Raw genomic sequence first — 285,579 nt, 5'->3', positions numbered from 1 at the left:
ATCTTATTATTTATAGCTGTTTCCAGCTGGGTTTTATTACGAAGTATTTGTATCTTAAGGCTGTGTTGGAGATAAGTAGATAGCCATGACCCCATGTTATCCTGGGGCTTTTTGCAGTAAGTGGTGCTCTCAAAACATGTGACACAACTGCTGAGTTTTTCTGAATAGAAGGCTGTAGTTCTGCATATATTTTATGATCTGCGCAAGAACGTGTGGGAGAGGTGCTGTGAATCCATAGACCTGGTGCTTCTCATCAATTTATGGAGTCCTTCCAGTCAGCACAAGAAATTAAGTGCCCTCCTGGGAGGGCAAACTCCATGGGACAGAGAAAATGGTGGGTAACTACTTAAATAGCATGGCGTTTGTCCTCTAACTCTTTTGAAGAGTCTTTTTAACACACAGGAAGGATGTTTGGTTCTGTTATGGTAGCATGGGCTAGTTGCCATTTCTTAGTATAAGAACCATTTTCACATCTTTTTAACTTTTCAAATCTTTAACCTTTTGAGTGGAAGTGTGTGCCCCAATGTGAATTTATTTTTTTTCCTTTTTTGTATTTTTAGTCAAAATTCTTAACCTTTTTCTGATTATGAGGACTCAAAAAATAACTAAAATTGCCACAAGAACATCGATATTGCTGGCACAGGGCATGACACTTAGCATGAGAATTATTTTTGTGTTAGAGATGTGCTTTTTTTCTCCCCAGGAAAACCTCCCCATTCTTGATCATGATTTTGGAAAATGTGTCATTGATATTGACCAACTGACCATATTCTGTCCCCTCTCTGCCCGTTTCTATGTCTGGACAATGCAGGTGCAAGTCTGACAGGGTGCTTGAGAAGACATGGGTCTGGGACACCAAGACTTGCTGCATCGTCTTGCATCAGGTGGAGGAAAGCTCATGTGGGAAAGCTAAGAAGCACAGTCTGTTACCACTGTAGTCTCAGCAGCTCTCACTTCTGAAGCACTGTGGTCGAATACCTGTCTGAATCAGAGGGACAAATACAGGCTAGTTTTCTGCTGAGACTGTGGGGACAAGAGATTTTAGCCAGACTGATGAAACCAAGGGGTAACAAGCTAGAGAGAAGATGGAATAGGAGAGTTTGAGAAGGGGCCTGGGAGCTGGTGGGAGATGGAGAGCCAGAAGACAGGAGAGTAATGAAAGGAGATGTGAATGATTTAGCTTAAAAAAGAGACACAAAACCACTGGAAGAGTGTGAAAGGAACTGGAAAGCAATGGGGATAAAAGAGATAAGGGAAAATGAGAGGGACAATTGGTTGGGAGCTATGGGAGGAGAACTGAGCAAGGAGGTGCAGAAAACAAGCCAGAAAGAGTGGATAAGTGAATACCAGGAGTAGGAACCAAGAGGAGAACTGGGACTGACTGAGCAAGGACAGAAAAATGGTTATGGGAGCAAGTAAATGGGAGTTTGAAAAAGAGTGAAGCACTCAGTCCCTAGAGAGACTATGAGTGTATATGACTGGGATTAGCATGAGAATCAGAGAACAAGGCTATTCAGGTGACTTTGTTCAAGACCATGTAGCTGGAGGGTGTGTGCTAACTCCATTTTTCCAGGTCAGCACAGACTTTAGCACATGGTGATTGGTTTCTGAGGGATTAAGAGAACGTTTTCACTTGGCATCATACATCTGGAGCAGTCAGTGCAAAATCTATTCATGATCCAAGTGCAGACAAAATTCAGCTTTTTAAGTAGGCCTTCTTGAGGAAATGAGACAGTGACTAGCCAGAGGTGAAGGAAAGATAAAACTGGAATAAGAATTGCAGATTCATCATCAGAATGAGAAACGCTGAAGCAAAAAGACCAGGAGACTAAATATAGCCAAATTACGTGTACAGAGGATTGGTTTTACGCAACAAAAAACATCATTCATGGACCACAAGGAGCCCCACATTCTAGTGTTTCAGTGTTCTGATTTCAGCAAATATCAGCAAAATGGGCCTCCCAACCCACTCTAATTGTTTGTTACCTGGTCTACAGTTGGGTCTGGACAGAGGATCTAAAGTTCCATCTCTGTGACAACCACAGAAGCATTGACAGAAAAGGCAGCTAGACAACTAGAGAGTAGGAAAAGAAGGACTTGGTTTTGTTGTTCCACTGAAAATATGAAATGACCTCAGAGAAGGCCGAAATGAGGTGGGAGAATAAAGGTGGGTTTCAAGTAACCTTTGGTTCTTTTGTTTTAGGAATTAAAAAATGTACAGTAACTAAAGCATAGACTGGCAAGAAGAGGAAGGAATATTAACCTAATTATTATAGGGAAATACTTTCTTAAACGAGTGACCTTTAGTTTTGCATCTTCCACAGAAAAAAAGAAAGCCATTTTAAAAGCAGGTTTTTCTACTTTTTCATTCACTTTCTTGAAAATCAGCAGAGGAGCTCAACGTCTAATTTGTAAAAAGAGTGAGTATGCACAAGTGCATCTGAAATCCAGCTAGGCATGGCTATAATAGAGGAAAAACAATTGTAGTACTCTGTGAAATCAAGAGTCAATGCCTCTCAACCTGGATAACTGGATAAGCATGTGAATGAATATTGTTACCCTCCCTTCACCTTCCTTTGCAGTGACAGGTCAAAATTTGTGATACAGATGTATACTGGATGGGTAAGACTATAAGGAAATGAATCATTCAGAATACAAGCAGATCAAGAATAACATTAAGTAAATAATGCCTAGAGCTTTTCACTGAACAGTGACACTAAGGTTAATATGACTTTGCTGTGAAGTGTGTGTCATCTTATCTTATGGCCCCTGGAACACACAGGGTAAGTAAATATGGTATACAAACAATATTGTATGGCTACAGGAGGACTGAAGTAAAGTTGTACAGATTTTCCACAGCTATGGAAGCTTTTAGAAAAGAAAAAAGCCGCAACTTCCTTGGCGTATAAAATTTGTGTAACACTTCCTGGTTAGTGAGTTGGCACAGTGGGCTTTTGAAGTTCTGCAGAGTGAGAATGCATGAAGATATAGATCCTGATGAGGTCAGTTATCTTCTCCCTGTGACATTTATAGGGGTTAGAGTTGGGGGGACCTATGTCAATGAAAGCACAATGCCCTACTGTTTATGGACAAATCTCTACTGAAATTACTTGTCATTTAGTTATGATTGCAGTGTTAGGCTTTGTTTTCTTCCATCTTATTGATTAAGAAATGCTTCTTTCTCTTAGTTGCTTGCTGAAATATCATTTTTTCTTTCACCTGACTTTTTTCATCCAGGATTACTTGTTTGCAATGAAGTGTACCAGTATGATCCCCTAGAGTACAAGTACTTCCAGAACAGTAGAGTTGATATGAATGTTCATTCTCTTGGATGTTCATCAGCCTTATGTGGAGAGTTGAGATGCAAGCTCGTAATTCACATAAATATCCTAGTGTTTCCACTTGAGTTAGCTAGCTGTCTAGATGCAATAAAAATTAAGAGTAAAAATGCTGCACATACTTCAGCTGGCAGCCACCTGCTTCACCACAGAGAAACAGGCTAATCCTTTTGTCTGATGAAAGTCCTCCACCACTTTCCCACAGTTCCTTTTGTGCTCCACAGAAGCCAACAGGTTCTCCCACAGTCCTCTGAAAAGAAATAATATAGACTCTCACTATACTGCTGAAAAAAAGCTGGAGTCTACCCCACAGATGCTATAGCTCCCCAACAGGGCTGCTCTGAGTCCCAGCGAACAGCAGGATATACATACAGCTTTATACAGCCACAGCCACACTGGTGAACCAGCTGCCCAGCATCTAGAGCTAATCACCAAGGCTAACCTTGCAATGAAGGCTAAATCAGGAATTTTTCCTGTTAGTCTTCTTTAGGGATTGCTACTTCTAATCAAAGGATGCTTATCAAGAATAAAAATGGCTTAAACCAGCCCCTTTGGCATCTGGTTTTTGCCTTTACCAAATGTTATAAAACCTGTCACTGAATGACATGCCAGACAGACCTGAAATTCCTTTCTTAATATGTGGGTTGGGAAGAGGAGAAAGCAAGCAAGAATAGAGCTCACATTGACAGGGCACTAAGAGGCTCTCCAAATTATTTTTTCTCATTTTCAGCATTCATTTGTTTTAAACATTAACCAGAGATATGGTTTGTAAAACCAGCTGTGCTTATGTCTGTCCTGCAAAGTTCGGTTAGATTTGAATTCTTTGCACTGAAATTTACTCATCTTTCAAAGTATGTTATTCCCTTTTTTTTTCCAAGGTCCATGGTCTCACCCTAACAAAATACCACCTGCATGGATCGGGGACGTTTGTTGCCTGGGTGAGGACAGTGTCTTTGTTACAGAGAATCCAGCACAACTATTTCTGCAAGCAAGGACTATTTGCAAGTAATTTTCAGGATACAGCTGCACTGTTAAAAGTATGATAGAGTCTACAAAAATAGTAGGTATGCCTTGTAATCTTAAAGTACTGGTGTGTTTGCATGGAAACACCGCTAATGTCCTTACATTGTTTTTTATGACCTCACGGAAGGGAAATGTATTATCAGGAGATCTCTTCTCAGAGCTTTCCAGGGTCTGACATTTTAATCATGAAAAGCAATTTATCTTATTTTCAATATTAACTTAAGGATGGCTTAATCAAATAGAAAAAAATAATTAAAAAATGTACCTAATGGTACTTAATTGCATGACTTGAACAAAAGAGAAAAGATAATGTAACTATACTGTGAAAATCATTGTAACATGAGATTTATTCCGTTATCATTGAAATAATTTGGAGATTTAAGACTGACCTTTTGGGAAGGTAAGATTTTTCAGTGAAATACAGCTTAGATACTTACTATCTCACCTTTTAAAATGTTTTATTGCCATTACGACTTCTATTTTACCTTAGAGAATATCACACAAATTAACTGCAATTATATGGAACTATGAAGTTATATTTCTATGCTACATTTTCAAGGCAAACCAACTAATTTTTCAAGATCTAACTCCCCAGTTTTGCTGATGTTTTCAGGTCATATTCTTTAAAATCAAGTATTTCCAGTGTTCCTTTATGTGATACTTTCCAAATTCTCCTGAGTGGAAATTAGAGCTAGGACATTAAACAACACTACATGCCTAATCTACCAATCATTGTACTAATATATGCCATAAGTACCTTTGACTAAGAAAAAAAAAACACTTGGCTTCCACATATAGCCTTACTAAAAGATAATGAATTTATGTATGGAATAGTTTTTGCATAATGATATGTGCAGTGTGCTAACTACACTGGTATGGTGTAGTTATGGTTTGCTGTATGGACAGCAAAGTCTTCCACCAACCAAATCTAAGAACAAACCAAAAATATTAAAAACCATTGGCTATTTATTTGTTTACTAATAAGATTAAAAGACAAAAGTAAGGTAATTTTACATACTCACCAAGAAACAAGGTATAACCTACTATGTTGCTACCAGCAGCGAAAGACATGTTTTACTATATAAGCAGTTAAGGATATTACCAGATCTGGGGCTCTACCTGGCTGCTAAGCATCAAGGATGCCTTGTTTATAAGAGAAGTACATCTGTTTATGTTGTGTCAGTGTCTGATATGCTTTCAGGTCTCACAGACTTCACTTCAGTATTTACACCTCCCAAGAAGTTCTATCCTTGGTCTGAGAAAGACCATACTGGTAGGAGGGATTGCTGACCAGATAATACTCTCAATTTATCATTTGAGGTGATTAATTATGCATTAAACATTTAATTCACATTGGGTTTGCTGCATTTGAAGTTGTCTATAATATAAAATTATTCTCTGGATTACAATAATGCTATTTAATAATAGTATATGATATTAGTGAGAGAGAGAACACAAAGTACAGACAAACAACACTGCAGGCATTGTAAAAGTAGCTCTCTCAAATGGTACCAAAACAGGGCAAATATGTGTACTTCAGCAACTTTCAAGGGTTAAAATATCATGGCACATTATGTATACATTTCTGCCAAAGGCCAGAGGGATAGTAGTCCCATTTCCTAATCACTATGACATTTTATGGAACTTCTGCTTCTATGGTTCTGTGACTTCCCTCATTCAGGGAGGCCAGAATGAAAAAAGGTCAAAATAGATGTCAGCCCAAGCAATTATGAAAGAGAGAACTTGGACATGACCCTGAGATTAGAAATGGTGACCTGTCACAGTAACAGGGGAAAACCTGCCATGTTGCCTTTTTGTCAAATACAAACTACCATGGCAGTCTTAAAACGTACTGCCATTTATTTGCATTTTAATCTCTTTCACCTCTAATATTAGGTTTTCATTCTCATCTTCTCTCTTCTGCCATAAGCAGATGGCTCAGATGGCAGAAAATAGCCATAGAGTTTAGAATATCCACATCTCCTGCAATGAAAGGTCTTGGATCAAAGACCAAATTTTTTCATGGATCAAAGCCATATTTGTCTGGACGTGAGGGGCAGAAATAACAGTAAGCAAATTGTGGCTTGATTCTTGGTACTGTAGGAAATATTCTAGAGTTCCTCTAAGGTCAAAGAGGGTCAAAACCCATGTAAGTAGGAACAGGAACAAAACAGGATTTGGAAGTGAAACATTCCCTGTATTTTTTATTTTTTACATATTTAAGGTTTTGTCACAGTAATGTAACAAAAATTCTTGCTATTTTTGTTCATTCACAAAGGTGGTATTTTTCAGTTTGCTTGATTTTTTAACATACCTGATTTGAATTAACCATGTCAATCTTCGAAATTGATTCTTTTCATAGAGAAGCATTGTCTCTGCAGTAAATGTTTTATTTCACAGTTGGCCATCTGTGGAAAGAATACTGTGGGAGAGATATAGTTAATTTGCACTAATAAGGTATGAGGGCTATGCTAGCAGAACGCAGGGATGGAGTGTTAAACTGGGCCATGAATCAAGGATTTAGCAGAAACACGGCCAGTTCTTACTAAGAAATGTGATTTTAACTTACCATTCTTTAGCTTGCCACTCTTTAGCCAAAGAAAGAAGCATATTCTAAAAGGTGACCAGCCCAGCCCTAAAATTCCCTTATGCAAAGTGGAAATGAGACCTTTAGAGTCGACCTTTTTTCATTGGGATTAAAGTTTTAATCTCTTTACTATTCAGCAAATTAAAATGTTTAGTTACTGCTCTCTTTCCATGCAGCCTGGAATATTTTTATAGCATTTTTAACAGGTTTTATGGTGGTTGCACCTCAATAGTTTCTTCTTTGCCTCAGGCTATTCCTGTTGGAATCTTTTCTATCTCAACAGTAGAAAAGTCCCTTTCAACATCTGTACGTGCTTTCTGTAAACAGTCAATATTCGCTGTTCAGAATGGCAGACGTTTCACTGTAACTTTTTTACATATGGAAATTAATACAGTAATGTTCACATTGTGTTCTGATTTCCTAACTACCTTATCCTCAAAGCTAAGAAGAAGATTAGATCTTCCCCCTCCCACTTTGCTGTGACAACTTTGTGGTTATTCCAAAAGGTGTGGCTTGATTACAGAAGTCCTGTTTGCTGAAAAATAAATATCTGGAGATCAGACATTTAGGAGTGATATTCTTGCTAAGCTTAAACTTTGCCCGCTGTGACTGCCTGTAATTAGTATCAATTTTTGCTTCATTCTTGAATAGCTGCTATGCCAGCAATAGGAAGTAGAGGAAAAGCTACCCACCATTATAGAAACCAAACTTGAAAATATGAGCTAGATCTAATGAGAAAAAACCTTAATGGAAAAGTCATACTCATTACATTAATTTATTGTCAATGTTCTGCTGCTTTATTGTGTTCTTCTCCAGCTTTTACTATGATAAATCTAAAAATGACTATTAAAGGGCCTTTTTGCTCTGCAACGCTGTTGGCAGGGAGTCAGTCTTCTGTTTATGTAATCTACTGCTTCTGAGGCTTCATGTATGAAAACATACTGCTAAATAAATAGGGAATAACCTTCTGCTGTTACTAAAGAAAAGAAAGGCTGTTACTTACAAAAAATTAATAATTCTCAATTTTTTATGTTGCTATATTTCACAGAAAATTTTCACTGAAATTTTGTCCAATGCATATATCTCACTGAGAGTATTGAAAATGGCATCAAGACAGCTCCCTGTATCTGGATGAAAATTATTGCTCAGTTGCAAACATGTTTCACAAATATAAAGTCACTTCCTGTTTGTACCAGCTGTATTTTTGACTGCATCTGCCTTCTTCCAGTGTGTCACTGAAATGTTGTCTAGGAAATGTCTGTTCGATCCCAGGTTGGGACAAACTCTTCTTCTTACATTTCCTGTAATGTAAAAAAACAGAAATAAGTATTTACATCAATAACATTTTGAACCTACATTTGACGGTGTGGATACTGCACATGGATTTAGCTGAGATTCAGAGCACTTGTGTTGTACTCTTTTCAGAATTTAAATTCAGCAAATACAAGATCAGAGGATATGTAGAGAACATCTTAAAATTGCTGTCCTTACGAAGTGCTTCTAAGCTTTCACATGAGCAGGTTGTATGAATAGGCATCCTTCCCAGTTGCATTGTGAGTCTGAATATACATTCAGAACATTCATTATGATTTTTGGCTGATGTTCAGTGGATCATGAGATGCTCACATCACACAAGAGTGAAAACAGAAATACGCTGTGTCTTTCCAAACCTGCTGTGAACAAAGTATGGCTGTTGAAAATATGTGTGCAAACATGCAGGTAAGGACAGAATCATAATTTTTACAAAAGTGAATAAATGCTATGAGTAATCACATAAGAGAATCACATAAGAGAATCACAGAATGGTTTAGCTTGGAAGGGACCTTAAAGGTCATCCAGTTCCAAACCCCCTTGCCATGGGCAGGGACACCTTCCGTTAGACCAGGTTGCTCAAAGCCCCTTCCAACCTGGCCTTGAGCACTGCCAGGGATGAGGCAGCCACAGCTTCTTTCAGTAACCTGTGCCAGTGTCTCACCACCCTCACAGGGAAGAAATAATTTTGATTGTTTTATTTTTCAACTAATATAATTTTAAAATGTGTATTTCTGCATGGACTTGTGTAAAGAGATGGCACCAAAAAGTTCTTGTATTCTTTCACTAATTTGAATTCTACCCCTTATTAATATTGGGAATAAAATAGGGAAAAAAAAAAAGACAATTAAAGGCTCTCTGATATTGAATAAATACAATGCAGGTAAATGAATTGGGGGGGGGGGCTGGTAATTATAAATTGGAGAAATTTATCTTGCAGTTTCTTGGATGTATCTGTCTAAAACAAAGGAGGTATAAATGTAATAACTTCCCGTTTTACACTAAGTTATGATTGCTAAGAAATCAGTCAAATGGGTGCAAATTCTTCTTGAAAGCTAATTCTGATTTTAATCACTCATCTTAAACACCTTTTTCAAAGCAAACCTTCTACCCCAAATATGCAAGTTAGCTGGCATTTTTCCAGGGTTGGATTCACCCATGCTGATGTGAAACCCATCTTTTCACAGTATGTATTTGTATTATCACTAGGGGAACAGAAAGAAACAATGAATGTAGTAATCCTGTATTCATAAGGTCTTAAATGAAATAGACAGTGGTTTGTAACAGCCAGCTTTTTACAAGCAGCATAACATTTTAGTCTTTATGAAACAACACTAAGTCCTGTGTAGTAACAAATAATTACAGTGCGGAGAGAAATGGCCATATGCCTTTCATACACAAGGCATGTAGGAATAACTCAATGCAATATTTTATTTCCCAATGCAGATATATAAATTTAAAGAGCAGTACCAGCACAATAATAATAATAGGCGGTAAAGCAGCTCTCCAAAGTTGGAGCTGGCTGAGAGCTGAGACCAAAGAGGACATCAGATTGGCATGCTGACTTAGCCTTGCATAAGATGATGAAGACTGCAGAAAGTGAGGGCAAGATGCCTGAACCCAGGCAGCACAAAGCCTTGCTGCTCTCTTTTTCTGAGCATGTCTTTGCAGATTGTTTTGCTAATGACATTAGTGTTGGCTGGGAATGCAGAAAAAGGAATCACGTAGCTTGTCAGATATGACTGTCAGCAAAATGTTTGATGAAGACTTAGCCGTGCTGAAAAGAACTGCCTCATCACCTTTGCCTATGCTGTCTGAATGCAAGTTTGATGGAAGGAAAAAAAAAACAACAAACAAAACCCACCAAAAATCCCAAACTTGATGACTCTATGGTGTCTACAATGGCTTTGTAATAAGTCTGTCAGTAACTCTGTGGTGGATATGTGAACTACTGCACTAGACAGCTTCAATGGATATAGGTGAGAGCTGGAGGAGAAGAGAGGCTATTGCATCAATATTCAAAGCAATATTCAATACTATATTCAATTCCCTTAGCTGGTTCCAGGACCTAGTCCAATAATCAATGCAGGGAAGTAAAAGGTAAGAGAGTTTGTGGAGAGCCCATTAAGAAGATAACAGAAGGAGTCTGAGTCTACATGAAAGTACAGTGGCTGGTTGAAATCTATGAATGGAAAAAGAACTCTGGAAAGGCATAGGAAGCAGTCAAGTACTGATACTGTGCCTGGGAATTCTGAGTATTGGAACAGTGAAAGTACACTGTGGAAACCATGTACTCCATTGGGGAAGAAAATTTCATGGTCCCAAAGTATTTTTCCAAAGATATTTTTGTTAGAGGCCTCTCTGTGTGGATTGCAAAATAAAAGGAGGAAGCCTGTACAGTAAGGCATTGATTACAAAGCCTCCTGATGAAGTTTTCAAGTTTTATTTTGGTTTTAGTGCATTCTAATGCATATCATGAATCCGCTAAAACTACCTATTGCTTGCTTTAAAAACAAGGAAGAAGCAAAGTAGAAAAATTATCAGCAGCTATTATATGTCATAAGTCTGAATGCAAGTTTATCAGTGGTGTTGGATGGCACCACACCATTTTCTTTAGTGGTTCATTCAACAAACAACAATCTTCGCCTATGGTAATGCCATTGACCTTGACCCTATTAGAAGGCTTACGTTTGGCTCAGAACATAGAGTTCAACTTGCAATCATTTACAACCAAGCAAGCCATCTCAAGCTGAGGGTGTTGCACAAATTGTTTATCTTAATGCTTATCTGGCAAATGTTCACAATGGCAGAGAAGAGAAATCACATGCAGTGAAGATAAACAATCGATCAGAGATTCTAAGTACAATAGCATATTTTTCTCTTTACAGTTACCAGAAAATCTTACAGTTGTGTTGAACATATGACCAAGGAAATCTATGGAGATATATTCAAATACTCAGATTTCCAGTATGCAATGAAGTCATTTCTTCATCTTCCCTTTTCTTTCTCACCACCTGTTATCTCCCAAATACAATAGTTAGTCAAACCTCAAGATATCAGTGACTGAAGAGGTTTTGTAGAATAACAGAAAGTAAATGAGCAAATGAGATTTTTCAGGACTATGTTGAAGTAAGAAAATATCTTAAAAAAAAAAAAAAGTACAAAAAAGGTATAAAGAACATGCCAGAAAGAACAAGTTTGAGTAGATTGCCGATGTCCTCTCTTCAATAGATCTAAATAATCACTGATTCACTCATTAACTGAATGAATCAGAGCAAACTATCCCAGTGGTGAGAAGACAAGAGCAAAAATCTGCAAGACATATTAAAACATGCAGAGAAATGATCTCATTGCCTCCACCCAAAGGTAAAGTTAAGGCTTGTAAACTTCCTGAGAACACTGGGCATGACAGGGAAGAAGGTGAAGTGAAACATTTCCTTTTAGACATAGATCTTCCTGCTGTGTTCTGAATCTTCATTGTCTGTGAGAATGGATTCCCACAGTGTGAGCTGCATGACTCTAGCTCAATGCACAAAACTGAGACACCACGGAAAAGAAGGAGGCTGCTGCTCAGTGCTGCTGTAGCGTGTGATACCAGTTCTCTGATTTCTGTACTGTCTGTCTCCTCGCCAGAGACCCTAGGCAGTTAATTGTGTTTTAGCCAGCAGTCATTCCTGTTGCTGTACTACCATGTCTCTGTTGTTGTTATCTATCTTGGTACTGACAAATTAAATGAGAGCAGGAAACTGCTGCCAGATTTTTTATATGAAGTACGTTGGCCCAGAAAGGGCAAGGGTACAATGTGAAAACTTTAATAAACTTGGTCTATGTGGTCTCTCTTGTATCTGAATTCAGAGTTTTCTTTGGGCATGCTGAACAATCCAATTAACCTTTTATATTCACCAGCTATTCCAAATGTCATTAATGATTGCTGGGCTTTCTTGGTTGTGCATACAAAACATAGTGCCGTGCTCCAAAATAAAAAGTATTTGCAGGTATGTTTGATGCTAGTTATCCTAAAGAGTAAAGTACACCCTGAGTATTGTTTCTGCTTTTGTTTTTGTTTTGAGATTTGATGAAGCTTCAGGATTTAAGTCTCGTAATTAGACAAGGTGGAGATGGTATTTTGAATTATTTATGCAGTGCTCTTTAAAAAGTTAGATAAAAAATTAGCTGACAGCTTGCTTATATTCAGATAGGGGGGTAAGATTAATTCTTTTGATGACAGCACTGGGGCTTCATTAAAATTTCTTAATTAAACTGGTGCAACTGAAAGGAAAAGGCAGCATGTGATTGTGTGTGTATGTATGCTTGTGTGAGAATAGTACAGTTTATTACAAAGCCAAAATTTTGTCTAAGAGCACAACAAAAAATAGTAATTGTACATCAGCTAGGTAGATAATCCAGGGAGATAATCCATTTAAAGTAAGTAATGGATTGAGCACCTTCAGGCACTGCTTACATTGCATGTTTTGTCGGAAGGAAGGTGAGAGCCACATGAAAAGCTAAGGTTATAATAATAGCTGTCAGTGAAGCAAAGACAGGGACCCAGGTAAACCCTTTTTCAAGTTTCTAAGAAAGTATGCGTGCTCTTGCAGATACTGTAAAAAATGCAGTAGAAACTATATATATGTTGAATATGCACATAACAATTACATATGTACCTGGACAGCTTTTATGATTACCTAGGCCCTGATTCTTCCAGTTTTTATGTACTGCTTAACTTCAGCATGTGAATCATTTTTTGCACATCAAAGGATTATGAAAGTCCAGAAAAAAAGAGTATAGGTGTTGCACCAGTGGCCATGCTGATAAAAAAAAAATCCTATACGAGCATACTGCTTTCTGGCTACACTAAATTGGCTTTGAAAATTCTCCCTCATGGGGATAATCTTGGATTTGCAGAAGGCAAGAGAAGATTGACATCTGTAGCTGTGCATAACAGCTTTTGTGGCATGATTAATGGAAAGAGGTCAGCTATGAATATGACATGATGACAAAATCTAATCAGTATGGCCACACATAGACATTAAATATGAAAAAATAAAGAACTCAGACTGGAGACTTTGAACACTATTGGAAAACATGCATAAATATTACATTAGTAAAAATACAAGCCTCCTGTCAGTTAACAGTCATTTAATGTTAATTCATTCATTCACTTCTGGAATGAAACATTTTAGAAGTACTTGTGGAAAAATACATATATAATACATATATCCCTGTTTCATAAATTTGTTATAGAGTTTAGGAAACTGGCAGATTTATGCATAATAAAAGTAACTACAGTGCCTGTTAAAAGTGAAGTTTGTGTTGCAAACAGATGTGTTCGCTTTTGTCCTACAAGTTTGTAAACAGCTCCATCTTCAGGCATCGTTCACTGTGCTCAGAAAACGGCAACAATTTTCTCCACCACATGCTTTCAAAGACCTGTTAGCATTTTACCACTTACACCAGATTTTATCACTTAGAGCAATGTAATGGTCTCATGTGACCACTTCCCACATACAGTTAAGTTGAAAAAATATCACTGGGATTGAACAAAGTGTCTAACAAATGAATCCTGTTAGGTCAATGGCAGAGTAGATGTACGACAAGAGTACATTGATATATCTAAATATTTCATATCTATAATTTAGCATATCTAAATTAGACTGAAACTGCATTGCAACCACTAGAATGTCTTTCTTTCAGCAGATAGAACCCAAAGTGCTGAAGTCAAATAAATTTTTAAAGCATGTATGTGACTAAACAAAAATTAATGAAGTGAGAGAGGCAGCAGTAAGAAAATGTTAATTTACAGGAGATGAAATACCTAAAAATCTTGGGGAGGGTACATCTCCCAAAATCAGCCCTACAGACTGCCCTTTTTGCTGTCATTCAGTATGAAAATGAAAGATGTAATTTCATATGCTGACAGGAGTGTAAATGGGGTGTTCCTTGGATACTGAAAAGAGTGTAATTCTGTTGTCCAATGGGTGTTTCTCGTCAGCGCCCGAATAAACCACTGAAATGGATCTAGGAATAGATTTTTAATTTATTTCTTTTCTGCAATATGTTTGAAATAATTGATTTTTTTTTAATTTGAAAACACTTTGGAATATACTTTACCGCCAGAGTCTCTTAGGCGGGATTCTGTTTACATAGCAGGATATTGGGTAATGCACAATATGATAATTTCTAGAATTATAAACTAAACTGGATATATTAGTCTGCCAAATATCGGTATGTTTGGCATTTTAAATTATGGCCTTTTGTCTTCACAATTATTTCCTATTAATCCTGCTGATCAGATTACTGTTATTCTGAAGTACTCTGTGTGTGTGTATTAAATAGACATACGTGATCTGCTTCTGTGTGTGTGTGCATGTAGGTATACATGAAAGGTCCTTTTGTACAAGTTGTCATTTTCTCCACCAAACAGACATAAGACAGATAAAGACCTGTTCCATAAATCTGTCACTAGTTCTTTCAGCAGATATAAGTAGGTGTTATTTTCTTACTTGGTTAAAAGGTTGGGGGCTTTTTTCATTCAGCTGTAAGTTTTAGACCTAAAAACTATCAGTAAAGTTTTATAAATGCTTGTTAATAATGGTTTACAATAAATACACCAAGAATTCATCCAACAAGTGATTTGACAAGTAGCTGTAACTCCGCTAACATATACACCTTAAAATTATACTCACTGATTAAATTTGACCAAATTTGACCAAATGTATAAAGTAATGTAATTTGACCAGAGCTGTTGTACTTAAGGCAAGTTTTCGTGTCTGTTTCCTATCCATTTGAAAACTAGCTATCTAAGAACTTCAGTGTATTTAATGCTTTTCTGAACTGGTCATAATCCTACTAGGTTTACCTGAAGTAAGTGGGGGTTTTATTTTAACCTGTCATCTCTCTGTGCCTGAAGATACATTTATGTTGCAGAAGATATCAGAGGTAGCAATAACCTAATTAGCTTTAGGTTTAAAGGTGATAGAGTTGCCTTAGGCCTTTATTCTGAGTAATACAGAGGGAATCCATGTGAGTGTAAATTTATTCAGTTATACATTTATTCAGTTGAACACTGAAGTAATATGCAACCCTTGATGGGCAGAGAAAGAGGGCAAAGCAGACTTGTAAAAGGGCATTGAGTTCATTCATTTTAGTTCCCACTGTATGAAAATTACTAATATTTTAATATTTTTTGATATGTTGATAGAAACAAGCTGTGTGCAAATACATAGTATGAAATCTTGAATTTTGTACAGAATATCTCTGTAATGAAATAAACAGAGCTGAAAGCAAGCCATTATTGCTACAACAGAAATACTTAAGAGAAATAAGTGGAAGATGTTTGTTGACATTTTCAACTATTTCACCAAAGTCCATATCTGATTTAAAGTCCACATCTTTACCTTTAGATTCCACTGGAGCTTGATTAAACTCTTCAGTAACTGAGAACACAAAAGTTAATACACAAGATACATGCATTGCTTCTCTAAAAACAATAATGCACAAAGGAACGCTTCATTTCTTAAGGGTTCTAATTTCACTATTTCTATCCATACATGGCCAGTCTTATTAAATTAATGGAACTATTTCTAATCTGAAAAAGGGAACATTTCTGTATAGCTTACTAAACAAAATGTGCTTTATTTCCCACACACACCACACCCCAAAATACTGTATCTACTCTTTGTGCCAAAAGCCAAGGAAACTGAGTGCTTATAAGAAAGTACTACAGAAGGTACAGGATATGGACCCAACAATCTGTATGCAAATTTAATACATGCCTAGAGGTGCCATTCCAAAACCTAGTACGGTAAAATCCTGGCTCCTATGTAGCCTGTAAATTTCCATTTACTTAAATGGAGGCTGGATTTACTGCATATCATTTTCTTGCCTGTATTATTGAAATTCTAACCAAAGCGATAGAATTGTAGAGGATGAAAGTATTTCTACATTGATGATATAAATAAAGCATTTATTTGAAAGGTGGGTTCGTAGTGGAGTGTTTTGTGTTTTGTTTGGGGGGTGGGGTTCCAAAAACTTTTATTTGTTTCTCTGTGGAGCCTACAGGACTTTTATCAACGTGACGGTAGAATTGTATTAGTTTTTATTAGGATAAATATTGTATAATTATTAGAGTTTATTGGAGTTTAGTTAAAATATTGGAGTTAAGTTACTTCAAAAAGAGAAGAGAATTCATTGTAGTCATTAGAAAAGGACACCCATAGTGCGAGTTTCTGATTATATATCTAACTAGCACTGAATTGTTCTTCTGGGGAGTATCCCCTAGCCTCTCCATGACTCATCTGCTTTAGTTGGGTGGACAAATAAAAACCATTGTGGTAGGGTTGCTAAACCGGTTAGTTAATTCTCTGTAGAGTGCTTCAAATATAGCATTGCAGATATGTGTTGTAACATTATTGTCACAAAATGGGATGGGTTCCCCAGCAAACCAGCTATCACATACCAGAAATAATTCTGCAGTGCCACACAAATCTGTGGCCTCATGATCATTTAGGAAGCCGAATTCATCAAGCAAAGCAACAAAGCAATTTCTTATGGCAGGCAGAACTTTTTCACATGCGAAGTCAGCACCTCAAAAAAAATCTTTCTTTAAAAAAAATTAAAAAGGCAAAAGCTTTTTGTGGAATTATGATCTAACTCATACAGTTTCTGTAATTTTTATATCAATGTGTCATTTAAATTACTGTCCTGATCATAGATTTCCAAGTAATAAAAGTTGTGGGTTTGGTGAATATTATTCTAAAATTATTATCGGTGAATTATTCTAAAATAACCTGAATATTCTTCCATATTATTTGATGATATTTTTTTTAGAGAAAATAGGATATAACTCTTCTGTGTGCCCTTCACAAGAGAATCTAGAAAAAAAAGAAATCACCAAAGTGGCTTTTGGCTATCTCAGACCAGTAGCTGCTAATCCTAAATTGGGCTTCCATTTGTAACTATAGGAAGATTTTGACCTATGTCAAAATGAATTTGTTTGAAAATCTTTAATTTAGAATATTCTGACTGAAGGAATTGCTTAGATCAAAGGGTCAGGGTTGGACACAGCTCTAATTCAGATTATTGCTTAGAAGAGCTCGGAGTTACTGAAGGCCTGAAGTCTTTGGCAGGAGATGTGTTTAATTCCATAATTTTGCAGATACTCTTTTGTAGCCTGCTGTTTTGCTCGCTTGCCTTCTCTTTTATTCTCATTAATAAAGTCAGAAGTAGAAACTCCCTCGGACATTCTCTCTATAGACTCACACAGTTGACAGTATTCCTTTATAAATCATCTCTCTGTGTAAGCTTTCTTTTTGGTTCCTTGAAAGGGGTTTTCCAGCCTGTCTGGTGACGCATGTGGCGCGTTGCCAAGCAATAATGGAAATGAACCCATCAACTCATGGTTCCCTTCCCAGGATAATCTGCTGCCCCATCTGCGTGTTTGCAGCAAACTTCTGCAACATCTGCCCAATGGTTATTATACAATCCATTTAATATATTCTAGAGGAGCCATAACCACCGCTGTGCCTAGATGGGATACCAATAAGGCCTCTGCAGACATGCCAGAGCAGCCTCTCCAGGGGATTGAATTCAAGCCAGATTCACCATAGTCAGTTAAGTACACATTCCTTTGGTACATGTGTGGCTAATCTACTTTTAATTGAGCTCCATTGTTTTCATATATTTAGTAAACAAAAGTGCATAGGTGCAAAAGCTGCTGCTTGTTGACAACACAAACAGTATGCAGCTTGCTGGAGCTTTGGACAGGCATCCTTGGCAGTAGATGTGGTAAAGCGTATTTAATGTGCAGACATATTTCTTTGTGCTTTTTGCCTTTTTCTGTTGTTTTTTTTTTTAACATTTCCTGAATCTTTGTGTCCCAGTGGCCTATTCTGTGTGATTATCACAGCTGAGTGTAGGTGCAAACACAAGGTCTTGCTCCATGCAGAGACATCTGTGTGCCAGCATTGTTATAGGGTATGAACTGGGTTTTGTTTTGGTTTGATCTCCCTTTTTTGATTAATATTGAACCTCTTTAGGCTGGGCTAAAAAGGCAGGGTTCTGCCACCGTGATGACTCTTTTATTGCCTTACTGGGAACAGAGACATGTCATTCACTTTTCACCCGCCTTTAAAAGAACAAGCATGCTATATTTTACTCTCCCTATTGTTATTCAATATTCAGCATGTGATATTTAGAGAAACCTTGACATCCTTGCTTGGTGTATTAAATAATGGCTGATTGCCAAAAGAATGGGGCAGTTCCAAAACAATGTTCAGTCATCTACTTCCCTTTCTTGGAGATGTTTTTAATTTGCTTTGTACTGCCTGTAAGGTGCCCTGGGAAGAAATGTCCACATCAGGGCCAGTACCTTGTTCCTGCTGGTGAGGGAGGAGAGATGTTTGGGGCAGTTGCTGGATCAGCACTCTGCTTGAATCCATCAAATATCCCCTGAAAGCACAGGGAAACTGCCCAAGAGCAATCCACCTTCCTACCAAACCCAAACCCGCTCCCACTTTGGCACTGCAAGAAGGATAGTGTGGATTGTTGGCAGACAGTGGTCTCCTCACTCCTTCCCTGGAGAGCAGTGCAAAAGGTTTCTACTGGCTGAATAATCTTTGCTAGTACACATTTCTAGATGGCAGCTCTTCTCCTGGCAGGTGGTTATGTATCTGTAATCAACCTCATTGTGCTCAATACCCCAGTATTATATGCCTGACTGGAAATGCTCTCAGCCCTTCCTCTTTGCAGTGGGGGATGCTGCATCCGTTCATCAGGATGCTGTCCTTCATCTTACCAAAGTCTCAAAGTGACATCTAGTGGAATACCTAGTCTCTGTGGGGAAATTTAATTAAACCACAGTCCCTTTATACCAGCACAAATATTGTGAGGGAAAACAACTCAACTCCTTTGACATTTTTACAAATAGGTTCAGTGGAAACTGCTGTGTTTACTTTAACTGACATTTGTTTTTTCAGTCAATTATCCCTCAGCCTTTTTTTCTTCCATAATTTATTACATGCAGCTCAGCCATAATAATAAATACAAAGTTGTTTCCCCTTTCTGTTGTTGTCTTGCAGACTGCGCTATGAACAAATGAAATAAAAATGAGTCCCCATAATCTCCCTTGCTTCCCCATCTCTGTGTTAGCCTCTAACTATTTATTATGGATGCTAGCAGTCTCCTCCGGAGCAGAGCTTGATCCCAAATGTGAACAGATGATTAGTCTGCAACTCCAGTATTTTTTCCTCATGGATGGGTCCTGCTCTAAACTCCACTAAAGACACTGAGAGTTTTGGTTTTGTTTTACTTCAGTGGTCTTTGGAGCAAGTCCTTTAAACATGAGACTTAAACACAGCTTTTAGCCAGATGGCATCTTTCTGACTTGTTACTCTAGCTGAACTAAAAGACAAACGCCTCACCTTGATGCAGTTCGTCACCTCTCACTTGTAAATTTGCTCAAGAATTTCCGGAAATCTTCAGAACTCTCCTAAGAAAATCTACCCCAAAACCCAATTTGTAAAATGAAGGCCATTATAATGGGGGTGGAATCAGAAGCTGGATCTCTTTGGGGATTGCCATTGACTTCAATGCTTGTATTGTAGCCAGAGTTGCAATGACAAATTATTTTTCTAGTTCTTCGATCAAAAGCTGCTGGAATAGAGAAAGAACATGACTTTTTTTTTTCTTGCTGTTTAACAATTAAAATAATATGTTTGCAAGGGCAGAGCATGTTCCTCATGTCTCGTAGGCATTGCAGCATCAGTGCTTTAAGCGATTTAAGGAAAAAGAGAGGAACAACAGAGCACACTGTACACTCATTTAATCCCCCAGGTACTGTTATGCTGCTGCTTTTCTTTGTGCACAAAATTATTTTGATCTTAAAAAACTTTCATCAAAGCCAACCAAACTCTTCAGATGGTCAGTTTGTCTGGAGGTGCTTCCATATTCTGAACAATTGAAATCCTACCAGTTGAAAGCTATTTTTCTTCCTTTATTCTTCATAAAGAGCAAAAGGAGCACCTCGAGAACTACATAGAGTTTTATATTCCATCTGGGAAGCTCATCAGCCATCCACAGAAATGAAGCTATTTGAAGTAATGGTAAATAAAGATGTGAACTTTTGGAAAGCTGAATCCACTGGAAAGGAGTTATTTTTCAAAGTCCTTTGCAATATGGCTTTTTGCTAATAGTACAGTGAATCTGTGACGTATCTGATGATTCTATAAAAATCCTTTATGTTCAATCTCCCAAATAATCAGGAAAACAGGAGGACCAAGTCAGGGAGGAGGAAGGAAAAGAGATAGGAAACCAATATAAAAATCACCGTCATCTTATAAGGACATAACAGTGTTCATCTTTTAATTCCTTGTGCTTAAAAGTTTATGTGCATCTAGCTTAGAAATGCCTATTTCCCCTAAAATGCTTTGCACAGAAATATTTAGAAAATCAAGTAGGAAGAGTGATTTCCTTTCATCAGCTTGGAGAACTGTTTAATTCGTAGAAGTTTTAATTGGGATATGCTGGGAAATGCTCTTCAGATGACAGCTGTCCATGTGGGCCATAGATTTACTTTGATATCTGCAATAAGTTCCACAGATGTCAATGGAAGGGGCTTGGTGTGTCTCTTGGAGGAGCTGAAAAAGGCAAAGAAAAGGAAAATTAAAACTTAAACTGAAAATGTGTTATGGATTTACTGCACTGTCTTTCCTACGAGTCTGTTTTTCCTGGTCTGATACAAAACCTGTTTTGTACCAGGAATGGATGAAGAACTCCTTTTAGTCTTGACTGACTCTGGTGGGACTTAAAAGAAATCCTCTAACTGACATTAACTTGAAACCAAAGCAAAAGACTAATTGAGACATGTATATTTAAGTATGCAACACATGATACACGCAGTCACAGCTTTGCTAATGTGAACTCCAAAATCAACTTTATAACCAGAGAGGTAGGCAAAAGGTATGAATGCAACCCAACACACCGGTGAAAGCTTGAGCAGATAGTTCTGCTCAGAGGAAAGAAGAGGGGAAGCCCAAAGGCTAAGGCGGTCATCCAGGGTAGAACACTGAAGTAGAGCAGTTGAGACGAAATCATTAGTCTTCCTTACCATGTTTCATTTGACATTTTAATACTGCTCAAAACAGTTTCTTTCTTTCTTCCTTTATTTTCCCACTTTAACTTGTAAAAAAGTGGGCCAGCTTTTGAAAGGTTGATTTCATTGGAAATTAAGCATTTGAGCAGCTCTAAAAATCTGACCCAGAAAGATCACCTCCAGTGATATTTTCAAGCTGCTGCAGCTTTTGTGAAAAGATGAGCTCAAACGTTGAAATTGAATTGCTAGTTCTGTATTTGTAAAATGATATAACCTTTTTTAATGAGATCCTATTTGACAAGGATATTTTTATTAGTTTTCAGTTTAAGGTAATGTGATTGAATGTATTCATTGAGACAGGATTTTTAAATTCCGCATTTCAGATTACCTACAGAAATACAGGGAAGAAGGATCATCACTTCAAACAGGAACATGTGTCCCAGAGTAAGGGCCAGATCCTGACAGTTCAGCTTAAGCTATAGACTAGCAACAGCCTTCTACAGCCTTCTGAGTATGATTCTGGCCCTGGTACCAAAGAAAAATGACCAGTCAAGAGAGAGCTCCACCTGCGTTTGTCAGTAAGAAGTTTCTTCAGAGAAGTTAGACAAGCATGTGACACAGACACTGCTGCATATAATTTCTAATTTCCTGAGGAACAGTTTACTTTCGACCACCAGCAGGGTTTCTTTGTTTTTCATTAGTGCACGGCTACAGCTGTCCGTGTAACCATATCCAGATTGCTAATGAAAAAATATTGTCTGGAGTGGCGTATGTAATCTGGAGACTAGGGGTATAATGAGGGTAGGGAGCAACGTGTCAACCTGTGCCATGTACTGAGTGTCTTTGTTACCCACGCCGCTGCCACAACTGAGCCTATATTGTGCTGCTTTCTTTGGCAGATGGGTGCAAAACTCTGCCTCTAGGTGGAGTTTCCATACACCAGTGCTTTTGCAGGCTTCAAGACCTTTCATCTTTCTTTTTTCTTCTTTTTCTATTGACTCGGTGCCCTATTGGTACTACTGAAAATTTAATTGAATTCTAACTAACTTAATGGGGAAAACACAGATCCTTACAGCCTGTGAAATGTGATACATCACAACAAAATTGCCTCCGTTTTTCACATCCTGCTCCAATCACAACTGATGCTTATCAGGTACTGTAATAATTTTTGGTGAGGACTGTCAGATTTTCTGACATGGTTCCGTGCAACAAAAGCTATATAGTAAGGCAGGCTGGGCTGCAGATAGTAACAAATCATCTGTCACTGCATGTATGGGCACAAAAGCAGAGACTCCTGCATGACTACAAAACCAGTGTGGGGCAAACATGCAATAGATCCTACTTGAAACCAGAATAAAACTGATTCTGATGACCTGAGGCCCTCAGAACTCACTGTTCATTTCACAATGCCAGTAAGGCTGTTGCTGTTGTACACCATGTACTTCTATGTACACCATGTACTTTTAGGCTGCTACCCAGTTTCCTTTTTACTCTCTGCTCTCCCATGCATTTCAGTCAAGGTTTTATCTACAAATGTCTCCTTGCAGATCAGAACGCACCTCGTTCTTATGGCGGCGTAAAGCTGATGCTCCGGGCACAGGGGAAGGAGTGGAAGAGGGAAGCAATTATTCTCTCCATGCATAGACGCTTCCTCCTTCTCTTCCACCCCTTAGAAGCACAGGAAGTTCATCCTCAAACCATATGGTGCCTAGAGATACTCTGCGAGTCTTGGGGGAATGCCAGGGCCCAGCAGTACCCTCAGGGGCCAGGGCGCCCTTCGCCTCGCCTCCTCTCCCCAGCTTTCCATGGCATGGTTTCCTTCATGAGTTTCCTTATCACACTTCTACCAGCGCGTCTCCTTCCTGGACGGCAACACCTGTGCTGCATTACAGGGCAGAAAACAATACCCACACTGAGACAGGCAAACTGTATTTCATTTGTCAGCCTCGCTCAGCTCCAGAAAAGCCACTGGAATCAATCGGCTATGCAGCCTTTGTTAGCCTGTTACTGAGAGGCTGGCTGGAGGTACGGGGGGCACCCCAGGAAGAGTTACCTCAAGGCCTTTCTAGCGAGATTTGAGCGCACCCAGTTATGTTTGAACTGAGTAACAATAATTATTTCATTGCTGTGATGTGCTGTTTCTCCCTAAGCTATCCATTGGCAATGATGTAATCAAAGTCAAACTTGACATGGAATTGGCGGACGTACAATGGTTTGTCTGCTTTGGCATTTGAGATCCACTTTGTTAGTAGGACCTGCTTATAATTTAAAATATATGATTTCCTTCAAAGTGGCATAGTTTTGAGAAATAGCATGTGATGCACTAATAAATTATTCAGTCTTCTGAACAGGCTACATGAAAAGCACATTTTTCCGTCTGCATCTGGCTAGGCATTTGCAACTGTTTCTCTTGGATCTGTACCGCAGCACACTTAGCCATGATTTTGTGACCTCCAGAAAGGATTAATGCAATATGTTGTGCATGGGGCTGATAGTGAAGGTCACTTGGAAATGTAGGCTAGTGCAACATGTGGCTGCCCACCTGCTCAGGGCTGTTAGCTGCAGAGAGTGTGGTGTTCTGTGTCTCCAAACCATAGTGAGCTCATGCACTGCAAACAACAAGCAGAAGGCCCGGTTCCCTTCTAGCCTTACTCCAGTCAAGTGTTACAGGGCTCAGTGTTGCTGGGTTTGCTGGGGTTACTTCTCACAGACCAGTAATAACTGCAACGCCGCTTATGAAAATCTGAACTTGAGACCCTTACAACCTTTTTTTGTGGAGGAAAAGGAGAACCTGCTTTATCCGCTGGCAATAGGGAGATCCTTCATCATCCCTGTCAATCTCGTAGGAGGGGTCAGTACTACTCACCCATTGACAAAACCTCAACCTTTGTGCTTTGATTCACTCTCCAGAAATCAGTTTGGCTTAGACACTAGTTCCTTTTGGTGGGAAAAAGATGAGATCAGCTGCAGTGCTCAGGACCCCAGTCTAAAACCAAGACATTCCTAGGAGAAGGACAACAGGATGGTGTTAGTCCCAGAGAACTGAAAGGTTTTGGCAGCTCAAGACACCTTTTTACTTTCTCTTTTGCCTGGGAAATGGTGTTGTGCAGTCAGATCTGAGTGAGGAAGACTTGCGGTGGAGATATTTTATTTTTTAGATTTTTTAATTCATTGTTTCTATGCTGCCTGCATTCAGCTGCATATTTCATCAGTCAACAAGTAGCATTTGTACATGAAATGAGTACTGGACTACTCTGCAACAACCTGCAGAAAACCAAAATGGTCTCTGTACCCTTAAGCATACGGAGTTTAATAGGCACGTATACTCCGTTGTTAGGCACAAGATAAACAGTGATGATACAGACTGAAAGTAGAGCCGCACAAAGCATTTTATTTTTGTGACAAAAGCAGCTCAGTGTGCCAGAAACATAACCATGGTCACAGTCAGCTAAAATATATGAGGATTTGAATGCCCTGGGCCTTAATTTTGATGAAAGACTTTTGCATACCACCAAAAAGAGAAATAATCAGTACTGCCTAGGGTCTGGCATCAGTGAGGCTCGAAATGGTTTGTTTGCCAAGGTAAATACATCTTCCATAACTTGGGATAGGCTAGATGTCTAATGTGTTGGTACTAGAAGAAAATGAAAATTGGGCATGTTCAGACTAAGATGAGAAGTTTGAATCCTACATGACAAGGAAAAGGTGCATGTTCTTGTTAACCCTGACATATCTGAGAAGTCAGAATCCTCATTAAATGTAGGAAAATGATAACAACGAGGAAAAGCTATTAATCAAATTATGCCCTCCTGTTATTTTAATGTATCATTTAGTAGGTGTATTAACACAGGCCATGAACAAATATGATATCTTGCACTTTGGCTGGATATATCGGGCACAGATTTAAATGGAGAAAGGTGGGGAAGTGTGTCACCTCTCTCCCCGCACCACCTATATCACCACGCTGAAGGAAACGCAGACAGTGCAGTCAAGATCATGCCATTGCATCCCAATTGAGACAACTGGTCATCAGCACTTGGTCTCTTATGGTCTTCACTTCCCTCTGTCCCAGCACCACACTGCCAAGTGTCTCCTGCTTTAACTTCACATCCACAGTACGGAAAGGCTTTGTTAGCCCTTCCCATAAGGGCAACCCAGCTTCAAAAGAAACATCCAGAAAGACGTAATCACTCAGTCGTTAGCACTGCTGTCTTTTCCTGCTATGAGACCTGCCTGTGTATAGATTGGTATGCAGGATCTCACACAGCTTGAGTCACTTGGTCATATGTTCTCCTGGACTCATCTGCTGCTCCTCATGGCTTTCATCCATCCCTGCACGAAACAGGCCTCGTAGACAATAAGTCTTTTTCTGGCTCTCATGTACACGAGCAGCATACACTTGTGATAGACGTGACTCCAGTGAAACTTGGGAGTGAAGAAAACTCATGGAATCAAGTCTGAGAAAGGGTCTTGCCAAGCAGAAGTAGTTACAGCCCTAATAGTGTGGGGGTTAAGGAACACAACTTTTGTCATCTTATGAGCAGCGAAGCTCATGTTGCCCATGTTGCTTAACTCAGCCCTTGACTGTGTGTCAGCAGATAGCCAAAGGATGATATTTCACAGCGCTGCAGTAGCTAGGCTGACCTTCTGCAAAGCTCTTAACCTCGAGCTAATAAGTATTGTCCTTCAAGGGGTAAAACATTTAAGTGCAGCTGTTTACTATTTACACAAAGGGACTGACATGTGAGCCTTCCCATCATGCAGTTTGGCCCATGTGAACTTTCTTCAAAAAGAAAAGAGGAAAAAAAGTTCAGATTCTATTACATTTGCAACTCACAGAGGGCAGACTGTCCTCAGCTGTCACTCAGCAGCTTTCTTGAGCTTTGCTCATTGTCAGAGACAATATTAATTATTTCAGTCATTTTCCGTTCCATTTATTGTTCAACACCAAACCAAGAGAAATGAACACTGACGTAATGATTGATCATGGAGCTGGGGGTTGAAAGTGAAGGCTAGAACTGTTGGGCTGTATATGGAAAGGGTTTGGGGTTTTTTGCCTTTTTTTTAGATGATAATATATTGTTTGTGAATGGGTTATTTATTAGAGCCATGTGTAGCCTAAAAGGTTTGTAAAGATGATTACTAAAGCATATCCATATGTGGAATGTGTGTGCATATTTGTAAGCTTGGCAATTTGTCCAGATTTTTTTAAGGTTTGTAGAAAAAAGGTTTCTGCAATTGTGTGGGGTTATTCTTTTTCTTAATAGTAGGCAATATATTTTCAAAGCTGTTGTGCTTTGCATAACTTATGCTTTAGTTCTGACATCAGCTGCATATGTACTGTTGTATATTTCTAAAATGATGAATAATCTAAATATTTGATAGTCTGGCATCAAACTTAGCAGAAAATTGCTTCTTTGCCAGCATATCATATTCTCCAAATATTTTATTAGATCACATACAGACCTCTCAATGCATCTGTGTTAGAAGGTAATAAAAACTGGGCATGACTAAACTACCGTTGGAGATCTGAGTGCTTTATCACAATGAAAATTGTCATATTTTTGCTCAATTTTGGCATCCGTGGGTACCAGATTTTTCTTGAAGAAACCTTTGGGCACATCACACTCTCCTGTGAGTTTTGGAAAGAGAAGCAGTGGAGGCTCAGACACCACACAAATACTCTTGTTTCCTGCTCTTAACTAGTGGGTCTAAATGCAGAGCAGTTGCACCTCTGTAAGCAGAGAAGTTTAGCAATGGCACTGGTGGGGCTCAGAACAGAACTTTTTTTGTCATATGTTTCAAGACGCTACAAACGTTAACAGGAATGGGTTCTGTTGGGCCTGACGGCATTAAATCAGGCCTTTACAAGTTCCAAGCATTGCACAAAGAGGAACGTCCTGCAGAGGCAGGCTGCTATTTATTAGTCTCATTTTAAAGGAAACGAAGAAAGCGGCACAGACAGGTGCTCCCTAGCAAGGCAGCACAAACATAAAAGGAAATCCATGAGCTGATACTGCGGAAAGGAAACGGGCTTGTAACTCAACATTGACAATAGTTAACTAGTGGAAAGAAACTCCCTTACCAGTACATGCAGATGAATTCAGGCCCAGGGTTTGGTTGCTACTCCCCAGTCTGGGGAGATGTGCGATTATCTGCAATGATCTCCCCTCACTGCTGTTCAGAGCTGTGCAAACGCACTAGCCTTGTTTCCTCAAGGTGTCCGTAGCAGAACTATGCTGTCACTCTGTGCATCACCCCATCAGGTCCATGTGTTGAACTTTCCTGTGAATATTTTCCAGTGCATGCGTCAATGTCAAAGTAACAAAAGAAACGGGTAAAAGCAAGTTGGGAAAACGATCTCAGATCCTTTCCATGTAGCTGCGAGTTTATATTTCAGAAAACAGGGATGTGATTAAATTATGCGCGGAGTCAAGTGCCCTGTTTTATCAAGGCATAAATATTTATTTGCAGTATTCTTATAAATGAAGGCAAGGATCGTTTAAATTCATTTTTAGGTTGCCAGAATGCCTCAGTGGTTTGGACTGGAATTAAGAAAGATCAGAAGGTCATGTCACAAACACACCAAATATATAAAATACAGGTTAACTAGAGAAAAAGATCTAGTAAACAGACCAATCTGAAACTCAATGAGAAACTTAAAAGGGATTTGGGAAGTCAAACACTGGAAGCTATGATTTGCTTCTCACGTTAAAAATAGCACCTCCTTCACATCTCCTTAGGATCAGGCTTATTTCAAACACTTCTACTTTGTGTAGACTATTCTGTGGAAAAATATTTAATATATTAATTTTCCTTTAGGCTGGCATTTCAGCTGCAGTAATACAAGAGCACCTCTCCTGTGAAAACAGGTTGAGAGGGTTGAAGTTGTTCAGCCTGGACAAGAGAAGGCTCCAAGGAGAGCTATAGCAGCTTTCCAGTACCTAAAGAGGGCCTGCAAGGAATCTAGAGAGGGACTTGTTACAAGGGCATGTAGTGACAGGACAAGAGGGAATGGGTTTAAACTGACAGAGGGTAAATTTAGATTAGACATCAGGAAGAAGTTCTTCACTCTGAAGCTGGTGAGACACTGGCACAGGCTGTCCAGAGGAGCTTTGGCTGCCCCATCCCTGTCAGTGTTCAAGGCCAGGTTGGATGGGGTTCGAGCAACTTGGTCTAGTGGAAAGTGTCTCTGCCCATGGCAGGGAGGCCTAAACTAGATCATCTCTAAGGTCCATTCCAACTCAAACCGTTCTATGATTCTATGATTAATTCTACATCAAATCTATGGCTTATGCCCATGAGACTTTTGTGTTATAGGCCGATGTGGGAACAAAAATTTAGAAACGGGGAGCATTTAATTCCTAAAATGTGCAATGAATGCCTTGGGAAAAGGTACCCAGTGTCTTGTCAGTGATGCGGTTATTTTTCTTGAGGTAACTGTTATTTTGGGGAGTAATTTAAATATTTAAAATGAGTAACAGCAATGAATGGGTACATGGAATAATTGTAGATTTTTATAGCTGAAAGTCATGAAAACATATAACCTGGTTCTGATTTTTCAGCCTGGTTATAAGCAGCCTACAGTTTTTGGAGGAGTGTTATGGGGGGGTTTGCAGTAATTGTGGGTGTGATTAATGCCAGTTTAAAAGTCTTCAGAGCTGGCTTGTTTCATTTTAGTCAAAGATCAGCAATGGTTACACAGGGTTTAAACCATTACTGAGTACTTAAAAATTTCTCACCATATGTCTGAATGATTATGTTTTGTGGTCTGATATTTAATTGGGCATATAGGCAGTATCAATGGCCCTAAGATTCTTTGTGTTCACAGAAATAGAAAGCAGATCCTTATTAAATTCATCAAATTAAATGCTTCATACACCCCACTGCATGTTATTTTGCAATGTGGAAAATTTGCCATTCTGTTTCTGTCTTAGGTTATTTTTTCATCTATCACCATTTACTTTCATAACTTTTTGCTTTGTGACTACCTAGAACTTCATTGAATTCTTTAAATGAATTTGGGCTCATTTGTGTTAAACTATGGCAGCTTGTCTTTCGTACGCTGTGATGTGGACATGCAGAAGACATATTGCTGGCTACTACAGTGTAATACTTGATCAGCTGCTCCTCCCTCCAGGCATTTGTACATTCTGTCTGAACTTTTATTACTGCCTGTTAAATTACAGCAATCCCATTAATGCCTAACAAATGTCTTTGTTCTCCTGGAATTGTCACTATATGTTGATCTTCTCCCAGCTGCTGGCTATATAGTTACCAATCTTTGCCAATCGTCTCAGATGCAGGTCTGGTTTTATTTCAGTTAGATGGAGCACCTAAAGTTCTCCAGCATTATATCAAGATACTTCCCTCTCTCTTCTATGCTGTGTGTTGAGTCCCCATGTTTCCTCTTGGCTAGGTGGCTTTGTGTGCTGGGGGAGAAGTGTTACAAGATTGCTTCTGAAATGTTTTCACAAATTCTGTTAGGCATCCATCCTGATTTACCATTATTTCCAGTATGAACTATAATCACTATATCCACTTCTCCCTTACATACCACTCCTCCAGCACACACATATGGTTTATTGTTTGCTTTGCTGACAGCTAAAGGTCCTTGGCATTTGAGAAAGTAAGTAAGTGTTGGCATTCCCAGTCCTGTGATCATCAAATACAGGTAAGTATTCCCCTGCAGATATAGTTGATGGGGTTGCAAATATAAATGTGATATAAACATAGGTTTTGAAAGAAAGAATAAGCAATTTCTTCCCATTTCCATTTCAAATTGTATGTGCGAATGTCTGTCCCATTACCAGTAGTTTTTGAAAACACAACACCAGATTTTTTTCATGAAAATGATGTATCGTCTGGTTGTAGCTATCTCTATCAGATAAGATATTAGGTAAGAAAGAGTATTGGGTAGTGTCATAACCTATGAATGCTTGAAAAAGTATCATATTTGACATTTCTCAGAAGAATGTAACATAGTTACAAGGTCACCTTTTGGTATCTACTGTGTTACTGGTAGGCCACCTATCCTTTTGGTGCATCAGCAGGCATTCCCTTTTTACGGAACTGCATCTTCAGCAGGGTGACAAACACCAAGAGCAATTAAATTCAAAACACATGAGATACTAAGGTCTTACCAGTGAATTGGTTTGACTTTTTGTGGCTATGTTCTGTACTGCAGGTCTGAACCAAATTGACATGGCCAGATGTTTTCCTATATCCCGGACAGATGAGGACAGACCACTCCTGGTTGCTACATCATGATTACTTGCTCTGGCTGGTTTTGATGAGTATTAACAACTAAATTTTAGGGCCACTGAAGACCTGGGGTTGAGAGAGAGTGAGACAGAGAGAAGGAGGAGTCATCCTAAATCTGTAAGAGATATGTAGTCATCAAAAGGTGAGGAGAAAGGAATGAACTATGTGATAGCATCTAAAAAGCATTTGGACGAAAGCAGAGCTTCTCACTTCTCCCTTCCCCAAGCTCTTTCACATCAATTATTTGATTCCATCTTTGCTGATCGACTGTTTCAAAGTTGCCTTCCAAGTAACCACAGAGTGTGAACTCATACTTGGGCTGCACCACACTTTGCTAGACACCAGTATGGGCAATGCTTTGTAAGGGATGTGCTTGCTGGAAAGGCCTAGTGCTTTAGTTGCATATGTGTGCAGCTAACTGGACTGAGACACTATTGTTGCTGAATGAATGGGTAATAACCACAAGACATTTCTAATTAAAAAAAGATAAAAATCTGATTGTATTTAGTAACTTGCTAACAGTTCCAAAGGTACCTGTGAAGAAGGATGCTAACAGATGCAGCTTTGTATTGTGTCAGTGAAGAACAGCAGCAGCAGCATCTGTCTCTATCAAATAGCATACTTTTCAGAGATTCACTGAATAATTCAGGTAGCATGGACCTCCAATCACCTCATTGAGTCCGCTATTTAAAGAACAGACTACCTCAAGTTATTCAGGGCCTTGTCAGTCAAGCTATGCCTCTTCTACACTTTAAGAGAATGCTTTTGAATAATTTGCTGTAACAGAGGACTGTACTCTCTAAAGAACCCAAAGAACTGGTGAAACTCGCACACTGGGGAACCGCTTTTATTCATGCTTATCCCCAGAAATGGTTATTCCCAAAGCCCATCTGACAGAGCCTGTGACTTGAACAGCAATATGCCTTAAGTAAGCCAAATTCTTATCTGCATTAGGTGTGGCTTGTCATTCTGTGTAAGAAAATAAGGCCAGAAGCAACACTTAACAAGTAGGAGTAGGAGATACAAGAAGGGAACAGCTTTGTCTGTAGATGGTCTGCACTTGCCTCCATGCTATCCCTAGTTTAGTTCTGGCCTGTACCTATAGCACATGTTGGTCATAAATTTCTCAAGAAAACTTATGATCTTTCTAATAGACTGAATCTCTGGTCAGTACTTAATGCAGAAAACATTACCGGGACTTAATGCAACAAATGGATACAGTGAACATGTCACCATCCCTCCTGAGAAGCAAAATATTATTGACCCTCTTACCTTTTTTCACATATTCTAGTGCTAGTCCAAACATCGATTCTTCTCCGCTTCCAGAGCAATAATTATCAAATCCCAGATAGAGCAAGAGTGTATCAGGCCTGAGCACAGTTCATATGCTCTCTGCAAATGCTGGAGGGAAAACTGGAGAACACCTGCATAACTATTTTATTGCTGAACAGGAGTCTTTGTCTAACCTGTCAACCACCCTGCTGGGAATCTCTCGTTTTGACACAGTAACGAGAGAGCCAGTTTTACAAATGGATGTTCAGATGCTGAAAAAAGCAAGTCCCAACTCATATGCTCTGCGTGTCACCTTTCTGTTCAATCAGGTGTAATTTACATGCCAGTCCAGTGGAGGTTTCACCCCTTGCTTTTTCACTTTCAGTTAAGCATGTCGGAGGGTTGAGATGTACATACCCTGCAGCTGTGGCAGGCTTCCCTAAAAATAGCAGAGAAAGGGATTAACCACAAACATATTTTTAAACAATTCTTCCTCTTGTTTCATTACTTTTCCCTTTAAAGTTCTCATTTTATTCATTTGACTTGCTCACCTGGTTTAACACTGCATTGAAGACATAGAACTAGCTCCTCTGGGAAGTGTGATAATGTCACTCTCACCGTTGCAACAACACTGTCCTAGGTTATGCTTGGCCAGGCTCTGCCCCTTCATTTTCAGGAAGTTGGGCAACAAAAGTGCAGACCTTTTCTTCTAAGCCTGATGAGCCCCGTGCATGTGTCGGGTATCTGCCAGGCTGTTCCATTCACATCTGTAGGATTTGTACTATCCTCCAGGAAAATGATCTCACTTCTTCTGCCTGAGGTACTTTTTATGCCCATGGCTGGCGTATGTGTGTGTGTGCAATTGTAGCTGTCAAAGAGATGGATGGTGGATGTGGGCCCAGCATTAGCAAAATTAGCTCTGCAGTAATTTGTGACTGCAGCACTTACGAAGCTTTGGTGACTTTGCAGCCAGAAGTCAAGTTGTGGCCACTGTACACAGAGGCGAATGTTGCAGGAAGCCTCCATCGCCATTGTCTGAGGCATTGACCAGTGCCTCCGTGCAGGCAGTCCCCAAGAGCTCTGAAATCATGCAGTGCTCCCCCCTTAAAGCATCAGTTCTCTGTCAGCAAAATGAGAGGAGGAACAGGGGGACTAAGTAAACTGTGAGAACAAACAAATGGTGCTGGCCATAGGGTCAGGCTCCTCGTTACTGAATAAAACGGGACAAGAAAGAGGAGACAGTAACAGTGCCTTGAGTCAGTAGGAGGAGTCCAGACAACAGAGGCAAAAGGCGAGGGTGACAGGGAAGGGATACTAGCAGGTACTGTGTCATGAAAGGACCAAAAAGTCATCAGGGCCAGTGGGGAGAAACACCAGCCATCTAAGAGACAGAGAAGAAAGATTTATTGGAATATGAGGAAATCCCAGCCCTTTGGCAGTGACAGACTCGTGGTGACAGAAGCTCTTTTCCTGAGTGATTAGTTGATCAATGAGGTAGTTTTACTGCAGCTTTCCTATAGATGGATGAAGCACTTGCCCAAGGTAAATCAGTTGCTGACAGGATCTGTGTCCTTCCTTAGATGCTGGCATACATAACTATGCCTCAACAGGGAAGGGAACTTTGTCAGCATCTGGGAAGATGCAACACACGGTTTCACTATCTGAGGCCTTTATTGGTTTCAAATATGTCCTTTATTCTGTTTATTCCTGTCTCTTAAGCATCATTCCTTGCTCTTTCACTGGCCTGCTTGTTGATCTTTGGCTTTAGTTGGGTTTTTTTAATGTACATACCTGAGTTTCTACATCTATGTAATAAGCGTAAGATAACTTGTCTAAGGATGCTCTCTTAACCAACATGTGGGAGCACTGAACTTAGAAGAGGGAAAAATATTTTAATTGGATTAAATTACCATTTTAAAAATTGAAACGTTCTTCTACTGCGTTTCCTTTCCATTTGAAATGCAGTGTAACGTGTGGTGTATAACCCATTAGATGTGACTTGTCTCTTATCTACCTTATTTTAGTTTTTACTTTATTTGACCTCAGAACAATTTGAATAGAATCCAGAGAATACCAAACACTTGGTTCATCTGTCTCTGATATTGAGCAGCCACATTACAGTGGTTGTACCTAGCCAACTAGGAGATATCTATAACAATGACAGAGCTCTTTCTGAGAAACAACTTGTGCTTATCTGACACTAAAATCTCTGGCTCTAACACACAAAACCGAGAAGCACACAATGTCTGAGAAGCATATGTTCCAAATCAGCTGTCAGTAAATGACCGAGCAAATGCATGGAACAACGCAGACATTCTTCACACTTTGCAAATGCATAGACACTTTCTCTTAAAGTTTTAACTTTACACTCATGTTCAGATGGAAACGTCTCCAAAAGCCAAGAACTGTGGTACACAATGGGAAAATAGCACTGGGAAGTGATTGATTGGAAAAAATGGAAGATGTATTGTGTAATCATACGCCGGGAGAAGGAGCAGGCAACATGACTTGGTTTCCATTTCAAATAAATAGACAGTGGAACAATCAAGAAACTGCCAAAGTAAATGAATTCAGCATGGTTGGAACACCAGCACATCGCTGCTTCGGAGAAGGTTTCTGTCACAAGTTACAGCATCAATGGTGAAAGACACAGGTCTTCTGTTTTATTTTTCACTTCCTGAGCCACACTCTGCTCTCTGTTATCCTGACTGACATCTGGAGGAATGCCAGTGCGTTCACTGAAATTAGTCCAGTTTTAAACTATTGTAACACAGATCAGATTCCTGCCCACTGTCCTTGAACCCCTGAGATATGCAAAATGTGTGGTGGACTCTTTCTCATGGGGATTTATACACTGATTTAACTGTTCCCGACAGCTTCTCTGCCGCATTATGAGCTTTGGGGGAGAAGGAGAAAAAAAATCTTTTAACTATGCAAAAGTGACAGAAATAAAGAAAAATTAGTTACTCTCCATGGAAATTGTAAAAGGTCCCAAGGCCATATCAGAGCACATTATTTAGATTCTTTTAGCTATCATCAGCAGTGCAGAGCTTTTCTTCCAACATGTCCAAATCTGCATTTGATCTAGTAATTTGAGATGTGTTAAATTAAAGGTTATCATGCTGCTTTACTTTGAAATCTGTCACAGGGCTTCTCACAAAGGGCTTTGATTTTGCAAAAGCTGAGTATAAACATTACAGCATTGACTTGCATGTATTTATTGCATGAATATAAACATTACAGCATTGACAATGACTGTATCCTGACAAACTTCAACGGTGTTGCGTATGTGTGTAAGCAAGGATTTACCAGTATACTAGGTCATGCACAGCTTGTGTCAGGACAGAGCCCTTAAACAGGTCCATGATCTAATACCTGACATGCTTTATGTGAAAGCAGGACACTCCTTCATTAGCTGAAGGTCATAGATTATAATAATTCTTGGCACTTACAATCCTGAAGGTATTGTACTCCATCTAATTAAAATTTGCAGATATGTAGGCTTTTATGCATAGGGAAAGTAGAGATTTCCCTAAAGACATAAATAGAAGTCTAATTCAGTTCCTGGGCACCAGTCCTTCCTCAGATTCCTTGTCACACTTTCTAATATTAAGGGAATAATTGGAATTTCCTTAAAAAAAAAAAAAAGAGCAGTGAGTAATAAATCTATTATTTGTGTTAAACCATGGCACAACATTTTGAATAACAAAGAGTTTTTTCAGGAGTATGAGTAGAAAAGCAAGCATCCACTGGTGTTAGAATTTACTGATTATTACAAGCCTAAAGCCATCCCTTATTTCTCTTGCTACTTCACATTTTCTTTCTCAGAGCAAAACCATAGACTACGTACCAGTAGCTTTAAAGAATATTCACCCTGCTGCATATGAGAACGTGTAACACGTTCATCTTCGTGCTGGTTTTGGCTGAGATAAAGTTAATTTTCTTCCTAGTAGCTGGTATGGGCTATGTTTTGGATTTGTGCTGGAAACAGGGTTGATAATTCAGGGATGTTTTCATTACTGCTGAGCAGCGCTTATGCAGAGTCAAAGCATTTTCTGGTTTTCACACCACCCCAGCAGCAAGTAGGCTGGGGATGCCCAAGAAACTGGGAGGGGACGCAGGCAGGACAGCTGACCCCAGCCGACCAAAGGGACATTCCATACCTTACTACATCATACTCAGCAATAAATGCTGGTGGAAGAAGGAGTAAGAGGTGGACATGCAGCATGATGGCATTTGTTTCCTCAAGTAACCGTTACGTGTGATGTAGCCCTGCTTAACTGGAGATGGCTGAACACCTGCCTGCCAGTGGGAAGTGGGTAATAAATTCCTTGTTTTGTTTTACCTATTAAACTGTCTTCATCTCAACCCACAGGTTTTCTCATTTTTACCCTTCCGATTCTCTCCCCCATCCCAGCAGGGGGAAGTGAACAGGGGGCTGTATGGGGCTTAGTTGCCAGCTGGGGTTAAACCATGACAATCTTATGCAGGCTTTGCATGTCAATGCATTTATTAGGCTGAAAATCATAAAATTACTGTTTAGCTTACATTAGCCACAAAAGTAGAAGGGAAACACAAATCTGAGCAATTCCATTTTTACATTTTAAGTGGATTTATCCTCTTTCTACCAAGCTTTGCTGATAAATGCTTACACCATAATGAAATAAATATTCAATACCACAGAAATCATAGTTATGTGAAGCTCACTTCAGCTGTGAGTACAGCTATCTGTCATTCATCACACTTGACTATGAGATGTGGGAGGCAGCCACAAAAGCGAGCTCCCTTGTCTCTCTCCATGCTTATTTGAAGTTGGCTGTTAGTAGTGTTTGGAGCAGCTATGGTCATATCCCTTGTACTGAGGCACCAACTGAAGGGACGCATCTTCTTTGCTCAGAAAACTCCCTGACATCTGCAAACTCAAAGGAAAAATAGGTTTATTTTCAGAAGCATTTTGGAATTTTTCTGCATGTACAGAACTACTTGCAGTAGTAGGAGCAGTGTTCTCTTTGTCTGGTATGCAACCTTGCAGTGTTTATTCAAGCAAAATGCCATGGAGTTTGGCTTAAGTAAGAATGTAGGTTAAGGGCTATGTATCTTATTAATCAATAGAGAGAGGCTGTAAACTGCAGAATACACACAGTTGCCTGGCTCAGTAGTAGTTTGCAGTTTATAAAGTCTCCTTTCCTGTTATTCTGTAGGGCAACAGCGTTAACTAGAAATGTTTAAATAATCCGATATATTTTAGTGTGTCTGCTCTTAAAATTGAATACATGTACAACAACTCTTCTAGAGAAAGAGTTTCTCCATTTCACTGTGCACTAGCTTAGAGAAGGTCTTAGCACTTAATAAATACTGTAACTTTTCAAACCATACTTTGCACTCTTAAAACACTGCGCATGCATTGTCTAGTGACATCTGAAAAATATACAGAGATCAGCGTTCAGTAGAGTGCATTAAACACAGCTTTCGACTCTGATTCAGTGGCCATAATTTCAATTCTTCTGGAGATAAGGAACAGACAGAGCAGGCTGCTACCCTCTCTGTGCTATTTTGTGGCTACCATCTTGATTTTTTTATATCAAACTGGGCAAGTTAGGCAAGCCATTCTTAACAAAAGAAACAACAGCGGACAAGATGGATTGTATCAGAAAATTAATTTTTCAAGGAAGCAGAATGTTCTCTCTTCTCTTGTATTTCTCCTTGTGTTTTAAAACAGAACAATACGCTGGGATAACTTTTCTTAATAGGCTACATTTGCTTTTGATAAATTGAAAACATTGAAAATGATAGTGTGGAAAGTTGAGGATTTTCTTTTTCCTCAAAGCACTACTAGAGAAAATTCCATGTAAGAGTGTGGAAGACTTTTCCAGGAGTTGAATATACAGGCTCAGTTATTTATACTGAAAAATTCCAAAGATTAGGCTTCTCCTTTTTAATGTCTCAGCCCTAAAAGGTATATGATATATGCGTTCAGTTTGTTCTTTTCACATTTGCCCTTTAAGTGCTGTGTCCGTTGATAGCCATTTAGAAAGCACCCAGGACCTGAGTGCCATGTGTTTTAGCAAAGCTAACAGAGATTTTAGATATAAGGACTAGTGTTTAAAACAACCTAGTGAAATTGCTAGCTTCTATACACTGCCAGGAATCACCCCAGAATAGTGGGGAAGCAAGGAAGCCTCAGAGGAAGTCTTAGAGAAATGAGCTATAGCCAATGTTGTTATCAATGCCAGTGAGAGTCAGTCAGCAGTTTAATCAGGGTTAAACTAGTGCCTAGTATTTAGAGACTCCTGAACACAGATTGTGAATGTCAGGGAGCTCCGCAGCCTGACTGGCACTTCAGCCAGCCATATAGACATAGCGTGGCTCCCCTGCCGCAGATGACATGTCTAACGCTTGGACAGAGTAAGGGATCGGATGTACACACAGATGACAACTAGATGCTGTTTTCAACCTGTCACATGGGATGGCTGGAATTATATCTATCCTTCTCTGACTGTGGATTCGCACATTTTTTCATCCATCTTACAGTGCAAGGAGTTTGTTTTGCTGCTGAACAAGGTAGGATGCTGGAGAATTATTCAGTACTCGAAAGAGATGCTTAAAATGTAAGCCACCTGCTTTAATGAGGACACTCATCAGGTCTCCACAATGTTGTTCTTACTTTCTCTGAAGCAGTCCAATTTTGTGTGGCTTTCCAAGAGACCTTTTTGGAGAATGTAAAGCAAGAGTTTCTGGACTTGAGCGGAGAGTGACAAATCTGACCCACTGCTGTGATTTGATTACCATTTGTATTCATGGTGGCTGAGGATGCCTGAAATGCCTGAAGATGTAGTCAACTTCTCTGTTATTATCTGAATTGGACTACCAAAGGCATGAAATTGAGGGTGTGATTCAATGAGACTTACCAGAGTCTCTGTCAGCTGCTGAGGAACAAGAGTTCCAGAGGGGATTGGTGGGAATTGGTGGATCTTGATGTTCTCAGCATCAGACCTACATCACTTTAGGAATAACTATTGCCCTATGATTGATACAGCTTTCCCAAATTTTCACCCTTTTATTTTTTAACGCCTAAACTACAGTGACAGACTTGGTCTAAGGAGCTTCAGTGGCATATAAAGTTGGCAAGAACTGATGGTCTAGGGAACAAACTTGGACTATTAACCTCTGACACCTATTAGTTTATAAGAAATGCCTACTCATCAGTGTTGCTTAATTAATTTGTGGTAAACTGACAGGAAGATGTGGACCTGTTTTCTCTTGTGTTACTTTATAAGTATGTCCTTTAAAAACCTTGTTCATGTTATTCTTTAGACTTTTGACCTCCCATTCATCTTTCTCCTGCCATACAACAGATGGACTTGAATCCAGCACGAACGATGTCAAGTCTTCATCTAGTAGGAGCTTTCACCAGTATTGCTCCTAGCTTCTCTGCCTTGCAAATAGCCTGTTACAACAGAAATGAGAAAAATGTCTTTATCCTTGTTTCTCTGTGAAATACAATATATTTGGAAGATAAGCCTAGACCTTCATGTTAATCATAAATCAATTATGTTTATCCTTAACCTAGAAAGCATGAAAATTCCTTTTTTCCTCATTGCAAAATCCAGCAGGACATTCACGGTAATTATGCCACTTTTTATACAAATCATAAGCTCATATCATAATCATTAGAGCTACAACTGGGTAGCTCTATCTTAGAATATCTATCTATATTCTATCTTAGAATACTTGAAATGTCCATTTTAATTTCATTGGAGGTTTGAGAATTTATTTATTTTTAATAGCTGAAGAAAATCCTTTTATGAACCAGATTTCCCCTTTTTTATTCCTCACGTAGGCTTTTGAGTTTAGTCAGATTTTACATGACAGAATTCTTCATGAAGTAAGAAGGGAACTAGGAGGTTAAGCCAGTAAAATACTACCTATGCCCAGTACTGTTGGCCATTGATCTGCCAGATAAGCACCCTGCAAGATTGCTCCTTACACCTTGAGTCTGTAAATACATTATGTCAGTCAAGCTGTCCCCACTGTTTGTTATTACTATTACTTGAACCATCCAATGTGTTTATCAGATAGAGACCTCCTCTGTGTTAAGGGATGTACAAGGACAGTGTAAACATGACACAAGGTGGGATGAAAGAAATATTCTGCTATATACTTAAGCAGCTGGGATACAGAGGAAGTAAAGATACCTCACTGTCTTCATGCTCCCAGACTTTTTGGGGGGTGAGGGGAGGAAGAGTACATATTTACAGTGCTTCTCCCACCTGCAACACAGAGGTTGCAGCTTGTAGGAAAACAGGAAAAATGGGTTAATCCATGTGGCTTGCACATACTATTCTATTCTCAACCATGTCTAAAAACTGGCTAGGTTCCCCATGGGCTCTCAATTCCCTTAAACCAATTTACCCCGTGTGATACTGAGGTTGTGGGTTTGGCCCACATTGCGACAAGCAGTGCCAGGAGAATAAATTCACTGCATCTTGCCTCACAGTTTGGTTGGCAAGATAACAAATAAGAACAGTTCTTCTTATAAAAGGTCACATTTAATTGTCAGTGTCCAGAACTCAAGCACCACAAATATCCCGTTACTCTGTGTGCGTTATGAAATAGGTTGTCATGGACTCATTTCTCCTGTTCGTCTCGGATTCTGTGGAATGTAAGCATGATCTGATGGTCAGGCCCTGCTGCCCTTTCCACATTAAGTACTAAACTGTCAAAATGAGTGGAAACAGGTGTATGCAGAGAAAGAAAGATGGCTATATCTGAAAGACTGATTTCGATTGTGGCAGCTATGGGTGAAGTTAAATCTGGCTAAGAGCAACCAAAATTTTTCAGGCTCATTTGTGCACCCTAATGGCTAGTGACACATGTGCCAGCATGTTAACAAAATGGCCCTTCAAAAATTCTCCCCTCATGGCAATGCCCATTTCAGTTGTGTGTTATTACTCCTTGAAGACTCTCTGAAGTATTTTGGCTTTGTTGTGTCGAACTTTATACCTCTCTGTCCTCAATCCATATAGTCTCATTTCTTCATTGTTCCCTTAATGATCCCCTTTTATTTAGAGATCAGAAAGTACACTTTATGCTAGCAAAGGGATAGGTGGGGATAGCAACTAGCTTGTCATATTCAGTACTACAGTAAATGCCAAGACATGCCCTTTGCTTAACTGGTGATGATGTATGATAAATCAGAATAAATATTCCAAGTAGCACTCCTGTGAAGTATCAAAGGCGATAGTTCTGCCCCTGAGCTTTATTTCTTATGCTGTTTTTTAAAACTATGTAAAGATGCATGAGCTTAGCCCACTTTTTGCGCTACTCTGTGCAGAAATCAAAGCTTCCTAATGAGTATGCCAAAAGACTTAAACGTAGCCTTCATCTTTCTTTCACTTCCCTAAAAATAGGTGACTCACATCACTCCCAGTTAGTTTTCATGTAGTTGTGAGTCCTGGAAAACAGGCACCTGAAAAATCCAGTCTTTTCCCATGCACTGTGAGACAAGCAAGGAGGTGTCTGGTCTGCCTGGCTCAAGCTCTTTAAATGTAAAGCACACTTTGAGATTGTGTACTCTTCTTACAGGCTGAGGCTATTACTGCATCATGCATAAAAGGAGCTACTCTTTGTGTCAAAGTGCAAGTATGGTAACTAATTTTGCAGGATATATAGCATAATGAAGAACTGGATTACTACAGAGGGGTATAAATTGCCAGTTAGTCTTTTCTCATCACTGCGGTGGGGAAAGGGGGACATCTGGTGGGAGCTCTTTGTAAAAATTGAGAAAGGCGATTTCCTGCTTGCAGTAGGATATTTTCGTAATATACTCTAGAAGTATTCTAGATTTTGCTTAATTTTTAACCAAGAGCATTGATTAATTAAGGCATACGAAAATCACACAGCAGAATATTTTGCAGTTGTGCATACCATAAAGCCCTCACTTCACTTTTATCAAGCTCACAAAAAAGTATAGCTAAACCTGGAGGAATACCCTGTTGTAAAGAAATTTTCACAAAAGGTCTGGAGAGAAGGGATGAGAAGAAGACTGATAAAGAAAACAGAACTTAATGTTTTTGCAGGGGGGTTAGAAAATAAATACTAGAAATGTGAAAGCATGAATATATAAGAAAGCATGAATATATAAGAAAGCATGATTATATAAGAAAGCAAGATGTTGAAGCATTCAGTAATGTAGCAGTAGACATCTTCTAAGGTATTAGAACCTGCTTAATCAAGCATTGGAAATTCAATGAAGCAGGAGGCAAAGCATACACTAAAACTTGAGCATGACACTTCGAAACAAATTGCAGCAGCTTAAAAGAAGACATAAGAATGTGGAACATCCAGGGTACAGTGCCTAGTATGTTTTCGCCCATCATGTAGATAACAAGTAATTATTGCATTTATTGATAAAGGAGAGTTATGGGGTTTTGTTGCTTCCATCTTCTCTGATCTTTTCCTAGCAATAATCAACCTGGAATATGCAGCTTTGCTTTTTCTGCTGCCATTTGCTCCCTACAACGAGGCAGCTCAGGGGGTCACAGCAGTCACAAAGTGAGAGCTTTAATCTTGCTTTAGGAGCAGCAGTGCCAGGAAATCATTCCCTGCACAAGCACTGCTGCACAGGGCTTTGAGGAGAAGACACCAGCATGATGTGAGACCTTGCCACTGCTGCTCTCCCTGTCAGGCCTTCTTGTGTTGTAGCTGAGCTATCTCACTCACTGCAAACTGGGTGAATTTAATTTCCATGAAATTCTGTGGCAAATAGGCTCATTTCTTTTCATCAAAGCACGCACAACAGATCTCTTACAAGCTGAGAATAGAAGTGAGTGTACTTCTTCTTCCCTTACTGCACTGCACGCCATATTTCACTTCTTTGTCTAAACCGTACCATACTCTGTGTCCCATGGCAGCACAGTACACTTTTTAGCCCATCACTCTAACAAACTTAGATTATTTTTGTAGATATGCATTCTCAGTTCTCACTAAAACATTGTCTGTGAATGCATTCCAGATTTATCTGAAGTCTTTAAAGTGCAGTAAGGGACTATCAGTGCGGATAATTTATGCTTGCATTTGCATTCAAGTTATCATTAGCATAAGGTCTTAAATCAGATTATGATTAGCTTGCTTTTGCAAAGCTAAAGCAGAACTTTCTAAGATAAACTGTATCTTGCTACTATCCAAAAAGTTATTTCCATATAAAGTATGTTTATTAAATGTGCTGAACTGTTTTGTAGTTCCTCTAAATTTATGAAAAGACTGAGCAACTGCTTGGCAAGAATACTTGAAATGACAATATATATCATAAATGCCTTTCATAATATATATAAAGAACAGCATGCAAAAAGAACAACTAAAATAGTTCAGTGTGTTCACTTATGCTCTGAGTATAACATAAGCCAAGCTGACCTCATTTTATATGAGGCCATTTTATACTCAGATATACAACTAAGCTTTATGTTATCTGTTGTATTTTCATTATTTTTGGCCAAATCTGAAATGAGAGCATTCAGGCTTCTGAGCTGCCTGATAGGAATTTAAAAATGGAACAAGCTTCAGAACTGACTCCTCTGTTGGATACATTACTTATTTTAAAAGATAGGCTTCTAAGCTTGCATGAAGAAGTGATGCTAATGTTGTAGTCCTATCTGGAATACACATTTTAATTGTCTGAGCTTCTACTGCAAGCGGAGTTTCATTTCTGTCTTTCAAAAATGAGTGACCTTGTAGTTAGTTAATTTTGGCAGCCACATTCTGGGTAGTTTCATTTTCTAATAAGCTACAACTGGCAAGTTAAGCCATTAGGAAAATTATGAAAGCCAAGTGCCCTTTTACTGTCAAACAATGAATAGTAAGATTTCTTGCACTAAATTTTCAGTTCCCATTGGTTCCTGAAAGGGTTTGTATCAGTGATGCAAGGTCACTTTTAAAGGCAGGGTCTCAATGCTGATGGTACACAACAAAGCATCTCTGTGAAGCACCGTTACTCAATGCAGTTATTGCACTGATGACTCTTCAGAGGGGTACTAGCTGTTTCACGAACTTTTCTATTTAGAGATGTACCCAAACCAAACTTATGGATTGGAATGACCGTTAATCAAGGAATAAGCTTTTAGCACTGAATCTGAATTTCCTTATGCAGTTGATAGGTGGCAAAGGGAATGGTAGAACCTCTTTGTCATTTGTGAGAAAATTTCAGTGAGGTTGTTCCCATGTAGAGTACATTGGCTGTGTAACTGATTTTCACAATAATTGAATAGTCCAGTTGCCTGTAAGCACAGAGTTTAGCATGCTTAGAAAGGCAGACAGATTTCAGCATCAGCCTGGTATTTCTACACCATATTAGTCCAATGGGTATTCTACTTTTGTTGGAAACATTGAATGTTTATTACTTGCAAGTGAAAAAAATCCTTGTCTTGATGGAAAAATCATCTGATATGTTGTGGTAGGTCCTGCCTTCCTGAAAGCAACGATAGCTTAACATCTAGGGTGAGAACTTGGACTACCAAAAGGCCAGCAAGGAGGGCCAGTTAATGTTTGGACATTGAGGGGCAAGGTGTGCAAACAGTATCACCCCTGAGTACTGCTATGAGTTCCCTTGCAGAGTCCAAAACCAGAAAGGTTTGAATGACCATGTGTATGTGTGTGAACAGATGTATTTTTCAAAATACCTTCAGGTAACTTCTGTGGAAGCATAGTTACCTGTAAACCTGTCCCACGTCTGAGCTGAGCAATTTTAATTGTCCCAGACTGATCCAGGCAATAAAGAGGTGACTGAGATGTAGTGGCACTTGTGAAAAAATAGATTGCAGCCACCTTCAGCACAAAAAATAAGTGGTTTTTGCAATAGAAACCTTATGCACATATATAATACTGTTAGTGATTTGGGTTAAAATAATTCTAGACTTAATGCTTACTCATTCTCTTCTCACGACCAGTGCAATGAATACGATATATCTTTTTAATCGGGGTTTTCTATCAAATCTTGTATAAGCAAATCCAAACTCCATTGAACTATACAAATAAAATCCATGCCAGATTAATTCTGGATGGTTTACAGTTGCTTACAAACATCATATACACTATGGGACTTTCTAATTCTGGATGGCTTACAGTTGCTTACAAACATCATATACACTACTGGACTTTCCATAGCAGACTGACTCCTCAGTCTGTTGAAAAACAGCTTAAAATGCAACTTGTACTCAGCTGAAGGTGTGTAATACATGCTTGCATACTTTTCATTATGAACTCTGCATAGGAGTCTTCCATCTTCCTGGAAGATTAATGCTTTTTCTTTGGCTCCAGAGAGGTAGAAGGTACTCTGTGGGAGAATTCAGAAAAAGAAGCATTCATCTGAACTGAAAACATAGACAGGAAGATACATGACATTTATAGCACAACAATTTATTTCTAAGGGATTAGCTGATGAGATTTCAGGAATAAATACGATGTACATTAGGTTTAGAAAAGACTTTTCCCTAGATTACTGTAAGAACATTATGCCATTGATTTCTGACACTGGATTTGTAAACTTAAAATGTAGTGCTGAATCAGTAAGCACAGCTGTGGTTGAATTCAAAAATCATCTCATACGGTCATTGTTTCAGCTGCAAATCTGACACCAGCAGCCATGCGAGAAGTGTGATTTTTGTTCTAACTCTGTGAGGATTAGGCTGAATTTACTAATTTCAGTGCAATTCCATTGAAATAATGAAGCAACTCTAGAAGAATATTCTTTTCTGGTCTATTGGGACTTAGTTGCATTTTTTTTTCTTAACCAAAGATAATAGTGGGATAGCTGTACTGTTTGAACCTGTAAATGCTCATGCTGACACCTCTGTTGCATTGTGCAGTCCTTATTTGAGTGATAGAAATACTTATAACCGGGATGAGAATTCAGAATACCTTTGAAATAGCCCTAAGGTTATTGTCAGTCAGAAAAAAGGATTGACATAAAAAATTGTAAGAAGGCTGACACAACTCTGCGAAAAACATCACTGAAACTAGTTCAAGATTAAAGTTGAAATAATTTCTTGCAAGCAAGCCTGCTTAACACATTTTAAGCCATCCTACTTGGCAGAAACTGTCCATGCTTTATTTTTGTGCGATTTTTTTCCATTTTAATGAAAAGAACGGTCACTTACACATCTTGTGTGGAAGTAGCAGTAACAATTAAATATTTTCAGTAATACCAACAGCTAGGGAGAGGCAGGAGTGATGTGCCAGTACTGAAAACTCTCTAAGCTGCTTCTGCTTAGAGAGTGGCTAGTGGAAAGATAAGGCTGAAAGTAGCACACAGTTCTCTTCCTGCATAGAAATGCTGACATTCACTGGCTTGTTTGTTGGCCTTAGCTTGGTGTTGGAAGGGCATCTCAGAAAATGTGCTATTTAAAATCTTTGAAGTCATTCAATGAAACAAAAGCCTGATGTTTTCTGCTACTGCAAAATCTTCACTATCATCAGGATAAAGCTGACCTTTCGTAAACCAGAAACTGATCTTTCATAATTCTTAGACATTTTTGTGTTTTTTCCATTATTTCTTCTTCCTATTCCTTTGACCATTGGAGAAACAGATATAAATCTGTATTTCTACATTTTTACATTTATATAATTTTATAAATATATAAATATATATATGGGTTTAAATTTATGTGTAAACATATCTATATATAAGTAACTTTGCAAAAGTACCTAAAATTCACTTCTCTGGATCAACTGTGCTTAGTACTCATTAAGAACAAGAGAACCCCAAAGCACAGGAGAATGAGCAGGCTCCTAAGGCAACTTGGGCAAACTGGGCCATGTGCTCTCTCAGGACCAGCTCCCAGGATGCAGCCACAGAAAATCCTGAAGTGCCTGGGCCTGGCTCAGGATACCACCAGTGCTCTGAATCATTTTGCCTTCCTGCTATGTTGTTAGGAAATATTTGTATTACAGTCGTGCACAGGAGCACAATTCAAGATGAAGCACTACTGGGCAAGGCTCTAAGGTGAACTTAGTAATAGCATATTGTCTAGGAAAGCACACATCAGTTTAGAAAGCCCTCAGCAAAGTCACTCCTCCAACATAAATTACTCATCCTCAGAACACCAAATGCCTCATTAAGCTCTGAGATGTGCAATAAGACACAGTAATCACATTTTGCCCTGAAGTGTTTGGGAGATAATAATTCTTGTAAAGAAAATCCACCTCTTTCAATTCTCAGAGGAAATCACTGTAAACACAGCCACCAGAGACGTACAGATTCCATCTGGAGATGTTTCTTCAAAGGGACAGCAAGTATTGCAATGCTGTATGCTGGAATGTAATTCTGCATCACTAACTCATAAAAAGATAATAACGAACAGTGATATAAGTGACAAGAACTACAGCAGCGCTGGATAAATACTTGGCTGATATAAGCTGATAAGCACGTGTGGGCTAACAGAAACATTGCTCAGCAGCTCAGTGTTTGAGGGGCACACTGATTTCCATGTCCACAATGCTGGGTGCCATTTCTGACACTCTCAGCTGCCTCCTAAGGGATCAGAGCCAGGTGTGGGCTGGGGGCTACTCGCACCTCCCACTCATCTCACTGCAAACATGAAGTGCTTTCTCTCACATCCATGGCTCTGTATTGGTATAACCTTCTTGAAGGGCAAGGGAAATCTGCCCCTGTAGCGCAGCTCCTCCTTCTCTAAAACAGTGTGAAGGTATATTTATTTAGTATTGTTTTAAACTTCTGATGCCTTAGTGACAGAGGACTTTTACACAAATATTTGGGAGCCATTCTTATGTGAGCTTTTAAAACTTATCTCCTCTGGAGTACTCTAGGGGTCTAGACAGATTTATTCCCTTCACATATGCTTTCTTTCGCTCTCTCTTTCTCTGCTCCTCCCCCTGCTCATGTTCTGTAAAACATATTAACTTCTTTGTCCTCAGAGGTATTTACTTTCAACTTATTCAAAAGATGGTCCCAAAAGTCCATAGCTACATGAATTAAACATGATCTAGTCTTTGGAACTGCAAATGTTGCTATGTTACCTTGACTCTATAAGGGGTTACAAGAAAATTTTTTCCTACTTTTCAGTGACTCATTAGGCATTCTTCTGTCTGAAATATCTCCATCCAGTGACCTGCATCTTTTATCAGCGATCATAAATATCCTGAATGGGTACAAGCCAATCAAGTAAATAAATAAACACAGCTGATTATTGGCTCTTGAATGAGATCAAAGACAACCATAATCAAGAGTAAGCAACTGACTCTTAAATTTTTGTTCTAATATACTTTTAAAAGGGTATGAAGTGTTTTAATTCCTACCTTCTGCTGCCCCAGATTTGTAATTATTGCACCATTTCCCTGGATTTAACCTTCTTGTGATATTTGAAGTCTCCATGTATCTAGTTCATAAATTCTCAGACATTTTTTCCCACTTTGGATAACTTTACCTCCTTTTGGAATGGCAGGCTTCAGTACCATGAAAGTAAAAAATAAACTGTTGCAGAAGAGACTGAAGATTGATGAAGCACAGGAACTAATAAATTACACGGAGCGAGCATATCCTGCACTTATTTCACATAATTCTTTAAAATTATTATGATGTAATAATTTTTTTTGTTCCATAAAGACGGGTTTTGGCAAGAACTTGCACAGTGAGCACATCATAGCATTAAGCCTACATCCACTTTTTTTTTGTTTTCCTGACAGGAACTGGCAATAAAAAGGCCCTATAACTGGGAGTTATATCCTATATACTGGGAGGACACCACCACTGCCTGGTCTGCACACTCCTTTATTGAGTTCATCGTCATTCAGGTAACCTGTATGCTGCCAAAGAAACCGACCCTTGCACAGTTGTGTTGTTTAAGTTATTTCACTCAGGTGGCTGTTTCAGAACACTCACCTCAGGAACTTGGTACTTTTCAAGCACAAAGCATCTGATTCTGACAAATCCAGTAACCAAAGTAATCGAAGCTGTACTAGAAACAAATAGGGAAAGATCAAAATTGGGCAGCAAAATGTATTGTTTTCAGCTGTCTGTAATAGCAAATTCAACTAAGACAATTCAATCTTAGTAACAGATACTGACTGGCACTACAAGTGGTAAGCAAACAGCAGTAGAAATTAAGGGTGACTAGGCTTGTTATTTTTGGTTGCAATTTGTGTAACTGCAGTTCCATAAACAGCCTCTCTGATTTCAGGAGAGCTATCCAAATTCTTCTGTAAGTCATGCATGCTGGGCTTAGCATTGTTTCTGGTTAAAGAAGCTTCATGCATTGTGTCACAAATCTCACCTTTGAAGAAACAACGCATCGAAAGGCAGGCACAAAAGACATCAACTGCAGGGCTCCAAACAGGAGGTTTACATTGAATTAAGGTTGGAAATGGTTTGGGCCCTTCCAGAAGCACCATCTGTTTCTACAGCTGGTCATTGTTTGGATTATTTATGACCATAATTTTAGATTTATCTGGTTAACCTTTGGATAGCCTCCTAAAATAACTGTTGACTCTTTGAGTTTTCAAGGTAATATATTAAGATGCAAGGGTTTAATGTTATTATTTTATGGAAAGAACCACAAACCTTTTCATGTAATATATCAATACCTACAAAACCAGGAAATAGCTATGCTATCACATATACTGTCACATGGCAAAGGGAACTGCAGTATCACGTATCTGTTGTTCACACCATGAGTGATGCTAATTGAGATTTCTGCATGAGAAAAACAGAAAAGCAGATGACAGCTTTTCTGTTGTTGTTGTTGTTTTGGAGTTTGTTGCTGGTTTTGAGACTTCCCCTCCCCCACAGTGCTTATCAATACTATATCTATCTTCATGTTACACTTCGACAGAAAGAGAGGAGTAGATGGGATCAAGCTTCTCTAGAAATATTAGAAAATAAAGAGGAAATGGGTCTTGAGGACTCATGACTTGCATCAGATTCAAAATGGATGAAAGGAGATGGAAAAAAGTCTTTTCCGTATTAGCCTCTATGATCCCATCCTGCGTCAATAGAGGTGCAGGCAGTCTTTCCATTTTCCCTGAGGGGTCAGGTCCCACAATGCAAAAATATTGTGCTAAAATAAAAGTGGACAGAACACTGGTTGATTTTGCAAGCACTAATCAAGGATGGTTCAAATTGAGGTCGAAAATAAGCTGGTAGATGTTAGACTCTATGGGAAAGGTTTTGTAAGACTGAGGTAGTTTCAGTTAGAGTATAATTACACTTTTCATGCTCACTAGGTTATGAACACCAGTATATAGACTTCAGAATTAAGAGCATGAACTTTCATGAATTTGTTTGCATTTAAAGGGCAGAACTCCAGTCAAATGAGAACACTGATAGAATTTATTCTTCGTAAGTGGTGAGCTCACAGTTGCATGTAGCTTTTGGCTTCTCTCCGTGTAACAGGCTAAAACAAACCCTGAAATTAAAAGCACCTTACCGTTTTACTTTGGACTTTATAGCTCATGTCCAGTCTTGGTTTAAAATCATTTTCTAATACTCTGAATCTACACAGCACTCTACAAAATGCACATTGATGAGGATGTTAACAAACACTAAAAAAAGAGGCAACAAAAAAAAAAACAACTTTGAAAAATATATGCAAAATAAGGATAAACAGAGGAAAACTTTTTAGTCTTCCTAAATGTACTGTATTTCCCTTCTCAACAGAGAAAACATTCTTAAATTATGAAAATCTGGAAAGGGCTTTCTTCCTGGTCATCTTCTGGCACTCCCCCATCAATATAAACTAAATCCAAGAGAGAACCTGCAGTACAATGCTACAGTAAATAATAGCCTCATTTATTTTGGGAGGATCTATACATACCTGGTAGAACAAAAGATCCTTAGATGAGGATATCAAAAAAACCCATGGATTCAAGTCTGGTGGCACTCAAGAAAAATCTGATTGTTTCATTTGCGTGAAAAGCAGACAAAATACTGCATACCTAGCCCTTTTGTTAGTTACCCAAATTCGCTTTGGCATAACCTTTTTAACAGTCGGTGAAGACAATCAACCACATTATCACATGAGCATGCTGAAGTCAAACACAGCAGAGGAAGTGAATGAGGCTGATTTACTCTATTACAGCTGGAAGCTCCTTGAAATGCACTCAGTATTGTACCCTGTAGTCATACAATCTTTCTTTTTATGGTTCTGAAGCTATACAATGAATCTGTCATATTAAACCCAAATTAAAATTTCCATATTCATCTGAAACTGTAGCAAAAATGAAATTAATTTATATTGAGATATATATAATATATATAATTTATATATATTGATATATATAAACATCTGATGAGAGGGAATACATAAGAGGGAGCCAGGCTCTTTCTAGTCGTGCTCACTGACAGAACAAGATGCAAGGGGTACAGATTAAAAAATGTGAAATCTGAACACAAGAAAAATGGTTTTTTACCCCAAGAGTGGTCAAAAAATGGCACAGGTTGCCCAGAGAAGTTGTGGAGTCTCCATCCTTGAAGATACTCAAAACCCAGCTGGACATGGTCCTGGGCACCTGCTCCAGGTGCCATGCCTAAGCAGGGAGCATGGATTAGGTGATCTCCAGAGGTGTCTTCCAACCTCAGACATTCTCTAGTTCTATGTAAAGCGGAACTTATCCATACAGTCCATACAGTAGAACTGTCCATACAGTTCAGCTCCAATGTCAGACTGATGGCAGAATGTGAAGAAGTCGATCATATTGTAGTTCCTTATATAAGATTCCACAATGGCTAAACTGCATTTTTTGAACCTTACTAATCACAAACAGACAAGGTAAGGGAAAAAGATGGGAATTTTTTTATGTACCCTTTGTCCTCGTGGTTAGCTGGCTACAAATAATGCACTTAACCCACCGTGGAATCTTGTGAGGTGTATTTTTTTTCGCAGTGTCTTGCTGATTTGATACAGAAACATTAAAATGTTTTACGAAATTTCTGAAGGAGCTGGTATGTGTTTCGCAGTTTGCTACAGAATTAATACAAAGCTACCGGTCATTTCTACATGCGTTAATCTATACTGCCGCCTAGTGGCTAAGGTCTAAATGAGTCCCTGTACAACTTCACCACGTTTTACATATGGCTATGGATATAGAGTAGCTATGTTATATTATTTTCATCCATTTTTAGAAACCTTGTTACGTATATTCTATGTCCATATATTAACAGTGTTGCCCAATATAGTAAAGATAGGAGAAATTTCCATGTTCAAGGACACTAATATTCTGTTGAGCTCTACTAGTGATTGAGTGCACTTATGTCAGTGTGACCTCAGTTTTAACACGGTTATGGTCAGAGATAGAATTACTTTAAAATGAGCTGTAGTGAAGGGCTTCAGCCATCATGTTTGAGTTGTCGGTGTTAGAAAGAAACATTCTTGGGGCAGACTGTGTTATAAATGTCTAGTGGGGACCATTTTGCCTCTTCCACAAAGCTCTTGTGGCCCAAATATTCATGAGCTTGATGGTGAATAGAGTTTGTCTTGTTCAGTGTAGCAGATCCAGATACTCCAGCCCTCACACATCTATTTTCCATTCATTGCTGTAGTTCCTGTACCTGGCTAAGTTTACAAAATCAAGCCCTTCAGTGTACTAAGCTTGCACAAGTGTAAATCATTCGTGAGTTCCTGGTTTTCCAATTTCCTCCAAACCCCACGCCATGGATCCTAGCAGCAATATATGATTTAGTAAAATAACAGGCTCTTGCAGAAGGTTAGAAGAAAACACTACTAGTAAAAACTACTTCTGCAGCTGACAGTGAGAACAGCCGGTTAGAGGAAAGGGTCCCTCCTCGGGAAGATTAGTTTCCAGCTACTCACATTACCTGACTTCTATTTCTTGGCAGTAAGAGAACAGAAACTGCTCCTACTTCAGCTGTCAGCACTCTTACTGACAGCAGGAGTTATAGTAGCAAGAAGCAATAGATGCGCACCTTGACAATGTTTAAAAGCTTTTTTAAACCCAACGTATCTATATGAAGAGCTAGATATAGATATTTTTCAATTAATTTATTTAGGTCTCTTCCCTAGAGGTTTCTGCAGCTCAGGTCTTGCTGGAAGGAGAAATTTTAGGTCACAAAGTTAGGTGTGGAACAGAAAATAAAATCTTAACTTTATCCACCAGGTGGCACTTTTTTACAGGGCTTCTATGTTCAAAAAATCACCTTCAGGCAAAGCAAACTGCAGCGTGAAGCATTATTGAGCAAAGATCCCTTTCTGGAAATGTGATCTACCCAGATCTCTTCTGGGAGGGGATTCTTCATTAAGGAAATGGGATTTCTGTTATTGACTTGAAAGTAAAGCAACTTGGCCTGAGGTAGAAACATTAGGGGGAAAAAAAACTATTTGCAGTGTGCAGGACAAACTATTTTTCTTCTCTCTAATTTTTTAGAAGAACTGTATGAGTGATGGTGGATGATTTACATCTACTGCAACAGAGGAGGGAAACAGAAAAGGGACAGTCACTGAGCAGCACAAACTTAGAATTTTATATTATAAATAAGCCAAAGAGCAGTCCAATTCATTCTGCAAGAGGTTCTTGGCACTGATGGAAGACATCCTAGTATAAAACTCGTCTTTATTTTGATTCCATTTTAGTCCAATACACACATGGTCTGATGTTTCCTTTCCACCATACCAGCTGGAATTCAGGCAGCATATGTTAATGTAGTGTAAAGATATTTGTACAGTATAAATGAGGAAAAATACTATCTCTGGTGGGAGGAGCACAGTTTGAGTTTGAAAACTGTGCTTTTAACAGTCTCCTGTGCAAAAACTGTGGTTTAATGCTGTTTAAAAATATTTTATCCTATTTGCACAGTTTGCATTACTATGTCTGAGTATCTTTAGGTAAATGTAGGTGCATAAGGTATAGGTGATGTTCAATATACTGATGGAAGCTGAAACTCCCCAGTGGAAGAGATCCACCTCTTGTGGCAGCAGCAGGCAGTGCACGCCAGTACCCCCAGCCAATACACTCCTGAAAAGACGACTTCAGGACTTACTTCTAGACCCTTTCAATCCTTCCCCTCTTTTCATAGCAGCAATCTGACAGTAATAGCTTTCCCAGAAGCAACACAGTGAGATTACAGTGATCTGCTGAGGCTTCTGTACTAGGACAGATCTCTCTCACTGTCCCAGCTGGTGAATATAGGGAATATTGTAATGATGACATGGAACCAGAGCAGAAGTTTCATTTTGGCCTTGTATTTCTGCTCATTTACATCAGGGTTGTTTTAGAACCGTTCGTGCTGTGCTAGTCCATTTACTTTCCAGGCTTCTGACAGGATTTTAGTGTGAGGTGTCCCTGCCTATGGCAGAGGGGTTGGAACTAGATGATCTTGAGGTCCTTTCCAACCCTAACTATTCTATGATTCTATGATTCTAGGATGTTGAAAGCACCTCTGTACGCATTGCTTCTTGTTACAATAATGGAAGATTCTGTCTCCTTAGTGCAATACATGTACAATTATTGAATATTTCCTGAACCCTAGTTAGTGTTCTACTGAAAAAGCAGGTTTTAATATAAATAGCTTGTAAGTGAGCTGCAAAAAGGCTCACTTTCAGTGAATGAGTAATGACTGCAAGAGTGCCTATAAGAAAACAGTATCTAAGATAGCTCTTTGTCAGAAACAGTAAGGCTTCATCTTGTCAATGCACGAAACTGGCACATAAGTCCCATTTACTGTGACCAACTCGTTTCTGTTACGGAGAACTGTTTCCAGGGCATTTGCTTAAATCAGCTTTTCTACAAAGTGCAGTTGTGTGCTAATCCACGCCACGTGGAAGGAATCTGCCTGCCCCCATACTGTCACTGGAAGAAGACACTTAATTGGAAATGATAGATCAAATTAGCCTACAGTCGTAAAAACAAGCAGCTCAAGTAATAAACTGCAATTCCAGAAACATAACAGCATCCTGGAATCATGCTGTTGCTATCTCTGATCTGAAACGTTTTGCTAGCGTACTCATGATGAGTTTTAGCCCAGTCAGTTGTTAGAAACAAATACTGATCTGAAAACTGACGCTCCAGTCTTGCTTACAGAGATAGGCTACTTCTCTTGAAATCTACTCTATCTATCTGCTATGCCTTAAATCCTCAAGATGTAGTTGTATTCTTCTAATTATCCTGCTTCATTATACATCTCAGAGGAACATCTGATGTAAAACCTTCTGCAAATCTCTAACTAATTTCTAAAACCTTCTAACAATTTCTAACTTTGCTGTCATTTCCACTTCCCTTTGTAACTCCCATCCTGCTAGTTCCACCCTACTTCTAACTTCTCCCTCAACCCGGAATTAACTTTGGAATACTTTATAAAAGGAATTAAAGGGGAAGACTTCTTACCTTTACCAAATTCACTCCAAAAAGTACTACAGGAATAGTACTCTAAAACTGAGAATAAGACTGTACTTTATCATTGTTGCTATGGTGATCAAAACTAGGACATTTCATTTTTCAGCCTGTGCTTCTAATATGCTAAAAAACTTGATCCCTGGACATGGGACTGATTAACTGCAGAACACCAAACAAATACCTAAGCCATGAAAAAGAAAAGCAATTAAATATTTGAGTGTTAGGATTGTGTCCTCAGAGCGGAAACAGCACGCGGGAGAATGTGCTCCTACTGAGAAAGGAGGTATGGGTGACAAAAGTCACATAGACATTCAGAAACATTTTAACTCAATGAGAAGCAGTCCCCTCAATGTTTTGGGACTCCTCCTAATGCCACCCAGTGCCAGACTTTCAACCCAGGATCTCAGAAGAACACCACCACAAAGGAGTCAGAGACCAATTTCTTTGATAGGAAATTTTCCTTGTGTTCCTGGCACATATATTCCCTTCCAGACCTCACTTCAAAGGAAAGAGATTGGTGAATACTTGGTTCCACCTTCAGTCCTGGAGCTGCAAATGACACTGTCTTTTTTCACATTCTCCATGCCAAGGCAAGGACTAAAAGCAGAGTTTAAGCTTACATGCACTTTTCCACAAGACTAGAGGTGAGGCAGTATTGTGCATTTGTGGACTTAATACACCAGGAAGTCCCCTAATGCCTAGATTTTTAGCTGCTTCAATCAGAAAAGGGCTTCTTACGGTGATTTGCACTATTTGATTGCTATTTTGAAGGATTCAGCACTGTTGCATAGAATCACACATATACCATAGCCATTACTAAACAATTGCAAACCGAAAACTATAGTCAAAGTTCACTGCAGCTTTTTAGCACACAACCTCATAATTTTATACTGTGGTTTGCAGAAATGCCTCTGTAAAAAGTTCATCAAGTTACACAATCTCTCAGCTGACATCAGGAGAAAAGAAGCCAATCAGATAGGAAGGGCAGGGAATTATAATTGAAAAACTAAGGATCATATAACTTGATAAGGAATTCAAAATGAAGAAAAGGACCAGGAAAGGCACTGAATTGAGCAAGTAATTTGAATTTAAATGGGGTTTAGTTCAATTTCACAGCACTTGCCTTTCCAAATGTAAAGATCAGAAGCTTTGAGCATAATAACTTCTTAAAATTTCTGACATTTTCTCTTTACAAAAATACTTCCAAACTAAAGGATATTTTGTTCTACACAATCAGTTTTTGCTGCTTTCAAGCAACACAAGTTCTCCATATTCTTTTGCTTGGTCATACCCTCACTTTTATGACAGTGATGAAACTAACTGGCGTTTTCTGCAGTCAGTGGATTCCAGCTAAGGATCCATATGGAATACTGCAGGTAAAGTAGCATTTCTTGAATGGTCAGTTGCAGTGTCGCAGGCACTGTAAGGTCTTGTTACACAGACTTGTGTGGTACCTGTAGCTTTTAGCATCAGTTCTCCTCTCTAACAATCACGCACCAAGTATTTCTTTCAAGCATCAAAACAGAGTGCTGTTGCCTACTCTATGGTTGCTATTGTCGTAGCCACATTGAGCGTTAGCAGCACATTTCTTCCTTGCAGCTGGCTTTTGGGTCTCACCGGAACCACACTTAGAAGGAAAGGTAAAATGTGTCCAAAAAACTCATTCTACAGTGTTAACAAAATTCTGGATTAACAAGAAGAATGGGTTCAACACCTTGCCTCCTTCTTCACTATGTGTCTCAACTAAATGAGCGGCTCCCTCTCAAAATCACTGTCCTGAGTCTGTCTAAATTGAATGGCTATTTTAGCATCTGTTAGATGAGCAAAGCTGGTCCAACGGGCTGGTTCCCATGTGATTGGACTGGAATAAGCTGTTCTACTAAGAATGCTCCAGGATAGCTGTCCAGAGTGGAAACACCATTAAATAAAATAGTTTAACTCAGTACTATTATATTCTGATATTTTTTAGAGTTAAAGAGACCTATGTAGTTTTAGTAATTAAAAAGGGAGGAATGAAGGAACACACAAGAACATGAAACTTAGATTTTAGAAAACCTTTCCAGTAATTTCCTTTTCCATTGTTTTTCCCTTGGAATTAGTAATTTTTCTTTCCTATTTTTAACAAACAAAACAGAAATGCAGCACTGGAATGGACTTACAATTCTTCAGCAGCAATAAATATACTCCATTCTGTTTGGATTTCTTCCCTGAATATGAAGTGCAAAACCAATCTGAAAAGCCAAAAATTCCTAGGGCATTTTAAAAGCTAAAAGGCTTCAGTTATTTTTTTGATTAACTACACCAGCTCTCCGTAATTAGACTATAAGTCATCGAGGCACGGTCTTTTCACTGTGTCTAGGTACAATCTCCACTGAAGCTGAATCATGTTCCCTGAGTGGCTTTTTAAAGACTTAATAGCTGCTTCTCCAATGGAAGTTCATAATAATCTTTTATATGAGCTCTCCAACACTGATGTGGAAGGAAAAATAGAGTTAAAAAAAATAGCAGTCATTTCAAAGCAGAACTCATTCCGTATTCTCAGTATCTTAATAGATAATATAAGCCAATTTGCTCAGCAGATGAGGAACAAAAGGCTTTGACAGTCATGAAAAACTCAATTATTTGGGATTTGTTGGGAGGGGTGTTCCTTCATGTTTCTGAGTTTCTCCTTTCCCACTTACTATGTTTGGCTTTAGTTGCCCCAAGGAGGAATAGTAGCAGCAATAGTAGCTTCTTTGCATTTCTTTAATTAAATTCTGAAAGGCGCCAGATGCTTCCATTTGCAGTCTCCCTTTCCCTTATTAAAACACAGAGGAATTAATCATATAGTAGGCTTTAGTTTACTCTGAACCCCGTCTGGTGCAGTGCTAATTAAGTCCTGTGATTTAAAGTATAGCTTGTCATCACAATAGGTCTCTGCTGCATTCCTGTGTATTGCTTTTTTCAATCCAGCAGAGCATTCTGAGACTTTGGCACTTTCTGTAGTTTAAATTATTAAAGACTTGATCTGTAATCATTTCTTCTTGTCCAAGAACTGAAGTGTGATAATCTGGTCCTTAGGAAGTGCCTAGTTCAGTCCTACTGAAATGTAGATAGCTAGGACCTGAAGAAACAGCAGGAAGATTTCAAAGGATGGTTCACACTACTTCTAACCTGGTTCAAAGGTTATTCAGGTGCCCAAAGGTACAAGTAGGTGTTTCCTGGGATTTTCACTAAACTTCTCAGGCCACTTCTAAAAATCCCAGTGTGGCATTACCTGCATCTGCATCAGTCCTACATCCTTATGTGTCTAAGTATTCTTTGACTACGTTCTTGACTCTTGCATCCTCTTTCCCAGGATACTGTGGTGTTAAGCAGGGCAAATGTTAGGCAGGTGTTCTGGCATGTACCCCAGACACAGCCAACTAATTTGCAGTCTTTACCTTTTATAATGGAAATTTTATCCAAATAGTCAGCGGTGCCACTGGGATGCAGATCGCTTCCCAGGTACATCCTCAGGGTGACTTCACCTTTTTTCTGCCCACATCCATTTCCTCTGGGAAGGAAATGCGAGTGCACAAGCCAGAAGAGACCCCCGGAGCATTATGACTTGGGACACCACTTGAGGGACCAGGGCTCTCACTGAACAAGAGGACTGAGTCAGGAAAACATATCCTGTTCGACTTTCCTGTCTCGCAGGATGACTGCCAGGTATTCACAGAGATTTACTCACGGATGAGCTGTAGACCCAGAACTTCATTTAAAGAAGATTTAGCAAATAATTTTTAATAACAAACACATTTGAGGATAACTTGCTCTGCTCAGGGACAATTAGCAAAGAAGAGAGGCAAAATTAATCAGATAAATTATCCATCATGAATTACTCAGATAGTTTTTAAGAAAGCTTTAAATTAGAGCAAGATAAAGATCCTAATTTATTACTCCCTTCCCTGAAGCACAAGAGTATGTGAGAACTTCAAAGAAGCAGGCTTTGTTAAAAAGAAAAGTTTAAGGCGTGTTGCTTAGACCTCTCTGAGCCTTTATTAACTCACTTGGATGAACTTTATCAGATTCATAGTTATGTTAAATTAATTATAGAAACTGAAACTGGGGCCGCATGAACTGAAGTCATGACTAAGCATACCCTAGCTTGAGTCTTACACACATGCACACACACACAGACCTTTCTCACAAGCTGCTATTGTCAGGAAAGAAAATACTGTCTCTACTGCAGGCTTAAAACAAAACCTGAAGTGTGTGTGGGTTTTGTCAGTCTGTCTCCCAGTGTCTGTTCACCTGCCCGCTCTGGGGTGCCAGGAAGCCTTCTCAATGGACTACTTTGAGAAAGGCCATTCCTCTTAATTTTTATCCTGTGCACCTTGTGCTCTTATGAATTCATTGCTGGTTTTTTGAGAGTACCAGGTTACTGCAATCCCTTTTGCTTGCCTGGATGCTCAGGATTTTAATCAGGAATTAATGTCATCTTTCCCAGTTTTAGCAAAAAGATATTTTCTGCTGCCACATACCTAGCATCCCCTTTGTTCCTTTCTGTATCAAAGTTTTATACACTCACGATCACTTAAAACCGTATTTTATTTGTCCAGATGAGATTTAACACACAGGCACACACAACCACCCCAAACAGTACCCTACTATTCTGGCCTGTCCTTACTTGCACTTGGACAAATGACAGCACATTAGGTGCCACATTAAGGAAAGCTTGGGTTTAATTTTAGCCTAACAAATTTTACATCACCAGCCCCTACTTCTTAAAGTGCCTATAGCCTAAATATGCTTGTCCTCAAAAAGAAAAAAAACCACCAACCAAGCAACCAAACACCAACCATTTTTTCCATGTAAACACAAACTGATTCTTGGTAGAGGAAAGGAAGCATGATTAAATGTTGGGGCTGAGGTCATAGATCCTCATGTAAAGTGTTTACCACCAGTGCTTTATTAAGGAGTTTCCCTCTCCCTTCCCTTTCTCATGCCTCAAGCCATTTGTTTCTGTTCCTGTGACTCAAAGCACCATCCTGCTTTAGCAGAAACAAAACTATTCATGGGACTAGGCTAGGAATGATCACAAGCCCTTTATAATACTTGGCCAATGTATTTCCCTCCAGGCGCACAGCAGGGACCCTTATGCAGTCTGCAAGAACAGCTGCGGGATGGCGATGGGCCACCAGCATAGATGAGGAAGGGAGAGGCAGAGAAGGACTTGTGAAACTGGTACAGCACATCCCTGGGTTTGCACAAAGCATTGTATTAGTGGTCCATCTTTCAACTTACAGATGAACTGAGAGAGCCATTTTACTGCTACTGAACACAGCAGAGAGGACTGCAAAAAGAAAAGCCTGCATTACTGTGGAGAACTGCTGGAAGCACAAGAACTTTGTGAGTGACAGCAAATTGGACCCATACTTCCAGTGTCCTGCAGTAATAAGCAAAAAATACATACATTGCTGTGGATTTGGACTGTCTATACATTTTCAAAGCATTTATTTTGCCTGCTTTGAGCTCATACTGCAATAGAGTATGCACTTATAAAAGGCTCATGGCAAGACAAAGAAATCAAAACTCTCAAACAGTAGCCAAGAAGAAAGATCAGAGCGACTGAAGTAAGCAAACTTAAGGTTCTGTTTTGCAACAGAACCTTACTAATCCTAATAGAGTTAGAAGTAAATATTGAGCATGCAAGGAGGCTGTGCAGAAAAATCAGGCCGTCATCAAGGATGAAAAATTGATCTAACCCAAAAATAGAATAAAATAAAAAGGGGGAAATTTAGACTTCAAAGCTGGAGGGGGGGCAAACTTTGGTCTGATTTTTTTTTCATCCTGCAAAATGATATCCAAGAGAAATGGCAAAATTCAATTGAGACATAAAAAAACACACATATATAAAAAATCAAATAAAAATTAGACTGGCTAATGCATTAAAAAAGGTAACTGCAGAAAACTACCCCCCAGTGGCTGGGAAGTGCTCCAGGTGATCTTTTGTAATAGGACTTCTCCATTACTGTTTTGTTTCTCTCTTTCTGAGCCCATATATATATGCCCATGTACATTTTGCTTTGGCCCTTAAATGAGATTGCGAGATATATATCAACTATTGGGGAACAGGGATTGCTAATGGGGGCTGATCTTTAGTGTCCTTTTGTCATTATACACGGAAGAAAAAGGAACCAAATTAATTGCTTCGTTTCATTTTTATTCAGTATACTCTGATGCATTTTCATGTTTCGAATTCCAATTTCTCCCAGTTCACTTTGTATCCAGTGCTGGAAAAGCCATTTCTTGTATTTCTTAATATCCTCGAAGGATCTAAGAAAATTACAGAATTTAACAGCTTTACTTCAAAAATCCTTGTAAGAGCTCCAATGACCACCATAAGCTGCATAGTCACACTGGACAAATTATCTGAGAGTTTAGAGAATTCACTTATATTAACATCTGGAATATAAAGTAGGTAAAATCTATCAGAGAGTTTGAAACGTTACATTCATCAGTAAATCCATTATACTATATAAAACCACATTGACCTCTTCCCAGTTATGACAAAAGTTTCCATTACCTGAGACTTAAAGAACCTCTGTTTTTTCCAAGCCTTTTAATATTTAAACGGACTCTGGAGTCTGGAAAGATTCAGGATTAAACTGTGCACTCAGCAGTCTGAGCGAATGTCATACTGAAGTCAGCTGCATCTGTTAGATGCATAGGAAAAGTTGTCTTTTTTTCCCTGATGTCCTTAACCACATACGTAGAGGAAGTTAAGTTAGCTGGGTTGCCACTGGTAGGAAATGGCAGGTAGGAAGCAGGTAAGGACTTGACACATCCACTGTACCTCGTTGCTGTTCTCTCTGAGAATATTCTTTGAGAATAACCCCAAAGGCCCAACTTGGTCTGGAGCTGATGTAGGCACACAATTGTGTACACGCTGAATGGGCTAGAACTTAAGGCCAAATTTTAGGCTCCTGGTAGGTGTTCATGCCAGCTTTCTGAAAGCTGAGGGAGAGGACCTGCTCTGGCATCAGACCTGCATGCACAGTGCTTTGCTATCACAAGCTTTTGAATTAGCAATGTGTCTTTGCTGGTTCAAAGGTCTTTATGGCCTTTTTGGCCTAGAATTAAATGGCCTGAAACTGGTTTTATCGTACCATCAAACCACAGCCTGCACTCTGGCAGGAGTCATCTTCACCTTCAGGCATGGGGAAGAACTGAGGGAAAGGGCAGCTGACATCCCTGGAGAGGGGCACACTGCCCCAGCCCTGATAGCAGTATAGCAGTACTAGTGAATGCCAAGGGCATGGGAAAAATGTGCAGGATGAAAGAGATGCATTCCTCAGGGCAACAAGGGCAATATAAGCACTCTGAATGACTTGGCCACATGTGATCCCTGTGGTGGCATGCCTTCCCTCTTCTGCCTTTGATCCCACTACTGAAATACTGCCCTCACTGTCCAACTATCCAACTCAGTGCCTGGGCTCAGAAAGTCTTTGAACCTCAGATTACTGGAAGCCAAAAGAGTACTCTCAAGAAGCACTGCTGCAGCATGTTACTCTTTACCCTACTATTGGCTATGGTTAGTGAGCAGACACCTGTGTGGAGGGAGCTGCAGCCTCACTCGCTCCAGCTGTTTCTACGTTCTGCGGTCCAGGTTTCAACAAGGCCAGTACACTCAGCATGTCGCACCTCTGGGCAAAGCTGTAGTATTTGCTCTTCCTCTTATTGCAGCCGCTGCTTGTTCGGAAACCCCTGAATTATAGATTTTTATCATGAGGTTTCAACTCTCCTTAGTGACCCCCAAATGACAGTCATGAAAGGGGACCTCTCTAAGTTTGGGGAGAATTTGTGTCTGTATATGTATTACAAATAGACTGCAAGTTGCCCCATGCAAAATAATTACCTTGCAGAAACTGCCCTTTAACTTCCATCTTTGCAATTTGCTTTGGCACGTGACTTTTTTGCCTATCATAGACAGCACTCGTTATAGTACTCCTGGCACAGCGGTCACTGGTCACCCTGAGAGGCAGCAGGGACCAGAAGCTGTGCTGTACAGAGCAGCAGCCTCAGCATCAACTAAAAACCAAAATCTAATACAAGCTTTTGTGATCCATAAACCAGCAGAGGCTTAAGTGTACTGAAGTGTACCAAAAAGCTCACAGAAAGGGACACCTAATCAATGCTTTATCTAAGATCTTTTTTCAGAGTTTGCTATGTGTGACACTCCATTTCTTCACAAATGACCAAAGGATCAGAGAACCTCAGGGATGTTTTACAGACCTGCTGCTGAGCAGCCACATCATGCACAGGAATATATCACGACAGCCCTCAGTGGTGATGTCTATTGGATTTGTCCTGGTGTCCAGTATTTCCCCATGCCAGCAGGATTGCAATGGTTTATGGGCACTGTTTCAACAGCTTGATATTCCTCCAAGCCTGTCTCTGATCCTGAGAAACACTGTTAACAAATGGGTCATGGACCAGAACTCTGGACAAGCAATTAGGTCATCAGGACAAACTCCTTTTGGCCACCCTGCACCTCAGGGAGCAGCTGGGTCCAGCTGCTCCATCAGAAGAGGAGCCGCGGGGCAGCTGTCCCTGTGCTGGCCTCAAGCCCTGCATCCAACCAAAGGGCCTGACAATTGGTGTGGCTTGTGTATTGTTCCACATTTTTTAAGTGACTATACCACAATACATGAGTGTTTCTTTGTGATGGTTTTGTTTCCTGCAGCTATTGCTGACTGTTGCCCAACAATAACAACAGGAAAAGCAAAAAAAAACAGGTAGAATTCCCTCCAAAGAACAGTGGGACCCACACTCAACCACCAGAGAGCCATGTAAATTCATTTGAATGTCTGATTTCCACAGAATCCTACTGCCACCGAATCTGTTGGCACCTCTGGGCATTGGCTTTGGAAACAAAACAGAGTTGAGCAGACGTGCCACAATTAATGCACGAAGTGGCTTCTGGGTGAGCAGAAAGATGCACAAAGGTGCCATTAGTGGTCCAGCCACAGCTTTCAAACGCCATGCACACTTTTGAGGCCTGCTTCTTGCTGTGTTGTACTGGGGTGGTTGCACTGACAGCACACGCAGGGCTGGCAGAAGTGAGGTAAGTTTGGAAGGCCTTTGAGCAACCTGCTCTAGTGGAAGGTGTCCTGGCCCATGGCAGGGGGTTGGAACCAGACGAGCGTTAAGGACCCTTCCAACCCAAACCAACCTGGTATTCTATGATTCCCCCTCTTCAGAGGCACAGTGCTGCTTCTCCACTGGGCACGGGAGCCAGGCACACCCCAGTGTGGTGGCACATCTCCACTAACATTTCAGTCCTCCATACTGTCACCCTGAGCTTTGTGGGACACTAAAGTCTTATCTTCTGGATTTGCTGTTGCATTTGTTCTTCCTCGTGTCCATCCGCTGGTTTTAAGAAGAGGAGCAGCTTCAGAAGAGCAGTTTCCTCTTTCTTGGGAGGAACAGCAAACGCGCACCTCGTGCTGCCAGCCCAGCATTCCTCCCCAGACACACACCAACGAGAAGCGGTGCTAAGGTTAACGCTTTAAACACCTGGCATTTCCCGGTTCTAACCACCGACAGGGAAACCGGGCTGTCGTTGTGCTCAGTCACCAGCGAGCACACAACCGCCCTCGGCAGCTCCCGCTTGAGGCGGCACCGAGCAGCAGCAACAGGAGGAAGAGAAGGAGAAGGCTCCTCCTCTCCGCGGTCCCACATCCCTGCCGCTGCCCGGGGCCGCCTCCTCGCTCCCCGCGGCACCGCCCCGTACCCCGTGACGGTCCCGCCCCGGCGGTAAGAGCGGGGCGCGGTGGCCCCGCGGGGCGCGGAGGAGCCATGGGTTCGGTGGCGGAGCTGCTGCTGCCGCCGACACCAACACCGCCGCTCGGGGAGTGCGAGCGGGAGGCGCTGGCAGCGCCCGCCCGGCACCGGAGGCGCCAGGAGGAGCAGGTGAGGGGTCCGGGAGGGCGGGCAGCGGCTGCGGGCAGCATCGCGGACGGGGGTGCCCCCGCCGTCAGGCGATGGGGAACCGTGAACGCCTTCTGACTCACCCGTAGCATCGCCGTTGAGCAGGGCTTATGCAACCCGGCGGAGTGGGGCTGCCCCCGCGGGATGCTAGAGTATACCTTCCCCCCCGCCGTGTGCCCGCCTGACCCTCCTTCTTCCCGCCGAGACGCATAATCCGCGTGGGAGAGGATGGAGGCAGATCCTACACTCGTAGAGGACCAGGCTGGAAGGCACATCGGGGATCCTCTGGTCCAGCCTTTATGGAGAAAGCATGACCTGGGCTAGATGTCCCAGTACCGTGTCCAGCCGAATCTCAGAAGTGCCCAGTGTTGGGGAATCCACTGCCTCCCTGGAGAGATTATTCCAATGGTTGGTTGTTTTCATTGTGAAAGAACTTCCTCTTGGGTCCAACTGGATTCTCCAGAGCTGTAACTTGTGCCCATTACACCTTATCTTTTCCATGTGACTCCTTGTAAAAGGGAGTCTCCGTCTTCTTTGTAGCCACCCTTTAAATACTGGAACATGATGATAAGGTCTCCCCTGAGCCTTCTTTTCTACAGATGTACAAGGGTGGTCCCTGCACAGCAGTCACGTGGGAATATCTCGCTGGCAATCATTAGGGTGCTGTTGCCATCCTCTGATAGTTCAGCTCTCAGTCTTTCTTTTAAAGACTTAAATATATCAAGCTTTCTATTGTTCTCTTGCTTCTGGAATTGAATATTGTCATTGGAGAAACATCCACGCATTCTTTGATTTGTCTGCATTCTTCAGGGTATGCATTCTTGTGGCATGGTGGATGGAAGTGGCCTTTTGCTTAGGAAATGAAAAAAAGCTGTGTACGTTTCCCTGTTGTTAATTGTAAATGGCTTGCCACACACTCTTTGTTTCTCAGACAGCATTGTCCTGGTGCTTAGACAAAGGCAGAGTTCTTAACGCACCTTTATTGATGTTTCATATACAGAAAAAACAGAGCACAACCTTTTTCATATTCAGTACTTACATGCAAGGATCCACTGCAAATGCCATGAGCGGTTAAGAGAAATGCAGTAGCACTGATAATTGCACAGGGGCAGACAGAGCTCCTAGAGTATATCCCGAAGTAATTTCCAGACAGTTTTGTTCAATTTCTGAATAATTTCTGTTGAAAATTCTTATAATGACTGCACTCAACCATAAGTCAGCCCTTCCACAGATAGAATAGTTTCATATTTGAAAGCATCTGGTAGTACCTGCCAGATTTTACAGCCAGAAGTGGGCCACTGCTGGAAGACATTGGTACTTGAGAATTCACTTGTTAAACCACTTACGTAAGTCAGTGCATCTTCCTTGTCCCTTTCTGTAGAAAAATAGGGCAGAGCAGGGCACATACCTGAATGCCAGGTAAGGCGGGATGCGCTGAGAGGTGCAGGAGTTCCTCGCTCTGTGGCCACAAGCCCTCCTGCGGGATATAGCAGGAGAGTCAGAAACACACTCTGGCTGCTGTCTTCCCTGAAAAGGAAGGTTTAAAAGTTACATCAGGTCGTGTCAGGTGTTACTGCTGCCAAACTGGTTGTAACTCCACACTGAGGAGGGAGCTCCCCACAGGTTACCACTGCCTCTCTGTTAGTGATAGGTGTGTAATTGTGGTTCCAGAGGATGGTGCATGCTGAAGAATGCTTTCCAGTGTTGCCTAAACACATCTTTAAATGAAGTTGGTAAAGCTACTGCTTGGGTGGCTGCAGGGATGCTTGCCTGAGAAGCTCTCTTCCCACTATTCTCAGGCACAGGTAGTGATTGGGGTGTAATGTTAGGATAGCAAGGCAAAAAGTTTATATAGGCCCTTAGGAAGAAAGAGAAGATCCTTCCTGTTTATTGGAAACATTTCATTGTTGTAGCATGTTTTTTTTTGCATACTGAGGGTGCCAGCAAGAGTATCAGTTGCCTTTATTTACTATATGTAGAGAATGTGAATATTTTATCAAATAACAGTAAGAATAATCATAATTTGATAAATAAGAGTATTTTAGTTTTCTGTTTAGGGAGGACTAAAGCTAGGTGAGGAGTTAACGGTACGTACACATGCTGCGCGCTTTGACAGAAGGTCCCAGGTTGCCCTTTCAAGAGCAGCACAGACATGTAGCTTGAAGGGGCTCCTGGTTCATCAAGCCTCAGTTCTCCCTGCCCTTTCTGCTCTCATGGAGGGGCTGTTGCTGAACCCTGCTGTTCCAGCAGGCAGGAATCCTGTTTCCAGGCTGGGTCCTTACCTGGAGTCCCTCATGGAGGCCTAGCATTGTCCCGGTGTTTGCTGAGGGTGTTAACGTTCTTAACCCAACCACTGGTCCTCAGCCTGCGTTGTCCTGCTTCATGTTCTCTCATGAAGTATAAATGTGTGTGCTGGCTTACTGCTATGTGCTATGCAAAAGAAATAAATTGGTCAAAATCTGATTTGACCATGGTGTAAATTCTTAATTCTCTCAGCTGATGCAGAGTAAAGCCCGAATGACAGCAAATCCTTTGGCCTTTTTTGAGAGGGCTTTTTGGTGAGGATCTGGAGCCCATAACCTGGGTGTGATTTGTTTTTTTCCCCCCGTTTCCTCCAAACTAAACTGAATTTAAGATCACGCCTAGTAACATAATGCTAAAAGAAAACCTTCCTGACAAGTAGGACCTAAATAATAATATATACACCCTTCAGTGTTTGTTGTTTTTAAAGATAGTACTCTATAGGAAAGAAATCTATTTAGTGCCAAACCTTCTGGCTTTTGTCTTGTATTGAAGCTCATTATTACATCAGCAAGGACAATGCATAATGAAACTACTGACAGGTACACTTTTAAAAGAATAGAAGGATAGGTTACTAAATGTTATATGTAACCTTAGGAATTGTTATTGCAGTGGACTGTAGAATTACATAATTCAGTGATTAGATTTAAAAGCTGAACTGGTTCATCATGTGATTAATATCTTTTGTAGGTTTGCATGCAAAGATAATTATGTTTACTTTAGTCTTTGAAGCATCACAGAACCTGGGTGGTTTCTTTCACCTACATTGCACTGCTGTTGTTCACAAGTGGTATGTGAATACAACAAAAGACTCAGCTGCTCCTGAAGCCATAGGAGGAGGTTGCTGCTTCACCCTGAGAGCTCACAGTTTATTCCTACCTGTTGGTAGTTACTGGTCAGATGCACAAGTTGTCATGTATTTTCAACATCGCAAGAGTTAAGGACCACAAATCTCCTTCCCTAGCCCACTTTCTTTAAATAGGTTAGCCTTTGTCATACTGCTACAGTCTAAATGTCATCAACACCTACAAATTAAACTGAAATAAGAAGAGAAAGGTGACATGCAAGCGAGTGTGTAATAATAAAAGGTGAGGCCAAAGTCCTGCGTTACAGCAGGACATAAGGTGGTGTTAGCAAGAGACACAGCTTTGAAGCCAGGCTTTGTTACAGCAAACAGGTTTCCTGAAAGCCATTCACTGTGGCTGTCTTCTATACTGAAAATTGTCTTTCTGGGCAGTAATGGGTTTTAGTCTTTTGTAATCCAAATGGAAGGCAATGGCATAACTCCCAGTTGCTTCAGTGAGGCCAGGATCTCCACCTCTTGCTAGTTTAGGATACACAGAATCTGAAGTGCTGTCTGACAGCTAAACTGAAACCAACGCTTCTCCTAGAAAATGTCTGAATCGCAGAATGGTTTGTGTTGGAAGGGACTTTAAAGATCATCTAGTTCCAAAAATTCAGAGTTAATATGCAATGCATGTATTCACAAGTAGATAAATCAGCTTAGACAATCACATTTTAACCTGACTCTGTAACCCTTTGGGATATTTTATTATTATTTCGAACAGTGTTTTATATCTCTAAGTAAGTGGAGTGTTTTATCTAATAATAGATGGCTTCACGTTTAGAGGAGCAATTATAAAAAGTCCTTGGTGTTTCCCTGTGGGAATTATGTTGAAGAGGTACGAGTGATTTAAATAAGTTCAGGTGTTGAGATTTTTTTTATTTTTTTTTTAAGTTTCCAATATCGGTAGTATTTCTCCAGCATGAAAAGAATGAGCAGAAACAAAACTAGAGGGTGATATCAACAGCCTTGTGGTATCCTTCATGTGTTTCACTGTTCATTGGACTATAGGACAGATGCGTGTTCTGTTGCCTGGAACGGCATCATTTTGGTCGTAACTCAGTAGAGGCCAAGAACGTTTTAAAGTAAACTTGTATGTATGGAAACTGTGATGCCCAAGGCTAGAAACCTATTTCTAATTTATTCCACGCCCAGATAATCTGAAAATTGTAGGTTTCTCGTGCTTGCAGTTGCTGGGATTTGTTTCCAAACAAAAACAGTAATACCTAAGAGGAAGGGCTTAATCCCAAATTTGTTCTGGCTGTACAAATAATTTAATTCTGCAGACATTCATAGCTACAAAACAATACATGATAATAACTTTCTAAACAGCATTAATGGGGTTTCCGAACCTTAGAAGGATTTGAAGGAAACAAACGAAATAACCAAAGGCAAGCCCTTCAGACACACCTGTAGTACCTACAGTAGGCAGCATAGCATGCTCTGCTTGAATGATGTGAAGATCCCATTTTCTTAAAGAAAAACAGGATTCTGGAGAGAGAAGTGAATAGAAATTTTTTCTCTTTAAAAGGCAAAACGAACTAACAGCTGATGCTTTCCAGCAAGCCAGTGCATTGATACCACACTGGATATACAGTGGATTGAAAGCCTATTGCTGGGTCGAGCTGACCAATTGTAGTGGGGGAACTTTGAACAAAATTCTATGGAAATGAAGTATTGCAGGTGTAAGGAAAAGATAGATTAGAAATTGGGTTTGGTCTGGTCCCTATGTAAAATGGCAACATGGGTGGGAACAAGTTGCAGGGACATTAGCAGGAGCAAAAGGGACAGTCTAAACACCAGGGAGAGAAGCAGATCTTAACATGGGGCTGGGGGGTTTCCTCTCCTGTGCTGGGTTCTTGTCCGTGACACTTTCTCATCTCAAGCTGTATTAGTGGGGAAGTTTACTCCTGAAATTACAAGATTCAACCACAGTCTATTGAGAGAAGCCTCTATTGCTCTTGAAGCCTTCTCTGCCTTGTACATGCACAAGTTCAGTATCTGGAAAAGCCTTTTTACCTCCTCAAGTTGTCTTTTTTTCCCTGATGTCCTTAACCACATACGTAGAGGAAGTTAAGTTAGCTGGGTTGCCACTGGTAGGAAATGGCAGGTAGGAAGCAGGTAAGGACTTGACACATCCACTGTACCTCGTTGCTGTTCTCTCTGAGAATATTCTTTGAGAATAACCCCAAAGGCCCAACTTGGTCTGGAGCTGATGTAGGCACACAATTGTGTACACGCTGAATGGGCTAGAACTTAAGGCCAAATTTTAGGCTCCTGGTAGGTGTTCATGCCAGCTTTCTGAAAGCTGAGGGAGAGGACCTGCTCTGGCATCAGACCTGCATGCACAGTGCTTTGCTATCACAAGCTTTTGAATTAGCAATGTGTCTTTGCTGGTTCAAAGGTCTTTATGGCCTTTTTGGCCTAGAATTAAATGGCCTGAAACTGGTTTTATCGTACCATCAAACCACAGCCTGCACTCTGGCAGGAGTCATCTTCACCTTCAGGCATGGGGAAGAACTGAGGGAAAGGGCAGCTGACATCCCTGGAGAGGGGCACACTGCCCCAGCCCTGATAGCAGTATAGCAGTACTAGTGAATGCCAAGGGCATGGGAAAAATGTGCAGGATGAAAGAGATGCATTCCTCAGGGCAACAAGGGCAATATAAGCACTCTGAATGACTTGGCCACATGTGATCCCTGTGGTGGCATGCCTTCCCTCTTCTGCCTTTGATCCCACTACTGAAATACTGCCCTCACTGTCCAACTATCCAACTCAGTGCCTGGGCTCAGAAAGTCTTTGAACCTCAGATTACTGGAAGCCAAAAGAGTACTCTCAAGAAGCACTGCTGCAGCATGTTACTCTTTACCCTACTATTGGCTATGGTTAGTGAGCAGACACCTGTGTGGAGGGAGCTGCAGCCTCACTCGCTCCAGCTGTTTCTACGTTCTGCGGTCCAGGTTTCAACAAGGCCAGTACACTCAGCATGTCGCACCTCTGGGCAAAGCTGTAGTATTTGCTCTTCCTCTTATTGCAGCCGCTGCTTGTTCGGAAACCCCTGAATTATAGATTTTTATCATGAGGTTTCAACTCTCCTTAGTGACCCCCAAATGACAGTCATGAAAGGGGACCTCTCTAAGTTTGGGGAGAATTTGTGTCTGTATATGTATTACAAATAGACTGCAAGTTGCCCCATGCAAAATAATTACCTTGCAGAAACTGCCCTTTAACTTCCATCTTTGCAATTTGCTTTGGCACGTGACTTTTTTGCCTATCATAGACAGCACTCGTTATAGTACTCCTGGCACAGCGGTCACTGGTCACCCTGAGAGGCAGCAGGGACCAGAAGCTGTGCTGTACAGAGCAGCAGCCTCAGCATCAACTAAAAACCAAAATCTAATACAAGCTTTTGTGATCCATAAACCAGCAGAGGCTTAAGTGTACTGAAGTGTACCAAAAAGCTCACAGAAAGGGACACCTAATCAATGCTTTATCTAAGATCTTTTTTCAGAGTTTGCTATGTGTGACACTCCATTTCTTCACAAATGACCAAAGGATCAGAGAACCTCAGGGATGTTTTACAGACCTGCTGCTGAGCAGCCACATCATGCACAGGAATATATCACGACAGCCCTCAGTGGTGATGTCTATTGGATTTGTCCTGGTGTCCAGTATTTCCCCATGCCAGCAGGATTGCAATGGTTTATGGGCACTGTTTCAACAGCTTGATATTCCTCCATGCACAAGTTCAGTATCTGGAAAAGCCTTTTTACCTCCTCAATGCAAAACCACTACTGGTATTTCAAAGTTTGTTCCAGCAACTGTTGATCTAGAGTTGCTGTAAAAGCTGACTAAGGGAATCCAGTGCAGTTGCTTTTTGTATGATGTTGTTGCTTGTTTCTATAGAAACATCTTGTTTCTGTTTTACTAATGTGTCTAGATTCTTGCTGTGGAATGGAGGTTAACCCAAGCGTTATTTTGCAATTTTTTTTTTTTTATTTAAACTTCCTCTAAATATGACACTTTTGTTGGCAGCAGTTGTAAAGTACTTTAGGTATTAAGAATTTGGCTAGTTTTCTTACATTTGCTTTTTCCCCCCAGAGGAACAAGTAAACTTAGTTTTTCTCTGTCTTGTTTTTCATTTGGAAGTGAGGCTTTTTCTTACTCGTTTTCTAATCTATTCATCTTTTCATATTTAAAGATTAGATTAAATCAGATTAAAAACAGCCTAGAGAAATGAACCTGTTTGTTGCTTTTTTTTTCCTGCAGACAGTTGAAATTAATTTTGTCTTTATCAGTCTCTTGGCTGACTGTCAAGATCTTTTCACTGTTTACATTCACAAGGTCAAATACTAATTGTTAGTTTCGGGCTAGCAAAGGATTGCGAGGGGATAACGATCTCTTCCTCCTATAGTAGGAAAGGAGGAAAATCAGAAACATTTCCAATAAAATCATTTGCTGTTCTTGGGCAGATTTCACTTTCTTTTAGGTAAACATATGGAACATTTTTAAGCTTGAGAAGGCAGGGTGAAATCCTGGTTGCACGCCAGATGTTACTAGTAATGAAATGGTCTAGTTTGCATATTGTGGAGGAGCAGGAGACAGAAAGCCTGCACCCGACCAACTTGTGCATCCCAGGGTTTTGTGCTGGTATCCTGCTATAGGGCAAGGCTGTGGTTCCCACAAAGAGGAGGCCACAACCTAAGAACTTGCTGTTTGCTGTTAATCTCCAAAGCCTGTCCATGGCAGTAGGCAGAGTGGTCAGCAGGTTGAGTACTAGCAGGATGGGGCAATTCATTCCTCTGTGATTTACAGTGCTGACTGCCTAACTATCAGATATCTGTAGCTGTATGTTGACTGGTATGTGTCCCTGTCTGCACCTAGCAGAAGTTGGTCTCTTATTTTGGAGAGGAGGGAACTTGTGGTTTCTTCCATCCTGCTCTCCGTCATCCGCTCACTTTCTTTTCGTATTTTTCTGTAAGACAGATTGAGCTCGAAGTATTTTCAGTTTTGGTTTGTATCCTCTAAAAAGAGATGACTTTGTGAGGCTCTCTCTTCTGAGCATTAAATGCTCCAGCTTTCAAAATACAGCAAGTAAGCATGTTCCTAAAGTCACATCTCGGAGGCTTTTTTGACATTTAAGTGGCTATGGGCTTCAGCTGTCAGACACACCACCTGTTCCCTGGAGTAAAAATAACCACGACCAGAGTAAAATAGGTAGAGAGCAGTTAAATACTGCAGAGAAACCTTTTATTTGGGGGAAAAAATGGAAGGGTGTGGGTGGGCGTGTAAATGTGAGATCCCCGAGCTCCCTCATTATGCCTTGTATTTTTAACATCTCTTTTGGAAGTTGTTAAACTTTCAAAAGTTTGCTACTAAGCTCAAAAGGGGTTTGTTTTCTATCTAATGTAGAAATAATTCTTTTAAATATGCCAGTTCTTTCGTTCCTTTTTAGCTGTAAATGTGACTGATCGATTGGCATGTTACAAACAATTTGGAGGTGCTGCTGCTTTTCTGTGTTGGAGATGATCTTTATGGATTCCTTTTTCCTGCTCTCCTCTCTCTCTGCCTTCCTTGCACAGCAGCATTTTTTCGACTTCAAAATCGCTAGCTTTTAGATGGAGAGCAGTTATTTTCCCAGTCCATTGGCCTTTTCTCCTCCATTACCTGAGTTCATGTTTGTGTAATGACCTTTTTCATAGCTGATGCGAGAGAAACTGGTAGACTTGTACTCAGCCCAGTGCTCTTGTCAGGTTGAGTGTGGGGTGGGAATTTGTCAAATTGTCTGAGCAGCAGAAGACTGTTTGGTTTCTTCAATTCATTACTCATTCAGAATTGGAAGAGGAATGTTATCTGGTTTGTTTTGAAGGATCTTGTGCCTTCAGAGTAGTTGAATGGATTTTTAATTTCTTTTAACAAAACAGTGTGAATCTTTAGGTGGAACAGGTTCCTTATATTCATCTACTCTCCCCTCCCGTGGAATTTAGGCTGTTGAACTTCATCCACTTAATTTCATACAAGTCAGTTACCCAGATTATTTTTTTTCCCACACCTGCAAAACAATCCCAAAGTGGAAAAAAAACCAACTCAACATCCTTAGGCTGAGTGTGGAAAACTGTGGACCAAACTGCTGCTTCAGCAGATGAAATGCCTGGAAGGCAGGACCGTAATTACAGCCATTCTCATGGTTAGTGCAGTGCTGAGTATTGTTGCTGGGACTGAGAATTGTAGTTGCTTTAGAGTCTTTTGTGGTCCTCCCAGAGAATTCAATCAGCCCACTGTTGCCTTTCCTGGTAGCCCCATAGTACCTCATTACATAGCCTTGTGTCAAAGTTTGTGATGAAGCAGGGTTGTCTTTCTTCCAGGAGGCTGGCAGGAGGCACTAGCTACAGCTGCTGGGGCAGCCTGTGTTCCTCCTTTCAGGCCACTGTCTTCTTTCCAGGATAAGCACTGGCAGGGTTAGCAACCCTGAGCACAGAGATGCACCTACGCACAGGTGTTGCAGTAGTTTGTCATGTGCGATCCGTGTGTGGCCAGCAAAACCACCACATCCAGCAAGTGTGGGGTGTCCTGAGCATGAGCACTGGGCTCCGTTGCTTGCCAAGGAAAGTGCTGCAGCAGCAGTTGGACCCCTGAGAGAAGCTGCAGGGGTTTCCAGGGAGAGCTTGTTGGCAATGCTGTGTAAGGGCATCTAGTCTTTGTGTAAGGACATTATTGATACTATCCTTAAGTGAGTTAGCATTGCTGGTAGCAGAGAAATGCTACATCTGTGATGAGAGAGCATTCCATGCTCTCTTTGATTAGCTACTGGAAAATAACTTCCCAGGTCCATGTCCCCTTTGGATCCATTTCTGTTCTGCATCCTCCAAGGGTTTGGCAAAGTCACTTGTGATCTGCAAATGGAACTGTGTGATCCCCGCAATTTGAGGGGAAAAGACCTTGAACTGGCTACATTAGAATAACTGGAATAGTATCCCCAGGGAAGTAGTGGATTCCCTAACACTGGACACTTCAGATTTGGCTGGACAGCATGTTGGGAAATCTAGTCTAGTTATGGTTTGCCCATAAAGACTGGAGCAGTTGATCCTTGAGGATCCTTCTAACCTGGTTATTCTATCATTCATTATACTTAGAAGACGCAGACGGGTAAGCCTTAAACAGTTGTGGAAAGTTCAGTTCTAACTTGATCCTTCTCTCCTAGAATGAAGCATATGAATCATTGCAAAGATGGTTTCTCTAGGTGGGGTTGGGGGTGTATGTTCTTAGGGGATCTCGTGTTCCTCTGAATGGTCAAAACACCCCCAATGGGAAGAAAAGGTTCCTACTGTTACAGTGGACTGGTGTGACCTCTGCTCATGACTTATCATGTGCTTTCCTGAATTTAGGCAGCAGTGAGTTTGAGTGAATGCGGGGGGAAGTTTGCCATAAGCAAGGGCAGTCAGTGGTCACAACACTTGTTCATCATCAACACAACACAAAATTACGTAACTGGTAAAGCCACAGACGGCCATTCATTGGGTTCAGTAGGCTGAGCTGACTTTACCTTCTCTGTTGTTTTAAAGCTAGTCCAGGAAAACTATCAGTTACATGGGAGATCTTTTTCAGAAGCTGATGCAGGAGCACCAGCTGTGCTGGAAGTGGATGGAACTCGCACTTAGTATGTCCTCTGAGACATTCATTCTGACAAATAGGTCCCTTTCTGACATCCTGCATCTGAGAGTGCTCCTCGTGGTTCTCCTTAAAACATCCAAAGCCCCAAAGCCATTTGGCCATAACAGCTGGGTAAATTTGGTTACAAAGTTTACGTATTAAATATTTTCAGAGTTTAGATCTTCAAGTTCTGCCTTTCTGCCAGTAAACAGCGGGAGACTGCAGACAACAGCTTTGCTGATGAAAACCAGGCTGTCCTGAACAGGAAGGGAAATTTTGTAACACCAAACATCCAAAAAAATAAGAGAAAAATGGGTGGTTAATGGGAATCCTTGGGTACTGCAGTGGGCTTGTGGAGAACACTGTACGTACATGCTGAGCAGCAGGCCAGATCAGATGCTTCTCCTGTTCCATGTGATAACTCTATGCTTAAGTTCAAATAAATAGAAACGAAGTACGAAATGGAGTACTGCATCCAGCTCTGGAGTCCTCAGCCCAGGATAGACATGGACCTGAAAAACTGACAGAGGGTAGATTAAGATTAGACATTAGGAAGAAATTCTTCACTGTGAGGGTGGTAAGGCACTGAACAGATTGCCCCAAGAAGCTGTGGCTGCCCCATCCCTGGCAGTGTTCAAGGCCAGGTTGGATGGGGCTTGGAGCAGCCTGGTCTAGTGGAAGGTGTCCCTGCCCATGGCAGGGGGGTTGGAACCAGATGATCTTTAAGGCCCCTTCCAACCCAAACCATTCTGTGATTCTATGAAATATATTTTAAATTAAAAAAAAAAAAAACAAACAAAAACACTATATGAAAGCATTTAAGGACTATAAAATGAAAAGGAAATTCAGCCAATGAAGTCATACATAGTGGTTGTGCATTTGTATAAAGGAATCTGCTAGCGTGATTTGCTGTAAGTGCATTGATGTCTAAAATAAAATCACATGGATGTAAAATTAATTTAAATTACAGTAAGAAGTAATTCATTACAGAAAGTTGACAACATTAGGTAAGGAAACAAATGCAGTCAGCATTTCTGATATGTTCTTTTTTTAGGTTCATTCACACAGGGAAGCCTCTTTCTTCTTCCGAAATAATCCCGTATGTGTTTATTGGGTGAGTGTCTTTCCATCAGTTGGAGGAAGGATTGGAGAAAAGTTCAGGAAACACTACTGCTGTTCCTCTCCTTTCAGGAGATACTTTGGGCATGTGTCCATCTATATCCAGTTGGATCTCTGGCTGCTCTTCTGCTCCCCCAGCCCCTCTGAATTTCTTCATCATGCCTATCTTTGAAAGAGGGAGGAAAGGCAAATAAACTACTACAGAGGAAGCAGACCTCTCTTATGTTCCTTCCTGCATTGTGGCAAATGAATTCTGGGGGTGCCCCCCTGAACAGCACATGTTAGCTATGAGGAGAAGTGCTGCTGTAAAGGCCTTGAAACCTTGATTTCTTGTGGGCTAGTGCAGGTACAGAAATTTCCTCTGCTTCCTCTTGATGCACAAAAGAAAAAATGGAAGTTATGAAGCCAAAACTGAGTTGCTGATTTTTAAAACTAGCAGCTTAAAACAGGAACTTACTTTGCTTTTAACTGAAGCAGCTCTATTGGAATAGGAGGCTGCTCAGAATAGTATCTTTATCTTTCTGCATTTTTTTTTTTATGGTAGTATCTATGTCAAGCTTCAGGCTGATTCAGCAAGATTTAGTATGAAAATACTCTTACAGAAATGAAGAGTCAGCTGGGAACTGTGTGCTTGCTGGAGAAAACCAATTTCAAATAGCACTTAGGAAAGTACTTCTGGGAAAAAAGTAGTATTTGGTTCTGAGGATATGGTTTGAGATCTACTGGCACATAGGAAGGACTGCATGCTGGTTCACTATCACTCTGAAAATCAGTGAGAAAACTTCCAGCTGCCAGCTGATTTAGTATTTTTTAGCAGTCTGAGTCTTGTTACATTACTGGTGTTTGCCCTAATGGTTCTGGTTTAGGTACACATCTGAGGAAATGTGTTTGTCCAGCATGTGGAATATTATGCAAGAGTAAAGAAAAATACACCATCTGGGTTTTACAGCTGATCATCTGTTTTCGGCTTCACTTGGTTTTGCTGAGTTGCCTGAAGCAAGACATACTCAGCCTGAATTAACTGAAGCAGACTTTGAAATCTTGATCATTTCCATGATCATTCTGAATGGTTTTGTAAGCTCTTGAAACTGTTTAGGAGAAATAACTTGACACTTGTTTTGTAATGAAGCACACACTTGTCCTTCTCCTGTGCCTAGAGGCTTGCTGTGTGTAATTGCTTTAGGAATTTATGAATCTACCCTTGTTTGAGTAGGAGAAGGTGTGATAAAGTCTTGCTTTAAAAAGCAAATAAGACCTTGAGAGCCTGAGTAAGGTGGAATTTACTCTGTGCCCTGCTCAAGAGACTGTGCAACTTTGTGCTGTTAGCTTAACAAAGCAGAATGGGACTGCTAGGGAAATCCTGTGGCTTGCAGCTGCCTCATACTAGGAGAGACATTGTCAGTGCAGACACATACAGTTAATCATGGTTAGCTGGGCCAGTGGGATGGAGCTTGTGGACATGTGCCTGCTGGCAGCCTCCTTGTCTATGCTGCACTCCCTTGTTCTGTGTGAAGACTTCCAGGGCGTTAACCAAGTACTGTTAATAATCCAGAGGCAAAGAAGTGGGTTGTTTGTTTCCCCTCTCCTGGTTGCAATGGCCACTGGTTCAAAGCCTAAGCGACTTTGCTAGAGAATGCAGTGATTTCTCCTGCACATGTCAACTGTTTCTCCCAAAAGTGTTCTCTGCACCGCTTCATGTTAGGTGCACTCTGATCCCCTCTGCTGCCATCCCACAGGGACATGCTCCCTGTACACTCTGCATGCAGGAAGCAAACAAATATATTTTCCCTTCCCAGCACATCCTTTTCCCTAATTGGTGTGATGGACATACCACTTAGGCTAATAGTTTGCCTCACTGTGCTCTTTGGGATTAGTGGGATGAGAGTTCCTGTAATAGCACTGTCTTCCTTCATGGCAAGCCCCCAGCCCTGCCGAGTCTGCAGCAGCTCTCAAGAGGCTCTGCCTTTCATGAAGAGACTAATCTTGAGGGATTAATGAGGAAACAACACTTACTGGAATTAAATAAAGCGCAGTTAAAACCAAAATGCTGAAAACTAGAGGCAGAAAACAACCTGGGCCTGAGAAGTGGGCTGGAAAGAGGCAGGACAGTGGCTATCAATGCATAACCTCCAGAAAAATTGAACACAATATTGATTACTATTTAGGCTTAGTGCACCTTTCCGTTTCTGGGATTCAGTACTGAAGCTTAAGCCAAAATCTTTATGAATAAGCAAATAAAATACCCAAGCACATGCAGCTGATGGACTGTAAGGGTTTTGTTGGTGTCTTTTTCAGTAGCATCTGTGGTGCTTTACCCAGCCTTTATTTAGTCAGAAGGTTCTTCATTGTGGCATAAAGTCTAGCCTAGAAAAACAGTGTTTTGTTAGGTCTTCAGTAGATGTTATTCTGTGAGGATGGGAAATCACTTTATTACTTGCTCTCTAATGAAGAGCCTGCCACTGCTGTGGGAAGGAATTGCTTTTTCTCCAATGAAACCATGGTGTGTAACCTGGAATGCAGAATAGCCTTCATCTTTGAAGACAAAACTGAAGATACATGTTTGCTTTGAATCAAGGAATAGACTAATTGCACAGAGAGTTTGCAGGCCATTTGTTGGACCTATTGATTAGCTGACTGAAGTATTGATGAGTACCTGCTGCATGTGTTTTCATTGCTGCCTAATGGAAGGATTAGAAAACTCATGTTCATAGTCTTGAAGGAGTGGTTGCGGTGTCGCACCTAAACACAAGGCAATAAGGTTTTGTGCAAAGGATCTCTAAACACTGGGGAAGGTGAAATGAGATTTCAAGCTCTAATCTAGTTACAACTTACATGTTGAAACAGTCACCTGTTTTATGCAGTGATATTTAAATGTGGCATCTTTATCTAAAGATATGCTTCTGCTTTCCTATGCATTTACCCCATCATTTTCTTCTGGGAAGAAGTTCAGTGCTTGTTTCCTTTCCCCTTTGCTTCTTTGTACCACCACTTTGTGTCTGTGCGGCCCTTGGGTCTGTCTTCTTTTGCCTGACTTTCATAGCTTTCTACGCCAGCATTGGGATGGATGTTCACCTCCTTCCCAGTTGAATCCAGTATCCCTCTTTCCTTCAGTTCCCTGTGCTTTGGTGCAAAATGCTTTATAGTTCATGCTTAATTGTGTTGTGTCGTTCTCGTGGTTCTGATGATATTCTAGAAATAATTTATAACAAATCTGCTTCAGTCAGATCTCCTTCCTGAAATTACAGGCATCATCATCTAATTCATTTTGGTTGACCTGACATCCATGTTGCACAGAGAGGTAATATGTATGACCTACAGGAGAGCTTTTTTATCCCTCTAGAGTGGCATCTGGAGGGAAGACAGGCTGTCATATGATTGTAGTATGTCCCAACTTTGGACGAGTGTCATCATTAATGTTGTACTGAAGTCACAAACTATTTAATATCTCAGTTTGCGTGGATATCTCAGTTCTATTCATTCAAATAGAAACAGCTGAGACTTGTTCCAAATCACAGTAATAGGAACTGATTGTAGGACTGATACTTCCTAATTTTGTCTTCTTTTTGCAGGGCCAACAAGGACAAAGAAACCACACTGCAGAACCTGTAATAGATGACTATAAAAAAATGGGGACTCTCTTTGGCGAACTAAACAAAAGCCTCATCAGAATAGGCTTCACAAGGATGTACTTTGGAGAACGGATAGTAGAACCTGTAATAATTATATTCTTCTGGGTCCTGCTCTGGTTTCTTGGCCTACAAGCTCTTGGACTGGTTGCTGTTCTGTGCCTTGTCATTATTTATGTACAACAGTGAAATTTTATATATGCTGTTCACATAAGGTATTTCAACACTGTCACTGTGTCAGTGGATTTATGAGTTTAAGTGAAAGGGTGGCATATCAAAAGCTGCAATGCGTTGAATTGCATTTCGTTGAAGTTTCAATGTTTGGGACGAGGAGGACTAAAATGATGTATTTTAAGCAGTCAGCAGTGCCCTACTATTTCTTTGAAAGGCAAAAAATGACATGTTTGTAATATAATGGTGTCCAGCGTACTGTTTTCTGCATTCTTGGGGCCTTAGTCCAAGGACTGGCTTTTTGTCATTGCCCTCTCCCCCTGCAATGTTCTTGCTTAGTGTATTGGAAATTTCCTGCCGGGTTTTACAAGGGCACTCGATGTGAGTGTCCTGTTTCAGTGTTGTGAGGGGCTTATGTGCTGTTTGTTCCCTGAATCTGCCTAACTGGCTCTTTTTTCGCTGAAAAGGTAAATCTGCACGAGGGAGGTTTGCTAACAAACAGACCTACAATGACAAATGGTCATAAGGTGAATGCAACTTCCCGACACAAAAGCATCTTTGGTTAGTATAGTTTATAACAAGCTTTCCCTTCGGAAACAAGCTATGCCAGCAAAATTCTTTTATACTAATATTAGTAGCTTCCCACAAGGCTTCAGCTGTTGTTCAGTTGGAATCACAGTCCTGTGTTGGCCAAATGGTCTAATGTAGCTCTGCCTTGTGTTTGGAAATGTACTCTGCTCCTGCTGCTATTTTTCTTTCTTTTTTTTTTTTTATACTTGCTCTTTCCCCCAGCCCTCCTGCTGAAGATAAATATCTGGATAATTCATGGACTTTGTAGGTAGTTACAGCTGCAGTGTTGGAGAGCTGCCATTCCAGTTGGCAGTGCTAGATGGAATATTGTCTGCTTCCTCTGGGTCGCGTGTGAAGTGTCTGAGCATCCAAACAGATAGCAGACCAGATCTCTTAAAACTTCCCTGATTTGCTGCAGTGTGGACCAAACACGAGCTGGAAGCCTTGTGTACATAAACAAATCAGACCTGTTTCCTCATGCAAGCCAATAATGTAGTTGAAATCAGGTGGTCATTTTATGATTCATTTTCACACTAGACAACAAGAAGGCATATCTGTAGTTGCATGTCACAGGTAACACAAATGGGAGAATAGGATATACACATTCAAGAGTAGGTGCAAAATTCACTCTGGTTCCCTAGGGAGCCAGAGTGAATACTCAGTACACCAGGGGTGTACTGGGTATTTCCAAGTTGAATGTGCTCATTTAAAGAAAAACAGTAAAATGAGACGCTCTTTACTGAATAGGCTACCAATTTAATAACTTTTAGTAAGAAACCTAATTGCAAAATAGAATTCGTCTGTGGTAGAGCGAAATTATAAATTTATACAACGTAATAGATGTGAAATGTACAGAAAACTACTTAACCTTTTGCAGTGACTTTTTTCCTAAACATTTTTATACTAGCAGAGATCAACAATAGATTAGTTGAAAATGCTTCTTATCCAGAGGCTTTTGAAGTTAAGGAGAGCTTCTCTATGGTCCCAGTCCTGCAACTGGATTCTCAAGGCTGTTTTGTGCCTACTTGGATCATGTTGGTTGCTGAGCTCTATTTCCAGGACCTTTGGCACCAGTCCTCATGGACTTTCCTATTAGTGAAATAAGTGTGATTTAGGGCAGTGAACATGAACTTTAAAGTCTGTCTGTGCCTAAATACTATCTGTAGAGGTGTCTTTCTGCTTTTGTAATGAATGAATTAATTACATTTTGGGGAGCCCGGTCTCCTCTCCAGGTCCTCACATTGGGGAACTGAGGCCCAGCTGTGTGTTCAGATGGTAACCTGCATTCATTGGTCCTTACTTAGATAGTTATGCTGATGGCTGGGAAATGTTTGACAACAGAAGATGTTCTGGATACAGGGCTTTGTTACTCACAGCTGGAAGTCCCAAAGCAAGCAGCAAGTACAGGCTGAACTCAGAGGCAGGAGCTCTGTACTCACAAGTGCCTAGGGATAAACTTTGGTTTTGTTTCAAGTCCCTTAGAAAGCAGAGCATCTGTTTACACCTTGTATATTTGTATAGCTACAATGGTGGATTTATATGTGTTCTTCCCCTAGACCCTTTTGTGTAAGGGCTGTACTAGAAAAGCATCTTGTCATAAAAAAAAAAAAAAAAAAAAATCCTTCTTTTCTCTCCACAATCAAGTTATTGTTCAGAGGATCTCATCCAGTTCCTTTAATCCTGTAGGAAAAAGTCTCTGTTATATCCTTGTTCTGGTAGTACTCTTGTGTAAAGCTGCTGTGCTGTGAGATGGCATGTAGCATTTCCTTGAAGTTGTGATTTGCTATGTACATAATGAATGGGAAACAGTGATCCCAGGGTGTGACTGACAGGTTCAGTGAGGACATTGCTTATATGCATGTAACCCTTTGGTATGTGCATAACTATGACTGTTTCACTCATCATTTCAGTTGTTCTTCCGATGTTCATGTTTGTGTACATGTACTCTAGGGAAAGGTACCTTTTGGACTGAGACTGTGTACAAGTGAATGTTTATATGTTTTTTCTTAAGGGTAGATTACTACATGTTGTCCTTCTATGAAGCTTTTAACTTTTAAAAATGTGAAAAAATAGCCCTAATAGAGTTAGGTTGACTGAAAATGAAATAATGTATTGCATGGAAGATACCCCTTGCCCATTTGGTTTCATATATTCCATTGTATGTAAGAACTGCACAGAATCATCGGTTGTAATTTTGTGCTATTGCTGTACTATTTCCCTGTCATTTGCAGGAAAGTCAAAAAAGGGGACTGGGATAGAATCAGACATAAAGAGTGAGAAATTGAATGTGGTGAAGTGATGCTTATATGTGTCTGAAAAAATATGATCATAAACATGTGACAAAAGTGAGGGGGGGAATGGGTGAACAGTCCTCACGTTGTGTTCTTCCTTTTATCCAGATGTAGCTCCAAGGCAGAGGAAGCACCAAGCTTTCAAATGCTATCCCTAGCTAAAAAACAGGAAGATAATTTAAAAAAAAGGCAAAAAGAAAAAAAGACAACTTCACTGTTGTCTATATAGTGAAAAGTGATAATATTATATATATTGGTATAGATGATGATTATTCTTGATAGAACCGAAAGCACCTTTATGCATCTGTGTGTAGAACTGTATGAAGGAACTATGGCCCTTAAATCTGTGTTAAACAACAAATGATGTAATTCCAGTTGGTCTGTGTAACATATTGAAAGCTTTTTACATAACCTCTGTTTTTTAAAGGATGGACTCTTCAGTACTGTTTCGCAGCCACCAAATGCATACGTGTTTGAACTACTTTGTACAGAGAAGAGGCTCTACATGTAGGAGAACCTTGGAGAACCCATTTGCACTGAAAAATCATCACATCGAACCTGTCCATATTAAAAGGAAAAAACGTATTTCTTAAAAACTCTGTATAAAATGAATCCTGTGGAAAGCACTTTGTTACTCTTTCTAATAAAAAACATTGCCATCAATGAGAACTGTGAATTCTTTATGGTGCTTTGTTCATGGTTACTTGACTCCTTTCGAAATATGGTAGGCCCAGATGACATGGGGCAGCATTCAGATATCCACTGAAATTGGTTAACTTGCAATTAGTGGAGAAACAAATCCACTTTAAACTGTTCATTCTTTTCTTTCTGCAGGTCAGAAGGGTGTTCATTCTACCAGACACATAAGTGTATCTGTGTTGCTCAGAATGCACAGTGAGTTAAGCAGTACAGGTTTTCTAAAGGCAGCAAAGCTGAATTTTGGTTCTTCAGACTGTGCACAAAGTAAGTAAGACTCACTGCTTGAATAAATTCAAGCCTTCAGGTTTTATTTCCAATACAGTATCTTGGTCATGCCTTTTATCGAATGCATGCGAATTCAGGAACAGCCTGTCTTTGATTCTTTAATTCTTTGCATCCTATGCTTTGCTCTAAGCTTTGGAAGTTTATTTTTTAGCTTCTCCCTTCTTGTTATTTTTCTCCTTTCACTCTAGTGTTGCCTTCTCTGAGGCCGTTCACCTAGAACAGACTCTCTGTGCCTAAGGGTTCAGGCTTTTTCAGCATTCAGTCATCTTAAAACCTACCTAGACAATCTATTTTCAGTTGGATTTTATGTTTTACAACATGCCTGCTTAACACCAGAAGGGAGGAAACTGCAGACAGGATTTTAAGTAATATGTGTATGCTGGTAATCACTTCTTTTTTACAGTGCTTATCTGTTAGTTTAGATGAAGGTTACAAACCTGTGATTTGCAGTTGCCAAAGGTCCAAGAAAGTGTTGCAGCTCTGCAGGGTAAAGGACTGCTGGTAGATTGGCACGAGGATTTTGAGAATAGATGGGTCAAGCAGCAGTAGCTTAGGGTTGTTTCAAGCTCATGCAGGTGGGTAGGTTGCTAACTTGCCTAAACTCCTGCCAAAGTTGTTTCTTTCAACAACTGTCTCCCAAGTGCATATAAAATCATCAGTGTTCCTTCTGCACTCATTCTGAAGAAACTGAGCTTACATCAGCTCAGTTATACACAGAGGAACCAAAAGGGGATGAGAATGGGAAAGGAGAGTTGGATTTACAATAGTGTTTGTAACTTGTGTACAAGCTTGTGGTCTCTTCAAATTTTAGTCCTGTACTATCCAGATAATGTTCTTGTCTCGTATGCAGTTGTCAGAGATCTTTATCAGCCTATGTATATCATCGAGTTAATACAGAAGTGAAGCGGCCGAGATGATAGATGTTTTCTCCCACGTAATTTACTGAAAGCAACTTCTCCGCAGCCCCCAAGTGGCAGGAGGGATGTGACTGGATAAAGCCCTTCTGATGACAGGAGGCTGCAGAGGAGGATACTCTTGGTGCATCCTCAGGTGAACTGACTCCTTCCAAGGTTATCCAAGTGCTGGGGAAAACATCTTGCCCAGTCCCACGTATCACTGAAATAGCAGGAGTCCAAGTGGCATGGAAGGGAAAGGACTGTTATGCCACAGTCCAAGGGATTTAGCAGACAGTGTTCGAGATAGAGATAATATAGAATAGAGTGTCTAGGTTTTATGTTCATTAAATGTAAGTTCATTAAGCCAAATTGTTTCTTGGCTTGCCCTGGCACATCACCTTTGTCCAGAATGAACACTGCTTGCAGTGAATGTTTCTGCTTCTGGAACCTATCTATGTCTAGGCCTATTTTAGACATTCCATTTACTGTTAATTGCATTTTAAAGCATTGCAAGGGAAAAGGGCTCATCCTCAGCTCTAATTTGCATGAGGGTTTAATTAGTACATGTGAGAAGGGAGCCAAATTAGTCTCTGGCAAACTGCTGAGGGCTTCCCTGTAGAGGAAAAAGCTGCTAATTGACGTGTGGGTGATGAAGGTACAAAGGACACAGGTTTGCATGCAGTCCAGAATGGGTGTTGGAAAGTGACCATTTTTGTGTCCTAATTCACAAATAAATTACCTGTTTTCTAATGTAGTGATCTTCCCAAGATAGGTGGAACATAATTCCCAGGTATAAAAAGTCTGTAGCAAGGAGCTGAATTATTAGGTAAGGAAAATTACTTTGGAAACCAAAATCCTAATCTGCAAAGGATCAGACATTAAGAATTCTCTTCTTAGAATCATAGAATAGTTAGGGTTGGAAAGGACCTTAAGATCATCAAGTTCCAACCCCCCTGCAATGGGCAGGGACACCTCACACTAAACCATCTCACCCAAGACTCTGTCCAACCTGGCCTTGAACACCGCCAGGGATGGAGCATTCACAACTCCCCTGGGCAACGCATTCCAGTGCCTCACCATCCTTACAGTAAAGAATTTCCTCCTTATATCCAATTTAAACTTCCCCTGTTTAAGTTTTAACCCATTACCCCTTGTCCTGTCACTACAGTCCCTAATGAACAGTCCATCCCCAGCATCCCTATAGGCCCCCTTCAGATACTGGAAGGCTGCTATGAGGTCTCCATGCAACCTTCTCTTTCCAGGCTGAAAAGCCCCAACTTCCTCAGCCTGTCTTCATACGGGAGGTGCTCCAGTCCCCTGATCATCCTCATGGCCCTCCTCTGGACTTGTTCCAACAGTTCCATGTCCTTTTTATGTTGAGGACACCAGAACTGTACACAACACTCCAAGTGAGGTCTCAGAAGAGCAGAGTAGAGGGGCATGATCACCTCCTTCGACCTGCTGGTCACGCTCCTTTTGATGCAGCCCAGGATATGGTTGGCTTTTTGGGGTGTGAGCGTGCACTGAAGCCTGCTCATGTTCAGTTTCTCATCAACCAATACCCCCAAGTCCTTCTCCGCAGGGCCGCTCTGAATCTCTTCTCAGCCCAACCTGTAGCTGTGCCTGGGATTGCTCTGACCCGGGTGTAGAACCTTGCACTTGGCATGGCTAAACTTCATAAGGTTGGCATCAGCCCACCTCACAAGCGTGTCGAGGTCCCTCTGGATGGCATCCCTTCCCTCCAGCGCATCAACCGAACCACACAGCTTGGTGTCATCAACAAACTTGCTGAGGGCGCACTCAATCCCACTGTCCATGTCACTGACAAAGATGTTGAACAAGACCAGCCCCAACACCAATCCCTGAGGGACACCACTTGTTACCAGTCTCCAGCCGGACACTAAGCCATTGATCACAACTCTTTGCGTGCGGCCAGCCAGACAGTGGTCCACCTATCAAATTGATGTCTCTCCAATTTAGAGACAAGAATGTGCCACTTTGCACAAGTCCAGGTAGATGACATCAACTGCTCTACCCCTGTCCATCAGTTCTGTAGCCCCATCATAGAAGGCCACCAAATTGGTCAGGCAGGATTTCCCCTTAGTGAAGCCGTGCTGGCTGTCACCAAGCACCTTGTGGTTTCTCACGTGCCTTAGCATGCCTTCCAGGAGAATCTGCTCCAAGATTTTGCCAGGCACAGAGGTGAGACTGACTGGTCTGTAATTCCCCGGGTCTTCCATTTTCCCCTTCTTGAAAATGGGGGTTATATTACCATTTTTCCCATCATCAGGAACTCCACCTGACTGCCATGATTTTTCAAACATGATGGACAGTGGCTTAACAACTTCATTTGCCAGCTCCTTCAGGACCAGCAAATGGATTTCATCAGGTCCCACGGACTTGTGTACCTTCCGGTTCTTAAGATGGTCTCGAACCAGATCCTCTCCTACAGTGGGCCCAAGGTCTTCATTCTCACAGTCCCTGCATCTGCCTTCCAAGACCTGGGTGGTGTGGTCAGAGCATTAAATTCTTGAATTGGACTGGAGTTCTTAAGTGCTTCATCTTGTTAATTCCTTATTTTGAACATTTTACCTGGTTATCCTTTTAAATCATTCTTTCATTCATGTTCTTTCTAAAAGCTGTTAATATCAGTCCAAAATTCTTGAAATTCTTGAAATTGCTCCTCTCTCAATAACTGTTACCAGAAGGGTTAAGACAGCACATGCATACAGGGTGGCAGGCCACAGGAAGGGACTGCCATGTCTTCAGTGTTACCATGGCTGGTGTCATAAAGCCTTAAAGCAGATCTCCAGCATTTCCTTTTCTCTTCTTTTCTGTATTCATGTATCTTGTTAGGTACTCAATGACAGCTGACATTAGCCAAGTACCTAATTTCCTTGGGCGTTTCAGTCCTCTGAGCTTAGGACTTTCTGCTGCTGAACAGACTGTGCAGTTGGGCACCCACATGGACACACAGTCTTTCACCCACACAACTGTTTTACACAGAGTTAGGAGTGAAAATATAGTCCAGCATATTGCGGTCATGTCCCCTTCCTAATAAGATTAGAAAAAGCACAATGATGCAGTTTTCCTGAGAGAACAAACTTCCTGTTGCAAAGAGGAAAAAAAGTTGCCTTGAGACTATTGCCCATTTTTTGATGCTTGGTAGATAAGAGAACCAAAGGCATGCAAGTGTTCGAATAAACATATTTTTCATTTTGATTCCTAGTTTCTTCATTCCATCTGTGATTAGAGAGATAAGAAAGTACTTGGCTAAGCTCTTGCTAGCAGTGGCGTTAACTTGGCTCTTGGTTAACCAATTCTTATCTCAAGGTCTTCAACAGGCACCTACAGATTGCTGTATTTCTTAGCTTTCTTTCAGTTCCTATTTTTACTTGCTCTAATGCTTTAGCCTAGATTTCCCCCCACCCCCACCCCCTTTTTAAACGTGTTTTGGGGAGACTGTTCCTTGCTATACAGATAGCTGAGTGGAGATGAGACTGTTACCCTGCACTTGGCATGGGTTTTGTCACTGTGGAGACCTGCCTGTCCTGTCAGCTGGGTTTTACCAGCTGGAGAAATTTCTATGCTAAAACACAGGTAGATTTTAAAGTATAGTTAAGGCTTGAGATTAATGGAATTTACTTGTGCAGTGGTAGCTATCCTGCGGTTTCCCAGGAGACTAAACCACGTGTTGTAATGACTGTGTTTTGCAAGAAACTCTAGAAAATAAGCTAAAGACACTATAAATAGAATTCAGGTTATCATAAGTAATCACTCTGCCATTAGTGCTCTTTTCTTCCTTTGTTACTATAGAAAAAATAAAAATCCTCCACTTAAATTTTTGAGACTGGTAGCACAAGTCCTTTTTGACACTACCCTTCATCCATCTCTTCTGAATGTTTCCTGATTGCCGCTTTTATTTTTCCCCCTCCAAATCCCTGTGTAATACACATACTAGCAGGGTAAAAGTGTAGCTATTCCCAGACAGAAGGCACTCACTTCCAGACTAGTGGCAGTGCAGGCTGCTTTTTCCTTTTTAAGTGCTTCAAAGATCTCCTGGGAAAACTCAGAAACCATTTAACTTGAAATCAGCTCTGCTTCTGTACCATTATATATGATGTTATTTCTTTTTATTGTTTTGACAAGTAACATTTAAAGGCAGATTTATGACTGAGCTTATTTGGGCTGTTGCATCCTAAATAACTCCCAATGTAGGAGTCCCTAAAGGAAGACTTTGTCCTCTGTGCCTGATGATACTGCTTTAAGATATAGTCTCCAGGGCTAAATTCAAATTATAATCAAAGGAGCATATTCCACCCCATGGCACAGCTCTTGGTCCTGTCCTTGTCCCCTTTCTAGACCTGCCCAGACAAATGTCCTTGTGTCTCAGCTCTGTGTCAGCCTGAGATCCAAGGTGTGTTTCCAGCAAGGCTTACACTATGGCAGGACTGAAGCATCCTGGCTTTTCCACTCTAGGAAGAAGCCTATCAGGACTGCTTCATGAGAGAACAGTTTCGAAGGCTAATGTGTTTTGTGACAGAAGTCACCTGCATCTCCACTGACCTTAAACAGGGAAGTCGCATACCGCCTGTCTCTGTGCTGGTACCCAAGCAAGACTAATTTTGGCCCTTTATGGGATTGTAAAGCCTTTGCCTAGATTTCTGACTGACGGTTTAGGAGGAATCCTTTGCCAAGTGTGTAGTTACACAGACTAAAATAGAACAGACTCTGAACTTTAAAAACAAACTAAGCATAGGCTTCTGCCTTTCTCCTTTGGGGCTTTTTATAAGGCAAATAAAGAAGTAGCATTTGAACTATTCTTCTGTAAAATGGAAACACAGTCTTTCAGTAACACTTCTCATTTCACCTCCTGGGACACCCTGGGATTTCCGCATGTCTTACAGTTGCTCGAAGAGCTGTGGTGTGCCTGTCCCCAGTGGTGGCTATGCTTCAGCAGCCAGCACGAGGCCAACTGAATGTGTCTTCTGTGTGTTTCTGAATCAGCATTGTTTCATTGCTGAAGTTTGAAAAGCATTTTATCTTGGGGAGGAGAAATGGAGCTTACTGTATCAAAAACGTATGCAGGCACAACCATCCATGCCATTATTACCATAAAAAGCACTGAAGCACTGCACTGAAAAATTTAACAGCTATTAGTGCCATACATTGGGGTGATTATCTTTGTTCATCTCTTCCTGCTTCCATGATTTTATTAACAGCAAAAATTTACAAAACCATTCTAGCATTGCAGTTCACAATTGCAATATCTGTAACCTTTCCTCCTGGACAGTGAGCTGTCACAGGCAAAAGATTATTAAACCTTCCCTTTTTTTCTTTTAGGAGTGGCCTTTCCATGGTCTGCTAGTAGTAATAATACAGTGGTTACCCTTCATGTGTATATTTCGGAGGTTAGCACTACTAAACTCAGTCTGAAATGTCTTCACACAGGATTTTTACGTAGACACTGCACAGTGTATCTTAAATTGCGTAGGATCTTATTTCTTGAAACAGAGGTGCTTCATCTTACGTGTCTGGGAAGAAGCCTATTCCCACCTTGAGCTGTGCCTGGTGTTTCCCTGGCTCCCGTTCTGGTCCCCAGTCCAGCTCTAAGTATGGTGTTGTGCACTTCTCTCTTGATTGTCACATAGAACTGTCCTTGAAAAGGGGCTTGCAGATACAAAAACTTACGTGAAGATGGGAATGAATTATTGGATGGCTTTAAGGATCACAAAGATGAATATTTGGTAATGAAAGGCAGCAACATCAAATAGCCAATAGGTACAACTCATGCACACGTTATCCATCAGTTTAGAACAAAATCAGCTGTAGATGATTTAAAATAGGGCTGGACTGTCTGCTGAGTTCTGTGTGTTCTAAAGAGCTATCTGTTGTATAACTATAAACTGAGCTTTCATTTGGTTTGTGTATGTAAGCTCTGTTGTCTCTCAGAAGATTTCTAGCTCTTCTCAGCAATGCACAGCTTGGGCGTGTGCGAGCCAGACTGCAGTTTTGTCCTGGTACTGAGAGAATTCTTTCATAGTGCCTCTCTGCATCAGTTCAATCACTATTTTCTCCAAAAACTAACTGTGTCAGAGCATTTTTTGAATACTTTTAGACTCTTACATGCTGAAGCGTGTTCCTGCTTGGTCACAGAAAAGCCATCAGAAAGAACAGTGGGGCTCCCTTCTTACTTGTCGCAAGTGCAAAGCAGGAACCAAGCTCTGCAGTAGTGTTAACTTCTGCTGGATGCAGAGTGTCGAAAAAGGAATTAAAATTATTTCTGTGCCTCATGGCTTATTTTTGAGCTTATCTTCAGCAAGCTCAGCTTCTTTTGAGCCTGGTGCAATCATAATGGGGCTTTAATACTTTCATATATGAGTCTGCTCCTTTAAAAAAACAAAATAAAAATAGCTTTAAGCCTTTTCCTGTATTTGGCTTTTTCCAGGAAGTTTAGCACATTTGTATCTTTTGCTTGCATTTCCTATTTTGCCTTTTGAACTGAGAAATTGTTGAACTGATTGCCTGAAGCCCGGATTCCTTAGAGTTAGGAGGAAGCCACTGTGCTTTTCTGAAACTTAGTTGAGACGTGCTCTGTGTTACTACCATAATAGAAAACTTACTCGCAAAACTAGATAAAATATTCTGTGAATTCATTTCTTAGAGCCATTTTTGTTAACTCATTTCATAGCCAGGAGAAATGCGACAGATCTAGCCTACCTGTAAATCAATAAAGTATTTATACAATATGGGAATAAAGTGTAGTAACTCAAACTGAGACAAGGAAAACAAAGAAAAGCTGTCAAACTGCAAGAAGTTTTGTAGGAGAGTTGTTTGCAGTGGGGTCTGTACACCTATCTTGTTTGTATTTGCAGTACTGATGATAGGTCAAGAATTAGGTGTGTTAATAAACTTATAGAATAGGAAGGATTATGCAAGAATGCATGGAGTTAAGGCCTGGAGTTGAAAAAAAATGTGGTAAATTTCGTAGTATGATGTGGAAGACCATATAGCTTTGAATTCATAAGAAGGCATTCAAAGAGCTCATCTGTTGCAAGTGACAAAGGAGGATAGCCAGAGGTTTAGTTGAACACAGGATAAACAGGAGCCAAGAATAATATATGGATGGCAGAAAATGCAATTCTAGGATGTTCTGAACAATGTATTTTTACTATAAATATATAACAAGTCATAGCATTGCACGGAATTTTGTTAATCCCTCTCTCTCTATATATATAAAAGCAATCTGATACAGAGGAGATTTCATGAAAATCTTATGGAAAGTAAAATGTTGCTTTGTTTGTAAAGGTAAAATGAAGGCAGAAGGCAAGGCATGGGAGGGTGGGGGACTAAGTGAAAGGGTGGTGCACAATTAGGTACAAACTGTTAGTAACTTTAGTCCAGATAGTAGCAAAAATTTCAGACCCTCACTTGAGTAACATTCTGAAACACTAACATCAGTGACAAAACCTGGAAACGGCCTTTAGGATAAAGCTTGACTGTTTCCAAAAGAGATGCTATGGGATGGTTGCATGCCAAGAAGAGAAGACTGGACTCTGGCTCTGAAGCAGATTTCTTACAGCTCTGTGTTGCAGCTACAACTTTAAGCTGAACTGAGTCTCATTGCAGAGACATCAGTGCAGGGGAGGGGGATGGGACATACATTTAGTCTACAGAGACTGCCTTTTTGCTTGTTTTCCCTGCCCTGGTTGGCAACATATTGCAGTGGTGTCAAAGAGACTAACCTCATCTTTGCTCTGAGTTCAGCTGGTTTAACTGGAAGATTCATTTCTAAGATAACGCAGTTTATAATTTGTTTAACACTGTTCTGTGTTTCCAAATATCTGATTTCTCTGGCTTGGAAGCAGGAGTGGTATTTTTTTTCCTATCGAACAATCAAGCTGATACTATCTGTGTTAGCATCACTGCAGTGAAAGAAAGAAACGAGTTATATGATTAGGCTCTTTAATTATTACTAAATGCTGTTTGCTTGCTTTTGGTTTGCTCAATAGACTGTATATTGTAGCAATGTGCTCCCAGCATCCTGGTGGGTTGGACACTGAATTACTCGTGACCATAAAAGCTGATAATCTCATGGCCAGTGATGTGAGCAACACTTCCCTTTTCAGTTCAACAGAAATTGCTCAACAGTTGTAGCACCTTCCTCCCTTTCCATGGGCAGTTCTGAAACAGCCAGGGCATAAGGGAAGCCTTTCCAGGTCTCACTAATGATTCAGATCTAAGCCAAGTCACCAGAAAAACCACAACTGCTATCGATACCTGGGGATAAAGGGTTAACATTGTGCCTGCTTGCTTAAACAGTCGCTGTGCTTGGTGAAGCAGAACTGTAGGAGTCAAAGTTGCTAGAATGGTGAGGCAGAATTGTAGTAGATAAGATTCATAGCTTAATATTTAAGACATTCTTGTTTAAATAGTATCTTTAGAAAGAAAAGGAATAAAAGATAGCCAGAGTAACAAAATTTGCAAACTTGACAAGTTTCTAAGATACGTAAAACTGGCTTGTACCAACCCTGAGGTTTGGATAGGAGCCGAAACCTTATTGAGTCTGCGTGAGAGCAAGAGGTTACTTGCGGTGATGAAGAGGAACTAGAGGCCTTCAGCCTCACGACCCCCTAACGGCCACCACCAGCAGGCACTGCGCAGGCGCACCAACGGGACGAATGCCAGAAAACTGATTATAATACTAGACGGGAACAGGTTTTGCATATGTATTAGGCGTGAAGCAATCTCATGTTTAGATAATCATTATATGTAATATAAACGGAGTGACAAAGAAAAGGTGCGCATGCTTTCGGAGGAGCGATCCCCATGCGCCTCAGCGCTGAATAAAGCGTACCTACTTTACAACTCTAACGAGTTGTGGAGTCAATCCAGGTATCAGTATCACCTCAGCGTTTTCCATAGGGCTTCTGCATTAGGACTAAATGACTCGAACCCAGTTCCTAGTCAGTAAACCCGTAACCCACAAAGCAACTACCGCAGGGAGCACTGTTTGACGTACTTCATCACGCACTGAGCCGAACGCCCACCGGCCCAGGGCACCACGGCCGCTGAACGCAGCTTTACCGGAGGAGCACCCCAACGCCAGCACTTCGCGCGGGACGTGGAAACGCCTCAAACGCGCCCGCCCCGCCCCGCGCAGGCGCTCTGGGACCCGCCGCGGCGGCGCCGGGCGGAGCTGTTGGCCGGGGTGCTGGGCTGTAGCCCCGGCTGGGCTCAGGGGAAGGGGCTGTGCGGAGCCTGTGCGGGAATCTCGGCCCCGGTTCTCGGTCTCCTCCCAGCTGGACGAGGCCGTTCGGGTCCTCAGCGCGGAACAGGGCCGGGGCCTGCCTCCCGCCAGCGCCCGGAGCGCCGCCTCACCGGCTCCATCCCAGCACCTGGGCGGGGCACTGAGCCCAAGTCCTGGGTTCCCTCGGTGCCCGGCTCTTGGAGCGCCTGTTTTGTGTCCCCACGAGGGCCCCTGAAAAGGCAACACATTCCTTCCCTTTAACTCGTAATTTCTGGGCCCTGAACTTGGCAGAAGTTGGAGCCTGGTGCCAAGCCCCCCAAACAACATGACTTGGTGTCTGTTTCTGAGCCCAGCAACACAGAATTTAGTCTCCATTTTCAAACGCTAAAACTGCCCGAGGGGGCCTGGTTTCAGATTCCCAAACCACAGGATTTAGGCTCTGTTTCTCAGAATCATCCCCCAACTCCCCCCAAAAATAATGCAGGAATGACTCTGCATTTCTGAGCCCTAAACCTGGTCAACTTGGGAACCAGAGGCGGCTTACAGTTTGAAGTAGACTGAAGAGACAAGAAGTTTGAAGAGCAGATGAAAGGGTAAATTAAAACCCTATCTAAGCCAACATCATTTTTAAGGCAGTGAGAAGAGGGACAAGTTCAATTTCACTGCTCTGAGATACTTCACTGCCACTTAGATTTCTAACACCATTAGCTCTGATCCTCTGAACCTTTGAACAGTGGCTCAGCCTGTACATAGATACCATTAGTCTCACTGAACTCTGGGCCCACTTTCCCTGAGGAAGGTTTGCATATATAAACAGAGATGCTTGAAAGCTTCTGCTTAATAATACATTGGTGGGAAGTAGCTTTGTATGAATAGGGTTCAAATTCAATTTTGTAGGTTCAGCATAGGGTTTATAGGAAATATAGCTGGACCATAAGTACATATGCAATGCTGCCTCTAACATTGCTTTCAGCTTTGATGGCCCGTTTTTGATACAGATCTGTTAGCTGCAAACTTCAGACTGACTTCTGCAGAACATGAGAGCCTGAGTCAGTCTAGCTGTATAGGATTGTGCATCACATTATCCACAGGGGGGAGAGGGAGGAAAGCTCCTTTAAGTTTGCTTAAAGAGGGAGGAAGAAAAAGTGTTACAGCAGGAGAGCTCAAGAACAAAAGTCAATTGTCCTTTCTATGAACCAGCATTGCAGTCACTCAAGGGTGACAGACAGAAGGACTGCTCATCCCCGTAGTGGGGCTGGCCCCATCTTGGAAAAGGTTTTGAAGTTCTGATGTTCACTTACTTTGAACATTTTAAAGCACAGCCTCTGCTTTTCACTTGTTACTTTCCAAGCCTCCTGTGTCCTAGCCATACCTTCACCAACCAGCAGGTTTACTTTTCCATCAGAATTTAAAGTGAGGAAAGAATAATTTCATTTCCAAGTGAAGAGAGAATAAATTCAATTTTAGTCATGAATGCTTTCAGCTGTGTATTTTTAGTTAATGCTCTGTTCCTCCCTCCTTTCCCAGGTAATTGGGTACACATCTGCTAATTATTTTTCATTCTTTGCCGTTGTCTTCTGATGAACATTTCCCTGCCACAGTTCATTAGCAGTTTAGAACGCCTGTAGTACGCAATAGGTTTTACTGTTTGCTTTATATTAATACTGAAACTCCCTGTGTTTTTTTCCCCCTGGTTTTCCTGGGACTACAAATCCCATAGCATGCAAATATGGTCACTTAAAATCTTTGCAAAGTCTCATTTTTCTCTAGCTATTTAAGTGTTAAAAGCAACATTCCTCTATTTGACATACCGTGTATTGCCAATGCTTGTCTTCCTGTGCTTTCCCATCTCCCCAGCTCCATGTAAATACTGACAATAAAGAGAATGCCACACCTGGCTATTTCAGCATGCCAGTGTTACAGATGCTCCCCAAGGAGTAAATGAGGGCCCCGTTTATGCTTCTGTGACTTTTTTGCCAGGGGAGGTTGGCTGTGGGCAAGAACACAAGTACAGACAGATATCCCAGCTCAGCTGACCATGGATAACTGCACTGAGTGTAAGTCTTCACAGTCAGTGAAAAAGAGGAAAGCTGGATGTTCCCTAGTGCTTTTGACAGTGAGAACAAGCTGCTTTGGAAAGGTTTGTTTTGTTTGTTCTAAAGAAATAAATTACTGTGGTCCTGATTCAAACATGCCTGTGTTGCTAACCACAACTTACTGATGCTCTCCAAACAATCCCTGAGTTCTTGCTCATACTGTTCTTTTTCCTTGACATTTTCCTATTCTGTTATTCCAAACATCTGCTTCAGCACAGCTGTGACTACCCACTAACCATGCTGTTTGTCTTACAGTTGCACTCTAACACAACTTCATTGCCTCTTTCATCAAATGAAGAAGGCAGTGTAGAGATGTGTTTGGCATCAGACAATATCCAGGGAAAAAGTCTGCATAGGGTAGTACCTGCTGCTCAGCTCCACCAGAATGGAAAATGCAGTGGTAACTCAGTGATATATATATATATATATATATATGCACATGTGTGTATATATACATATATATATACACACACCCACACATATATATATATCTATATATGTGTGTGTGTGTATGTATATGAGGTAAAAGGGACTATATGCCAGGCTGCTCTGAAAACTAGCAGATGTGCTTTATGATGCTCTTGGTCTTACCAAGGGCAACAGTGTGTTAATACAGTCTATGTATTTATATGCTCTGAGACATGTTGCCTAATGTTACATTTATAAAGGTATTTAGGGACAGTTAATTTCTAGTGATTTTACTGAGTACAGGCACTTTAGTATCTCTTGACGTATGAACTTTCCCTTGCATGTGGTCAAGTTATCTGGATGTAAAAAAAAATCAACCAAATCAGTAAAACATTTTTTCATACTATCATAGGGATTGATGTGTTCGGGTGTGAGGTATAAGAGATAGTTTCATGATGGAAGAGTCTCAGAGAAATCCCCAACAAGGATTCTTCCTGTACCTAAATTAATCCCTAGTCCCAGTCAGATATTTCTGAGGCACCAGCTCCAGCATGGCTTGAGCAATAGAAGAGGAGAAAGGAGGAGCCCCGGTGTCCCCATATAGGTGTACGTAGCAGGTCCCAGATGCTAGTGGCAGCTTCCCTTCTGGGATGACTTGAGGTACATTGAAGTCAGCATCATCTGAGCAAGCCAGAATGTTCATCAGTTACTCAGAAGGGTCATTCAGGACCTACTTCATTCTGTTATATAGGGCATACCCCACGCTCTGTGATTATTAGGGCCTTTGGCAGACTTTAAAAGGTTAGGTTTCTATGTGAGCCTGTTAGAAGATCCTCAAAGCCTCTTGAATTAAATGTACGTTTGCTCCTGTAGTTATGTGCCACATAATCCCAGCCGCAGAATTCTTTCCCATCTACTGTTATGGTGGTGTATCAATATTTGTCGCTTGTTATTTACAGATTAAAAGGTGGCATTCGGGGAATACTAGGTCTTCTGTATTAATAGGTTTAAGCTACTGAGGATCAGTTCTTCGCCAAGGTCTTTCTTGCTGTACCGCTTGATGGCGCACTTGCATTAGCACACTGCAGTCTGAAGGCCGGACAAATCAACAAGCAAATCCTGTCCAAAGTTCCACTGAATTTGTTTTGGATCATAAACTTACCTGTTTAATTGATTAAAGGAATCTAACACTGTAGTACTGAGTAGGAATTTTGTAAGCAGGGCATACAAAATTATTACACCAAAGCTCTGTATTTTGCAATATTAATCCCAGATATTGCCTGGATAATTCGTTACTTTGACATTCTTTTGGTAAGATTGATAAAGAAACAAAGTTGTTGCCTTACAGAGCCTTTTCTTCCAAGGGTGGCATATTTTCCTTGCCCAGTATTTTCTTCTTTATCAGAAGGTTTGCAGCAAGTTTGTTCACTACGTGTTACTTAGACTGTAAATGAAAATGAATTTGTGTCCTATGAGTAAAAGAATTATGATTCAACTTCATATCAAAGGAACATTCTCCAGTGGGCTATAAAAGGTTAATAAGTGAGTATGAAGTGTTATCACATATGCTACTTATCTCTGGATAGTTATAAATACATCAGCAAATGCTGCAGATGGTTGCAGGCCACGGGCAGAAACAACTTGCTGATCTGTTGGATTTTATGTCTTTATGGAGAATGTATTAAACCGTTTATTAGCTCTTTATATGCAGAATCTTAATGGCAAATGTAAATGACCAATCTCTGAAGTTAAAATGTTTCAGAGTGGTAGCCTCAGAAATAAGTATCATGGGTAGGTAGCACCTGAGAGGTTTTGAAGCATATACAATCCTGACTTCCTCCATTACCCACTGAATTGCATTGGCAGTGATAATTACAGGATTAATTCTGGAAAAATAACTGCTAAACAATGATAGCGGTAAAGCCCTACAGCCTTTCTCAATTAAACTGAGTGGAAATTTAGTCCTTGAGTACTAACTATTTCTAAACCTGCTGAGCAGAATATGAGCAAGTGCCCTTGGTAGGCTGGAAGATAGCTTAAAGCAGGAGAAAGACTGCTCGCTTTGCTCTGTGACCATCCTTCTTATGGCCCCCATCAGAAAAGTTAGTGGCCACCCTCTGCCCTGTACCTAATGTTGGCATGAGATTAAAATAATAGATTGCAAGTTGAGTCAGCTCTAACAGAGGCCATGTAAGGTGGTAATTTAGGAAAGGGCCACTGTCATCCCTGTAGGAATCCTTTCTCTTACGGTTTTGCATCAGCAGCTTGTACTTCCACCATTATTTATCTGTCTCCACTACAACCTCTTGATCTTTGAAGACTATTTTGGTTTTGTGTTATGTCTTTTCTACCTCATTTATTTTTACCCTTTCTGCTTATCCCACTACTTGCTGTTTTTTATCAACACTGTCTATCTGCAAAACATCTCACATTTGTTAATGGGTCTTTAATCGTACAAATTAGACTTTTTGTCTCTGTACATTCCTGCGTGAAGGGGAGCTGGTGTCATTTTCTGTAAAAAAGGAAATATCTTTACACTGGTTTGATGTAAACTACCCAAAATGAAAGAATGAAGCAAACAAGTAAGAAATCTTTCATAATACTCAGTGCATCCAGACTTTTTTCAAATGATATATAGGAGAGCATTTACTTCAGTCTTTGTAAAGGAAAGGGAACTCTGCCTGGATGAACATTATTTGGGCTAAAGATAGGATAGGAAGGACAGGATTTTATGAAAGAGAACAGCCTTGCAAATCAGTACAGTCTTTTAACGTCTTTCTGCAGTGTTTAGGAACAGTAACCCAAATAAGTAGAAAGTTTTTTTAGCCAACCTTTACATAATGCAGCTCTTGAAGAATGCTGTCTCAGAGAGTCTGGGCACAGCTTTCTGTATCCAAATTGTTCACAGTGCTTAGGAAAACTGTCTAAACTTTGGAAAGCAGATAGATACAGCAGATGGCTGTGACCCAAGAAAACTGTGCGCATTCACCTTTGTTTGCCATCCAAAGCTTGTCCACTGAATGGAATTTATGCAGTTCTCCCCATAAGGTGACCAAGCTGTTCACAGTGCTTGGGTCTAGCCTGAAGTGCCGTTTCTCCCCTTTATAATTTACTTGTGCCAGTTCCCCACTACTTCCGGTATATTTTGAGCAGCACTGAACCCCAGCACTCTGTGACAGCACTTCATCAGTGTAACAAAGCATCCCTGGTCTTGTAGGAAGCAGCCAAGTCTTAGTACAGGTTGTCATGCAGAGTCAGAGGCCGAGAAGAGAGGACTTGTCAGCTTTACCTTGATAAGCCCATGAGTGTGAAAGACATGCCACATGCAATTTCCATTACAGAGATCACCAGGAATCCATGAGAAGTGTGAATGAGTGGAAGGAGACAGGCATGTAGAAAATTATTCAGACAAGAAAGCCTGGGCAGTTCCAGGTGTGCCTGCTTCACATAGAAATCAAGGGGATTCTCAAAATTGTCCGATCAAGACATCATCCATTACAAAGTACATCAAGAGAGCAAGATAGTATTTGCAGATTAACCTTTCTATATATTTTTCCCCTCAAGCAAAAAAGATCAGAACTCCTCTCACAACAGGAATTCAGTTTTGCTATCACCCAAAAATGCTTTAGTGCTTTGCCATTTAGTTATGGACATTTTCCTAGTTCAATTAAGAGCAGTGCACTGCATCCTCCTTGCCTTTTCCCAACACTAGGTACAAGCATCCTATCCCTCTGTGCTGGAGGAGTGGTATGGACTGTTTGATGGAATTGGCTTTCAGAGACTGGAAACCCCAATTGCCCTTACAATGAGAGATCAGAAATGAGGATCCTGTTCTTTAGCAGCATCTCAAATTCTGCTGTGCATGGCTCAGCAGCTACAAAGGTATTGGCATGTGCCATGCGCCATGCTGATATGCTGGAAGATCTCATACAGGAGCAGACTGCAACTTGGCAATGAAGAAGACTGGCCATCAGTTGGACACCTACTGCTCCTTTTCCTCCCTCTGAAGCACAGCAATGAATAATGATCTGCAGTAGATATTTGCACTGTGGCACCATTGCCAAGCAGTAGCAGATGTCACATCCTCAAATTTGGGGTTTCTAGCAGATAAGAAGTCATGATTTGAGGCTCATCTTCCTGCAGCTGGCTGGTTGGTGTCAGCTGGGGGAGATGCAAGGAGCCGTGCAATTCACACATGCGTTGTGCTTGGTTTCCAGGCACCAACTGGGTTTAAAACTTTGTTTTAAAATTGATTGCATTTAAGGAAGGGAATAAGCTTTTGTTACTTGCATTCACCCCCTCACACAAAAAATGGTATCAGCACAGCATATTTGTACAAGTTAAAAAATACTGCTTCACTTAGGAAAAATAATACCCTTTTAGAAAACTTCAGTTGAACAAGAGATGCAATATGCATATAAGATCTTTCAGACCAGTGTTACACCCAGACAAAGTGTCTATAGTAGCGTTACTAGTTCAGCAGCCTGTTTCAAGAACTAAAGTCAGATAACAGTTACTTTTGCAAGACAAGTAGAAGCGAAGTCTGGTTGTGTCAATCAGTATAAAAATGTGATTTAGTTAAGTGCAGCAGAAATTGATTTTTCTCCTAAGACCCAAGATATCAGAAATTAAGCTCTGTGTGATATGTAGTTATTTGTACAACTTCACCTGGGAAAAGCACAGTTCATGCATTTGTTCTTTATAATTCCTTTCTGGTTTGCTGTACTACTTAGAAGAAAGAGGCTTACAAAGCTTTGCGGTGGCAATAAAATCTTACTCCAATTCTAACTTTCTTTTGGCACCCAGGAGATGTAATCAATGCTCCATCAGATCCATCAGGCCATCTCATTAGTGTCACTAAAGCAAGCTCAACAAAAGGAAGAGCACAAAACCAGAGGTCCTTAAACCTTCCAAAAGACCCTTTTCTGATCAGTTGCCTTCACTAGAGAAGTAGCCAGCACATGAAATGCACAGGACTGTCATTTAAACAGGTACCTGTTCCCCAAAAAGAGCTATCCACCCAAGTCTTTTCCAGTGTCGGTGGCTTATCTTAGAACCCCTGCTCTGCCACCTTCCAGTGCGGGGATACCCAAGTCCCCAGCTTGGGCTGGCAACTCTCACAAAGCCACCCAAGCCTCCCTGCTGCAAACTAAGGCCCCTGTACCTTTGTGTTGCCCTGCCCAGTGCATTCCCCAGCTGTGTTTTCTGGGATCTCACACCACACACAGCCCTGCAAGAAGCATTAAGCTGTCAGCACCAAAACCAGTCTCAGTACCTGTGGCATGGGCAGACCCCATGTTCCAAAGGGTGCTCAGCCAGGCTGACCCATCGTGAGTGCACATGGCACCTACCTTGGAGGCAGGAGGCCAGCAGCAGGGTGCTGGGAGAACAGGGCTGCTCCATGGAGGACAAACCAGGGTGTACAGGTTAGCCTCACCAGTGTGGGGCACACTGCCAGCCACCACAGGCAGGGCAGGCTTGGTGGCAAAACAAGTCCAACAACAACTCAGTGACCATCAAACAAAGGTGGAGGGATGAAACAACTCCCAGAGCAAGCTAGGAAATCTGGTAAGTGGGGTGGAGACTGAAGGCACCAAGAAAGGTTGATGAGGGTGATCAATCTTGCTAGTCGGGTTAAAGACAATAGAAAGGGCTTCTTCAAATACATAGCAAATAAAACTAAAACAAGAGGCAATATAGGCCCACTGCTGAACGAAGTGGGTACCCTGGAGACAGAGGATATAAAGAAGGCAGAGGTGCTGAATGCCTTCTTTGCCTCTGTCTTTACTCCTGCAGACTCTCCCCGAGGGCCCCGGATTTCTATAGCCCCAGAAGGAGTCAGGACAAAGGAGGAGTTTGCTTTGGTAGATGAGGATTGGGTTAGGGATCAGCTATGCAAACTGGACATCTGTAAATCGATGGGTCCGGATGGAATGCACCCACGGGTGCTGAGGGAGCTGGCGGAGGTCATTGCTAGGCCACTCTCCATCATCTTTGGTAAGTCGTGGGAAACGGGCGAGGTGCCTGAGGATTGGCGGATGGCAAAGGTCACACCAATCTATAAGAAGGGCAAGAAGGAGGACCCGGGTAATTATAGACCAGTCAGCCTTACCTCCATCCCTGGAAAGATGATGGAACAACTTATTCTTGACTCCATCACTAGGCATATCAAGGATGAGGGGGTCATTAAGAACAGCCAACATGGTTTTATGAGGGGGAAGTCATGTATGACCAACCTTATAGCCTTCTATGAGGAAGTGACTAGGTGGAGGGATGATGGTAGAGCGGTAGATGTAGTTTTTCTTGATTTCAGTAAGGCATTTGATACTGTCTCCCACAGCATCCTCATAGATAAGCTAAGGAAGTGTGGGCTTGATGATCAAGTAGTGAGGTGGATCGAGAACTGGTTGAAAGGAAGAAGGCAGAGAGTTGTGGTCAATGGCGCAGAATCTAGCTGGAGGTCTGTGACTAGTGGAGTTCCTCAGGGGTCGGTGCTGGGACCGGTGCTGTTTAATATTTTCATCAATGACCTGGATGAGGGAACTGAGTGCACCCTCAGCAAGTTTGCTGATGACACAAAACTGGGAGGAGTGGCTGACACACCAGAGGACTGTGCTGCCATTCAGCGAGACCTGGACAGGCTGGAGAGTTGGGCGGGGAGAAACTTGATGAAATTTAATAAGGGCAAGTGTAGAGTCTTGCATCTGGGGAAGAACAACCCCATGTACCAGTACAGGTTGGAGGTTGACCTGCTGGAAAGTAGTGAAGGGGAAAGGGACCTGGGGGTCCTGGTGGATAGGAGGATGACCATGAGCCAGCAATGTGCTCTTGTGGCCAAGAAGGCAAATGGCATCTTAGGGTGCATTAGAAAGGGAGTGGTTAGTAGGTCAAGAGAGGTTCTCCTCCCCCTCTACTCAGCCTTGGTGAGGCCGCATCTGGAATATTGCGTCCAGTTCTGGGCCCCTCTGTTCAAGAAGGACAGGGAATTGCTTGAAGGAGTCCAGCGCAGAGCCACAAAGATGATTAAGGGAGTGGAACATCTCCCTTATGAGGAGAGGCTGAGGGAGCTGGGTCTCTTTAGCTTGCAAAAGAGGAGACTGAGGGGTGACCTCATCAATGTTTACAAATATGTGAAGGGTAGGTGTCAGGATGATGGAGCTAGGCTTTTTTCAGTGATATCCAGTGATAGGACAAGGGGCAATGGGTGTAAACTGGAACATAGGAAGTTCCACGTTAACATCAGGAAGAACTTCTTTACTGTAAGAGTGACAGAGCACTGGAACAGGTTGCCCAGGGGGGTTGTGGAGTCTCCTACACTGGAGATATTCAAGGCCCGCCTGGACAAGTTCCTGTGTGATGTACTGTAGGTTACCCTGCTCTTGCAGGGGGGTTGGACTAGATGATCTTTTTAGGTCCCTTCCAACCCTTGGGATTCTGTGATTCTGTGATTACAATCTTATAAGCACCTTCACACCCTGCCCCCTGGCTCTTCTGAGACTGGTTTCAGTCAAGAATATACCAGTGGTCCATGAGCTACAGTAGACACTTTGGTTTCTGAAATTCAGACTGCAGTTCCTCAGTTAAAAGAGTTTTCACTTGTAATAAATATACTTGTACCTATTTTGATTGCTGCCCGAGTGAGGGACATTTTCATCATGCCCATCTTTGCAGGGCGTTTCACCAGCTTCTGCTGTGGTGATTTTGCTTCCCTGGGTGGCAGAGGACACCTCTGTGACATGGAGAAAGTAACTTTTCCAACTCCCTCCAGATTAAAGGTCACTGTGTTTGGGGTGGGGATATTTTAGAGATGCTGCCTTGCTGGCCATTTTGCTCATAACAGCTTTATTCATCAGTGTGTGTGTTAACACATGCGCAGATACCTTTGCTGGGGATTTATCACATACCCCCTGGATCTGGCACAGCCCACTGCCTCTGGAGTAAGTCTGATTTGCCTCTGTAGATAAAACAAGGTGGCAAGCTGCTGGGCCACTAGGCAGGCATTTGTTTATGCAAGCGCTAAGATAGGGTGAGTTCTTCTGTCCTGTTCCACAGGTCCCAGGTTGTCATTGTGCATTGACTGGCTGCTCTGGTCACTCAGCTGCTGCTCATCAGTCCCACATGTTTGCTAGTGCTATTTATACCATGGCTCTAGGGTTTCAGAGGGGCTGGAAACTGAGTGCTGCTGTACTGCCACAGTGGGGATGCTTACAGGGATCCAGAAAAGAAGTCAGGGAGCAGTTGGAGCCAGCAAGTGCCCAGTGAACACACCTGAAGGATCCACAGAGCTCGCAACACTTGCCATGAGCTGGGCCCCAGGCAGAGCGAGGGCTGGGCGCTGGGGCCACCGGGACAGCAAGAAGAAAAGGGGGCTTTTGTCAGTGCTGCACAAAGCAGTTTCATCCACAGTGGACAAAGCACAAAAGGTGGTGGATGCCAAGGAGTAGGTTTTAACTGCCCATGGAGCCTTCCCATTACAGCTGGCATGACTGAGACACACTCGAAAAACTCAAAAGGCAAACAGTGATAGGGGCCGTTTATCTTTTTATTATAAATTTAGTATGAATGACCAATGGAAAAGTCACAATGGAGTACCAAGAACATTTTATCAAAATTTTAGCAGCATTGAAACAGTAATATATTCCCAATCTCCTCCGGGCACCCCTTGCCCTTTGCCTCCCACCCACAAAACAGTAACCTTGTGCTTTCCAAAGCCGTGCAGAGGATGTAGCTAGCCATTTTCCCCTGAGCTGCCGTGACAAAATCTCATCCCAAATGCTGGTTACCACACAACAACCTACATTCATGCAGATCCAGGCTCCTGTTCCCTCCTCTCAGTCGGCAGCATGGCAGGAGGCTGGCAGGCTGTGGCATAGGATGGGACTCACCCTAAGGAACCCAGCATCTGCTCACATCCTTGCCATGCTCCTCACATCAGCCCCTATGTGGGACAGCACTCCTGCAGGCGCCCATACCTTCAACCGTAAAACCAGGGCGAAGCCCAGTTCCTACTTGCTGCTGCCCTTTGCTTCTGTACATGGTGCTGCCATGCACCCCACGGTCCCACTCCTGTACCTGAGAGTGTGTGGTTGTGGCTGGATGGACAGAAAGACGGGAGACTGAGGGTCTGTTCTCCCACTGGAATTGATAGCACTGCAACCAGGAGCTGAGACTTGAAGGGGAAGGGTAGAAGGTGAGCAGTGAGATACTTCAAATTCAACCCACAAAATGAAGTCAGTCTACTATCAGCAAGCATGGAGAACTGTGGTTTGCCTACTAAGTAACGAGAACTAAGTATTTTTGTGTGCGCTTTTTGCTTTGTTTCATTTTAAGTTACATTAAGACATGAACAGTACTATCCCCGCCTCGCTGGTGGGAGCTTGGTGAATACAATGTTGAGTTAGAGGTGGGGAAACACAACACACGCCCACATGTGTAGACAACATAATATCGGCAAGCTATTCCCCTGCTTCTTTGGTACTTCCTAAACTTTCTTATGCAAAATATATAAGGGAAATGCACCATTTAAAAGTTACTGTTGGTAAGTATTTACACAGCCATAACCATCACGCTATGATACACGAAGATCAATATGACATGAACAAAGTTATTTTATGAAAAGCACTTCTGCACATTTTATTTTGTTCCAGTATCTTAATAGCTTTAAAAAAATTCATGTGTTATGCAGTCCTGTACCTCGCTTCTTCTTATATCAAATGGACAAGAAACATTTCCTAATCCATACTCTTCTCCAAAAGATTAAAAAATTGCCACTGAAATGATACACTATGTACAAATTTTACTAAATATTAAATTCTAGGCAATTATTTTCACCCCACTGATAATATAACTTAGGTATTGTTACCTACTATATGTATATATATTTCTTTAATATATAAGAAATGGCACCACATCACCATGTCACCAGTATGACACATTGTTATGTACAGTAGATAAGAAGTTAAGATATGGAAGGTGGATCCTCTCCGACCGGTTCTTTCACGGGAACGCTTCTCCCCTTGGTAGTAGCTTGGCCGTTTCCCCTTTTCCCAGCAGAGGAGGCTCTTCAGATGTAAGGCAGGATCCCGTACATCAGCAGTGCCATCACCCCGGCGCTGAACAAGCCGGCCACTGGCACAGTCACAAACCACGCCAGGAAGATGTTGCGGAAGAGGCGCCAGTCAACGGCTTTCTTGGAGCGGATCCAGCCAACAGCCACCACGGAGCCGACCTTGCGTCCGCAGGGAACAGAGAGGGAGAGACAAGATGTGAGGGGTAGGTCTAAGTGCCCACAACATGCCTACAGCCACACCAATGCCAGTCAGCTGATACCAAGCCTTACTCTGAGACAAAAGAGCTGATGATGATGATGGTGGCTCTGTTCTGGTGGGGTGGCAGGATGGTGATACTTCCAGGATGCTTTAACCTTTATTTTTCAATCACCTGTCTTTCATGGGTCTTGGGGTCAACCAAAGGACACTAAATGAGTTTGTGTGTTTTTCTCTGTCCTACTGGCTCCTGGATCAGCCAAGAGTGCAACCCAGCCAGCCCTCCACTCACCCAGCGCCTGACTTAGTCTGCAGGGGCGAGGGTAAGCATCCTCCAAGTCTGTCCAGATTGTGGTCTAAATCATGAGAACAAAGGGAAAGTTGCTTTTAAGGCTCTGCTGGAGATGGAGGCATAGGGCAAGTTGGGTTAGTTAGTGTAGTTCCTGTCCCACATGCCTGCCCTCTTGCTGTTTTGGGATGCCCTGCCTGTTCACCCACCAGGTGCTGAACCTACTATTTCAATACTGCAGGCTATAAACAGGACAGCAACAGCAATATAAGCAGCTGAGTCCACCCTGTAACAGAGATGGTAACCTGGCAGGGAGCAGACAGACTCTGCAAGGTTAGACCCAGTACAGCTGCCCTACATCAAGCTCCTCAGTCCAAACCCTCTGAGAAAACCAGCCCTCCTGGGCCAGGCAGCCAAGCAAAGCATCAAGAGCTAAAATCCTCCCTGTACACAGAGACATCAGCCGGATGCTGTGGGACACGCAAACGGCACAGACATCAAGAGGTCAGTGCTTTTGAAGACAAAACACACTGCAGCATGGGGAAAGCTACAACCTTTTCTCCCTTCAGATGTATTTTCAGTTAATAAGCTCAGGTATAAACTGAGAATATTATTTTTTTAAGAAAGAAACATTTCTGGTGAAAAATTATGCAAAAACGTCAGAAATACTGCATTTTGTTTCTGCCCTGGAAGCGGCCCTCCATGCTGTCAACAAAAACATGTACATCAGTGCAAGTCTATTCAAAGCACACAGTAAAGCAGCAAGAAATGTGGAAGGAATATCCTGTTTTGAAGGAGACTCTAAGACACAGCTGGGGTTGTGCTCCCTGAAATGCCATCCTGCCTCCTCTTCCCTGCTTGTTTTCTTAATGGGAGTATCAGTCCCTGCCCATAGATTAGAAGATGGCTGATCCCCACGTGCAGAGCCAGGAAAGCAATAAATGCTGGGAGATCAGGGGAGCAGGGAGAGCTAGGATGGTGACATCAAATCCACATCTTTTGTTAACACCTACTTAACTTCTAACTACTGCTTAACATTTCTTTTTGGAGAAAAGAGTTACCTGTGGAAGGAAAAACTAAACTTGATATTCTAGGACTGAAAAGGCCTCAGTATAAAGCTTGATCCAACAGGAAAATCTGTTAGATAATATTTAATCTGAATACCCCCCTGAGTGGACCGTATACTGTTCTGTATTTAGGAGGTGTAAGTGTATTTAGGGGTGCCCAGCTAAGAGGAGCCCCACACTTCTGACTCTATCAAGGAGTTAAACTGAGGAAACAGCATTTGGTTTTTCAGCAGCTCAGCTGTTAGGCTGTGTTTTACATTTGGCATGTCCTTAGCATCCGTCTGTCATGCTTGCAACAAGAAGCATTGCTCATTGAGCAAGCATGCAGTCTACGTACGATAGTCTCTGAGTCCTTCCTGAAATTTAAAAGGTATCAGCAGTGATGGCATTGGTAATCTGGTTTACACATTATTAGAGTTTAGTTTATTAATAGTGATTTTGATGAACTAGAGGTTAGGAAAGTTGCTAAAACTCGGGTGTAGGGACACTACACCATCTGCAGAATTTCAGATGACAGCTACTTCGAGATTTGTTTGAAACCAGTGCAGTTTGCCTTCAGTATGCTCTGCTTAAAGCATTACAGAAATGCTTCTGGCCCTCTTGTTCCTGTGCAATGGCATATCATGACAATACACAGAACATGATAATTCCATCATAGCAACATAGAGAATATTTTTCAAAACCACAAAATCTTAATAGCAAATCAGAGCTGACAGTATGACCTCAGCAAAGTCACTTTTGCACAGAAAAAGCATTTAACTCCTGCACTCTAATCTTATCCGTACATGAACACATTCCATTTGTTACAGCTGAGAAATGCCTGTTTGTTTCCACATCTCATTCACCTTAGAATAAATAACAGCTTCTATGTGTAAGATTCATTATTATTACTTGCCTAACTAGCAGCAGAAAGGCAAGGTATGCACTCACACCACACTGGCTTTTTAGTGCTAAATCCTAAGGGCAGTTGAAGGGTTGCAGGCAAAAGCAATGTGGCTACTGTGTTAAGACTCACAAATTCCTTTAGAGGCTCAAAAGGTTAGGTCTTTCCCTCAGGCCCTCTGGACTTGGAGACTTTCAGAGGGACTTTCCTCTCCCCTTTGACTAGTGGCAAGGATACCAGGTGCAGTTCAGGCTCTCAGCAGCATGGAGCATGGAAGAGCTGCTGGGCTGTAGATTTAGAACAGGCATATCAGGCAGTGATACGTAGAGCAAAGCCTCTGATTTAGGACTGAATGCAACTCCTGTTATGAGAGGACTTGATGAAAATGTCTCAAAAGCTAATGCTTTTCTTCCTGCTACCGGTTTCCTGTTTGCCACCACATCTGCTCCAAGACCTGAAAGCTGCTGCTTAGAGCTTTCCTTCACATGTGGTCAAACTGGTCATTTTCATTAGAGTCTATTGTTTCACCTCGAAAAGGTCTCTCTCCACCTAAGGTGTTTCACACTGCTCCTTCTTTGCCATCAGTTTATCTAATTGCTACATGTTCTGTTGACTAGTGTTATTGAATACTTCTTTTATTCCTTCATGGGGCCCCTCAAGAAAACAAGGAATACATCTGTTCCAGGTGTTTGCTTTTTATCTTATGTTGATCACTTTGGATCTTTCAACTCAGGATCTCATTTTGCTGAAATACAGAGTCAGTTATAATAATGTGACATCCTGGAACAGCCTAATCCTATTGTGAAGTGGATCTTCCCATTAAGAATGATCCATCTAATGAGATATAGTAAACTACAGGGAGCAGACACAGACTAACCACATTACCTGCTTTTATGGAAGTATTTTTTAAAGAGAATTATTTTGTTACACAGTTAGAAAAGACCAAGCTTTTAACTGCAGTGAATCAATGAATGCTTCCTAATGCCACACTCTCGTTAGCTTATGGCTTCCAAGACATTTTCTTTTTAACTTCAGTCTATTTGTCTCCACCAAAGTGTATTTTCTCTTTTACAGCGGTTGGCTAGAAGCGCTTCAGGCACACAACTGGGATAATCAAAGCTGTATTATTCTCCCTGGCAAATTCTTCTTCATGCATTTGATATACCAGTCAGCTTAAAGGGAGCTGGTTTCAGGCTAGCATTTTTAGAAGTGGATCACATTGTTATTAGTTTTCCCCTCCCTACTTGATTCAGTGGAACCACAGTTCGGCCAACGCCAGGAAATCTGAACAGCCTTTCAGAGCAGCTCAGTCTTGGCTGCTTCTCAAAGAGCTCTACAGCAGAAGAAAGAAATGATTTTGCAATAGAGGAAGGCTTTCTGAAGAAATTGTTTTCACTAGAAAAAGGCCAATTGAACCAACTTGGGGCATTTTGCAGGATGTGTGGATTTCATTGACTCTTTCACTGGAAACCAGGTCAATGTCACAGGCAAGGATGCCTGACTTCTTGCCAGCCCGCATGCCACGCCATGGAGTAGTTAACCCCCAAAACCTTCCTGCCCCAGCCCCAGCCAGAGCTGAAAGGGTTCCATGGTCCCCAGGGTGCAGCAGCAAATCCTGCAGGATCTGGCTCTGGTAGGGCTTGGTGGTATGTGCCAAAGCAGAGGGGCTTTGCCACTCTGGGGTCTCTGACTTCAGAGGGCCTTCTGCTCACCCTGCCAGCGGGTGTGGGGTACAGACAGCTCTGTGCTTCCAACAGCTTGGGAGTCCATGGGGAAACAAAGGAAAGAAAGATGGGATTTGACATGGGAATTTCCTGGTGAACAAAATTCCAGATTCCCACTATGTTCTTCCAGCAGTGTAAATGTCCACATGCTCCCTGTTGCCTACAAGCACTATAAACGTCTTTTCACACAGTGTACCACATGACACCATTAAATTCTGCTCATTACCCAGCTTATACCTGTACTTCAAACTGGTCAGTGTTTTGGTTTTGTTTTCTTTTTAAAGCCAAGAACCTTGTTCAAAGAACTAATTACAAGGGCCAGATTCTGTCTTACAATGCACAAAAGTGAGGACAGGTTGGTTTAAAAGAAGAGAGACATTAAAATGTTAGCTTAATGATGTAGCAGTGGGTTTTTTTCATACAGGTGGCTCTAAAATACACATAACTGGGACACACAAACTGCAAATCTATATTATTTTAACATGTCTATATTAGTTCGATACAATTATGAAAGGGTGAAAGATGTTCCAGACTTTTGTGCAATTACTTCTAATGCTGACTTTGCTTAGCTGTCTGTACCGGCTTTAAAAGTGCTCATTGTTACTTTGCCACTGCTGTCTGCACGGCACATTGCATATTGAAGGCAGCCTGCAACAATTGGTATCTCTTGTATTTTGTTATGGTTTGTCCTAGTGATGTGATTTACTGATGTGATCACTGCAAACTCCAATACCTTGCAATGGGTGGAGCTTATTGGAATACCCACATTTGAGGCTACAAGTACCGTTAGCGCACACATTACTTCAATGCAAAATCCACTGTGAAGAAATAAAAAAAAAATAAAAAAAAGACAGATGGAAAACCTGTAGTAAAAGAGTTATATGCAGGAAATCCCATGCCATGCACTTATCAAGAAAGTGAAGTATACATGATGAATGGTGCGCAGCCCCTGAACAAGGAGAAACGCCACCCAACCAGGTTCAAATGGCACCGTCGGAGGAAACCAGGCTTTCCGTTGTGATCAGCTTGCTTTAAAATTGAGGTCGCATTTCTGTAAGTGTTGTTTTCCTTTAACCACAGCTGTGGAGTTCACACTGTGCCCGACTGCAGCAACTTTACTGTGACAACTCCAATGCATTTTTTGGAAGCCTGATTATTTTCCAGTGGCACTGAGGCACCTCTGCCTAACAGTCCTCCGTGAGTGGCTGTTTTCCCCTCGCCGTGCCATTATCCGCTGGCTCAAGCAGCACAATTTTAAGATGAATAGTCCAGACTGCCTTGACTGCAGTCGCTGGGCAAAGGCATACCTTGCAGTGTGTAGTACTGACAGGAAGTCCAACATTGGAAGCTACCACAACTGTGAACGCCGAAGCCAACTCAATAGTGAATCCACTGCGGGAAGCATAAGAAAACACTTCACAATCACTCTTTGCATCAGCTTGGACTGATACCTTGCAGTGTGCCAAAGCCTTACCCGTTTCTTCTTTCGACTGTTTTATCTCCAACTGATTTTTGTCACAGGAATAAGTTAAGAGAACAAGGAAGGGCTGAATAATGGGAATGGCACAGGCTAGTCATCTGTAGTAACCTGGCTGCACGGCTCATTGCATCATGGACTTTTACTACTCTATGCTGTGGTGAATCATGCCTAATTAGTAATTCAGTTAAGCACCAGCAGAGGTCGAGTACGCATTAAGGATCAAAATTACTGTAATAAATACATATGGTTTTAATAGTCTGAAGCACACTGGGAAAGCCACTGCAATCTTGCCATTTCCAAATGCACCTCCTGCCTCATTAATTAGGTCATCAGCAAGAGACTGTTCACGTAAACCTCTACACCTCAAACACATCCAGTATTAGTTTACAGGGTTATCTTTTTTCCTTTTTTCTCTTTCTTTCTCTCGCTTTTTTTTGCATTCTTTCACTCTCTCTCCTTTTTCTCTTTCTTTCTTTCATTTTTTAGAAAGACAGAGAAGTCAAAGCCAGTTATCATTAAAAGTCAAAGCACAGCAAATCCAGAAAACTGCATTATAAACAAAACACTGGGGTAGCAACTTCTCAGATTGGTTCACACGCAAAGCTCAAAGTTCACACAACCGTAATGACAACTGTGCACCTACCTTGATGGTGTGATTGGAGTGAGGTCTTTACCCATGGTCTGGATAACTCTCCTACCCCAGACCCAGAGACCCACACAGATCCCAACGCCTCCATAAAACAGCAGCCAGATGGGAGTCGACGCTTCTTGCATTACACCACCTTGCTCATAGATAAGCCAGAGCGCAACAAGGGGACCGATTGCATTGCTGGAGAAACAGAAAAGCACCACCCAAGTTATAAAACTGCAGATAATTGCCTTGGGAGAAGTCTCTTATTTTCTGTATGATTTTTCTTCATTGCATGTGCAGCACTGCTCTGACTTGACCTTACAGGCAACAAACACCCTTTCTCACTCAGAAAGGCTGCACCAGGGGACTCTTATCATGTTGCTTTTTCAGTTGTCACTTCATCACTGACCACTATAGCAAATGCTGAGAGGAATTTCTCTTTTACAAATCGTTTCCTGAAATGACAGTCAGTAATACCTCATTAGGTCTGTTCTGGGACAAATACCAGTATTTTCAGTACTAACTTGAAGTTATATTAAAATACAGCAATTTGAGAGCTCTGCATCTTTAAAATTCAAGTATTAAATTAGCTTTTTTTGTCGAAGAGAGACATTAATAAACAAAATTACCATCGCAGACAAGAAGATACAAATATAATCTAGTCTGACAACCTCTAATATTTGGAGATATGATCAGAACGCAGCTGGGAAGGTGACTTAGACCACTTCAAACACATTGTAGAGCTAGTCAGACTGGATCAGAGAGGACTCCTTGGTGACACAGAGCTGGTGTAAGCCCGTTTTTCTACCTTGCTGCTGCTATCTAAAGAAACACTGGAAATCAGCAACACTGAAGTTCCCACTCCTAATGCAGGTCACTTGATATTGGTGGCTGAAATCTCCAGTGCCTGCATGAGACTTCTGACTGTTTATTCTGAAAAAGCATCAAGTTTCTAGATATAAGGGTTAGAAGAAAAACATGAAAGCTGGTATCCAGTTACTTTAGAGGCCTAAATACTAAAAAAGGAGTTAAGAACTTCAACATGCCATTTTTCTTTTTGCAGTTCTTTTGCTAAACTGAGTAGCTGCTTGTCCTGCTGAGCAGCATTTATCCTCAACCACAAGTGTAAGAAGTGATGTAGTGCTGCACTTACATCTAAATCATCATGAGAAGCGCAGAACAAACCTGTCCAATATAACTCAAAAAGTCTGAAACCAGCAGGAAGCTTCCCTCTTTGTAAAATGATAAGGAGAGATGGTCACAGCAAGCACCGCAGGCAGCGCTCACAGCTATGCTCGCCCTGCAGCCAGGACCAGCTTCCTGGTCTCACTCCAAAGCACACAGATGGAGTAAGGGCCAGTTCTAACATCATATATTGTGCAAACCAACCCACCATAACTGAAAGTTAATAATTGATTTGAATCCCATCTCTACTAGATACAAGATGCTAGGGGCTGAGTGCTAATTGTCAAGAGATGAGGGTCCTCAGCATTGCAAAGCTTGGCTCATCTAAGCAACACAAGACCCTGCTTTCTTATGGTCCTTGAGAAATCGAGCTCTGAACCCTGAAAAGAGGTTCTGCAAAGTAACACACAACAACATTCAAGCTTCAAGGCAAATGAAAATACTTGAATATGCCTTTTGATATAAAAAGGAAGAGAATGATTTACAGTTGAGAAAGATAATGAAAATAAACTAGTGAGATAACATAGATAATATAATCCAGTGGGTTTGAAGACACTGGGTAGTATGATAAAGAACTAAATACACTTTAAATAAAGAGTGATTTTCACTAGCAAAAATGACTTTAAAATTCTGGTCTGATGCTGTGCCTGAGTATGCATTTACTTGTTGAGTTTTTGCATGAGTGAAAGGATGTTATACAAAAAGTCCTTAGTGCCTAAATGCGAGAGTTATTTTACCTTCAAGGAAGAAGGAATTCTTGATTGAAGCATTCCTAATATTTTAAAGTTGACCTGCAACTTCTTTGGCACTGTTTTCAGGTATGGATTAAATTATTTGCACATTTAAATGCCTTACTGTGCATAGAAAAAGAAACGTACCTTCAACTGATGAATGCAGAAGGATGCATAAAGGCAACTAAAACATTGATCAGCTGAAGTGAAAACCGATCATCCCTTCTTTTAGTGTTGTATGATATGGGGCAACCTCCCTGTTGAAAATAACAGGTACATTTGGAGCAAGCCCAGGCACTGATTCCTAACTGTTCTGAAGAGATTATGAATGGATATTTGTCAGTCCTAATGTAAATGGGAAGACAGAAAAGGCTTAAAAAAACTACAGCAGCAAACTATGTTCTTTTATACTAAAATCCAGTTTTAATTATTTGCAAATGCTACACCTCTGTGAATCAACTAAGCTTAATCCTTGAAGAAAAGGTTATTTTCTTATTTGTGATAATGGAAGGCAAGACAAAGAAAAGCTCAGCTCCCTTATGCTCAGTCTCAGAGTATCCGAGTGGCTGATGCTGCCCAATAGATCAGAAGAGATGACACTGATGCCCACAGAGGCAGCATTTCTGATACCTTCCCTGTAGAAAAAGAAAGCAGAGGAGCACTGGATCCATATGTGCTTGGAAGGCAAAAAGGCAATTAACTGCATTTTCACTTGGGGGTATCTGCACTACTGGTTACCTATACCAGAGAGACATTCTCCTTTACCTGTAAATCATGTTCAACCTGACTTAAACGTTCAGCTTGCAGGGGCAATGGCATCTCCCAGCCCAAATGCCTGCAAGTGGCTACCAACAGCCAGCAGACTGGCAGTGGTGTGCAACTGATCTACCACCATCATGGCTCTCCAGAGGGCTCCTTCAGCTTCTGGATTTGCTCAGTAGGTCCAGTCCTAGGGACTTGTGGTACCAGCACTTCCAATGCCAATGGTGGCCTGTCCCACCACAGAACTACCAAAAGTTCACAATGAATGCATCTGACTCATGAACTGCATACATCAGCTTCAAGACATTACACAAACATGTGCAATCAGCCATCCCTGGGACTAGGAAGAGTTCACTGATAGAAGACAAGTCCCAACAGGAGAGTAAGATAGAAACAACACAATAAAAAACATAGAAAGACATTGTTAGATTAGAAAATTTGCTTTGAGACCTCCTGCAATTAACCAATGTCTCCTACAGCTGGGTGACTAAGCAGATGAACCACAAGGATGCTGGCTAGACGGGAATGTGGCATTCACAGTATTTCCCACTGGTTCCATCCCATTTGACTCAAGACATGGCAAGCAGAAAAAAGACCTCAGATCTTCCATTCATTTGGCAAAGATTCATTCTTCAAGTCTATTTTCAAGAAGTGATTTTCTCTTACTCTCCCACGCAGCTCTTCTACTTGTCTTAACTAACTGCTTTGTGCTGAAGCTCCAAGTCCTATTTGTGGTAGGTTAGAGGGAGCAGAAAAAAGTCTGAGATGGTCACCCAGGGCTCTGAACCCCTATCAACATCTGCCTGTGTGTAAAACTGCCATTAGGTTCCTATGTAACTGAAGCACTTTCGAGGGTGTTACTGCATTATTTAGCTACTGGGTTGAAAAGCCAAGGTAAGCTACTCCTGTCATGGTATAACTTTAGTTTTGCACACCTACACGCTTTCCCACTGAGCACGAGGATGGCCATTCCGAGTTAATTTTAGGGTGAATTTATAAAACATTATGGCATCAGCAGCCTAACTCCTGAGTCTACCTGTCATGAAGTATATTCTCCATGTCCAGTATTTTTCACCATCTCTGTGGGCTCTGCCAGCCCCTGTTACTCACAGGACACAGGACATTGCAACAGGGTGGTGCACAGGGGCTGTTTGCCTTCCCTGGAGGTGCGGTACAGGACTAAATGCCACCTACAGTAATGCTTGTACTTACAGACGTGTGTCACAGTGGTTCAGTGAAGTGCTGCTGAGTGTTTCTGAAGTGCTGCCTGCCCCTCATGGTGATTTTGCTAGCTCTCTCGACTAACGTGAATTGGCACAACTTCTCTTCCTCTGCTTGCTTGTGCCAGCTGAGAATCTGTCCCGCACCATTTATAAAGCTGTTGTGAAAGACAGCATTTGACAGTGAATCTGAACTATAAATAGAGCTGGCTTCTCCTCTTCCCTGTGAGACAGATAGTATTACCAACAAAAAAAAAACCCCTACATTCAGCTACATTGAGACAGGCTTAGAGTTTCCCATGCACACATACATGAGCAGAGATTTTTGGATACCTTTGGATCATGAGCCCAGGGCCTTCTCTGGAGGAAGAAGAACTACAACCATTTTGATTTGGACTTTTTTTTTTCTCTTAAGTAAAAAGTAAAGGCTTTTTTTTCTGTAATGGAACGATGCCATCAGCTGAATGCTCTATCACCAAATAGCAACATTGCTGTTACCTCACTGCTTATTTCAGGGCAGTAGTGAGTTGTTCAAAAAGACAATCTATTTGTATGCTCTGAATAAGCTTTATATTATAAGACACAATCTACAGGCTACTTGATGACTGTGCATTGATTCTCTGCTACCTGAAAAAGCAGGCTGTGTATTAGCAACTTTTTCTGGTTCAGTGAAAGAAGCTGGAGACATACACTAGCACTGATTAAAACTGAATCACGAGCAAAATAGCCATACAAGGCATCTATATTAGACTTCAAATATTACAAATAAAATTACACAATCCCCGGTCATTTGACTATTTCCCAAACCAGGATTTCATAAACGAACTTTCCACTGGGAAAATAAGCAGGGTGAGGTTTTTGGATGAGCTGCAGTTACGCCTAGAGACATCATCCAGTTGAGTAAGGATGCGAGATAGATACGCCTCTCTGAACCAACAGGAAAAAAATATGTCCTAATCTCCAGAAATCTCAGATTATCGAGAGAGTTTGATCCTAGCTCCAAGAACCAGAGAACTCTGAAATAGTGCGTGCACCATAGCGCAATAACAGTGTGTCACAGCTGTGCCCTGTGAAGTGCAAAGCTTTGTGTGCATTAATGAGTCAGGAAGGCTACGTATTCTTTTTGCAGCTTATCGCTGCATACTGTAAATGCTGGCCCTGAAACCCCAACTCCCTGGGCCCTGGAGGACTGGGTCCATCCTCCCCTTTTGCCCACCAGCATCAGCCTTCCCCCAGCAAGCCTGGTCATGGGCCCTGCTCAAAGCAGGATGGGGAGGGATTCCTGTACCCATCAGAGCCCCGGCTGCTTGCTGCTTCTCTCTGGCTTGCCTGCACAGCACAACAAAGACACCGTGTACCTGTACAATAAGGACACAAGTGAAGATTCATATCCACTGGAACTGCAGTTCCAGGACAGACTGCTATTAAAAAGGGAAGAAATCAGATTTGAGGCTGCTCTCAGTAATTGTAATGCACATATTAGCTTCCTAAATATTCTAAGTGATCTTGACTGCAGCACTCAAGGAGGAAATAAGAAATACTCATTTTGTAATCCAGCCTTATTATAGCTCCTTTAGACTCCTTATTTAGCCAGGAGACTGATTCCCACTAAGCTCCCTGTGTGCAATAAGATACTGGCAATATTCTGGCCCTTCCTTCCTTTAACCCCATTGCTTTTAAAGGCAAATAGGAAAATATGAGTCCCACTGCTGTTTGTGTGCTCTGGCCTAAAAATCTAGTGAAATCTGTAGGGAGGCAAAAGGAGAAGTTTCCTTTCCCTGCATTTTGGCCAAGCACATTATTGCCTAGTTTCACTTGCATTGCTTTGCTCAACAGTTAATGCCCTATCTGGTAGTAGTTCAGTTTCCCTAAAATACAGAAAGAATGTGTAAAAATAGCTCTGAAATAGTTTTAAATCCTGTCGTCAGTAATGTAGCCTATATCATCTGAATAATAAGAGAGCCATTCTTTGTCAAGCTTATGCCATAGATCTACATGGCATTACCTGCAGACTCTAACATGAATAACCCCTTTTTCCAATAATACTTAAGTATGAATAGGCAAGGGTAGTCCTGAAATCCTCCACATGAAATTTAATTAGAGCAGCCACATTCAAACAATTTATGCAGCACGAACTTAGCAAAACTGAGATCCCCTGCACAAGTGTGAAGAGTCTGCAAGCAGGTTTCTGCTCACTACAGCAGCTAAAGCTCAATACCTGCCCCTTGGCATCCATGGACATAGGTGGGTGGCATGGTCTGCGGTCACCCTCTGCAGATGGAGCATCATGGCTCCATCACCACAATAATAAACCAACCTTTCTCCATCGCTAGACACAAGCCAGGGCACACCGCTCCTTCTGTCATTCCTGAGTTTTCTCCTGTGATGGTGGGAATAATGGCCTGAGGCGGAGATGGCAGGTAGGAAGGGACAGAAGAGGCTACCCATTTATAGGAGAAGAAATCTGAACGAGAAGAGACTAAACACATGCACAGAGAGGTGTGTAGGAACGTGAGGCTCAAGCTTTTTTCACAGCATAAACAGCAGATTTTAATCAGCAAAACTCCTGTGGAACTACAGTACCTTTCTGTAGGTCAACCTGCTTCAAATGCAAACATTCAAGGAACAAGAGCTCCAGAGAATGCTTGAGTCAACAAAAACACCTTCTCATTTGCGTGGATGGGCTGGGGAGCCAACACACAGTTTGCTCATAGCTTTCTCATTCCCAGGCCAGTAGCAAAGCAGCCACAGCCACTGTTGTGCTGAGCACAGGAGATAGCTATGGGTTTAGCAGTCCTCTCTGGACACTTCCAGAACAGCCTGCCCACCTGCCCTTGGTTTCAGGAACTAGTTAATACAGACATGCTTCCAGACTGTGAAACACAGCGTAAACCATACAACTCCAGTGACACCCCCACTACCCACATTTATTTATGCAGGTAGGCTGCTGTGGCTGCACCCGTGAGCTTCATTATTCCTGCTGAACCAACCCACATTTACAGAAAATAAGCTCAGTCCAACTCAACCATAGGTTCATATAATCCCCGCTGGCCAACAGCGCCCAGGCTCCTGGCCTCTCGGGAAAGCTGGCTCTCAGCAAGCATTTAGGAAGCTGGCAGTCCTCCTTGTGTCACGCTCCTGGCCCAGGTCTTTTTTTCCATCCTGCCCTTTTTATTCTCCTGTTGCCCTTGCAATGACCTGACGTGCTCCCTTTGTGCTCGGGTGCTGAGCCAGTGGGACCTGCTCACTCAGCACCGCTAATTAACTTCAACAACAACATTTTTTTGCAGCAGTTCTGTCCCAACACATTTAGTCCGGATTTTAAATTCTTTAGATTTCATTGAGCCCATGTGCACGATGGTGTCACAAGGCTCTCGGCCCGGCTCAGTTAGTCCCAGCCCTGGAAGGGCTCCAGCATCCTTGACACAGCACATATAAGCTCTGCGGTGGGGGGGGCAGGAGGAGATGGTCTGAACAAAACAGTCACCCAAACAAGGAGTTACCATGACTCCCTGTTGCCTTTAATGCACAACTGCCCCAGCCAGGATCCCTGCTGATGTCAGCCCAAACACAAGCCCTGACTGCTACAAACATCAGTTCCTACAGCAAACATGGCTGGTACCATCATGATGCTAAAAAGCATGATCTTGGAACAAAGTGGGGTCTAGCTAACCTTATTACGAGTTAGTTCTGCAGTCAAAGGCAAAATACTGATTTAGCTCTTCCAGGTCGTCCAGGGGTAAAGCCTGGACAATGAAACAAGGTAGATCTCCATTTGATTTTTTGCCCACTAAAGTGCTATCCAAACTATATGAGACACTTCTGCTCTATAAAGTGTTTCTGAGCTGCATCATGGTTCAGTCCATACCATATGCCTCATGCTTAAATATGCTCCAAAACAGGTGAATCATTTAACTACCTGCAGTTTTTAATTTTTATATTAGCTTTTAATTTTTCTCTCTTTGCTTCTCTTACGTGCTCCTGTCCCTTCAAGAAATACCAGCAAACAGCCTGATGGAAAAGACATAGAAAAGCATAGGAACAAGTGAGTTCCAGGATGCAGAAGGAAAACATAGGAAACAAACCCAGAGAAAAAGATGACATCAACGGAGGTGCCTTAAATATACGAATGAGGAGTTTAAAACCAAATGCAGAGGAAAGAGGGATTTTAACAACAGGATTCAAGGCTGAGAGAAAAAACTGAGAAGCAGCTTGGCAGCAGCACCTAAAATGAGAAGGAAATTCAACGAAGGAGGGATATGGAAAGGCCTTCAGTGGAAGATGGACTGCAAAGCCTTGCTTTCTACAGAAATGTGGACAGCAAGGCATGATACTAGCTACTTTCTACCACACTATTTTTAAAACAGCTCACTGCCTTTCAGCTCTGCAGATCCTTATGCAATATGTGGAGGAGCCAAAAGCCCAGTAAGAAGTCTTCTGCTCTGCTAGACAAAGACTGGCAAAATGCCTCTGCTACATAATCCACAGGATAGAAATCTACATTCGCAGTGTTTTATCTAACTCAACCTTTTTGGCATAGAAAAAGGTCTTTAATTCTTATTGCTGGACCGCAGTACAATTGTAAGGATGGGTTCCTATCCAGTCCTACACCCATGACCATCTTGTATTTCTATCAGCTTTGACAAAACAAAGCTAACTTGTTCTTTAGTTCTGCAATTACATGAATTCAGCTTAAGAAGAGACTTTGGAATAAAAGCATTCAATAAAAACACATATTTCCTGGCAAATTTGGTAGGATCACTGACAGAGATCTGCAGTATACTAAAAAGTATGATTTTTCAGGAAAGGATATTGCCAAGGCAACAAGCCAGTCCAAATGCGGAATTCTGGGGGAATTCAACTTTAAGATGCAACAAAGCATAGAGTCCAAATGTTGTCTTTCATCCTGGCTGGCTCTTATCAACAACAAATTTTCCTTCTGAACTGACTGCATCCTTGCAGATCTCTTCTAACAAATTCTGCTACCTTTGCCTCTTACAGAAAAGGTAAGTGATGCTTGCATAAACATGTGAGCCCTTGAGAAGTATGTACAGACATCACCTACAGGGAATAAAGAGGCAGAGGAGCCTGCTGGCAGAGGCTGTGAACTCTGTGGAATGGTTATTTCCCAGGGTACATTACAACAAATATCAGCCATGTTTGTCCTCATTCGTATTTTCCCTTGGCACTTGATGCTGGCCACTTGCAGAGCATGGGTACAGGCCTCCACGGGTCTTTGCTCTTGCCTGGTGTGATACCTGGTAGATCCTTGCAAGTACAAAGGGAGTAATAACAAGACTGAGGCCAAGGCAGCTGTTCAGAAAGCCCTCTCCCAAATTCCCAGGACACTGGGTGCACAGGGATGGGAGAAGACACGTTTGTAAATGTTTTCAAGATAAGCTGTGAGTTAAACCGCACAGCTAACACGAGTGAGGAGCAATAACTGTTCTCCTTGCTGAGTCAGACAATGTTTGCCCAGATGCCTAAGGAGGACTGTGAAAGTTATGAACACTGCAAAGCCCCACTGCAAATGCTGAAACAAATACCCTCAGGGCACAGCAAGGGTTCAGCGGGAAGGAGACTCAGTATGGCCCTAGCTACAACCCAAACAAGGACCACTGCTTTGACAAGCAGCTTCTCAGGGGGCCTTATCACAATACAGGAAAGATCACCTAGTAAATACCATGTGGATCATTCCAGGCCTAGGGAAAAGGCAGTCCAGCCAAATCCTAAAGGAAAAATATGCAGTGTTCCCAGGGACAGAGCAAAACACCCAAACTGCCCTTCAGCCACATTCCAGCAAGATGGCAAGGTGCAACAGGGCCCTGCAAATACAGCAATATTACAAGCAGATAAGCAATGGGAGTGCAGACAAGGAAGGTATAAAACGCTCCATCGTATGTCCTTCAGTCAAAAGTCTGTACTTTGTGGAATAAAACAGAGGCAAGCCTTCAAAGCGAAAGAGGTTTGCAAATGACTGAGTGAAGAGACACTATTTCACCAGGGTCTGACCAGATAATGGAGGACAAAGAGCCGCAGATAAACATCTCTGAGACCAACTTCAAGATTCTGCCAGCTGCCTGAGTCAACATGACATGAGATAAAGATTCCGGGAGCATGATCCTTTTCCTTTATTCCTGGGAAATGATGTTAGTGTCGTGGGAGTTAAGGACAGACACACATAAGCCAAACGGCTGAGGGATGAACTCATTGGCTTCTTCCAAACTCAAGGAGCAACTCAGTGGCAACAGTGGCTCTGGATAAAACTCTTGCTGGGGAGTACTGCATGCCAGAACTATGCTGGGAGATGGGAAACGTCTTTAATGAGCACTAGGAGATGAGCCATAGCCCATGTCCCCTCTCTTCATAGGGCACAGGAATGTGCCTCAGGGGTAACTCAGTTTATGTTGCTAAGAGAGGTGTGGCAGCTGGAGAAGTTGTATGGGCAGTTTCTAACTTCAGTAGGACTTTGATGTTAAGGCTTGTTGGATTTTCTGAGTTATTTAGTGATACACTGCCTCACACAGCCCTAGACCCTGGAAAACTCAAAAAGATTCAGCAAAGGGAAGCCTTTAAGGGCTGCAGCAATCAAAATACAGACATTCTTCACACACCTCTTTTCACAATATGACAAAAGATGAAATCTATCTCATGACAAAAGTAGTCTAAACCTCTCATTTGCTGATGGTCTCTGATCTGGCAGTTAAAAAAGGCTGCAAACTCTGCAGGGCTGGGACCGTCCTGTTTGTTTTTACAGTGGTTGGCGTGCCAGGGGGAGTCTCAATGCCTCAAAGCTTATCAAAATTAAAACCTGAATTAAACTAATTACTGCACAATTATTTAGCAGCGAATAAAAAAGATGTTAACATTGAGAAGAAAATAAGCCTATGACTGAGCAGCCCAATTTCTGGAAAGCACCAGGGGCATCAGTGTCACATGCTTTGTGAAGCACAGCCCTGATGATCATCTGCCTGCAGACATGAATACACTTTCCTACCAGCCGAGCTAGCAAACCTTGCTCCAAGCACTTAAACTGCAAAATTGCTGGTCTGTGAGATCTCATCCTCTTACCTGACATCATTACCTCCATGGGCAAAGGATCCAAAGCAGGCTGTTAAGATTTGGAGGAAGTGGAAAAGTAGGTGGACCTGAGATGTGTCTTTCTCTTCCTTATCCTCTTCCACAGGTTCAACTGGGGGCCGGTTAGGATCTGCAAGTTCAGAGGCCAACTTCATTTCCACCCCACCTTCCTCTGCCTCAATCTCTGCCTCAGCCACTGCATTGCAATAGCTGGAGTAGCTGTCATAGCGGACTCGCTTCTTGGAGTAGGAAACAGTGTCTCCCACTAACTTCTCACTGTCCTCTGGAGCTGACGTATCCGCTGCCTTAAAGGAGGAATGCACAGGCATGCCACAGATAGCAGCTGTGTAACACGTATAACTGTTGTTGCGGCGTAACAGTTTGTAGTTGTTTTCTTGAGCAGGCCTCTCGTCGGTGGCCCTGTCCAGGTGTATTTTGTGGAGCAAGTCTTTGTATAAACCTGAGTCCTTGTGCACAGTGTGATAAACGTGGCCATCGCTCCTCACCTGGCCATCGAAGCTGAAGGTGCCATTGGAAACAGGTGATTTCACCGAGGTGTGCGTCACTGAAAATGCCCTTCCTAAAAAGACAGAGATCTGGAGATTTTATTTCTAGAAATGCAATGCAGAAAGCCCCTCCCTCCCAATTTGTGAGGCAATAAACAGGCACAAATCCAAGAATGCTGGACAAAAAAGATCAACTTCCAATAGATCGTATTCAGTTCACTGCAAAATAAACTCTCACATCTGTGCATTGTACCACCGTTGGGTCTCCCCAGACACGCTGTATGACCTGCGGCAAGTCTCTGGGTATCAGCTACTCAAAGGTGATACCTGAAGGTGAAATCCTCAGGTTCTTTGGAAGAGTAATTTTGATAAAATTCTCTCTTGTAAAATAAGCTCTACTTTTTGTGAGGTTTTGAACTGAACAGCCGTAACGAGGAACCCTGGAAAGGTGCTTTACCGTAATTTCATACTGAATATGGGGTTACCTCTCAAAAGTAACTGCATTTGAGAGGCATTTACGTAATTTAAAAAGAACTTAAAAAACAGTTAAAGTGCTGCAGAAAGACTTCCTCAGCTATTCCAGCATTCTGTACATCTTATGTCTAGGAACATGATGCTAGTTACTCCCACTGTATACATTTAACAGTAGCATACACTGCAGGACACATATCACAGCTAAGGCAGTATTTCCGAAGAAACTGTTTCATTTCCTTACATCCCGGATTTCCCCTGTGCAGCATACAGAATTGGGTTTAGCTATTTTTAAACTGGAAGCATGTGTCATGGCTTCATGTCATGACTTACATGATTTTGTAAGCAGCAGTTGAATATGTTAGGCATTTATTAACCAAATTACAGGGCTGTGCAGATGTTAGCAAAGCGATATCAAAGTCAGCAGACTGCTAAGTGTGTGTGGGGGTACAATCCCACCACGCGAGAACAAAAGGAGCTTTATGCCCACAAGCCTGCTTCTTATAAATATACGTTCCAACAATGACGTGTGAGATTTTTCTACTGCAAATACCCCAAATAGTCATACGTTTATCAGCTAAAGCCCAAATCTTTTCATCTCCTGTGGTAGTATGCTAATCATCTTTATGCTGAATTTAACCTTCATACATCAGCAATTTGTGTTCTCTGTATTTTTCCACTGCTTAAAAGGATGGAAACACCATTCGGGGTACAAAGTAAAGCAAAAAGGAAAGTAATTTTTGTTTTCAGCATTTTCTAACATTGAAGTACAGCAAACAAAATATAATCGTTTTTAAGTCCCTTCTAGAAAATATCACTTGTAACTGAGCCTCTTTCCCAACAAGTGCTGATGAGGGATTGAGCTGGAAATCACAAACACTAACTTACCATTTGTAACAGAGACCTACTTGCAGTTAAGAAACGCTATCAAAACAGGGAGAATATAAGCCCTTGGTGTTGCCTTAGTTTCTTACCATATGGTACACGTGGATGGTTTCCATTTGCGATGGTATCTGATGCTCCAGCAGCTTCTGTTACTGAGCCAGTAAGGGGAACCGTGCTCTCGTCAGATGCTTTGGCACCGGGAAGCTCTTTAAAGACTGGTGTTTCTTCATCTTGAATTTTATCAAGACTTTCATCTGATATCCTTGACAGTGCAGCATCTTTCTTTAACCGGCCTAAGGAAATAACAGTACTGTAATTTTAAATGCAACCTATCTGTCTAGCTGCTTATGTTTCCACTATTTGCATTAACAGCATAGATCAGCATGGATACGATAACCTGGCTCCGTTTCACACACGTTCTTTATTTATTTCTAATGCTTATCTTTAAATTTGTCTGAGAAAATTCTAAAGCATCTTTGTAACGTCCTACAAAATTTGCCAGAAGAGATAAATGATATAAAAAAGAGTTGCTTATTTATTAATGAAATCTGAAACTTTTCTCTACGTTTTAAATGCTGCATTTGTTGAATAGCAAAGAAAACAAGAAAAATACTATCAGCTTAAAGCTGCGACCAGCCCAACTGACTGCAAAGTTAAAGAAGTCACCTACAGATAATCATTCTTTCAGATTTTTCCTCTTTCACATTTCCTTAATAAAACATGAAAAACGGATTATATTCCAGGATTTATTATCCTGTTTCTGCTGAGGTCCAGAAAAAGTGAGCACTGCAATGGATTACCTAACAAGGTTTTGGATTTCTACCACTGCAGGCATTTAAGAGCAGGTTACACAAATACATGAGGAATAGCTTAAGCACATTCTGCTTGTGGGTGGGGACCGGACTAGGTGACCTCTCAAGGGCACTTCCAGCTCTGCAATGAAACTTCTCATGGTTTTACATCACCTGCATTTCATGAAGCAATTACTTACTTTCTATTTTCCTCTTCATCCAGGGGCACACAAAAATCCAGACTAAGACAGCAAATACTAAGGATACACCAACTGATATTAGAGCAATGGCCCACATTGGCAATGTCAATCCCAGTACTGTGAAGACAAAGAAATAAAACCCAAACAACCATAAATTAACATGACTTAAATTATCTCAGGCAGCGGAAGACCAGTCTGTTGCAGAAAACCCTGTGTTCACAATGTATTCAAAACCAAAATGAATGAGCTAATTATTTTTAACATATATATATTAGCGCAGTATTTAAAGGTCTAATTGACATAATTTACAGGTTTAGTCTTCCAATTCCGTTACCCCACTGTGTCCTTATTTCCAAAGAAGGCAGGGGAAAAACTCCCACATCAGAGCTGCTAAAACAAGCCTGCAGTGATTTAATTCACTAATGCATGTTAGACCATGTTGCCCATTAGGGTAAGTATTTACCTGACCTTTGCTCTGGTTAATAAAGCCTGATGCTTAGCTTAATCTAAGCCATAATTTGCTTATGATAATAGCTAAATGTAGCATTTGAGAGCTCAGGTTTCAGTCCTGCAATGTGCAATCATGCCAGTAACTTTAAGTATCCCCCCCATAAAGCTCCTTGCACTTGTTCAATTGAATGATCAGACCCTTAATGAAGAAAGAGCTTTCAAACCCACATATGCATGCTTGTCTTGAAATCTACGTGATTAATTCATCCTTGTAAGTAAACGTTGCCATGACAAAGGCCTTGGAGAGTAAATATGTGTTTCCCAAGTATCAAAAACAGAGTCCCACCTTTTTATTCACACACTCAGAGACTGCTAAGCTGAAACAGAAGGGACATTAAGATTCTTATTTCATTTATTTTGCTTAATGAGTCACTGCAGAGTGCCTGACCTACTTCTGCAGTACAACTGATGAGGAAGCGTTGGTTATACAGCTGATTTACTGTGAGACATCTTGGATACGTAGCCAATTAGGCTTAAGAAAAGGGAATAGTTATGTTACTCTCAAATTGGGAACTTCTCAAGCTTGTTATTCATTTCAGTAACACTGGGAAGTAAGAGTCTACTGACTGCATTTATTGAGTGCATCTTGTGTGTCAAGTTTTAGAGAAAACATTTCTATTCAGAAAAGGTCACTTTCCAAGGCTGCTGTCTTTAATTCAGGGACATGTTCAGGTGTCTCTCTTCCACAATAATCCAATCTAAAGATAACATTTAATGACCAGAGTCTACAATAAAGTAGTCGAGATCATTGAACATCTTTTTTCTGAGCTCTTTTGCTGCAAATGCATGTTTAAATGTAAACTGCTTAAGTAACATTAAACATATAAATACAAATATATAAACATAAATGTGTAAATATAAACACATAAACCTAAGTTCAAACATGAACACAAACAGAAGTAAACACAACTATAAATAAACACAAACATATAAATGCACACAAAATGCACAAATATACAAAATAAGTCCTGAAAATGACACATATCATTTCTTTCTACTGAGTGGCAATGAAAACACAGCACCCAAGAAAAAGGGTGCGTTTAGTGCAGAAACAGGCTTGTGGCTTCTTATTGTTTAAGGGATATAAAGAAGTACATTTAATTAATCAGCTCCGTGGTAGATCTGCCAGAAGAGTGACTCTGCTGATTTCAGCATGCTCAGATTCACGAAGCTGAAGCTGGCAGCTCAGTATTTCCCATTCCTCTAAAGAGGATTTTCTTTTGTAGCTCTGCTCTCCCTCACTAACCGGAGCGATCAGGAGGGAGTCACAAAAACACATGCACAAATGAAGCATGTGGGGAGGTGTACGATTTACTTTTGCCTCTGTTAACTCCTAACATAGGAAATAACCATATAACGTCAACAGCTACCTGACAGCACACTGGCAGAGCATCATTAGACACTGTGGGAAGCCTCCCTCCCATGGACGGCTCACTCACCTGGTGCACCCGTGTACATGATGGAAAACACATTAATAGCTATGGTAGCAGCATAAAACACCGGAAGTGCGCGGAGACCATTGGGCACAGGGTCTTCCTACACAGAAATTGTGGAGAGAGGGAAAAAAAAGAGGAAATATTAGCAGGATTTTCCACCAGATTAATGTCAGCATGAATCACCATGAGGAAAACACGTGCTTTTGAGTCAGTGTCAGTTAGGTGGAGCTCTTGGGTGGATGGTGAGGAAAGGATGGTGACCTGTCTAGTTACACCCAAATCCATATTGCTGGTCCTGGTCCTGGCAAGCACTAGTCTTCTGGCTTGACACTGCTAATGGGGACCAGGAAGACAGGTTGTACTATCAGGTCAGCTGCAGACCTGGCTGGGTGATCTGGGACCAGGTTTCTTTCTGGGAGTGTTTTCTTACCTATCTTGTCTCCAAGATGAGGAGTCCCTTTCATTTGACATGACTGAAGGGTGCCCAGCAGGACAGGGATTTGACATTTTTGGGCTTGGCTACAAGCCTCAGTGCAACAAGCCCATCACAAGAACTTATTCCTAACCTCTTGGTTTCAACTGAGACAATCTGACACCTTCCACCAGCTAACGGAGATCTCCAAAATGTTAATTGTCTGGCTGTACTGAACAGGCAGCATACATAAAGTGAGCATCCACTGTTTAGTACACTGCTGTGCCTACTGCCCGCTGCAGTCTCGTGCCCTCGGTGCTCACAAGGAAAGGCTCAGCTGACGGCGCAGCGGAAATGCACTGTGCGAGCCATGTTAAAAAGCCTTTGTGAGGAGACTGCTTTGGCCTTTTGAGTTGCTCTGTGTTTTTGCAAAGAGCCTGGCAAAGCTAAGGGCTGGCGAATGTGGTTTTGTTTCTTGCTGCCACGAGCTAGTAAAGGGAGCCAAGAGATGGCTGCAGCCACCCTGCACTATGCCTTGGTCCTGAAGCATTATGCAGCACTGGCTGTATCCACAGGGCCAACTGCTATTCACAGACACCCCAAGAAGGGCATGAACCCCTACACCAGGCCATAGGCTCACCAGCTAAAAGGCTGCTCTTATTTTATGCACGCACACAACACAAGTCACTAACAGCTAATGCCAGAGGCTCTACAGATCTTACTACTTTGTGAAAGGCACAGATTGCAGTCAGAAGACAATTTCCTTAGCTTGAACACTTTCTGCCTCTTGAATGCTTAAATATGTTGCTTTTATACAAGAGCTCTTGTGATTTTGATGACTAATTTTTCAAGTTATTAGGTTTTGAATGCAATAAAGGAACTTCTCCTCATCCTGTATTCAACTTGAGGAATTTTAAATTCAGAGCTGAGCCTGATCAAATTTATCATCTGCTTTTATCACTGACATTTATTTACATCAAAAATAAAGAATGTAAAATCTGAGGCTACAGGTGGTGCTATTTATAGCAAAAGAATTAATCCCTCATCTATTTAAGTTCCCTGTATAAATGCTAATACACTGTCCCTTATTTTAGGTCACTGTCATGCACTGCACTCCCCCATTTTAGCAAGTTGAATGGTACAAGAGAAATGGAAAGAGCAGATAAATGTTCTGGTTTCCAGTTCATGCTGGGTGGCAGGCAAATCCTCTTCTACACTAAAGATATATGGACTGATGCTATTTCAAAGCTGCCACTTTTGACTTTTAGGTCACTAAAACCCATCGATTCAGGGTTCTTGAGAATCTAGGAAATATGCAGATGCCCGCCTTCTACTGTCTGATGTGCTAGAAAACCAAAGCTTTATATTCCACAACTAGGAAATACTGATTTGGCTATCCCCAAAGGATGGTTGTTCTGTTTAAATAATAGTCAGAATGATCATCATGAGGCTGAGTCAACGCCAACAAGTTTATACTAATACAGATGCAATCTCAATGTACCGTCCTTTAATCAAACAGAATACACAGTATTAATTATTACATAGCACCTTCTAAGCCTTAAATACTTGCCGCATTACTTATGCAGAGCTTTCAGAACTGCTAAGAGCAGTACAGTTCCAATGGCTATAAAAAAAAACCAAGCTGCAAACTTCCAACGCTGGAAATGCCAGCACTCAAATGGGAATCTAGAACACAGCCTTCGTACCGAGCACCCATTATAACAGTGAGATTTCTTTACCTTGTTTAAAATGAAGAATCTAATCAGCACGAAGAGGACTCCAGACATCAAGCCAGATAACAGCGGGGAAATAAACCAAGAGGCAACTGTGTAGAAGAAGAGAAAGGATGAAACACGAAATAAACAGCATTCTTGCAAAGTAGTTCAGTAAGCAGTTGATGAGCCATAAATTTAAAACAGTTCTTGTACAACTGGAACAAATGTTTTGTATGTTCACTTACAACTGGCACAACTCAGTGTCCAGTGACACTCATGAAAATCAAAGTAATACTAGGCACTATTAGAAGCATTGGCCAAAGCATTTCCTGATAATTTTGCAAGTTTAGCAATCAAACCCATCGGGAAAGTTTCTTTTAGTTTGATGCAAAGGGGACCAAAAAAGCCCTGTAATTTCCTAATCACCATGATCACAAATGTTGCAAGCAAGTGGAAAGCAACTGCATCTATTAGGATGCCATGCTGCTTGCAGGGTAAAAGCCTCCATTTCCAAAATGCCATGGCAGCATCAACTGTAATGAATAACACACGCACATTTTCTGCAGGCCAGATTTGCAAGTGTCCAGGACTGATTTAACTGAAGTAGGTGGTAAAACTCCCACTGATTTCAATAAAACTGGATTAGGGCAGAGCTCTGGAAATCTCGTCCAGACTGATTTACTGTTTGCAGCGTGGTTAACATTGATTCTGCTGTCATTGCAAACTCCCTTCTACTTTCAACAGAATTAAAAAAAACCAGCATTGCTCCAACTTCTCTAAAACTCAGTTGTATTTCGATGTCTTCAGCATCAAACCCTGTGTTTAACACAGGGTTCAGGCCGTGACTTGGGTTACGAGGCTTCCAAAACAATAATGAAAACTCCTTCGCATCCCTGCTTGGCTGTGCCGATCCTGCCAATGGGAGGCTGCGAGTTAAACATGTTGTGTATGCCCAGCTTTCGCCTCCCTGAAGCTGGTGGGTGTTGAAACATGACTGTGGGCATTCACATGATGGCTAGCATTGTCGAGAGCAAGAACGGGGTGGTATGAACTGCCACAGAAAGAATTAGAAGAGGAGGAATGTCACCTTGAAGCATGGCTCTGAGGAACAATGTGTCCTCAGCTTACACTGGGGCAGTGCAGCTTGTTTTACCCCCTTCTCCACTGGAGACACACAGCAGCCCTTTATGAACACAGCACCAGCGCATCCTCTGAATGACAGGACTGGGGTGGAAAATCATTTAGGGAGGGAGTGCTATCAGCACAAAGCAGATTTCAGGGAATGTTTTTTGCAGGCAGTGCACACTATTTCACATAGCCTCACACATAAAAGGACACAGGACTTACCAATCTTGACAAGCTGCATCCACTGGACTCCCTGCGTGCCAATTGCCACCAGAGAAAATCCAATCGTAGCACCTACGATGCAATGGGTCCCCGATATTGGGAGTTTCAAGAACGATGCAATCAGCTGCCAAACAGCAGAACCTAGGAAAAAACCCCAAGCATATGGTACAAACAACAACAGCAACAGTAACCTCATACAGAAGATTCTTTGCCACATACCCACATTCTTTTACGAGCACTGCCTACACTCCACATGCACAACAGAGATCTCCTAAAGAGAGTTTTGTTCCTGTTCCGTTTCTAAAAGTAGATACTAAGACAGTTTAATAGCAGCTTTGAATGCTGCATCTTTCTTATGACTTTTTATTACTAATAGCTTTTTGCACTGCACAACAGTCCTGCTTTTTTTGTTTTTGAAGGCTTTCAGTATTGGCAGCCTGTCAGATTAAATACACAAACCACTCTTAGTCTGCATCAAGCTTAAAAAACTCATTCTTGGCTGGACCTGGAAGCCTCCAAGTGAGGAGGCATCCACCATTTCACTAATGAATTACGCATGCTCCTGAACTCAGATGCTACCAGAGAAAGGCTCAGATTTGGGGTCAAGGAGTTCTTATGCCTCTTTTCAGTGGCACATGGCCGTCCAAAGCCCTTTTTAGGAAAAGTGAACTGAGGAGGGAATAAGGACTCGCACCGCCTTCATTTGCAGCTCACCGTGGCACTGAAGAAACTCAGAACTGCAGAAAAGGCTTATCTCAGTCATGGCATAACCAAAGATACCCTTGGCATAAGGCAATAAGATCCCCTAACTAACTAAGGGATGATGGCTAGCAGGCTGTGCAGTAAATGCGATGTCTGGTGTCCCAACAGTCGTCCCAAGGAAGGATGTTTGCCAAGAGTGCAGGGGAAAAAAGAAAAAGACTCCAAGCACCAGAGGGGATGCCTTGCATTTGTTTTCAGTCCCAACTTTTGGTAGTTAGATGAGACCACAGCTAGCCACCAAACCCTTGAGCACATAGCTCCATGCTCTGATTCATTTCCACATTGCAAGGACTTAGGTTCCCTGCTCCTCTTGCAGTGGCACTAACCTCAGGACACCAAAACCATTTTGGCAGTGACACAAGCTCTCTGTGGATCTCGCCTATTGTCAGAGAATTCTTAAAAAGACCTCGTCTTCATCTTAAGACTTCATGGCCTTAAGACCACATCTACCTGTGTAAAGAGACCCCAACAGCAACAGTCAAACTGCCATGAGAGATCCTGTGTTTTCTGGCTCGTGCCACCTATCTAAACAGATCTGCAGCGGACACAGGTGGTAAAGCAAGGTCACTGAACATACGCTGTTACTCAAAAATCTCAGCCTCCATCCTCAGCTCCAACAGGAGAGAATGGTTTGAAGGTCTTGAAATGGAGCCATCTGCAAATGGTAATTTGCTGGCATCACGCATGGCCACGTCTGGAAGTCAGCCAGTTTGTAAAACTGATCTTTCCTGAAGTACTATCCCAAAACAAGTGGTCCTGCTACTGCTATTGGAGATTCTAGATCAAACAAGGACACCTGCTCTTTAATTTTTTGGCTTCCTTTCCCCTGTACTAAAATAAAAATAAATACACTTTTAAACCTTTGACATGAACTTAGAGACCAGCAAGTGGAAGTGAGGTAACAGAGAAAACAGATGGTAACATCTGTGAAGAGTCAAATAAACAGATCGGCCAGTCACAGATACGTAATTACAAAACAGCCTGAAAAATAAGGAAAACACAACCAAGCAGCTGCACTGCAAATGTGTAGCGAGGGCTGGGTTGTTGGTTTTGGGGAGAGGAGAATAGAGGGACAATAACCCCATCTCTTATTTAATCAACTTCACCTTGAAAACAAACAGGAAAGCAACAGGGACAGTGATGGAGGACTGATGGATAGTCTGAGAGGGACAATGTGTGGTCTAAAGAAGTTAAGGGAAGCACAATAAGGAATGGAAATAAATCAAGATCAAGTCGGAGTGGGACTTTCCTCTGGGGACTGTAATGCCTTAACTACCTACACCAAAGTTTTAACTCCTCTGTAACATGAAATGTACATTCCCAATTTTTATCTTTGCAAAACTAACCTAGGAAGGGGTCACTAGACCTGTAACAGAGTCTCAAATTCAGACTCTTCATGCTTGCTGATGCCATGCCACACATCCTTTCCTCCCAATTGCTATCCCTAAAGAAAGAGGGTTGGCTGCGGACTGCCCTGATCAAGAGTTGCCAACGCCAGCTTTCGGCTCAGGGTGCATGTCACACTGCGCTGATGCTGAAGGCACTGCATCCACTCTTAAGGATATGGTGCTGAGTGACAGCTAAGAGCCCCATTTGAGTACCACACCACCTGCAGGACTGGGATGGTGCTTTGCTAATCCCAGCTACAATCTCCTCTCTGTTGGTGGCACCTCCTCGGCTGCACCAGCTGCTGACTTCAGCTCCCACCAGCACCAGGAGAACAACACTTGGGCACTTCCTGACAACAACCTGACAATTAGTTAATGTGAAGGAAGTACTACAATTCACTCCTAAGAGTGACAGTCCCTAGCTTCCCAACTGCCTAACAAACAACGTTTTAATACACTGTGAGTTATTCAGAAATGTTATATTTTAACATTTTAATCCCATCGCTCCCTGCTTCCTTTTCTCTTAGGAGAAAAGGTTGCCCTGAAAATCACCATCTGCTGTTTGCTGCAAGCATCAAAGGATCTTCCACTAACATCTGGAAAGAGCATACAGCGACTTTTGGTCTCTCCCAGACCGTTGACTCATTTAAGCCTCATTGAAATTCAGAAGCTAAATCCATTTGCAAAAACATGCTCGTAAGGCATGAGAGAATAGGGCAGGGTGGTGGGGTGAGGGGGGAAATACAGAGCGAAAACAGAAAGATGAAAAGAAAACATCCAGGAAGACCCAGAGAAAATACAGGAAAAACAGCATCATCCATCCAGAAAAAAGCTGGATTGAGGGGAGAAAAGATGAAATCTGCAGTTTATAACTTGTGATTAATTCTGAGATTTCAAATGTGGAATTTCTTCTTAATGCCCTTACTGGAGGAAGGGAATGCAACTGGTCATGAAGTTCACACAGGCTTATGTAAATATGCATGCAAATAAGTTGTTTTCTTTGAGCTTCTGGCCAGTTGCCTCTGCAGGGGGCATCTGAAACTTCAGACTTTGACTGGTCGGGATCAGGATGCCAGAAATAGATACAGAAAAAGAAAAGGACCCTTCCTTAAGTAGGGACCGTCAACACCAAGAATGTGAAGGTCAGAAGGTGCAGATCACTTACATTTCAGACGGTGTAAGCTGTTCCCGGGTACATGTCCATGGGAAATGATGGAGCTACCTCAGGAAGCAGAGAGCTAAATGAAGTGGAGTGGTACTAAGAAACCACCCTAGAACTCAAGGTAAAGACCAGATATCTGCAGCTGACCTTGCAACACATTGGGAAAGAACTGGTAGGGGGTGCCCAAGAGCATTTGATGTGGTTTAAGTTGGCAGTCTCACAGAGGGACCATTTGGGGAAGCGGCTGTGGTCCCAGCAGTGATTTCTTGCTAACTGTCCCCTTTTCCTCTTGGACCAAAGGAAAGGTGGCCAACCTCCAGGAGACTCAGGAGCAGCAAAGCCCAAAGGAACCACCTCCTTACGCTCAGGCACACAAAGCCACCTCAGACAAGTCCAGAAGCTGACCCTCAATGTCCATCTTGATCCATCAAAATAATAAAAAAGCAAAACTTCTCCACTTCCCTAAAGAAATGGGAAATTAACCACATGCAGTAGACCTCTGCACAGATTCACCAATCTCAGTGCAAGTCCTGCCTGAAAACCGTGGGAGGTGAGAGGAGGTAGGTGAAATAATATTTAAGTTAGATTTAAGGATGTTTAAGGAAGAAAACCTTTGAGTTTTCAAATAGAGGAAGCTGCGATACTCACATAAATAGCATTGCCCTGTCGTGGGATGCCACGGATCTGCCAGGCTGAAGAACTAGTGCTGGGATGGGCAGGCTGGCCCCTTGCCTGGGCTGCCTCTCCTACAGTGAAAGGGTTTCCTTCCTGCTGTCTCCTGCCCTTTAAAAGCAGGTTTGCTATTGATCCTTGAGGGAGCTCTCCAAAAGCTCACAAAGCCTCTTGCATATAAACAAAGAGTAAATACTGTGGCTTAATGTTACTTACCTCAGAATACCCTATTTGTTCTAAACGGAGATTAATTTAACTGCAAACAAAAGTACCTCGGAGCAGACTTTAAGGTATGCTGAACTGCTGTTGGTTTGAGTCAGAAAAACTAAAAAGACCTTAAATGTGTGACCATCTATCTTTACTGATCCTTTAGCTTTGCATAGGGCAAGCGGGAAGCGTATGATTAACTGCAATCAGTCAGCTGGACAATCAGTTTAAGGAAATTTGTTTGGACTTTATGAATTTTAAAAAGAACCATTTAGACAATTCCTGCTTGCCCTTACTCACTGCAAACTGCTGTTTGTGTAGGATCTTCTATACGGTCACAAAAGCTATGCTTACACATTTTCCATTTACTATCATGAAAATCTCCAAATTCTCTTCTCCAGCACCCTAGGAATACATATATATGACCCATTATGTTAAATGTTTTTTTCTTCTATTTGTTAAATTGCTGAACCATTGAAAAATCTAAATTATTAGGAGCATTTAAAAAAACACAGGAGACTACAAAAGGAATACAGGCCCTTGCACACACACAAACCAGACGTGCAAGTCCAGAGGACGGGACGACTTAACAATATTCACAACAAACAAACAGGATAACAAATACACAGTGAACATTACTTGTAATTGGAAAGCATTACTTACCAACCATTGCACTCACTTCTCCTGCCATCAGCCGTGGGACGGTGTTGTTGTACAGGTTAACATCTATGATACCTTTCCGAATTGTTTCTCCTACTTTTGCTCCCAGTAATACTGAACCAGTGGTTTCAAAAACCGAAGCCAAAATGCAAGCCTGGCGTAAAGTAACGACACCAGAGCCCACAGCCGTTCCAAACGAATTGGCAACATCGTTTGCACCGACGGAAAAGGCTAAAATAAAAGCAATGATAAACCCCACAATGACCATCCACAGGTACTCATCCATCGCCATTTTTCCCCAAACTGTAGATTAGCTTCCCCTTTGCAAATAGTTAATAGTCAAGGCTGGAGGGCACCGACACGGATTTGGAAAGCAGATTTCTCGTAAACAATGAGTTCTCTCTGGAAAGTGCTGGGTAGTGTTAGAATGTGAAGAAACTGCTAACTGCTGATTTTCAAACTACTATAAATACTGTTCATTTGGCTGCCGTCGGTCAGCAGTGAAACACATTCCATATTTTGCTCCCAAACTGGTACAACTGCGATGTTCTGTCCTGCAACAGAAAAAAAATAAAAAAAGAAAAAAGAAAATAAAAGAAAATTAAAAAAGAAAGAAAGAAAAGAAAGAAAGAAAGAAAGGGGAATTCTCAGCAGAGCCTGTAAGAGTGTGTTTTCAGAAGTAAACAGATGAATTAAACCCCCTAATGGGGTCCTACCTCAGCATGTGACTGTTCTAATCATAAAGCAACTCAGAAGAGGTTAAAATTAGGTCACCTCCAAAGCAATATGTTTCTTGCAGTATCACTGAGCTAGAAAATCTTTTGAGCAATTTAAAAGGATTTAGAAAGGTTGGGCATTTTGTTTGTGTTGAGTTTACCTAACAGTGTGATAAGCCCTCTCCCTAGAAGGAGGATTCTTCTTGGCTCTTTGCACCCAGTGAGTATAAGATATGTAGAACATATAGACCATACTATACAGCCTGATTCCCAGTTGATGTCTATCCCCTAGCTTCACCATCCTCAGCAGAGCTCTCAACATTTCATCAATTGCAGCCAGGTATGCCCTCCTTTGAACAATGACTTAATCTATATGTCTGTCTAGGGAACGCTACTGAAAATACTCTGAAGGGCATTAATGTTCATCTATTGCTGTTATCACATCCCATGCAGTAAGAATACAATTTTCTTACAGCTTCTCAGTCACTGGGACAGCACAGTAATCACAATATTCCCATACATTCCTACAGATTTAGAGAAGTTTAACTAAAAAGTTGAGCTCTCTGGTAACTAACTATAGGAAAGAGAAATTGCTGATAGTTATTATATTCAACCCACTGTTATAGACATAGTATTTCTTTTAATAGTTTCAGTTTTATGATTGCCTTTTGAACTACATTTAGCTATTAATTAGTCTAATCTGAAAAAGGACTGAGCTCTTTCATACCAAAAAAAAATGGACAGAAAGGGACTTCAAAAATAAACCCGCTATCATCCAAAAGACTGCAAAGCAGAGAGTATAGGGCCCACACTGATATCAAGATGGTCAAAAGCTGGAAGGAAATTTGCTCAAACCATCTGCCTGTTCTGAGGCCTGCTTCTCTTCTGCTAGCAGCTGCCATGGAGATGTCCCATGCAACCATCTTTCCCATCCATGATGGTTGGCTACAGAAAAGTGGCATTCCGGAGGTGGCAAGGGGTTAAACGAACATTTAGCAGCAAGCATCCATCAGCCAACTCCACACGTATTAAGAGGCATTTCAAGAGATCAGGGAATATCAGACAAAAAGCCCTGAGCCCATCTTCTGCTCTAAGTTTTTCCACAGTAACTTCAGTCTCATCCAATATACCCACACCAACACAGTTTCAAGAGAACATGCTTAATTTCTTTCGATGACCTCAACGCAATGTAGGTCCTGTGGTAGCAAGGAGGAAGGGTCTCTGAAACCTCTGACATGATGGCAATATTCACATATTCACAAGATGCTGAATCATTAAGAACAACCAACAGGAAAATAACATATCTACACATCAGTGTTTCCAAGAAAACCCTTAAGTTGATGTCAAGGATTGATGCTTTCTCTAAATATACATATTCAGCAGAAAAGAGGTCCCTATCTCTTTCTCCAGGCTCCAAACTGGCTGAACAACTGTTGCTCCAGTCTTTTCCAGACATGAAGCAGACATCAATCCTTGAATGCCTTACACTCTAAAATAACATCTTGGAAGGTCTTAACGACTAAAAAACATTTGCATAAGGATTTTTATACTATGAGATAACACGAGAAAACGAAGCACCAATGCATTTTCTGACGTTTGAAGACTTGTTGCCTTTTTGTAATTCATGAGCACTCAGCCCATTGAGTGAAAAAGGACTTGACAGAGACAGAGAAGTCTAACAATATCTGGAAGAAACAATTAAAGTTAGCACTTGTTTGTCTGTAAAGGAATGCAAAACACTGTTAAATTCATTCAGTAAAAACTTCTGTCATATATATGAGATTTTTGCTAGGACATGAAGTGCTGGACCATGGTCCTTTCTTGATCCTGGAGATTAATGATTAAATTCTTCATCCTGCATGGATTTACACAGTACCTTTGCTAAGTTAGCTGTGGTGCCCCCATTTCCTCTCCTGAAAATGGGCAAAGCTGACTGAGATCTATGCATGCATCCACAGACACTGTGATTATATGAGACCCGTTTCCTTCAGACCCGCACGATGAAAGCACAGCCTTATTCCCAGTGGAGATCTGTCTTTTCTCCACTTATCAACCAACCTACCAATTTACTGTGGTGACCCAATTATCTGGGTTAAGGAAGAGCAGGGGGATTGTGACATTCCCCCACCACAACAGAGTTCATGGGACAACGTTTGCCAAATCTGGCTCCTCTGGCCACAGCGAGTTCCTGCAGCTTCCAAAATAAACCACTAAGTCACAAGGTTGCCTTTATTAGCTTCCCTGGGAGGGGGAGGAGAACTCCAGATGGTCCCAAAGAAATTAAGACCTCAAGTGTGTGTACGTGTGCTCCTCAAACTCCTCATGAAGTCTCCCGAAGTCTGTTGATGGGGCTCTTGGCAAAGGGCTCGGAAAGGCAGCCACATAATCTCCCTCCCCATGAAATGGGATATATGACCTTGGGAGAAAAGGATGTCTTAAGTAAGAAGTCACCCCTCCTGTCATTTTATGCAAGGTGACAGTTCAAAATAGAGCTTCCTCCAAAACTTGGGAGGCTCAACGTGACCTCTACCACATTTGCACAAGTGACAGAGCATACTGGCGGCCAAGCAAGCCTTGTCTTTAATTAGATGTAAACCAAAAGGAAAAGAGGAAAGGGAGTAAACACACGTTTAAAAGTTAACATGCAGGCACCATTTGAATGGCCAGGTGTTACTACATCCAACCTTAAATAACTGTAAGAGGTGCTCACTGTTTCAAGACAGAAAGGAGAAAGGAAAGAAAAAAAGGGGGCACATCTCTGGTGAGAAAGTTTTCAGAAATGCAAAATATCCTGCAAAGTAGGCCAGTGACTAAATACAGACTAAATCTTGTAGCATGCTTCTTTCTAGAGCCCAAAATATATCTGGCATGCTCAGACATGCAGAGCTATGCCCCTCATCACCTAATCTAACCCAAGAGCCTGTGGTATTTCGTGTTACTGGGACGAAAAAGAAACTGGAAAAAGCCACTGTATAGTAGGGAATAGCAGATCTGCTTTCTGCATGACAGCTGGAAGTCACTAGCCTGTTTCTCTCCGGCGCCCATTTATATTTCATCAGCATGCCTCTATGCATGCCAAATGCAATTCAGCTTGACCTGGCAGATACTAGGAAATCCTCCATTTACCTGCGGGATCCATACCGCCTCTCCAAGGCCTCCACAGTCGGGTGTGCTATGCTAGTGCAGCGGACTCTGGGTGGAAAAGCTGATTTTCCTATTTAGGCTTTGGATAACTCTTCCCGGACCAGCCCAGCCTGGACTGCAGTGGCCGTGCTACAAACTCACCCTTGGGCATTAGCAGGGCAGAGGAACTGTGTTAGCACCAGGGAGCTTCAGCAGGACCTAAAGCTGAAGCATTCTTCTCTGGTTAGAGCAAAGGGAGATGCAGAGAGATGAAATTTCAAGTTGTAAGAAGCTAATTCTATGTCAAGGCAAGATTTTTAACTAATACAGTTCTCTTATGATAGATAATTAGTGTATTATACTTGGGAGGTCTGAGTTGAAGCTTCTAACTGCTTAAGTGGACTTAGACACTTACAGAACTTGCACTTCAGTGAGAAAAATCTGATTTTTGGAAATGCTAAGCACGTCCCTCTGCCCTGCTGGCAGATGATCCAGACACCCCCCTTGGATTTTATTTTGTTGCTAGCTTAACAACTTGTTATAACTCTGTCAACACAAAGTGCTATTGCTTCCCTAAGGGAGAAATGAAAACAAAACCTAGGTAAGGAAGCACCTTGATTCATGCAGTAAGACAAGTGAATCCTCAGGAAAATATCAGGGTCTCCTGGTAACCACGAGATCGTTTTAGGACATGTTTATATACGGACATTCACTAAGACAGCTCTTCTGGAAACTATTCACAATAGAGTTCTAAGCCTAGCTGAAAAATAACATGAAATTTGAAAAAGTTGTTACTTTTTTTTTTTTGCCAAACAAATTGCTGCTAAAGAGAATGCAGAACCAGCTAACAGAGACAAATGTAACAGCTCGGATGAAGTTCAGGGTCTAGGGAAGCAGAGTGCTACCTACCAGCAACCCAACTGCTCGACAGAAAGGAAACAAGCAGACCCCATAAATGTCCTTTAAACTTCTTTTTGCAGAAAATAACGGACGAACCTACTGCACTCGTGGAACATGGAAAGGTATATAAATGATCCCATATGCAGCTCATGCCATACGTGAATCATGCTATATGCAGTTCTGCTCTCAGAAGTTGCCCCATGCTGCAGTTGAAAACTTTCTCCTACTCTGGACAGGACAGAGATTCCACAAGTCCTGATTTTAACTGTTTGGCTGTTGCCCAAGTATGAGCAAAAACCGAAAGACAGCAGCTAGTGTAGCATTTCTCAAGGTAACTCTTACAACTCCCCCACTCTGCATTATGACACGACAGACAAGGGAGGACAATTTCTTTTCCCCTGCAGTGTTGAAAACAGCAGACGTTACATGATAGACAGCAGCATTTAATTTGTAATGACAGGCAGGTTCGCTTCCAGTTACCAGTGGCTGAAAAGCCTGTCTAAAATGCTTACCAGACAGCAGCTTCTAGCAGGTTATTCCATCTCTTTCTAATTTCTGGATGTTGTTCTTTATATAATACTGATCTGTCAGGCTTCCTACCTGTGTATATAAACTCATGCCAGATCTGGCATTCCAGTCTATTGGTGCATAGAAACCAAGCCTGATTTATAACCAAAGCTACTAATACCGTTCACATCAATAACCTTTATCATTTCCAATTCATGCTTGGGCCACAAGGCTCACAAATTATCTACTTTAAAATAGTAATACTATACTCATATGAAAGGTGGTATTAATTTGAGTGGTTCAAGACTAAGAACATGCCTATATGGCTCTAAATTACATGCACAAGACTTGTCGCAAGGCCAAGCACGATGCGAGTTTAGTGCTCCAGTACACAAAAAGCACCCTCAACTTACTTTAAAAAAATCAATTACCACATCTGCAGAAGCAGGTTTTGTATCAATCAGTTCCTATTTTAACACTGTGTTTAAGCATACTTCATGCCACTACTTGATATGGAAACAAGTCTGAAGTTGGTAGCTTTCCAAGGACTCCAATCCAGCTTAACATTGCAGAGATGGACTGTCACCGCCAGCTCCCAAAACTTCCAGAGGATGCTTCCTTTTCTTAGTCCCTATCAACCTCTGTTCTCACCACTGAAAGGTCAAAAATGCGCATAAAATATTTAGCATAAGAGTCTGTTGCTGAAAACATTCACTGAAACCAGAGAGCAGTCCTGTTTAAACAGCAGTTCTACAAACAAGTAAGATAGGTAAAGTATCAACAGGTCCTTCTGTATTTGCTGATAAATATAATTTTCTCTAACTAGAAGACAATTTGATCCTTCGATGACTGAACAAAGTCTTTTTAACAAGCAAGGGTTTTTTATGATTCACCACTACAGATTTTTAAGATCCATTCAAAGAAAACAAGTGTTCATGGTTATGGAAAACATGCTTTATAAAACAAAGCCATTCAGAGAAATCTTTAAAACTCACCCAGTATTTAAAAGTTGTTTCAAAAGGAAAAGGAGCTAAGTTCTTCCAGCGACTTGCCCTCCCGATTGTAAATACAGGCTGAAGTCTAAAATAGACATCCTATCATTCAGCACACTCACACTGAACATGCAAACTTCCAGAGGGTGGAAAGAGGGTATAACTTACACCAGGCAGTCCAGGGATAAAATTCACTCCGGCACAGGAGAGCACACAAGACAACACTGAGAAGCATCAGTGTGAGTCCAGAGCCTTATTCAGTAGGTGAAAATCTGCCTCCTCTTAAGCAAAGAATTCTGCTGGGGGTGGGCACTGATAAAACACAACACTGCGTCACGACTGCACTAGTGAGACAAACCAATCCAATGAAGCTCACAATAAAAGCAACAAAACGTTCCTTTTTTTTCCAACCCCCCTCAAGCATAGGCATAAACGAGGAAGGAAATCTCATTTTTGATCGCTGGCTGGGCAATTTGGTGCGACCAGGTAATCTCTGAGGAGCCCCAGGTCCTGTTTGCAAGCATGCATAACTCAAGTGCATGTGATGGTAGGGTATGTACATCCAATTCAGGAAAGATGTTGCATGCTTGTTACTTTATCCATGTCAGTAGAGGTCTCACAGGCTACGCAGACTGCAGAAAGTTAAAGATGTGCACGAGTTTTGACTGGATCAATGCCTAAGCAAGCAACTTCACTTTCAACAGTTCGACCTAAATTACCCAATCCAAATTCCTTCAACCACTTTCCTTTAAGTGGGAAACATTTTTGCATGTATGTCAAGGCAAAAATAATGTTTGCCTGAAAGCACCCGGCTTAGCTTTGTATAAAATATTTGCTTTAATACTATATAACGCAATTTAATACTATAAAATGCAATTAAGCCATTTTATTCAGCAAAAAGGAATGTAAATCAAAATTGTCACTAGTTTAGAAATCTGACAGACACCAATTTATTTGGGCACATTACTGTTTTTTAATAAAAGATGCTTTAAATTTAACTGTGAGGTTTTACTCCATTCTGAGTCACTGAAAGCCATGGAATCAGAATTCCAACATGAACTTAAATCGGTAAATTTTCTGCATCCTGAACATTTGAGACAAAACAAATACTTGATTTAGATTTGCAAACACAGACTTAAAAACAGAATTCTTACCTCGTCTATTTTTTCAAGTTTGAATAAAAGATATTTCTTAACAAGGATGCAACAGTTTTCTAAATTGGTTAAATTCAGCTGCAGATTATACTCAGGGATAATGTAGTAAATACGAAAAGTGGTTTACATTTCTTAAGAAAACTCACACGGATCAGTAAGCCTACATCATCTTCTAAAAAGAAGACAAAACTCCAGCTAAAAAATCTGCAATGCAGAAATGACATTAAAAATCCCCAATAAAAACAAGAATTATGAGGCCATGATTCTTTGCAAGAAATGCTGACTCTTCATTTAAGGTAAATACCCACCTACTATTAAGCTTACAATATAGCTAACTTCATGAAAAGCTGCATCTCTTCAGACTGGTTGCAAAGGCTTTTATTTCTGTACTAGCTGGTAAACAGGCTTTGTAGAAAAGCCTTTTAACTAGAAAAGTGAACACTGGTTTTCCCTTATGTATAAAAGTAACGTATTTTAACAAGAAGAATAATAATCTTTTCCTGCAGATCTAAACATATCTTAATACTTTTTCTTTTGTTCACAAGCAGTGTCAATCAATTCAAGTGAGGTCTATCATAGTTGTAAACATGAAGTCAGCCTGTATTTATAGGTCTGGATTCCAAGATTTTGAGGAAGTGAATAAACACAGAAACTTTCTTGGAGCACTCAATTTTACTTTATAAAGAAAAAAAAAAAGAACACAAAATATTATTTCATGTTCTCTTTATAGCTGACAAGTTGTTGATGTCTGCCTTGGAAAAGCTCAAACCCAAGCTGCCCCAGTAAGCGCTAAACGCACCCTAGCTCTCCTTAAAGGACCATTCACTAAGGCCTAGAGTAATCACCATCAGCGTGAAGATGCAGGTAAAAAGGCTGCTGAAAGGACACGTTATTTGGGAGGGATCTACACGGATTTCAAAAGCCAGAAGTTGCCGGCCCGACCAGTGGGAATCATCTCGGACCCAGGAGAACAACAAACTGGAATCATTTGAGTGCCGCTTCCCACGAGCCAGCCTGACCACAGCGGTGGTTTCTTGTTGACCTAAGCTTCAGAGCTCGGTCTACACGCAAAGAAAAGGGTATAATAAACAGCACAGAGAAAAGGAAATATCTTCAAAGTTTTTGTTCTGCTAAATCAGCATTGTGGACCTCAGGCATGGGAAAATTCAAGCCAAGATAGGTTGACCATTAAAAAGTTACAATTTGGGATACCACTAAAGAAGCAGGCAAAGGAAAATTTATACGACCACAAAATAAATTATGAGGATCAGCTTTTGGCAATGGCAGCACCAGTTTGGTTCCCATCAAATCAAATATGTGTAGAAATTATAAATATTATATATTACAACGTCCATCAGATATCCTAATTTCTTTAAAATTGAAATTTATTCTGGTAAATCCACAACGGAGAGATCCCTGCTTGATTCGACAAACCCATGCTAGGAAAATTGATATTCTGGTTTAAATAATGTAATACAACATGCCAATTTCAATAACTAATTTTAAACCCCCTTCAGTTTGCGTTTCCGCATCAGCTACTTTCCGAAAGATCCCCAGGTTCTCATTTACCAGTAACCACTAAAACAATGTTAATTTGCAACTTAATGTGACTTTGATATCAAATATTACTGGCCGCTTTTTGCCATTCAGGTGGGAAGGCTACATGTTTCAGTGACTGTGCTTATTCTAAAACACATACATTTTTAGTAGAAAATAACGGGGAGTGATTCTAATTTTCTAACATAAAAACTTGTCAGAACTGGAACCCAAATAGCTGTAAACTGCATTTGGTCAGAAACAGAAATAGAATAAAATACATGAGAAAGCTATAGGATGTTGTTGTAGTTATATTGTATCAACTTAAATAAGGTTACTGACCAGCAGCAGGAGCTTTCAGGCTTTCTCATACCTGATGGTACTCTAGAATTTGGAGCCATAAGCAGCTGGAAGCAGGAAGGGTTTGTTTGCCTTACCAGTATTTGTGCCCCTGACCCTGCCTGGGAACCCTTATTTCCCCTCAATCTACAAACAAAGTAAATAAAATTAATGAGAGGAATCAAAACAGTGGCAGATGACTGCACAGGTATAACATAGCATCTCAAATACAGCTCTTGTAATACCTTTCTTTCTAGTTTTGAAGGCCCCCATGACATCTACACCATGGGGAACATGAAGCAGGGCACCACATGCCCATCATTACCTGGAAATCAGCCTTTGGGTCCTTGAGACTAAAGGAGATTTAACAGAGCTCTATCTAACACAGCACCATTTCTGGGTGCTTCAGTAACTCCATTGCGCCTAAGGAACACCAACAAAACTGAGTATCTGCTCTGCAGATAGCTACAAACACAGTTCAAGCTGGAAAAAGCCATCTCCAACCAACAAAAGCACATCTGCTTTTGCATATTGGGTAGCAAGCTCCAACACATTCTGTTATCTATCAGGATAATCTCCGAGTTGAGAGACATGCTTCCATGTTTCACCGCAAGAAAAAGCATCTGAGGGACTCTCTGGAAAGTCCTAATGTGATAAACATGAAAATTAAAGCCACTTGGCATTCAGGGATGGAGCAACTCCTCTGCTCTGAGGAAGCAAACCATTTGGGTGAGCTTTCTTGATGGCTCTGACCTCTGCCACACTGTCGTCCACACTTTTTTCCAGCAAGTCCCCACACGCTCAAAGATGATGTCCCACCCCAGCTCGAAGATTTCCACTCCCAACGGTTGGGGCGAGTTGGCTGTGCTTTCACAGGCATGCAGGGAGAGCTGCCATGTTACAGAGCGTGACTCTGCTTGAGATCACACTCGTCTATCAAGCGAGCAAGCTCTGGGAAAATAAAAAGGAGGAACCCACAACTGGAATTGCCAGAGGCCAAGGCTGGCACAGAGGATGACACAGGCTGTGGGTGCTGTGTGGCCTGGGAGAGCCAGCCTGGCTCCAACCCCTGCCACAGCACAAGCCCAAGGCCAAGCCGAGCCAAGAGGAGTTCAAAGGCAGGAAACCCATTCTGAAGACACGAGGCTTTGTGCAGTCCTGATTCAAGCACTAATCCAGTTAATGACGGGAACTGGACTCATATCACCAGGGACTCAGGCTGATTCACCAGAGACTGGGCATACTATGGCCATACTAAGCCCAAGGGAATGGGTGAACAGCTGAAGTGAGCCTCACTGATTTTAATCCATCACTTCCCCTCCCCAGACACATATCTGAATAAAGCAATCAGCATGGGCAAAGTATTTCAAAGAGCTCTGGCTACTGCTGACAACTCAAGCAGCATTATACTGAAGGACTTACACTGACAACACAGAACATAAAAACTGCCCATGAAATACTCCTGTGGAGATCCAAAAATATGCGTTTTGCAAACTCAGAGGCTTATGCAAAGATCCCCTTGATAACAAGCCAGAGTGTGCTTGCCAAAAGTCAACAATGAAAATTTTCCTGATAAAGGAAACGTGACACCTCAAGCCCCAGATTGCCTGCCATTTCCATTCTGGTTTGGGTTTCAGAGAATAACTGCGGTGGAGCCTTTTCCTCTTGAGCCAGAATTGATGGCTGGGGCTCCCCTGAGTCCAGCAATCCTCTCCCTTCAAAGGGAGCCGGAGTGTGTGAGTAGCTACCAACATGCCAAACCACACTGGCTGGCTCTCACTGACAAGCTCCAAAATTAGTGTGGCCAGCAGGACAGAAGACCAAGCACTGCTGAAGTGAGCTAGCTGAATGCCAAAAGGAGGAAAGGACCAGGGGTATAACCAAAGAAAGAAGGGGCAATGACACTCAGGTGCTGATTGGGGTTATGGGAGTAAGTAGAAATAGATGAGGCCAATACATTGTGGCAATGGAAATCATTTGGTTTGGGATTTTTTTCTATATGTATTACAGTCATAAAAATACAAAGGTGGAAGCAGCAATGGAAGCTTCATTTCATAGCAATAGGAACCAAATATTACAACAGAAGGCTGTTGATTGTGCCCAATACTGTCCAGAGATCAAGCAAAGAATGGCACCTGCCAACTAAGAGGCACGTTTCCCCCTTCAAAATCCAACAACTGCTCATCTTTGTTCTTCAGAATCCATGTAATGGTCCACATCTATCTTCTGTAGCCTTTGCTGCTAGAGATATGAAGAACATGACAGTGAAGTAAAAAACCTTGAGTTTCACCTACAAGGCAAAGTTAACACGCCATCTGCTTCACCGTAGGTTGATGATGCTGCTGGAGAAAACAGGTGGCCAACAGATTTGTCGCACTGGCTAGGAATTAAATCATCACCAGTGTAGCATGCCCAAATAAATGTCCCATAGTTGGGTTCTTGGCTCAGCAAACCCTTCCAAGAGGACTTACTAAGGGCATGTGATCCTGTGAAGCAAGTCAAGAGAAACTGGGCTTTATCCTCTACAAAGGAAAATGTTGCTCTCTGCTTCAGTGCTTCCCCTGTGTGAGAATTAGAACCGAAAATCACAGTAAAAGCAGACCTACAAACCAGCTTAATATAGTGGTTTTGTCAGGGATTTTGTTACCAAAACTCTCTCCCTCAGATGAGCTACTGGTCATGGGGAGAAGACTCCATGTTTTATCTGGGCTTTTCCTAGCCTGGGAGCAAAGCCTGGTAACATTAGCTTTTGTACTTTAGTGGTCCAGTGCTTTCACCCACATGCAGCACAAAGAATCTTCCCAAAGGTATGGGTAGGATAACGGGACACACATTGAATCCAGTAAAGTGCCAAGCGTATTTATCCGTGACAAGAGCTCGAACAGCTAGAATTTCTCTGCTTGCTGACACAGAGGCTATAAAGAGAAGAAAAAGTCCTTAAGGTAGCAGAACATATTTCTTTAAGTACACAGCACCAGCAAACAGTGCCAGTGGCTAGCGTGCCCCATCCTCTGAAAAAGGTGTTTATAACTAAGCTGTGCTGATGATAGTGATGGATTACACCACACCAATGGTCACCCTGCGGAAGAAAGATAGCATGGATGCTCCTGAAAAGGTCAGGAATAGCAAAGGGGATTCCACAAAGAACCCTTCCTCTTTCTTCCCTTTCTGGAGAAGGGTGAGAATTAGAGCTAGCCATGCCAGGGTCCTGCTATACCCACTGAGGCTTGAATGGGGACTTCTTTGGCCTACGCATTTCCCTACCCAACAATGAAAATGGCACAGCGCTGACACAGACCTCATCATTCCATGCAACCACTGAGAGAAGGGCCACACCATTCCAAGGCAGGGTGCAAATTCCCAGAGAGCAGAAGTATTGCGGGGTGGGGGGGAGGGTGTGTGTGGGGGAACAACACAAGCAAAAAAATCCCCAAAATAACCCCCCAAAAAAGAAATAAAAATAAGCCAGGTATGACAAACATGCCACATGAAGAGAGTCCTCTGGAGTATGGAAGCACACGTGGAGCACATTTCTTGCAAGAGCTGGAAGGGACCCCAGTCTATCTCTGTTATACTGATAAGGAAAAGTTACTCACTGTTACCTATAAAACAAATGAGCAGATGGATCATCAGGTAAAGAACACTGAATGCTCAGAAAAAAGTACATAGAGTATTTTCTCTTTTAAAGAAGTAAACAAGGAATCTATAACAACAACTGGTTGTTTCTGGTCACCGAGACCTTCAGAAGTTGTCTCCTCTTCCATCTCTCCTACACATAAATTAAAAAGGGAAAATTAATTATGCAATCTTTTCAACTGTCAATCAGTTCCTCAGCCTTGAATTAACCAGATACTGATTTATACCAAATGAATAAAACGATGTGAGAAAAACAGTTGCTCAGAAATGGTGGAATACATTACTCCCAAGATGGGCTTAATGTTTCAATCAACACTGTCTCCAAGTGTTTAACCAATTATCTCCCACGATTTGATTTTGTTTTCTTTAAAACTTCATCAGACATGAGCATCTTTGAATCACTTCATGTAATATAAATAATTACACAGATTACAATCAATTTGGGCTGCGTTCCAAGTTTGGTTCTTTCAAATCTGAAGTACTAAGGTGCTAAAATAAACACAACCCTTTCCAGTTTTAAAAATTTCTCAACCAAGCAAGAAGTATTTACCGTTCTCCAAAGTAATCCAGAACACAGACCATATTGTTCACTAATGTACATTCAATCGAGGATACACTGTTATCACTAATCTAATGTGAAATTTAGGTGTGTGGAAGACCATTCTGTATCTGTACCGACTTTAAAACACAATCATCAGTTACTGACGAATATGTTTAAAATGTGAACTGACCCACTAGCTACTCTACTAATCCTAGGGTTTTATTTTGCCTGGAATTCTCTAGGGTTTATTCAGAAAACAGCAAGTAATTGCACATACTCAGAGGCACAGTTCTCCATCAAGAAAGTGTTCCACAAGAACATGCAAAACCCCACACTGAGGGTACCTCATGGGTGGATCTGAAGAAGGCAAAATACGATGAAAGTAGTAATGCTGAAAGAAACACTAGGTGAATATGTAGAGGCAGAGGTAATATGAAGAAAACAGAAATGTGCAGATTTACTTGTTCCAGTCAACAACAGTAACTAAAGTTTATTGATTTCAGCTTCAGCAGCTAAAAATCCATTCAAACATTTGTATATGATACAGACAACACTATCCCATATTCAAATTTTTATCAAAGTAATAATATAGGGTAGGATTTTCTCATAGTCATTGTGATTTACTTATCAATTTGTACAATAAAACCTATTTTGAAATATAAATATTATTAAGTGCAAATATTTCTTTTAATCCAGTTCTCATTTAGCTGCTCCATTGTATGGAAATATCTAAGTAAAGAGAATGAAAAAATGTAACCGTTCGCTATAAAAATACACATTCTCAGCCACTGTCTCTCAACTGTTCCCTTTATATCCACTATAAAACTATTTCCAACACACTAATCACATCTATTCGGAAGAAACTAAAATTATATGATTTCAAACTATTTTCATTAGAAAAACAGTTCTTTAACAACTGCATTTACTCTTCTACCTAATTATATACTCTTAAAGGCCAAATACTTAGTCAGCATGAAGAAATAACCCTTAGCCTTTTATTAAAGGATAAAGCACCAGATAAGAGTTCATAAGAAAAATAAAGATGCTCTTCGCTCTACCAGCAACACTGTCCAATATAGGAAATTATATTTAATTTTAAATATCTTAAATATATGTATGTCAAAGTCTTAGCACCTCCATATCAGAGACTTACTACAACTTAGTCTGTTCATGTTACAATGTTCCAGCATTTTAAGTTGCTGGACTAGCATACCTAGTGTTTCCTTATAATATTTCATGTAACAGCCAAGATGTTAAAAAACCTCTACCTTTCTGAAAAGCTCCTCCCTAACTCAACACTGAGTAATGTGCACTTAAAGCTCCACAGCCCTGCCAAGCAATCTTACCTACATGGAGTATTATTGTGACCAACAGTCAAATAAAAAAGATTGAACTGATGAATATTTGATTCTGACATCTAAGGACAGCATTACTCAAATTAGAGGACTAACGCTACCTTTTTTTCTTTTACCTATGCACCTGTCACACTTTGTATGCAAAAGCTGTTTATTAAATGCGAGCAAAACCCTTGATTTCCTGTTTCATAATGGTCATGTTCTGATCTTCTCCATATTCAACGCACGCTTCTACAGAAAAACAAAATCAATTTCAAGTACAAAGCAGCAGCTATATAATCCACAAATGAAAACTACAGCAGTGTTCTGCTCTTCCTAAAACAATCTTGAAGCCATGATTATATTAAAGACACAGATATGAGGGGATTTTTCAACTTCCAAACAGATATGCAAACAAAGTGTTACAATCCAGGGGCGCAGGTAAATCAATAAGCAAGCAAACTATGTGACGTTTGTGCAGCGTCCTCTCAAATCCTGCAATCCCTTCTAGAAAGTCTGGGTCTACATCTCCCGCTTCTTTACTCATGTTATTCTCACATGGCTTGGTCTCAGAAACTTTCCATGCCTGTAACGGAAACTTGAGCCAACTTCTTAAATGTATGATTTCTTCATCTCCACTCATCATCCACTTCTGTTCCTGAGAAGCTCCTCATCATGACACCTGTATCTCAAGAAGCAAAACAGGAAACATCACAGGGATGAAGCAAGGAAAGATGAATAATAATATGCCTCTGTGTCTTTAATAAAATCCCAACTTTCATTCAAGTTCCTTTTAGGAAATAAGAGTTCCTTTCACAAAAGCAAAGTTTTGCCAAACTAGGTATGTAAACATCGTGCCAAAATTGGGGTGACCAATGAAATCTGCTAATCTGCGCCTCTGTTCCTGACATGACGAGCAGGAAAAATCCTGTACCAGCTAGTCTCACATACTGTGGAAAACATCATCGGGTGCCAAGCTTGCAGAACTAGTCTGCGGCAGCCGGCTCAACTAAAAGAAACCACTGACCCATCTACTAACTTATCCGCTACTGAAAACAATGCGAGTTATCTTTACTCAGGACCCGTTTATCCAAGTACGTAGAGCTCCAACCCACAAATGAGATGGAAAACAAAGATGTAAGCCTCTCCTCTACTTTCCCATCGCTCCCTGACCTACCCAACTTCCACAGTATGTTTGTATTTTTAACACACTTAACAGGTATTGGAGATGTTTCCTCTGCATTACAGTAGCTGAACTACAAGGTGACAAAGGCCTAATGTATTTTCAATGTGTCTTTGTCCCTAAAATCACATCATAAAGCTTGGGGTTGGGGTGGAGGGGACTTGCTTATCTGTTTTTGCTATCCAAAACTTAGGATCGAGCGGGCCCACAGCCAACTGCAGCACTGTTCAGAGTCTAATAACAAAAAGGCAGAGGGATGACTCATCCACAAAATGGAGACACAGCCATCTTGCATCCAAACAGGCAGCTCAAGTCATTTGCCTGCCTCATGATTTTGCCCAAACGCTGAATGAGGGGGTGCAGGAGAAATTATTTCTGCATGCTCCCCAGCCATCAAGCCCTCAGGCACCAAAACCATCCTGCCAGCCAGCTCTCAGTGAGACAGAAGCATGAAAGCAATTTTATCTCTCCCATTTTAAAATAAACATTAGCACCAAAATCTGCTCCTAGCAGAGGCAGAGCAGATCCTACCTCTTATCAGCTACCCTCTCGAATTCTCAGAATTCCACCTCCCTCTGAAATCCTCCTTTCTTCTGCAATGCACTTGACAGCGGCGTGCTCCATACATAGGGCACACTTCACTCAGAAAGACAGCGTAGTCCTTTCTTTGCCAACTCATCCCAGCAAAACAATGGTTTGTTTCAGCTCTATTACACTAGAAATGAGGGACAGCTGTAGAGACAGAGTCCTATCCGAGCACAAAGAGTCTTGGCTTTGGTTCTTGCACACTGCAAAAGAGATGATAACTGAGCCTTGGATAGTAAAAGTAAAAAACCCTCTGACAACACTCTGGGTGTTGCAGCAACAATAGCTGTTAAATAACTGGCCAGAAATATATTTGCAGTGCAGGGATTATATGTCAAAGAAAAATACATATTCCCTCAATTCTGAACTCTTGAAGAAGTCCTTACCCCTGAAAGTGCTTAGTAGGCAAACAGTCCTGAAAACCTGTCCCTCAGTGATCATGCCTGCTGTTGAGAAACATGCTATTGCTTACTCAGGAAAGGCAACTACCACAGATTTACAGAGGACAAAAAGCCAAGGCAGCCACACATGTCCCATCAGCAGGACATCCAGAACACGTCCAGATACCACCCAATTATTTTAGACCACTTAATCTCTTATTATGATGATCACTGTACGCAAGAAACAGAAACCACGATTTCACTGTTCCCTAATCATCATAACTCCATATTCTCTCGGAGCACCAGAAATTAACTGTAGACAAGTAGTTCAATTTATTACTGACATCCTTACGCGTTAATCAGATGTCTACACTCAGCATATGCACCATACAGATTACAAGACATCCCGGCTGCTCACTGCTGCACGCGGAAGGAGAACTGCGGAAAAGGATTATTTATTGTCAGAAAGATCTGACACTGGCTGTCACCTGAAACAACCAAGGAATTTCCAGTTTTCTTTTGAAGAGACAATTTACTGGCAGGCCGGTGGTTCTGACTTTGATCTTCGCAGCAGCCAACACCAGCAGAAGAATTTTGTAGCTCAGTAACAAAACACAGAAACCTCCCGGACTGTTAACTCAATTACAGCATTTTGGCAAGGAAGCCTTTCCCTTATACCTTGGGGAAAGTCTTCAGATTAAACAGTGCATTTTTTAAAGGCACATGCACCTCCGTTATTTGGTGTAACTGTTTATGCACCTAATTGCTTTGAGAGAAAAAGTATTCCACAGCAACTTGCTTGGAAGACTTATAATTTTCCTTCTTTTCCAAGGCTGCATAACCATATTGACTGTCCCATGTACAGAGACATATTGACTGTGCCATGTAGAGAGACCTAACTTGTAAGGCCATTTGCAACTTAATCTGACAGAAAAGGAGATTTCACAAGTGCTTAATTCCTACAACAGGCTTATGGAATAAATAACCAAGGTAGTCCCCTGAACCATGTGCCCAGTTCATAAACATCAGGGACACATCACGTTTTGATTAAATATACCCCAAGAACTACAAGGCAGTAAGAAGCTGCTCAGGCACTATGCTGCTGGAAAAATCAGGGATGCTAATGGCACCGGTTTGTAAAGAAAACACAGAAGGGAAGATGTTTAAGGTATCACAGTGCCACCAAAACTGAGAAAGCTGCAGGAAACCCATCCTCACTAGTTCAGCTGCTCACAGAGCTACTTTTCAATTTACTGAGCAGTACAGCCATGCCTTATGTGCTCATCACAGCTTCCATCTTTAGGGGCTGCTGCTGACATGTTAGCAGCACTTCTCAGGATTCATTAGAGGCATTTGGTCAACAGCTGTCCTCTTTTACCAATAAAACCTGGAAAAGCAGACATAAACTGCAGTACAGGTGGCCTCAGAAAACCCTGAAAAAATAAAAATGCTTCTCAAACCCTTTCAACAAGATCCTCCCCAGGCAGGGTAAGCTAAGCACTACCACAACAGGTCAGACCGCTGGTCCATCTGTTCGAGAATCGTGCCTCCTGAGATCGGGGCCGGATGCTTCATAAGGTGGAATAGCACAAGTAGTGAACAATGATGCAATTCACCCAAAGGGGAAATTCCTTCCTAACCTCATCAATTAGCATGGAGGTTTAATATGCTTAACTTATTTTTAATCCTATTTACTGCAACTCTGGACATTGTCATTGTATATATATAAATGTCCTGGTCTGACTGGAATCCAACTAAACTTTTGGCCTCAGTAATATCATGTGATATAATTATGCCAGGTTTCAAATGTTCCAATTTTCAATTTCATTTAAACATCCCTTTGTTCTTGCACTATGGGAACTAACCCAGCTACTCACCACCTCTCTTACCCTTCCAAGTGCTCCAGCTCAGCTTGTGCCATGAACTCCCACACCATACTGTGCTCTGTTACAGAGGGGGAACATCATCTGAGGGCCTTTAAGGAAACAATTTAGCATCTTCTATCAGTTACACAGCAACATTTCTATAGGATAGATTGCTGGGATCAGCCGGCCCCTACCAGCTCTAACAACATTTCACCTCTTCCAGGTCTTTCAAGCTCACTTTTCTGCTGTTTTTCCACTCCAGAGCTGCCCGCCTTATAAGCAAACTGTTTCGCCCTCTGGTTCTCTTTGAACCCCCCTGACAAATTTGGATACATTTAGTTATAAAAGAACAGAGAAGAAGCGTACCATGCTGGGCTTTTCAAGGTCACACAGGAACCTCTCCCTCTGAGCAAAGAATTCCCCTCCTATCTCTATGCCTGAATAAAGAACAACAGTGTCCAACCAAGCAAAACCAATCCAATTTTGCCCTGGGCTGATGTTCTTGTGAACTGCAGGTTCCTCAGTGCAATAGTAACTTTATCCTGTGTTGTTACTTCAGGATGAGCTCACAATGCATTCACCATGATTATAATGCCAAGTACTTACTAAAACTCCAGGGCGACTAGTCACCTTCATTTCTGCTCATGCAACAGTTGCAAAAGGCATCAAGGTATAAAGCCACACACCTTCATTCAACCATGTTGAATCAGTGAAAAAATAAATATATCTATGCACATATATAATGGTGTATGCAAGCAACAGACAAGGAAGGGAGACTCTTAAGGCAAACTTGAGGTTCAGGATCTTCTCATGTCCACAAAGCATAGACCTGCTTTCAGTAACTCTTCAGGCTATATTTTCTTCTTCCAGCCTCTGGAGCTAAAACTTTGGACCCCAGGCCACAGGTTCTTAATACCAGAGTCTTTAGGAGAGAAAGAGTAGGTAGGTCTAGATGATATCTCATGGGAAGATGGCCCCCCAAGGAGATAACAGAGCTTTTACAGTATCTGTAAGAAACACCACATAGCCATCACTATTTCACCATAAGTTTTTTGGTGACAGGCTTAGAACTGGTGAATTATGACAAGAGAATACTTCTTTGCCTCAACCAAAAAGAAAATTACATCACTTCATCCTTCTTTAGAAGGATCTTCAGGCAAGCAATCGATCAAGGGAAAACTCCTGTTCCAGCCTATGGTTCATCAACAAATGGCACTCTTTAATAATCAAAATAGCACTAACAGAACTGGTAACAAGTACCATGTTGCCAACTGTTAGCTCATTAAGTAATACAACCATATGCAACTCTTTATTTGAGGATCATACACTGATTAGAGTCAAAAAATCACAACTTGTAATAGCAACTTGATTGTCTCATCGCACACTTCTCAATGACCTCCCCATGCTGTTCAATACCTCTGCAGCAGTCTTAGAAACTTTGTTCCAGAGCGATAATCTTAACACTTTCTAAGAGGCCATAAATGCTTTCCTGTTCTATCTCACATGTGCAAAGACGACATACTGAACTGCATACTCCTACTCGTTGCTCTTAGGCAATGCTCAAACAGCAGTCCAAGCCACAAGTATCAGAGGACTGCCATACCAGCATCTCCAGCACCTCTGATCAGCCAGCAAGTGGTTTGCCTTTGGCATTTCAGGACTTGCTGAGGTTGAAAGAGAAGACAGTAATGATACAGAACAATTCCCCCATCAGCAATGGCAAAAGTAATCTTGGAGGCCTTGAGTGCAATGCTTTCACTGCTTCTGGGTCATTACTGAATATGAAGTAAAAAAGATGTGATATTTTCTGCTTGTCACAAAACCAGAGTTTGGGTAAGGAAACCTTTTAACGGACTCAACAGCGGTATTTTTGGTTGCTAGAATTCTCAATCTGCTGTGCTAAAATTAGCTTTAAATAAATGTGCGATAAAAGCAGCACATACTTTGCCTCAGAAAAAAAATCCACTGGCCTCATACAGATCATGTGAACTTGGTTACTTAGTTGAGCTGAGAACATCAATTATTCCAAGCCTTATCTGACTGTAGATTTGCATCTGTTTAGCAATGGCATTGCCACATATAAAAATGCATGATGTTTAAAAAGCCACAGCTCTTTTACCAAAGCAAGGGAAAGCTCCTGCAAACACAGTTGCTGCCACTTGACGAGACGGTTATGCAGAAAAGAGATAAGATTGAAAAAGCCTGCTCCTCTGCCTCTACCCTTCCACCCTTCCCTCTGAAAGGAAAAAGCAAGTCTTTCTCTTCTGTCAACCCATCCTTCCTTCCATATTAAGGTATGAAAAGAAGAAATTGGATGTACTGAATTTTCACTCCCTGACACCAAAGCTACAGAAGATGATATTCTTTCAAGCTTTTCATCAATCAATAAAAGGGTTCCCTAAGTTCTGCTATGCTTTTACAACCGGTGTCACAGAAGTTGGTTCTATTATTGTCGCTCACCAGAGCATGCATCACAACCTGAGCAACGGCAAAACAGAGTCATTCAAACATAGCGAGTACTCTGGGGTGGGCAAAGTTCACAGCAGCTGTTCGGGTCCCAGAAAGACATTTGAGAGAAGCACCATAAATAACGACATCACATGGAGGCTCCCATTGCACAACCAACATACATCTTCCCTGCTCAGGAATTTATCTTCACACCCTATGCTGTCAGTCAAGAGCACATTACACACTGTGTTTTCAGGATGATCCAGAGGATATTTCAGAAAGTAACACAGCCATCCTGCTGGCTGAGTCTTTTTAAAATACTCCTTCTATTCCATTACGAAAGAGACAAATGTTTCTACCTCATCCAAACCACAGCCTTTCTTGGGAGCAAACTATAGGTCCATGCATACCTTTTATATATCACAGATGTCCAAAACCAGTTCCAGCAATTCTGACATAAACTCAGAAGGACTGCTACTTCACAGGCTCAGGATCTAAGTTTTTTCTTCAGATGTACAAATGTATTTTCTCAGGCTCCAATTTCAGCAAATCCCTAATTTGAGCAGCCCCTTTTTAGGATTCGTAATTCGTTTTACTGCTGGATTAAAATTAAACCCAGTTCTCCTAAAACATCTCATTCCTAGGCCTCTGCAAGGGGAGAATCACTTTCCAAAGCAGTGCCTAGCTATAATTCAGAAATAGTCTATATGGCTATTTTATAAAAATGAGGGTTTTTTTCCCCTTTCCCGGAGCTTTTGCCACGAATTGCCTTCTAGGGCTTGGTTCAGAAATTCCAAGTTCAGTTTATTGTTTTACTCATTAAGAACTAACTCCTTTTAGCAACTCTGTTAATCTTGGAGTTTGAAGTTATTTTTATTAAAGTAACGCCCAGAGTTTAGATATTCCATAAAAAGATCAGGAATTATTTTTATTAAAGTAACACCCAAGGTTTAGACATTCCTTGCAAAATCCGGCAAAACACCTTCATTCTTAGAAAGGTTCTTAGCCTTTTCCTTGTAAACACAGATTTCAGAGACAACTGAGCACCAAGAAGTTTTATCAGCCTTTTTAAATCAAAGAGTTAAAAAAAAAGGGTGTATTAAGGCAGGATTTTTCCTGCTTACAAAAATCCCAAGCCTTTTGCTCTTGATACAAAATGTGGCTTTTTCCTCCTCCTTTCTTGTCATCTGTCATGGAAAAAGTAACACCGATTTCCATTCCCCAGCAACAGATTTCTCATGAGACATTTACCCTGGCTCTGGGGTGCAGCAGTCAGTACCTCTGGTCGTACTCAGTATCTGTCCCTCAGCCAGCAGGGAGTCCCACCGACTCAGGCCACACCAGCTCCTGATGGAGCTTGTTAGACTACAAGAAACTTCTTAGCATAATTTAGCCATAAAGAAATGGGGCTGCAAAATAAAGGATCTTACCTCCATTCTCAGGAGCCTGAGGCACTGAAACCTTCTGCTCTCCAGCGGCAGCTCTGTCTCAAGGACAAGATGAAGTGCTGCCTTTTTGTTTGAGCAACTATGTTGATGAATTAGGTGACATCACTCAGGTTCCTTACCATGACTTAAACACGATTTGTGTTTGGAGGGGAAAGGGAATATCTTTTGATCACTACTTCCGATCTGGAGCATAAGCAACCGCTTTGTCAGCAAGCCTCCTCTAAGCGCTCTTGCTCTTTAGGCACAACAGGCCAAAGACATCACAAAGTTAATAACACGTTTTCCGTCAAGGCGCTTCTTCCCCATTGAAGGTGGCACGTAGTGACAATTTTCACCTCTTTAATGTAGAAATTAGGGCTGGGGCAAAATCTTTCCAATTGTTCTGGCAGAGAGGTTAAGTTGCAACATACCCACCTTTCTCTCTGCAGCGTGTATAATTTCAGCTTGCTCAATAGCACCGGCACTCCTGAGTTCAGGAGGACTTTAAAAGGAGCGATTATGCTCAAGGAAGTAAGCTAACATGAATAAACTGCCCAGGCAACAGGGAGACATTCCAGAGCCCTGTGCTGTCACCAGGCTTTTGGCCAATGCTGCTTAATCATATATATGCAAAATGCAAGTTACAGAAAGATGCATCACAGGTTAGAATATTCTCAGTGAATAACTTTACACTGCACTGAAGACGCTTGCCCACAAACTGTCCTCAAAGGCACTGGAATCTTCTCCCCATTTTCAGAGCTTCTACTGGTGTAAGCAGTGCAAGTGGTAGAGCAAAGACTTCTCTGCAGCTCTCAGTTCATCAGGCAGTTTTCGAAGCGAAGTTTGGGAGCAAGTATAGCACCACTTAAGCACCACACTAATAAAATTTGTAACTCTTATGGCCATAAGGCACCAAGGCAGCCGCTACCAGCTACCTGCTCAACTAGGCTCAGCTGGCATATGCCATTTCACACTATCCAGGTAACACCAGACTGAAACTCAAAATGCTCATGGCATAGGGAAAGATATTTTCACTACAAGGCCCACAGTTTACAATGTCTTCAGCGTTAAACACAGCCATGCTCACAGCTTAAATATTTAAGACCCTCTTGAGCCTTGTCACCAAATTTATAAAGCTCTGTCTGGAAAGCTTTGATCTTCTATGCAGCACTGAGTATAAAACCTAGCCAGCCACATTGTAGTTAAAAGGAGAGAGACAACTTTCTCCACATGACAGATTATAGTTTTCACATCAGATAACAGAGTCACGGTTGTATCTCCATCTGCAGACTTCATTTAGAAATACATGACTGTTCAGCAGCTCCCATTGGCACAAGACAGTGGTCAGATTCTCAACACCCAAGTCCTAGTTGAGAGACACCTGTTAATGTTTTTCTGCAGTACCTTATACACACAAAGATTTAACTGCCTTGAAAGCAGTTCCCTCACATGCTTTCGTGATCAATCTACATATCACAGTAGCTTTTTAAAACAGCGTTGGGTAAGCTGCAAAGATTTGCCTCTGTACAGCATTCTCAAAATTAAATGAAACCAAAGATAACTTTGGCCCAGTTTTTTTAAAGGTCACAAGATTTCGCCATCCAAGACATCTAACAATTCAGCATGAACAACTTTGCAAACCCATTCTGTGCATGCCTACAAGCCCAAGAACTACAGATGGATACAATGAAGACCTATTGCTTCTACTCTGTCTGTGCTTTTAGGCACCTATTTTTTATTACCACCTAAAGAAAGCACTTTGTTTTTTCTAAGTGCAATATCATGAGTTAACTGTTAAAAATCACTGCAGAAATTCAAGGTAAAATCTCAAAAGCTGACTGCACTTTCTGTTCCAAAGCATACTTGTACTGTAAAACTGAAATATAAAAACCTCCAACAAAGCAGGGTATAGTTTTGCTGGGATATAACTTCAACAGCTGCACGTAAGTCAGGAAAACAAAACATGACCTGCCCATGGCCCAAGCAGCATTCTCCTAATGACCTAACATATAAAGAAGGTGCACGCCTGGGAAAAGCTTCTGCTTTTGTTGCTTCTCCTTAAAAACACATTGCCTTCACCAAGTAAGTTTGTGAGATACTTGTGCCACTACCTCAGGTCCATGAACACAAGCAGAGCTGCAAGTCACTCAAGATTTCTAAGCGGTTCGTGGTGCTTCAGCTCAGCTAACAGGAAAACTGTAAAGTTACAATTTTAGTAAGACCTCTCCTATGAAGACAGGCTGGGAGTGTTGGGCTTGTTCAGTCTGCACAAGAGAAGGCTCCGGGGAGATCTTAAAGCACCTTCCAGTACCTAAGGGCACCTACAGGACAGCTGGAGATGGACTTTTTTACAAGTGCATGTAGTGGCAAGACAAGGAAGAATGGTTTTAAGCTGACAGAGAGGAGATTTAGATTAGATATTTGGAAGAAGTTCTTTACTGTGAGGGTGGTGAGACACTGGCACAGCTGTGGCTGCCCCATCCCTGGCAGTGCTCAAGGCCAGGCTGGACAGGGCTTTGAGCAACCTGGTCTAGTGAAAGATGTCCCTGCCGTGGCAGCGGGTTGGAGACAGATGATCTGTAAGGTTCCCTCCAACCCAAGCCATTGTATTGATACAGGGTTAACCAATATACAGGGAAATCCCACTAACATACAGGGGAGCGTATAAAGGGGTTAGAAGAATTCGCTTGCTTAAACAAAAGTATTGTCTGTTGTAAACACCTATCACGCCTACTAAGCAGAACAAGGCACAAACTACTGATAAGGGGAGAAGCAGAGGTCTGGTTCTACTGATAAGCAACTATTGACAAGGAAAAGCGGACACCTGAGTCTATGGATAAGGGGGAGAAACAGATGGTTTATGGCTGGGATACCGACCAAACCCTAAGGCTATGCGTGAAGATTAAAAGGTGAAAAGTTTAAGAAGAGGAAGACTCATTTACTTCATCTTGAAGACCCCTACTCACAGGAAGAGGACTCATTTGCTTCATCTTGAGACCCCTGCCCATGACCAGAGGGGGGGCACTGCGCAGGCGCAAAGGGCCTTCTAGCTCATTATAATACGAAGCGGGGATAGATACTAAATACGTATAGGCGTATCAGTAATCTAATGCATATGTATGCCTTAAGGGAATAAATGTAAAGGAAAAACGACCCTGGGTGTGCATACTTTGGAGGAGCGATCCCCATGCGCCTCAGCGCTGAATAAAGCATGCCTCCTTTACAACTTTATCGAGTTGTGGAGCCAACCCCGTATCAGTATCACCTACAAATTACAGAATCACCACGGGCAGGCAGACGGGGGGTCAGTAGGCCGGAGGGAGGGGGCTCGTTCCGACACGCCGCTTTACTGGGCCATGCGGAGCTGGCTGCTGTGGGCAGCGGCGCGGCGCGCGCTACAAAAGACGCGCCATGAGGCGGAGGAGCTCTGCCGCGATGCCGGCTCCCCGCCCGCTCGGGTTTGCCAAGCTGAAGGACGGCAGAGCCCGCGCCCGGCGCCAAGACCACGCTGCGGTAGCAGCGGGGTGACGCCGGGCGGAGGGAGCCCGCGGGGAGCTCTCCCGGGGCGGACAGATGAGGAAGCCCCCCCGGCCCGGCGGCCGCAGCCTGCCCCCGGGCCCCCCTCCTCTCCTCTCCCCTCCCTCCTGCCCTTTCTCCTCAGGCGGCCCCTGCCCTCCCCGAGGTGCGCCCCCCTCCCGCCGCGCGCTCCCCTCCGCGCCGACGGGGCGGGGCGCCCCCGCGCGCGTGCTCCGCCGCAGCCCCACTCACCGCCCGGCGGGCGCCCTCCGCGCAGCAGCAGCAGCAGCAGCAGCGGCGGCGGTAGCAGCCGTAACAGCAGCCGGCGCGGCCCGGAGGCGGAAGCGACGGCAGGAAGTGAGGTCGCCGAGAGGGGGCAGAGCGCTGCTTCCGGAGGCTGGGCAGGCAATGGGGCTGGGGTCCCGCAGGAGCCGGGCTTTTGTCCGAGCCGGCGCGGAGCCAGGCCTTCGAGCGGCAGGGGTAACGCGAGAACGGGCGGGCTCCGCGCTCATCCTCTGCCCCTTCGCAGCATGGTGGCAGCGCTGCTTCCCTCGGCTGCCCAAAGGGGCAGCCTGCGCGGCGCGGGCGACACATCCTCACCCGAGGGGGCCCTTTCCCCGGGGCAAAGCCAGCCGCCCGCCCGCCCCCTGCCACGGCCCAGTCACCGCGCTGCTGTCCCCACGGGCGCCAACCCATGGGTCCCTGCCATCTTATAAACACCCTTTGGTAAACAAAGCCAGGTTTCCTCATGCCCGGATGGAACTGCAGTGCTGCTTACCACTGCTCCGAGTCTGAATATAGAAGGGGATAGGAAAAAAAGCGCTTCCTGGCCATACGCTCACATCTCTCTATGCTGTTTGTTAGTATTCTGTTCACTACTTGGCCAATCACTTGGTTGGGATTTACAACATGATACATCTTCGAGTAGTTTACATGATTAGATGCTTTTATTAAGAAGTAATTTCTGCAGTATTCTTTAAATTAACCGATTCTGTGATTTACCTAGAAAACAAAAATAACGGGGGTGTGATATCTCTTCTGTCTACGCTGCCATCTTTATGCAGATTTCTATAGACAATCCCATTCGTTAGAGCAATGGAACTAAATTAAGCTAACCACCTTTGCTATTAACAGTATCGTACTGGCTTTCAGTGTCTTCCAGACATGCAATTCACTGTGTACTTCACGGTCCCAAAGTTCCTCCAGGAAGGCTTCACAGCATTGCATACGCACCCCCCATATCAACACAGAGCAGAACCTCTCTGTGCTGCCACCTATGACATTCCTGGTTTCCAATGCTGTTCCCCTTCACCAGGCAGTAAGGCCGCAGCGTCTTCATTCACATTCACTGAATGCATTCAGCAAATTCAACACTGAATTGAACAGGAGAGTTTGCAGGCAGACAGGTACTGCCTTGCTTTCTCTAGGGTGCCGTTACCAGAGAAGGCAGGAGCTAATTTCCAAGATGCCAGCAGAGAGAAATAATTTAAAACATGGGCAAGACTGCACTTCTGTACCCTCAAAGGTTTCTCTGAGCAGGTCTGCCCTGCGTTGGGTGCTTTCATGCTGAATGTTTCAGTATACCCTCAGTTTGCTTCACAGAGCTCAGAGAAAAGCTACAGAGAACAAACTTTTTAGGAAAGTCCCCTTCCCTTCCCCCTTGCCTTCAGCTCTGCACCAACTAAAAGGCATTGGAAACAGCTCCACACTGGCTCTTATCATTAGCACTGGAAATGTCTCCTGAGTTCCTACAACTGTGGGCTTCACTCCACTGAGAGCTGTACGCTTTCAGTCTGCTTTGGTTGCTGCTGCTGCTGTTCATACTTCCTTGCTGAAAAAAAGAAACACTGGTCAACACTGATTAAACCATTTGTTGTGTACATGTGTGTGCATGTATGCATACCTATATATATACGCGTCTAAACAGGATATCAAGAAGTAGTCTTAAGATTAGACAATGTAAGGTCACAATTTAGCCACACAAGGCAAAGTTGCAGTCACCGGGTGGAATTAGGCCTTTAATGTATGGCCTTGGAAAGGCTCAGTGGTAGGGTCATGGCAAAATGTCACTAAATTAACTGCGGGGAACTATGATTCCATTTAGGTCTTTTCATTTAAAAAAATAAAAAATAAAAATAAAAATTAAAGACTATGCCTTCAGAAGTACTATTACAGATGACCTGAATGACTTATTAGTCATGCAGTTGATCCCCACATCACTCGTCTCCTCCACAATACATAAGCCACAAGCTAACAACTACATTGACTCCAAAATTAATCTGGTTAGCAAGGCAAAGGCAGATCAAAGAGCTGTGTGTGGTGGAACAAACACCACACCAGCAGGCATTCTTCCGTAGGAAGGACATCCTTTTTTCATTGAATCATAGAATGGTTTAGGTTGGAAGGGACCTTGAAGCTCATCTAGTTCCAACCCCCTGCCATGGGCAGGGATGCCTTCCATTAGACCAGGTTGTTCAAAGCCCCATCCAGCCTGGCCTTGTTTTTTGTTTCTACAAAATCTAGTGGCCTGGTTTAAGAACCTTTGCATTTAATCTTTACATTTAAAAGGTGGGTTTCAACTCACTCAGTATTTCTTGCCCATACTCCCTTTAGGCATGCATGTATGGCAGATGTGAAGCACATACAGGTGTACTCTGAATTGGACCTTGGAGTATCAGAGGCATGGGGCTCTTTCCTACTCCCATCCTGACCTCCAGTGTTAAGATGGGAGCAGCAACACTTATCAGTACTGTAAAATTCCCATTTATTTACAAAGTTGAATTACTTGTGATTCCACAGTCCTGTCAACTGTTACCAATCCATCCACGTTTTGGCAATATTCGGGCATTCCCAGCTCTTTATACCTTCAACATCGGCCTTACTTTGACAGCTAGAAGGGCATCGCCTGGCTGCTCCCTCCCTCACTCCATGCTTCCTCATGCCTCAACCCCTGCTCACGTGGTGCCACAGGCCGGAGTGTCCCGGCCGCTCGAGGACCGGCAGGCCGAGGCCACCCGGGGAGGCGGGGGGGGGCCTCTTCCCTTCCTCCACTTACCGATGGAGTACATCTCCAGTTGTTGCCGCAGCCGTATCTTCTTCATGCTGTCGTAGAAGTTGGGCTCGGGCGGCGTCTCGACGGCTGGGGGCAGGGTGAAGATGCGCATGATCCTCCTCTTGTTCCTGAGGGAGAAGGGGGACACGGCGGTGAGAAGCCCGGCCCGGCGCGGCCGCTTTCCGGCGGCAGCCCTCGCTCCGCCTCCCCCCATTTCCCTCCCCGGCCTGCGCTCACCGCCGCGCGTAGACGAGGAGAGCGAGGCTGGCCAGCACCACCAGCAGGTAGACGTTGGTGGCCTCGTTCCACGCTTCGTGCACCGAGTAGTCGATGCTGTCGCTATCGCCCAACGCTGCCGACCCGCCGCCTACCCCGGCGGCCACCACCGCCGCCATGGGGTACCCCGGCCGTTAGGGGCGGGCGCGCGGCGGCGGGAAGTGACGTCACGGAGAGCGGTCGGGGCGGGTGTGAGGAGCAGCGTGGCGGGGTGGTCGTGAGGGGCGGTGTGAGGAGTCCTGCGGCTGTGCTCCCCACACCTCCGCTCCCCACACCTCCGCGCACTGTTTCCCCTTAGTTACCGGTCCCTGGGGGCAGGACACAAGTAGGTGGCTGTTTCTTTCCCAGGGGAACGCCGTCGGTGGGTGGAGGTGTGAATACAGCAGCTCTGGAAGCCTGGCAGGTGTGCGGGCAATAGCATCTTCAGCCGCTCTGTAGCAGTGGAATCGTGCGGGACCTAAAAAGGGCAAGGAAGCTGGTGAGGGGTCTGGAGCACAGGTCTGAGCAACAGCTGAGGGAACTGGGGTTGTTCAGTCTGGAGAAGAGAAGGCTCAGAAGAGACCTTACTGCTCTCTACGGATACCTGAAAGAAGGTTGCAATGAGGTGAGGGCTGGTCTCTTCTCCAAAGTAACAAGCAATAGGACAAGCAATAACGGCCTCAAGCTGTGCCAAGGGAGGTTTAGACTGGATATTAGGAAAAGCTGCTTCACTGAAAGAGTATTCAGGTATTGGAGCAGGCTGCTCAGGGCAGTGGTGGAATCACCATCCCTGGAAGTGTTCAGAAATAACACAGATGAGGCCCTCAGTGACATGGTTTAGTGATGAACTTGGCAGTGTTGGTGTAGTGGTGGGACTTGATGACCTTAAAGGTCTTTACCAACCGAGTTGGTTCTATGATTGATTCTGTGTAGCTCAGTTGTGTGCGGTGGCAAGAGAAAAAGAGGTTCAGATTGTCACAAGCTTTTGATTTTCACACAGCAACTAAGTTTGACAGTTTAGGTTGCAAAATAAAACAGCACTTTCTCAAAAATCACATCCTTTTTTTTTTTTTTTGTGTGTGTGTGTGTGTGTGCCAAAATGGGGGTTGCTGGATATTCAGATGCTGCAGCAACACAGCTTACTCCTATGCTCCATATGGCTTCTGATGCCAAAAAGCACAATTCTAGGATTATGCTTTGGCAGAAAAGGTGGGGCAAAGTAAGTGTTTCAGTTTAGAAACTTGAAAAGAGGTCAGAACTGCATGTGAACTCAATGCAGATTAACTAGGATGGGGATGTTCTAACACACACATGCTGGTATTTTTGTGCTGCCTGATGGGGCATGTTTGAGCTACACTCCTGCTTCTTTCTATCCCCCTCCGGCCCTGACGCTTCCTTTTACTATATCTTCCTTCCGACACTTAGAACTATTACAATGCACATGTTGTGGATATGGTTCATCTCCCTTTGCGTTTTGCATGTGCTTATATTGTAATTATTTATCTTCACCTTTTGTAAGACAATAGGGGGAAAAAACAAGTATTTTTAGGGCATGAGTTATCTAGCCTACATCAAACATTCAGAATGAGACTCCCTGTGCACTTCCAGGAAGTGCTGACCCCTTACTGAGCAGAGGGAGTCTGGACACCTTGCTTGGATAGCACTCGCTTTGCAAATGATCAACCAGCCCAGCGAAACTCTGTCCTTTGGAGAGCCATTTTCTCAGTGCAAGATGTGCCAAGTCATTCTCTTTCCATGCTATGGAACAAATTCTTTTTCAGAGGCCACAGATCAGGGCATAAAAGGATATGAGTGAAAACAATATAAAAAAAAAATAAAAAGCACTGTTATGAGAAAAGTTCTCTGCCCCACATGGTGTGGGAAATAAGAGTAGAATAGCAATTAGACATAATTCTAGGTCATTAAACGGGGATGGCACCCATGCACAGAACTGTGGAAACCACTAAAAGGGGGGAAAAAAATAGTAAGAGAGTCTATCAGTTACGCAACATGACACAAGACAGTTAATTAAATGTGGTTTCTCAGGGATTTCAAACAGTTCTTGTGAAGCTGAGGCTTTCTGTTTGGTTTTTAGTATGTTGAACTTTCCTGCTAACAGGCCTGACAAGAAAGCATTACACCTTTGTGGCCAAAAAGTGGAAAGAATAAGTAACTAAGTAACTTGGGTGCTCTTCATATTTCACTACTACCTCTAGATCTCACTTGAGCTCAGGCTCCCTTGTATGGGGTGTAGAGAAGCTGTATTTAAGCTAATGGCTCTTTTTGTATTAACCCTGCAGCTCTGCTCTGGACAACCCAGGAAGATGCTGGAATGCTCCAGAACACTGCACCCAGCTTCCCATTTGGAGGAAACAAAGTCCTGCATTCAGAAAGCGTAACTCTCGGTCTTGGGGTTTTCTCTGCAGCTTCCAAACATGGGAACAGACCGTGCCTCACTCAGCAAGTGCCTGATCTGTTTGATTTAGTTAAATGCCTGATTTAAGGCCCAGATAATCCACCCACCCCCAACCTAGAAGACAGGCAGAGAGAGATTTTCTTCCCTCACATACCACTCTGAATGCAGCAAATGTGAAGCCGTGGTTAGGACAGGGTTAGGTTGAGGACCACAGTATCTGGTGCTGCAGTAAGTGTGACAGCTTTGCAAACCTGAGAAAAAGGGGTGATCTCCCCCTTGCTGACCTGTTGCAGTAAGAGTTCTGTAGTGCAGGCCTTCTGCCTGACTTCCTTGAGGAATCTGGTTCAAACACCAAAGTTAGTTGACTCTTGAGCCTAGGTTAGCTTGTGTTGGTACACTGTTGTTGCCTTTTATAGCTTGGGCTTTTGTTTCAGTCTTGGACTCCTGAAACACCTTCAAGAATAGGAATGTAAGCTGCTGTTGAATATGGTCAGGCCTTGCAGTTGCTGTTACATGCACAAGAAATGGTGTGACCTGCCCATTTAGATCATGCAGCATATTTATTGTAGCTTGTATGAGGTGGGATGGGATACTCAGTGCTTGTGTATGCTGTTGATGCATGAGGACACCAGTTGTTTTCTGTTTTCTTATACTAAAACTGCTTGTAGGGAAACAACTGTCATTTTCTGCTGGGCCTGTATAGGATCTGACCTCCAGGATCCTGGCCTGTGACCAAAGCATGTAGGCACCAAACAGATAATACATAACAGTGTATGGCATTGCTGTAAGCTAAACATAGCCAGTGGAGACCCAACCTTAGTAGCTTAGTAGATGGATTTTCAACGTTACACAGTAGCAAATAAGCCTGGGGTGTTTCAGCTGTGAGTCAGACACCACCCCTCACAGGAACCAGCTCCTGGGGAGAAAAATTCTGTGATTTAATAATAATTATTAAAAAAAATCACAGCTTTTTACAAAAGTGGGTACTTTGTTCATTCGACAAAGAAATCTAGCATGTGCTTGATAAAAGCACCCACTTCAGTCCCATAGATTTATCACAAGATTTGCTGAAAAAGGTCTTCCAGCTCTACAAGGAAATGATTCCCTAAAAGTCCTTAGCATCCAGCAACTACTATAAATTTGACTGAAAGCTGCTATTACCAGTTTTGAAAATCCAGTTGCTTCACATCCAAAATGTGAATGCTTGAATCTAACAGTAAGCTCATTCTTCTGAAAATTATGGCCAAAGAATACGTGTGTGTTTCTATATATAAATATGTGATTTTTAATGGATTTTGAGTTACCAAGAGCTAAACAGAATCAGAAATTGCTGAGACATAAATATCGCTGTACTGTAAATATATTCACAATTTAATCCTGATAAATACTGGATTGTAGGCTTCAGAACGCAGACTGACAATTATTGGAACTCATGTGGTCATCTCAAGTATACAGTATTCCAATTAAAATAAAACCATAATATCCTTTTTCTTTTTTAAAAGTACCATCTACCATATAATTAACTTGGATGAACTCTACAAATATACGCATTATATCATGCTAGAAGAACTCGAGAACCACATTTTCTTGTTCCCAGGGTCTCTTGACTGTTGGTAAGACATTATAGTCATAATGATAGAATCAGTTTACAGTTGCAAATTCTGCCAAATATCTCACAAATTATATCTGGCGAACAGCACTACCACTGTTTCACAAAGATAATGATCTGATGTTTTGTTTATATGGCACCAAAGGGAAATATTTGGTTTAGAGCTTGTGATAGGATTTCAGAAACTTTGTGTGGTGTTCCAAATTTCTGATAGACTTAATAGGTACCACTCTATTAAATAGAGAGTAACACAGTCTTTAAACATATCCTTCCAAAAAGAAACAATCCAAAACCAGTGAAACAACTATTCAAGTAAATAGTCCATTTTATTTCCTCAGCACTTACCCCCACCTACAGAGTGGCTGGTGTGGATACGCATGCAATACTTCTTATCTCTGACGGTGCTGAACATACAGATGTGTTGCCATAAAGGCTGCACACCTGTACAAGATTTAGTATTACAAGAGTGCTTTTAGGATGTAATCTGAAACCCATGGCACACAAAGGGAAACAGCTACATCAGATTTGATCCACCTAGAAGCCTGCAGCCAGCAGGCAGTTTGGACAGGAAAACAGCGTAACTATGATAGTGCTATTCTTTGGATAACTGAGAAAAAGAAAGGAGCAGTGGGTTTGAACTAAATCTGGGACTGTGCTCTGAGACAGACTGTTTCCATTCTGTATCCTGTGGTACAAACCTACCTGGTAAGGGCTAAACTTCATAAACTAGTCCTTCTCCTTGTGTGGCCTGTCTTTGTGCAGCTTCTTTGGCTGGACTTTTGGGATGGAGAGGCAGGGATACAATAGGAAACTTGTCAATAACTATCCCAGGAGTGTGGGGCCCTTCATTTGTGCATGAGATGAGAACCAGCGGCTGATACTGTGGTTAGGCAGGGCTGTGGCGGTGGCCTTGGCAGGGAAGGCCATGGCCACCTGTCTGAAGCTGGCTGAGGAGTGGATAAGGAGAGGATTTCAGGCTTCCAGCTGAGAACAGGCCTCTTCCTGCTCTTCATCCTGTCATGTTTTCCATCAGGCATGTAAAAGCTGCTTCTGCTGAGAAAGCAAAGCCCCCAAATGTTTATCCACGGCTGTCGGTGGTGAAAACTGTAATGCCCAGCAGAGGCAACAGGAAAGAGGAGAAGCAACTGTATATAGGGCTGTCCTGCCTCTTTTTCGCTCTCCGTGGGGCCTTGCCTTTTCCCTTTAAGGAAAAGGAAGCTGGAAATGTGGGAAGGATGGGATTCATGTAATCTTTAGTTGCGGAAGGGGTTAGTGGGGAAGGGCAGAAAGATGGGGAAGGGCAGAAAGATGGAGAGGGCACAAATTCCTCTGATTTTATTGAAAAAGCTGAAAGCAGGTGATACTCAGACTTGACTGAGGTTGTACCAGGTTTTGATTAAAGGGATGCTAAAGTACACAAAATATCATGAGCAAGTTAAAGGGGAGGTAGCCCTTTCAGCTTTCATGTGTGGCTCTTCTGACAGCTCTTATATATTTATCTGTCTTGCTACTACAGACTCACTAGTGCAAACACAATGAGGTTTTTTAGGGGGTTATGGATGTTTGCTAGCAAATTACTGTCTCCAAGGGCAGATCCTGGCTATGTTTGGCCACGGGAGTCTGCAACTGCCAATAACTAATGCTAGGCTGACCTTCATGCTGCCATCTAGTGTTTCCTCATAGACAGAAACAACATCCCAGAAAAGAAGCTTTGAAACTTCGTAAAGCTGTATTCAGAACAAATGTAACTTATTCCTGAATAAGTTACATTATAAACTGTAATAATGAAATAAAACGCTGGACAACATATGAGCTGAAGGAGAGGGAATGGGGAAGAGACATGCGAAGGACCCAGTACTTAGGGTGAATGCTTAGCAAGACGCCTTTTCTTTTAAATAATTGTAACTATTTCATCCAGGAACAGGGAGAGACAGCTCCACGGCAAGAAAATTATTCAGAATCAGAATTTGTCCTCATTTGTTTTTCACTCTGTGAAATTAATATGGCTGTTTGCAAGGTGGAACAGTACCCAATGGAGCAAGAATCCAAGCAGAATCTTGTCTTAACTGAGAGAGACCAGCATAAGAAGCTTGGCAAGTTCTTGTCCATCATAGAATCACAGACTGGTTTGGGTTGGAAGGGATCTTAAAGATCATCTGGTTCCATCCCCCCGCTGCCATGGCACGGATGCCTTCTACTAGAACAGGTTGCTCAAAGCCCCGTCCACCCTGGCCTTGAACACTGCCAGGGAAAATAGACTGCCCAGAGGGAAAAGTAAACCATAATGAGCAGGCTTTAAAGGGCTCCTGCTGGCATTGTATGAAATCAGGTATGAATTTAGCCATTTTCAGGAAGTTCTCCCATTTACAATAAAATTTTGGTAGCAGCATTGGTAGTCAGTATTCAAACTGACTGAATGTTCTCAGTGCAGTCTTAACACAGCTTGTTTAGGTGAAAAGAAACTCCAGCACAGCAAAGAACAGAGTCAAACTCTCCAACGGAAACGATCATGTACTTCTCTGCTTACAAATCACCTCTCAAGTCAAAACATGAACACTCTCTTAAGCCCTTAGGTCTTTCAGAGGCCTAGTCTGCAGAACAGAAAGTCCTCGGGTGTGTAATGTTAGGAGTCTGTATCTCTCATTCATAGTACTGTTTTTTTTTTAACCAGGGAAACAAGTATATCCCAATCCCACCAAACAGAGCCTACTGCTGGGTTAAGGCATTGTTATTCTTCCTCTCCAGCTGTTGGTACAGGCTGTAACATCCATGTAGGTACCAAAAGCTTTCTCTTAAACACACTGAAGCAGCCTTTCTCTGTGCTTAATAGGCTTTCACTTCAGACCCAATAGAGTTGTATGCTCTGGATATAGGTCTTTTCCAAAGCTTATGTTTAATGCTCATTGCTCTAGCAGGAAGTCACGTTCTCCTTCAGTTCCTTGTTCTTCCTCACTTTGATCAAGTCATGATGCCACTCAGCAAAGATAAGTGAATGAAAAATAAGACATGCTTCAGCTCTCTTCCAAAGTGCTCAGGATTTCTGTGGATTAAAGATTTACAGCTTCATCTCCAAAGAGCCCATCTGAGAATACCATGGGGCAGAGGCTTGAAAACCAAGAGCGCACGTCTGTAAGCATTCCCTACAGGATCTGCATCATCTGCTGGATTACAAAGTGGCCACATGCTTGCTGGTGCGGGATATGGGGCCCACAGAGCAATGGCAGTACAGCTTCAAAAAAACAAGCTATTCCCCATCCATCAGGGAGAGACTGCTGTTGTGGCTCTGGCATTGGGGTTCACTAAAGTCCGACGTGAACTCGAGTACCCTCATCTGAGTGACCACTGCTTTTACTCCACGGGGAAGTGAGTGAGTGCTTTATGGGTAAAGACATGGGCCAAAGCCACAGGAATCAGCACAAGGCTTGTGTGGGGCATGTCATGGTCTCTGCTCTCCACTTCTCTGCCAAGCAGTTTAAGTGGAGCAGTACTTTAACTCTTTTCCTGTATTTTTGTTAAAAGAGTTTTTGTGTAAATGTTGCTAAAGAAAATGTATTATTCCTTAAGAAACAAACTTCCCCCCACACCCACACAACTTCAATTTTGACCCTCCTCTTCCAATGATAGATTAAACAGACCAATGGGAGTCTTACAGAGCTCCACCATTGCCTGGATTTATTATTTTTTTAATCAAGAGGTACAAGTTCAGTTGTTCTTTTCTGTTTTAGGGACAGAGATTTTGCCCTTCAGGTAAGCTACATAAATAGGAAGGACATCAACTTCAGTATGTTGTTTGTCTCACGATTAACTATAACATTTCTCTAGTACCAGGCATGGCTGTCTCCCGAATAAGCAGAGTTAAAACCTTCCTGTAGGTATCTAAGACCTCTTGGGCAGAAGGCCTTTCAGCTGGGTCCTTCTTCTTACATGCTGCATGGATGTCAAACAAATGCAGTCTCACAATGTCACTTCCTTCAACATGGCCCAAGAAGAAATTGGAGACATCTGGGATTTTCCAGATGTCTGTTTTCTCATCGTAGGGTGGCATGAGGTCATCCTCAAACGGCACCTCTTCTCCATAGGGCCAATGCTGCTCAGGAGCTACAAACTCGCCCTGGAGCTCCCGATGACCACACTTCACCAGCCTGCCAGCACTCCTGTTCACAAGAGGCAAAGCGTCCAAATCATTCACCAGGACATGAAAGTCACTTGTTAGGAGATATTGAGAGAGGACCTTGTCCAGGTCATTCGAGTCACACATCACTAAGGTGCCCAGAGGGCTACTGTGCAGGTACCGAATGATGCTCACATAGTCTATAGCCAGCATCAGCCTGCGATGCCAGGTGTTCATCCCCTTGTACCTGGGGATGTGAAGAGTTTCATTCAGACCCCTCAGAGACCCTAGAGGATGGTACTCGGTGAGGATTGTGAACTGCTGCTCACAGTAGCCAAGCAGCCGGACAACGTGCTTGCTCTGAAGAGCTTTCAGCATCTTCAGTCCGTGGAGAAAGTCCTCCTTCAGCTCTGGGTTGGTGAGCTGTGAAAGGACCACTTTGTTTTCCTTCCACTCGGAGAGGAAGACCTGAGAACACACGAGAGACACATAAGATGTGGAGAGCCTTCTTCCACCAGTTGACCTTTGAGTGACCTGCTTAGTCACAACCTCGAACCAATCACCAGTCACAGTCAAGCCTTTAGGTAAGGCCGTGTACCTGCCACCGCAAGCCCGTACTGACAGATGTCATAATTACATCACGGCTTCCTAAGTTGTCTTTGGAATGGGCAATGCAGATGGATTAAATTATTTCACACTACCCAACCAGCCAGTCTTACTCTGCCATAACTGTACCACACTCATCCCATCTCTGTGATTTTGCTTGTGTGGCTGGATGTCGTTCACTGTCAGGGAGGTAGACCTGGTCACGCTCTCCTGCGTGTTCTTTGCACCTTATTGGTAGCCATATGTCTACGATCATGAGCTGTTGTGAGGATACTTAATTAGCCAGCAAACAGTGAAAGCTCTTCATCCACAGGACAGAAGAAAGGAAAACCAAACTCACCTTTTTCACAGCACCTTCACCAACACACTTGAGCTTCCTGACTTCCCTATTCATGGCTTCACAGGAGAGCCACGGGGAACAATTCTTCACCGTTCCCAGTTTGAAGTACCCAAAAGGGCAGAGGCTGGGGTCTGTTTCGCCGCGTCCCAAAGAGCTGTAAAACTTGTTGAGGTACAGGTAGAGAAGGGCATTAAGGAGCAGGACAGCCACAAGCAGTAACACCAATGAGCTGGAGGACACCTCCCTGGGAAGAAACTCCCTCCTAACAAAGTGCGGTTTCTTTTCCATGGCCGTGCCTTCTGCATCCTCCGCGGCAAACGGAGGCTGAGCGGGACCCTCTTCCCAGCCCGGGGGTGAGCGCCTCGGGGGCTGTGTCACTGCAGCCCTGCGCCTGCAGCCTACACGGAAGGCCACGCGTGGCAGCGCCCTACGCTAACAGCGGTTGGAGCTCGGCGCTCGCCTCGCCGCTCATCCTCCCGGTTACCTGAGCGGGATGGCCCCGGCTGGGCCGCCCCGGGCAGGGCCGCTGACCCCGGAACGCCCGGCACCCTCGGGGAGGGGGCAGCACCGAGCGCGCTTCCCGGCCGCGCAGGGCGGCGGTGGCGGCGGCACCGCCCCGGGGCGGAGCGCAGCGACATGGCGGCGGCGGCCGGGCTGGCGGCGGCGGTGGCCGCGGCGCTGGGCGCGCTGCTGATGGCGCCCGGCCTCACGCAGCCGCACAGCGGGGGCCCGCCGGAGGGGAGCGCGGCCGGGGCGGTGGAGCGGCGCCCCCCGGGGCGGATGGACCAGGCCGTGCTGCTCGTCCGCAACGAGCTGCCCGCGCAGGGCCTGCTCCTCGCCGCCCGCTCCGGCTCCTGCCACCAGGTGAGCGGCGGGAGCCGCGTGTGTGTCACCCCCGCGCCCTGCCCCGGGCACCCCTGCCCCGGGGCTCGGCGGCGCCGCTCTGCGCGCCGGGAGGCCCTGCAGCCGAACGGCTCCGGTCAGTCCGCGGCACCTTCCCGTGGGTTGGGCGCGGTGCGAGCGGGCCCGCTTTCACCCGCTGCGGCGCTGATCAGCTCCCTTCGCGCTCCTCTCCCGCAGTGCCTGTATCAGGTCCTCGCGTTCGTGCCACCGAGCAACGGGAGCCTGAGCAAGCCGGGCACGGCGGAGGTAGCGGTGGACACCCAGCATCCGCTCACGCTGCAGCTCAACGGCTCTGTGAGTGACACGGAGCTCTGCAAGTACGTGGCACAGCCCCAGGGAGCATCTGGGTAGCTCTGTGCTGTTTGGGTTTTCTGTTTTGTCGCTTTCTGGGTTTGTGTTCGGTTTCCTTGGAGCCCTGTGGGCACTTGGTGCCTGCTCATAACCTTTTTCCTGACTGTTCAGAGTGCAGTCTTCCCCCTGCTGCTGTAATTGTGGCATACGTTGCAATTGTGCTGACAAGATGTAGGCACCAGCAGGAGCTGAAACGGTGTGTGTGGAGACAGCATGTGCCCGTGCCTGGTTTCTCTTGCAGAGTGTGGCTCACGAAGACGGGTGATGTAGTAGGCAGTACATGTGTGGTAATGCATCTGTGTTGGGCAAGGGACGGTGATGGCAAAGGCAGAGCCAGGCAGCGCCTTGGTAGATCACGCTGTTAGGCCAGGTTTTCGGCTTGCCTTTTGTACAAGCATCCAGGTTTACAGGCCGAGATGCTGCTGTGATACCTGCACGTAGCAATGATGGCTCAGCAAGTTCTGTTTCCTTTATCCTTTGCAGGATTCAGTATCATTTTGGAGAGTTTGGCAATTATTCCCTCGTGGTAAAGACCCTAAGTACGAGCACCAAAACTGTTTCTTGTGACCTAGTCATCAATGAAGGCCCTGTCAACAGCTATCTCCGTATGTAATCCTCTGTTTTCCCCTTCCTTTCGACAACTTGCATGTCTCCCAGCGGAACCAACTTCCTAACGAAGCCTGTACAGCTACTTGTGCTGTGCCGAAGATGTGCTATGGGCTTGCCTCTCTTCTCTCTCAGCATCTCACCTCCTTATGTTTTATACACCCACCTTGGGGCCCTTACTAGAATCAGGCCTCTTCACATGACATACTGTACAACCACAACCTTTTTGCAGCAGGGGTTAGCCCAGAAAAATCAGTGGGTATGTGTCTGGAAAGAGGCATTTTTGTAGTTAGTTCCTGTTTTCCTGCGTGTTAATGTATGTACACACAATCCTTCCTCTTCTTCCCTCTGTCTTCCCTCACAAAATGGGAAACAATTCATGCAGTGTTTGGATTTTTGTTTGTTGCTGTGCTTTTAGTTTTAAGCCTCACATCTTGCGTCTTTGTTCATCTCTTTCCAGGGCTGCTTCGAGCTCTCACCTACATGTCTTCCATTCTTTTCCTTTACATTATTCTTCATATGTATTTCTTCATATATAGGTTATTCTTCAGTCCTTCCAGTTTTCCAGCTGTAAAGAGAAATTGCAAACTTGGGGTATTCCCTTCTCCCATGTCTTCCTTTTCATGTTGAGGCTGTTTCCAATTCTTCAGTTTCTTCTTCAGAATGTATAGCACATCAGCTTTTTTCTCCCGATTGCCTTGTGGTGCAGTGCAGTTTTACTTTGCCTTTTTTTTTAATGCTGAGATGTGTAGTCACGTAGCTGTACTTCAAAACTAACCTGCTTTTGGTTTGGGTTGTTTTGGGGTTTTGTTGTGTTTGTTTGTTTGTTTCTCTGGGACTTGTGCTGGGGCTATGTATTGCATGGAGAAGGTGGTATGATGCTTGATGGGTTGGGCTTTTTGTCATGTTTGTGTCACGCTTGGCCAAGGCCAGGTTACTGAATGGTTTTGTTAGGTCATTTATAGACTTGTGTTTTTTTCTCTTTCATGCAGCTATTCTCTTTGCTTTCCTGGTTTACACGGGGACCCTCACTATCCTGATTGTTGGACGCCTTTTGATGAAGTAAGTATAACAGTATTGTAGCTGTTCCTTGCATGTGAAGTAGGGGCCACCAGTTTAAAAACACATGTCATGGTGTGTTAGTGCTTTGGAGTCTCAGTGTAGCCCTGTTACCTGGTTGCCATGTATAAGGTAAGCTGTGGTAGCTGTCCATGTGACAATGAATAGAGTGATGTGATTTCCCTTGGGGCATACCTTGCAGCCTTCTGAACTTGTGTGCACAGGGGTTACTGCAGACCCTGCCTCATGCTCCTGTGACTTGTGCCTGGGTCTAGCCCTCAATCAGCAGTACAAGGCAGCAGGACATGAGTGTGTGTGGCATGTGCAGCCTTCCATCCTGTGTACTGGGTGATGTGAGTCCTCCCTGCCTGCAAACAACCTGAGGATAAAGCCCCCGAAACCTGAGCTTGTGGCAGTGTTATAACAGGTGAACCTCACTGAGGTCCCAGGTGCTGGCTGAACCTCAGTACTGTGTGTAGGAGCTGGGAAAACAGACACAGGGACTGTCCCAACTTTTGATTTACAGTTGATGTTAAGATGAATTTGGCTATAAAGTACTTGTTTTGTTTTGTGTTTTAAACTGCTTCTAATTCTCAGAATTCATGCAGTCAGGAACTGGGTTTACAAGAAACTGAACCCCAGAGAAACCGATCGTCTGATTAATTCTGTGAGTGACCACAGTATCTTTAATCTGCATTCTGTAGTGTTTCACCTCTAAGGAACATACACTATCTGGATATCTGAGCTTGTTTATTACTAATCATGTTCTGCTTTGAGCATGTTTCCCTTGGCAAAGCCTCTATTGATGTCAGACAGGCAATTTTATGTCAATGGAGAGTGCTAGGCTGGTTTTGCACACAAGTTTAGTGGCTTCCCAGTAGAGCTATTGAAAGTCTTGGACATACAGCTTTGTGCTCTCTCTAGTTCCCTTGAAGCAAACATGTTCCCTTCTGACACAGTCAGTGTGACGGAAGGGAAGAAATGCCTGCCTTCATGTCTGCTTCCAGCACAGTAGGAATTCTAGCAGGATCTATACTAAAGTCAGGATTTCTCTGGCAGCCCTAGAGCTGGCATTTCTATGTGAGTTGTGTTTTGTGCTAGCATATAGGTAGATCCTCACAGTCTGGGCTTCACTTCTAGGAGGTCCAAACCTGTCTAGAATCAAAACATTTGGGAGTCGGCTTTACAGGAATTCTTGTTCATTTGCATAGCTGTGTTAAAGGTTTGTCTGCTTCTTTATGCTGTCACTGGGACTGACCGGAGTGATGTAGGGAACGTGATTGTAAAGAAGCCACTCTGGCATTTGAAAGGATTAATTTTCTGCTGGTTTAACTCTCTGAACAGTGTAGTGTCAGACAGGTGCTGGTTGGATGGATCCTGTTTGAGAATCAGCAGCTGGATCTGTTCAGCTCTATTATAAAGCATCACTCAGAGTGATGGCAAGCATGTGGCCAATTGGACTGGACCCAGATCTCATGAATCTCAAACACAGGCTCTTTTCAGTGCATTGTTGTTTTCACCCTGGTCAAAGGTAGAGTGCAGAACATCTGCAAATATCATTGCAGTATGGCGAAGCCATGAGCAGGTTAGAAGTAGCGAGTGGGGAAGCAAAAGGATAAAGAAGATGGGGAGAGCAAAGAGAAAGGCAGTAGGGGAATGTTGGCTGTTTGCTGACCTCTGTTCCTTGACCTCAGCTGATGCAGCTGCTGACTTGCCCTTCGTGTGTCTGGTTTGTTCCCGAAGGAGCTCGGGTCCCCGAACACAGCAGACTCCGTTAGCAGTGATCTCACCCCGCATTTGTGGAGCACAGCCTCCCGGCAGCGGCTGCGTTCCCTGGACACATTCCGAGGGTGAGCATAAGACCTTGCTCAGATGTAACTCTTCCAATGGGAATGAGATCTTTCCAATGGCGGTTGGACAGTGTACAGAAATATATAGCAGATGGACAGTTCAAGGGGGTCTGTTTTACTTGGAAGATAATCAAGGTTTGAGTTCTTGGATTTTCCAAAACACTTTGCAGTTGATCTAGTTTGAAGCAATATTAAAGTTGTGGCAGAGGGAGGAAAAGAGCAACATACGTTCAGCATGAAAATGCTATGTGAAAGAGCTTACTTTGGTTTACCACCACCCATGATCTCTGAAATGCTGCTTCCTAGTTGGCAAAGCTCAAGACTTTGTGCATAATCTTGCTTTAAAAATAAAATAAACCAGATCTCACAGTTATAAATGTTTTAATGGGGGTAAACACTGACTTTGTGTTCATGTATATGTAGTTCATCGACATGCGATACTTTGTGTGTGTTTTTAACTTGTCTTTTCAGGCTCTCTCTTATAATTATGGTGTTCGTTAACTATGGAGGAGGAAAATACTGGTTCTTCAAACACGAGAGTTGGAATGGTAAAGTACAATTGAGACAGTTGATCTGCATTTTAGCTGCAGCAGTACCTAGATATGGTTGGCGTTGCAGATGCTGCAGCGAGCTGTTGCTCAGCTGAAGACTTAGGCTAAGACACTGTGCCAGGTTGCCTTAGCCAGGTATCTGGCCTATTAGGTTAATGAGCAAAGCCATGTGTAGCCCTACTCATCACACAGTGACGGGGTGGTTTCACATCACAGTCTATGTCTTGCCTTTTCAGTTTTGACACAGGTTCACAATTTTAACTTTCTATGTTGTTTAATGGCCACAGTTAAGCTGATGGTGCTTGATGCTGCACAAACAACACCTTGATAGGCAAGCTGCTAGGGAAGAGGTCAGGCATTGTGCTGCCCTAGTGGAGAACAGCAAGGATCCCATCCCTGAGATCTTTCCCAAGACACAGCGATCAGTTCTGACCCTGTTTTTGAAGAATGGTAAAAGCAGTGAAGCAAGATGGTTAGCTCTTTGTAAGTTTTATTTATAACATGTTTTAGATTTGGGGCATCAAATAATTGGCAAGCAGCCTGCAGGTCCTGTGGAAACTCAACAATCATGTTCAAATTTAGGGAGGGTTTGAGTGAAGTAATGTATTCCTTTGTATTTCTCTGTAGGATTAACAGTGGCAGATCTGGTGTTTCCATGGTAAGTCTTCCTGAAGAGCAGTCTTGTGTCAAGTGATTCTGTATGTGAAAAGTTGCAAGGAGAACATTGTGTGCACCTTGCCTCCATGTGGAAATGTATTTAGAGGTGAATTTGCGTTGAAGGGTTGATAGGAAGCTGCTCCCCCAGATAACAGCATCACCCTTATGATCCAGTAGTAGAGCTGAGTGCTTTCTGCCCACCACACATCCTCCTTCCTTCCCCCCACAGTGTTAGTAGGAGGTCCAAGGTTATCCTTTCAGTGGAAGTGGAGTATCCCTGAGGAGCTCATTGCCACACTATTGTGTTGAAGGTGATCAATCTGGCAAGATTCAAAGCTGGACTGATGTGTGTCCAGAGGTAAAACAGCCAAGGGAATTTGGGATTAAGCTGATGTCTCAATAACCAGAGGATGGTCTTATGCGGAAACAATTATCCTGCCTGCCCCTAGCATGCTTCTCTAAGATACCGACCAGCTGTGGGCTACTCCTGGAGCTGGGCTTGGACTGTGAGCCCAATCTAGAGGGGAGGAGCATGTCAGTTCTGAATTTGAATCAGATTTGCAGCTTGTGTTTCACTGCTCTGAGGATGCTGATATAATTTGGGGTAGTGGAAGTTTTGGCAGCATATGCACTGCTGCAAAAAGACTAGAATGCAGCTACTTCCCTGACCTTTATTGCCCCAACTGACTACTCAAAGAGGTGGAAAAGTCCCATCATGCAAGCTCAGTTGTCTGGGAATTCCTAGCAATCGGTTGTCCAGTTTCACTTAATGCATGCATTGCTGTTGGGCCAGTGCAGGCTACTCTCTTAACTTTAGTGTTTGCTGTCATGCACGTGTGTGATGGGACATCTGCCAGCTCTATTTCCTATCTGCTCTGTTCTCCAGGTTTGTGTTCATCATGGGGACATCGATATCATTGTCACTGAGCTCCATGCTGAGGTGGGGAAGTTCCAAGCAGAAGGTGCTTGGGAAAATCCTCTGGAGGAGTTTGCTGCTAATCCTGCTGGGAATCATAGTTGTGAATCCCAATTACTGCCTTGGACCATGTGAGTGGCGCTTGCTCTTTTCCTTGCATTCCTGCAGCTGTTCCCACCTCCTTGGCTGGTCTGTTGGGAAAACAGTGTCAACTTTGCTGTACTGACTGGTTGCATGGAGGCAGTTTGATGGTATTCTATAGAGTGCTCTTCAGCTCTGCACCAGTGCAGTTCTCTCTGACCCGTGTGCTGACCACTGTTTATCACCTTAGTGCTGACTGTCCCAGGGTTGTGATTCCAGAAAGTGGGGTGGCAGAGTGGAGGTGTCCTGTGTACCTGCAATGGGTCTCGGCTCTCCCTGGAGAAAGGTAACTTTCCTATTTACTAAAGATGCCCTGTCTGTTCCTTTTCCTTGTTGCTTGCATGTTTTCCAGTGTCATGGGATAATCTGCGTGTTCCTGGGGTGCTCCAGAGGCTGGGATTCGCATACCTTGTGATCGCTGCTCTTGAACTCCTGTGTACAAGAGCTGGTGCTGAGAGTGGGACCTTGGTGAGTTATGTGGGGAGATGACAAGTGATAATCAAGTAGGGTTTAGGAGCCTTTGCTCTTGTTTGGGCAGAAAGGAGCACATGAGAAATGAAGAGAAAACACATAGCATTTTACCTGATGTGTAGTGCAGTGTGACCTGGCAAAAATTCCAGGGAACATGCACCCTTCAGTGTCCCATAGTGCATTTTGCCACATCTAGGTTTGCTGTATTTAAAGATTTCACTGATTCATTCAGATGGTGCTTGGAAGCAGGCATTCCCAGGCACTTCTGATGACATTCCACTGCCAAGGGACCCCAGGGACAGGCATCTGTATGCTGAGTCCTGTGGCTTGCGTTTTGTCCGGTTAATTTTGGCAGTGTTTTTTCACAGCAGGGGAAAGTAATACTGCTTCTTGGCCTTTCTGGAGCCTGCTCTCCCAAAAGGCTTTTGTTGCGCTCATGAATCAAAATTCCTTCTGACATTTTCCAAGCTCAAAAACATTGTGGGCTTTTGTTTTGATTTGTTTCTTCACCTCCCCCAAGTAACTAAGTGTCTGGAAGTTGTTTGTGAAGATGAAAGGTCTATTGGTAGAGCCCAGTTTTGAAATGACAATGGCTCCTTCTTATATCTGGGGGACTGCTTGCCAGGAAGCACAGGATGTCCCTAGGGGCATGGTTTTTACTTGCCAGCTAATACCCCATTCCCTCCATCTCTGTGCAGGAGACACTGTGTCCTGCTCTGCAGGATATTCTCCCCTACTGGCCACAGTGGATTTTCATTCTGATGTTAGAAGCAATTTGGCTCTGCCTGACCTTTTTGTTACCAGTGCCAGGTTGTCCAAGGTAAGACTGTGCACCCAGACTATTTTCTATGGGGCATCAGATTGTTTTACTTCTACTGAGTAGAGAATAGACTTTATTAGCCATAGGGAAAGTATGAGGAGGAGGGCTTTTACACCAGGAGGGTTAAAGGGAAGCATTCATCATGTGAAAAAGCTTTACTTTGGTACCAAAGTACAAGGTATTATAAAGGTGACATCATTGTTCCTTTTTATTTAAAGAAGAGGATTTAAAATCTCCATGAGGTCTGTGTCATGCAGGGCCTGTGTTTCACTGTGTGCCTCTGGCCAGGGAAAACATGGAGCATTGAGTATTTTGGGCCAGTGGGTCAGCTGCTGTGAAGTTGGGGTGTACCAACACTTTGCGCCATAACCTGTTTCTTTTTGTCCTAGGGGCTATCTAGGTCCTGGGGGCATTGGAGACTTTGGGAACTATCCCAACTGCACTGGAGGAGCGGCTGGTTACATTGATCGTTTGCTGCTTGGAGAAAAGCATATATATCAGCATCCCTCTTCAAGTGTAAGTAGCTTTTGGTTTGCAGTATGTAGCCACAGGTCAGCCCTGAACATAGCTGTCAGAAAGAGCTTGGGAATGGTACATGTAGGAGGATGGAAGGGAAGATCGGTTGCTCAGGTGTCCTGTAACAACTGTTTTCTCTCTAAGGTGATTTACCAAACAACGATGCCGTATGATCCTGAAGGGATCCTGGGGACCATAAATACCATCTTTATGGCCTTTCTGGGACTGCAGGTACCTCTTGTCTTTCTGGTTCTGTGCTAAAATGGGAAGATCTGAAGGAATCTTGGAAGTGGGGAGGAAGCTTGGGTTTTCTTACTTAAGGCTGAGAGTGGTTCTAACAGAACCTTTTCCAGAACAATGCCCTCAGGCTGACTTAGACTGAGGTGAGTGTCAGAGAAGTGGAACCTAACCTGGCAGTAGCTTTCATTACATAAACTAAGATTTTTCTCTCAGTTTTTGTAAGGGATGAACACAAAAAGTTTGCAGAACATTCACCCAGAACCTTCCTTTGCTTATTTTAAGGTTGTGCTTATGCTGGGAGTAGGCTGGTTCTGCGTGTTGGAAATAGTGCCAAGAGATGCATACACTTCACAGCTTCATTTCAAACATGCAGTTTTAAAGGTCACAGCTGTACATGTTCCCCATTGCTAGTTTTCTGCTGGATGCGCAGTGTTAACTACCTTGTACAGGTGCTGTGGGTGTGCTCACCATCCCAGGCATGAGGGAGGCAGGGGTTCACATTACTGTTGCCAACATCAAAAGCTCACAGCTCACCAATGTGTTTAAAATGGGATATCATGATGCTTTTTGATGCAGTTCTGCTTGGCCACTGCTGTCTCTTCTGTCAGTGCAGGAGCTCCTAACCAAAGTGAAACTCTTGAACTGGGAACGGAATGCTACTGTATGTAGCACTGAGTACAAATTGATGGGGAATCTCTGTGGGGCAGAGGCTGGAACAGCAGTGTGACCCTGGGGAGTGAGTCATCAGGACATGTTTCTAAGTGGGGCATGAAAAGCAGCGTGTGCTGCAGGCCAGGGTGCAGTGTGAGCTGTGGAGAAGCTGTTCTGGCTGGCTGGGGATGGGTGGCATTCCTTCATGCAGTCCTTGCTGAGGGAGATAGAGCTTGAGTCACGTTGTGTTAAGCTAACAAAGTTGCTCATCCCCTTCCTCAGTGTTAATATAGCACGAGAGGGAGAAAAGGTGCACCCACTTCTATTGCATTCTTTTGTTTTCCCCTTCTGTGCCCATTCTTTGCAAAGAGTTCCCATTCTGAGCCTTTCAGCCACTTAGTTGGTATAAATCCTGTTTGTGTTCTGTGTCTTAGCATAGGTGGCTGGCAGCAAATGTATCTGGCTCTTGAAATGTAGTTACATGTAGGGGCATTAATTTTCTGTATTCTTTCTATATTAGGCAGGAAAAATTATCTTGTTCTACAAAGACCAGCACAAACAAATTATGAGTCGGTTTGCCATATGGAGCATTGTGATGGTAAGTCAAATGGATACATAGCTCTTCAACAGACATGTATTTTTATGCAATGCAGACTTAGTTATTTCTGAAACATGTTGCAGTGGCTGCATAAACTTTAGCAACTTTCTATTTCAGGGAATTGTTTCTGCTATCTTAACAAAATGCTCTAAAGAAGATGGATTTATTCCCATAAACAAGAACTTATGGTAAGCAAAGAGACAGATACAACTTTTAGTATGATTTTGTTCAAGTACTATTTTACCTTGAAGAATATTTTGCCTTTCTTATATTGAGATCTGTCCATATCACATAGTTCCTTAAATAATCTTTCTACTGAAAACGTGTGTAGGTCGCTGTCATATGTGACAACCACGAGCTGCTTTGCCTTCATCCTCTTACTGCTGATGTATTACCTTGTGGATGTCAAGAGACTCTGGTCAGGTGCTCCATTTTTCTACCCAGGTCAGTAAAGCCATGGCAGGTAATGTATTCCTTCCAATTCTTTCTGCACTGATTCTACCCTTTTATGTTTTCTTCACTTCCCTTGTCTTTAAAAGAGTTGGGATTTAGAATGAGGTCCTGAAGGGTGCCACTTGAGATGAACCTTTGTGTAGAACTGGGACATTTCAGGTATTTAGGAAGAGGAACTGTCAAGTCTTAAACAAGGGCTGGAAGCTGCTATTGCCCAATGCTTGTTCTCAGTTTGATCTCCAGTTAAGGTCCCAGGGAACAGCTGCCTAGTACCAAGCAAAATACCACAGCTGGTTCGTAGTTGGTTTTGGAAAGGACTGCTGAGACTTGGGTAACCTAATGGGAAACTCAAAGGCCTGTCAGCAGAGTAATACTACTTCTGAAGACAGGGAAGACAAAATCCCCTGGGTAGCTGTGTTAGGTTCTGTCTCTGTTTTTAGATAAGCGTGTCTCCCAAAGCATCCCACTGTGGTTTTAACCACACTGGGCTCTTGGCAAACATCTGAGTACAGAATGCAAACCCACAGCAGAGGGAACCTTTCAGCAGCTCTGGTGTCTGGACAGAGATATGGGTAGGGTGACAGCACAGTATTGCATCTCCTACCAGAAATCTCAGAGCTTTGAAGGGCAGTCAGCATTTGTTTGTGAAGGCAATAGATCTGACCAAATAGGTTGGCACTTGGCCACCCTGAAGACAATAGTAACTGTGATAATTCTCATCAGTAGAATTGCAGGATACTGATTTAGTTGTATTTTGTGTTCAGCATACAGGTTGTCTGTATTTCTTTTCAGTAAATGTTTTGGGGCAGAGAACCCCTCAGTCTGCCTTTGAAAACACGTGCAGCATCTTTGGGGCAACTAACATTAGCTGTTACTGCCTCATTGGCACTCTGTTTCAATAAGCCTGGCATGCCTCTGCCTGCTTACTCTGAAGCAAGCTCATGCCTGCTCTTTCAGATGACCTGTGCTTACTTTCAGGAATGAACTCAATCCTCGTCTACATTGGACATGAAGTGTTTGAAAATTATTTCCCTTTTAAGTGGAAGATGCAAGACAGTCAATCCCACGCAGAGCATCTGACTCAGAACCTCACTGCCACAACACTTTGGGTCGTAATATCCTATGTGCTTTACAGGAGAAGGATATTCTGGAAAATCTGATAGCAGTGGCCAAGGTGTAGCAAGCCTAGGTTCTGACAAGGCAAGTGTATGAGGTGGGTTAGCCTGAAACACTGCCACTTATGCTAGGCTGCATTACTAAAAAGGGATTCTATTTCAAGTTTACAGTGCCATGGACGTTGTCATCAAGATTTTTATGTGACTTAAGGGACAGCATCTTCCTGTTTAGCAAAACCTCAGTTTGCTGCGGTTGCTCTTTCTTTTCTGTACTTTGTAAATATTTTACTGATCTCCCTCCTTCGCCTAGAGAAACTCAACTTATTGCAGCAGTTGGGCGGTCAAGGACAGCCTGACGGTGCTTACAAAGGGAACAGCAAGGGATCTGGGTGGTGACTACAAAATGACACCATGGCAACAATTGTGTCTAACAAGGCACCCCCTAACTCTGGTCAAGGGTTTGTATGTAACCTTTTCACCCACTCTGCCACGCTAGTTACCACCTCACATTTAACTTTGCCATCTTTTTGACTCTGGAACACTGGCAGCATCCTCAGTCCTGCAGTCTGCAGACAGGGAGTGCTCCGGGGCACCTCTGTGCTACAGCGTGCTGTGGAAAGTGGTGACTCAGCTGAGCATTCCTCGCTGTCTTCTTCCAATTTGGTCCTGGATCAAAGCCTAGGTTAAGGATCCTGCTGAAGGTGCTGCCAAAGATCTCTTCTACTGGCTTATTAATCAGGATGCTGCTGCTACAGGTTTGGCAGCCCATCTGTGCACGGTCCGGGCCACTATGTTACACACCTCTAGCATGGATGAGGTCCGAGTTTTATGTGCTGTACTCTAAGAGTGCAGAGAGGCCAATTCCTGTCAACCTGTATCATCACTTGGATGTTACCAAAGTATGATCAAAGCAATCCTCTTTATGAATGGAATCAGAAAACCAGCAGTACAGGTAGAATCCGGCCAAAAAAGGAATAGATAGCAGACCAATTCAATGTATGATAATGTTTTTTTGAAACTCAGGATTTCCACACCAGTGCTAATAAAAAGCCTGAAATGCCCTGCCATGTTCTCTGTGTATGTATAAAGACAAAAAGAACTGACACACACCTTAATATAATGCTATGCAAAAAAAAAAAACCAAAAAAAAAACCAAGGACAAAGCCCACAAACAGGACATTACAGAAGACTTCTTAAACAAAGTTTTATTTATAAAGTTTGATCTACCCACATAAGAAAATGAAGTGGTAGCAAACACTGAGTAGTGTTTGTGTATTGCAGAACCTGTACCTCATAGGGAACTTCTTTGACTTCCTGGACATGTGATTTTTCACTGCCACAATGCTGTTCCTACAGTGAAGAGCCTTCCTCTCTCTCTGTAAGAGGCACTTCATCACGATCCAGTCCATTCAAGCGAGAGTCTGCAGCAGCAGTATTTTCTCATTAATGCAGAACCTATGCAAGACCACCATGAGATTTTCCCCACAGCGCGAGACCTGGCGCTCCATGGCCAGGCGAAAATCTTCTTTCACTCCTTTAGTTATACCGCGGGTAACTGTGTGATGCCTTAAGCCATAAAGGAGAGAAAGACAGACAAAAATCAAGTGATGGTTATTTGGTGTATTACAGTAATTTAAAAGGTGCTGCATGTCACTTACTATTTATCTACTGTCCATACCCGAGTTTATATATGGAGAGCCAAATAGCCTGTGCTATGCTATTTCTTAAGAAAACATGTTTAATAAGTTGCAAGTCTTTCAACAGTTACAAGTTCCATAGAAGTCTGTACTCTTACTACTTTGATAATGACTGTTGTGGGGAAAAAATGTTGCTGTTCTGGCTAACAGGAAAATCCAGTGTCTTAACCCAGTTATGTACAGTGTGTTCTTGCTTGGGGAAAGGTGGTGGGTTATTTTTTTTATCTTCTGCCTTTACTGCCCAGGCCACTTCCTCCTTGTAATCACTTCTATAAACGGTTGGGGTTCAAAGAAAAGTGAAAAGATGAACCTGCTTTCTGTGGAAGAAGGGGACAGGTGGCAACCACCATGAAGATGTACCAATAGGAATGTGCAGGAAGGAGCTATATTATCCTGAGGGCACTGATAACTCTTGACTAATGAAAGGTGCAGTGAATGCTTCACAGGCCAACAAAAAGCTCAAATCAAGCCAGGCTGTGAGTCACTGTCAGTAGAAGCCAGCTCTTGTGGAAGTACGAGACACCAGCCAGGGATTACATGTATTCCGAGCAGAAGTTCAGAACTTTGTTCTCAAGCAGAACAAAGGCCCAGCTACTGAGCAAGCTAAAGTGATGCTGGCTGGGGAAACTTGGGATATTGCCCTGCTAAATGCTATTCTTATCAACAGTTCTTTGTCCTCACCCTGGCTTGTAGCACTCAATCCTCCCTCCTGCCCTTAATGTTCTGCAGTGCCAAAGCACTACAATTCACCTGCACTGTGCAGAACTTTGTAACATCTGCCTGCAAGCCATAGTTGGGAAGGGAGCCAAAAGATACGCCCTGAACTGAAAGCCTAGTGCTGCTAGAGGAGCAGCATAAATTAGAGAGAAATGCATAATGCTGATGTTGAGACAAGTCCTGAGTCATGGCTAAGAAGAGAAGAGCTGGACTGAACCCAGCAAGCCCACCAAAAGACAGAAAGGAACTACAAACTTAAGGGTAAGGGCAGCCATGGCAAGCCAGAGATGCTGGAAACAAGAAAAGGAAAAGTCTGGGAATTGCCCTCACCACCACCACCACCCCACCTTCATTTAAATCAGCATGTCCAGCATCTGAGAAGAGACTTCTCTGCCAAAACAGTAGTTACCTCTGTAACGTGGAGAATGCAAAGAAGAGGCTAGCCTGGAGCATAGTGGGCAATTCATTGATGAGCTAGCCTGAGGGAAGCAAAACTGCACTGAAAATACTCCAGCCTATTCAGAGGTTATGGGGTAAGCCCTGTTTTCCATCTTTACTTGTCTTAAAACATTGCTGGCAGCCGAGTGTTATGGTCAGTTACAGCCTAAAGGAGAATATCCAACCTACAGCTACTGAGAAAGCCAGCAGCACTTCAGAAGATGTGTGTCATTGTAACAGCTGGAAAACAGAGTTCAGAACAACTTAAATGAATAAAAGTAGCTACGAACGGATCCAGTAACCAGTATCTTGGAAAGAAAGGGTTATACTCTTGCTAATATGTGACTGAGCACTGGTACCATGTTGGAGGATTTCTACATTTGTGTTTAAATTCAACAGTGATTATTAGATTGAAAGGACACAGATACTGGCAACTTATGGGAAAAAGAAAAATAAATGTTATCATAGAACAACATGGCTTGCCAGGCAATGTAGGTACAAATGGAGAAAAAAATAAAAGATAAATACTGAGTAACAAATTGCTGAAAACCATGGGCAGTAAAACATGTTGACAAAACACAGCACATTATGAGTGGGTTTTTTCCACTTGGTACCTGTCAGCAGTCTGTATGCTGGGCTGTAGCACAGGTATGAATTCCTGCTGCAGTAACCCCATGGGAGGGCTAGAAGTCCTTTAAGAAACAGCAAACAGCAGCATTCAAACACCCACACACCAACTCCCCCTCCGGTGCACAACAACTCTCCAGAAAAAGGGGCAACAAAGAACTGGGGTGAGACCACACAGCAGTGACCACCGGGCAGCCGACAGGGTGCAGGACCCTAACAGCACCAAGCATGCAAGTACCCCCAGATTTCATTGCAAGGCTGTTCTGCAGCTGTGGTCTAAACATATACCCATACTTTTGAACAGTTACACTGGGAGAAAGGACAGTGGTAGTGCAAAACCAATTCACAGTTGTACACTGATGAACTATGCCAGCTTTTCCCAGGAAGCACGTCAGTCAGAGAAGATTTAATCAGAGGAGCATTGCGGATACCACAGCTTCCCTGCAGAGCTGGCAAGAGCATGTCAGTGAACAAGGAGAGCCCACGACTTGGGGTGAAGGGATGTGCTGCTGAGCCCAAGCTGAGTGCATGCACAGCAGATATCAGCCAAGTTGAGTACATGACAGTGTGTGTTACAGGTTGCCTAAGCATCTTCATTAGCCTACAGATGGCCTTTTTCACCTTTTCTAATTCAAACTACATACAAAACTGGCTGTTAGAGGATAGCACAATGTCAGAGCACAGACACCTACTCCAAACAACCTCCCATTTATGGCCAGGGCCACAGGAGCTAGTCACCAAAAGGTGTCTCAGCTGAAAAATAGTTTGTCTTCCTGCATGTTCAAGGACTGAATTTCACAGTTCAATCCTTGTCTCTGTGTGCTGTGTGTAACAAGAAAATAACTTCTTGCGTCCAGCCTAGAGCAAACCTAGTGCGACACTGAAGGAGAAACAAAAAACTTATATACAGAACAGGCCTAGTTTCTTAACTTAAATCTTACCAGGCACCCCCACAGATGCTAAGAAGGGAGCAGAGGAGCAGGACTTGCACTTACATGCTTATAATACCGAGTTAGGGGCCTATTGTCCAATCTCACAGGTGGGCATTTGGGTTACTAGCTGTAATTTATTGACGTATACAGATGGAGAGCTATGCTTATAAATGTCAAGTAAAGACAGGACATTTTCGTAGTACAGAAACAGTCTATAATAATCTGAAATAAAATATTCACAAGAATTATTCAATCAAATGAGATATTTTTTCATGAGTTCTTGGCGTGAATGAGCCCAGTGATTGCAAAAATGAGCACAGGGAACAGAAAATACAAAGAAACAGCAAGATGTTATTGGTCCCAGAGTGGCAGATGTTTGCAAAAGGGATTCTGCACAACTGTGTCGTCATTCCTGTTTGCAAGGTCTGCAGTTAGAATTAAGCATACCCAAGTGCCCAGTTGGAATAAAAAGTACACTTTCAACATTGTTTCCCTTCAAACCCACTGAGCTTTTCCTCCGCTGTCCCCAAGGGGGAGATGTGGTGGGCAAGTGAGTAGAGGCAGAACATTCAGCTTTCACATCAGGTAGTTCACTAGGCTAAGATTAGACTAATTAGAGTAAGATCTAATAAAAAGAGAAGCACAATATTAATCACTCATTGCTTGTATGTTGTTGTTCTCTTTTACCTCACTAGCTAACACTGCCACCACTGACACAGCAGAATGATGAAACTTGGCTTGTCTAGAATGGAGTTCCAAAGCACTCTAGCTGAATTCAGAGATCACCGTCAAGTCTTGCTGACTCTGCAAACAGAACGAACTGGTTGTATCACCAGTTAAAACCAAAACCATGGACCTTCATATTCTTACAGCGGATACAAGCAAAGGGAGCTTTTACAAGCTGCATATGTATTTTGCAGGACTTGTTTGCAAGTCTGCAGGCTACAAAGATCTTACTTCAGCTTTTGAAAACCACCTTGCAGTTTGCCCTCCTGGGTTCAGAAAAATGTATATAATTTCCTATAAAGTATAGGTACTGAGGAAATGTACTGGAAGAAGAATGTGAAATTCACCTGGGGAGAAAATGTCCTATAGGTCATAAAACAAGAAGCTATCCTTATAAAAAACATGTAATATCTGTAATACATTTTCCATCAGTGAAGATGCAGGATTGCTATGTACATTCACGCTGAGGGAAGATTAGGCAAAGGAGCAACTGCTTTGTCTTTGTGCTGCTGTGGCAAACTTCAGATTGAGTCTTCCTGTTTGTGACTGCACAGTATCTGAGCTGCCTCTGCTCATTCCTGGAAGGTTGGTGCAGCAGCTCATACAACCAGAACCAGTGATAGTTTCGAAACATCAGGTTTTGAGCCTACTAACCACTGTTCCAAGAAACAGCTGTGCCAGCACACTTATCTAAAATTGTAGTGTGGGGAGGCCTTAGTGCAACTGAGGCCAGTACCTCTGGGTGACACCATCCTGAGCCTCACAGCCATCCAGCTAAAAATCTACCTGGGGCACTAGGGGAGTAGATGGCATCTCCAAGAAGTGGACTACACCCTAAACTCTCCCTCCTATCAGCTCTCAGATGAAGTGGTTCCTGTCCTACACATCTCAGTTGCATAAAAGACACTGTACACTGCTTAACCAGCTGGATGCTATATTTAACCATTTCGGTTCAATAAGCAATGGAAATGGACTTCTCTTCTACAAGCATTTCCCTAATTCAGGAAACATAACACTGGTCAAAAGGAGGTCAAAGAGAGATTTCTGTCTTGCTAGAGATGCTGCTCGCTACATACTTCCTGACTGGTGGGGTCACAACTATAAGTAACAGCTACCACACCAACCAAAATAAAAGCCATGACTCAAAGAAACAGCACAGAACTATTGCAACTAACTTGAGACAGCAGCTAAGAAGTTACCAGACATAGTTGTGGGTGCTAAGCCCTCTTGCTGACAAAGCTTATTAATATCATACGTAGCACAGCATATCCTGATTCTTGTTTTCATGCAGCTGGTTACAAGCAGTGAGGTAAGAGACTGAAAATCTTAGAGCATAGAAGAGAAAATTCTCTGTCACATGAATAAGCATGTGTATTCCTTCTTTTCCTTTTCTCATTACAACTAGTATCCCATTTCTCTGCTGGTTACCTAGAACTCTGGAAAATCTATCTACTAGTCTAAATATGTATCCAGTTGTCTCATGTTAGGATCCCATTTTTTGTAAAACTTGAACCCATTTCTAGTTAGTGAATAGCCAAAATACCATACCCAAATTGGAATTTCAACAAACTTAGCACTCCCCCTCTTATAAAGCAAAATACCACAAGTTCTAATAAATAACCAGGATGTTCCAAAACATTCTGCCACTAAAACCCTGCAGCAGATACTTGTTCAAGTCTTGACTCAAAACTAAGAACACCTAGGAAGTTAATCCAAATTATTAATTTCTTCAGCATCTTGTAAAAAGCTAAGCCAAACAAGCTTATTCAGTACATAGCAAGAGATGACCTGCTAGTTCTGACACAGAGGTTAGTAGAGCTTACCTGGAGTGTAATTTAATTTATGCTTTATACCTAAGTTTTTAATCATTGTGGTCTTTTAGAACTTTGTTTACAACAAAGAGTGCTTTCTGGTTAGCATTCAGCACAATTAGCAACACCACCTTGCACTCAGACCTGACTATTTGAAGAATTCCTGCAAAGTACAAGTGTCTGAAAAGAGCAATACCATAATCACTTTAATATCAATTATTCTAAAGCAAATGCCATACTTGGAAATAAAATTATGTAAAAGTAGGAAAGTTGAAGACCAAAAAAAAAAAAAAAAAAACCACCACCAAAATCCTCACAAGTCAGCAGGAGAGTCAGAAAAAGAAGCTCACTGCCTTGTCTGAACTCCTTTATTTTAAGCTCAAAGACATGACAAACTTACTATCTAGAAGATTACATGAAAACAAAGACAACCAACAACCACCGAACAACCAACCAACAACCATACTCCCTTTTTTTCCACCCCAAAGAAAACAGTAAATGCTTTTTTATACTTACTTGATTAACATTGCTTGATTTGGTAGCAGTTCCAGATGAATTTTCCCTCCTTCCTGTGTTCTTAAATAAGCAAATTCCTCCAACATATCAATATCTGAAGAAAATGTTAAGGATCTGAGTAGGGATAAAACAATAGAGAACATTCCTTCTTATCTCTCACACCTGAAGCCACACTGCTGAAAGGACAGTCAAAATGAACAGCTATTTTAAGTATCTTGTTCTTAAAAGTGATAAAGAAGATCAAAGCATGTACTCCTAATCCTCCACAAATTCATGAGAAATGGCTTTTTAAAGAGCAAAACACATATGTCAGTCAATTTCTTTTCTTTCTTCATTTCTTTGTATGTAGAGTCAGACACAGGTAATGAAATCTCCTCTCTCCAAACAAACTCCCTGGTTATTTTTACTTACTTTGCCTGCATTGCAGGTTATCAAAGCAGTGCAAACTGAAGCTGGGACTGAAGGAAATGCCGCCACAGTGGCACATACCACCTTTTTTAGTTTTCTATTTTGGTCCCTTTATACAGGTTTTCTTTTTGTTTTTTTCCCCCCTTTCTTTTAACATGAGAGGTTTTTTTAGTTGTCTCAGATAGGAGTTAGACCCCTTGCTTCCTAGGGACCATGGCTGCATGTCTATTTAGGCTAAACATTAAACTGTCCATGTTTGTATGCTGATCCAAGCATACATCAGATACCTGAGTACAGAAATGAGACACACTTTGCATTAACTTTGACATAGCTCATTATCTTACCCATACAAAGCATTTCATGAACGACAGTCAAAATCATTCAACTTGTTGAAGCATAGGTACCACTTTATCACTTCAAATAACAACTTTGTAGTACAATACCCTATAGATCGTATTGAAAAGACTGCCATCCCTTGCAGGGGCAGCCTGAGCTGCTGCTGTTTTTCTGAATGGAAGTGCAATTGCAATGTACTTAAGGGAACCCTCAGGTGCCAGAACAGGTGACATATTTACAGTCGCTTGTGCACTACTACCTCTTACAAGAGGCTTACATGGTATGGAAATGAACATAGAATATGATTCAGGGAGAGAACTGCTCCTGAATTGGCTTTTTCAACACCCCAGCACATACTTTTGGATGTGAAACACATTCTTGGTTAGAGAAAGGATACTCGTGACATAGTTGAAAAAATTCTCATACTGGAAGTTTCCTTGTTGGCAGATTTTGTTGATGGCTTTCAGGAACAAGTTCTCACCCCTTGGCCACTCATGCTGAAGCAGAACAACTACATGGCCCAGTGCCATATCATCTCTGCTGTCTGTGAAAGCTCTGAGCTTCAGGGAAAAAATAGGCATAGAGACAATCAGGAAACACGTTAATTTTAGAAACGTACAGGATTCATCTCACCTACATCTGTGCAAATACACAAGAAGTTTTCTAGGACCTTATTCCGTTCTGCCTTAATATATACATTTAAAATAGGTTGGATGTTTCCAGCCTATTTCTAGGCAGAAAATACCATATTCTCTCCACTGACCTATAAGGGAAGTCTGAATACAGACAAAAGTATCTTGAGATTTATTCTATCTCCCTGCCCAGAACAGAAACAAATGTAAGATGAAAAAAAGAGAACAAACCCCTCCTTCATCAACACTCCCTCCCCCCTGCAAAAAAATAAGAGCCTCCACAAACCTATATAGGTGAGAAGTACTTGAAGCACTGCCCTTCACACATTATCACACCACCGTGATAAGGCCATGCAGTTTCCAGACTCCAGATACATACACTAGGTCTTAGAGACAGCATCAGATTTGAAGCCTTATAGCTTACCTTGAAACAAGCTAACAATAGATGAAGGCAGTAAGGCATGATTGCTCTGCTGGTACATGGCCAAAGCTTCAAATCAGACCCTGCAACAGAACAGTTTATCATACACTTCTTTAGTAATCTCATGATGATTTACATTTGAAAGAAATTGGAATGGAGCAAAAGAAATCTACAGTTGCCAAATCTCAGGTACAGAGAAAAACTTTACAGGTATATTATGAATTACTCAAAACATGAAGTTACACATTTTAAATTTTTTTCTTCATTTCTCTTTTCCTGTGGTAGGAATTTGCCACCAATATACTTTAATAGGTACCAGCAGGAAAACCACTCACAAAATCAAGAGGGGATAAAGAACTTCCTCCCTTTTTGTGATCCAGAAAGAGAACTATATACTCAATGAAAATGCATGAACTAAAATTGAACTGACACTAAGTTTAGGTTAGTAGCAATTCCATACCTTTCCTGAATTTAGACTTTACTTTAGGTTGCTCCTCTTGTACTCTACCTCCTTCTTGTATTGGAAGTGAAATACAGCACATGAGGTCAAGCACTTTTTCACAGGTTTGCTATAAAAAGAACAATAGGGACATGATAATGCTAAGTCTAACTGAAGTTATTCAAATTCATATATGATTAAAAATTTCAGATATGCAAAATTAAAAAACAATCACAAAATACTCTGCTAGAACTTGAGTGGACTTCATGCATAACTTAGTTTGGCTGAGCAAAAAGATGTAGCTCTCATTAAACAATCCCTGACAGCTTGCCCAAGTCATCTGAATTGTGAACAAAATATGTATTGCATTCTTCATTTCAGGACTTTAAGATCAGTACAACTGCAATAAATTATTTTACTTTGAAGGATTAAGTTTTCAAATTAATTCTTAGAATAGCTTTTAAAAGCTTGTTCTGTCTGTAGTAAAAACAGAAAGGAAAATGGCAATCTGACAGCATGACAGAAATGCAATGAATTTTTTATGCTATTTCCCAGAGACACTAAGAGGTCTGTGGGGATGTTATCACATTTCCAGTAAAAGTAGTAAACCGGAAGGGAGAGAAAGACTTGCTCAGTAGTACTAGCATGACACTAGATCCTAAGAGACACAGCCTTTACTGTAAGTGCTGACACTGACTGACCGAAGACCACCATGCACTTCCATAATATTAAAAACACAAAGAATGTATGGCAAAGGTAAAGCAAGTTCAGAGGTCAGCCCAGAGAATATTGTTCTAGAGTCTCTTATACTGTCAGCTGATAACTAATTCCTAAGATGTTCACAGTATTTTCTTTTCTATAAACCTTTTCTTTCCCCTGCCACATGAAGCCTATACCTAAAAATTTTCCCCTCAGTATTTGACACTGTTTCAGTAAAGTTAAGGACTTCAAATTTAAGATTACTTTTATGGACAACTCAAACACTTGTAGATATGGAAAATCATAACTAAACCCCAAAAAGCATAACTACCAGGCTATCTATGAGAGATGCTACTGGACAGTTAGTGTGCCAGGAAGTGCAATTCTTCTCCTTATCAGGCATGGATTTTTCACTATGTTTGATACCCTGTTGAAAGCAAGCTAATGGAAAATTTCAAAGGAAGATGACAAATGGGAATCACAGGGCCAGATGATGAAGAACCAGTGTGTGGGATGCTGTACGTACCCGATATTCTCCAAGGGCAAAATGGCATGTCGCTAACTGGATTAGTGCTCTCTGATTTTCTAGTGATCCTTGACCTGTAATTTGCTGTGGAGAATGAGAGCCCTGAAGAGCTGCTAAGTGATGTAGGCTGCTAATTGCTTTCTTGTACTGCCCCTTTAAAAGGAAGATACAAAAGGACAGTGTTAGGATCTTCTGTATACACTGGATAGAAAGACAGAAATAAAATTTCCTTTATAGAAAGCTTCCAAAACATAGTGTGCCCAAATAACAGGGCTTCAGAATTTTGATATAGGAGAACACTCTCCAGTGATGGCCGTAGATTGATTGCTTGCAAGGCAGTGAGAGGACAAACAGAATTCTGCTTTAAAAAGCCTGCTTAGAAATCACATTTGTAACTGAAACAAACAATTCTGCTCTTCAGGGTTAATCATTACTTTATTTAAAGGAATAAAGATTAAAATAGCTCCTGTTCAAGTACAGGTATAAGCAAAATAAAAGACCCCCAAGGGAAAAACCATAAAAAGCCAAGCTTTCTTCTATAGATGGCATCTGGAATGAGCACAATCACCCTGATTTCTGAAGAGATTGATAAATTTTGACTGAGACATACTAAAATCTGCTGCTGCTTGAAAATTTTTCTCTGATTGTGTTCCAATATAATGCATGTCAGATGAATAAAATGCACTTTCCTTCCATAACATTATATATATAACACTACATATATATATATATATATATATCTACTGGTCAAAATACCATCACAGAGGTCTTTTCCACATGCCAAAACTCAACAAACAGGTATTGGGACAGGAATATCCTGAGCTGTGATAAGAACGGTATGGTTCCATCCCTAGAAGGGTCATGCTTTAAAGGATAAAATCAGTAGACACTTAAAGCAGTCACCTGGCTAATCAGAACAGCTATTCACAAGAAGGAAGAGCAACATAACGGTGTCATTTTTACTGTTTCTACATTTTTTCTTACCTGGTAGATGATCATGTCTGTCAGAAAGATTCTTAACCAAAGCCAGCTGTCCGTCTTCCATGCCAAACAAATTCTGGTGAACTCTGTGTAAGTGGTCAGAGAGGAAAAATTAGAAGAGAAAATTAAGCATTTCATGGCTTTGAGTTAAAAATCACTTATCTAGAAGAAAAAAAAAAAAAGCTGAATTTAATAATAATAATAAAAAAAAACCCAAACCAAAACCCTAACCAAAAAAAAATGTAAGAGTATGAAATCTCTCAAATATGAGATACTCTCTTCCTATACAATCATACTTTGATTTGCAGTGTCCAACAAATCCAAAAGCAGCTAGGTGGTACTATTTGCCTGCATTTTAGAACAAAAACTTGCTCTTATCACACCAGATATTATCTAAATGGAGAGACACATTCAAGACCCATCTTCAGTATCAACTAAAGCAGCCGCTACCAGCACATCCTCGCTGAGACAGCGGCACTACTATTAACCAATTGCACCTTCAGTAATGGCTGCTTCCAAGAGAAGTGGGTGTGAATAAGCAAAGATGCATGAAAAACCTAACTAAATCTAGGAACAAAATATTCAGAAATGCAACAACTGATAAAGCTTCTTATTAGAACTTCAATTAAAAATACTCAGGACCCAAAGTAAATTCAAATTTAAGGATTCACAATGACAGGAATTATATTTTAACAACAGTAAAATTACTTCTATGCACAGCAATGAAGCCTAAATGCAACTCTGCCTCTAGTTAGCCTTACCTTTGTCGAGTGATTCCAGTGAATAGAGCAGTTCCCAGCTCTCTCTTGCCAGTTTAAAGCTCTCTAACACTTCAATAGAGTTTGCAAGATCTGCCTTGTTTACTGTAATATGTCGACTTCGTGCCTTCCCAGAAGGATCCTCATCATCTGAGCTCTGCTTAAGCATCAATTTAAAACAGAGATTAATTTCTTAATTTACACTTATTTCAAAGGACTCTAAAGTCACAGAAGTTCCACTGAACACAAGAGAACAATGCTGTACTAGAAATGCCAAGGTCCTAGTTCAAGTGCTGTTATGTGACTTTTTGCCTAGCTTGTTCTAATATTACAACAATTGATTTTCTATCAAGAAACTCAGTGGTATAGCGTTATAAACAATACCCCAAAAGAATTCATTCTGTTAAACGTGGTGTACTGCCACTGAGCTTCAGCCAGATTATCCATTAGGAGTATGTACATACTTCACGCTTTATCACCTAGTTTAAGTCTAAAGTGGCATCATGCAAAGAAAACGTAATTCTTGTACTTCTGCATACTTCCACCAGCAGAGAAATTCTATAAAACTGTGGGTTTCTACTAAAGAAGAAATAGATGTATTCACAGTTCCTATCACGAAAAGTCAATTAATTTGGAGGTTTAGCTGCAGAACACCTGACTGATATAGCTACCGTTTCTAACAGCTTCTGCAGTTTCTGCTGAACTCCTTCAAGTTAAAGCATTCACATCAACACACACATGTCTATAGCAACTGCTACAAAAATTATTTTATTCTTGCTGGCTTTAACCAAAAAAATCTGTTTGAAAATTGTGGTTGTGAACAGCTACTCCAGGACAGCTCTAAAAATACATCTACTACATCTGTATTAAAACGACTTCTGTCTCAATTCCAGTACCTGTGCCATTCCTGTTACAAACAAAAAAGGCTGGAAAAGTTACCATTGTTTTTTCTCTTCCCTCAGCAAGTTTCCTCTTTTTGTGTATATGTTTGTTACGATCAATATCTGTATCACCATAGATGTTGGTCACATCCTCAAGAAGAACCAGTGGGGTTTGGTTTGGAGCATTTGGACCTGGATTTAAAGATAAATTAATTCAAGATGGCTCTAAACTGATCTGAAAGATCTCATGCCTACATTAAGCTGGTTTTATTTCCTTCACAAATAATGACTGCAATGCTAGAGAACACAATCTGCAATTGGTTCACTTAAGTTGCATAAGCTTAAACTATGCTTGTAAAGCTATGATTTTCTCAAAGCAGCCTTACAGTAAAGGTCAGAATGTATTTACCAGACACCACAAGAATTTGCTTGGAAGCTTCAAAACATCTTTGAATCTTTTTCTTTCCAACAGGCACAAGATATACTCAGGCACAAGGTGTTCTCTTATCAAGCACTACTTGCTTTTATGTAAGTACAACAAATGGCTTTGAAGTTAACAGCCACAAACATGGCAAAGCACAGCAATGGTCTCAAAACTCTCACGAGAAACCAATGCAATATGCTGACAGCACTGATGCCTCAAAGAAGTGAGTATATTTTATCACAAGATTTCCCTGAGTATCATTCAGTGTCAGCTTTGTCCCCACTAATTTCAATGTACACAATTAAACCTTCAGTTGACTGCCAGAGCCCATCATCACTCCCCAAAGCCTCTAGAGAAGCCTCATTTCAAAGCACAAAAGGCTTAATTTCTACTTGCGCTGGTGTCACAGAACATCCAGTGGGATCTGGTACCTGTAATTTCAGATCTTGGTGCTTAAGTTTCATTAGATATAAAATAGTGACAACACTTCTTAATCTCAAACAACATGGGTACATGGCCACTACTGAGAGGGCTTTCCTTCTGAAAACATTTTCTGCTTTTCCATAATCAAGTTCTATATATATGTGCAAAGCTAAGACAAAGAGAAATATAAAGGTAAGGGGGAATCCATTACTGTTTTCCCTTTCTGAAATTTCCACTGGACAAGACAGTAGTGCAGACAAGTATTTTCAGTATATGCATTTCTTTTATTTGTAGAAAGATATGAGGCTAAGGCCTCATGCATAACTGCAAAAAAAAAAAACAACATTTCAGAGCTCAGTATAAGGGCAATTCATTTCATATCTTGACAGAAAAGAACCTATATTAAGCTTTTTCCATCTACCAAAAAGTAATGTGTAAGAAGCCCACTACAACAGAATTTTTTTTTTTTTTTTTTTTACAAGAAATCACCAACCTGGCATGCTTAGCAAATAATATTCTCTCTTCTGACTTGTTTCAACTAAACACCACCAGTGAAATGTCCCTTACACAAAGGCTACAACACATTTAAATCACCTCTCCTGTACCACCATGTATTCCGCTGTGTTGGAATCTAACCTGTGTGAACTGAAAACAGAGTCAAGTCATAATGTAGAAAACAGCATGCACGAGAACCACATATGGAAGTACAACTAGGATGCTGAAAGAGTTTTATCATTAGAATCTCAAGAGCTGCTTCTTGTAACACCTGAGAAGAAAAGAGTGGGTTTTTCTTTCACTCAGACTAGTTTGAATGAATACTAACTGCACTGCTTTCCAAAGAAATATTTGTTTCTCAGTAGCAGTCAAGAGCACTGTAGCCTTTATTCCAAAATCTTCAATCCTAAACCAAAACCAAACCTAACCTCAAGCATTGACTTGGGCTGAAAAGCCTTCTCTTATATTACTCGAAGTTACAAAGCCATACAAAGAGCAATGCTGTGTTTTCGTGTCTAACCAAGCTCTAGAATCTAAGCTTACAGAGTTTATAATTGATTTCTAGCACAGAGTGTTATAAATAACACCCTAGAAGCATCAGCCCAAACAGCGACTCCTGCCAAGCCTGCAGGCAGCATGAAAATTATGAGAGGTGTGAATTGCCTCATTCATTTCTCAAGTCTCTAGCAAGGCAGACATGAATTATGCAAGAGAAAATGCACTGAAAAATTTTCTCCCCAGAGGTTTCTTTCCAAGTCCATGCACATGAAAAGAAAGTCACAGATCAAAGATCAGATGAGAATTAAGGATACAGCTTTTTCCCCCACCACTACACTTCCAAAATGCATAGGATTCTACATTCAAAATAGAATTCACATTCTACGAAGTGAGTCCTCCAAAGAAAGAGAAGAAAAGCCCTAACGATAGAAAGGATATGAGGGGCACTGAATATTACTGGACTTTAATGCTAAAGCAGAAATAAGTAAAAGATGCCTTGGAAATATTTTCCTGATATCAGAAAATCAGAAATGCTGCAGTGAAGGGACTACACTCTGCTGTTGCAGTATACATTCTCTTTTTAGCAGTTCAGTCTGAAAACATGAGCTTTAACATACTCAGTTGTACATCTTACAAAGTAGCATTTTCACCAGTGCTTTACTTCCTTTCTTCCTCAAGTCAGAATCAAGCAGCTAAAACTATATCCACAGTTAAAGTATGTCAGTGCCCCACCATAACTCTTCTTTCCTCTGGATGGAACAAAAAACTCAACTCAGTTCCTGTATTTGTTAAAGTGACTGCATGTTCTTTGCATACAAGTTGCCATGTTATTTGTCTTCTGAACTTAGCTATCTTGACACCATTCAACTGATTACCCAACTTTACAGAAAGTTGTTTAAAACCCATCATTTGCACTGAGTGTTTAATTACCCAAATGATTATTTGCTCCACATAGGAAATCGTAATGAAACTTATGAACACAAGACAACGTAATTTTATCATGAATCAGTAACTGTAGTGTTAATAAGTACTAATTACCTATGGTGACAATTGTTATTGTTGCAAGGAATTCCCTAACAGTGAGTGAAGAAGCAGGAAATGCACGCTACTAAGAGTTGAAAATTCCTCTTTGTGATGCTATTCCAGTAAATTCTAAACAAACTGGAGGTTAAAGAACTTCCAGCTTCTGGGCCATCCCTGAAAAACCCAGTAAATCCCTGAAGAAGCAATCCAAGGTGTTCCAGACAATCATGATATGCCCCAAAAGCAGATTTAAGTGAACAGGAAAAAGCACATATAACATTCATACTTTAAATGTTCAATTTACAAATTAATTACAAATTAGGATTAAGGTGCAAAGCACACCTTAAAGATCATGCTAATACTAGACAAAGACAGCAAACTTGGAATCTTGTGAATTTCATGAAATCTTTTCCTATTCAGTTTTTATTTGATCAATTATAAATCTGTTGTGTGTTCCTAATGTAAAAATATCTTCACTTATTTTGTGGAAGCTTTTGTACTATCTTTTGACTGAAGGAAGCCAGGAAAATGTAAGCTTCAAAGAATCAAAGGAGAAAATGAAACAAACATGTTATGCTCATAAAAGAGCAGGAATCAACCCTATGGATGTTTCTCGTAACACCCCTAACAGAATTCATTGTTCTGTTACTTTTCTCTTTGCTACACAACTAACTGCTGCTGGCCAAGATTGAAACCACAGTGTTAAGTTAAACTGATCTTTGGTCTGATCCACTACAGCAGTTGTCATAAACTACTTCTGCTGGCAGGACTAATGGCTTGGGAGAATTTTTAAGAAAACCCGTATCACTCTGTAAAACGATCGTTTCAAAAGACCAATGAGAAAAGATCTTTCAGACATTAGCAATGAAATCACCAAGAACTCTTTCCAAAAGTTGAAACATTAGAAACTAACCTTGAAAGAGCGACGGCTGGATGTTGCTGACATACTGGAATGCATTTTTAAAGAAGACCAGCATCGTGGAATACACTACTTGATTCTTATATTTAATGTGTGCATCGCTATCAAAGTTACTGATGTATCTGCAGAGGTCTTTCATTCGATGTAAAATATCACCAAAACTTCTGAAGAAGAAAGACAAGAATTCAGAATTTTACACAGACTCTGAAACTAAAGGAAAGAATGTACAGTGAACATTAAGAACTTAATGTTTTGGCTGAAGATATCCCCCAGCTGTATGTCATTGGAGGCTGTGAGTGCACACCAGTGAAACTTCAACATTTAGTATGATTCCCTTTGCTGAGGCACCTGGGGAAGGATACCCCACAGCACTATAGTTCTTATGCATAACTTTCAAAGATCTAGTTTAGGAACTAACTTGAAATTGCTCCCAGAATCCATGTTTTTGCTTTACATTGTACAGTGTTAAAAGAAAACCTACACTGATTTTACACAAAATGTCCTCCTGTTAAAATCTTTCTTCAACCCATCTTAAGAATTAAAAAGCCAAATTCTCTTTGAGAAGAAATACCTGGAAAAACACAAATTTCTCACCTTCTTCCTTTATCCATTTGCCATTCACACCTCATTCCCACCACAGACAATATTTTAAATAGCCTCTCCCAAGGATCTGTAACCTGTGATGATTTCTCTGTGAGACCATCTATTACATATTTCTGAGAGCTACGCTTGCTTGGAGACATAATATCAGAGGAGTCTTGTGAACCTAGGAAAATCAGCACATTTTTGTCTTCATAAAGAAATCAAACCAACTTATTTATTTTCAAGGAGGAGACATGTACATTGGAGCCTTCAGGGTAACCGCTCTTTACTGAGAAGGCTATCAGAGACCAATAGGCAATTCTGCATCCTCATACAAGAGAACTGACAGCCTGGATAAGGACATTCGTATCTGGTATCAAAGAACTAAGAAACATCAACTACTACTATTAATCCTTGTTTATGGGATACATTACATGAAAGTAATTTTTTTTTTTTTCATTCATGGATGTCACTTCAGTAATACTAAAATGCAGCCTAAGAAAGATCAATTTTGTAACAATATTCTTACCTTGATATTGGCTTTCTGTCTGTGTAGATCTGGTTACATAGTTAATATAAAATTCTGCTGCTTTATTCAGGTATTTATATAACAAGCTGGCAGGAAGTCGAACATCAGGGTTGTTAATTATCAGAGGAAGAACATCACAAACTAAAATAGAAAACAAACAAAAAGTCCTTTAAATTTGTGGGGTTTGTTCTATCTGTCCTAAGCAAAGTTTCTCAGTCATCAATGTAAGCCTTCATCTCTGGCTGACAAAGGATTACAAAGTACCTCACCTGAATGGCTGTAACACTAATTTGTACCATATAGCCCACCTGGCCTAATGTGGCCTGAGCCTCTTCTGACTAAAGTGATTTTCTGATTTTAATAGCCTGAAAGTAGCTTACTTAACACAGAATGTTGTCATACTAAAAAGCTGTATAATGAAACAAGAACATTAATATTTTCTTACCAAATAATTTTCTAAAACAATTCACTGGGGATTCTTGGTCTTCAATACTTTCAGCATCTAACAACGTTTCTCCAAGGCCTACCTGTATAAGCAGAGGTGAAAATCAAACACTGGACCAGTGGTTTTAGAAACTTTTTAACTGCAATTCAATTCAGTGGATGCATGAGTAGCAGCTCACTATATACGCCAACTGCATGTGCTAGTCTCTAAATTCATAGTTAAACTATCCCTACTTAGTAACAGGTAAAGAGCAATGCCAGAGGATAGCAAAAGACAACCAAAGGAAAAATTACACACACAAATGTATCAGTAGACATGCACAGACAACTGAAATCTACAAGGCCTTAAAGTTGCAGGTTATCATCTGGGCTGTAGTAACTAACTGTGCACATTACCTGATGCTAGTACAACTTAGTGTAAGTCAGTCTCAGAACTAAAAGATTCTATACTCTTCAAACTATTTTCATACTATCCTTAAATTAAGTAGGTCACCATTTACAAAGCTCCAGCCATAGCTTCACAAGTCAAAGCAAACAATGCTGTTTCTTATAGTCTAGTCATAACCTCAAAGCACTTTGCCTTCAATAAGACTTTACTGACAAAAAGATAAAGCAATATTCTTAGACTGTAATACTCCTCCACGCTCTTTTTGTGCTATTCTGCTTTTTTTAAAAGCGTGGAATATTCTTTGAATTTACAAAACAAAACGTTGTTTTATTTGTTTCAATTTTTTTTTCTGCTCAATTTTTCCCTAGTGGTAACCTCAAGATACAGCAATCTGAGCTATTAGCCACAATTAAACATGAGTAAGAAGACTCACCCTCTCCCTAGGCAAAGAAAATACATTTCAGAAAGCTGTCAAGAAACACATTCCCAATATCCTGAATAGTTACTATGAGCATCTCTTCTCTTACCCCGTGTTGCACCACAGTCTCTGGGAAACGTCGCAGAAGTAGTAATAGCATTTCTGCCCTTTCTAATGTGTTAAAACACTGTTCTGTAGCCTTCAGTAGCATTTCACACTGGACCCGACCAGGAAGGGTTTCAAACAATCCTTAGAAAGAAAATAAAATTAAAATCTCTAACTTGCTATGTCTGAATTCTAAAGGTTATTGACAAAGTGTAAAAGCCTAGTCACCATCACCTTGCTGTGCAGAAAGAGATTCCCGTATATTTTTTTCTGCTTTTAGTATCTACATCTGGAAAAAAACACCTCCGTTTCTTTCAGAAAATACCATATGAATATTTATCTGTGTTTATTTGTGTGCACAGAAAGACTGCTAATGAGTGTAATATGACACTTTAAGATGCTTTTCCAAGAATGCTCATTTATGCTTTGCTCACATTTCACTCCTACAATTAATACTTCCATTATTAAAAGGTGGGGTTTTTTTCAATTTAAACATCCAATTTGGTGAGACACTAAAAAGAAACCAAAGAAACCAACATATTCTCCCTGCAAGTTTTACATATTCTTTCTGAAAAACAAACACACCCCATGAAAAAGCAAGTATTTCCCTAGCTGGAATAGCCTGTATGCAGACTTACACACTGCTTATGCTTAGAGTTTCTGAAATGCATACTCAAACAACAGATTATAATTTGTGTAAGGTGTAAATCCTGCTTTCAAAACTGCCTGTGGCTGCCAGCAGTAAACACTGAGCCCGTCACTGTTCATTTTCATAACCTCCACTTCATATGTATAAATTCACCCCATTTTCATGATCATTTGCTGCTCTCTACAACCAATGGGATTATGATTCCTAAACCCTGTTTCGCTTATTCCCTACACAACATCTTTTCTAAGTGCTTGTTGTTCTGACAGACTTGTCTACCCATATCAGACACAAAGCAGTGAGAATCAACTTCTTATGTCCCTTCATTTCCTAGGCCTAACACACTGAATGAAGCCTCTAATGCTGAACTGATCAAAAAAACCTGCAGCCCACAAGCAAAGTTACAAAGACCACCATTTACTTGCTACATGGGGTATGTAACCAGAGGTCTTAACTTCAGGAGTTATTCACTAAACAAAATCCTTACCTCTTAAAAATTGTGTCTGCTTGTCCTGTGAGTCACTCCTTAATGCTGATGTAATAATGCTAATCTCCCTCCATACTGCAGGTTGGTCTGGAAAATTCACAAACCTGTAATAAAGTTTGAGGCAAAGAATATACAGTGATCACAAAATCTGTTTCCAAGACAGAACATTCCAATGAAAGAATGTGAATGGGCAAATGGAAAAAGAACCCCTTCTTTTTACTGTTTAATTAAGAAGACCTTTTCTACTTAATTTACCCACACGGATTTCCAAGAACACACACACTGTATTTCTGGAAACTCCGACATTTATGGAAAGAAGAAGCACCTGGCATAATTATAGAACTGCAGGTCTGACTACTCACATGTCATAGAGCAGCCTGCCCGCAGACGCTGTTCTTTCAGCATTCCTCTCAATAGTGTACATCTCATACTGCAAGATGGAAGAATAGAAAATCAGCTTTCTTGAACACATTTCTGAATCAGATTGTCCTTCCACTCTAAAAAAAGCCCTAAATTTGCCACAGCAGTCTGAATAAGAGAAAACTGAAGGACTGCGACATTTCTGTAGAAATGAGGAGCTGTGTTCAGACTACCTAATCACACATTAAATTAGTCATAAAATTCTGTATGATAAGTACTTTATTATTAACATGCTGGCTTTAATTTTACATAAATAAGAAACTTAGTGAGAATTCAAGGAGTTTTTTGACCAAGGTTTGCTTCCAGTCAAATGCAATGCAAAAACGCAACCTATTACAGAAGCCATAGTAAGAGAGGTACTTTAGATCTCTAGTAGAAATGGGGTTTTTTTGTTTGGTTGTTTTTTTCTTTTCAAAACCTAAACGCTTCAGCATGTGCAAACGCAAGAAGCAGAAAGGGACCTTCCTCTCAGTTATTAAAACCCTAGTATTTGGGGATGTACTCAGCTTGAGAGCAGCTCTGCGGAAAGGGACCTGGGGGTTGTGGTGGACAGCAAGCTCAATGTGAGTTAACTGTGTGCAGCTGCAGCAAAGAAAGCCAACAGGATGCTGGGTTACCTCGACAAGGGCATCACCAGCACAGATAAAGATGTCACTGTCCCACTCTACTGTGTGCTTGTCAGGCCACACCTGGAATGCTGTGTTCAGTTTTGGTCCCTGCTATTCCAAAAAGATGTGGACAGCCTGGAGAGGGTCCAGAGAAGGGCCACAAAAATGGTCAAAGGACTGGGAAGCCTGTCATTGAGGAAAGGCTGAGAGAGCTGGGCTTGTTCAGCCTGGAGAAAAGAAGCTTCGTGGGAGACCTTATCACTATGTTCCAGTATTTAAAAGGTGGCTAAAAAGAAGATGAAGATTCCCTTTGTACAAGGAATCACATGGAAAAGATGAGGGGTAATGGGCACAAGTTACTCTTGGGGAGATTCCAAACAGGCACAAGAGGAAAATTTTTCATTAGAACAATCCACTATTGCAATAATCTCCCCAGGGAAGCGGTACATTCCCCAACACAGGGCATTGTTAAGATTTAGCTGGACAGGGTGCTGGGACATCTAGTCTAGGCTAGGTCATACTGCCAAGAAAGGCTGGACCAGATGACTCTTGAGATCCAACCTGGTATTTATGAACACTTTCACTTTTATTGCAAAGCACTCACAGGAACTGATTTTATTGCAGAGAAACACAACGAGCAGTTACAGGCTCGCCACTTTAATCTTCTTAGATATTCTTTATTCACTGCTGGACACCCCAGTGAAAACCTGGGCACCCGTGGCACCACGGTGCACGGCTCTGCGTTCCCTACAACCGCCCCGCAATGCAAAGCGACGAACAAAGCCTGCAAAAGACAGTTCTGCTGCAAAACACGGGTGCTGGGCCGGGCCCCTCTGGGTACGCCAGGCCCGGCTTCTCCGTCTGACCGCCGCCCCAGGGGCTGTGTCTGTCCACGGGCGGCGAAGCAAACCCCTTCCTCCACCGCCCGGCAGGAGCCACCGCAGCGAGTACCGGACACCCCGCCCCTCCGCCCCCATTGGCCAAGGGGCTAGGCAGGCAGGCAGGGCCCGACGCAAGGCCGCCGGAGCCGAACTGCGCCGCGCCTTGCTCTCACGCCGGTGCGGTAGCGGCGGTGCTCACCTGGATGTTGAAGTCGGCGGGGTAGAGGCTCCGCGCCGTGATGAGCCAGGCCTTGGCCGCCCACAGGTCCCCCGGCACCAGCTCGCGGGCCCGCTTCACCAGGAACTCGCAATCCCCCTGCGCCGACATCTTGTACCCTGACCGGCCGCCGGGCGGCGCGCATGCGCCCCGCTATCCCGGGGCGGGCTGTCCGGCTTCTCCGCTCCTCCCCGCCGCCGCCGGCGCGCCGCGGAGGGGGCGTGGTAACGGCGCTGCGTCGGAGGCGGGGAGGTTCCCTGGGGCTGCTGTTGGCCCGTTTGGTTTCCTGCCTTCTGCAGCTTTCTTGGCCCTGGAACGAAGGTGGCCCTGCCCGGGGGGAACTACATCATAGAATCATAGAATGGTTTTGGTGGGAAAGGACATGAAGGTCTAGACCATGTTGCCCAATTCTCTGTGCAACCTGGCCTTGAACACTACCAAGGTTGGAGCATTCACAGCTTCCTTGGGCAACCCATTCCAGTGCCTCACCACCTTCAGAGTAAAGAATTTCTTCCTTATATCCAATCGAAACTTCATCTGTTTTAAGTTTGAACCCGTTACCGCTTGTCCTATGACTACAGTCCCTAGTGAACAGTCCCTCCCCAGCATCCCTATAGGCCCCCTTCAGATACTGGAAGGCTGCTATGAGGTCCCCACGCAGCCTTCTCTTCTCCAGGCTGAACAGCCCCGACTTCCTCAGCCTGTCTTCATACGGGAGGTGCTCCAGTCCCCTGATCATCCTCGTGGCCCTCCTCTGGACTTGTTCCAACAGTTCCATGTCCTTTTTATGTTGAGGACACCAGAACTGCACACAATACTCCAGGTGAGGTCTCACAAGAGCAGAGTAGAGGGGCAGGATCACCTCCTTCGACCTGCTGGTCACGCTCCTTTTGATGCAGCCCAGGATACGGTTGGCTTTCTGGGCTGCGAGCGCACACTGAAGCCGGCTCATGTTCATTTTCTCATCGACCAGCACCCCCAAGTCCTTCTCTGCAGGGCCGCTCTGAATCTCTTCTCTGCCCAACCTGTAGCTGTGCCTGGGATTGCTCCGACCCAGGTGTAGGACCTTGCACTTGTCGTTGGTTGAACTTCATAAGGTTGGCATCAGCCCACCTCACAAGCCTGTCAAGGTCCCTCTGGATGGCATCCCTTCCCTCCAGCAAATCAACCGGACCACACAGCTTGGTGTCATCGGCAAACTTGCTGAGGGCGCACTCAATCCCACTGTCCATGTCACTGACAAAGATGCTGAACAAGACCGGTCCCAACACCAATCCCTGAGGGACACCACTCGTTACGGGTCTGCAGCCGGACATTGAGCCATTGACCACAACTCTTTGCGTGCAGCAAAAGATCTTTGAGGTCCCTTCCAATCCACACCACTCTATGATTCTGTGTCTGTGGTGGCCACTGTCTGGAGCCACTGAGAGTCAAGAAGCCCAGAGTGGCAAGGGAGTGTAAAGACTTTTGAGTGTGGTGGTAGGCTGAAGAGGGTTTGCGGAACAGTAAGTTTGGGAGTTAGAAGGACTTGTATGGGCATAGAGGACTATGGCAATTTTGTGTAGCCGAGGCTCCCAAAGCTTATGACTGACCATAGAGAATTGTAGGAGCAAGGTGAAAGGGGCCTGGTCTTCAGCCTTTGGCAGCTGTTAAGAGGTAGTTGGTAGGAGACTTGCCAAGCTATCCTCAAGAAATTTGTCTTCTGGCCCTATAGGCAGTGTTATGGGTATAATGGTGCTTGGTGCTACTGCCTGGGCTTGTGCTTCTCAAAGTTTCTTGATGCCCAGTATCAAGGTCTCCAACAGCCAAGGAGAACAGAACCTTTCACCACAGAAATGCACCTAGCCTTCAACAACTTGCAACTGAGATTTGCTTAAACCACCACTGTGCCAGTGGCACTGCATACACATATCCCACCCCAGGAGCTGAGCCTGTAAGCTGGTGGGGCTGGGCTAGTTATGTCAGGGTCTCAAGTTTCCTCTCCACCTAAAGTGGCTTTCCTGGGTTCTTGCACTGATTGTGCTGTTTTGATTTCCACAGTGCAGGGCATGCTGAAGGTCTCAGTGTTAACCAGCCAACTGAAAGTGCACACAGCCTCCTTCCTGCAGGAGCTCAGGACCCAGCTGAAATGCCTACATGAGCCTTGTTTGTCAGGAAGAGGCTTTGTAACCTTCTGTAGCAGGAAATAGGCAGCATTGACCTCAAGGCAGTTTAGTCATCTAATACTGTGAAGGCTGATTTTTATCCTGGGAAGATATGTGCGTTTCTTGAGGAAGGTCTCTCAGTAATAGCTAATGCATGTAGTGGATTCAGGCTGTATAGTTGACACAGCATAAGGACGGATGTGGGATGTGCACAAAGGCAGTATTGCAGACCTTGGTTGTAGCACCACAAATTGTTTCTGTGCCACAACTGAGGGGCTCCATTAGGGCAACTGTGGCTCTGGAGATCAGAGAGTATTTGGAAGGCATTAGGTTGGCACTGAACAGTGGCAGAGGGCTTTGAATGTCAGTCTCCACCTAAATTTCTGCACTGATATAATCCTAGCAGATAGCGCCCACTCTTGGTCCCATAGGTTGTTACCAATTACACAGGACTGGTGATTAACAAGTACTTGGGGCTAGTAAGTTGGGTTTCGTAGTATGGGTTAAAGTGGTCTATGATGTGGAGATGCAAGGGTTAGGATAACTGCTGTGCTGCATGATATAGTAACAAGGAAGTTACTCTCTTTTCTAAAGCTTTGCATAGATACTGAAAAGATCTGAAAAGGATCAGCCTCCTTTAGTATCTTATGAGTGAAGCCTTGAAGAAGAGAGTCTGTTGAGCTAGCTGTGTGGTCTACGCAAAAACTAGTGATCATGTGGAAGGTTTCGTTGTTTTGTAGATTTTTTTTACCAATTCTGTGTCCTTGGGCTTTGTACAGAGCAATTTGTACAGCTGAGGGGAGGAGTCTGAGCTGCCAGTTGCTGAGAATTTGAGGCTGAGACCAAGTGTCTTGTTTTTCCCTTGGAGTTGAAGGACAGTAGATTGAGATTGGATGTCTGTGTTATAGATCAGAAGGAAAACCAAAAGGAGTTTTGGAACCTAAGCATAGAACAGCATGGGATGGGTGGGATCCAGCACATCCCTCTCCGTATGGTGGTATCTGTTAATAACCTTATGGGGCAATGTGAGTACAAGTGTGCATTTTTCAACAGATCTGGTAGCTTCTCATGAAATGACAGAGTGGAGATCTTTGACTCTGGGGTTGTCTATAGTCTTCACAGTTGAATCCAAATTCTGGCTTCAAAAGAATAGAGCTGGCCACAATCCGCTTCATTTCTGTAGTAGCCTAAGGCAGTTTTTTATAATTGACCTCATTTCACAGAATCACATTATTATTTAGGTTGAAAGGAACATCAGGAGATCATCTGGTCCAGCCACCTGTTCGAGGTGCAAATAACTGTTCTTTTACAGTCCTAAGATAAACCAAAAATTCATTTCAAGCTAAGAGCAAATATGATCAGTTTCCTTCAGCCTGCAGTTTGACAGTGATGAGCAGTGGGGAGGTTATGTTTATAGGGGAAAATATTTAGGTAGTCTTACTGTATTATTATTAAGAGATGTGTTAAAATACTTTCCTAGCTTTTAAATCTGGGAAGCTGAACCAGACTGTCATTATCTTCCACACAGCAGGGACAGAATTATTAATCACCAGACTCTCATGTGGCCAAAGCTATGCTTATATGACTCCAGTGACACTATAGCTGAAGCTCCGTATGTAGTGAGTTGTCTAGTGTGTTGAAAGCATAATACAGCAGCACAGTGCTTGGTGCACAAATAGGACCTTGCATTCAGTTTACAGGGCTAAAAGCTTAGAAAACACTGTATTTCACTGTAAATTGAATGTGCTTTATCCATAAACTTATTCTGCCATTTATGAAAACACTTTTTAGGAGAGAAATTAATTTTCACCTGGAGGGATTTGAAGAGAAGTCATTAAAGAAATAATTTTTCCATGTAGAAGTTTTCTTAGTAGAGAAAGAACTGGATATGGAAATGAACAGGCAGATTGTGTCTGCTGGACATGCTTCTTTCCTCCTGCTGCCTTCCCATGTATTCAGGCTCATAATGTCCATGTGGCAACTCTGAAAGGTGTAGACATAGAAAAGAAATTCTGAATTAACCAGCTGCATATGTTTGTACCTGCCTTTAATCCTGCAGTCACGTTGAAAAGTGCATTCCACAGTTTATATTTCTCCTTTTTTATTCCTTTTACCAATCCCATTCTTCTTGCAGGTTCTTTCTGAACACATCTTGCAGGTGTGCAGTGCCTTGAGTGGCACGCACCTCACAGAATTTTGGTGTCTGCAACTTTCTTTTGAGAAAGCCATTGTAGGTTTCATTTATAGGCAGGGAAGCCCAGAAAGCATTTCAGCTGACCAGATACAGATTGAAGCAGGTTGGACTGTGCTCTAGTTGCCTTTGCTTAGGTCTCCATGGTTTGTAAAAGGGATGCAGGGTGGTGTCCTTGGCTTCAGAGATCTGTGTAGTAATGCCATGTATCTAGTGATGAATGTGGCTTTATTCAAGTTTAACCAGATTGCCCAGTTTCCTTGCTCTTGTCACAGTAAATATGCTGCTTCAGCCTCTGAAGGTGTTTTCACTCACATAGTGGTCATTCCTGGGGGTGACAGTTAGCTCGTCCCTTGTAGCTATGGTCTCTGGTGGCTATCTGAGCTCTCTGCACTAAACGCAAAGCTAGTCAGCAGCATGTGACTACTGATTTCCTTTAATCAGTGAGTGCTGCTTGGACTACAGTGTCCCAATGGAATTGCATGAGAGGTTTCCTCCATAAGTACTGTGCCTTTCAAAATTGCTTTCCAACAGCACACTGAAGCACACTTAGAAGCAGCGAATGGAGTTTTAGCAGGCAGGCAGGCAGGCATCAATAGCATCCTGCTCTGAATCTGAAGTGATAATCACTAGTTTGAACGCGCCTGCATTTTCCCCAAGAGTGTGCAGTTCTGATACGGGAGTGCAGGTATGTCTCTGTGCGTGATTACCCTCCTTTTGCACAGCAAAGCCAGTTGAACAGCATGTTTATAGAAACCGTCCTTAAGAGTGATTGCCTCTTGAAGGAGCGTAGCTCATATAAGAGGAATGGGACTGTCTCCAGCCAGCCCTGGGAGACGATGCTGAGAGCATATTGAAAAGCTGTCTTCAGCAAAAGCTTGCCAGTTTAACAACTCTGTTCACTGTTCCTATTGCACAGTGGGCTCTTTGACGCAACAGAAAGAGCTGCCTCTCTCTCTCTCTTTTTTTTTTTTTTGCTTCCTCTTAAATCCGCCTGGCCAGTTTAAAGCTTGTGGATATTTCTTCCCCCTCGGGGAAAGCTTATGTGAGGATTGTCTTTTTTAACCGTTCATTCCATGAAACCGTTTTTTTCTTGTTTGCTGTTAGAAAATGTTGGAGCTGAACATAAGGCTTTCATTGCAGGTCAGTAGATGAACTCTTGACCAAGGCATTTAACGTTTGAGTGTAGCTTTAGCAAGCACTGCAGTCTGGGAGGAAAAAGCAAGTTAACAAGGTTGTATCGTGTGAACCCATGTGTGCCTACTACTGGAATCGGAATCTTTTCGGGTCTTCAGTGACTGAGTTCTGCGCAGATGAATTTACTGTCTTTCTTTTGTAACCACATGTACTGAGTTAATATTTTATTGAGAATTGAGGTGACATCACAGTTATGTCTGTATAATTTAATTCCTGAATGTCTTTACTCCCTCAAAATGCAATAAAAATTTCTGTGAATTTGAAGTATAAACTTTTTGCCTTTTTATTTTGCCAGGATTGTCTTTTTGAATTATTTTTTTCCACTTCTTTTCAGTGCACTTTACTGGGAAGCATGTTACTCCTAAGCACACGCTGCCTGCAGGGAAGATAGTTATTTGCTATTTTGCATTTCATCTTAGATGCTGTCAAGGGAACTAGGAAAGGATGTAAACATATTGTTAATGTCTCTCTTCAAGCTGTGTTTGAGGTAAGGCAATCTTCTTTCCCTATCTCTGAAATTAAATTATGAAGTAGATGCAGTATTTCTTTCATTTATACTTACTAAGATTACCCTGTTGCTATTTGTTTTTCTTGTTGGTAAAATGTGAATGTATTTGTCACAAAGCTGCTCCTTGTGTATGTGACACTTAAAATCCTGTATTTTTATTTCAACAGTATCTACTACATATCTGCATATTTCTGTTAGCTTGTGTAACGTACATTAATGAGAGATCATTGTTGAAATTGCTTCGGTTTTCTCCTCTATTATTATCACATTAAGTTTGTGAGTGAGTGGATTTCTTGCCCTGGGTAGGCAATTCTTAGGCAAACTTTGTAAAACTGTGCTACAAATTGTTTCCACTGTGAATCACTTTCCTTGTAAGATGATGACTTTTATGGTAATGTTTAACTTAACTAGAATTGTTTTCAAACATATACAGTGCATTTTTGGTGTATTCTTTTTTTTTAACAGCACTCCAAAATAAAATAGAAAAATAATGATTCATATCGGACTGTTTATTTCCTTCTCTAATGTTGCCTGTTTTAGGAAGTGCATATCTTTGAAAGGTTGAATCATTATTTATGAGGCTCATTACAGCTGAAAGGTGTCACTGCAATATTGGCCATATGCAACTGCATTGCAAATGGAATTTGTATGGGATACCACTGTTGGTGAGTTATGATTAGTGCCTGGGGAATTAGAAAATTCTACTTCTTGTTTATGTTTCTTTTCAAGCAATGTAAGAACTTGACATTCAGGGGAGGTTTTTTTATCTTTTTGCCTTTTCTGTAGCAAGGTTACAGTTTCTATAATTCAAGATTTTGATGCATGCTTTCTGCAAGTTTATTGTTGTTCAAATCAATCCATCTAAATCTTTGTGACACCCCTTACAAGGGGAAGCCGTTTTTAAGGCAGACATGCTGTGCTGCAGGTTGACAAAAATTTTTAATTTAGAAAAATGAGGAGGCTCATTTGCCTCCTCACATCTCTGAAGCTGTTTGCTGTTTGAATTCCAAATAGTGCTGGCTCCAGTCAAGAGATGGGTCTTTAACCATTTTTTTGAGAGGCTTTTTGCTTGTTATAGGGTAAAGAAAGGTACAGGATAGAGTTACAAAGCTACAGAGAACTCTTTTTAATCTCACAGAGCAAAAATACTACTATAAGCATTTATAATACTCAAATAAATAAATACATTCAAAAGTGGTTTTAAAACCCACTGAGGTTTAACTTTCTTCAGTCAACATCACACCCAAATCTTCTTAGCATTTTCTGTCATCTTATTTTTGGAGTTGTAAATCCATATCCTGTCATGGTGAAAATACACAACTTATGTCTGCAACCTGTTTTCTATTGTTAAAAAAATGAAAAATCTTATTCCCTATTGTTGAAATTATCTCAAGTTAAATGTCTTAAAAAATAAAATTAATCAGTGTAATGAACTAATGCAGTCTTTATATAACGCATTTTCTGAACCAGTTTCTCAACGAATTAGATGCTATCTCTGATCTACCATCACTGGCAGAGGGTGTATTGGGCTGTGCTCCTTCCCTTTTGACCTCTAGTTCATGAGGCAGTCAGACCTGCTATTCAAAGGGAATCGCATGAGTAGCACACCATGATGTGGATGTATTGACATTTCTACTGACATTATTTTGCCAGAAAGCATGAATGGGGAAGAAGGATAAATGATGTAAATGATGTAGGTGCCTTGATGTGGTTTTTTGAATCTTTGGAGTTGAAACATGCTGCCATGTGTTCCTGGATTGCAGCCTTCTTGCTTATCAATGGTCACTGAAAGGTATTTGTTTATCTTGATGTTTTATAGTGCCAGCTTTCTATCTAGTCAACGTAGTGGAGCCTGTAGCTTGTTGCATTCCTCCTTGCATGCCCTGAACAGTGTCAGGTTAACTGGGTGCTTGCTTGTTTATTATGCTAGTGACCTGGTCAATGGATTGCCATGCCATTAGTAAGGAAAAGCTAGCTGTTGTCTGGTCTAAATCACAGCTCAAGCCACATTAAGAGGAAATGCAATAAAAACTTTCATTTGTAACAGTTAAAATAGGCAAGAGAAACACTTTTGCAAGATAGAGACAAAAAATAAAAGGAAAAATTTCTTAGTCTGTTTATACCTAGTTTATATTAGAGCAGTTTTACCTAGTCCTACTGATTTGATCCTCTTCTGACAAGATTTTCTTGTTTGCACGTAGCTTACCTTTCAAGCAACATCCATTGGAAGAACCCTGTTCACAAGCCTCCCATCAGCTACTCTCTGATGAAACAAGGCTCCACCAAAACTTGTGTTTTTTTCAGGCAATTTTCTGATTCTTGAGGAACCTCTCATTTCTTATTCAGTCTTTTCTACAAAAAAATTCAGACAGTGCAGTCTTCTATCTCCAGACCCATTCTATTTGTGATTATCTAGGCAAGGTGTCATCATTGTTCTTAGTTATTGTTGGAGACTGAAAGTTATCTTTATTAGTATGCGTTACCTTCTTACACTTGACTGGTTAGCCAAAAAGGGCATAAACCTCTTCACTTCCCTTTGGGACTTTTCTCCAAAAGAAATATCTTCATGCTGAGTTGTATTCTCTACCAATGAGTGTATTAACATATTCAATATTGTGCAGAGCTCTGATTGGCTTTTTCCTGACACTGAGACAGAAGACTGGTTGTCTGAAGATAGCAGAGGTCTATGCCTTACTGGTTAAGGATGGGCCCACTGACATAGGTGACAGGATATAAGAACTGGGGGTCATAAACTGAAGAGTTAAAGAACAAGTGCTATTGAGAAATGTCTGTAGCACACTTGGCAAATTGCTTTTCTCTTAACTCTTCAGGGTGCAAACATTTCACCCAAATTATCTCGTTGTGTGTGTGTTTTAGGCTGAGTGTGTGATAGGCCTATCAGCACTGTTGTAATATTACTAAGGAGTTATGTCTGAAGAGAGGCCTTTGGCAGAATGCCATGCTGCTGGAGCGCGTGAGTGAACCCCAGTGGTTTTGCTTTTCATGCAATTGAGTGGGACCCTTTCATTGCAACTTGATTGCATTTAGGCTTGAGAATAAAGACTTGGATAAAAATACCACACACTGACTGTCTCCCACAACCTCCAGGGATCTTGACCAGCTCAATAGCAGTTGTCAGCATCTGCTTCAGGAAATGCCATGAGCCTGTTCATCAAGCTGAAGGAACTTTATTCCTTGTGTTCTACTTCAGCTGCAGCAAAACATTGGAAGTTAGGGCCTTATTATCAGGTTTCCACTTGTTTCGGCCCATTAACTACTCATTTAAGCTACAGCTATAGGTAGTAACAGCTCAGGGGTCCAGAAAGGGGTGTTGTTTCACACCTTCATTAGGAAACAGAGACACGGCAGCTTGGTCTTCCAAGCTGTAATGTGCTTGGAATTCTTGACTGTGATGTTCTTTGTTTGGATGGATGCCTATTATTAAGTTTCTAGTGACTGGAAGGCATCAGAGAAAGCAATGATGAGGCTATAGAGACTTTGCAGATTTCTTTCACTTTTTTCCTCAGAAATTTTGAGTCCATGCTTTGAAGGGTCATCAGTGCAACCACTTCTAACTACATTTAAGTACATGGGCTGAGACTGACAGGTGATCATGGATTATTTATATCTCTTCCGTAGACTGTCAGAGGCAGCCCAGACCACATAGCTTCTTGCCTTTACTAGAAGCTGTGGAAGAAATGTAATATTCAGTTCTGTAAAATAAGTACTTTTCCTTACACTGAAGGCAATAGTTGGTTTGTTGTTCATTCTTTTCGTTTGTTTGCTTTGGGGGGTGTTGTTTGGGGTTTTTTGGTTTTTTTTTTGCTTGTTTGTTTTTTAGAGGTGCAAGCTTAGCTCCTCAATTTTAGAATAGTTACAGTTCTGGATTCTGTTTTCTGACTCATCATCAACAGGTATATGGTTTTTAGGCTAACTTGTAATACAGTAACTGTTGCATGCCAAGCAGCATCAAAGCCAATGGGAGTGTTCTTATGAATACATTAGCATTAAACATTGGTGGGATCTTTATAGAATCATAGAATGGCTTGGGTTGGAAGGGACCTTAAAGCTCATCCAGTTCCATGCCCCCCTGCCATGGGCTGGGGCTTCTTCTCCTAGACCAGGTTTCTCAAAGCCCTGTTCAGCCTGGCCTTGAACACTGCCAGAGGTGCGGCAGCCACAACTTCTGTGGGTAACCTGTTTCAGTGCCTCACCACCCTCACAGTAAAGAATTTTTTCCTTAGAGCTAATTTAAATCTATCGTCTTCCAGTTTAAAGCCCTTCCTTCTTGACCTGTCACTACATGCCCTTGTCAAAAGTCCCTCTCCAGATTTTTCTAGGACCCTTTTATGTACTGGAATGCCACTATAAGGTTTCCCCAGAGCTGCCTTTTCTCTTCTGCAGGCAGAACAAGCCCAGCTTTCTCAGCCTGTCTTTATAGGAGATGAACTCCAGGCCTCCAATCATCTTCATGGTGCTCTTCTGGACTTGCCACATGTCCTTCTTACATTGGGGCCTATTACTCCGCAGTTGCAACACTCAGCAGTGCTGCTTAACACAGTACTCAGTCTGCCCTATGAAGCTGCAGATTTGTCCCATTGAACCCATGTAGGCATTCTGCCAGTTCAATTGGAGTCCTGCTCCCGGCTCAAGAGAAGGGGCTTGTAGAAGTGAAATGAGCATAGTAGGGACAGCTGAGTTGCATGAAGTAATGCAGGCATCCAAGTAAATTAATTTTTGCTAGTGATGTCTGTGAACTAGATTGGTCAAAATCCAGCAAAGATGCTGGGGGGGCGGGGAGGGAAACAATGGGGAAAACATCACTTATTTAGGCCACTACTGCTGTCTAGTTGTGATCCATCAGGTAAATTAGCTATTAAGCTAATTGCAAAGGTGAAAATAGCCATTTCTCACCAAATATGTGGAAGTTGAGGGGATGTCAGTAAAGTGGAAAAAATCTTTGAACATGTGTAACTGAAGGAACTGCAAAAGACTCAAGCCAACATCTCATTCAGATTATATTTTAAATGTTTTGAAGTAGAAAAACATGAATCATCTTCAGTAGCAAATGGAAGAGGTGATAGCTTTCATTTTCAAGCCTGTGCCTGTGACGAAGTGGGCTACCCCTCCATTTACATGATTAGTTTCATGTTGCATTGCCTTGATAACAGAGAAACATAAACTAGTCACTTGGACATGGCATCATCCTCCTGTTTGGAAAGAAAGAAAAACAGAACACTGGTAAAAACTCTACTGAAGAGAAACCCTGGGGGAAAAATATTTTTTTTCCTTTTTCCTCTCCATTGTGTGACCGAAAGTGGTCCTGTAATTTACTGGCAAGAAGACATGGAACAATATGCACTCCAGCAACTTTGGAACAGTGTGCAGATACCCCTGGGAATTGTTTCTGCTGGAGAGGCTTGAGGCAGCCATAGGTTTCTGGCTTGCTATTTCTGCAAATATTCTGCAAAACTTTTTTTTTTTTTTTTTTTTTTTATATCTAAGGCTATAAATAGCTGACAATTCTTAAAAGTGAATAATCCTCTCTTCCTCTTCAGCATGAGAAACTGGATCAAGATTCTCAAAGCCAAAAGCTTGCAGCCAGATATCCCTATTAATCATCTGTTTGTAATGTTGCCCAGAGTTTGAGGGAATTCTCTTACTGTTCCTGTTTTGTGTATGGTGAAGAGACTCACCCAGACTCTTGCAGTGGCAAAACCAGAAGCAGGGCTTAAGCCTCCTGCAGTTCAGCTTACAGCTCTGCCTGCTAGCTTATATTCTATTGTATAGCCATATTTAGAAATAAGAATCATTTCATTTTCAAAACACTTGAGCCATCTGTAACTCACCTGATTTGGACAAGGTTTACTAAGTGATCACTACTGTTCAAAGTTGGGTTGATAAAGAATAGCAGGGTAAAATATTTAAACCACAGTAGTGATTGAATATCCGAAGGACTCCCAGGTGCATGCACTAAAGCAAATGGCTCCAGTGGTTTCACATGCTACTTGGACCAGCACTCACATCTTTTGCTGGAATGTGAATGGTGAAAGGTAAGTAGATGTTATGTTACCTGTATTGCCATTTCTACCAAGGTGGTACTTCAACTACATATGAGAGGACTTACAAGGCAGGACATTACAGCCTTAAAATTGTGTTTTAGTCCCATTTCAGAGATTTTTCAGTATTTTTCCGTAATAAAATTTACTTCAGAGAAGATAGCTGTGAAAGTGCTGGCCATGGTCATCATAACGGAATTAGGTAGAGTTCAACTTGTCCAGTCCGGAATATGTCTATAGTTGGGTTCTTTCCCTTCATGTGTCCTACAACTGCTGTTTCCATTAACATTTAGGATGATCACATAGGTACTAACATACTTCACAGTAGGAAACTTTAAGAGTTGTATTGATTTGGAAGGGAGGCATATCCAACAGCCTTTCCTATAGGCACTTTTAAGGTGGAACCAGTATTTAAGACAACCATTCCTCTTAAATTAGAATAGTTTAAAGTAAAGTTTTGAAGTGCCTTTTTTACAGGAAAGTTCTTCCTACTTTATTTGTGAGAAGGTGAAGCCTCTTGATTTCAGGAAAGAGATTTTAAATCAACCTTTGGAAAGCTTGTAAAAAACATTTAGCAAAATATACAGTAGTTTGTATTGTAGATCAGATTACTTGCACTGGTGTGTTGTTTTTTTTCTCATCAGACTGCGATTAATTAAAAAATCATTTGTGAGGAGTATATAACACATCAGAATATTGACTCAAATCCTAGCAAATTAAGCCAGAAGTATTTTAGGTTGATGCACTTAATATGAAAGTGGTAGTTACTAGCTTAGAAACTGATGTAGAGGTTTGTTAGAGCCACATAGAAAAGAGCCTAAAAAGCATGTCACCTTCCAATTTGTGGGGTAGTGTGAGATACTTCCTTGGTGAAGTTTTCTCATGCTTAATAGAACCAAGCATATATATTTATGAATGAATTAATAAGCTATTCCTTAAATATCCTAGCTTTCTCCAAGAATTCTTCAGGAAATGAAAAGCACTTATGTAATGTTAAAGGAATGAAAGGAAAATTTCTTAGCATTAGAGAAGGTTAAAAAAAACTTCACTCTAAAATCCTTAGGAACTAACTATATACTAAGACACCAGATCATTGCAAATATAAAGTACATGCAAAAGTGTGTTTTGAGAGCTCATCTCAGAACCTCTTAAAAGCATTGTAGTGAGTCAGTAGCCCTAATTTTCCAGTGAGTTGAGAAGAGTTTAGAACTGTGTATGTATGTTTGCATTTGTGGTTTAAACTTCCTTTCTCCCTTGATTCTGGATCTGCCTTTTTCTATGACAGCCAGGTAGAAGAATGTTGCTGTAACATCCTCTGATTGCCAGAAGTTCCAGGGAATTATATATGTGCTGGGAAGGCCAGTGCTATACAGGATGCATGAACATGCCTTCTACTCTAGCTGCAGGTAGTGTATAGGAAGCAGAAAACTTCTGTTTCACCAAACATACCTCTTAACACTGCAATGCTAATTATTCTTGGTTAGCACAGGTGTGCAAGTGAGCCATGGCCAAGGAAAACGTAGGCTTCTTTTAGAGATTTAAGGGAGGTATGTTACAGATTTTTTCCAGTCGATGCAGGGCTGTAATTTCCTTACCTACTTTGCAGTTCATTTGCTTGAGTTGATGAAAACAAGATCATCTGCTGGTAAAGCTGTGTGTTTTTTCTAACATAGTCATCGATTTCTTCTATTCTGATTAGAAAATTTTTGTCTATAAATAAGGTCATAGCTTCAGAATCCAAGTCAAAGAAACCTGGCTGGCAATTGCTTAGTAATCTTGTAAACTTATTAAACCTCAACAGCAAGAGAGACACAAAGGTCTAGATAGAGTTAGGATTTAGGATTTAACAAATTCTCAGTTTTACCTCTTTCCTAGGATGACAGCCTGTAAGGAGCTTTTCAAACAGCTTTGCATCTCTGTTGAAACTCCCTGGCATTTTGCTGAAGTCATCTTTATTTGTCTTTTAGCCCCTATGCCCAACGCCAAGGATTTTTCTCTTGTTTGCTATAACACTGATTTTACTTTCAGGCAACCCCAGCATGCCCTTTATATGGGTCACATATTCCTTCTCCTCTATATTGGTCTAGGATTTCCAATTATTTCCATATTCATTGAGCTCAGTCCCTACCCAGCCAATTGAAACAGGCAGGCTGCTCAATGTCTTTTCCACTCCAGGAGTAATTTAATCAGGGAGTGACTGCATTATTTTTACAGAGAGCCAAGCCGTGCATGCCAGGTGATCTACAGTGGAGAGCAGCAGCATTATTACAAAGGCTTAGGCATTTCATGCCATTTTGTGCTTCTGCAACTTGTAGTGCAGCAAACGGTACTGTCTTGATATTTTTTCTAATATGCATGATACAAATGTAATCAGAGGAGGTGTGGAAAAGAGGATGGATGAGTCATGGGCGTGTATTTATATTGTATGAGACTGAGTTTCAAAGCTGTTGGATACTGCAAAGTCCTTAATCACTGCCCTATTTGTTTTACAGAAGTGCTGGTACTCACAGAGCAGATTAAGTCTATTTCTTTAGTTTGCTGCTGCAGTTCCATCCTAGATTAAAAAATCTTTAATGGAAGTTTGATAGTGATACGTTCCCACAGAAATAATGCAGTGAGAGTCTTTGCTCTTCCTTATGATATGCTTGTTTACTTGCATGGGACTTTTTCAAGAGGGGGCTTATTGCTAAGTCTGAGGGTCTGTAGTGCAATCTTTGCCTACTGAGTGACATAGCTCTTGAGCTGTTGCCCCTAAGCTTATGATGTGCACTTTCTACTAAACTTTTGGTCTTTTTCATTGAACTGATTTGTATGCTCAGTAGTAGCTCAAGGTAAGCATTTCAGGTCTCTTAGGACTGAAGCAACAAAATGCTGAAGGGCATTTTTTATCTGAAATGAGAGAAGCAGATGAAAATTTCACAAGTCTTTACTGTCACTTTTTCTATTACATGAGGCAGTTTTCTCTTGGACACGAGCTGGCAATGTACACTTGCAGCCCAGAAGGCCAATCGTATATTGGGCTGCATCAAAGGAAATGTGATCAGCAGGTCAAGGTTGGTGATTCTGCCCCTCTACTCTTGTGAGACCCCACCTGCAGTCCTGTGTCCAGCTGGAGAAGGTCTGCAGGAGGGCCACAAAAATTGTCAGAGGGCTGGAATGCCTCTCCTATGAGGAAAGGCTGAGAGGGCTGGGGTTGTTCAGCCTGGAGAAGATTCCAGGGAGACTTTACTGTGGCCTTTCAGTTCTTAAAGGGGCCTATAAGAAAGACTGGGACAGGCTTTTTAGCAGGGCCTGGTTGCAATAGGATGAGGGGTGATGGTTTTAAACTAAAAGAGGGGAGAGTCAGGCTAGATGTGAAGAAAAAACTCGTTACAATGAAGGTGGTAAAATATTGTGACAGGTTGCCCAGAGAAGATGGTAGATGCCCCATCCCTGAAGACATTCAAGGCCAGGCTGGATGTAGGTCTGGGCAAACTGATCTAGCTGAAGATGTCCTTGCTCACTGCAGGAGGGTCGAACTGGATTACCTTTGAAGATCCCTTCCAACCCAAACTATTCTATGATTCCTTTGAGTTATGCCTGTTTTCTGGCCAAATCTTTAGTTGTTTTCCTTAGCACACTGTCTTTTTCCTAATTTTGATCAGTTTTTTTTTTATTGTATTGTATCTTGCTGGTGTTCCAGATTAAAATGAACTTTTCACAGACTCCTCAAGAGTGTGTTTTAAGATAGAGGGCAAGAATTTCCAAACTGCATCATTGTTTTTCAGATCAGAAAGCAGCTAAGACATCAAAACTTATTAGTGGAGAAGGTTTGTTGCAATTCACAACAGAGAAACAGCTGATGTCTCACTATTGTGATACCTAAATCAAAATTAAGTCCCGAGTCTGCATTTGATTCCACATAGGCTGCAGTCAGCATTGGATTTTAACCAGTCAACCAAGCTAAAACTGACACAAAGCTGCTTTTACTTTTCATGTAGCACAGAGATCCCAAAATGCTGTCTTAAGACTAATCCATATATGGCCCAGGTGACACAGGAGATAACACAGAAGTGAAAAGCTTCAGTCTTGCTCAGTGCATATTTCATTAAAGTCTAGGATGCCAAGTTGGATTGTGGTATCACCATTGTGATATTTTGACACCATTGTCAATACTGTACTTTCTGTTCTCATCACTTGAATAGTCCTATTTGATACTCAGGTACATCAGCAAACACTAAAATCCACTTTTCAGCTGGTTGCAGTGATTTAACTCTTGCTGAGACAGAACAGAGAGTGTCATATGTCAGTATTGTTCCAGCCTTTCTGGTGCTCCATGCTTTGTGTCCTCATAAGTGTCTCCAAGAGGCAATCTCTCAAGCTGAACACCTGCATTGGTCCAGGTTTTCACCAAGTAGCCAGCCTCCCTCTTAGGTTGGCCTACATCGACATGCTTGCCACAATAATTTTCATCTTTCCTGCAGCACTTCAGCATGTGCAGTCTGTCAGTCTGTACTTCATGTCTCTTTCCATAGTTTGTTTGACATCTCCTATTTTTTCCTCTGTCTTGATGTTTGATTAACAGTTTGCATAACTGTACTGTGATGCTAATTGCATTATCTATGAGTAATCCAAGACAAGCAGAGTGACATTTGATTTTCAGTGGTATAGTAACTGGGGGAGAGATTCTCTTTGTCTTCACAAATACTGTATTCAGATGCAACATACATTGTTATACCTTACCATTGTAATTTGTGCAAGGATAGGCTGGAAAGTTTCTGAAAGTTGGAAAACAATAATTGATTCCAACAACGTTGGAGTGCTTGGCAAGCCAGTGTAGGTATGTGCCAGGGACCTGGACTCCTACGCTGTGGAAGGAAACAGAATGAGGCTGACACATACTAGAGAGATAATGGTGATAACCTGTGAGGAACTGGTAGGAGAGGAATACGGGTTCAAGATTTTTAGGGATGGCTTTTGTTCCCAGATGTCCTTGGAGCTCAGTTAGGAGTCCAGAGTGCTGAGCTGAGGTTGGCTTTTGGTCACAGAGCAAGTGCAAATATGTGCCAGAGAATTCCTCAGAAAGCAATTCTTCCAGATGGCTTGTGGGAGATATCTAGGCTATGTTTTGACCTTATCTTTCAGGCTCTGTTGCTGCTCACCATGGCAATGGGAACATAAGTGGGGAAATGATGGTGGTAAATAAACACTGTTACCTTTGATTCAACTGCATCGCTGGGCAGATGGCTAAGAGTCTCTGAAGAACAGAGCTGTGGGTCTGAAAAGGGAGGCAGAACAGTCAGAAGTGTATGGGGAGACAGCCATAAAGCAACACCTGCCTTAGGTCAGAGAGAAGGGCTAAACTTTGTAAGATGAAGATATGTAGGGATGTGTCTTTTCTGACACTTGTGAGGTTTGAGATCCCCCCCTTGGCTTATTAAGTTTCTGTGAACAAATAACAGATATTCTCTTTCTGATGTAGCTTGGCTGAGTCACTCGCTTTCATAACAGTCACAAGTGCCCAGAAGGTTTGTTGTAGCTGGATTCAGGCCCATTGGGACTTGCTGAGATAAATATACTTGGTGGAAAGAGGGGTGTTAAGAGCTTTGTAACCCAGCCTGCCTTTGGGAAAAGCAAAAGCTGACAGTCATTTGCTGGTAAAGGCTGCACTTTGAAAATAGGAGGGTCACTTGAGTAAGCCCTGTTGTGCTCTCTAAGGCTTTCTTGATGTTCTCTGCAGGTATGTACATTTTGGGTTTGGTTTTTTTTGGTTTTGGGTTGGGGTTTTTTTGTTTTGTTTGGTTGGTTTGTTTTTTGTTGTTGTTGTTGTTGTTTTTGGTTTGGTTTGGTTTTGTCATTTTGGGTTTGTTTTGGCTTTTTTTTAATGTTTTTCCCAAGCACATTTCAGAATCCAAGCAAGCTGTTGTGGCTCCTTCCCTTCAGCAAAACTGCTTCAAACCATGTTAAGGATTTGTGGCATTTCATAGCTGTGAACCTACTTGCAGCCAATTTCTTCACATTGCAAGGTTATTTCAGTAGTGATGTCAGTCTAAGTGGTTCCCACAAACACCCTCATCTTGTGTCTCCACTTGTTTACTCCTCACTTCTTCCTTCTAAACACATTTTTCCACCCCTTCAGCAAAGCAAATGGAGTTGTGTGTTCACTGATATACTTGGGTATATCAGTACTAGTGGCCAGACTGGAGGAATGCTTGAGGGCAGCACAATCTACAATCTAACCCAGTCCCTTCTGTTTCCTAGAATGAAGTTTCAGGTTGGAACATGAGGTTTGTGTTTTCACAAGTGTATGGCTTGTTTACATGCCAGCCATATCCTGGGCTGCAGGATCAAAAGGAGCGTGACCAGCTGGTCGAAGGAGGTGATCCTGCCCCTCTACTTTGCTCTTGTGAGATCTTACTTGGAGTGTTGTGTGCAGTTCTGGTGTCCTCAACGTAAGAAAGACATGGAACTGTTGGAGCAAATCCAGAGGAGGGCCACGAGGATGATCAGGGGGCTGGAGCACCTCCCATATGAAGACAGGCTGAGAAAGTTGGGGCTGTTCAGCCTGGAGAAGGCTGCGTAGGGACCTAATAGCAGCCTTCCAGTATCTGAAGGATGCTGAGAGGGAGTCTTCTTCAGGGATTGGAGTGATAGGACAAGGGGTAACAGGTTTGAACTTAAACAGAGGAAATTCAGGTTGGAAGAAGCTTGTTATTGCGAGGGACGTGAGGCACTGGCACGGTTTGCCCAAAGAAGTGGTAGATGCTCCATTCCTGGTGGCATTCAAGGCCAGGTTGAACGGAGCCTTGGGCGACATGGTCTAGGGTATGGTGTCCCTGCCCATGGCAGAGGGGTTGGAACTAGATGATCTTAAGGTCCTTTCAAACCTTAATTATTCTATGATTCTATGTGGTTTGAGTGTTCAATACCTGAAAATCAGAACCTGTAAACAGCCTGCCACTTCAGGAAATGCAGTCTGTGCTGCTTGTTTACTTTAAGTATAAATGTCATCTTGGCAGAAGATCTCCCCTCTTGCATGCAGAAAGCTTGCAATTTGATTGCTGAGCTTAAATGGCATAGGCTTGGTCATGAATTGTAAGGTTTGTGTTTCTTTAATGACCACGTGCAGGCACAAAGCAAGTTACTGTACTTGCTGTTTTCAGATGTTCTGTTACAGTGTATGTGTTGAACTAATCAGAGGGATATGACATTTTGAGATTAAACAGAGGAATTAAGGAGAAAAAGAAAAAGTTACTGTAATTGTCAATGAAGTTAGGGCATGGACTGGCTTAAATAATGGCTCCTGGCTGTGGCATCTTGTCAGATGGTCTACTTGCAATGTTCAGTAATAGTACAACTGTACTGATGTTTGGAACCAACACAGTACTATACAAAGAACCACTGCCTGAAAAGCAGATGGAAATCCAGCAGTAAATGCTGTTCTAAGCCTTGGGATAAATTTTTTTTTTCTTTTTTTTTTCTTTAAAATGAAGTTAAAATTTCTGCAATAAATCGTTACAACATTAGTAATAGTTTAATTCACCTAACTCATTGATACTGTTTGTATTTTATCTTCCAAGTGATCTGAGAAATAAGACAAATCTAAAGTGTCCTGATGCCTGATTAGATTTATGGCATTCCAGAATGAATGGGAAAAGTGATTGAGAATGTACATGTTTACAGGAAAAATGTAGCAAAGGGTAACTAAATGTATCTATCTGTAAGGCTCTGAAAATACTTCTCATGTTGTGTGGGTTGTGCCTTTGGAATCTACCTAGGAGGCGTAAGATCAGAGGTGTGGAAAGGTTTGCTTTCCATCACTATAGCTGACTGTTTTCATGAGAAAATTACTAATAAATTACTAATTGCAAATTCTTTCTCATTTGATTTCTCAGGAGTTACTGATAAATCTGTGTGACTTCCTCATGTTATCTGACAACTCAAAATAAGTTGTAGTGTCTGAGTTCTTGATGTTATGTTTCTTTGAATAGTGGGACAGCAGTGTTTTATCCAGCATACTTATCTATGGTGCAGGGAAGTATGTTGTGATAGTTACAGTAGAACAAGTGCTATGCATTGCAAATACTTCTCTACTAGTATTGTGTTATCATTACCTTAACTCCTTGGGGAACTTCCCTTTTTCCAAACGAAAACATTTCCAATGACCATCCCAGTAATATCCTTTTTGTGGGATGATTATTTTTTATATATTTTTTAATGTTATTCATTTCCATGACTCTCTTTAATGGAATACAAATTTGAGCTCCACTTTCACAGTACACCACCTCCTTTTAGCAAGTCCTTTGTTTCAAGTAGCATGAGAGGGCAGTGTTTCAGCTGTGGGAGAAACCTCATCTTGTTACACTGGTGGAAAAGGTGGTGTATGGTTTAGAAAGCATTTTTGCTGTTCCCAGTGATGGATACAGTGTTTGTCAGGTGAGATTGATCAGGTGCTTGTAACACCCGGAAATGGGCATGCTGGGGTCTTTAAAATCACCAGCTTTTGGTGCATACAGCTTTTAAACTGAACAAATTGGGCTGTTTGTCATGGCTATGGTGGAAGCATTTTCTGGTCATTTTTTGACTTTTGTTTTGACAGCTTTGCAGACTCAAATGGATCAACCCTGGGAACCAACCAGACTAATGAATATAGCCTGTGTTCTGTGGCGTTGTGTCAGAGTGTGGATTTGGGGTGAGGGAGGACTGTGTTTTGCCAGTGCTTTGGAGTATGAGCAGTTGAACTTTGCTTTTATCTTTGCAGGCTGTAAAGCGTGCTGCAAATGGTCTATTGCATAAGCCTCTAGTGGAGTGTGTTCTCAGGAAATGACTCTTACCTTGAATTACTCTGGAAAAGGAGGCTGCCTAAAAGCAAGTCTTCCTACCCATTACAGTAAGTTGTCTCACTGTTATTTTTGCCTTCCTTTGGCTGGATATTAGGGACCCATATCTACAGGGGCCTCCATGCACAGTTCATCATCTGAGGAAGTTGCTTCTCAGCTGCTCCTCTTGTTTCCTTCCCTTTAGGCCACAAATAATTTTTTCCTGTGCTAATGGATGTAGAAGAGCCCATCCTATAACAGCAACTTGATGTTTTTCTCTTTAGCTGTGCTCCTCAAACAAGTTTCCCATTTAGAGGGGAGAGTGTGCTTGGATGGAGGGGAGAGCTTCCACCCAGCAAAAGGTGCACACATCAAAATAGTGACCCTGAAGGTGTGCACTTCTTAAAAGAAGGAAATGCAAAATGATGCTGTGAGATCCTGACCAAGGTATTTGCCTCACATCTGCTCCTCAAATTCCTTCTTTCTCTCCCTGTGTGACAGATTCATGTGAAATTCCAGAACTAACAGCAGCTGAGGAATCTTCCTGTGTGGCTGCAATATATGCACAGTATTTAGTTTTACAGTCCTAATTTTGAAGGCTAAGATGAGATTTTGGAGGAATCATAATTTCAAGATATTTAGTATTTTAATACTCTTTTTCCTCTGGGCTAGGGCCATAGTTTGTTCAATATTTACAGTTTCTGGGCTGATTATCAGCACTATTAAGTAGACCAGCCAGGGTAGTTCTGCTAGGGCCTCTGAAATGGCCTGTGAATCTATGATGGAGAACGAAGAAGCTATGGACCACGATCTGTATTTGCTGCCTTGCTGTCACAATAGCTTCACTGGTGACCCAACGGGACTTGACTTCCACTCTGCAAAACATTGAGCAGTAAGGAACATTGTTCTCAAGAGGTTTAGCATGTGTAGAGATGCAAAATGGGTAGAAAGAATACCTAAAGAGCATTCAAAGAGTGCTAGGAATCTGCATAACTTTCATCTGGAGCTGACCCCACTCCCTGAAAGCCTGCCCTTTTTCAGGGGAATGAAGTGAGACCCCAGATGGAGCAGTTGGCTCTGACATCATTAATCATGATGGCAATTTTTGCTACTCAAATTTGGGACAAAATTGCTTTATTTATTTAACTATCTATTTAAAAGAATTTTTTTACCATCTTTTCCTTTTATCCACAGATTACTTTTGTGTCTGTATGCCACATTTTGCTATTCTAACAGCTTCTCAAAGATTGCTATATTTAAGCCTGTAATAATGGATGTATGTATGACTCCTCAGCTAGCAAGCAGCTTGTTAACACAGATTGGTGCCTGTTTCTTGCATTTCAAGTCAAGTATACATTTTGAGGTTGAATATCTGGGATACAGGAGAAGCAGGTGTATAAAACCAAAGGGGAGGTCAAGAATATCTGGGTTTTGTTATATTCTTTCCCTTTTTTGTTCAGTGCATTTTGGGTGTGGTGTTCTTACTGGAGTGACATACTATACTGTTGCACTGCACAGGTTGTATGATATCCGGTAATCACATACAAGTGGCTTTAGTCAAATAAAATGAATAAACAGACACTGAATCAGTCTTATATGAGCCAAGTCAGTGTGTCAAAGTCATCAGGAGTTCCTGGTATGTTACCTCTGTTCAGCTGTGGTCTTCTGCAGTAATGAATACACTGTAATGATGTAAAATAACTTGGCTTAGTGTGATGATGCTTATGCATAGCTCTTCAGTGGAATAGTTGGGCTTGGGAAGCACTTGCCCCAGCCATCCACAGGCATCTGACAGACTAAGTGGTTGTTAGCCAGGTAAATTCCCTGGGCTCCCAGCAGAAACATGATTCTTGCTGCGTTTAGGTGGAGTTGGGGAGATAATTCAGTAGTTAAGTGCAAAAGCCTAGCCTTAGGTAATGTGAGTCAATATCCCAGAATTCATGTTTCTTACAGTAAGCAAGGGAGAGTTCTGTTTAGGATTGTATCCTTGTCCCAGGATCTGTAAGATAATTATGTTCTTTGAATTTTCCAGTTATTGTGATGTGTGAGATTGCAGAAACTTTATTCATATCTAGTCATCAGCTGTGTGGTGCAGATTATTAACAGTGAAAACAGTAGGACTAATAGTTCATAAAATCATGGAATGGGTTGGGTTGGAAGGGGCCTTAAAGATCATCTGATTTCAGCCCGCCTGCCATGGACAGGGATACCTTGCAGTAGACCAGGTTGCTCAAAACCCCATCCAGCCTGGCCTTGAACACTGCCAGGGGTAGGGCAGCCACCACTTCTCTAGGTTACTTGTTCCAGTGTCTCACCACCTTCACAGTGAAGAATGTTTTCCTAATGTCTAATCTGATTCTACTCTCCTTAAGCTTAAAGCCATTCCCTCTTGTCCTGTCACTACATGCCCTTGTAAAAAGTCCCCCTCAGATTTCTTGTAGACCCCCTTTAGGTATTGGAAGACTGTTACAAGGTCTCCCCTGAGCCTTATCCATGCTCAGCAAGCCTAACTCTCTCAGCTTCTTGTAACAGAAGAGGTGCTCCAGCCCCGTAATGGTCTTTGTGGCCCTCATCTGGACTTGCTGCAACAGGACCACTTCTTTCTTTTACTGGGGCCCCAGAGCTGAGGACTTTGACTCTTTAAAACTGTAATCCTGAATGCATTGCATGGTTACAGTAAAACCTTCAGAGGATTTAATGAGACAATGTACACTTGTAAAAGACCACAGAAAACAGCTCCATTTCCTTTTTTAGGGGCTAGAAAAGAGGCAGACTAAAGGACATTGGCTTGGGTGTGGGAATATTGTCCTCTGAGTTAAACTGCCATGGGTTCTCTTTGAAAATTATCTGATTTTAATATTCTACAGGAAACTGTATTAAAAGAAGGGAAAAGGAGAAACCTGTGAAGGCACAGCAGCAGTTTCTTCTTTTTATTTCATTTGCCTGCATAGCTGTGCCAGCGCAGATTCTAGCCAATCTTTGTTAAAATAAAAAATAATCTTATCATTTGAAGGCAGGTTTCCATACGAACAGAAACAAAGACTCAGAAGCACGAAGCTCATCTCCTAAGAAAATCTCTTCCAATATTCTGGTAGTTTTGTGGTGTTGGTTTTTTTTTTTTTTCTTATTTCCATTCCCATTTTTTGAAAGCTGTTATAAATGCACTTAATTTCAGGAAGCTGTTGTCTTTAAAAAAATGAACTCTCTTTAAAAATAAAAGAAGTTTGGTTAAACTTTGATAGGTGAGTACTTTGATATGTGAATACTTTGATACTTTGATACGTGACTTGTTAGATCAAACCAAGGCAGACGACTTTGCAGTAAAATGAGGAAAAAAGTGTTACAGTGGAGGTTCATATTGTGTGTGTTATTTCATCATTTTGCATGAAAAGTGCTTTGCTTCTGATTAAAGACTGAAGTTGTTGTTTTAAGAGGGAAGCTCTTTGGAACCCTTCAGGAAATGCTGACCTGACTACCGGATGTACGTCTCCTGTGTAACAAAAGAGGGAAAGAAAAGACAACTTTTACTAGCAAGGGAAACTGTCTTTATTAATGTCATCAATCAACTCTGTGTTAGACAATCAGGATGGCTCTTCTGTGAACTTGTAACATTTAATGCTTTCTAGCTGAATAGCTTTTATTTAAGAGCTATGCAATAACTGCAATTAAAATCTCCATGATAAACTAGTTTTAATCTCAAACAGTAATAGAGTTCAATGAAGGAACTGAAATTTCTTGAGGATCAATGTGAAATTATCTTTCTGGCTGTAAACCAGTCTATCAGACTACTTGTTTGAATTGAAGTATTTGAGGATGAGAGACGAAATTTTAGAAACCACAGCAACTGTGAACAGGTGTCTCAAAAATGTGGCTTGGATTACTTAGTTAAAGGATATAAAAATGTGATGACATTTTTCATAAAATTAAATCTTTTTCCTTAGAGCTATTTGACCAGAAGTGATGTTTTATCTGGGCCTGTGTGTGCTCTAGTGTTTTTGAAGAAGCGCACAAACAGACATGAAATGAAAAGTTGAAGCACTGCGATTTGGTAAGTTAAAACAAAGTAGACATTCTCAACCAATTGAAATATTCTATTTAAAAATAAATCCATCTAAGTGTATCATGCAAAGCTAACATCTTCATTCTGTTGAAATCAATTGTCTTAAGTAAAACTTCGTAGATAGCTGTGTTTTGTAAGATATTTCCTTTTGCTTGTCTTCAGGGTTTTTGTTTAAAAAAAAAAAAATCCTTTTGGAAAAACCATTTCATGGTCAAGTAGATGATAGGCTCTCTATATTTAATTTTGTACAGTCTTTCTTTCTTTTACCCCTCTGCCTGGACCTTTGCTACAGAAGATTTGCTGTGATTTATCTTTTCAAGTTCCCATAATAAAGAATTGGCTAGTTTAATGGTGAAGGTGAAGTCAGTGAGATTCAAATATTATGTAAGCCTCAAGTAAGAAAATGAAAAAGATACTGAGGGTCTAGTGGAAGGCCACAAGGATGATCAGGGGTCTGGAGCATCTCTCTTACGAAGAGAGACTTTGGGAGCTGGGTCTGTTTAGCTTAGAGAAGGCAAGACTGAGAGGGGATCTCATTAATGCATACAAATATGTCAAAAGTGAGTGCCAGGAGGATGTTGCCAGACTCTTTTCAGTGGTGCCCAGCAACAGGCCAAAGAGCAGTGGCCATAAATTAAAGCACAAGAAGTTTCACCTCAACATGAGGATGAACTTCTTTATGCAGAGGGTGCTAGAGCACTAGAACAGGCTGTCCAGGGAGATCATGGAGTCTCCCTCTCTGGAGACCTTCAAAACCTGATTGGACATATTCCAGTGTAACCTGCTCGGGGGTTGGAGCAGATGAGCAGATGATCGCCAGAGGTCCCTTCCAACCCCAAATTCTCTGATATTTGGAAACTTTCTCTAAAAAGAGAAAAAATATTTTACTGAAATGGGTAAAAAGCTTGGGCTTTTCAAAGAATTGCTAGGAGGCTCTTTCCTGATATATCAAGGAAATGATAGCTCTTTGACCAAAACCACATACCAAAACAGTAGTGATGAACTAAATGGGACTTTGTGGCACTTGTTGATTTATAGTAAGCGCTAACCTGGAGGAGGAAGGAAATGGGGGCTGAGTCACGGGACTGGTCTCTTCCTGTCCATTAGTACTGACCAGACTGATAGGGAGATGCAGATCAGCAGAGCCTGGGGATTGGTAGGTGAGCTATGAGAACTGTTAATGCTGCATGTTTTAGAGCTATGTGTGGAGTTTGGGTACCTGCCTCAGTACTGAACCATGTTGCAGTAATTTTCTGGCTTCTTGATTATTAGTTTGCAGCCTGAAACCTGATTTTCTTTTGTAATGTAAACCATAGCTGAACAGTAGTCTTGGTCAGCAATATTAGTCCCTATCCTGCTAAGTCTTGCTCAGCCTCAATAACATACCAAAACCTTTATAGCTGGTATACCAAGATGTTTTGTCCTCTTTACTCTTGATTATTTTATTTGAAGGACTGTCCTGATACCATGCTACCCAGAAAATTTCATTTTTAGTACAGAGAGCACAGAATTTAGGTCTCTGCTTTACCATGAGAAAATAACATTGGGCTGTGGGAGTCAGATGTCTCTCCTCCATTCCCACATGCTAGACTCAGAAGGAAGGAAACCTCCTCTGCTGTCAGCTCTGCTGGAGTTAATGAAGCTCAGGTTCACCATCTAGCTTGGTAACAGGGGATTCTAGCTGTAGCAGGGGATTTCTGGCAAGGAGAGAAGGGAATCTCCAGTTCAAACTGGAGATCATGATAGGACATGCATCAATTACATTGCTTTATGGAGGATAAACAGTGTTGGAAACTTCCAGGAAAGTCTAGTGAAGGCTTTTGGAAGTGTCCTATAGTACCTCCAACTAACAATTGTACTGAGGAAGTTCAAGTTTATACACCTACAAGTCACTGTGTTTAGCAGAGAGGGGTAGCATGTTGTGGTTGTAAGGTGGAAATCTGAGTGTCTAATACAAAAAATAACATTCCTAATAAAGACTCCTATAATTGCTGGTTATTGATCTGTGGAAAACTGCCAAGTCTTCACACATAACATTGTTCTGGGGGAGAGAAAGCACTTCTGCTAGTGTTGTTGCAGTTACTTAATGTAATAATTCTTATGAATAACAAACAGTGATGCTGTCAGCATGTGGAGATAATTTTAGATATTTTATTGGTTCTTTTCATGTGTGGTTAGAATTTAACTAATGTTTAACTTCTGTGCGGTCTTTTGTTACATGTAAAAGGGTGGTCTTATGCGAGTACACTTAGATCTCAGAATATAGGGGTGGAGTGTCAGGTGGTGCTCTTACGGAAAGTTACTCTTCTTGGTAGGAGGGAACCAATTAAATTAGCCTCACTATGATCCAAATTGCCAACAAAGGGTAAAGTTAAATCTTCTGCATTATTTTTTTTAACTTCCACACTGAGACGCATATACCATTATCTTAAATGTAAAGCCAGTCACTTCTCAGCACCCTCGCAAGAAGAAAACATAGTATTTCCAGGAGCATTAAGGCTTTTCAACATTTCTTGTTTTGCTTAAGACTGCTTCTAATAGTTGTAACCTTTTTGCAAGGTGATCAGATTGTAATTGTCAGTTATAGAGGGGAACAGTGCAACTGCCCTTCTGTGGGCGGGTTAGATACTGAGACTCACTTTGAGAGTATGCATGGAAATAAGAGTAAGATCTGCCGAAGATTACTCTAGAACTGAAGATTAGGAAATGAATATTTTTGTAAATTGTCTACTGTCTTCAAGTACTGGCATTTAGCATTTTGATTCTGAACGCTATTTCTTAACAATCCTTTACTGCTGTTTCAAGTGCTCTATCAGTTGCAAAACAGATATTAGGATTTTAAGTGGTTTGTTTGGGATGTATGAGTGTCAACACAAGAGGGAATGCTGGAGTACAGAGAGGCTATGAAGGTGCACACAGTCAGTTTATCAGACAGGTTCTTGCCTTTATTTCTGCCTTTTGTTTAATTCAGGTGAACTGGGCTGAGGAGTAGTTGATAAATCATAATTTGGCTTTAAGGAGAAAGAATTTCTTTTTGCATTCCCTCCACATGCACCTTAAACACTTGTGTAAGACTTGATTTTCACCCTTGTCACATGTCCCATTTTGCTCAGTGGCTTGAATTTTTATCAAGGGCTTTAGGGGGCAAAATCTTGTCCCTAACTTTTAAAGCAGACTAATTTGTCGGCAGTGCTATGTGCAGTACCCGTAATTAAAAAGTTCAAGGCAAATGCCAAGTGGTTACAGAATGTCTTTCTTTGTGTGTGTGTGTGTGTAAGACACTTAAAGTCCAGGTGAAGCATCTGTTTCCTCCTCCCCACAGCTTGTTCTGGAGACTAATGTGATTCTAATGAAATCTCACTGTGATGTGTGCTGCTCTTCAGTGAAGATATTTCAAACATCTACTAGAAAACTAATTGCAGCTTCTGCCATTCACTGCCTCTATAAAAAGAAGAGGGGGGAGAGGAAAAAAAAGGGATTTAAAAAGGTTTTTTGAGCTAAAATGGTAGTTACCAGTCTGAGTTAAACCTGCAATAGGAAGCTGTAGCAGAAAGCATGCAATTATTTGGCATTGCCCATTCCATGTGTGTTGGGAGATTGCTGCCTCTGCGAACACGACTGTTCTTTTGCCAGCCATTTGTGACCTCAACATGAAGAGCAAGGGGAGTATGGAGCTGAAATTTTCAGTTTAGTTTTTGGGAGTCAAAAATTCATGCTTGAAATACATTGTCTTTTCTGTGCAGGGATAAATTTCCTTTATCTTTACAGCCCATTAAAAATCCAGATGCTGGTAACATCTGTGGTGGGTAACAGTGGTGGGGGCATACCAACCAACTTTCTTAAGTTTTCCCACTCCTTATGGTGCAGCACACTGCACTGTGTGCAGCCATTCACAGAGTGCTTACACTGGTGACAGAACGCGTTTCTGTGTTCAGATCGTTTTTGGTCTCGGGTTCCTTGAAAAGAAATGAAAAGCCCCTGTGTGCTGGACTGACCTCTGGCTGTGCTAACAGGTTGAGCTGAGGTTAAAGATGTTTTTGCAAAACAGATACTTTTTTAGAATTAATGCCCTTTTCCTTGCCTATCATACTAACCACTGGGTATTCATTAAAGCTTCTCTTTGCAAATAGACTAATACTATTTGATGCAATTGACTGCTGTGAAATACAGAGGTGTTTTTGTCAGTTCCTGGAAAAAAACTGACATTTCAGTTTGTCTCCCCTTGATCTCAGGCTCTCTCAGTTGGTGTGAAACTGTGTAGGTCTGGTGAAATCAACAGAACGGTTGTTAGGAAGAGTTACCATCCCTAGCTTTGTGGCACTGTCTGTGCAGTTAAGATGCTTTAGCTGTGACCACCTTCAGTGTTGACTTGAAATAATCTGCTTTTTTTGGCACTGACATGGATTGGGACTGCTTTCACAAGCATGCCCATGAGATAGGAAGTACAGTAACAACTCTATGGTTAAATATCAGTCAGTGTAAGACAGTGCCACTGAAGCCACCAGTACCATTTAGTAAGACAGATCTAGCAAAAAAAAAAGAGTAAGTAATAAGTACTTGTTGTCAAGATGCCCCCAGTCGTGATGTCAAAACCCCCATGAAGAAGGCAGCAATCCTCATAGGCTGAATTTCTTGTTATGAGAATGGTGGCTCAGTTATTTTACTGTTCTGAAGAGTTTTTAAAGATGCATCTTTGATGGCTGAGATTATAAACAAGAAAACTAGATAGGAAAGACAGTACTCTGAAGAGAGACCCAGTATGTTTTAGTGAAGATGGCTATATATGCACACATATATTTTAAGGTCAACATTCGAAGAGCTCTTTACCCAAAACTCAAATCCGTTGCTGCTTATAGAAATGAAATTGTGTGTTTATCTAAGCCATTGAGATGTAATTTCAGTTTATGCCGTGTTAGCACAACTAATCCTTTCAGTGATGTTCAGCTTCTGCCAATTCTGTCAATGGACTAATTGTGTGAAGTGAAGCATACAAGCACAGCAGTGTTTTATGTACTACATCTTACCACTTCCTGACCCTGTCTCACTGCACACTACCTTCTTGCAGTCTTCTAGCCAGATCTGCTGTAGAGTTAGAAATGCCCAGATTAATTTTCCCTGCTTTGACAAGCTCCTTTCCATTGCAGGAGGCCAGCTTTTATAGTGCAACTATAGGAAGCGTCTCCACTACAGCCTTTCACCACACAGGAGACAGACTGAAGATGTAGGCAGCTGGTAAATGTGAAAGCAATGAAAAGGTGTCTGAGGTTGACGGTGCTTTCCACAGTACAAGCATTTTCTGGGAAGGGCATAAGAAGGGAGATAAACAGATGATCGTGGCAAGCTGAGAAGTAGCTGTAGCAGACCAAGATGTTCCAAAGAGAAGATCACAGCAAAAAGGTAAGGGCACCAACTTCATCCTGTCCTTTTTCCTGCTGCTTGAATATTTTCTTCAACATCAACAGTTCTTCATTTGACATTTTCTGGAGAATCCTCTAAATACTGTAATAGCCATTCAGCATTACAGCATTGAGAAAAATACAGTAGTATTTTCATAGCTCACTTTAGCCTCCTCAATTCCTACTCTAAAAGTGCATTTTTTTTTCTAGAAGCTCTGCAGACTGATAAAATACTGATAACAGTTCAAAGATAAATACCGCTGCATAGCTGCTATATATAGAGCAATACTCAATCAAGGCATGGGGAGGAAATCGTGTAGCAGTTCATAGAACATCCTACAGAAGACTTAAGGTTATAACTCTGATACTCTCATTTTAGGCAACCTGCTTTTACTTAAGGACCTGATGGCAAGGGTGTATGACTAAAAGGACTGTGAATCTCTGTTGTCAAAAGAAGTGTCATAATGTCATACATGTATGCAAGGGGAGAGCAGCAAGGTTGCTCAATTAATTAGATTGTGTTTGAATCTAACATGTAGCATCAGTGTAATCTAGGACATTACTCAGCCTTGGCCTAAGTCTGCTATCAGCTGAGTAAATGATGAAGTTCCTTGCATCAGCATGGATTTTGGCCAAAAAATAGGGATTTTGAAAATCCCACTGGTAGTATTCTCAGTGCAATTTTTGATGTAGCTTACAGCTAGACCAATATTCATGTTCAGTCATCTATTTTTTCTGTCCTGCTTCTAAGTATACATGAGGAAATATTACTAAAAATTATAATGTTCCCAGTTTTAACTTCTCTTACTTTAAAATATACCTAAGCCAGCTTTCCTGAAACCTTTTCTGTGGTCTTCACTCCTGAGCAGAGAGCATATGTTAAAAACACAGCAGTACTGAACATTGCTGCAAGACTTTTTATAATGTTACGAGAAACAGAAGAGGGCCTTAAAACGATAACATAGTGTGCAATTCTGACAGCCTTAGTTGGAAACAAAGCTTCCCCTGATTTTGAGTAAGACTTGGCCTGAATGCTCCTAAAAAATCCTATCTCTACTTCTCTAGTTTTAATGGGAGCATCTGGTAGGATATGTCAAACAGTACTAGTTCAGCAATCGGCCTCAATAATAGTTTCTAATCTTTTGGTTATCAAATTTCTGCTCCAGGTCAGGTTTCATATGTTCAAATTGGACCACATTTGCCACCTGGTGTTTTGGAAAGACATGCCTGAAATCTGAAATCTATGCGGTAGCTGAGGGACTCAAAATCTGAGTGCTCTAAGAGGCAGAACACTTCATCATTGCTCGGATGAATTTAGCACCTTCACATCTCCCCAAAAAGTAATAGATGATGACTTCCTAAAATTTATAAAGCATGACAGACGTTGAGGCCTGGACCAGTTTTTCATTGGCAATGGATGAAGTCATGTTATTAAAATGAAATGCATGCATACAGGGTTTCCCATGTAAGGGTCTTGGCACCTTCTCCAGAAGCACAAGCACCTTCTCTTAGCACAAGCACTTCACAGCTCTGAGGTGTGCCAAAGCAGTTGAGAAATGAGGTAAATTCTTAGAACATTCTTAATGGTTTGGACTGAATGACCAAATTCAGATGTGCCTAAATGACTGTCCTTGTCATTTGTCTTTCAGGTCCTCAGGCTCCATCAGCCACCAGCTGAACAGATTGTAGAAGCGCAGGTGTTGCCATAAGGATCAGGTGTCCTGTCTGCTTCATGGCTTGTCTTTTGGTCCTGTTGGGTAAACAGCAGAGAGAGCCCAATACAGAGGCAGAGCACATGTTTTAAGAGAGCTGACAAGCCAGTTCCTGCACATACATGTATCTGTGTAAGAATACTCCAAGTCCAGGGGCCTCTGTGGCACTGTGTGGACGTAAGAACTGTTGCATGTGTGGGGTTAGACTGCTTTTTGAGCGATGATTCTCCGCCGAAGATTTGTTCTATTTCTCCCCCGATTTGTAGGCCTGCTGATGGTGGCCTGTTGCTTGGTGACAATTGTTTATATGTTGGCTTGCACACCCAAGGGTGACAATCAGCAGCTTTCCTTGCCCAGGGTACACAGTCCGACTATGAAGGAGGGATATGAAGCCATTCTGCAAGAGCGAGAAGAGTATCACCTCAACTACATCATCAGTTTGAAGAAACAAATAGCCCAGCTGAAAGCTGAGCTTCAGGGCAGGAGCGAGCAGTTTAAGAACATGCAGGATGAGCACCCAGACCCTTTGGGCATTCGACTTGACCACAGCAACCCAGAGAAGTCCCAGGCTAATCTGCTGGCTTTCCTCCGTTCCCAAGTAGACAAAGCTGAGGTGCACAGTGGCATTAAGCTCTCCACAGAGTATGCGGTTGTGCCCTTTGAGACCTTTACCCTTCAGAAGGTGTACCAGCTGGAGACAGGGCTGACACGCCACCCAGAAGAGAAACCTGTAAGGAAGGATAAGCGAAATGAGTTGATAGAGGTGATCGAGTTAGCTGTTGGGAGTTTGAACAATCCGGAGGGGAATGGCAATGCAAAACACCGTGTGTACACAGCCTCTGACTTCATTGAAGGTTTGTATGCAGACAGGAGGTTAGAAGGGTCTACATAGCGCTCGTGAGTGGTTCTGGTGTGACTGCTTTGCTGAGGAAGATGGGAATTATCTCAGAGCACAGATGTCTGGGATGATGTTAATGTTGTGACCCAGTGGCGCTGTCTCAGGTACAACTGCAGAATGGCAGCTTTGCTGGGGAATTGGACTTTGTGACAACAGTGCCTGCCAATCTGTTCTAGTGACCACCAATGTATGCTCACAGCTCTCTAGTCATGCACTTGCTTCAGAACTGACAAAACAAGGGGTGAATGACCAGGCTGCGATCCCAGACCTGTTGTCACTGTTAAGACCGATAACTGCAGTCCAAATCCAAACTTCAGTGTTACACTTATTTCCACCTGCACAGCTCTGCTAGAGTCAGCATGGCAAGACAGGTTTTGAGGGACAGCAGCTGACGAGCTCAGTAAGTCAGCTGGTATCACCTGTAACTTCAAATGACTACAAAAGTTTAACCTTTGCAGGGTATCTCCTATATGAGCAGTGGTGCATCTCAGCCCTTGGATTCTAAAATGAACCTAAACAGTTTTTATTCTGATACGTAATATTGGGGCAGTAAGTGTGGATTTTTAAAGTGCCATTTTTTTAAAGTGCCATTTTTTACAGTGACCAGTCTTTACTTCATTTATTCTGTCACTGAATCCAAAGTGCTTACTTGGTTCCAGTCAGGCTGCTTTTTCGCAGCCAGGCAGAGACACCAGATGTATTTCAGGAGTGCTTCAGATGTATTTCAGATGTATTTCAGGAGTTTTGCTATCTCTGTGGTTGATGCAGACAGTTTTTCAGTGTGTAAAGACCTTGTTGAGGCAGGTCCTGGCTCCTCTCTGGTGCAGGTACTTTCTCTGCACCAGTGAAATTCCTATGGCTCAGACATGGGACTAGGGCATGGCAAGGAACTGGGAAGTGCTGCTGGCTGCCAGCATCTGAATGCATTATGGAGCTATGTGCTTCTAGTTCCCTCTTTTTTGTTTGTTGTTTGTTTTATAATTTCAAAATATGTTTCTACTGTTTATTATGGGAGCTGAATAAGCATCTATGGCTGCTTGGCACCAGCTTTTTCATGGGGAGAGGTGAGGGGAAAGGAGATGTTTCCTGCCATATGTTGTTTAATATTCCAATAAAGTTGCCATTTTGCTTAGAACCTGCCTTTATGCACAATCAGAGGGCTTTGTCTGGATACCAGTGCTGTTCCTGGGGAGCAAAGCAGAATGTGGTGTGCAGAAAGTCATGGGAAAGGATGCACGCTGCAGTGCTGGCTCTGTGGAGATTCCTCGTGCACTAAAGGCCTTGCAGGCTTTCACACCCATGGTGAAATACTCCAGACAGAGAAAGCTTTGCATGCATCCGGGAGCTTAAGAAACTGGAGCCCTGCATGCAGCTCAACCTGAGCTCAAGAAACTTTCCTTGTGTCCTCCCCTGCAGGACAAGCCCTAGCTTCTTGTAGGTGCAAGGAACAAATTCTCATTCTTACTTAGCAGTGCAAACAGATTTGTTTGCAAATGCAGGGATGGAGCTGATGCTGACTTGGCAGAAGATATCTCTGCAAAGTTCCCTTGGAAATCTCTGTTATCTCTTGGCAGTCTGTTTTCCCCCAGCCTCCATTCTTCAAGAATGGTAAAAACTGCTGATCATAGCACAAACAAATGTATTTCTTTGTATAACTTGAACAGGAGAAGAGAGTTTTGTATTCCTATTCTGCATTTCAAGTATGATTTGGACTCAGAATTTGTTTTGGAGACAGTGCTCTGCAGGTGCCACTGCCTACATAACAAGTTAGTAACAGGCTGGATTCCACGGCAGCTTCTGGCAGCTTTATGCCAATTCAGCAATACAGCATCCGTGAGCAGAATTACCCAGCCACCAAAGCCAGCTGTTTTCACTTCTGGAACTGGCCAGGATAGCTGGAATTTTCTGGGAGATGTGGCCCAGGTCTGCACTGAAAGTAGTGCCACTTAACCCTGTAAGCTTTTTAGCTTCCAGCTGCTCTAGCAATAGCGCACAAAAGCTGTATGCATTTCACATGTTAAAAGTGGGTCTGATGCCCTTGTCTTAAGGTTGAGCAGGTGAAGGGATGTGCTGAAATGAAAATCAGGTAATCAGGGTCAGAGACAGGATCCAAAACCTGAACTGCTGCTCTTGAGACTTGTGTCTTTGTTTCTGCCTATTCAGTGAAGCCTTTGACACTGGCTTTACTCAAGTGTGTTGCTGATCTTACTAGCTAGTCTTACTAGTATATAGAGTGCTGCAAGTTCGATCTTGCTTTATTGGGCCTCTTGTCTGTTTTTTTTTTTTCCTATTCTTGTGGGGCACATCTGGTACCTGCTACCACTTTTTCAGTACTAGCTCATTGTTAACATATGTCAATAGGCAGAGTGGTGGTTTGGTGAAATAAATTTGATTAGGGCCTGTTTCTCTTCCTCTTTGCCATTCCATCACTTTAATCTGGTCTTCGCAGAGGAAAAACGTTTCTCCAAACACTTCTTACATTTAAGGATAAATGTTTTGTCTCTGTGGCTGGGATCTCTTAAAATAAGTGTTGCATCCTCTGTGGTTTCTAGACAGAACCACTTATGCGTGGGAATTAGATTGTGACCCTAGTACCTTACATCTGAGCTAAACTCCTTCTCAGCAGATTTGCTGTTACATGAAATTTGGCTAGGATTCTCAGACAGTTCTCCTTCCAGGAGTAATAGCTGACACATGGTGGAATTTTCCATTTTTTCTTACTTAAACCAAGAGAACCACACCTTCTCCCTTGGGCCTGAAATGTATCCATCTGGCTGCTGGTCTGCTTCTCTCTTCACAGAGGCACTTGGGCTATTCAGCTGTTATAATCCTCTCCTCTCCTCCTTATTCCTCCCACTTCTATACGAAGCTCACTCGCTTTCTGCTACAAGGAGTTATTAAGAAACAACATGGAAAAGATAAGAATTTTCTGGGTATTCTAAGCAGGCAAAGGACTGCTGTTTCCAGTAGAAAGCCAGTTGCTCAATGGGCAGAACTGCATGTCTGATCATTAATTTATGTAAATGGCAGCAGACCTGAATAGATTTGCAAGTCATTCATTTTCTCAAGCATGGAGATAATAATTTAGAGATTCTAACAAGCCTGAGTGGTGTATTCTATATGTGAATGTAATCACTGTCTGGTGATGTTCTTTCCCAATAGGAACAGTTCCAGAAAATCCCTGGATGGCTTCAGAAATGCCCTGCCAAATATGCTGTATAAGTTTTCCTGCCTGAAGTACATGACTCTCTCGTGACTGGATGTCCTGGTTTCAGCTGTAACAGTTATTTTTCTCCTTCCTAGTAGCTGATGCAGTGCTGTGTTTCAGCTTAGTCAGAGAGCAATGCTGATAACACACCAATGTTTTAGTTGTTGCTCAGTAATGCTTGCTCTGATCAAGGACTTTTCAGTCTCTGATGCTTTGACAGTGAGGAGGGGCACAAGAAGCCAGGAGGGAGCAGAGACAGGACACCTGACCCAAACAAGCCAAAGGGGTATTCCATACCACAGCTTGTCATGCCCAGTATATAAACTGGGGGGAGTCACCCACAAGGCCCAGATCACTGCTCAGGTCAGGCTGGGTATCGGTCAGTGGGTGGTGAACAATTATATTGTGCATCACTTGTGTTTATTGTTGGTTTTCCTTTTCCCTTTTAGTTTTGTATTCTCTCCCCTTGTTACTTCCATCATTATTATTATTATTATTATTATTATTATTATTACTACTACTACTAGTATATTATACTTTAGTTATTAAACTGTTCTTATCTCAAGCCGTGGGGTTTAAATTCTTTCTATTCTCCTCCCCATTCTGCCAGGGTGCGAGGTAGTGAATGGCTGCATGGTGCTGGGTCACTGGCTGGGCTTAAACCACAACACTGGAGTTTTAAATATGGTCTCGGAGGCAAATGTAAAAGAGTAGCTTTGCTTCCTCAAGATGACAGCTACTGGTGGTGGGCTACATGATGCAATTTGCCCTGGAAGCTTACTGAAGGGGTAATGCTCTTCCTCGAGGGATAAGATGATGTATTTTACTGCACATGAAGTGGAAAGACCACCATCATATTGAGTTAAAATGGGGGCAGTGAATACTGATAAATCTAACAGAATATAAGTCATGAGCTTTGATCCAGGGAGCATTTCTGTTTAGAGTGGAAGACCTGAAACCTATGGTCTGTGGAACTGAGGCTAAAATTGTCATGCACTCAACAGGATTTTGTTAAGGTTGCATGGCTCTTTGCTCGTTACCAGTTCCATGTAGATTCTGAAGTTTGTTTGCCTGACCTGCTGAATAGAGATTAGGTATTTTCCATTTCTTTAGAGCGCCCTGGGAGTTGCTGTTCTGAAGACTGCACACTTACTGCTCTTTAGTCAACCCTTCAGGCCACCCAGGTCTTTCTTTCCTTCTCCTCTTCGTTCCAGGGCCAGTGTCTCTGCTGACTCAAAGCTCCTGTTCCTATTTTTACACCACATTTCCGAAGGCTTTGACTTTTCTCCCTGCTTCTGAAAGGAATGGTGCATAATCTGAAACATACTGCTGTAATGGAAGCAATAGATGCTCAGTTGACCTTCTTTTATCCATAGTGAACATCTGGCCTTTCCAAGGCTTTTGTTCCAGGAGCAACGTTTTCAGGAAAAGGTTTTTGTTTTACTTTTTTGAGATTACTTTCTTCCTCTCCTTGTGCGACACCTCTTAGAACTGAGACTGCTTGATGCATGTTTCTGAATCATGTAAAAGGTCTTGATGGCAGAAATGAAGTAGTGCTTTCGGAAATGGAAAAATCTTGTGAAAAGCAGGATGTTCTGCTGGGTGAGTCCCTGGAGTGACTCAAGACATTCAGGCTTATTTCCAAGGCTCACTGTCTGACCTTGGGCAAATCGTTTTGTTTTCTACCTCTAAAAAAAAAGAAAGATACTTAAAAAAGGAAAGAAGATGCTTAAGAAAGGAAACAAATGGTTTAAATTTGCATCAAGAGTAACCATATTTAATTAAATGGTGTGCATTAAACTCGCATACAGTTCTTTTCAAGGTAAAATGGTACGACTGTAAATTTTTGGAATACCATCTTGCATGAGGGAACCTTGCCTTCACCTAAGCTGCTTTTCTTTAGCTGTAGTTGAAATTCTGAACAAGGACAAAACTGCAGAGTTAGAAGCAGCCTTTTTAGGTATGTGTGTAGCGCTAGGAGGGATCCCTTGGGTCACAACATGCATTCTGCTTAAAGGTGCTCCTTGTTTATTTGGCAAAGCTTCCTTCATTCCACAAATGTAGTACGTGTCTCTGGGGTAGTGGTATTTGTGGGGGTCATTGTTTCTTGACAGAGGTAGAAGAGGGTATAGAAGTGAAGACTTCCAGATGTTGCATGGTAGCTATTATTAAATTGGTTAATTTAATTTAGATCTTTGTTGCTATGAAAAAAAGTCAGTTTGCTATGTCAAACCTGTGAAACACTCCTATTTGTTTCTCTTTAGAGAAAATGCAAATCAGATTTAGTTTATATTTTTGTTCAGCTTAATGTCAAAAAGCTACCTTACCCTTCCACAGCACAAACTTCCTTGGCAAGACCTGTGTTCAAAAACTGCCTGAATAAATGAGTGTACCCAGCAACACGCTCCAATCATCAACAGGCTTTCTGTAAAGAATAAATGGGTAAGCTGAACTCGAAGGCCCAGATTTCCATTCTCTGGCCACTAGGAAGAGGAAATACAGGGACTATTAGGTCACCATTCAGATGATCTTAAGTGCAGGCTCAAGTTTAATAATAGATATAGTTCATGGTCTGTACTTTGCACAGACAATATAGGAAAAGCTAAGGAGAGTCAAGGATGTGGCTTTAAAAGATTAGCAATAAAATAATGATGGAGCTGTTATCTCACTAGGTTCATCTGCTATGCTGGAGGGAGGGTTGGAGCATTTGTTGTATCAACTTATGTTAAAAATAAAACATGAAGTGAATAACAGCTCAGTAAATCTGCATATATTGTTCATTAAGAATAAAACACACAGTGACAGGGAAGATAAGACAGTTCACAGAACTCTGGCTCGGGAAATTAATACTTCACTAATTTTTTGGATGTTCTGAACATACCAATATTAAAGCCACAATACAAAATTTAGAGTTTATGTCACTTTGCAGTTCAAATAAACCTTTGACCCAGGCCTTCACAAGAAATACAGGCAGAGCTGACAGTCAGAGTTTCTGCAAGAAATGGAAGGCATTGCAATTATACTCTTCTACTGATGAATTTGTTAGGATATTTACAGTGGCTTAGCAAATAGTTCAAATGAACATTTACTTATTCCTTCTTAAGCCTAATGGATCTAACTATGAAAAAGCTTTATATCAGTATGCACAGTAGCATCATTTAAAGTGGGTAAAATCTATAGCCTTTTTGCCAACTTTATCTCATTTCAGGTGTCAGAATAGTATTTCAGTGGGGCATGATCGACACTGTATACAAGTTCCTTCTATACAGGAAGTAAGTAGATGCCTGTATGAATTAAATACCCTTGGAGACTGTCTAATGTGTGTCCTGGGTCTACCCTCTGACAAGTGTCATCCTTGCAGACAATTACTCACCCAGGAGTGGGCATCATTGCCAGAAAAAAACAAGTCTCCTGAGAATTGAGGAACAAGAGAGTTTTGTCCTGATTGGCGGTGGGTGAAGTCAATGGCTGCTGGGGCCTGGTTGCATAGTTTTTTAGGGGAGTTTCCAGAGAACCTCCCAGAAAGGAGGAAAGGAATACGCTCATCAGGAAATCACTTTTCTGGGAGATGGCCTAATCACTCATTTTGCAGAGAGGCAGGCTGCCTTTCACAGGCTCTCTGCATCACTATTACCATGCATGCCTGCAGCGTGCAATTGGAGCAGTCTGTAAAATAAGGACAGTGTGTCTGCTAGGTGTGAACAATTGGTAACCTTCAGGGGTTTGTAACTTGGCCAAGCCTAGGAATGTGCCTGTGAGAATACCAAACAGCTCTTGCAACCCAGGGCTGTGTCCCTTCCAGAGTAACAGCCTCCTCCAGTAGATGGTGAATTGTGTACTAGTTTACAAGCAAGTATCTCATGCCTCTGCTGCCTTTTCAGCTTATATGTAGCAGGTGAAGACTGCATCATTTTTTGTCTATCATCTCCCAAGGATCCTAACTTTAATCCAAAGTCTCCTCTCTTTTGTTTTCATGTAGGGATCTACCGTACAGAAAAAGACAAAGGCACATTGTATGAGCTGACGTTCAAAGGAGACACAAAGCATCAGTTCAAGAAGATTGTTTTATTCCGGCCATTTGGTCCTGTAATGAAAGTGAAAAATGAAAATGTCAATGTAGCTGACACACTTATTAATGTCATTGTGCCATTGGCCAAGAGAGCCAGCAAATTTCGGCAATTCATGCAGAATTTCAGGTGGGTTCCCATTCCAGTGCTGACTTTGCTTTTTCTTACTTGGAAAGTAGAAAGCAATTTTAGAAGTTATCAAGGCCTTACTCAGTAAAAATCATACTACTTTTACATAACATTTCATTGTGCCGCTAAGAAATCATTTTTGAGATTATTATAGAGACTGAAAGGCATTTGGCTGCTTAATGCATTGTGATGAGCAGTAAAAGCAACTATATTCCAGTCATCAGGGTTTCTGATTTGCATTTACCTGGCTTATGTGTCTCAATCTGTTTTGCTGGAGCCCACTCACTGTGGCAACTTGAGAATTTCATGCTATTAGTTGCAAAGGAACATTCCTAAGGAAAAGGGGAATTAGTGCTCCCAAACACTTTGCTAGGTGCTATTAGAGAAAAGACTAAGGCGATAAAAGGCAAGAAGGAAATGTATTTAAACTTTCAGGATAGTCACTTTCAAACTTCTATTTTTTCAGCATGGAGATAATGTTTGGAGGAGAATTTATTTGAGATGTAGCTTTAAATAGCTGCCCAGAAGAGACTGTGTTAGCAACAGATACTGACTCTTACAAAGGGATTTGTTTTGCCTGATTACAGCTATCTAAAATTAGGCTCCTTGTCTAAATTAGTCATCTGAGAGGTGGTTGTTTTAGACTGAGAGAAATCACCCTCTGGTCATGCTGATCTCTGCTGATTATAGATTAACTCTTGCTGACTAAACTTTGTACGAGTGAGGCATGATGTCTAGCATTGATTCATAAGGGTCCTATGCTTAGGCTCCTGGCTTGATCTCTGGTTGTTACTTAGATTTTAGTAAATGTTTCTTAACAGAACGCCAAAGATCTGAACTCTGAAATATCTATTACCAAAAAATCAAGGTTAAGAGGTGGGTATGTATAGCTTCTATAACCTCCACCTTTCATATTCGCCTAAATGCTAGAGTTATTGCCTGCCTGATCATTCTTCCTGGGGCTGGATGACCTATTTTAATGGGATCCTCCTATTAATATAACAAAAACTGCTGTGTATTTTCCTAATCTGCCTGAAATATAATCTTCTGTCCCATCTGGCAGAGGTAGAGCCCCTTGTCAGGACAAGGATCTCTGTCAGTGAATCGTGCCCTCAGGGATGCCTTCCAAGATTCACCCTACTCTGTTTTGCCCAGTGGGTGTAGGCTATTGAAGAAAGTTAACTTCTGGCACAAGTCACAAATCTGTTTCTATGCTCTAGGGAAATGGGCATTCAGCAGGATGGGAGAATTCACCTCACTGTAGTTTATTTTGGAAAAGAACAAATGAATGAAGTCAAATCAATACTTGAAAATACCTCCAAGTAAGTACCTGAATATCTGATGCGTGCTGTTCATAAACAGCAATTGTACCATGAATTGGAAACTAGATAGCTGTCCAGACTTGTAGTTGTACCAAAAAGTTCTAAACTGCATCAGTGAAAACAGCTTTTTTTTCCTTTTTATCAGATAAAACCGGTGATCCCTGACAGTGTCATGTCTATGGTTCTGTGATGCTGGTTTTTAGAACCACAAAGCAGATGTTTATGAATTTACCTCAGTGCAGCTTTTCTTTTTTTCCACTGGCAACCTCTTTAGTGTTTTTGAAAGTAACTTTAACTGTTAGGACTGAAAGTTGACTTCCAAAGGCATGTGCAGACAATATTAGCAGAGCACACAGGAACCAGATGCTTTTGGCCAGGTCTGGTCTGTGTTTACTTGCACAGCTGTGTTTGTCAAGATCATGTGGCAGTGATGTCTTTCGGTATCTCTCCATGTGGGAAGAAGAGCTTTGTATAGGTACAGTAATACAACCACATGTATTTTATATTTGCTTACTGAAGGCATTTTTGCCCATCTAAGCATTGTTGGGATTTTTGTGAAGTCTGCCCAAAGAAAGAATGATAGCACAGGAGTACACAGGTCAAGCTCTAAATGTAGAGATAGTGGAAATCTCAAAGTGGACATTTCTTCCCTCAAACTGCTCTTAGAACTGTAACATTACAGATTTCTAGGTTAATTGTTTCATACTGGGTTTCCTCACCCATATATTAAGAGCTAGAAGGACAGGGTCAGTTGCTGAATATTTTCTTTCAGGTCAGCCAACTTCAAGAACTTCACCTTCATCCAGTTGAATGAAGAATTTTCCAGGGGCAAAGGATTAGATGTTGGTGCTCGATTTTGGAAAGGAAACAATGTTGTTCTCTTTTTTTGTGATGTGGACATATACTTCACAGCTGAATTCCTAAACTCCTGTAGATTGAACACACAGCCAGGTACTGCTACTCATGAAGTGTATTGTCTTTCAACAGATTTTTACCTATTGTGTAAGTCTTCACCAGAGCATCCTTCTCTGAATTGGTAATGAAGCTGCAGTAAGTCATCCTTGAAACTTAGAGAATTAATTAAGAAGATAAAAATTCCATTGCTGGTTGGCTTTTGAAAGGTTATAACACTCCTGCTCCCACTGTGATGAATTTCTTGTCGTCAGCACCTGTGCTCTCTGGAACAAGATCATTTTGTTAATTATATTATCCTCGCACTCATATTCTCATGCAAAGGACATAGGCTCAGTCAAAATTTGTGTGATTTTGGATTTGGTCTGGCCTGGAGAGCATCTTGTAGGAGAGAGAAGTGAGTTTTATACAGCTTTAAAAGAAAATAAATAACCCATTGTCATTTCCAGGAAAGAAGGTGTTTTATCCTGTCCTCTTCAGCCAGTATAACCCCAGTATAATTTATGGCCACCACGATTCCATCCCGTCTTTAAAACAGCAGCTGGTAAGTACATGCTTCTCTTAATGGCTGCTTTTATTTGGAGACAGCATTTTTTAAAGGTGCGTGTGCTTTTGGGTAGCATTTCCCTATTCCTTGTGCGCAGCCACCACCACACAGACAAAATTAATTACAGCAGTCACCTTGTGAGTTCTGCAGTTAAGTTTTCCAGGGAAGTATCTTGGTATCCTTTATTTTAACCCTTGTTTGGTGTTTTATACATGGAGCCTAAGGATTTAAACCATGTTTGCTTCTCTGACAGAAGGGATTTTCTAATTGGTGAACAGTTCCTCCATGGTGTGCTGTCTTGGGGAGGCAGTCCCTGATCTTGCTCTCATTTCTTCATATTACTGAATAGTTTCTTTGCTTGCATCTTGGATAGCTCATATTTGTAAAAAGTATACATATCCTTAGATGAGTCAGTGAAAACAGAATTCCAGGGACTGTCACAATTATTTACCCATTTACTTGAACACCTACAGTGGCTTTTCCTACCCCACATCATTAAACTGCCTGCAACCAGACAGTATGTTTCTGAAATGTACCATGTTGTCTCAGAGTCAAATCACATGCTTGGAGCTGTCCCTTCTGGCTTTAATCTGGCGCTGACATAACACAGCTTAACTCCACTGTTTTCCATCTCACCTGCTATCTTTGGTGTTAGAACAAAGCATTATGTTTAAAAACATTGCCGTCAGGCATACAGTTAAAACATGTAGTTGAAACCGGATAGGTCTCCTTGATAAGGAGGAAACTGTTGTGAGGAAGAAGCAGAGCACATGAGAGGTTCACATGAATGTTAGTGGCAGAGCCGTTACATGGTGCTGCTGCAGATTCTATTCTCCATTCTCTTGTGCTCTGGCATTGCATTGTCGTGAAGCTAAAGTGGTGGTAGAAGTCATGGCTTTCTCTTTACGTCCACCCTCCACTCTTGCTTCTCTCCATAGTCAGCAGGTCTCAGACCTCAGCACACTAGCACTGGTAAGCGGCTGAATTTTCAAATTGAAACATAGACCAGCTATGCAGCTTCATTCAGTTTCCATGGGCCAGGTCCCAGACTGGCACAGCTGCCCTTCATACTGCCAGGCACTGCACCTCTCAGAGCTCATTATGTCCTAGGCTGGACACTGTCTCCAGAACATTCCAACTTCTGTTGTTTTCAGTAGGTAAGAATTAGGGTTGTTGTGAGCCCAGCAACAGTCACAGATGAAAAAGATCACTAGGGATGTGAGCCCAGTCTTCTGTCATCACTACCACAACTTCCTGCAATCCCTCTAGAAAAATGAAGAATGAGAGTCTGAAAAATCAACCCCAAATATTTTAAAATCTTTTTTGTCTACTGCTCCCTGTGTTATCCAACAGGTAGCCAGAAAACCTTTTACTTGAAGAGGCTGGAAAATCCTTTCTATTGTGGATTTTATTTTCTCTTAGGAAACTTGTTCTGATAATACCATGGGATTCACATTAGCTCCTCTCTCTCTGACGAGAGCCCATCAGGGATCCTCAGGCTTTAAGCACTGTGCTTAGGAAATGAGAGTTTAGCTCTCAAGCTGACATAAATTCCAAAAGCACATTGTCAGGATTGTGCAAATATTTATAGCTAATATTTGAATTGTAAAATGTGATGCTTATGTCAGAAAAGCTTGACTTAAAAAAGTACTGCCAATCTAATTTTTATGTAGATTTTTATATTTTCAGCCCACGTTAGTTTCCAGGCATGAGGCCAGATCTGTGCCATTAAAAGAAGACATTGTTAGCACTCTGTCCTTTCACTTGGGCTGCTGAGAAGAAAAAAAGGAAAAGCCTTCAGCAGTCTTTGACAGAATTTGATTTGTGCAGCAGCCACTTGCACTAATGGGAAATAATAATGCTAATGCATATGAGTAGCTTGCTGTAAGGGCAGCATTATGGAGATCTTCTGCTACATTGCAGATCTGACAGATACAATCTTGTTTCTTTTTAATTGGCTTCTGCAGCAGCTTGACTTTGTCAAGGAAAGGAAGAATGAGAAAAGAAAGACATAGCCACACAAGCAGTAAGACAAAAACCATTGAAGTGACAGGAGTTATAAACAAAAAGGGGAGGCATGAACAAGAAATCAGGAGAGACTATTTTGGAAGAGGATTTTTTGGTAAAGAAAACGCTGGGATTTGTAAATCCAGAAATGGAAATTGTCTCCTCATCTTCTGTAGCTCTGTGGCAAGTGAAGCCAAAATTGTCAAAAACAGCTGCCAAGGGGTAGGTTTGTAACTAGACCTTCAAGAGTGCCAAGTAATGTTGACTTGCTTAGGGGATTTAAATACCTGTCCCAGTCCCCTGAAGCTCTTGGGTGTCTCACCAGACTGGGTTAGGTCACTTAAATTACAACCTTATGGATCTATACTTGGATATTTGCTTTTGAAAAGGATAACCATGGTTTTTTACTCATCTGATTTTATACCTGCAATACATAATGTGTTCATGGTCTATCTCAGTAATGTAGACTGCACATTCATTATTACAAAGGCTTTTATGGGATATATATCTATCACCTAACATTTCTGGACTTCGATTTTAGCTGGATTTAGCAGTTCTATAATAGAAAACTATTCTTACCATTTTCCTATTTTTTGTCAAAGTTAAGGTAATCAAAAAGCTGACAGCTGTGTGATCAGATCAGAGCCACTGTTTTCTTCCAGAGCTCCTGTGGTCTACAGCAGAGTTTGGCTTCCCTGGTTTACCAGTATGTTTCTTACATTTGATTTTAATCCCATAGAAACCAATAATTTTGGAGGATGTTTTGTCTGCAAAGAAGTAAACTCCATAGAGAGATGTGATATGAATCCTTTTGGTCTACAACAGCAGGAGTGGATCAGGGGTTTATCCATGATAGCTAATGACACAGCTGATTCTTTTGGGCAGAAACATGCACTGAGTATCTACAAAAACTGGTTCAGGATCAGCCATGGATTTACATGGGGAAGAATTAAAGAACTCCTGTTTCTGCCCACATTCAGGGACTTGTCTGCTTCTCACACTGCAAGCACTTCTGCTCCCATATAAACATTCCTTTCCCTCCATGCAGGTTATTAAGAAAGAAACTGGATTTTGGAGAGACTTTGGGTTTGGCATGACTTGCCAGTACAGATCTGATTTTATCAACATAGGTAAGAAAAGTACACTCCAATAAGTCTGTCTTTTTACTGAGACAGAAAACTGTGATCAGCTTCCCTTTCCTTGGCTAGTGTGTCTATGCCTCTAATTTGCAGCAGAGCTCTGGTTAGATGTTCAGACTATTCCTAGGTGTCATAGAGGTTACCAGAATCAAAGCTCTGCTCAATTGAAATAAAACAATTTTGTCTGATAGTGAAAGATTTGAAGCCATGAAATGTGAAAGCTTTGATGTTGGTAGAAAGTCCGGCTGTTTTAAAGGGCTGACTGGAGCCAGAGAAAAGCTGTAGTGCAAACAACAGCATTAGTTTGCTAGTACACATCTCTAGTTTTATTTTGGATTTTGTTTGTATCAGGTGGCTTTGATCTGGACATTAAAGGATGGGGTGGTGAAGATGTACACCTGTACCGCAAATACATTCACAGCAACCTCATGGTGATCCGAACGCCTGTCAGGGGTCTTTTCCATCTGTGGCATGAAAAGCAGTGCCTGGACGAGCTGACCCCAGAGCAGTACAAAATGTGCATGCAGTCCAAGGCCATGAACGAGGCTTCTCATGGCCAGCTTGGGATGCTTGTTTTCAAGCAAGAGATCGAGACACACCTGCACAGACAAAAATGGAGCAAGAAGAAGACATGAAGCCAGAAAGGGAGGCAAAATCCCTCTGAAGTGGACTGTATTGTGTTTTGGAAAAGAGCTGCTAACAAGAGAAGATGAGACTGAAAGAGGATGGTGATTCCAGCAGGATGGCAGCAGCAGATGAGGGAAAGTGCTTGCTCTCCCTCCTTCTGTTTGTTTTTCTTAATAGGACTTTAAAGTACTCCATCAGCCTGACTGTTCAGCACTTGCTTATGGGACTGACCTGAACACCTGATGAGATTCAAGGTCACAGAGGCAACAAACATTACATAAATGACAGTGTGGTATTCACAATAACAAATGGATGTGCTCTTCCATTGAAATGTTTGTAAGATGTGTACAGTTATTTAAAGGATTGACCCATTGGTGGGCCAATAATAATGAGATATTTTCTACATCTAGCCTGACATATCTAAAAAGGGCTATTTTTGAATATTTTGAAGGGCAGAGCTCCTACTCTGGGAATGACATCTGATTTTGAACCATGATTAAGCTGGAGTGACCAAAAATCTTCTTTGCTCAAGGAGCTAGGGTGGGGGAACAACAGCAGTGCACTGACAAGAGTATTCCCAATTCATTCAGAGGCAAGAGGCACCTCAGAAAGTGCTTTCTGCAATCTAGGAGAAAGCCCTACTGGTCAAGTGTGATGTGTTTCAAAAACGCTGCAAAGTAGTGCTTGCTCTCTTCTGCAGACAGCAAACCAAAAGCACTGAGCCATGTTATATCACATGAATCAGGTGGTGTATTTCGGCTTTAAAATACTGTAAGTATCTCAAGATTTATTTTTAAATTAATTCGGTTTTGCTTGGGAATTATTTTGTCATACTTCAAGTTTTCTACTTCTAGCCTTACTAGGAAATAGTAACAGCCTTCCAAGACTTGAAAAATGCTCTGCAGATCTGTGTTTACTATGGATGGGAACTGGGTTCAGATAAGTAAAGGGATTTTTCTACACAGTCTGGGTGCTGGGAGACAGAAGCTTTACCATGCTGAAGAGAAGAAAATATATATCAACTTGCAGTACTGATTTAGCTGGAGGCTTTAAACACTGAATGTCAGATAACAAAATTAATGACCATTAATTAATACCAAAGTATTCCTTTTAAACCAAATGTAGTATCTTGCCGAGAGCGTAGCAAGCTTTTTGTAATTAACAAAATAAACTTCTGTGATGGATTACTGGACCCTGAAAGTTCTCTTATGATAATTACAGGTGCATCCCAAAAATTAGTCTCCTTCTTAATAGATTATTTCCAATTGCCTAAATAGGTTGACAGGATGAGTTACCGTTCTTATAAAGCATTTTTCTTTTAATGCTGGCTGCTGTTTGTCATTTTAATGAATAGTAGCCAACAAAAACTGCATGGGCTTGGAAATCCTATTTGCTTACCTACATGCTGTTTCTTCAAGTGGTCTCTTTGGTTTATAGCTTCAGATTAATTCAAAGTAGTCTGAAAATAGGTTCTAATTTGTTTTTTGGCTTGAAAAAGCCGGTGGAAGAAATATGCAACTGAACAACGAATAACATGCTATTTGTTGTTTCACTTGGAGAGCACTTATGAACCACTTTTGAAAGCACCATGTGCCCAATCTGCAGGCTGAAACCATGCTACTGTAAGTACCTTTTCCCTTGACACATTTCCATGTGGTTTTCTTCTGCTGGATGCATATGATCTGCATTGCAATTCCCTTGCAAATCACCAAATGTGTAAAACCAGTGCAAAAGTACAACAAAAAGAATGGAAACTCTGTTTGCTTAAAAACCCAACCCGCAAATATGTAACTTACCATAAAAATTTCAGCAATAACTCAAGTAGGTCCTCCAAAGAACTTTTTTGTTCTCAGATTACATGATAAATTATTTATAAAGGGCTTTGTTTTGATGGAGTAACTTTTAAAATACACAATAGGAGGAGACAGGTATGGCTTGTTGAATATGTATGAGAGCTATGGTAACTCAACTGCTCCAAGATAATAGTTGTTCCTACAGTCCCACTTAACCTGAATTTGAAACTGAGCGATGTATGTTAGGAAAGTTTCATAATCATAACCTGCCTCAAGCCTAACCTTAATATTTCCATGATATTTTTAATTTATCCTCCTTTAGGTTTCCCTAAGCCCTCAGCTTAATGTATCTTTGAGGTTGGCCACACTTATAGAGCAGGGATAGACAGATGATCTCCAGAGGCCTCTTCAAATCTATATTACTCTGTAAATGGCACCTGTAAATTCAACACTTTGTTACTTTGGGTATCTTAGCAAGCATGTCATCCAGCCCCTGTGGGAGTTTCACAAGTTGTGTTTTCAAATAGTACCCAGCAGGACAACAGCTATGGCACGTTCTTCGCATGAGAACTGATGCTAACTTTTCTCTAGGATCTCTGAGTGACTTTTCATTTTAGCCATATTTTTCAAAAGAAAAAGTTCCTGGAGAAGGGAGGAGAAATTTTTTTTCCCCTACAAATATTCTGGCACCACCTCTTCTGATTGTTGCAGATTATTTCTCAAATATCTCTTTGATACATGTGATACAGTACCTTAAGAAGCTCCTTATGTCATTTCCATTGCCAGAGTGTCGTCACTTTCAGAATTTCACTTTAAGGTTTTATCTCCGGACTTAAACCTGCTGTAACTGGAATGCTGTTATTCCTCCTTCGTTGTGTGGAAACCACCTGTCAGCGGAGTTGTAAATTTTAAGACCAGATGATTGTTAACAGTTTCTTTGAGTCTGTATTCTGCAAGATGCAGATCAACGTAAGACTGAAGTTTCTGACTGCTTCCTCAAGTTAAGCCCTGACCCAATAGAATAGCCCTGACCCAATAGAAAGAAGGGAACAGGTAAACCAACTGAAACCAAACTGACTCTTGTTCGTGATTTGAGGCTTGTATCTCTAAAAACTGTTCACAGATTTGTACCACAACCCTCAGCTGTACAGTTTGTCACGTGCAACAAGATGAGGGAACCTGGGTGAGGATTCATTTGCTATGTGATTTTTCCAGCCTCTCCCACAGTATTCTGAAGTATATACTTAAAGAGCAGCACAACAGATAAAAAGAGAGAATATTATATTGAAAGAACAAGTTCTATATTAAAGTTTACACCCGATGCATCTCAGTAATCTGGACACAACTTGCAATAAATAGCTCCATTTTGCAAAATAGCATTCTTTGCTGGCAAGCACTCTTCTGTAAACTGTACTAATACTGATAGAGGCACTGCTTCTTACATCTTTTAGGTTCTGTGCATGTGGAAGTCTTTCATACAAATTCCTATATAGCTTCTCCTTTCCCTTTCAGAAGACTAATCTCTCTCTATGCAGAAAGGCTAGTGTAGGACTTAAATACAAGTTAAAAGGGTGAGGATTTACATTCAGAGGCTAAAGGAGTTTTAAAAATGTACTTTTCATGAAAATCCCTCTTTACAGAGAGCACCTTTCACCAAAAGGCACAGAGGGTTTGCTTGGATGTTTGGCTTGAACATCCTTGATTCCAAGGGCACAGCGTTTTACAGGATTTATCTTCACATTATGCAAATTACTGTATCAAGACGGTTCACCCCCTCCAAGTTGTTTCGTGCCTTCAGGAAGGTATGATCTCATTCAGCTGTAGACAGCAATCTCTTTCCCAGATGGCACACAACCTGGCATTCAAGAACAAAAGGCAGCTTGAATACAGAAGTCCCCGAGGAAATCTGCAAACACCCACTGAAAATACATGGCAGCATCTCCCTGTTCAACTGATTACTTCATCATTTCATTCACTCCACTGTGCAGGATGCATCCAAGTGCTTTGCAGCTTGCTGGGCTGATGCATCCATTAACTCAGTTGATACAGCTCACAACAGTACTTATACTCCCTTTGCTTTGTTGTGAAGAATATAAAACAGAGGCACTGATGGCAACTATTTCAGGTAAGCATCAACAGCTCTAGTTCGAAGTTCAGTCTGTGAATACGAGCATGGGGCTGTACAGCGACACCAGGAGGCTCATTCAAAGAGAGAGATGTAATCTGCCTCTTGGTCCTCTTGGCCACATGGGTAAAGCAACAGCTCCTTTCCCAAGGAAGTGATGGGTTCATCCTGTTGATAAAGGATATGATTAAGCACCACCTTTTAAACAGACTTTACTTGTGTTGCATCACAGGGTGAGCAACAGTCTCCCTGCCTCTGTAACAGTGTGGTCTTGTTCATCTGTCTGAGACAGCTTAGTGTCCCAGGGAACTTGCAGAAGGACACACACAAAACAGTGTCTTCATAAAGCAATGTCTGTGCTCGGTGCAGTAACCCAGTGACATGACTCTGGCAGTTCTTCGAAGGAGCTGTGCTTGTCTCGTAAGCAGCCACAGCTTCTGTGGTGTGAAATGCTGCCCTGCCTTGAAAGTGCTGGAGCAAGGACTTTGCAGCATGCAGGTAAGCAGGACAGGGTGGTTGTGGACTGTGCTCCCGACTGCGTTTGTGGGAGGGACAAGGGTGGATACTTGAGTGAGCACATGCCTCTGCTCAGGCAAGCCCTGTTCTAACAAGGAAATTCCCTGAGAGTACAGCCTCTGCCTCTCATCTCATTCTCCACCCTGGCAGCAAGTACATGATGGGAACTTGCCTTCTCTTGTGGTCACTTGGTAGGTGATAAGCAGAACCCACTACGGCAGTTCACAAAGTGGGTTCGTCCTCCCCACATCTGCTATAGTGCAAGGGGTCTGTAGGGGTTTTTTTGCAGGCTGTGGGCGTGGGTCTATATTTAAAGCCTGACTGCATATCTATTAAATCACCTGGCTCTGGTGCCAACAGTTGTGTTCCTCCTGCTTTCAATAATTTCAGTCCGAACTGTGAAACCCATGCAAGAAGCAAGTTCAGGTAGCCAGGTAGAGCTCCATGTAGCAAATGAGAGTAGGTATTTTCCTCATGTCCCATTTTGTTTAGCCATGTCTGTATTATGCTAGGCACTTAGTTAAAAGAAACATGGATTTTTAATGAACCTTTAGGCAAAATGATTGTCCTGTCCCTGGAAGATCTTACAATAAAGGAATGAATAATCCATCTGACCCTCCCTGGAGCCCATGTAACTGCAGTCAGTGCTAGTGAATATTGCTGTTATTGTTGCAAAAACTTGCCAACCTTCTTCCTTCCCTTCCATTTTTTTATCTTTGCTCAGTATTACACCTTGTCTGCTTTGACATTATAAAGATATCTTGGTCTCTTTCATGCCAAAGCTGGAGGCAAGCAGGATTTTCTGCTTACCCAACTTGCCAGGAGCCCACAACCATGGAGAGAATAAAAAAAAAAGGAGCCTGCAGGAGTATGCTGTTACCTCTCACCTTACCAGCATTTCTACTCAGCAGCATGTAACTGGAGCCCTGCGTGCAAGGTGCTTTGCATACTTGAGGGGAAGTGAGTCAGGTCAGAAATGTCTGAGATGCTTTAAGTCACCTGAGATGTGCCCATCAGCCTGGAATACCCTTCTGGAGCACCTGGATATCCAACAGCAGCTGAAATGGGTCTGATTGCCTACTTTAAACCAAGGGCCCTGAGGCAACTAAGCAGTTAATGAATGCATTGCTAGATATTCACCTTGTGGTAGTCTACCAGGTCAGCCAGTGTCGAATGTTGTAGCTGGTCCACTCCAAGGAAGCTGTAGGAATCACTGGAGGCATCAATGAGAAAGTGTTTACATCCTTCCACTGATCGATACGAGAGCACGTAGCCTTTGATTTTCTCACTGACCCGGACCAGAAAACTCCCTGGTACTGTTTTATTCAGAAGCTCTTCTGCTTTCTTAGAGGTTAGGATACCTGTCCAAAACCAAACCAGAAAATGGAAGGGAGAAAAACTTGTGCAGGACCGGATGGAACAGTTCTCACAAGAAATCTGCTTTACTGCTCCAAAGCTGGTCCATGTGCTTCCATCCCTTGCGCTGTTTCCTTGCCCAGTAGCCCAGGAAGAATAGTACTGAAACTGCTAGCAGCAAACCATGGCAACATGCTAACTTAGCATTATGGTAACTTCTCCAGACTTGGATGATTATGAATGTGCATGGCTCAAAAGGACAGTTTCTGCATTATGAGAGAGAACAGCATTGCAGTGTGTTGTATGTTGATTCCAGTACAGCAGGGCTGGGCAGACAGTGACCATAGGTCCTATCAGAAAGCTGTGTAAGCATTGAAAGCCCAGTTACAAGAGGGTAACTCTTTCGTTGCTGCAGTCTCCGATCAAAGGTGTTTCCAAGGCAGGGGAGATGGATGGGATCATGATGACCCAGTAGAAGTAGGACTGAAAAGGTGACAGATGATGAGTACCTATGGAGGGAGAATGACTTGGGGCTGAGGATGAGGTGTGCCCAAATCTCTCTCACCCTGGTCCAAACAGTTAGCAGAGTGACCATGCACCCAGTACAGGGAGGAAGGAGCGGCATAAAGATATAGGGCATTTTGAAGATCTGGCCTCTGTTCTAACACTTCAGCTTGCCCTTTCTCATTATGCTAAGGGAATTTAAACTACATTCATAGGTATTTAAAATGGAAAACCTAGCCACCTTCAAAAAGCTCCTGGGCCCAGTCTATGCAGCAGCCATGTTAGCAGGAACAGCTCCTGAAAGAGTTGGGTTGGGGCAGAAATGCGCAGGACTCACCGTGGAACCAAGGAGCTATTGTGTCTGTGGTTTTCTGATAGCCAGCTCGGAGAGGGAATTGCTCCTCTCTGAACCACCTGATGATGCTTTCTTCAGTGGAATTGGAGATTGTCCTCTGGATTCCCTCTTTCCTGTTTGAAAAGACTGTGGTTAGTGCATCAAATGCAAACAATAGCTTTTGGGTCCTTGGCAGGACTTCTCTTTCGTTCAGAATGTTAAGAACAGCCCTGAAATTACGCTACTGTAACTGTCAGTAATATTATATGGTTTTCAGTGGACCTTCAACATAGAACATGTATGTACTTTAGGCTTAGGATACTCTACTAAATAAACCTGTTACATTTCAGTAGTGAACAAATATGCCTCATCACATGCTAGGCTGGCATATAGCCTAGCCTCTACATTTTTCCCTGTGGGGTGTCTTCTCCATGCGAGCAAGAGAGCTAACCATTCCCATCTCAACCATCCCCTGCTAGAGCAGAAGAATCTAATCCCTTCTCCCCTCCACAGTGCACAGGGGTTTCCTTACCGAATTGTTCTCCCGTTTGACATCACAGGAGGTAGAAGTTTAGGCTTAGGAGGGAGAGGTGGGTATTGGAGTGGTCGCCGATCTCTTGCTGTGGCACCCTTGGAAATATCTGCCTGCTTCCCTTTGTGGATGCCCTGCAGTGAGAGTCTTCTGTAGTCATCCCTGGCTTGCCGTGCAAGAGAGCGTCTCTTCTCATCTGCTGCCTTGGATTTCTGCACTGGAACAAAAAAGGAGTCGTACAGGAGCGAACAACCAGGCAAGTTTTAAGCTTGCTGCTGTTTGGCCATCTGCCTGTTTGATGAAGTGGAAGAATAACCTGTTTCACCAGGTTGCACTCAATTGTGAAGCCATTTGCCATGTGTCTCCTCTCACTTTAGGGTATCTGCTACTTAACAAGGTTCAGTTCTTATTCCTTCAAGAGATTAAACATCTGGGTTCTTTTTGAGCACCAGGTAGGTCCCTTTGAACTTAGAGACTACTTGGTTCTGTTCTAGATGCTGATTCCTGGCTCAGCCATACATTTCTGTCATACCTTTCATGAGAGCCAGCGGGGAGGGGTTATAGAATAAAAGCAGCTGGAATTACTCTAAATCAGTCCTTTGAAGGATTCGAAAGTGCTGGTCATATTTTGAGGGTGCAGGGGGTCTTGTTTAAATCGTATAGAAAGCGGAGAACTTGACAGGGTATATTTTTTTGCTGTAAAACTGCCTTGATTGTCTAGGTCCAGCTCATCCCGGAGTCTCAGGAGTAACAAGCTCTCCGGTTGGTCTGACCCAGACCTGAAAGTTCAGTAGTACAGCACTGCCATCTGCTGAGCAGCAGCGGAGGAACGGGGGAAAAAAATGCCTCAGGTTCTCCTTCCGGAAGTATTCGGCAGATGTGATGGATACGACTGCAAGTTTCATACTGGAAAGTATGTGTTTGCCATTTTCCTTTTTGGATTCACTACATGACACAGGGCAGCAGGGCCCTGTTTAGGTGGGATCGTCCTTGGATGTCAAGCACGGAAAACCCTTTTTAGTTAGTCCCTGTCACCCATTATCCTTGCGCTTGAGAGCAATGGTTACTGCAAAGACCTGCAAAAAGCCAGCTTCTAGTTTAATTATCCTAATATTTAATATTCTAATTATATATATATTCTAATATTTAATTATCCTAATATTTAATTATCTAGTTTAATTATCCACATACTCATGTGATTTGTATTTGTTACTTGTTTTAATATAGTATCTGTAGGAAAAATTTCCATTCCCTGCCCAGCTCTATTCCCAGTGTTATGTGGTCTCAGTGCTGTGATGTATCAGAAGTGCTGTATTTCTCCCCCATACGCCCACCAACCAATTATTCAGTTCCGGTGTGTGAGGAGAAGGATTGAGATGATCCCACAGAATCCTAGGATTTCTCAAGCCCCATGTAAGGTCTTACAGGATTCCTGCCATTCAGGCTCATTCTCATCCAATTTCTGCAGCGTTCTCTGGCTATCTGAGCTGGGGTGGGTCTGCGATATTGCCTCCTGGAGGGCTGTGGTTTCTTCTCCTGGATTTCTCCTCTGTACTTCCTTCATCTATGAAAGAAACAGTATGTTCAGGTTTGTCCCAAACCTTGCTTTTTAGCTAGCCTTGAAATACTGGCAACTCCATTCTTTATTGTGAAGCCCTCTGATTTCAACAACATATAGACACTATGTCTTTACTGCAGGTGACAACAGAGGAAGTAAGGGAAAACAGTCTACCAGAAATCATCTCCCTGTACTGCTCCCCAGACTGCAAACCTAGCCTGCTTTGTATCATCTCCAAAGCATCACACCATACATGAAGAGCACGGAAATGATGGATAAAACTGGTCCAACAACTGGTGAGGACATTCTTGGGTCAGGTGAATCTGACTGGCACTCTGAGGCTGACTAGGACTCTAGGATAAAGTCTGAGCCCTGCTCAGTGTGTTAAAAGCATCCTACATTGCCACTTACCTTTTGGAAGCCACATTTCCTCATGTGACAGGCTGCCAGCATCTGGTGAACATCTCTGTTTTCCCTCTGGGCAGAGGAAAAGAGTGGTGAGAAAAATATGTGACATTAGGACTACTGCTCTTGTTTTGAGCAATAGGTATTTAATGCAGAAGCAGCAACATGACATTTATGTTAAAAAATTTCTCCAGCCTTCTCTAACAAGCACTGATTTGTTTCATCATATTAGGCCTAATATGCCACAAGAAGAGAACTCAGGGGTGTCAGGATCGTCATAAGCCTGGATTTGCTAAACAATTCTCCCAGGTACTCCCAGGGAGCAGCCCTTTCCCCTCCCTCCCTCTAAAGCAAGCCTTAACTGAACCTGCCATCCCCAGCTTTACCTGCCTGTTCTCATTTGCTGCTGTGTCTGAGGTGCTACAAACCCATGCTCGCCAAACTGACCCAGCTAGCTGCATGTCTTGTGATTACTCTTCCCTCCAAACCAGTCTAGCTACCCTGGCAGCAGCCGCTAGCTGAGACCTGCCTTTGAAGACAAACAGTTAGACTTGTCTTTGAGCAAACATCCCCCCTTCCTCATTGGGCCCAGACTGCGTTCCATGGCACAGTGAGTAGTGAGTTAAATGTACTACACTGCTTACCAAGGACACACATTTTTTATCCCCATCACCCTCTTAGCTAATATTTAATATAAACTTGGCTTTCCAATTTCCCTTCCCTTGACAGGAAACTAGGAACTTCAAACGTGTGTGAAGCAGCTTGCTTTCCTAGATTAGTCCCCCATCCCTTGCAGCCGACAAAGAGAGGTAAGAAAAAATATCCCTCCCCTGGCCTAGAAAATGCAACAGGGATCTTTGACTGGATCCCTGCTTCTAATAACAATGATGTCCCAGAAACCTGGGGAAAATGATTAATAATTTAATGACAGAAACCAAAAGGAGGATATATAACCCCCCTCTATTTCCATGTGCAAGACTTTGAAAGGTGTTTAGATTTTTAGGGGGGTGATGGTGGGATTTTTTTGTTTGGGTTTTGTTTTTGCTTTTTCTTTATTAGCTGTGACTAACAGCTTCCTTTGAAAGGAAAAAAAAATCTCCCACATAGTTGCTCAACTTCAGCAAACAGTGCTAAGAAAACCCCGTGTGAGTCAGATGCTCTTGATAAGGGAGACAGCCATTCCAAATACACTTCAGTATTTTGGGAGCAGCAGGAGAGGCACGTTGCCAAAACCTAACCTTCAGTTATCGTGCTTTTTACGCTGAAATATGGAGTGGCTGTATAAGAAAAGAATGTACGCTCATACGAGTTAGCAGCAAAAGGCTGAATGAAAGCACTGCTGGATGATACTGGGCTTCTCCCTTTGAATTGTCAGGGGGTTCTGTTCCTTCTGTTCAGCTTTGGTTGCACGGATAGTCGATTCAATTCATCTTTTTCTCAGTTCTCTGCAAAGGGCTTTTTGTAGCCAGTTAAAAAGTATAGGCATATTTATAGTTTAAAAGTATTTCTGTAGTGAAGCACCACAGCAAAACAGACACTGCAGTTACTGCATTTGGAGTTGTCGTGTGCTGTCAATATCATAAGCTATTGTTTAACTATTTTAGAAGACAAAAGAGAAAGAAGAACCTAAAATATGCATGTCAGAGTACGCTGGTAAAATTACCATCATCTGGTTTTATAGAAGTAGTTGATTTGTTTCAGGGATGTGGCCTTGCACATACAGATCCTGGAATACCCTCCCTGATCTTGCCTCAAAGCCATCCAAAACTGCCACAGAGCAGGAAGAAAAGTACTGCAACCCTTGTTTTACCCATGGAGAATGTGAGCAAATGAATCCAGAATAACTTATAGCACTTGAACCTCCCTAGTCCTAAGGAAGGATATAACAGCATGGCTTCTTCTCTGACTACGGAAGTAAATCCTTAACAGTTAGCTGGCTTCTTTTCTTCTTCAAATTACTATTTACAGCAGCCAAGATTTGCTGCACTTCCTAGATCTCAAAGCACATGTTTGTGATAGTTATGGAAAAAAGGGGGGAAACTACCTTTGTGATATCCTGGCATTTCCCTGCTGTAGCAGCAGTATTTTTTCTCCCACATTCCTTCTTTTCCTCCACAGTGCTTTTCTTATTCCCATGGAGATCTGTCTCACCTAGGACTCCTGGTTGCAGATGTAAAGACTGTGTTACAGAAGAGTCAGTCTCTCTGAAATGCAAGAGTGAGAGAGGACTTAAGAACCTGAGGGAGTCACTTTCTGTTCTCTGGGCATCTTGTGAGGAAGCTGCACATGGGCAGAGTAGTGCTGCAATGAAGCAACATGTGCAGGCAGCTATCATAGCTCCAAATCAGGTAGGTGGCATAATTAAATTAATGGCTTGTGGTGAGTAACTGTTGTCCTGCTGTGCATGGGCACCCGCTGGTTAATCAGTGGCAATCCAAACTCATCATGTGCTGTAATAATAGAGTTAGCATTTCCTGTGGTCTGCAGAGGGTACCATGCAAGAGCCATATCACAGGAAGCTCAATGAGCCAGGTCGAGCCTCAGGCTGGGTCTAGTCTCTGCCAGCACTGTGTGTACATACAGCCAGCCTTTGCCTCTGCCTTTTGCCTGCAAGTTGAGTGCAACAGTGGTAGCCACAGCCCCTGCAGAGAAGACTCCAGCCCCTGGGTCCTTAGAAATGCCTTCTCCTCCATGTCTGCTCACCAAATCCTCTGGCTGAAGGGTGCTTACCTGCCCTCCTTGCTTTGCTCTCTCACCAGCCGCTTTGCCCTTTGTGCCTGGATCTCTTCACAGATTACAGCATATGATTTATCTGAAGGATGCTCACCCATCACCCAGACCCAGACATCGTTGTCAGCACCGAGCTTCCATGTCACCGACTTCCCGTTGGCTGGAAAAAAAGGTAGCTCTTTGGCAAACGCTGTTTGGTGCCTCCATGCAGGGTGTGTATCCTGCCTGCTGTGCCCTCCTGGCTGCCACCGATGGCAGAGCCTTTCCAAAAGCATCTGTAGTTTGGGAAAGCTGGGCTGGGAGACAGCAGATGCCTCCCATTTCGTTTCACTGTAAAGAAGCCAGGTCAGTGAAGGAGGCCATTCTGAGTCTGGGGGCAGAGAAGACTCACCACTGTCCTCCCCAGACTGTGTGAGGGTGACCTACTTGCAGACAGAGCATACTTCTGGGAGAAGAGTGCTATCTTCCTAGGAGCCGGCATGCTGTGGAATCTTGGCAAAGGGACTTCAGGTCTAAAGGCACAACGGGAACCCCCTTGCAGATCTTGTGCCCCAGGACAGACATTCAAGTCCATGGTTATTTAATGGGCAGATTCAGAGGCCCCATTTAGTGGGACACTTAATGAGATGCACCTCCTGGGGCCAAGTAAGTTCTGTCTTCCCAGCTAGAGTTGTTGAGCAATTTGGTCAGGGGCAGTGTCTGGGCCAGGGACTAACACCATTGCTTGCCTGGTCAAAACTAGCCCATTGCAGTTGCGTTTAGTTACGGTTTGGAAATATGACTACTATAAGTCCCTGAGGGAAGAAATTCCTCTAAGGAAATTATCTCCTAATTTCTAGGGAGCAATTGACTTGGCCAGATCTGGGCCAGATGGGGAAGCAGCTGGCAGTCAAAGACTTACCTTTTCTTGGCAGTGGTTTCTTTGCTGAAGCCTTGTCCATAGCAGCTTCTCTTTCTTCCCACCGTCTGATCTGCTCCTGCCGCATCTTGAAGAAGAGGATCTGCTTCTGCTCCTCGCTGAGTTCTGCCAGCAGGTCAGGATCAATGTACATTTCCGATAGTATCTGTTTCAGCATGGCTGCAGGTTTCAGTTACACACGTTTGAGGCAATGATCTCCAGGGATCAGCTCCTCTTCCTGGCTCCGACAAGAAAGAGTCTCTCCCCGCCTGAGCCTGGAGCAGGAATGCAGGCGGTGCCAGAGTAATTATACTTCTGTCTTTTTTTTTTAGCTCAGACTTCCTGCACAGACCAAAAAGGTAAATAAGCAGCTTCAAACCTGCTGTTAAGATTCCTTGAAATAAGAGGTGAGCTCAGCTCCCACGCAGCCCCTGTCCACTCTGCAGGGAGAGCTGACCAGAGGGACGAGTCCTTGAATGAGGCGGTTGTTGATACTCTGATAAACCCAGCTGATAGTATATCAAAAGAAAGAGAGCGCTGCCTGTTACAGTCATCAGAGGTGCGGCTTGGCTGTGCCCAAGCAAACATTCCTGCTGGGCAAGGAATCAATGAACCCATGACTAGATGGCTCCTCCTCCTTCCAAAGGGGAACACTTTGATGATCAAAAGCCCAGCCTGCCTTGTTTCACCAAAGAGAGATGGGGAGGGCTTTCAGCTCTGCTTTTGAGGTGGGAGTAAGAATTTTGGGGTGCTCCTGTCCATCAGAGGCAGCCTCATAGCAAGTCAAGGGAGCACAAATAGTGCAGCTGGCTAGAAGAAAGATGACTTGGATAGTCAGTCACTGAGGAACTGAGGCAGCTCCTGGTCTGACACGTGTTGCTGATGCACCTTGCCCACACAGTGAGCCTGGCATGGGACATCCCTGTATGACGAATGGGATGAAGTGGATGGGGAGAAGGAGCACCCCTGATCCTGCCCAGGATGACAGGTCATGTTTGGTGCATGCTAGCAAGGTACTAGCACCCACACAGCTATGCTTTATGGATTTGTATTTACGAGAGGAGTTTCACCGAAAAATTCAGCGCTCTCCGGTCAGTTGAGAAGATGCCAAATGAGAAAATAAAAATGTGGACCTTTGAACCAGCTCTTTTCCTTATCTTATCCAGATAAAGTCGGGGAGATCAGAAGGTTGATTGGCAGCACTTTTGTGACAGAGGGAGGCCAACAGCCACATATGAAGCGCAGTACCAGAGCAGGGTGGCTGGCTGGCCAGGGGTGGCAGGGGCTTTCTGGACAAACTCTTGGTAACTATTGCCAGCAGGCTACAAAGAAAGCTAGTAGGATTACCTGTGTGCTTCTGCACAAGTCCCAGGAGTCTAAGGAACAAGTACACCAGGACATAGCACAGTAGGTGGGATGAAGGGGGTTGTTGGGGCAGTTATGTTGAGGTACAAAAGGCACAGACATGGAAGAAGGACCTGAACTGGAGTGAAGTGGCAGTATGTATTAAATCCTGGGGTCAAACCAATTAACCGTCTTACAGGACAAGGGCTAGATCCCTAGGGACTCAGTTGTTGGAAGTTAAGTATTGGGAGCACATTCACCTTCAGAGTATGACTGCTTGGCTTCTGCCAAATAAAATGAAATAACAGAAAGAGGTGGTAGGAGAGCCAGTGAATGCAATACTCAAGCTTTCCAAGGAGTACACATACAGAGCACATGTAATTAATTGAATGCAGCAGCACAACAGCAACCTTCATAAAGTCAGTCTGGCAGGACAATGTCTGCTGTGTTGGTCCATCTTCCCCCTTCTCACTCCCACGCCAGGATCAGGCAGGCTGTCAAGCAGGTATCTCCCTACTTCTGAACGTGGCTTGCCCTAAAACTGGTGGAGACAGAGCCGCAGTGTAGTGACATCCCTGTGCACTTGCAGCAGGGAGAGCTCAAAAAAGCTTGAAGCAGCTGGAGGAGCTGTAGGTAAGGAGACAAAGAGCTCCTCAAGGACCAAAAGGCATGGACAGGGCAGGCTGTGGTTCCAACATGATATTAACTGCAGCAGGGGCCAGGAGTCCCTGAGAAGGAGCAGTGACCAGGAGCTGGGTATGAACTTTCTCGTTTCTCTTTTGTTTCTCTGGTTACTTTATATTTTCCCTAATAAAAAAGTTAACAGTTCCAGAAGTATGGGGCTGCTGTTCCAAATCTGTATTGCTTTTGTTTAAACAAATGGCTTTCTTGATTGAAAAAAAGAAAGTAAAGGAGGTTTGGTGAGGTGGTCTCATCTGGACAATACTTCCTGAACTGTTCCAGCTCAGTAGCCAAAGGGGCTTTGGCTGCCCTTGAGCCACGGGAGGTTGCAGCTGTAGAAAGGGAAGGACTTTTGTTGAGATGGTGTTGGTGAGCAGTCCCTCTTCCCTTTGGGGTACCTGAGCTGCCTGTTCACAGCACAACTGCAAAACTGGGGGACAGTGCTGGAGGGCTGCTGTTTAACTGCCTCCTACTCCTGAGCACTACCTGAAAGAGAAGCTCTTTGCACAGATCAGGGTGTCAGAAAAGCGCCTTTAAGCAGAAGTATGCCCCTTAAGCTTTCATTTGTGTGCATTTTAAGATCTGTTCAACACAGACAGTATGGAGGACACAAATTTGGGGGCTTATTTTAGGTAAACTCTTGTGTTCAGAAGGCATTTGTTGTTGCTGCGGTTGTAGGGGACACAACTATCTCTTTGTCTGAACCCAAGTTGGGTTTGGTTTGGAGAAACCATCAGGGTTGCACCCTTTGTGAATCTTCAGTTATCTTAAGAGTAACTGAAGTGGACGGTAGCTCTGGTCAGGGTCAGAGCTTGGTGGTCCAGGAGAAATACCTTCCATGGGCCAAAAGAAATTAATCACAATACCTAAAATCGAAGGTACTTTTAACAAGAGACTTGTAGCATATGGGGAGGTGAAATGCTTTTACTCCCTTCAGGTGAGAAGGTATCATTTGTGGTTTGTGTGGGTTAAATGCCAAGTGGTTTTGTTAAACAGAGGGCACTCATTATCTTGCCTGGGAGGGGGAAGGCCAGCCAGGCGGTCAGGCTCTGTCTTCTGTCTCTGGATCAGAATTACTCTTTCCCCAGCAACTCTTCAGGACAGTCATAGTTCACTAGTTAGAGGGGTGCTTGGAAAAGAGGGTGGCCAAAAATCATCCTGTAAGGTTGTCCTTGCTACTGCTAAGGAGGGGCCATGTGCAGCTCTGGCTGGCAGGGGCAGCTGGAACTGGCTGTAAGCACAGAATATGAGCTCAAGTCATGCACCCTGCCTCTTCATACAGCAGTGAGCAGCTTGATTCCACCTCACTGTTACGTCAGCCTTCCTCCTAACCCCTTGGCTGCACGGGAGGTATTGGACATGGCCTAGAGTGGTTTATTTTGCAGTGTTAACATTTGCAGTGAGCAAAGCCGTGGTGGTGAAGCGGTGTTTCTTTCACCATCTGTAGGAAAACTCTGGTAGGACTCTTGCTAAACTTTCTACTGCTTGCATTTTTTCCATGAGGGTGATCGATATGAGCTGGTTGTGTGGAGGAATAGGCAACAAGAGTAGCCAGAAAAGCAAAAGATCAAGTGGGGGGAGGTGGGAAGCCAAAACAGGGCTTTTGAAGCTCTACCACTTGTATATGAGATACTTGACTTGAAAGCCATACGGGTAAATGCAATTCAGAAAGCAAGGTCAGGCAGCATTTAAATCACCTGCTGGAGACAGCCTCTTCTCTGTGCTCCTGTAAATGATCTACTATTAACAGAGGAAACATAAGTCCGTGAATGCGCATACAAATGTGATGGCTTGAAGAGCTGGCATGAGTTCCTGCTCACATGTGCAGCAGGGGACACTTTGACTACCAAGAGGCTCACAGGACACCCTCATCTGGCATCCTTCTCCGGGTCCTCACCATCAGTGCTGCCAAGTAGAGGGAAAGGTTCTCCAAGAAAATAACAAATAAACCTACTTACGCAGGCATTTGATACGATTCACACCAATAAATCAAATAGGAGGGCATGAAATGAAATAGTGGACAAGCTGAATGGTGGTTCTTGAGCTGGTTTTCTGGGAGGTTCTTCAAGCTGCTGCACACATCTCTGCTGTAAATGTGGCAGTAACTTTAAAAAGAACCCAAGAAACTCAGAGATGAGAAGAAAAGAGAACACAAGAAAAGGTGCCTCAGGGTGCAGCCTGATGAGCTAAGAGCATTTCCACTGTCATGAAGTAGCTTTCCCCATAAAAAGCAAATTAGACCAAGTTGTGCAGAAAACAGTGGGACTACATTGCTTCAAATCAAGAGTTTCCTCCTAGAGCCAGTCTTCTGCTCAGCAACAAGTGGCTGCAGAGCCACCATCAGGAGTTATTTTCCCTGGCCAAGAGGATGGGCCACAGGAGTGCAATTGAATTTCCTTTCCCTTGCCAAACTAAGGCCTGCAGCACTGAGGAGATATTTTGCTCAGGTTTTGCTGGATTTCTCCAATTCCAGCCACTCCAATGGCATCACCTCCCTGACAGACTTTAGGGAAGGGCTTGCTGATTTTTTGCAGAAGTTGTAGCAAAGCAGAACAACCAAATCAGCATGGCCAAAGGTAATCACTCCCCACACCTCGCTGTCAGCACACGAGTCTTCATGGGCTAACCGGCACGCATTGGTTCATAAGATGCTTTTGTTTGTTAGAAAACATTTATATGTGAGCAGCTGCGTCGGGAAGGTCACTACCAAAATATCCTTCTGGGCTTTAGCTTTTGTTGGTTGGTGGTTTATTTGTTTTGTTGTTGGTTGGGTGGGTTTTTTTAAACCCTCATCCTGTTCTAAGCACGGGAGTGATTCATTCCTGTCCTGTTTAGTTTTGCTTCAACCTACCATTTGCTGTTTCAGATGGAAGGAAAACTCCTGGTTTGGTCATAACAGAGAGGAAACATGACTGTATAATGGCCCTCTGAAGTTGGAACTGGACCTGCTTGTGTCTTATTTAGCATAAATAGATCCCGTATAAGGCTCGCATATAACACATGAAAGAACAAAGCCAGTGAGGTCTCCCACAACATGAACCACCTTGAAACTGCTTGTAGCTGAACTGACTTGCTTTGTAGGTCCCTGATTTTGTTGGAGGAGGCAGCAGTTATCTTACAGCAGGCACAAGCGGATGGGGATGGCAGTAAGGAAAAATAGTGTGGTACAGTGGTGGTGACTGAACACAGTTTGGGGATGCACGGCTCTGCTTTCAAGGAAAAGGTTTTTTCCCTGCTAGAATTAAATACAGATACTTCTTGATCTAGGCATAATGAGAATCACCTTCCTATATCACAGTTACTTAGGGAATTACCAAAGATCAGTGTGGTGGAAAACGGGGGGGCTTCTATAGGTTAACACACAGGATCGCCTACCCAGACAAACCTGGCCACTCTAAGAAAGGAGTTTTTCTAACCTACTTTAGTCTGTTTGCAGGTTTTGAACAACTTTGGGGAAACAAAACCCTTGGAGTTCTTATACAACAAATGTTTCTGCAACATTTGTATTTGCTAATTGCACTGACGGCTTTCCCAGGGAAAAGGCTGTTCTTGCAAGCGGGAAGGAAGCTGTTACGAGTCGCGCCAGGCACACAAGGCTGCCATTTACATTTTCCACACAGTTACCCTTCTAAGCCCACGGCTGTTCCGCACTGATGCAGTTTTGCCACTGGGAGCCACGGGGCAAACGAGAAGCGCTGGGCCGGGAGCAGCTTTGAGCCTCTCAGAGGTCGCACTGGAAGCACAGGGGCTGTGCTGATGGGCCCCGGGGCTGTCCTGCCTCTTCAGTGAGTACTGCCCTGGGAGGGAGGAGAAGTTTACCCTGATAACTCTGACCCTGTCCCAAACCTCTCCGATTTCAGGAGTGATTTGCTGTTAATGCACTGAAATGCACCACTGAGGAAATACTGCAGGGTAAAACACAAGTCTGTGATGATGCAGGTTCTGTGAGGCGAAGGAAGGACATTTAGCTCTTGCCTGTAACTATAAAGTGCTTTTAAAGCTACATGTGGTTATTGAATTGCATGTGCCACTACGGGGAACAAATTATTTGTGTGACGACGAGGCATGCAGAAGGCACTCATCTGAGTGTGTCGTTCTCCAGAGGACTCTTGAGGAAAAAAGGGAGTATTGGGAGAGATAAAGTGTGGTGAGGGGCAGGTAATGGGGAGGAGGGGGCTGTGTGAGATCATGGGGAGGGACAGAAGCCGTTCTGGAGGCACAGAGAGATGGAGATCAGTTTTCTCTTGCAAGAAACGTATGCACACACCCGCTGATCTCCCGGCTCTGTTAGCCCACGTGTGGCTCCCCTTGCTGGGCAGAAGAAACCAGCCGGTGCCTGCACGGGGGAAAGGGAGCCCGGCGGCAGGAGGGGTCACCGACAGCCCCGCCGGGTCCTCCTCTCCCCCTGTGGATACGGCTGGGAGCCAGCACCGGGAGCCGCTGGCGTGATGGACCTGGGGCTGATCCCGTGGTGGGGATCGGCAGCCGCACCGACACCTCCCATCTGCCCGCGGGAGGGCACGGGCCGGAGCTCCAGGCAGCGCCGAACGGGCAGTGGCCGGAGCCCCGCTCCCGCACCGGATCCAGCGAGATGGGGAGAATGAAGGAACCGCCTCGGGTTCCCTGGTTTCCCCTGGTTTCCCCTGGTTTCCCCTGGTTTTCCCTGGTTTTCCCCGTTTTCCCGTGCCGGGACCCCGAAGCACGGCGGAGCTCCGCTCCCGGCCCGCAGCACGCCCGGGGCCCCGGTGTCCGCTCTGCCCCGCAGGCCGAGCCCGGCGCTCCGTTTCTGTGACAGTGGCGCCGCCTGGCGCTGTGGGAGGGTAAAGCATAGTGGCCGCCGCTCCCCTCGGTGCCTCCACTGGGGTGCCCGCAGCAAACCCCCCCTGCCTCGGCTGCCGTCCCGTTAAACCTGCTACCGGCCCGCCGTGCCCTTGGCAGAGCCGGCTTTTCTTACCCTGTCCTGGGTTCAGCGTTACCGGCTGGGCTTAAACCACGACATACCCGCTGCCGCTTGGGGAGGAGCGGAGGTGCTGGGGCCCCCGGGGCAGGGATGTGGCCCCGGTGTCACAGATGCCCTGGGGCACCGGCCAGCACCTCTGGGTGGCAATGGGGCTGAGCCGGGTGCTGGGGATGCAGCGCTAAGCTCCCCGTCGCATAAACATCGAGCTGCTTCCTCTAGGTAGTGAAGACCCAGCTCCCAGTCCAGCTGCTCCTGGCCTCCTTCCAGGACAAGGACTGCAAGGGGATGCTCTGGGTGCTGCCCACCTCTCTGTGTGAGTGGCAGGGAGGGGAACTGCTCTGCACCACACATCCACATTCCCTCGGCGGTCATCTACATGGCCTGCAACCCCAGGGATGTTGTCATCTCCTCCTACTGCTTCTACCAGATGTCCAAGGTGCTCCTGAGCATGGCACACTGGGAGAGTTCCTGGAGACCTTCACGGCTGGCAAAGGTGGAGGCTGAACCTCTTGACCACTTCCCACAGTAGCCTATGGTTCCTGCTATAAGCATGTGTGGGGAGGGTGGGAGAAGAAGCAGAAAAAGCAGCTCCTCTCCCTCTTCTGTGAGGACATGAAGAAGATGAGGGTGGGATGGAGAGGAGGGCACCCTGGTTGCCCCCCCCACCTCCAGCCTTTTTGGCAGCCTCCCCATATCAGCTGCCCGACAGGGCCCATGATGGGAGGTGCAGAAGATCCTGTGGTTCCTGGGCAAGGAGGTGGTGCAAGGGATGGTGGTGAGGATCCTTCACCACATGTCCTTTGGGCATATGAGGAAGAACCCTGCTGTCACCTATGAGGCCATGCGTGCTGCCCTTATGGACCACAGCCTCTCACCCTTCCTCTGGAAAGGTGGGTTTTACCAGTGGTGGAGGGCTTGAGAAGGGTGTCCCTGAGCTGCATTGGAGCCCTCATCCACACCTACACATATTTCAGGGCTGTCAGGATTTGCCCCACTCACTTTCTTGCCCGCAAGGATCTCCGGGAACTGGAAGAACCACTTCCCTGTGGCACAGAATGGCCCAGCATTACTGGGAGCAACGGTAGGCTCCGATGTCCTCTTCCAGATGGAGGCATGGGGAGCTCATCCCTTTTCCTGGTGCGGCTGCTCTTTTCCCCACCTCTCCATCGGGGGGGGGGGGCAGGTCCAGATGGAGCATCCTTGCAGCAATTCTCTTTTCGCACGGCAGTAAATTGGAGTAACTGGAGGGTGAGCCATTGCCAGCAGGGAAACGTGTTGGGGCTGAGTGCCCTGAATCCCTGGATTCAATCCAGCAGCTGGGGTTGAATCCCAGCAGCAGCTCCCCCCTGATTAGGTGGGCACATGCAGTGGATTTTAGCCGGCAGTGGCTCTTGTGCGCTCAGGAGCTTTCCTGCCCCGGGGTTGTGAGAGGTTTCTTGACAGAGGGGGCTGTGGTGGGGCTCACCGGGGCTCCCTGTGGTTTGCAGAGCAAAGGCGAAGGGAAACACCTCCGTGCTGCACAGTGTGTGCTCAGCGGGATTGCTGCCCTTGCCAGCTGCGGAGCCCAGCCTCCAACCCGGCTGCACTGAGCCCTTGCTCGGGGGTGGCTGGAGAAATACAGTCCCATCCCACTGGGAACATGGCTTAGCTTCGGAGCCCCGAATTCCCTAGCTATGCCCCATTTCCAGCCTGGGTTTCCAAGACTGTAGTTTTTTGGCAAGGCAGTCTCACAGGGTTGTTTTCATTGCCAAAGAGATGCAGTCTGGATCTGACTCCTAAACAGCTGCAGAGCTATGAAGGGCGCTCTCCCATAGGAACAAACCCTCTCCATGTGTTTACTTCAATGTCGACGGAGATCTCGGTGCTTCCCCAGCTCCCAGCTTTGCCTGTGAGGTTTGCACACGCAGCCGGTTTGTGACGGGCAGGGAGGACGCATCCTGGATGCCTGACTGGCCCGTCCCGGCTGTGCCGGTGTGCTCCCCTCAACCTGCTCAAGTGATACTCACTAGCGGAGGTTGTAATGGATGTGTCTGGTCATGAGGGCTGCATCTGACTCAAAGTGGATTCAAGGGAGACAGATAACACAATAGCCAAGGGCTAATCTGAACAACGCACCCACCTAACCATAGTGCTGGTCCAGGTCTGACTCAAACCAAGTCTGGAGGAAGCTAACTTCTGTAGTCAATACACAACTATGGCTATAAATCAATTATCTGACTCCATAACCAGTGGACAGCCCAGGGCCTGTTTTGCTCCCCTGCATGGCAGTGGGCTGTGCGCTAGGATCTCCCCTCGAGTAGAGATTTCTCAAGTTTACTCCTCGAGGAGGAGTCCCTTCCTGCAAAAGGTTCTTGTAGTGATTAATAGGATGCTAAACATGAAAGCCAAGTGACAAACAGGATTGGTTGTGCATATAGAATCCTTTAGACATAAATGACCAAGTCTGGGACTAGGAGTGGATCCATCTGCAGCCCAAACTCCCTTCTGAGTTGTTCAAAACGTGAGGTGGCCTTTTCTGAACCTCACGACTCAACAGGAGGGTCTCCCTGACAGTTTTGCCTGACCCTGTCCTCTACGCAGTAAATACTCAAGTGTACCTTGAGTATGCCACCAAATCTTGTTAAACCGCAGTCACATTTACTGCCAAGCTTTGTGAAATCTCTGTTTTACATCAATAACCAGATTGCTGCTTCTCTCTTCAGAGTGAAGGGCGTCACTTGCCCGTGACACTGCCTCGCAGGGAGCTTGGCCCTGGGACACATCAGGGACCTCTTTCTCAAGGTTGCCACCAGGCGAGCTGCTCCCCTGCCCCGCTGCCATCTCTCCTGCCTTACCCACTCCCTCCCGGCCCATGTTTGCTCATGGAAAAAAGGTAAATGTCAGCATTTTACCACCAGGGCGGCCTTTAAACTGCTTTCCGAGTAGCACGATTATCAGCTGCAACAGCGCTCCGCAGCTCGGCAAACTTTGGACCGGTATTAGAGTACCTTGAAGGGGCGGTGTGTGACCGGAGCCTAACCCTGCTCAAGAGCCGGGCCCCAGTGCGAGGAGCTGGACACATCCACAGGCTGATCCCCTGACTGGAACAGGGTGATGTTTAACCCCCTGGGACCTGGGTTGGGATTTGCCTCTGCGGGTGGGGGGAAGCTGTGGCTTCCCCCGCGGCCATCTGTGTGTTTAGCCGGGGGAGGAGCGTGAACCGAGCCCGGCGCAGCTCATCGCAGGCTCCTGGCAGCATCCCCAGCGGGGCTGCGTCCCCATCCCTACTATCTGCTCGCTGCGCTCCCCGCTCCGCAGCGCCGGGACCGGCTCTCTCAGCGCCACTTCCCTAACGATGGCCCCCGCCTCCCGCAGCCCCAGGCGCCTCCCCGCGCCTCCATCTTCCACACGGGGAAGGCAGAATAACAAATCCGGCCCCGCCGGGCTGGGGGCGAAGCTTCGCCTCCCACCAGCCAGAGCGCCCGGAGAAGAGGCAGGTAACGGGGACACCCTGGCCGCGGTCACCGCTTTGCGGTGCCCCAGCCTGGCCTGCGCGGGGAGCGGGATGAGGGGCTCGTATGGGCTCGGTGTCCCCTTGGAGACGGAGGCCAGCCACCGAGCTGCTCTGCAGGGAGCACAGAGTGGGAAGGATTCCCGGCGAGACCCCTGTCAGCCCTGCTCCCCGTTCCCATCTCCTTCAAACCCCCACGGAGCCCCCCAGGCGGGGCTTCCGCCTGCTGCTGTGTAAAAGGGAGCTGGGGAAAGAAAGCTGTGGGGAGGGAACAAAAAGCAGCGTGAAACTGCGGCCAGCAAAGCCCCTGCCAGCTTCTCCATCACGGTAAGGGCCGCTGCCTACTGCCTGTGCTGACCTGGGCCCCCGGGGCTGGCCGTGCCCGTCCATGCTCTCTGCACTGCCCACTGCCCCTCAGACCTCTGCGGGAGGCAGGTGCCACCTGAAGGGGCTCAGCAGGGACTGGGGGGTTGTCCCTGTCCCGTGATGCCCTCCGCTGCCAGCCAGCCCCCCGCTGCATCCCTGTCCCCAGCAGGATGGCAGACACAGACTCCCACCTTCGGCAGCCCTGGCGCATGGTGCATGGCATCCCCATGGTCAGCGCCTTCACCCACAACTGGGACAAGGTTGACATCTTCCAGAGCCACCCCGAGGACATCGTGGTGGTCAGCTTCCCCAAATCTGGTGAGCATCCCTGCACACCAGAGAGGAGCTGGGATGGGAGAGGAGGCACCGGCCTGCAGCCCGCTCAACTGGGACGTAGGGGGATGCCAGTGAAAGGGGGCCCCTCTGGTGCTCAGGATGGGGCTCCAGTGGGAACAGTGCCGGCTGGGTGCCTCACCTTTCCTCACCAGGCACCACCTGGGTCAGTGAGATTGTGGACATGATCCTGAAAGGCTGTGACCCCGAAAAGTGCAAGCAGGATGCCATCAGCAACCGGGTGCCCATGCTGGAGTTCGCTGCCCCTGGGAGCATGGTGCCAGGTAGTGGGGTGGCCAGGGGTGGCAGGGGATGCTGGATGTGGGCCAGGCTTGGTTGAAGGGGGGACCCCACTGGTGGTGGGAGTGCTCCTGAGGCAAACCTCCTTTGCAGGCACGGAGCAGCTGGAGGCCATGGCACCCCCTCGCATCATCAAGACCCACATCCCAGCTCATATCTTGCCCAAATCCTTCTGGGAAAACCACTGCAAGGTAACAGTCTGGAGGGGACACACCTACAGGGACAAGCAGAGATAAGGGGGGATCTGCCCTGCCGGGACCTTGCAAGTCCCCACATGTCACCAAGCTCTCTGCAGATGATCTACGTGGCGCGCAACGCCAAGGATGTGGCCGTCTCCTTCTACCACTTTGACCTGATGAACAAGTTACACCCGCACCCTGGGACATGGGCCCAGTACCTGGAGGAGTTTATGGCCGGCAGAGGTGGGACAAGGCACCCACGGGTGCATGCGGGGAGCCCGCAGAGCTGTGTCACCCACTGACACCCGCTGGCTGCTCTCTCCACGCAGTGGCGTACGGCTCCTGGTACAACCACGTCAAGGGCTACTGGGAGCGGAGGAAGGATCACCCCATCCTTTACCTCTTCTACGAGGACTTGAAGGAGGTGAGGGGCTGTGGTTGATGGTGTGAGGGGTCTGGGGGGTGGCAGGAGCGGGGAGCACTGACCTGTTTCCCACAGGATCTCCGCCGGGAGGTTGCCAAGGTGGCCCAGTTCCTGGGGCAGGAGCTGCCAGAGGCAGCCCTGGACACCATCACCCGACACACCTCCTTTGAGACCATGCGGGACAACCCCACCACCAACTACAGCATGGTGCCCTCCCAGGTCATGGACCACAGTGCCTCCCCCTTCATGCGCAAAGGTGAGTGGCCGGGGGTCTCCCAGCACGTTGTTCCCCCTGGACTCCACTGAGCCCCATCTCACCTGCCCCCAGGCATCACTGGAGACTGGAAGAACTACTTCACAGTGGCCCAGAACGAGCGCTTCGACCAGGACTATGCACGGAAGATGTCAGACACCGACCTGCGCTTCCGTACCCAGCTCTGAGACTCCCTGGTTTATACCCTTCCCATGCAACCCGCCATTCCCGGTCCCGGCACTGCCCACGGACCTCCCGCCTCCTTGTGCCACAGGGAATTTTGCAGAAATAAAGCTTTATCTCTGCATCTTCCTCCCAGATTTGCACCCACGTGAGAGCTGCTGTGTTGCTACAGAGCACTGTGGAGCCTCATCCTACCTTGCATCACCCCAGCCCCATGTGGCCAGCCCAGGACATGCTTAGGATAAGCCTGTGTGGCTCTTGAGGAATAAAAAAGCCAGTGTGTGCTACAGAGCTCCTCCCAGCACACGATGAATGGAAGTTGTTAGCAACCCCCACATGAGCATCTCCCCCATGGCCAGGTCCCACATAGGGTCCTGCACCCATCACCTCCAACCTCAGATTCTCCTACTGCTCTCACTCTTTGGGGAGGATGACACAAGTAGGCACAGTGATGGCTGTGCCCCCAACTCACTCCTGGGGCCATGTGGAGGAAATGGGGTGAGTGGGATGGGGACAAAACCAGCCCCAGGGTGGCTGGGAGATGGGCACAGCCTGGGGAGCTGGCACCAAGGAGGATTTGCCAGTTGCTTTTGTGCTGTTCTGCTCCCGGGGACCTGGAAGCTGGTACCCTCCTTTGAGTTATTTATATGCATCAATGAGATCCCCTCTCAGTCTTCTCCTTAGGCTAAACAGGCCCAGCTCCTGCAGTCTCTCCTAAGAGAGATGATGGCCAGAACCATGGCCAGAAGAACCACAGCTAAGGGGCACACTGCAGCACTACAGGACATGATGGAGCGAGGGGGCTGGAACAGCACTGCTAAAAGCTGGTGCTTTAAAATAGCTCTTTTTATGGTGCAGTCGTTTAAGAAAAGGTTGTTGGGTCCCAGTTCCTCAGATGCTGGAACACGGGCTGTCAGATGTGAAACAGCTCCACTGTATTCCAAGGAGGAGACTGACCATCAGGTGAGACCTGTCTGGGAACACAAGCAGCAGAACTCAGTAAAATATCACCATTCAGCAAAATCCTTGGAGTCTGGCCATTAGGTACCATAAACCCAGCAAAAGTAGGGGGTGAGGGGTGTTGCAGCAGAGGTAGCTGTGTAGAGAAAATAAAAAGAGAAGACACAAGATTGTGATTCTGCCTTGAAAGAGATGTTACGTTAAGTCATAATAAAATGCAGTAATTGCAAGGGGTTTCTGGTTCTCTCTCAGATGCTGGGAGCTTCTCTGTGTTATAGGATGGGGTTCGTGCATCACTTGCTTGCAGTGATTTGTTACAGAACAATGCAGCAGGCTCTGAACCCTCTCACCTTGCAGCCCAAGTACAAACAAACCTGACCCAGAGATGCCAGCATTGGAGTGGGCAAAAGTAATCGAGGTAACTACAGACTGAAGCAGCGATACCTGAACTGGTGAACGGTGGCTTCAGCCACTTCCGTCGTACAGAAGAGACGCCATGCAGGAAAGCAGCTCCTGAGCCTATGTCTGGTCACTCTGTGGTTTTGTCCTCTATAAATGTGCCTTTGCAGCCCTGACTCTTGTGACATCCAGCACATCCCATTCCATGCTGTACCTCCCCTAGGGATTTGCTTTTCCTTCCCAGCTTGTTTTATTTTGGGAGGGGTTTTTTTGAGGCCCCTTACTTCATGCCCTGAGATACTCATCCACATTGATCTGCCCCATCCTTTGGGACTCCATAGCCTTTCTGTATAATGCAGCCCCCCAGCTGTGTATTTGAAGGCTGAAGGCATCTTAGTCTATTCAGGCACTGATTTCCTCTGCTGGTTTATCCCTTAGCCTCTCAACATCGTGACATCTTGCTGCAGGAATTTCCTTTCATTCTTACTCCTGCCGTTATGACTCCGCACCACCAGTGTGTGGGTTGGCCCTGCTGCTCTTGAAAGTTACTGTCAGTAACTTGTTCCTCTCTAATTTGTTTCAGGCATGTTTTTCCTTCCCCAAATCTCGCACACATCTGCTCGTTGCTGCTTGGATATCCAGCCAGGCCTTCCAGTCACCCCTGCTCTGCTCC

General features: G+C 42.5%; 10 protein-coding genes and 1 long non-coding RNA gene across 30 annotated transcripts; 6 read left to right on the top strand and 5 right to left on the bottom strand.

The window, feature by feature from the left end:
* The first annotated feature begins 64,788 nt into the window (after nucleotides 1-64,788).
* On the top strand, nucleotides 64,789-84,435 carry FAM241A (family with sequence similarity 241 member A). Its single transcript, XM_065690205.1, has 2 exons — nucleotides 64,789-65,176; nucleotides 80,678-84,435. Exons 1-2 carry the CDS (start codon nucleotides 65,063-65,065, stop codon nucleotides 80,921-80,923), a joined length of 360 nt encoding a protein of 119 aa, XP_065546277.1. The 5' UTR covers nucleotides 64,789-65,062; the 3' UTR covers nucleotides 80,924-84,435.
* A 21,489-nt stretch (nucleotides 84,436-105,924) lies between these two features.
* On the bottom strand, nucleotides 105,925-164,410 carry SLC20A2 (solute carrier family 20 member 2). 3 transcript variants are annotated; one of them, XM_065690152.1, is made up of 11 exons: nucleotides 164,276-164,410; nucleotides 137,845-138,395; nucleotides 132,991-133,131; nucleotides 131,668-131,753; nucleotides 129,520-129,616; nucleotides 127,571-127,687; nucleotides 126,669-126,872; nucleotides 124,709-125,297; nucleotides 113,752-113,937; nucleotides 112,936-113,020; nucleotides 105,925-107,628 (listed from the first exon to the last, which is right to left on the bottom strand). In XM_065690152.1, exons 2-11 carry the CDS (start codon nucleotides 138,131-138,133, stop codon nucleotides 107,464-107,466), a joined length of 1,959 nt encoding a protein of 652 aa, XP_065546224.1. In that variant the 5' UTR covers nucleotides 138,134-138,395; nucleotides 164,276-164,410; the 3' UTR covers nucleotides 105,925-107,463. The 3 variants fall into 3 exon arrangements, with proteins under 3 accessions (XP_065546224.1, XP_065546232.1, XP_065546241.1); XM_065690160.1 differs by lacking the exon at nucleotides 164,276-164,410 and adding an exon at nucleotides 144,248-144,323; XM_065690169.1 differs by lacking the exon at nucleotides 164,276-164,410 and adding an exon at nucleotides 144,083-144,099.
* Nucleotides 152,774-167,530, bottom strand: SMIM19 (small integral membrane protein 19). Of its 2 annotated transcripts, none has more exons than XM_065690189.1 (3): nucleotides 167,313-167,530; nucleotides 167,079-167,203; nucleotides 152,774-153,301 (listed from the first exon to the last, which is right to left on the bottom strand). In XM_065690189.1, the coding sequence occupies exons 1-3, from the start codon at nucleotides 167,468-167,470 to the stop codon at nucleotides 153,249-153,251; spliced, it is 336 nt and encodes a 111-aa protein (XP_065546261.1). In that variant the 5' UTR covers nucleotides 167,471-167,530; the 3' UTR covers nucleotides 152,774-153,248. The 2 variants fall into 2 exon arrangements, with proteins under 2 accessions (XP_065546261.1, XP_065546252.1); XM_065690180.1 differs by lacking the exon at nucleotides 152,774-153,301 and adding an exon at nucleotides 164,949-165,854 and having other exon boundaries at nucleotides 167,313-167,522.
* Nucleotides 167,531-174,993: 7,463 nt separating this feature from the next.
* POMK (protein O-mannose kinase) lies at nucleotides 174,994-177,009 on the bottom strand. Its single transcript, XM_065690139.1, has 2 exons — nucleotides 176,413-177,009; nucleotides 174,994-175,934 (listed from the first exon to the last, which is right to left on the bottom strand). The coding sequence occupies exons 1-2, from the start codon at nucleotides 176,698-176,700 to the stop codon at nucleotides 175,161-175,163; spliced, it is 1,062 nt and encodes a 353-aa protein (XP_065546211.1). The 5' UTR covers nucleotides 176,701-177,009; the 3' UTR covers nucleotides 174,994-175,160.
* A 39-nt stretch (nucleotides 177,010-177,048) lies between these two features.
* Nucleotides 177,049-189,371, top strand: HGSNAT (heparan-alpha-glucosaminide N-acetyltransferase). The gene is made up of 17 exons (XM_065690134.1): nucleotides 177,049-177,276; nucleotides 177,493-177,632; nucleotides 178,150-178,271; nucleotides 179,265-179,334; nucleotides 179,929-179,998; nucleotides 181,075-181,181; nucleotides 181,653-181,729; nucleotides 182,360-182,390; nucleotides 183,276-183,436; nucleotides 183,799-183,914; nucleotides 184,616-184,737; nucleotides 185,127-185,253; nucleotides 185,398-185,484; nucleotides 186,665-186,742; nucleotides 186,860-186,930; nucleotides 187,074-187,186; nucleotides 188,174-189,371. The coding sequence occupies exons 1-17, from the start codon at nucleotides 177,049-177,051 to the stop codon at nucleotides 188,353-188,355; spliced, it is 1,902 nt and encodes a 633-aa protein (XP_065546206.1). The 3' UTR covers nucleotides 188,356-189,371.
* A 129-nt stretch (nucleotides 189,372-189,500) lies between these two features.
* On the bottom strand, nucleotides 189,501-211,550 carry INTS10 (integrator complex subunit 10). 5 transcript variants are annotated; one of them, XM_065690110.1, is made up of 18 exons: nucleotides 211,345-211,550; nucleotides 209,599-209,666; nucleotides 209,237-209,340; nucleotides 208,108-208,247; nucleotides 207,194-207,275; nucleotides 206,749-206,889; nucleotides 206,232-206,403; nucleotides 205,632-205,801; nucleotides 201,914-202,047; nucleotides 200,978-201,134; nucleotides 200,220-200,302; nucleotides 199,236-199,388; nucleotides 198,032-198,140; nucleotides 197,575-197,654; nucleotides 196,916-197,078; nucleotides 195,775-195,868; nucleotides 191,777-191,854; nucleotides 189,501-189,876 (listed from the first exon to the last, which is right to left on the bottom strand). In XM_065690110.1, exons 1-18 carry the CDS (start codon nucleotides 211,471-211,473, stop codon nucleotides 189,720-189,722), a joined length of 2,214 nt encoding a protein of 737 aa, XP_065546182.1. In that variant the 5' UTR covers nucleotides 211,474-211,550; the 3' UTR covers nucleotides 189,501-189,719. The 5 variants fall into 5 exon arrangements, with proteins under 5 accessions (XP_065546182.1, XP_065546193.1, XP_065546155.1 ...); XM_065690121.1 differs by having other exon boundaries at nucleotides 200,978-201,131; nucleotides 211,345-211,549; XM_065690083.1 differs by lacking the exon at nucleotides 191,777-191,854 and having other exon boundaries at nucleotides 211,345-211,548.
* Nucleotides 211,551-216,366: 4,816 nt separating this feature from the next.
* On the top strand, nucleotides 216,367-259,475 carry CSGALNACT1 (chondroitin sulfate N-acetylgalactosaminyltransferase 1). Of its 7 annotated transcripts, XM_065690014.1 has the most exons (13): nucleotides 216,701-216,840; nucleotides 217,229-217,381; nucleotides 232,202-232,330; nucleotides 235,273-235,350; nucleotides 236,201-236,307; nucleotides 241,464-241,716; nucleotides 243,365-244,281; nucleotides 251,513-251,729; nucleotides 252,950-253,051; nucleotides 253,824-254,002; nucleotides 254,413-254,507; nucleotides 257,566-257,647; nucleotides 258,008-259,475. In XM_065690014.1, exons 7-13 carry the CDS (start codon nucleotides 243,648-243,650, stop codon nucleotides 258,289-258,291), a joined length of 1,593 nt encoding a protein of 530 aa, XP_065546086.1. In that variant the 5' UTR covers nucleotides 216,701-216,840; nucleotides 217,229-217,381; nucleotides 232,202-232,330; nucleotides 235,273-235,350; nucleotides 236,201-236,307; nucleotides 241,464-241,716; nucleotides 243,365-243,647; the 3' UTR covers nucleotides 258,292-259,475. The 7 variants fall into 7 exon arrangements, with proteins under 7 accessions (XP_065546085.1, XP_065546086.1, XP_065546090.1 ...); XM_065690013.1 differs by lacking the exons at nucleotides 216,701-216,840; nucleotides 235,273-235,350 and adding an exon at nucleotides 216,367-216,385; XM_065690018.1 differs by lacking the exon at nucleotides 235,273-235,350 and having other exon boundaries at nucleotides 217,314-217,381.
* Nucleotides 259,476-261,340: 1,865 nt separating this feature from the next.
* Nucleotides 261,341-271,623, bottom strand: SH2D4A (SH2 domain containing 4A). Of its 2 annotated transcripts, XM_065690055.1 has the most exons (9): nucleotides 271,038-271,620; nucleotides 270,137-270,296; nucleotides 269,451-269,610; nucleotides 267,413-267,478; nucleotides 266,869-267,007; nucleotides 265,444-265,660; nucleotides 264,915-265,045; nucleotides 263,858-264,078; nucleotides 261,341-262,369 (listed from the first exon to the last, which is right to left on the bottom strand). In XM_065690055.1, exons 1-9 carry the CDS (start codon nucleotides 271,210-271,212, stop codon nucleotides 262,277-262,279), a joined length of 1,362 nt encoding a protein of 453 aa, XP_065546127.1. In that variant the 5' UTR covers nucleotides 271,213-271,620; the 3' UTR covers nucleotides 261,341-262,276. The 2 variants fall into 2 exon arrangements, with proteins under 2 accessions (XP_065546127.1, XP_065546137.1); XM_065690065.1 differs by lacking the exon at nucleotides 261,341-262,369 and having other exon boundaries at nucleotides 263,988-264,582; nucleotides 271,038-271,623.
* LOC136019653 (uncharacterized) lies at nucleotides 269,548-272,161 on the top strand. Its single transcript, XR_010614996.1, has 3 exons — nucleotides 269,548-269,754; nucleotides 270,200-270,308; nucleotides 270,976-272,161. It is a non-coding gene; the product is annotated as an uncharacterized LOC136019653 (long non-coding RNA).
* A 6,004-nt stretch (nucleotides 272,162-278,165) lies between these two features.
* LOC136006381 (sulfotransferase 1 family member D1-like) lies at nucleotides 278,166-280,746 on the top strand. The gene is given in 8 exon segments (XM_065664389.1): nucleotides 278,166-278,180; nucleotides 278,239-278,300; nucleotides 278,386-278,456; nucleotides 278,459-278,512; nucleotides 278,546-278,646; nucleotides 278,729-278,913; nucleotides 279,034-279,100; nucleotides 280,651-280,746. Coding segments are annotated over 8 exon segments (651 nt in total).
* Nucleotides 280,747-280,971: 225 nt separating this feature from the next.
* LOC136019601 (sulfotransferase 1B1-like) lies at nucleotides 280,972-283,836 on the top strand. Of its 6 annotated transcripts, none has more exons than XM_065689988.1 (9): nucleotides 280,972-281,109; nucleotides 281,374-281,491; nucleotides 282,045-282,193; nucleotides 282,364-282,492; nucleotides 282,602-282,699; nucleotides 282,804-282,930; nucleotides 283,017-283,111; nucleotides 283,187-283,367; nucleotides 283,440-283,836. In XM_065689988.1, the coding sequence occupies exons 3-9, from the start codon at nucleotides 282,046-282,048 to the stop codon at nucleotides 283,550-283,552; spliced, it is 891 nt and encodes a 296-aa protein (XP_065546060.1). In that variant the 5' UTR covers nucleotides 280,972-281,109; nucleotides 281,374-281,491; nucleotide 282,045; the 3' UTR covers nucleotides 283,553-283,836. The 6 variants fall into 6 exon arrangements, with proteins under 6 accessions (XP_065546060.1, XP_065546043.1, XP_065546051.1 ...); XM_065689971.1 differs by having other exon boundaries at nucleotides 281,374-281,495; XM_065689979.1 differs by having other exon boundaries at nucleotides 281,374-281,495; nucleotides 282,042-282,193.
* The last annotated feature ends 1,743 nt before the right edge of the window (nucleotides 283,837-285,579 follow it).

The sequence above is a fragment of the Lathamus discolor genome, chromosome 1 (genome assembly GCF_037157495.1).
Source record: "Lathamus discolor isolate bLatDis1 chromosome 1, bLatDis1.hap1, whole genome shotgun sequence".
Classification (NCBI taxonomy): domain Eukaryota; kingdom Metazoa; phylum Chordata; class Aves; order Psittaciformes; family Psittacidae; genus Lathamus; species Lathamus discolor.
Note: the sequence above shows the minus strand (reverse complement) of the source record. Positions and strands in the feature narration are given on the sequence as shown.

What these genes read in the sequence shown, in the direction of transcription:
- FAM241A (XM_065690205.1), top strand. Translation starts at nt 65,063, where the DNA reads ATGGGTTCGGTGGCGGAGCTGCTGCTGCCGCCGACACCAACACCGCCG. An exon ending in GGAGGCGCCAGGAGGAGCAG is followed by an intron (nt 65,177 to 80,677) that starts GTGAGGGGTCCG and finishes TTCTTTTTGCAG; the next exon opens with GGCCAACAAGGACAAAGAAA.
- SLC20A2 (XM_065690152.1), bottom strand. Translation starts at nt 138,133, where the DNA reads ATGGCGATGGATGAGTACCTGTGGATGGTCATTGTGGGGTTTATCATT. An exon ending in ACTCCAATCACACCATCAAG is followed by an intron (nt 113,021 to 113,751) that starts GTAGGTGCACAG and finishes TGCTTCCCGCAG; the next exon opens with TGGATTCACTATTGAGTTGG. An exon ending in TCAGTACTACACACTGCAAG is followed by an intron (nt 107,629 to 112,935) that starts GTATGCCTTTGC and finishes TGCGGACGCAAG; the next exon opens with GTCGGCTCCGTGGTGGCTGT.
- SMIM19 (XM_065690180.1), bottom strand. Translation starts at nt 167,470, where the DNA reads ATGGCGGCGGTGGTGGCCGCCGGGGTAGGCGGCGGGTCGGCAGCGTTG. An exon ending in CTCCTCGTCTACGCGCGGCG is followed by an intron (nt 167,204 to 167,312) that starts GTGAGCGCAGGC and finishes CTTCTCCCTCAG; the next exon opens with GAACAAGAGGAGGATCATGC. An exon ending in ACTGGAGATGTACTCCATCG is followed by an intron (nt 165,855 to 167,078) that starts GTAAGTGGAGGA and finishes TCTTTTTTTCAG; the next exon opens with CAAGGAAGTATGAACAGCAG.
- POMK (XM_065690139.1), bottom strand. Translation starts at nt 176,700, where the DNA reads ATGGAAAAGAAACCGCACTTTGTTAGGAGGGAGTTTCTTCCCAGGGAG. An exon ending in GTGAAGGTGCTGTGAAAAAG is followed by an intron (nt 175,935 to 176,412) that starts GTGAGTTTGGTT and finishes GTGTGTTCTCAG; the next exon opens with GTCTTCCTCTCCGAGTGGAA.
- HGSNAT (XM_065690134.1), top strand. Translation starts at nt 177,049, where the DNA reads ATGGCGGCGGCGGCCGGGCTGGCGGCGGCGGTGGCCGCGGCGCTGGGC. An exon ending in GCTCCGGCTCCTGCCACCAG is followed by an intron (nt 177,277 to 177,492) that starts GTGAGCGGCGGG and finishes CCTCTCCCGCAG; the next exon opens with TGCCTGTATCAGGTCCTCGC. An exon ending in GCAGATCTGGTGTTTCCATG is followed by an intron (nt 182,391 to 183,275) that starts GTAAGTCTTCCT and finishes TCTGTTCTCCAG; the next exon opens with GTTTGTGTTCATCATGGGGA.
- INTS10 (XM_065690110.1), bottom strand. Translation starts at nt 211,473, where the DNA reads ATGTCGGCGCAGGGGGATTGCGAGTTCCTGGTGAAGCGGGCCCGCGAG. An exon ending in GCAGACACAATTTTTAAGAG is followed by an intron (nt 208,248 to 209,236) that starts GTAAGGATTTTG and finishes TTTCTTTCTAAG; the next exon opens with GATTGTTTGAAACCCTTCCT. An exon ending in CCAGCCGTCGCTCTTTCAAG is followed by an intron (nt 202,048 to 205,631) that starts GTTAGTTTCTAA and finishes CTTTAAATCCAG; the next exon opens with GTCCAAATGCTCCAAACCAA.
- CSGALNACT1 (XM_065690013.1), top strand. Translation starts at nt 243,648, where the DNA reads ATGATTCTCCGCCGAAGATTTGTTCTATTTCTCCCCCGATTTGTAGGC. An exon ending in TAGATTGAACACACAGCCAG is followed by an intron (nt 254,003 to 254,412) that starts GTACTGCTACTC and finishes TGTCATTTCCAG; the next exon opens with GAAAGAAGGTGTTTTATCCT. An exon ending in CGTCTTTAAAACAGCAGCTG is followed by an intron (nt 254,508 to 257,565) that starts GTAAGTACATGC and finishes CCCTCCATGCAG; the next exon opens with GTTATTAAGAAAGAAACTGG.
- SH2D4A (XM_065690055.1), bottom strand. Translation starts at nt 271,212, where the DNA reads ATGCTGAAACAGATACTATCGGAAATGTACATTGATCCTGACCTGCTG. An exon ending in AATGCCAGGATATCACAAAG is followed by an intron (nt 267,479 to 269,450) that starts GTAGTTTCCCCC and finishes TCCTCTGCCCAG; the next exon opens with AGGGAAAACAGAGATGTTCA. An exon ending in GCCTGAATGGCAGGAATCCT is followed by an intron (nt 265,661 to 266,868) that starts GTAAGACCTTAC and finishes TTTTTGTTCCAG; the next exon opens with TGCAGAAATCCAAGGCAGCA.
- LOC136019601 (XM_065689951.1), top strand. Translation starts at nt 281,577, where the DNA reads ATGGGCTCGGTGTCCCCTTGGAGACGGAGGCCAGCCACCGAGCTGCTC. An exon ending in CCCTGGGAGCATGGTGCCAG is followed by an intron (nt 282,493 to 282,601) that starts GTAGTGGGGTGG and finishes CCTCCTTTGCAG; the next exon opens with GCACGGAGCAGCTGGAGGCC. An exon ending in GGAGTTTATGGCCGGCAGAG is followed by an intron (nt 282,931 to 283,016) that starts GTGGGACAAGGC and finishes CTCTCCACGCAG; the next exon opens with TGGCGTACGGCTCCTGGTAC.